This window comes from Carcharhinus amblyrhynchos, chromosome 1, assembly GCF_965287045.1.
Source record: "Carcharhinus amblyrhynchos chromosome 1, sCarAmb.v2.hapA, whole genome shotgun sequence".
NCBI classification, from domain to species: Eukaryota; Metazoa; Chordata; class Chondrichthyes; order Carcharhiniformes; family Carcharhinidae; genus Carcharhinus; species Carcharhinus amblyrhynchos.
Window position 1 is genome coordinate 67,111,123 of NC_137324.1, and position 288,358 is coordinate 67,399,480.

The following is a 288,358-nucleotide window of genomic DNA, read 5'->3' on the forward strand; positions in this document are numbered from 1 at the left end:
AGTCTTAGGATAAGCGGTAGCAAATTTAAAACAGAGTTGAGGAGAGCCTACTTCTCCCAAAGGGTTGTGAATCTGTGGAATTTGCTACCCAAAAGCACAGTAGATGCTGGGACAGTGAGAAAATTTGAGTTAGACAGATTTTTAATTGGTAATGGGTTGAAAGGTTATGTGGAGAAGGCAGGAAAATGAGGGTGAGGAGTATATCAGCAATGATTGAATGGTGGAGCAGATTCAATGGGCCGACTGGCCTATTTAATCTCCTATATCTTACGAACTTCTAAATCTTACCTTTTCAACCAGTACCACTCACATTGCTTGGCATCCATTTTCCTACTTCTTGGGGCTTCAAAAACATTACAAACAATAAAAGAATGGAGTTGATGCTACTGGATGACCACCACTTACACAGTACAAAATACATAATCTAGATTTAATGATAAATGTTTATTATGGATGTTTTAAGACATCATTGCAAGTATTACCACTTACAAAAGAAATCAATTTGGAAACACTTGTTAAAATTGAAATACAGCATGCTTCTACTATTACAACTGAGTACAACATTTCAGAAAGATCAAGGTACAATTTTCCTAACCCATCATGTTTTCTTCAATGTCACATGACATACTTCTTGTAAACTGAAACAAGCATCTGTATCAGGAGTTTTCCACCAATGGTTTCATATATAATTAAGAAACTGTATTTTTCATCAAGTTGTAATAACTTAGTACTTAAGCTTAAAAGGTGTAAAACAAAATTCAACCCTCTTTAGAACATTAAGGCTTTCCAATTCACTCAACGTCACATTACTATACTGCAGTGCTTGACTCATTATTTTCTGACTTGTGATACAACGCCCACTCTTAAAACATGTGGCCTCCAGTTTCTTGTTTGCAATGCCAGAGTTGAATAACGTGTTTATCTCCTTTAAAAGCTCTATCATAGCATGCCACGTAACAGACTCAGAAAAGTTCAGTAAAAACAAAGGTAGTTTAGAAATACTGTAGTCAGTTGGGAATGCAACTTTTTGGGAAATTTCTTCCCTTTTGGCACTTTCTTTTAAAGAAAGGGGGGAAGTCGATACTGGATTTGTATGCTTCCACGGCATCTCTAAAATATTTTACTCAATTCAAAATAAAACAGCTCATTGATAGAACTGCAACATCTCAATTTCCTGTTGTAACCACACTAAGATGGACTAGTACTTGAAACTGTCAGTTTATAGCTCTAGATAGCCGAAGACTGCTGAAATATATTTTGGTTATGACCATTGCATACAGGAAAGGTGCTTTTAATTCTTCAGAGATTCAAAACGGCTCCAAAGCCAAAATAAATTTATGCATTTCAAAAATCAGCGTTAAAAACTTTTCACTGTAGTAAAGAATTTAACGCTTGTTGGTGAGAAATCTGTCCAATATTTTTGTCTGTGAAGTGTGCCCATGATTCTGTTATCTGGAATTCAAAAAGAATTGGTCCAATGATCAAACGTTTATCTGTATAACCATTCATTTGAAGGAGGAAGTGAAGCAAAAAGAAAAAAATACATTGAGTTAATGGGAACTGACCTTGTATAGAAAGCCAATCGGTGAAAAAAAGTTAACCATGGAATTATGCATTTGGAATGAACTACAGTATCTAACAATGAAAGTGCTGAAATATCTAAGCAATCTCTTAACTATTTTCCTTGAAATTTAAGCAAATATTTGTGATTAACATATCTAAAACTTACAGAACCTCAAAAATGAAAATACACATTTTAAAACTGCTGTTGGCATTAAATTTCAATAATGGAAAAGCTTAAAGCTAAACTTCTGCAACTTCCTAATATTCCCAAACACCTTTTACAAAAGAACATTTACAGACATCACCAACAAGTTGGAGGGATTTTGAGTAAAAAGAGAAAGGGGAAAATTTTACAAAAAATAAAGTGTTGCCACTACTTTGAAAACACATCCATATACACAGTTAAAGGAAGAATTACTTTCAATAATGGGGACAGCTGCATAAGGGTAGGCACAATAGAGCTCTGTATTCCAGCAATGAATTAACAGTGCACAAGGCTCATTTGTATCACTTCATACACTAAATTAAGAAAAACTGGAGGAGGCAAGGATGGAAGCATGTGTGTTACAAGCTGGATCAATCACATTACAGCAGGTGAATGTTAACACTGGGCAAAGAATTGAGTTTGAGATGCTAGCAAAAAATTCTGAAGAAGTTTGAATTATTTCACACATTTAGCAGCTACACGGCAGCATGCCTTAATAAATCAACTTGAGAATCACAGAAACAGTTCCATATTATCCAATTTTTAAAAAAATGTACACTATGTACAACATTGTGTAATACATGTTCATTACTGCCCAAGGTACAAATACAAATCAAACGTATTCCAGTTAGCTTTACTTTTACTGCTCCTTCTTCAATTTGTTCACTCCATTCTTTGGCAATCTTTGCCCCTTTGTGTACGCATAGTACCAGAAGTTGAGAAATAAAATCATAAAGCTAACACCATAAAGCCATATTATGTAGAGGAAAACTGGATACTGGTATTGGCAATTTTTCATGAAGAAGAACTGCCCTATATGGACAGTAATCACCACAAACTGGATCTGAAAGTTGAGGAAAAAAGAAGCGTGTTAATTGATTAGTAACCAGATCTCTCTAGCATATTTTTCGTCAAATATTGTGGCTGCTGGAATTACTCAGGTCAAGTAGCATCTGTGGAGGTAGAAGCTGAACTAATACTTAGGTTGATGACCTTTTGTCAGACCAGGTTTTAGTCAACTTGCCTTAACAGTAGATCCTCCTCAGTAAATAAAGCAATATCATTTCATTGGTGTAATGCCATGGTAACACTGAAGTGGTACACAGGTTTGTAGATGAACCATCTTAAACAGAATTAAAGTATAGCTGAAATAATTTCCATTGAGAAAATTGAGATATGGTTTGGAGAAGGGATCGAAACTTGCACTCAATGTATTTTAGTGCATGTTAAGGCGGTCCATCACAAACAGGCAAGAGAGTCATTCACTTCTATATCTTCAGTGAAAATCTTCAACCTGCAACAGATCAATTTTGGAGGGATTCTCCTTAAATGTCTGACATCTGGGAAAAGGAGATAGATAGAGTTCATATTGCTGAAAGTGTATAGGTATGGTATAGTAGGATCCTACAAAGTGATTCTCTCCCAAATGCCAACATTGTCAGGCCTAATACCAGAGTGGCCTACTGAAAAATTGGGGTGCAGGGTGGCAAGTCATGGAGGAAGAAATTCACATCTTGTAATCACTGCTGAGGCACAATTGTCCTTCGCAACTGAAAATTAGATTGCTTTAGGAGATCAGAGTGACACTGCTGCAACATCAGTTAACACAATTGTTTGTGCGTAGTATTTGAAAGAGAGTAAAAAGAATTTAATTAATTAATTCCTTGTTTGTAATATGCTCCAACCTGTTGGTGCATTAGCACAAGCTAACCAAATGATACAAGTGGAGGATGGAGTTTTTTTTTTAAAAGCCAGTGCAAGCATATCAATACTATCTCTTGTTAATTCTTTTTGTTACAAACATTGAATTTTACTGAATGAATTAAGTTTTCTCTGCACATCAATTCACAGAATTCAAATAAAACTTCAATTAGCAGCAGACTCTATTCAAGTCCCAAGAAAAGCACTGGAGTGATTTTGTTCTCTCCAGGACAACATTTCCACAAATCCTCTCAGTATGAACATTGAAATAAAAAGCACTAGCTTTGCGTAATAAACTCAAGTATAATAAAGATCGCAAAAAGGGAAACCTGCCCAACCACTTGGCTACCACAGACCAATTGTACTGAGTACAGGAGAGTTCAAATCCCACCACAGCGGGCTACCAAACTGCACTTTTAAATACCTGATAGTTCGCGGGCTAACACCAGGCACTCACTGGAGTGATGTAAAGACCCAGCTGGATTACTAATGCCCTGGGATGGAACCTGCCACTCCTTCTGGGACTTGGCTAATTTACAAGTTATCGGAAATGTCCCTGGGCCAATTAATCAGCTGCATGTCATCCACAACCCAAGAACAAAGAGAAAACTTACCAATTGAATAGTGGTCAAGTATTTTTTCCACCATAAATACTTCTGGTAAGTTTGTCCCAGTGCAGATAAACCATAGTACGAATACATGATTATATGGACAATACAGTTTACAAGAGCATGAAATGTTCCCAGACCGCCTATGTGGAGAGAAATTAAAAAACTGTTAAATCAAAGAAGCTGGATCAGCTCTCCAAAGATTCTGCTGGTGGATTTTTCAATTGCTACTCTGGAAGTACACAACAAAAAGAATGATTATATTAAATAGAGCAGTGAAATAGTGAAAAATTCTTTGAAAAATAATTTTTAAAAAATCACAGAACAATCTGTTAACGCCCAACCTTCAATTAAATAAAGTTTATCAAGTGATTTAATGCACTAATGCCCAAGTTACTCATTAAAACAAAATCAATGTTGAACATACTTATCCCTAGTTCTCAGGGCAAAAACTGACATGTATAATTTGGTTCGCTTCACTCCCCCAAGCCATATATCCAACCTACATTAACATTACTGAATAATCACAGGACTGTACTTGCTCAGTTAAATTAATTATTCTGTAAATTGAGTGTGTGTCTTTATATGCCCTGTTTGTGAACAGAACTTACCTGATGGAGCAGCGCTGCGAAAGCTATTGGCTTTTGCCGCCAAATAAACCTGTTGGACTTTAACCTGGAGTTGTGAGGCTTCTCACTGTGCTCAGTTAACTAACACACAAAGCATGATTGCACCACCTAATGGTCGTAAGTAATTACTGCAGATCAACTGACATTTTCTTCACTGCATTTTCACTTTGCCATTAATGATGGCAAATCTTTCAATTGGCTACAATTGTTCAACTGTTTCCAGTTTGAACCAAAGTAAAATATCTAACAATTAGAATTTGAAGGAACGAAACTTTACATTTGCACAAGTTAATTTTCAATGCCACGGAGGCTGTTTATCAGGAGTTTCACAGTCATCTCCATAGAATCCCTACAGTGCAGAAGGAGGCCATTCAGCCCATTGAGTCTGCACCAATCACAATCCCACCCAACCTGTTGCCCTATATAGTTACCCTGCGAATTCCTCTGACACTAAGAGGCAATTTAGCACGGCCAGTCAACCCAATCTGCTCATCTTTGGATGTGGGAGGAAATTAGAGTATCCCCTCACAGACACGAGGAGAATGTGCAAACTCCACACAGACAGTGACCCAAGCTGGGAATTGAACCCAGGTCTCTGGCACTGTGAGACAGCAGTGCTAACCACTGTGCCACTCTCAAAATGAAAAATAGACTTGTATTGGAATGGATAAGTTTTAATTTTTCTGGCACATCTGGTGACCATCACCCAAGTAAAGCAACTTCTCAGGGCCCGTGTATTTCAATTAGCTTTTCAGGTTTTCTAGAAAGATATTAGTTAAGCAAATGTTTTGGAGGAGCAGAACATCTCTGGCTGCGCTTGCTGATCTCAGTGTTTAGCTGCACGTTGCTGGAAGTTGCTATCTGATTTATGCAACAGGGAGCACCTTTTTCTTATTTCTTCCCCACAGGATGTGAGTATTATTGACTAGCATCGATTTTGTGAACCGCTGCAGTCATTTTAGTGCATCTACAGCCACAGTGCTATTGGGCAGGGAATTCCAGGATCCTGAACCGGTGACAGTGAAGGAACAGTGATACAGTTCAGCAAGATGCTACATGTTCATACTACAGTTGCAATGGAGAATTTGGTTTACAGCAGTGGGTGGGGCAGAGTGGTCTTAGGATATCACCATGGGAGAACGGGGAAATTATTAGAATGGACTACAGCACTTGGTGGGGGACATAGTAGGACATTACAGCATTGCAGAGGGTGCAGCCGTTCTGAAGAGGGGCACTGTACTGTTGTTAGGATTGGAATGGACTAAATATGATTGCCTAGTTTGCAAGTGTTGGCAGGATTGAAATACTGGGGCAGGGCGACTGAAGGTAAAAACAAAAAATGCTGGAAATATTCAGGAGGTCAGGCAGCACCTGTGAAACAGAATTAATGTTGCAGGTGGTGAAACTCCTACCAGAGCTAGGAAATGTTAGAAGTGTGATAGGTTTTAAGCAAGTGAAAGGATGAAGAGACAGGGTGAAGACAGGAGACAGTAACTGACAAGATTAAAAGGCCAAAGGGGTCAGTAAGTGAAAAGTTAAACAAAGGAGTTGTCAAGGAGTATAAATGAAAGAATGATCAGTGGCCAAGTCAAAACGAGAGAAAAAAACTCAAAACGAGGAGAAAAAAGAAACAATGGGTACAAAAGTTACAACCTGAAATTGTTAAACTCAATATTGTGTCCAAAGTGCCTAACCAAACGTGAGGTTCTGTTCTTCATGCTGGCAGTGAATGTCACTGGAACAGGGGACAGGAAGATCAGCAGAAGAAAATTACAATAAAAGTGACTGGAAGCTTGGGGTTACGCTTGTGAAAGGAATGGAGGTGCACTGCAATGCGATCAGCCAACCTGCCTTTGGTGTCCCCAAAGTGAGATCGGAGTGTCGATTGGTGGTGGTGAGGGACTGACTCCCTGAAGGTATCACAGAATTGTTATGGTACAGGAGGCAGCCATTTGGCCCATTGCATCTATACCAGCTCTCCAAATGAGCATTGTGACTGTGTGTCATTCTCCTGCCTTTTCCCAGTACCCTGCATATTGTTTCCAATCAAGTAATCCTCTTAATGTCCTCTTGAATACCTTTATTGAAGCTGCCTCCATCACACTTCCAGGGACTGCATTCCTGACCTCAAACACTCACTGTGTGAAGTAATTTTGTTCCATATTACATTTGCTAATTTTGCAAATCACTTTAAATCTGTGCCCTCTCATTTTTTGATCCTTTTACGAGCACAAACAGTTTCGCCCCATCTACTCTGGCCAGCCCCTCATGATTTTTAGCATCTCCATCAAATCTCTTCTTCTCTTCTCTGAGAACAGTCACAATCTATCTTCATAACTGAAGTTTTTCATCCCTGGAATCATCTTGTGACCCTCTTCTGCACAGTCTCCAAAGCATTCACCTCCTTCCTATAGTGTGACACCCAGAACAGTACACAATACTGGAGCTGAGGTCTAACTAGTGTCTAGTATAAGTTCAGCATAACCTCCTTGCTCTTGTATTCTATGCCCCTATCAATAAAGCCCAAAATACTATATGTTCTATTAACCACACTCTCCATCTGTGCCACCTTCAATGAACTATGCACATATATCCCCAGGTCCTTCTGCTACTACACACCTTTGAAGAATTTTACCTCTTATTTTATATTATCTCTGTGTTCTTTCTACAAAATTGCATCACCTCACATTGATCTTCATTAGCCACCTATCTGCCCACTCCACCAGCTTGCCCATTTCCTTTTGAAGTTCTACACTGTTCATTTCAGTTTATAATATTTCAAAGTTTTATGTCAATCTACCACCTTTGGAATTGCCCCCTGCACACCTAGATCTAGATGATTAACATACATCAGGAAAAACAAGGGTCCCAATACTGACCCCGGGGAACAGTTAGGGATCTCAAACAATGACAAGACACAGTACAGGAAAGAGATAGAAAATCTGGTGAATTGCTGCGATGACAATAATACTTCCATGTCAAAAAAATGAAGGAGATAGTCATCGATTTCAGAAAACGTAGGGCATGCTCTTTTTATTCCATGTGAGTATTGGGGTGGAGATGCTAGGATTTGGCAACATATAGAATCAGGTCATTTATTTGCCGGGTGTTAGCGATGGAAAGGTGGTAGGAATGGAGGGTCTTAATGACATTACTGTTACTAGAGAGGTGGTGCTCGACAGACTGGAGGGGCTGATTGTGGACAAGTCCCCAGGACCGGATGGAATGCATCCGAGGGTTCTGAAAGAAATGGCGGAGGTGATAGTGGATGCCTTGGTGGTTATTTTCCAGACGTCGCTGGATTCCGGGGAAGTGCCGGAAGATTGGAAAACGGCTAATGTTACGCCGTTGTTTAAGAAGGGTGCCAGGCAAAAGGCGGGGAATTATAGGCCGGTTAGTTTAACGTCTGTGGTAGGTAAAATGTTAGAATCCGTCATTAAGCAGGAAATTGCGAGGCATCTTGAAGGGAATTGCTTGATAGGGCGGACGCAACACGGTTTCATTAAAGGGAAGTCGTGTCTGACAAATTTACTGGAGTTCTATGAGGATGTGTCTAGGGCAGTGGATAGAGGAGAGCCGGTGGATGTGGTCTTTCTGGATTTTCAGAAGGCGTTTGACAAGGTACCTCACAAGAGGTTATTGCAGAAGGTCAGGGGACATGGAGTTGGGGGTAGGGTGTTAGCGTGGATAGAGGATTGGTTGTCAAATAGGAGGCAGAGAGTGGGGGTCAATGGGTGCTATTCGGATTGGCGGATGGTGACTAGTGGAGTGCCCCAGGGGTCGGTGCTGGGGCCTCAGCTATTTACCATTTATATAGATGATCTGGAGGAGGGAACCGAGTGCAGGGTGTCGAAATTTGCTGATGACACCAAGATTGGGGGAACGGCAAATTGTGCGGAGGGTGTGGAGAGTCTGCAGAAGGATCTAGATAGGCTGGGCGAATGGGCCAGGAAATGGCAAATGGAATTTAATGTTGGCAAGTGTGAGGTGGTCCACTTTGGTAGGAAGAATGGTAGGAAGGACTATTACTTACGTGGCGAAAAACTGCAGCAGGCGACGGTGCAGAGGGACCTCGGGGTCCTTGTGCATGAGTCGCAAAAACCCAGCTTGCAGGTGCAGCAGGTGGTCAGGAAGGCGAATGGGATGCTGGCCTTCATAGCGAGGGGGATTGAATATAAAAGTAGGGAGGTCTTGCTGCAGCTGTATAGGGCATTGGTGAGGCCGCAGCTGGAGTACTGTGTGCAGTTTTGGGCGCCGCACCTGCGCAAGGATATTTTGGCCCTGGAGGGAGTGCAGAGGAGGTTTACTAGGCTGATGCCGGAGTTGAGGGGATTGAGCTATGAGGAGAGGCTGAATAAACTAGGCTTGTACTCGTTAGAGTTTAGAAGAATGAGGGGAGATCTCATTGAGACGTATAAGATGATGAATGGGATGGATAGGATAGAGGTGGAGAGACTCTTCCCGCTCAAAAAAGACAGTAGGACTAGGGGGCACAGCCTCAAGATAAAGGGGAGGCGGTTTAGAACGGAGTTGAGGAGGAACTTCTTCACTCAAAGGGTGGTGAATCTCTGGAATTCTCTGCCCGTTGAAGTGGTGGAGGCTGCCTCGCTAAATATTTTTAAGAAGCGGGTTGATGGGTTTTTGATAAGAGAGGGGATTAAGGGTTATGGGGAGAGAGCGGGAAAGTGGAACTGAGCCACAACAGATCAGCCATGATCTTATTGAATGGCGGGGCAGGCTCGAAGGGCTAGATGGCCTACTCCTGCTCCTATTTCTTATGTTCTTATGTTCTTATATGTAAATAATTAAGATAATTTTATTCAACAGACTTAAGTGTCATTTCATAAAAGCGTGTTGTAAACAAGGCTGAGATCATGCTTCACAGAATCCCTACAGTGCAGGAGGCGGCCTTTGGGCCCATTGAGCCTGCACCAACAACAATCCCACCCAGGCCCTACCCCTATAAACCCTCTGATACTAAGGGGCAATTTAGCACGGCCAATCAACCTAACATGCACATCTTTGGATTGAGGGAGGAAACTGGAGCACCAGAGGAAACCCAAGCAGTCACAGGGAGAACATGCAAATTCCACATAGATGGACAATCACCTAAGGCTGGATTTGAACCCGGGTCTCTGGCGCTGTGAGGTAGCAGTGCTAACCACTGTGCCATTGTGCTGCATTTGTGCAATAATTTATTGTACTTTTTGTTGTTACCCTATTTTATCAGTTGTTTAAATTTCAATGATTAGTTCAGCCTGTACAATGTGGGCCAATGAAGTATTTTTCATGTTCTGGAGCAACAGCAGATGCAGTGAGACTACAAGTTAAATTCGTGCATGCAGTGTTTCTGTTGAGCAAGGTAACTGTTTATGAACAAGGTGTAGAGATGTCAGTGTTGGATTGGGGGGGACATAGTAACAAGCCTCTCAACATCAGGTTAAAGTTCAGTAGGTTTATTTGGAATCACAAGCTTTCAGAGCACTGCTCCTTCCTCAGGTCAGTCACCTGAGGGAGCAGCGCTCCAAAAGCTTGTGATTCCAAATAAACCCGTTGCACTTTAATCTGGTTTATGAACAAAGACAGATCAAGAAAGGTAGAGTGAGCCAACTGTTGAAAGTCTAACAGTAGGAAGCACAAACCTTCATAGTTTATTTGTGGGTTCAGTAAAATGCAATAAAAGCAAATTAGCAGGTCAACAAGTTTACCTGGAGCAAATTTGACTCCAAACCACCATGTGAAAGGCATGATGGTGTGATGATAAACATGAAGGAATGTTACTTGACTGTTCTTCTTTCGAAGCACAAAGAAGATCTGTGTGGAAAAACGAGAAATGCCATAACAATTTTGTGTTCAGTCATCTGAAAATAATTTTACCAGCGTACAAATAATTGTATTTCTAAAACCAAATGTTTTGATGTTGACCTTCGATTCACGAGCAAAATAATAACAAACTCAAACTAAGTAATCCCTTCACAATTAGAGGCTGGGATCACAAGGAAAAACTTCCAATATAGGAATTTTTGCTGAATAAATTAATATAACAACGTGGTGCGTTTTCAGAAATCACCAGTTATAGCAAATTGCTTTTGCAAACTTGGCATTTCTTTGTATTTTATTCAGTCTTAGCATACGTTGCTTGCAAGGCCAGCACTTATACTCGCTTCCACCTTCTTCCATTGGGAAAAAGATACAGAAGTCTGAGATCATGTGCTAACCAACTTAAAAACAGCTTCTTCCCTGCTGCCAGACTTTTGAGTGGGTCTCCCATATATTATGATCTTTCTCCACACCTTGCGACTGTAATACTATATTTCTCCACCCTCTCCTTTCCTTCTCCCCTATGTATTTTATGAACAGTATGTCTTGACTGTATAGCACACAAGAAACAATACTTTTCACTGAATCTCAATACATGTGACAATAATAAATCAAATCAAATTTATTTTCCACTCCTGGTTGTCTTGAGAAGATAATTGTAAGCCATTCTGGAGTGATTTTGGGCTGACATCCTCAAAAGGGATAAAAAATTCATTCCTGTTTTGAAAGTAGGTTTCATTGATGCATTGTGCAGCAACAATTGGATTACAGGTTCTGCTATTGGCTTCATGTTTTTGGAAGAAGCCCAAATTTCCTGAAAACAATACTTCCATTATTGAGAGAAACTAATGCTATAAATCCCACACAAAAAAAAAACTGGAACAGCCAATTACGTGGAATAAATTTAGCAGAACATCTTGCTCTCAAAGCAAGTTAAACTTTATGCTAGGGCACACCATTTTGATCAATAAATTCAAATTTTTAATTTTGATTATTAGGCAAATAATAGGTCAATAATATCCTGCAGTCAGGATCCAAGATACAGCTTTAGACAACAGCATACAATTTTTGATACACCGTCTACTGAAAACTTTTGAAAACACTTCTTTTAAAGCACATCATGCTACAACAAATAGCTACCGATTTGTATAAAATCTGATGTATATTTCTATAAAATTTATAAAAAATCTAAAGTGCCAATGATGAGGTACATTCTGTGCCCATGATACTTACAGTGTCCGATAACTCAATATACTTTGATATGTAAAAAAGCCAACACGTCCAAGCCATCTAGAAGAAAGATAATGAAACATGATAGTGATTTATACAGCATCTTTCACATGGTTGTGGCGACTTCAACGTATCTTTTTTGTCACAAAAAGACTTGAGACAAATAGACATGTTAAAGTCGCCATAATCTCAGATGACTATAGGCTGATTAGTGATTTTAACCCGAGGATCACTACCTCTAAGTCAAGGGCAAACTTGAGAAGATGGGCTTTCATGAATACCCTCAGCAGGTACAGTTGAACTCATGCTGTTGGCATCACTCTACATCACTAACCTACTGTTCAGCCAACCGAGAGGTGGTCTGACTTAAAGGCTAACTTGGGTGATAGTTTTCCCATGCACCTGCTGCCCTTGTCCGTCTACACTTTCTACAGCCAAAACAATTTGTTGTTGTTGCTATAGCGAGTTATTTTACTGGCAGAGCCAATTGCAAATCCATGTGCCTCTGTTCTCTCCCCATAACTTTCAGAACTGAACCAAGAGGAATTAAATCAGAAACCCAGATACGCTCAAAGCAGGAGGTGAAAAAGAGTAGCTGAATATTTACTTACCCTGAGGGCTTGTGGTGACCTGGAGTAATCCACAAGGTCACAACGGAATGAGTATCCAGTGGCCCAGCCTGACATAAGAAACTGTTAATTGGTAAAGAAACCAAAAAAGTTAATTACTGCAAGATGCAAAGAAAAACCAGAGGTGTGTTAATACTTGCTTTCATACCAAAAAATCCTACTGACAATTTGGTTACAAGAATTCTTTTCAACTTCTGCATAGCCTTGTCACACAAAACAAATGCTAGTTTTGTAGAAGAGCCTAGTCTAGGTTTGAGTCCAGGATCTGAGTTACTTACACTCCCAATTTCAGCTGTGGAGTCAAAATTCTTCACCCTCAAGAATGATTTTAAACAAAATGCAAACACAAAATGGTAGTCAAGAAATCAAAAGTAAACAAGCACCAGTGTAAAGGCACTAAACATTCAGCAAGTAAATGTGAAATGAGATAGCATGAAGAAACAATGTACTCAAGGGGAATGGCAGATAATGGGGCCCAATGCCAGTACGTGGAAGAGACTGTAAAATGGCCCACCTCAAGGGTCAGTACTGGCCCCATCACCTTGTTCAACCTGCTAGCCATTTGCTGCCACAGGTTCATCTATGCAGATGAAATCTGCTATTTTTACCAAGTGAGAAATTTCAAGAACATCAATAGTGCTCTTACTTTTAACCTTAGTAAACGCTCTGACTATTGAAAAAAACTGGTGCCTCAAACCAAGTGCTGCCAAAACATGTATCTACCATCTTGACAATGCAGGAAGTCACCAAGAATTTAGCCTCCACCTAATGCCATCCTACACCCACCTATCATGGCGTTGTTTTGGAAAGCGCACTGACTTTTAAGCCACACCTCCAGAAAGTCTCCACTACACTGAGGACTTGGAACAATCAACAAACTAGTAGAAACCTCTTGAGGAGCCAACACTAGAACTCTAAGAATCTCTTTTTTGGCTCTCTCCTACTCAGTGGCTGAGTGCTGCACTTCTATCTGGAAGAACTGTCTATGCACTGCAAATTGGGAGATGTTCAACTGAATGAGACTGTGAGGAATATCTCAGGAGCAACCCAGTCAACAAACACAAACTGGCTACCTGTGCTCTGCAGCATTATGCCACCACAAGCCATCGTGAACCTAGCACAGCACAGCTGCTAGAAAGCACACACAAAAATCCAGACCTGCCACTGGTAGAAAACATCATCCATCCACCCACCCACCCAGCAAACACCTCATCTCAAGGCAGCAAATCTGGAATAATGCCAACAACACAGCCCAGAATCAACACCTGGTTGATGATCCTATGTTAGAAATCCCAGTCAGGCTGATGGAAAAGAGTTTGCTTGACTTGTTGAGTGCTTTAAGGGAGCAAGCAGTAGGTGTTTCATTATTTGTGTTCTGTTCTGGGACTGTCCCAGACTTATTAGGTTTTCTCTGCAACCTGTGCAACCTGAATGTTCCCACACAGGCTCTATATAATGCGATCCTTTACGATACATTGCATGCATGGCTGTGCCAAGAACAAAGGGCTCACGCACCTAAATGAATTAGCTATGCACGACAAATAAACATTAGAGGGGATATTGCTCTAAGGAGAAGCTGAAAAGGAACCCAAACTTCTGACCGGTGTTTTAGAAGGCAGCTGCTCAGAAGGTCTTCAGTCCAAGGAAGAAATCCATGAGCTTCCTGCAGTATCTTTAAGGGGGTGAGGGAGGAACTACAAAGGACAGCCCAAAGCAGGTGGGGAAGGAGTCGATGAAGGCAATTACTTTTTGCAGCTGAGAGCCAGAAGACAGCAGTACTCAATTTAGTTAAACAAGATAAACATGACTAAAAATACTGCACACCAGTGAGGCTCAAACTTGCATCTTTCAAAGTTGAAGTAAATGCAAGTACGTTGTACCATGGAGAAAAGGAACAATGAGAGATAGCTTGCTGTGAACAAGGGCAAAACTCTCAAGGAAATATTTACTTGCAGTGTAATCCTTTCAAATGGGCTGCTAATAGCTGTAACTGCAAATTCAACAAAATGAATTTCATCCACAGTCATCCAAAGGGTGCATGTTTTACAATAGTAGTCAAACTACAGACAGAACGTACTTACTTCATAACACATATATATGGAATAGATCACCATGGACAAATTGTACACGATCATTATTTGCTTCAACTTCAGCGGTTTCCGGTTCTCCATTAGCTTTGGTCCAAAAAACGTCACAAAGTAGATGTAGGCTCCAAGGATAATGGTTTGTGGGAGAGGAGAAGACATTAATGGCCAGTCTTCAACTCTGGGATCTACAAAAGGAAAAATATATGTAGTTGCACTCATTTTAACTTCACTTCAATTTCTTAACTTACCTTGTTTCTAAAAATGAATGACGGAAACATGGATTTTCATATTTTGCTTTAAAAAGTTCAAAGTTCAATATTAGTTATTTGATCAATAGTGAGCAAATTACTACTAGGGATTATCAAAAATTCTTATCCTGGAAGATTGCTTTGTTTATGAACAATCAGCAGGCATAAGCCACTCAGTCCCTCAAATCTGCTCCGCTATCTGATGGTAACCTAAAATCTGCATTCCATCTACTCCAATAACGATAATTCCATAAGCTGGATGGGCTCAGTAGAAATAAGGCACCACAACCTTTTCTTTGAGGGTGGTGACTTCATGCCAACATATTATTCAGGTGGTTACCAACAGCCCCTTGTCACCGCAGCAATTCGCAAAGCTTATGAATCAGGTTAGGCAGCAGACTTGTATTATATGGATTGTTACATTATTTGTGTTCTATTCTAGATGATGATGATCCTGGAACTGTCCTAGCCTTGATAAGGTTTTCCCATCCTCTTCAAACCTCCTCTCTGCTCCTAGATGATTTAACAACTGTGGGTCGAGTATACACTAACTTCCACATTCATTTCTCCAACCACCATGTGACTCCAACAACTTACAAGTAATTAAAGGACTTTCAGAAGCAGATACACGAGAAATTAGGGGCACTTGGCATATGCACACTATGGGTGTGAGAGAAAAGGAAGTGGAACATAGAGCAAGTGTGCCACAACACGCCCCCCAACCCCCACAGAACCTCACCCTTCCCCTGCCGAGTCCATACATAGCCCAATATCTACAATAACATTAGATTCTTCCCTGATCTCATCTGCACTCAAAGGCACTTACCAGCATCTTTAAGCCATTCATCGTACAGGAGTATGGCTCTCGCTGTCAGTTCTTTGAAGGACATTTCCAGCAATATACAAGGTCCTCCTCAGGAGTACTTCAGTCCTGCAAACAAAATGTACTTCCTATAAATCCATTTCATTGAGGAAGGTAACATGACACCAATTTCATTTCGAAAGCACCACAAAGTATTTAGGATACTTAACTAGGTACAGGCTGGCTTTATACAGTACAAGAATTAGAACCCACTGGATCTGCACTTTAAGAATAAACTGAATTCAGTAACAATTGTAGAGAGCAGGAACACGCAGAATGGAAGGGGGGCAAAATGAATCAATGTGAAGAGCACACTGCAGCATTTTCCAGAAAACCGGTTTGGGTAAAATTTAGACAAGTCACGTGCAATCCCTTTAAAAGCAGTTCAAGTCTAAGCAAACAAACTTTTTCAACAGAATTTTTGAATATACTAAGCCATTTTGATAGAGGGATATAAAAGGGAGGGTTTCAATAATTGCTTGACCACCATAGAGCGCTGTGTGAAGCTCTGCATTTCCCACCGTACAAAGAGAATCACATAAAAAGAAAAAAGAGATTTATCAGAATGAGCCCAGGAGTGAGATAAAGTCTTGAGACTAATGAATTACTGATAGTAGAGAAGTCTAACTCAATATTTACCTAATGTTTAAAATTATGAAGGGGAGAGAATACTGGAAAAATATTTAATCTCATTGTGAATTCAGATGAAGAGATCTTGAAAGTTTTAGTATCACAAATAGGCTTACACTAACACTGCAATGAACTTACTGTGAAAACCCCCTTAACTAAGATAGGAAAAGATGGTAAATATTTAACACGTAAAGTACAGGACAGTGGAAAGAGATAGCAGAGCAGTGAGAATCATTTTGAACTGTTAGATAAAGAGAGACAAATCAAATACATCTAATGGTCCCCGCTTCTATGGCTAAATAGTTCCAACCAAAAAAGAGACACTCCGATTAGGTGTAGAAGTGGACACAACAGACTGAAATAAAAACAAAAAATGCTGGAAAATCTCCGCAGATCTGATAGCATCTTTGGAGAGAGAATCGAGTTAACATTTCAGGTCTGAATGACCCTTCAAAGCTGGCAGAGGTGAAGCAAGTGAGAAAATGGGATGAACTCCTTACAGGACATGGGGTGTGAAGAGCTGTAGTAAGGTTGCTGAGAGAGCCAGTGGGCTTGCAATGGATAATGGTGGACAGTCTATCACCAGAAATGAAAACGGAGAGGTCAAGGTAGGGAAAAGCAGCGTCAGAGATGGATCCATGTGAAGGTGATAGAGGGGTGGAAATTAGAAGCGAAAATGATCAATTTCCCAAGTCCAAACGAGAGCATCAAGAGGCACGAAATAGTCATTGATGCACCAATGAAAGAGTTGTGGGAGGGGGCCAGAGTAGGATTGGAACAAGGGATGTTCCACATACTCCATAAAGAGACAGGCATATCTAAGATCCATACGAATATCCATCGCCACACCTTTTATTTAACTGAGACCAGTTAAAGGAGAAATCGTTGAATGAAAGAACAAGATCAGCCAGGTGGAGGAGAATAGGATTGTTTATGCCTCTGTTCAAAGAAGCAAAGAACTCTCAGGTCATCCTGATGGGGAAAGGAATTGTAGAGGGATTGGACAGCCATGATAAGGAGGCAGTGGTTTGGGCCAGGGAACAGGGAGTTGTAGGTGCAGGTGGGAAGGAACTAGACAAGAGGAGAGAGGATGGAATCAAAATAGGAAGAAATTAGTTCAGTGAGGCAGGAACAGATTGACACAATGGGCCTACCTGGACTGCCCTGTTGTGGATTTTGGGAAGGAGGTAGAAGTGGACTGTCCAGGGTTGGGAGACCATGAGATTGGAAGTTTTGGAGGGAAGCTATCCAGAGGAGAGGAGGTCAGTAACAGTCCTGGAAACAGTGGCTTGATGTTCGGTGTGGGGTCGTGGTGCAGCGGGGAGGTAGGAGGAAGCATCTGAAAGTTGGTGCTCCGCTTCTGCGAAATAGAGATCAGTACGCCAGACAACAATAGCACTGCCCTTGTCGGCACATTTGATGACAAAATCAGAGTTGGACCTGAGAGCGAAGTGCAACAAATTCAGGAGAAGATAGGTTAGAATGGGTGAGAGAAGCAGGGAAATTGAGATGGCTGCAAGTTCTCAGTGAAAAGATCAAGGGCAGGGAAGAAGATAGAGAAAGGAATTCAGGTGGAGGGAGAGGGGGTAGGACTCCTGCCCAAAGCAGTGAGCACGAAGACAAAATTAACAGCAAAATAGAGTCTGTCATCATATCAAGCTTGAAATTCATTGAGGTGAGGGCATAGGGGTATGAAGCCAAATCCTTTGAGAGTACAGAATGTTTGGCTTCAAAGAGGAAGAGGTCAGAGGGTATGGTGAATACACAGCAAGGGCTGGGGGAGATGGCATCCTGGATTGGTGTTGGTATTGATGAGTTGTTGGAGCTTGCATTCCTTATCACCCAAAAGGAAGAGAAGTTTCTTGTTAAGTTGTTGGATGAGACGATGGAATGAAATGAAACTGGGGATAAGGACAACTTCGAGATAGGGCGAGTCAGTGCTGCTGGAGAGATATCAAGCATGTACATATGGCGGCACATGGCACTGGATGCAGCAAGAACAGCAGTCCAAGGAATGTTGTATGTTCCGAAGATGCCTGTAATCCTGAAAAGATTTGAAACATGAGGGGTGGAACTTCAGTTGGGATCCATGTGGGGTGAGTCAGAGATGGAGACAGTCATTGAGGAAGGAAATATGGCTATAAAAGTGAACTTGGTAAACACCTTGTCGAACACCATGAGAGAAATGGAAAGAAATTGAGGTGAACAGAGAGAGAGAAAGAGAGAGACAGACAGACAGACAAACGGAAATTCTGACAGAGAGAAGACCAGTACTACTTCAGGATACGCATTCCTGGAAGAGAAGTAGTAAGAAGTAGCAACAAGTCTCTCAACACCAGGTTAAAGTCTAACATGTTCATCTGGAATCACAAGCTCAGGTGAAGAAGGACCAGGACTCCGAAAGTTTATGATCTCAAATAAATCCGTTGGACTTTAACCTGGTATTGAGACTTCTTACTGTACCCACCACAGTCCAAGTCCAACGCTGGTATCATCACGTCATGAAAGAGAAGTGGCAGTGAGATGTGCTGAATCAGTTGACCAAAGTATGTTGAAAAACCTGTTTTAAGTCTTGAGGCAGCCTACGTTAAAGTAGTTCACATTCCACCTACCTACCTTTCCCCCTATAACTTGACTGTTATGCAAGAAGCATTTACACTGAAGCAACCAGGAATCTGTAGTATAAATCTGAACCCTACAATTCACTCCACAATCAGTCAAGGTAGAGTATAGGTTTAGTTGCTAATGGAAACTACTCAGCGTACTTTAAGAAAGGATAATGGTCAGACAACCTGAAACCAGAGCAGAATTTTTTTTGTTGTGGCTGACTTTGCTTCTCCTGTCAGCCATCCATGCCAGACTACAACTGAGGCCATCATGCAAGAAACATCAACAGTAAATGAATAGTATATTATGTACAAAAATTTAAGGACATGTATCAATCAACTCAAGAACAGTTTCTTCCCTGCTGCCAACAGAATTTGAATGGTCCTACCATACATTATAAAAAGTCTGACAACACCAGGTTTAAGTCCAACCGATTTATTTGATAGTAAACTCACAAGCTTTCGAGGGGACTCCCTCTTCGTCGGGTGAATGGAGAGTACTGGCCAGTTTAAAAAAAACATTTGAAGTGAAAGCCATTTTTTTGTTTTATTGCATCCAACAATAACTATGCAGTGATTAGATGTTTAAATTATGAATAAATGAGGCCTGGCATTAGTATGATTGTTAACAGGTTATTTCTGTAGTAAATGGGCTATGCCCATTAATGGATCAGGTTTAATTAAATGTGTGTCAGCACAGGTGTTACTTTATTCCCTTTGGTCGAGGTCTATTCCTTTTAGTGGGCTTGTTCTAAAGTGCTTCCCCTATTTTTGTGGCACAAATAAATATGGCCTTTAAGTGAGATACCCGTATTTAATTCTGCAACTACGCATAGATTCACTCCTCATCCTGAAACGAGGAAAGATTTTGTGCACAGTATGTGGGTTGGCTACATGTGGGCGTGATGGTGTTGTGCACAAACTGCAAACCTGTATTTTTCTCATTAGCTGAGATTGTCTTGCCCAAGTTTCTGATTCCACAGCTGCCACAGAGATTTGTTTTTCAGATGTTGAATGCTGACAGAGAGAGGCCTATCACAAATGAATCCAGTCCCATTCCTGCGCAGTGTTAAAACTGTGAATCATTGCTTGGATAACCAGGCAAGTGTGGAAGGTCACTCTTGAGCTGGTATAGTACAGCTTCAGCCGGCATTTCCCAGGAACTTGCACGTTTCACCAGTGATTAGTATTCTCATGCTTGAGGCTTGAATTCATGTTTTTTAAGCTATTCATTATGGCTGTTGCCAAAATATTTACATCTGCTTAACGTGTTAACCTTCTTTTTGTCTTCCTCCCCTCATTTATTCCTTGTTGTTTATCCAAATTGACCCGTGGTAATTCAGATTGCCTTTATCTGGGTACCTTTAAGCATCCCACAGTTTTGTCTCCCAGAAGTTTGTAATATCCATGGTTTAATGTTGAACAAAAAGTAAACCCCTAAACAATAGCTGGAGTTGCATAGCAATGATTGGCAACCACAACGATGGTGTGGATTTTCTGAAATGAGAACCATATATGGTAATATAGGAAATGACTGGAGTCCAAAAGGTATGATGTAAGTAAAAATGCTCCAGAGTCTATAGTGTTCAAAACATTCTCCCGTAAATTTAGAGATTTGGAATAAGGAACATTTTTACTCTGGCAATATTGCAGCTCCCTCACTTAGTGGTCCGCTCTGACAAAAAAAATCAAGCCCTATTCTTTGTGTGGAGTCAAAAAACTTAACTAGACAATTCATTGAGATTGGTGTTTCATCTTTATTTTCTGATGGTGTTAGTTTTCTACATGAGTAATTTTGTGCACAGGTTTGAAAAATTGCTAATGTCGCTTGATTATACACGAGTGTTAGTGACAAACCAAGTTACTATAGACTTGTCCATCTAATGTCAGTGCTGAAAAAATAGTAAATCTCACATTTGGGACAGAATGACTTTGCACAACGGTGAAAACGATTTGGAGTTTGAATGCGATATTAAAGGTCACACAGCTGATGAATATGGATGTTCCTGTATGGAATTCCATATGTGTTACTGTAAAGTTCTGATTGAGAAAAGAGTAAGGATAGAGTTCGTCTTGATTGACGGGACATGACCAGTGGTGTTCCCTCAGCTGAGGCCTTGGCTTTTTGCCACTCTTGTCAATGAGTTGGATGACAGAATAGGGTTGCATAATCCAAGTTTTCAGATGACACCACATTAAGAACATAAGAACATAAGAAATAGGAGCAGGAGTAGGCCATCTAGCCTTTCGAGCCTGCCCCGCCATTCAATAAGATCATGGCTGATCTGTCGTGGCTCAGTTCCACTTTCCCGCCCTCTCCCCATTAGGCAAAGTAAATTGTGTGAAAGGGCGCAGGAAGTGGCAAACATTCTGAGATTAGGTAAGAGAGCATTGTTGTGATGAGAAAAGCTCAATTTTGTCAAGTGTGGAATCCTCCGTTCCGGAGCCAAGAAAGATGCGCAGAATCCTTTTTTTAAGGGCGAGATTAGGGACTGTTGGAGGAGCAAAGGATGTGGGTGTCCAGATATACCCACAATGTGATGCTTGGGCAAAGGTGCTAAGGGGGTCCTGGAATGTTGGCTTATATCTAAAGTGTGCTGGGAGTAGATTTGAAGACAAAGTAGAGGTAATGATGCTTCACTCATATAGAGCCTTGGTCTGGTGCACTGTGTTTAGTGGTAGGTGCCAGACTGCAGGAAGAGTATATTTGTCTTGGAGGGGGTACAGTGCAGATTCCTCAAAATGATATTTTGGTGATTACAGCATACCAATAGAGGGATGAATAGAATCAGAGGGAGTTGGAATCCTGTAGAAAGGTCATCAGGAGCAGAATAGTAATCACCAGAAAGGGATCAGAGCTAGTGAGATAGTGAAATGTGGGGATGCTGGCTGGTGGTAAGAAGTCTCTCAACACCAGGTTAAAAGTCCAACGGGCTCATATGGAGTCATGAGCTTTCGGAGCACACTCCTTCATCAGGTGAGTGGCAGAGGGACAGAAATTGATGTGCCTGTTAGATTTGATTTCTTATTGTCATATGTATTGGGATACAGTGAATGTTTCTTGCACGCTATATAGACAAAACATATTGTTCACAGAGTACATGGGGGGACGGAAAGAGTAGGGTGCAGAACTGTATGTTGCGGTTACTGTTAGGTGTGGAAAAAGGTCTGCTTAATGTATGGTAGGCATGATGTGGATGTGCCGGTGTTGGACCGGGGTAAACACAGTAAAAAGTCTGACAACACCAGGTTTTAGTCCAACCGATTTATTTGATAGTAAACTCACAAGCTTTCGAGGGGACTCCCTCTTCGTCGGGTGAATGGAGAGTTCTGGCCTCAGACAGAGCATATAAAGCGCAGACAGTTTAGAGATTACTGATTAGAATGCGAATCTTTACACCTAACCTGCTGTTCAAGTCCTAAAGTGGCTGACAATGTGTGTGGAAGGAGCACTGATCACAGGTTAAAGAGATGTGTATTGTCTTCAGACAGCACAGTGAGTGAGGTTTTGCAAACCCAGGCAAGCCATGGGGGTTACAGATAGTGTGACATGAACCCAAGATCCCTGTTGAGACCGTCCTCATGTGTGTGGAACTTGGCTATCAGTCTCTGCTCAGCGACTCTGTGCTGTCGTGTGTCGTGAAGGCCACCTTGGAGAACGCTTACCCGAAGGTCAAAGGCTGAATGCCCGTGACCACTGAAGTGTTCGCCAACAGGAAGGGAACAGTCTTGCCTGGTGATGGTTGAGTGATGTTCATTCATCTGTTGTCGTAGCATCTGCATGGTCTCCCCAATGTACCATGCTTCAGGACATCCTTGCTTGCAACATATCAGGTAGACAATGTTGGCCAAGTTGCAAGAGTATTTACTGTGTACCTGGTGGATGGTATTCTCACGTGTGATGATGGTATCTGTGTCGATGATCCGGCATGTCTTGCAGAGGTTGCTGTGGCAAGGTTGTGTGGTGTTGCGGTCACTGTTCTCCTGAAGACTGGGTAGTTTGCTGCGAACAATGGTCTGTTTGAGGTTGTGTGGTTGTCTGAAGGCAAGAAGTGGGGGTGTGGGGATGGCCCTGGCGAGATGTTCGTCTTCATCAATGATATGTTGAAGACTCCGGAGAAGATGTCATAGCTTTTCTGCTCCGGGGAAGTACTGGACGACGAAGGGTACTCTGTCCACTGTGTCCCGTGTTTGTCTTCAGAGGAGATCGGTGCGGTTTTTCGCTGTGGCACATCGGAACTGTCGATCTATGAGTCGAGCGCCATATCCTGTTCTTATGAGGGCATCTTTCAGCATCTGGAGGTGTCTGTCACAATCCTCCTCACCTGAGCAAATCCTGTGTGTACGGAGGGCTTGTCCATAGGGAATGGCTTCTTTAACATGTTTAGGGTGGAAGCTGGAGAAGTGGAGCATTGTGAGATTGTCTGTGGGCTTGCGGTACAGTGAGGTGCTGAGGTGACCGTCCTTAATGGAGATGCGTGTGTCCAAGAATGCAACTGATTCTGGGGAATAGTCCATGGTGCGTCTGATGGTGGGGTGGAATTTGTTGATATCATCATATAGTTGTTTCAGTGATTGTTCACCACGAGGCCAAAGGAAGAAAATGTCATTGATGTATCTAGTGTATAGCATCGGTTGAAGATTCTGTGCAGTGAAGAAGTCTTGTTCGAACCTGTGCATGAAGATGTTGGCATATTGAGGTGCAAATTTGGTCCCCATGGCTGTTCCGTGTGTCTGGATGAAAAACTGGTTGTTGAAGGTGAAGACATTGTGGTCCAGGATAAAGCGGATGAGTTGTAAAATTGCATCTGGAGAGGATCTCCAAGAAGATTGCGCATATCGACACAGACATCAAGTTTTTACAGAGATGCAAGAAAGCAGACAAGATACCAAAAGGACTACAGATCACGAACCCACTCAGGTCAACCTATAACACAGACTACGCTGAGAGACTTTGCCGTCGCACCTCTCTCACACTCCTCAACCACCTCATACACCAGCTTTACAGCAAACGCCACACCCTGGAAACTAAAATGGAATACATATTCTCATCCTGTGCTCAGGATGCAGACCAACTGCGAAACTCTGCCAAGCAGATGAGACAAAGAAACTGCACCACCTACATGCACACCAAGAACAGGAAACTTGAGAAACTCGGCATCACAGCCAACAACAACCAAGCCTCCCCCGGCACCACAGTAGAAAACAGCACTACCGCAGGGAGGTCTATTGTCTATTGTCAACTTGTCGGACTACACACTTCAACCAGATGAAATTGAAGTTCTCAGCCGAGGGCTCAATTTCTGCCCCACCACCAAAATGGACCCCATCAGTCTCGCAGCAGACACAGAGGAATTCATCAGGCGAATGAGGCTGCGGGAGTTTTTCCACAAACCCCAAGAGGCCAGCAGCGAACACAATGAGACAGTCGATGAACCAGAACAGCCGACAGAGAGATCCGCAGTGCAACAATCTAAGAGGAAGGAATCCAATTGGACTCCTCCGGAAGGCCGCTGCCCTCGACTGGACTTGTATGCCCAAACCATCAGGAGGTGCGTTAACACCAGATTCATCAGCCGCACTCACAAGACAGCCCCGAACATCACCCAAGCACAACGCAACGCCATCCACGCTCTCAAGACCAACTGTAACATTGTCACCAAACCAGCAGACAAAGGAGGGGCCATTGTCATACTGAACAGAACGGATTACTGTAAAGAAGTGTACCGACAACTAAACAATGAGGAACACTACAGACAGTTACCCACAGATCCGACCAAAGAACACACTCGTCAACTCAACAATCTGATCAAGACCTTTGATCCGGACCTTCAGAGCACCCTCCGTGCTCTCATTCCACGTACTCCCCCCAGGTTACTGTGAGAGGCAAGGGAAGAGATTGCAGAGCCTCTGACGATGATCTGTGCATCGTCAATGGAGATGGGAGAGGTTCTGGAGGATTGAAGGATTGCGGATGTGGTTCCTATTTTCAAGAAAGGGAACAGGGATAGCCCAGGACATTACCGACTGGTGAGTCTGACCTCAGTGGTTGGTAAGTTAATGGAGAGGATGCTGAGGGACAGGATTTATGAACATTTAGAGAAGTTTAGTATGATCAAAAGTAGTCAGCATGGCTTCGTCAAGGGCAGGTCGTGCCTTACGAGCCTGGTTGAGTTCTTTGAAAATGTGACTAAACATATTGACGAAGAAACAGCAGTAGATGTGGTTTATATGGACTTCAGCATGGTGTTCGATAATGTCCCCCATGCAAGACTTCTTGAGAAAGTGAGAGGGCATGGGATCCAAGGCCTTGTGGATCCAGAACTGGCTTGCCTGCAGAAGGCAGAGTGTGGTTGCGGATGGGTCTTTTTCTGCATGGAGGTCAGTCACCAGTGGAGTGCCCCAGGGATCTGTTCTAGGACCCTTGCTGTTTGTAATTTTCATAAATGACCTGGATGAGGAAGTGGAGGGATGGGTTGGTAAGTTTGCCGACGACACGAAAGCTGGTGGTGTTGTGGATAGTCTGGAGGGATGTCAGAAGTTGCAGTGAGACATAGATAGGATGCAAGACTGGGCGGAGAAGTGGCAGATGGACTTCAACACGGATAAATGTGTAGTGGTCCATTGGGATGAAGGAGTATAACTTCAAGGGTAGGACTCTTAGCAGCATAGAGGATCAGAAGGACCTTGGGGTCCAGGTCCATAGGACTCTTAAATCGGCCTCGCAGGTGGAGGATGTGGTCAAGAAGGCATACAGTGTACTAGCCTTCATTAATTGAGGAACTGAGTTTAGGAATCAGGAGATAATGCTGCAACTTTATAAGACCCTTGTCAGATCCCACTTGGAGTACTGTGCGCAGTTCTGGTCACCTCATTACAAGAAGGATGTGGAAGCTATTGAAAGGGTGCAGAGGAGATTTACAAGGATGTTGCCTGGATTGGGTGGCATGCCTTATGAGGATGGGTTGAGGGACCTCAGTCTTTTCTCCCTGGAAAGACGAAGGATGAGAGGTGACCTGATAGAGGTTTATAAGATGTTGAGAGGTATAGCTCAGAGGCTATTTCCCAGGGCTGAAAATGGTTGCTATGCGGGGACATAGGTTTAAGGTGCTGGGGAGTAGGTACAGAGGAGATGTCAGGGATAAGTTTTTCACTCAGAGGGTGGCGGGTGAGTGGAGTCGGCTGCCGTCGGTGGTGGTGGAGGCGAACTCGTTGGGGTTTTTTAAGAGACTTCTGGATGAGTACATGGATTTTAATGGAATTGAGGGTTATAGATAGGCCTGGTAGGTAGGGATATGATCAGCGCAACTTGTGGGCTGAAGGGCCTGTTTGTGCTGTAGTGTTCTATGTTCTATGTAAAATTATGAGTGGAGATGTTGGGGGAGGGAAGCAGTTTTTTGTGTGCTTTACACAGAGTGATGGGGGCCTGGAATGCACTACCAAGAGAAGTGGTTGAGGCAGGCACAATAAGGGCATTTAAGACTTATCTGGATACACATGAACAGCAGAGAATAGAGGGAAACAGGTGGTTGGTCCAGGTAGGACAATGTGATTGGGCCAAAGAACCTGTTCCTCTGCTGTTCAATTTTTTGTTCTTTGTATTTCCAGTGTTTTGCTTTTTGCATTAAAATTTTACTGACATGCAAGAATAGTACAGATTCTCAAAGCTGATAGACAATATTTAGACCAACCCAAATAACAAGATAGTCACAGCTACAATTCATACTAACACTACACTTAGTAACTCATGAAATGATCACACCCCTCAACAAACACAGAGTGAGCGGATAAAGCCTGCCCATCCTTCCGTCTCATTACACCCTGCTGAACTCCTACTGTTGAGATTGCAATAAAAATTTCAGCATGTACATATTAACCTCTCCTTCTTTTTCAGTAAGTTCAAATATAAATATATACATATAAAATCAGCAGCACATTTGATAATGTCAGAACAGTACAAAGTCATTTTTAGAATGGATGTCAAATTGCATTCTACTTCAGAATAGAAGTGCCTGTTTGCTAAAGTATAAATCAAAAGGCACGTATACAAGATTTGATAAATTACCCAAATAAAACATGAAATAATGGTCTAATATTAGTTTACCCCTGGTTTTGATCAAAAGACGGCCAGGCTTTACAGCACTTCTCTCAGTATAGCGAAGTCCATTGGTCAAATTGGCAACTGTAAAATGTTGTGTATTAATGTTGCCAGGAAACAAAATCATTTGTGTGTATACCTGCCAAATTCACATACTTGTAAACAGTTCATTAGCCTCTTCTTGGAGTAGTAGGGGTCCTACAACTGAACTCAGCTGGAAAGCTTGTGGGGGGTGGGGAAGGATTCAGGTTCAGTCTATTTGCACCAAAAGTTAGTCTGACAAGAAACAAAATAGCTTGAGAGTGGCACTTATGAAACTCCAGTATAACGTAATCATCTTCCAAGCAGAGGAACACAAGTTTGAAAAAATCAAGTGCCCATTGAAGCCAGACTCTACCTGATGATCTAGTATTTAAAACATAATTGTCCAAATAATTCAATAGCACTGCAAATCTAAAAATCTACACAGCCTATTGTCACCACGGTAACCAGCTAATAAACAAATACCAAAAAGGAACAATTGTTCGGATAACAGTTTAATCTTGTTTGCTAACTCTTAATTACACAATTAGGATAAAATATTTCTTTCTAGAGAAATGTTCTCATGGTTTCACCACTATCATTCCATCACATCATCAGGCAATCCTTTAATATGAGCAATTTCTCAGTAATGATACAATTAAAGTTGTATTATTCAATTACTAACAGTAACAGCTGCCATTACGAAAACAATTCACTGTTCAAATATATAACTAAAGGGGAAAATGCATTTGTGGACACAGATATGAGACTGACTGACAGTCATTTTCTTCTGTTGGATGTGGGTAGGGCCAGCATTTATTGCCCATCCCGAATTGCCCACAAAAGGTGGTGGTGAACAGTTTTCACAGGTGGTGGTGGTGGAACAATGTATTACAGAAGGATAATGGGTCATTTAGATAGTTGAAGAACAGTTTGAGGGGAGATGGTGATGCAACTGTCAGTTGTCCAGTAATCCAGATGCCCAAACTAATGCTCTGGGTGATATACGTTCAAATCCCACCACAACTGGCAAAATGTGAATCCAATTAATAAAACCTGGAATATAAAGCTAGACTTAGTGATGGTGATCGTGACAAAAATCATCAATTATTGTAAAAACTCATCTTATTCACTAATCCAGGAACAAAATTGGCACTGGAGGGGGTGCAGAGTTTAGGAGGTTGGCTATGAGGGCAGACTGAATAGTCGGAGACTATACTCATTGGAATTTAGAAGAATGAGGAGGGGGGGGTGGAATCTATTCCTTTATTCTCTTCGTAATTTTATAAGATAAAAGCAGGGCAGTTGTTTCTACTGGCAGGTGAAAACAGAACTACAAACAAAGCACAAAGAACAATACAGCACAGGAACAGGCCCTTCGGCCCTCCAAGTCTGCACCAATCACGTGTTCCTAACAGGACCATCTGTTTGTATCCCTCAATTCCCAGTCTGTTCATGAGGCTAAGTTTTAAATGATCCTAGCGTGTCTGCCTCAGCCACACTGCATTCCAGGCCCCCATCACCTTGTGTGTAAAAAATGTCCCCCGCGTATCTGTATTGAATCTTGCCCCCCTCTTACCTTGAACTTGTGATCCCTTGTGTTTGTCATTTCCAACCTGGGAAAAAGCTTCCAACTGTTCACCCGATCTATGCCCTTCATAATTTTATAAACTTCTGTTAGGTCGCCTCTCAACCTCCATCTTTCCAGGGAGAACGACCCTAGTTTGCTCAATCTCACCTCATGTTGCCTTCCATACCAGGCAACATCCTGACATCCTGGTCAACAGTTTTTGCACTCTCTCCAAAGCCTCCACATCCTTCTGGTAGTGTGGTGACCAGAACTGGACACAGTATTCCAAACGTGGCCTAACCAATGTTCCATATAACTGCAACATCATATGCCAACTTTTATACTCTATGCCCCATCCAATAAAGGCAAGCATGCCATATGCCTTCTTCACCACCTTTTCCACCTGTGTTACCACCTTTAAGGATCCATGGACTTGCACACACAGATCCTTCTGTGTGTCTATACTCCTGATGGTTCTGCCATTTATTAAGAAACAGGAGCTGGAGTAGGCCATCTAGCCCTTCGAGCCTGCCCCGCCATTCAATAAGATCATGGCTGATCTGATTTATTGTATAGTTCCCCCGTGCATTCGATCTACAATCGAACTACAAAGGGTCGTGAATATAGCCCAATTCATCACATAAACAAGACTCTCATCCATTGACTCTGTCTACACTACTCGCTGCCTCCGAAAAGCAGCCACATAATTTAGGATCCCATGCACCTCGGACATAAACTCTTCCATCTTCTTCCGTCGGGAAAAGGATACAAGAGTCTGAGATTATTTATCAGCCAACTCAAACTTTTGAATCTTTGCCATCAGACTTTTGAATGGATCTATCTCACATCAAGTTGTTTTTTCACATCCTAGTTACGACTAACACTACATTCTACCCTCTCTCCTTTCCTTCCCTGTATACTGTATGTTTTACAAGAAACAAGAAATGTTTTACTTTTCACTGTATACTAATACATATGACAATAATAAATCAAATCAAAAATGGCATTGCCGTGGTGGCACAGTTGTCAAAGCCAAGCTCATTTAATAATGCTTAGTATTTCTTAAGTCTGCAGCAGAAGGCCTTTCTATCTGCCATGCTTAAGGTCTTGGGTGACCAAATCTTTGAGACTTTCTCTTTGTCACATAGCACCAAGTACAATGAATACTCTCAAATTATATTTCCACCTCGCTTTCATGTAACTTCGTGTCTTCAAAAAAAAGTGTTTTTTTTAAAAACTTTATTCCAATCCAATCATGTCAAATTAAACCCAATTCAGAGTCCCAACAAGTTGGGACATTCCCGATCCAAGCTGACAAGACAGGGCTCTCACCTCCTGTCTTGGGCTTGACCTACATGATCCAAGCTGATCGGAGTAGGTGTAGCTCCTCCTCCAGGGCTTGATCTTATTTGCATCTTAGCCAAAAGGCCGAGATACCGCTTTAAAAAATTGCTTCAAATGAAGCTGAAATGTAACCTAATGACTTCAACCAAGTGCAGCATATCGATACTACACTTGATCTTAGCCAAAAGGTCTTCAAAAAAGTGTTCATTATTCGAGGTACATATAATTGCAATTTTTCCCCCATGAACTAACTGCAGTATTGGTCCACGGACCACAGGTTGGACACCACCATTATAGTCAATGTTGTAATATAGAAAACGCAGCAGGCAATTTGTTCACAGCAAGCTCCCACAAAATAACAATGTGATCATGATCAGCAATGATCACAGCATGACGTCCCTGCTCTCTTTCAAAATATTGCTGAAGAATTTTTTACAACCACCCAAGCAGACAGATGGAAGCTTGGTTTAACGTTTATTCTAAAAGTCAGCGCCACTGACAGTGCAGCATCCCCTCAGTATGGCTCTGGTGCCTCAACCTTTGAGTTCAAACCAAGGGAGTGGGATTTCAGCCCAAAAATTGAAACAATACTGAACTCTGCTGGCAAAGATTTGGCGAAGTGGACTCTGAAAGACTTTCAGGAGGCATGTAGAATGGGCTAATATTTGATAGATACAAGTCAAATATGCAGAAGTGCGTAGCAAAATATTGTGAGAAAACCAAAAGGAATGAGAGCTTGTGCTCAATGCAAAGATCACAAAGGATGTAAACGAACAGACATCGAAGCTCAAATGTGTAAAAATAAATGGTGCCCCAGTGAGGCGACTTCTTGTGAGCTATCCCCAGTATACCCTCTAATTCCACATCATGGTGGCAGTGGTCAGCTCTGCTGCCTCGCAGCTTCAGGGACCTGGGCTCGATTCCCAGCTATGACCATTTCAATGACCATTCAAATCAACCATTTCAATTCCCAACTGTGCGGAGTTTACAGGTTCCCCCATGTCTGCATGGTTTCCTCCAGGCGCTCGGGTTTCCTCCCACAATCCGAAAAACGTGCTGATTAGGTGCATGGCCATGCTGAATTCTCCCTCAGTGTACCCAAACAGCTGCCAGAGTGTGGCGACTAGGGGATTTTCACAGCAAAACTACAGTGTTAATGTTTCACTACATTTCACTAGTGTTAATGTAAGCCTACTTGTGATACTAATAAACTTTACTCTCATTCTCACTATATTCTGCACTCTCGAGGAGGACGTGAATAATTTGCCGGGTGTTAGCGATGGAAAGGTGGTAGGAATGGAGGGTCTTAATGACATTACTGTTACTAGAGAGGTGGTGCTCAACAGACTGGAGGGGCTGATTGTGGACAAGTCCCCAGGACCGGATGGAATGCATCCGAGGGTTCTGAAAGAAATGGCGGAGGTGATAGTGGATGCCTTGGTGGTTATTTTCCAGACGTCGCTGGATTCCGGGGAAGTGCCGGATGATTGGAAAACGGCTAATGTTACACCGTTGTTTAAGAAGGGTGCCAGGCAAAAGGCAGGGAATTATAGGCCGGTTAGTTTAACGTCTGTGGTAGGTAAAATGTTAGAATCCGTCATTAAGGAGGAAATTGTGAGGCATCTTGAAGGGAATTGCTTGATAGGGCGGACGCAACACGGTTTCATTAAAGGGAAGTCGTGTCTGACAAATTTACTGGAGTTCTATGAGGATGTGTCTAGGGCAGTGGATAGAGGAGAGCCGGTGGATGTGGTCTTTCTGGATTTTCAGAAGGCGTTTGACAAGGTACCTCACAAGAGGTTATTGCAGAAGGTCAGGGGACATGGAGTTGGGGGTAGGGTGTTAGCGTGGATAGAGGATTGGTTGTCAAATAGGAGGCAGAGAGTGGGGGTCAATGGGTGCTATTCGGATTGGCGGTTGGTGACTAGTGGGGTGCCCCAGGGGTCGGTGCTGGGGCCTCAGCTATTTACCATTTATATAGATGATCTGGAGGAGGGAACCGAGTGCAGGGTGTCGAAATTTGCTGATGACACCAAGATTGGGGGAACGGCAAATTGTGCGGAGGGTGTGGAGAGTCTGCAGAAGGATCTAGATAGGCTGGGCGAATGGGCCAGGAAATGGCAAATGGAATTTAATGTTGGCAAGTGTGAGGTGGTCCACTTTGGTAGGAAGAATGGTAGGAAGGACTATTACTTACGTGGCGAAAAACTGCAGCAGGCGACGGTGCAGAGGGACCTCGGGGTCCTTGTGCATGAGTCGCAAAAACCCAGCTTGCAGGTGCAGCAGGTGGTCAGGAAGGCGAATGGGATGCTGGCCTTCATCGCGAGGGGGATTGAATATAAAAGTAGGGAGGTCTTGCTGCAGCTGTATAGGGCATTGGTGAGGCCGCAGCTGGAGTACTGTGTGCAGTTTTGGGCGCCGCACCTGCGCAAGGATATTTTGGCCCTGGAGGGAGTGCAGAGGAGGTTTACTAGGCTGATACCGGAGTTGAGGGGATTGAGCTATGAGGAGAGGCTGAATAAACTAGGCTTGTACTCGTTAGAGTTTAGAAGAATGAGGGGAGATCTCATTGAGACGTATAAGATGATGAATGGGATGGATAGGATAGAGGTGGAGAGACTCTTCCCGCTCAAAAAAGACAGTAGGACTAGGGGGCACAGCCTCAAGATAAAGGGGAGGCGGTTTAGAACGGAGTTGAGGAGGAACTTCTTCACTCAAAGGGTGGTGAATCTCTGGAATTCTCTGCCCGTTGAAGTGGTGGAGGCTGCCTCGCTAAATATTTTTAAGAAGCGGGTTGATGGGTTCTTGATAAGAGAGGGGATTAAGGGTTATGGGGAGAGGGCGGGAAAGTGGAACTGAGCCACAACAGATCAGCCATGATCTTATTGAATGGCGGGGCAGGCTCGAAGGGCTAGATGGCCTACTCCTGCTCCTATTTCTTATGTTCTTATGTTCTCCCCTATGTACTCCATGAAAATGTATGTTTTTGTCTGTATAGCACATAAGAAGCAATACTTTTCACTTTATCCCAATACATGTAACAAAAATAGCTTTCTACCCAATTGCAAAAATAAAGCCACAAGAATCTCAAATACTGGTAAATTTGTATAATTAAGGTACATTGAATGTGCAACTTGGGTATCTCATTATGGAAAGGACAAAGCCGCAAACAGTGATAAACATTGTTTCCTTCCATTATTTGAATCTATAATAGTGAGGGATTGGTAGGATCAGCAATTCAGAAAAAAACTAACAGGAAAACAGCATGTTGACAGGTCTTTCAGATTGTGAAAGTTCTTGGGTAAGTGAGGAAGGGGGAGGGGTGGAGGAGAAAAGAACAAAAGAGCAGGGTCGAAGGCAGGAGATTAGATGACAAGCAATTTCATGATGCAAGGCCAAAGGGAGTGGTAATAAGATCAATCACAAAATAAAAGCTGTGCCTAGATGTGTGAATTGATGTGGAGATGCTGGCGTTGGACTGGGGTAAACACAGTAAAAGTCGACAACACCAGGTTTTAGTCCAACCGATTTATTTGATAGTAAACTCTCCATTCATCTGACGAAGAGGGAAACCTCGAAAGCTTGTGCGTTTGCTATCAAATAAATCGGTTGGACTAAAACCTGGTGTTGTTAGATGTGTGAAACACAGGATCCTTACAGCAAGGAGGAAATGAGAGAAACAAGCAACAAATAAAAAGTAAAACAAAATAGAAACAGGTTGCAATCTAAGACGGTTGAATTCAATGTTGAGTCTAGAAGGCTGCAAATTGAAAGAGTTGTTTTTCTTTGATGGTTACCCTCCTCTGTAATGTGGCTAGGGTGAGCTCTCATCTACATAGAGCACTACAGCACAAACAGGCCCTTCGGCCCACAAGTTGCGCCGATCATATCCATACCTACCAGGCCATAGAACTATCTATAACTCCCAATCCTATTAAATCCCACATACTCATCCAGAAGTCTTTTAAAAGACCCCAGCGAGTTTGCCTCAACCACCACCGATGGCAGCCGATTCCACTCACTCACCACCCTCTCAGTGAAAAACTTACCCCTGACACTTACCCCTTTCTTGGTGCTCAGCAGAAATTTATTCCGATGGTCAAAAAGGATAGTAGGAGGAGAGGTAATAAGCCGTGGATAACGAAGGAGGTGAAGGAAAGTGTTAAATTAAAAGCGGAGGAATTTAGAGTAGCTAAGAGTTGTGGGCGAGAAGAGGATTGGGAGAGGTTTAAATGTCAACAAAGATTGACAAAGAAGTTGATAAAGAAGGGTAGGAGAAACTATGAAGCTGGGCTAGCACTTAATATAAAAAAGGATAGCAAGAGTTTTTATAAATATATAAAAAGGAAGAGGCTGGCTAGGGTGAACGTTGGTCCTTTAGAGGATGAGAAAGGGGACCTAGTGGTAGGGGATGGGGATATGGCTAAGGTATTGAATAACTTTTTTGTTTCTGTCTTCACGGAGGAGGACGTGAATAATTTGCCGGGTGTTAGCGATGGAAAGGTGGTAGGAATGGAGGGTCTTAATGACATTACTGTTACTAGAGAGGTGGTGCTCGACAGACTGGAGGGACTGATTGTGGACAAGTCCCCAGGACCGGATGGAATGCATCCGAGGGTTCTGAAAGAAATGGCGGAGGTGACAGTGGATGCCTTGGTGGTTATTTTCCCGACGTCGCTGGATTCCGGGGAAGTGCCGGAAGATTGGAAAACGGCTAATGTTACGCCGTTGTTTAAGAAGGGTGCCAGGCAAAAGGCGGGGAATTATAGGCCGGTTAGTTTAACGTCTGTGGTAGGTAAAATGTTAGAATCTGTCATTAAGGAGGAAATTGCGAGGCATCTTGAAGGGAATTGCTTGATAGAGCAGACGCAGCACAGTTTCATTAAAGGGAAGTCGTGTCTGACAAATTTACTGGAGTTCTATGAGGATGTGTCTAGGGCGGTGGATAGAGGAGAGCCGGTGGATGTGGTCTTTCTAGATTTTCAGAAGGCGTTTGACAAGGTACCTCACAAGAGGTTACTGCAGAAGGTCGAGGGACATGGAGTTGGGGGTAGGGTGTTAGCGTGGATAGAGGATTGGTTGTCAAATAGGAGGCAGAGAGTGGGGGTCAATGGGTGCTATTCGGATTGGTGGATGGTGACTAGTGGAGTGCCCCAGGGGTTGGTGCTGGGGCCTCAGCTTTTTACCATTTATATAGATGATCTGGAGGAGGGAACCGAGTGTAGGGTGTCGAAATTTGCTGATGACACCAAGATTGGGGGAAAGGCAAATTGTGCGGAGGGTGTGGAGAGTCTGCAGAAGGATCTAGATAGGCTGGGCGAATGGGCCAGGAAATGGCAAATGGAATTTAATGTTGGCAAGTGTGAGGTGGTCCACTTTGGTAGGAAGAACTATTACTTACGGGGCGAAAAAATGCAGCAGGCGACAGTGCAGAGGGACCTCGGGGTCCTTGTGCATGAGTCGCAAAAACCCAGCTTGCAGGTGCAGCAGGTGGTCAGGAAGACGAATGGGATGCTGGCCTTCATAGCGAGGGGGATTGAATATAAAAGTAGGGAGGTCTTGCTGCAGCTGTATAGGGCATTGGTGAGGCCGCAGCTGGAGTACTGTGTGCAGTTTTGGGCGCCGCACCTGCGCAAAGATATTTTGGCCCTGGAGGGAGTGCAGAGGAGGTTTACTAGGCTGATACCGGAGTTGAGGGGGTTGAGCTATGAGGAGAGGCTGAATAAACTGGGCTTGTACTCGTTAGAGTTTAGAAGAATGAGGGGAGATCTCATTGAGACGTATAAGATGATGAATGGGATGGATAGGATAGAGGTGGAGAGACTCTTCCCGCTCAAAAAAGACAGTAGGACTAGGGGGCACAGCCTCAAGATAAAAGGGGGGCGGTTTAGAACAGAGTTGAGGAGGAACTTCTTCACTCAAAGGGTGGTGAATCTCTGGAATTCTCTGCCCGTTGAAGTGGTGGAGGCTACCTCGCTAAATATTTTTAAGACACGGGTTGATGGGTTTTTGATAAGAGAGGGGATTAAGGGTTATGGGGAGAGGGCGGGAAAGTGGAACTGAGCAGCGACAGATCAGCCATGATCTTATTGAATGGCGGGGCAGGCTCGAAGGGCTAGATGGCCTACTCCTGCTCCTATTTCTTATGTTCTTATGTTCTTATGACATCTCCTCTGTACTTGCTCCCCAGCACCTTAAACCTGTGTCCTCTCACAGCAACCATTTCAGCCCTAGGAAATAGCCTCCGAGAATCCACCCTATCTATACCTCTCAACATTTTATAAACCTCCATCAGGTCGCCTCTCAACTTTCATCTCTCCAGGGAGAACAGACCTAGCTCCCTCAACCTACCTTCATAAGGCATGCCTCCCAATCCAGGCAACATCCTTGTAAATCTCCTCTGCACCCTCTCCAGTGTTATTATTTTGGTGTCATTGAACAGTGTGTGTTCAAATGGTGCAAAATTGATATAAATTTAGGTTACAAAAGAAACAAGTAACAATTGACTGCAGCAGAATGATCAGAAAATCATACCTATCTTCGTAGCAGGAGTTGATCATTTGGCCCATCGAGCTTGCTCCAGCAGTTATTTTGATCATGATCAAGTTGTAGGATAGTTTCAGCTTTCAAAATTTCTGACTTCCCTTTTTGTCCAATGAAAGCTTCCAACTCAAGCAACAACCCTACAACATTAGCTTTTAAACAATACCAGTTTACTGTTAGTACTACATTAATAATGTTGATGCATTTCCTGCTAGACTTTATGAATTTCTTGTTATTAACAGGATATTCAGGCAAACTACACTTTTTCCTTTCACCAGCAAAATGTGTTTTGAATTTTAAAATACTTTGTGGCATGCCTATCCAAACTCTTGGTATAAAATCCAATTTAGCAACATGCAACAAACACATGTTATGCTTAACTCAGGTGGTTAGTTTATTTTGTATTCAAAAGGTGAGGGGCCGGGGGGGACATGCATACACACAGGATAGTAACAGTACAAGTACAGCAGAAACACTGTTCATGTAATTTAGTCAGGAATCCAATGAAGAATTCTTTCATGTAGAAGCTTGATTTCAGCTGGAGACTGGAGTGTAGAGCTCACTGTACAATTGGTGCTGATACAAGAGATAATTAGATACACATCTTTCGTTGATTCTCAGGAAATCTTCCAGCAAAGACAGACTTGAGGAGCAGCTGCTATTCTACCTAAAGATCCCTATGCCTATATTCAAATCCTCTCGCTATGAAGGCCAACACACCATTTGCTTTCTTACTGCCTGCTGTACCTGTGCACTTACTTTCAGCAATGAGAACACCAAAGGTCACGCTAAGTATCCACCTTTCAATTTACACCCAAATAATCTGTCTTCCTATTTTTGCTATTGAAATGGATAGCCTCATTTATCCACATTATACCACATCTGCCATGCATGTTCCCACTCACTCAGCCTGTCTAAAAAAAATCTCTATCCTTTTCACAGCTCACCCTTTCACCCAACTTTGCATCATCTGCAAATTTGGAGATAATACATTTAGTTCTCTCGGCCAAATCATTAATGTATAATGTGAACAGTTGGAGTCCTAGCACAGATCCCTGCGAAACCTCGCTAGTCACTGACTGCCAATCAGAAGACCCACTTATTGCAAGTCTCTGCTTTCTGTCTGCTAGCCTGCTTTCTATCCATCTCATATCCTATGCACTTTAACTTTACATAGTAATCTGCCATCTGAGAAATTATCAAAAACTTTCTCAAAGTCTAAATAAACCACATCCACCAGTTCTCCCTGGTCAACTCTTCTAGTTACATAAGAACGTAAGAAATAGGAGCAGGAGTAGGCCATCTAGCCCTTCGAGCCTGCCCCGCCATTCAATAAGATCATGGCTGATCTGTCATGGCTCAGTTCCACATTCCCGCCCTCTCCCCATAACACTTAATCCCCTCACTTATCAAAAACCCATCAACCCGCGTCTTAAAAATATTGAGCGAGGCAACCTCCACCACTTCAACGGGCAGAGAATTCCAGAGATTCACCACCCTTTGAGTGAAGAAGTTCCTCCTCAACTCCATTCTAAACCGCCCCCCCTTTATCTTGAGGCTGTGCCCTCTAGTCCTACTGTCCTTTCTGAGCGGGAAGAGTCTCTCCACCTCTATCCTATCCATCCCATTCATCATCTTATACGTCTCAATGAGATCTCCCCTCATTCTTCTAAACTCTAACGAGTACAAGTCTAGTTTATTCAGCCTCTCCTCATAGCTCAATCCCCTCGAGGTTCTTTACCCAGAGGGTGGTGAGGGATTGGAATGCCCTGCCTGCTGCAGTTGTAAGTGCGCCTAGTTTGGGGGCGTTTAAGAGATCCGTGGATAGGTTTATGGACGAAAAGGGATTGGTTTAGGTTAGTGGGTCATTGTTTTTTTTAACTGGTCGGCGCAACATCGTGGGCCGAAGGGCCTGTTCTGCGCTGTAGTGTTCTATGTTCTATGTTCAACTCCGGTATCAGCCTAGTAAACCTCCTCTGCACTCCCTCCAAGGCCAAAATATCCTTGTGTAAGTGCGGCAACCAAAACTGCACACAGTACTCCAGCTGCGGCCTCACCAGTGCCCTATACAGCTGCAGCAAGACCTCCCTACTTTTATATTCAATCCCCCTCGCTATGAAGGCCAGCATCCCATTAGCGTTCCTGACCACCTGCTGCACCTGCAGGCTGGGTTTTTGCACCTCATGCGCAAGGACCCCGAGGTCCCTCTGCACCGTCGCCTGCTGCAGTTTTTCGCCCCGTAAGTAACAGTCCTTCCTACCATTATTCCTACCAAAGTGGACCACCTCACACTTGCCAACATTAAATTCCATTTGCCAGTTCCTGGCCCATTCGCCCAGCCTATCTAGATCCTTCTGCAGACTCTCCACACCCTCCGCACAATTTGCCGTTCCACCACTCTTGGTGTCATCAGCAAATTTCGACACCATACACTCGGTTCCCTCTTCCAGATCATCTATATAAATGGTGAATAGCTGAGGCCCCAGCACCGACCCCTGGGGCACTCCACTAGTCACCAACCGCCAATCCGAATAGCACCCATTAACCCCCACTCTCTGCCTCCTATTTGACAGCCAATCCTCTATCCACGCTAACACCCTACCCCCAACTCCATGCCCCCTTACCTTCTGCAATAACCTCTTGTGAGGTACCTTGTCAAACGCCTCCTGAAAATCAAGAAAGACCACATCCACCGGCTCGCCTCTATCCACCGCCCTAGACACATCCTCATAGAACTCCAATAAATTTGTCAGACACGACTTCCCCTTAACGAAACCGTGCTGCGTCTGCTCTATCAAGCAATTCCCCTCAAGGTGCCTTGCTATTGCCTCCTTGATGACGGATTCTAACATTTTACCTACAACAGACGTTAAACTAACCGGCCTATAATTCCCCGCCTTTTGCCTGCCACCCTTCTTAAACAACGGTGTAACATTAGCCGTTTTCCAATCTTCCGGCACTTCCCCGGAATCCAGCGACGTCTGGAAAATAACCACCAAGGCATCCACTATCACCTCCGCCATTTCTTTCAGAACCCTTGGATGCATTCCATCTGGTCCTGGGGACTTGTCCACAATCAGTCCCTCCAGTCTGTCGAGCACCGCCTCTCTAGTAACAATAATGTCATTCAAGGCCTCCAGTCCTACCACCTTTCCATCGCTAACACCCAGCAAATTATTCACGTCCTCCTCCGTGAAGACCGTCAAAGAATTCCAGTAGATTTGTCAAGCATGATTTCCCTTTTGTAAATCCATGCTGACTTTGTTTGGTTAAACTCCTGCTTTCCAAATGCAGTGTTATGAAATCCTTGATAATGGACTCTAGAAATGTCCTTCCTACCAATGTTAGGCTCACTGGTCTACAGTTCCCTGTTTTTGCTCTACTCTGGTGATTTATCCACCTTCAATCCCATTAATTTCCCCATTTCTCTACTAATAATGATTTCCTTCAGCTCCTCACAAAAACTTGTTTCTCTTCGCAGTAACTGCATTGCAGTGTTAATGTAAGCCTACTTATGACACTAATAAACTTTAAAAATTGGGTTTGAATCCTACCATGGCAGATGGGAAAATCTGAATCCAACAAAAAAAAAATGTAATCCGGAATTAAAAAGTAGAATGATGCCCGTAAAAGTATTGTCGAAAAAATCTTCCATTCTTGCCTGTCTGGTCTACACATGCCTCCAGACCCACAGCAATGTGGTTGACTCTTAAAATTCCTCTGAAATTGCTTAGCAAATCACTCAGGTTAAGGGTAAATAGGGATGGGCAATAAGTTCTGGCCCAATCAGCGATGACCACATCCCATAAATGAATAAAAAATGTATACACATTATTGATGTTTTCCTTTGAGAAGGCAGAGCAAAGTATAAATTTAGTTCCTCAACCATTTCCTTTGTTCCCAGTTTTGAATTTCCCCATTTCTGACTGCAAAGGGCCTACATTTGTTTTTGTTAATCTTTTTCTCTTTACAAACCTACAGAAGCTTTTAGTGAGTTTTTATGTTCCCCACTGGCTTAATTTCATACTCTATTTCTCCATTCTTAATCAATCCCTTGATCCACCTTTGCTGAATTTTAAATTGCTCCCAATCCTTAGATCTATTCTTTTCCTTGCCAACTTATATGCTTGTTCTTTGAATCCAATACTATTTCAAATTTCCCTTGTAAACTATGGTATGGCCAAAGTTCCCTTCCCATTGTTGTGCCAAGTAGGAATAAGCAACGTTTGGGTTCACCTATTCATTCCTTGAATGCCTGTCTCATTGCCTATCCATTATCCTTCCTTTCCCTAACATTTCCATCATATCCAACTCATGTCTCATGCCATTGTATTTGCCTTAATTGAGACTCAGGACTCTCAGAATCAACAACTATTCTAGGATCGTCTGGACTACAAAGATAAGCCAGCTTCACTCCTCTACTGAAAACCATCATCTGAAAGGTATTGAATTCAAATTTCACCATCTACCACGGCAGGATTTAAAGCTTGGACCCCAGAGCATTATCCTCAGTTTACGGATTACTAGTCCAGTTATACCATTGCATCCCCTGGTGTCCTGACTAATAGTTATTCCTTTTACCTTACTGCATCCGGTGACACGGCAAGCATGGGTGCAATTCAATATACCCTATTGCAACAAAATCTTTTAACGGTAGCTGATGGCTGTGAAGGTGGGTGAAAGGAGTCCACGATGCACAGACCCTTCTACAAGGGAAATGAAATGAAATGAGAGGTAGGAGAACTTGAGGCTACAGAATGCATTACCCAGTGTCACTAGTTGAAAAAGTGCCTGTCAGCATTTAAAAATAGGTCATATGAGATAAGGAATAAAAATAGAAAATGCTGGAAACACTCATAACAGGCAGCAATCATAGTGAGAATAAGAGTTAACATTTCAAGTTGATGCCCTTTCCTCACAACAGGACAGTCAGGTGATTTAACAGCTTATTTACTTATATGAAGCCAGGAACAGTATGGCAGCAGAGGCTGGAGGGAAAAGAAAAAAAAAGGATGATCTATGCTTAAGCAGAGAACAAGAGGGATAATGAGACAAGTTTTAAAAAAGGACAGATTAGCAAGAGTTATAAAATGATTAGAGAACCATTACCAGCACCTGGTGTTTGAGGAAATGGGAGCAGGGGTCAGGACCCAGTGTTTGGGACCAGATCAGAAACGCCAAGGTATATTGTGAAGTTAGCCTAGACCCCAACTTTTTTTTTGATTTTGATATTAGGGAGAGCATAAGGTGTTTCGCTCCAAATTTGATTCAGTTGTCCCACTGGGAAACTTCTTTTAAAAAAAAAGAAATTTTTAAAAAAACATTTAAAAATATAATAAAAAGATTTGAAAATACATAATGATAAAGTATGTTTTTCAACCATAGACCATAACACCGTAAGACATAGGAGCAGAATCAGGCCACTTGGCCCATCAAATCTGCCCTGCCATTCAATCATGGTTGATATTTTTCTCATCCCCATTCTCCTGCCTTTTCCCTATAAATCCCCTAATTAATTAATAATCTATCTCTGTCTTAAAGACACTCAGTGACCTGACCTCCACAACCTTCTGCAGCAAAGAGTTCCACAGATTCACCACTTTCTGAATGAAGAAATTCCTCCTCACCTCTGTTTTAAAGGATCTTCTCTTTCGCCTGAGGTTGTGCCATCTGGTTCTAGTTTTTCCTACTAGTGGAAACATCCCCTCCATGTTCACTCTATCCAGGCCTCACGATATCCTATAAGTTTCAATAAGATCCCTCCTCGTCCTTCTAAATTCCAAAGAGTATAGAACCAGAGTCCTTAACTGTTCCTCATATGACAAGCTCTTCATTCCAGGGATCATTCACGTGAACCTTCACTGGGCCCTTTCCAAGGCCAGCACATACTTCCTTCCTTAGATATGGGGCCCAAAACTGCTCACAGTACTTCAAATGGGGTCTGACCAGAGTCATAAGAACATAAGAACATAAGAAATAGGAGCAGGAGTAGGCCATCTAGCCCTTCGAGCCTGCCCCGCCATTCAATAAGATCATGGCTGATCTGTCGTGGCTCAGTTCCACTTTCCCGCCCTCTCCCCATAACCCTTAATCCCCTCTCTTATCAAGAACCCATCAACCCGCTTCTTAAAAATATTTAGCGAGGCAGCCTCCACCACTTCAACGGGCAGAGAATTCCAGAGATTCACCACCCTTTGAGTGAAGAAGTTCCTCCTCAACTCCGTTCTAAACCACCTCCCCTTTATCTTGAGGCTGTGCCCCCTAGTCCTACTGTCTTTTTTGAGCGGGAAGAGTCTCTCCACCTCTATCCTATCCATCCCATTCATCATCTTATACGTCTCAATGAGATCTCCCCTCATTCTTCTAAACTCTAACGAGTACAAGCCTAGTTTATTCAGCCTCTCCTCATAGCTCAATCCCCTCAACTCCGGTATCAGCCTAGTAAACCTCCTCTGCACTCCCTCCAGGGCCAAAATATCCTTGCGCAGGTGCGGCGCCCAAAACTGCACACAGTACTCCAGCTGCGGCCTCACCAATGCCCTATACAGCTGCAGCAAGACCTCCCTACTTTTATATTCAATCCCCCTCGCTATGAAGGCCAGCATCCCATTCGCCTTCCTGACCACCTGCTGCACCTGCAAGCTGGGTTTTTGCGACTCATGCACAAGGACCCCGAGGTCCCTCTGCACCGTCGCCTGCTGCAGTTTTTCGCCACGTAAGTAATAGTCCTTCCTATACAGCCTCAGGGGTACATCCCTGCTCTTGTATTTCAGCCGTCTCGACGTGAATACTAACATTCCATTTGCCTTCCTGACTGCCACCCAAACCTGCATGTTAACCTTAAGAGAATCTTGAACAAGGACTCCCAAGTCCCTTTGTATTTCTGATTTCCAAAGGATTCCCCCATTTAGAAAATGGTCTATGCCTCCATTCCTCCTTCCAAAGTGCATAACCTAGCATTTTTCCACATTGTATTCCATCTGCCACTTCTTTGCCCACTCTCCTAACCTGTCCAAGTCCTTCTGCAGCACCCCCCCAACTTCCTCAATACTACCTGTCCCTCTACATATCATAGTATCATCTGCAAACTGAGCAACAGTGCCTTCAGTTCCTTCTTCCAAGTCATTAATGCATATTGTGAAAAGTTGTAGTACCAGCACTGACCCAAAGCACAGCACTAATCACCAGCTGCTATCCTGAACAACTAGTTATCTCTATAGTTCCAATGTATTTTGATTTGATTTATTGTCACCTGTATTGGTATACAGTGAAAATTATTGTTTTTTTTTTACATGCTTTACGGACAGTTCCTAGAGTACATAGGGGAAAAGGACAGGGTGCAGAATATAATGCTCAGTCATAGTGAGGGTGTAAAGAAAGATCAAACTTAATATAAACAGTTTCCTTAGACATAAGTCACCAAAAATGCACATGGGTGCTATCTTTCCAGCCTTTTAACCCGTCTGGACAGAAACAGAAAGACACCTGCCTTCTGACTCGCATACAGCAGTTTTCAGAGACAGATCTACCTTCAAAACAGCAGAATCTCCGAGAAAGATGTATTATATGGCAGATTCAAGTCTCCAAATCCAAAGACAGAAAGAGAAGCACTACTCTCTCTCAATTCCAAGCTTAATTTCTGTGCAAGCCTAGGTCAACCCAGTCACATGATTTTTCTACCAACTTAATCAAGCCCTACTCTGCAAAACTCTAAAACAACAGTACAACATTAGCCCAGGTTAAAACAAACAATTAGGAGCAATTATGCTTATGCAGAACAACACGGCTGCTGGACACACACAAAACTGTACTGTTAATAAAACAGATCCTGCAAAAGAAACACAAGCCAAATACATTTCTTAAAGGCATGGTATCAACACACCTAGGAGATGGAGAATTAAACTAAGTGACTGGAAACTCAGGGTCATGCCTGGCAGTGAGCAGAGGTGGTCAGATAAGCAATCGCCCAATCTGTGTTTATTCTCTTCAGTGTAGAGGAGACTGCATACTGAATAGGAGTATTGATCTGGAAATGCTGATGCCCCTCTGATTCATCTGGAAAGTGCATTTGAGGGCCAGCATGCGAGGGAAGTGAAAGGGCAGGTGCTTTATCTCCTGCACTGCGATGGTAAGGTGTTGGACACAACGTAGTGCAGTCCAGATTAGTATGGAAAGGACAGCCCTCTCAGAATGCTGAAAGAAAGGGGAAAGAGGTTTGGTGATGGTAAAATGCTGGAGGTGTTGGAAAACGATTTGTCAAAAAGTAGATGCTGGTGGAGTGGAAGGAGAGGATGAGCAGGACCTGATTGTAGGGAGGAGGAAAACAGCAGAAATACAGGAAATTAGATAAACACAGTTGAGATCTGTGAACCATAGAGGAAGGGATTCCTACATTAAGGAAAAACAGATAGCAGAAATATTGATGCGGAAAGTGACAGTGTCAAAATAAACAAAGCTGAAATGAGGATCCTGGGAGAATGGAAATGAGTGCTTACGGGAAGGTGGGTGAAATTGCAACCAGGTTGCCATAATAATACAGGCTTTTTTTATTCATTCATGAGACATGGGCATCACTACTGGTCAGCATTTATTGCCCATCCCTTGTTGCCCTAGTTGAGAAGGCAATTGAGAGTCAACCACATTGCTGTGGCTCTGGAGTTAGGCCAGACCAGGTAAGGATGCCAGATTTCCTTCCCTAAAGAATGATAGTGAACTAGATGGGTTTTTCCAACAATTGGCAATGGTTTCGTGAACATTAGTAGATTCTTAATTCAATAAAAAAATCTGGAATTCTAACTCCATCATCTGCCAAGGCAGGATTTGAAACCTGGTGCTCAGAACCTGAGCTGAATTTCTGGATTAATAGTCTAGCTATAATACCACTAGGCCATTGCTTCCCCATTAGGACACATGTTGGTTCACAATTATGTATTTTGTTTGGAAGAAGTGAGTGGAATTGAATGAGACCAAGACCCTGCTTATGTGGGTGATAAAAACCAATTGGTTTTGCCAAATGACTTGTTTCTGTGCAACTTCAAGCTCTAATTCACCCATTCTCTATGAACAGATACTTACTTCTAACATGAGTAATAAACAGGAAATGAATGTTGCTGAGAATATCAAATTATTAGCAAGGGGGCAAAATATATCTGCCTGTACTTTCATTATTGTAATGCAATGAAGTAGAAAAATTATAATAGTTTGATTTACTGTAAAGCAAGTGAATGGGAGTGCTCAAGGTAGAGATCATCATGCCATTATTTACACACAAAAACAGACAAACATAGCATATTTGTCTTGGAGACAACTTAATTTTAAACAGACGTAAACATAAATAAAAAGGAAAAATGTAGGGTGGCATACCCATCAATTACTCCATTTGAAAAACTTCTCTGTCTAAATAATACAATTAACAACAGGAGTGAATCAGCAGTGCTGCATAAATAGTACAGGAGCCAAATGCTCAGCAGGTATAGTAATCTAACAGAAGATACACCAGTTCAAGGACGCTGCATTAGCCAATGTTAAACTTCAGTAAACACAAAACTCCAAGAACAAAAAAAACTCTCTTAATCTGAAGCAAAGTACCAGAAACAATTCAGATTAATATCAAGTAGAACTTCCATTAGGACTTAAGCTAGTCCATTAGGACTGAGCTCCCCAAAATAAAGGGAAGCTTACACGTGACCAACCTTATTGAATTACTTGAAGAATTAACAGAACGAGATCAGGGTAACACACATACGTTATATATTTGGATTTCTAAAAGTCATTGTTAAGGTCCCATAGTAAAGTCATCATACTCCCAGATGACCATAGGTTGCTCTCCCCTTTGAGGGAGGAGAGCTGACTGGCAGTGGTTTAACCTGAGGGGCAAGGCTGTGAAGGTGGGTCTTCAAGAATAACCTCATGGTATGGGAATTGAACCCATGCTGTTGGTGTCAGTCTGCATTACGAACCACCTGGCCAGCCAACTGGGCTGACACCTACTTTTAAATCAGAGAAAGCTGGAAACTGGGAAGGTGAGAGAGAGGACAGGCCAGCAAGAGAGGAAGTGACAGGAAACTCCAACAAGGTTTTTCAACAAAAGAAACGTATGTATGCTGGAGGGGTGAAAGATATAAAAAAAGAGCCAGGTGTTGGCACTGCAATAAACTGGGTCAAACCAGACAGTATGCTGGAGGTTAAATGGTCATCCCATTGGGGTTGTCAATTATATACAGGATCAAGAGACTTAAAAACTGGAGAAGCAGCATTGATACACCAAGCGCAAGGACAGACAAAAGGGATGACTAGGTGTGCACCATCTGTACAGGGGAAGAATAACCAGGTGGTGGATGTATTCAAAGATTGTGTGTGTAATGACAAAATATTTCCATGTGGGCAGGATGGAACAGGAAAAGATACTAAAATATGAGATACCACTGCCAGTCAATCCCTAACGGTATGGGAGAGAGATATTTATTGACCAGATGAATGGTGCACAATTCACATCACAGAGAAACAAAAGAAATACCTTTATTAAAAGCAAGCTTAGAGAGCAGCTTGAAGACGAGAGAATTAGTGACAGGTGTGACCAAAATCCCACCCATTGTAGACATTCAATTCATTCCAGGGAGCGATATAGCAGGATCGCAGATGCCGTAATGTCTACCATAGTTGAGAAACTGGTCGAGAATCCAACCACAGAGAAATTACAAATAGACTACCCTGAGTTTTTCTGGATTGTGTAGTTCACAGGCTTAGCAGCTAAGGCAAAAAGAAAGGGGAGTTGAGAGTCTGCTGAAGCAAATGAGATCAGATTATCTGATCCTATCTTAAGCAGGTTAACCGAGGATGATGCAGAGAGTGAGACTGATGGGCTCAATTCAAAGAGGTAAAACGATGAGGGGCACAGATCAGCTAGATAGTCAACATCTTTTTCCAAAAGATTGAGGAGTCTAAGATGAGAAGGAAGAGATACAAAAGGATCTGGGGGACAGTTTTTCAGAGGATGGTGAATGGCTGGAACAAGCTCCAAGAGGTAGTAGTAGAGACAGGTACAATTTTGTCTTTTAAAAAGCAGTTAGACAGTTACATGGGAAGATGGGTATAGAGGGATATGAGCCAAACGCAGGCAATTAGGAATAGCTTAGTGGTTAAAAAAGGGTGGCATGGACAAGTTGGGCCAATGGGCCTGTTTCAATGCTGTAAACTTCTATGACTCTTGAGGTTAACTGAATTACAGCAGTGACTCAAAATTAAAACTTTATCAGACTGCAGATCCAGCACAAGAAGCTCAATACATTGTGAAATGTGACTGTGTTCAGGCGAACACACGTGGCATTGTTAGTCATGAAGCAGGGCGACAACAAGGGACAAAATTGCAACAGTGACTTCCCTGAAATTCATTTGGGCGTGAGGAAGTACTGAAAAATTTAAATCAGCGACTGAGTCATCACCCAGATAAGAGCTGGAGTGAACTGAGAATTACTGCAGGCCCATAAATGTATTTGCGGAGATAAATTAGGAAAATTGGGGTTAGCAACACATGATGCAGCTGTGGGGGATACCGTTCCAATCCAACAACATGCCTATAGGCTAAGTCCAGCTAAGGTATTGCAGACACAAAAGAAATTTGAGTAACAATACTTTTCATTGTATACCAATACATGTGACAATAATAAATCAAATCAAAAAATGATCTTATTGAATTAAGTTCTAGTGATTGGAGCTCCCCTATCGTCCTGATGCCCAAGTCAGATGGGACACAGAGTCTGCAAGTGGGTGAATGTCACAACCAAGAGGGATTCATTCCCTATTCCACGTTTGGAAGATTGCATCAGAAGTGAACGATAGAAATTCATCACTAGACTTGCTAAAGGACTATTGACAAGTACCTTTGACTGAGAGGACAATGGAGATCTCTGCATTTGTGTCACTACAGGGACTTTATCAATTCATAATAAAGCCATTCAGGATGAAGAATACTGCCGTGACTTTTCAACAACTTATGAAACAGGATTGAGTCACTATGCTGTTGATTTGAGGATTGAGTCATTGATGATTTGGTGGTATTTAGCCAGAGTTGGGAAGAGTATTTTTGTCATCTAAATAAATTATTTGGCTGCTTACAAGAAACAAATTTCATAATGGATCTAACAAAAAGCGAATTTGCCAAGGCCCACATTTCATCTCTTGGACACATTATGGGATCCCACGAGATGCAAAAGCACAAGCCATTTGGAGTTTTTCAGAACCTATCAAAAAGAAATTCTAAGATTTCTGGGAATGAATGGATTTTATTACAAGTTTGTTCCCAATTTGGGCAGTGGTACCACCATTCACAGAGCTTTTAAACAAGAACAAGCGACATTTAACCATTTAAAAACCGTGCTGACAATAAATCCAGTATTAGTAGCACCCAACTATGATAAAGAGTTCAAACTAGAGGTAGATGCCAGTGGCATTGGTGTAAGCACTGTGTTATTGCAGAAAGATGAAGTTAGCCTTGAGAAAGTAATGGGGTATTTCTCAAGAAATCTAAATAAAGTTAAAAGTTTATTAGTCACAGGTAGGCTTACGTTAACACTGCAATGAAGTTACGATGGAAATCTCCTAAGTGCCACACTCTAGCACCTGTCCGGGTACACTGAGGAAGAATTTAGTATGGCCAATATACCTAACCAGCACATCTTTGGGCTGTGGGAGGAAACCAGAGCACCCAGAGGTCTCTACATGTCTTCTTGCAGACATGTAGAGACATGCAGACTCCATACAGACAGTGACCCAAGCTGGGAATCAAACCCAGGTCCTTGGCACTGTGAGGCAACAGTGCAAACCACTGTGCCATCATACTGTATTCAGTTATTGAGAAAGAGACTTTAAGCCTGGTACTGGCACAACATTGAGATTAATGATGCTAGCAATCTAGCAGAAACAATTGTAGATACAGGCCACACCCCTTTAAATTTTCTGAAAAAAACCTCAGATCAGAACACTAGATTGCAACTATTCAACTTTAAAATCTTTCACGTTACCAGGAGAGAAAAAGTCATTGCGGACACTTTACCCTGAGTATAAAAATGAGAATTCTGTGAACAGTGGGTGTAAATTGATGGGATATCCTCAATGTTAATGCATGCTTTTGAATGTTGCAACGTTTAATAAGAAAGTACAGAGAGTCAGTTCAGATTTGATGGGCCAAAGGTTTTCTCCAGCACTGTAGGGGCTCTGATTCAGAAGCATAGAATGCTCATATTTAAGGTCAGAACACTGGGAGTCGGGGACAAGTAGCAGAATTAGTAGCAAGCTAGCTCCAAAATTAAGAATGACGGTTAAAGGTCATCTTCAGATTGGCAAACAATTCTAAGTGGTGTTTCACAAGCATCATTGTTGAGCCCACTGCTGTTCAGTTTACATTTGGACTCAAGAGAAACAGGATGTGAAAATTTGCATGTCCACACCAAATTGAGGCAAGCAGTTAATACACAAGAGCACAGAGAGAAAATACAGGAAGAAAATCAATACATTTGCAGAACTACGGTTGGTAAAATGAATTTCCATATCGCTGAATGGCCTGCTTTCTTTAGGGGCTCCATGACAATTGTGGGGAAGGACATTGTTATGATGAGCGCACTTACTTCTGGCAAAACTAGTGTCTGAATGGTTCAGAGCAGGGATGTCCAACGTACAGTTTCCAGACCAGAATTTGGCTTGTCAAATATTTCTATCCAATGCTGCAACCAACGTTCAAAGTACATGCAAGTGTAAGGGATAGATTCTGTAGGGAGATCAAAGGCTGCTTCTCTCCTACGTGCTTGTTTTTGAGGCTCAAACAGCAGCAAAGCCAAAAGAGAAACTGAGTGGAGCAGTGGGAAGGTGAGTAGTGGCACTCAAATACCCTACAGTGCAGAAAGAGGCCATTTAGCCCATCAAGTCTGCACCAACCATTAACCCACCCAGGCCCTACCCCATATTCCTACGTATTTACCCACTAATCCCTCTAACCTATGCATCTCAGGACAGCAAGGGGAACTTTTAGCATGGCCAATCAACCTAACCTACACATCTTTGGCCTGTGGGAGGAAACCAGAGCACCCAGAGGAAACCCACACAGACGCGGGGAGAATGTGCAAACTCCACACAGTGACCCAAGCCAGGAATCCAACCCAGGTCCCTGAAGCTGTGAAGCAGCAGTGCTAACCACCATGCTACCCAGGCACTAGAGTGGTGCTGGTGAGAGGAGTTGTGGGTAGGGAGAGGATGCAAGCAAGCAACTGTTCACCCCAGGCTGGGGACAGGGAATTACAGTATAAAAACTTTACCATGTTATTTTTGTTAACCGAACTTGCTTGCAGAGGGAGCTGTTGACTGGGCCTTCATTTGAAGCTTGTTCATGAAAATGCTATTAATCAAGACAAAAGACGTGCAATTCTATCATCTTTGAAAAATTTGCTCACCAACCTCATGAAGGAAGAATTGAATTATATCCCCTCACCAACAGCCCAGTGATTGAGAATATTGAAATGTGGCCCCTCAAATTAAAAAAAAGACTGAACACCCTGGGATAGGAACAGTGAAATACAGGAGCACAAAAACACATCAGAAAAATAAACACAGTATAACAAGGCTACAAAAGAAATAAACCACTGAAGTTCTTCCTAGAGATAGAATTGAAAAAAATCAATGTAGTTGAACTCACACATAATTCTGGTTCAACCACTCGAGTTCTATGAACAGTTTTAATCTTCATGTTATACAAAAATATAAAAGGCATGGCGAAAGTGCAGTAGATTTATTGGAACAGACGTTATATCTACCAGGAAAGATTGAGCAAAGTGGGGTTCTAAGACCCTGGAGTGATACAGGTCAAGATTATGAAAGTGTTTGGTTGGATAGACAGAGGTGATTTTCCATTTGTGGAGTCGTCCAGAATATGGGACCAGAAGGTGAAACTTGTTTACTTGAAAGTGGTTATCATGGGGAATTCATTGCCCCAAAGAGCAGCAAAGTGAATAACACAGCTGCATTCAGGTTAAACAGTGAGGGACAAAGTTGGGTGGGAGGATGAGCAGTGAGGAGAATGCAGAGAGTCAGTGGATTTTGGACAGATGCAGTATAATGTGGATAAATGTGAGGTTATTCACTTCAGTAGCAATAATAGGAAGGGATTATTACTTGAATGGGTGTAACTTGAGAGCTGGATACTCAATGAGACCTTGGTATCCTCATGCAGTCACAAAGTAAGCACGCAGCAGGTATAGCAGGCAGTAAAAAAGGCAAATGGTTTGTTGGCCTTTATAGTGAGAGAATTTGAGTATAGGGATAGGGATGTTTTCCTGCAATCTTATCAGGCATTGGTGAGGCCACATCTGGAATAGTGTGCACAGTTTTGGTGTCCTTATCTGAGGAAGGATGTCCTTTCTGTAGAGGAAGCAAACATTTACCAGGCTGATTCCTGGGATGGCAGATCTGTCACGAGGAGAGACCAAGTCAGTTGAGATTATATTCATTGGACTTGAGAGAGAGGGGATCTCATGGAAACTTATAAAATTCAAACAGGGTTAGACGGATAGATTCAGAAAAAGTGTTCCCAATTGTGGGATAGTACAGACTAGGGATCATAGTTTGAGGACCAACGTGAAGAGAAATTTCTTCACCCAGAGGGTGGTGAATGTGTGGCATTCACTACCACAGAATGTAGTTGAGGCCAAAACGGTGTCTGATTTCAAAAAGAAATTAGAGACAGCTCTTGGGGCTAAAGGGATCAGAGAGATGGGGCAGGGAAATCAAGATATTGAATTCGATCAGCCATGGCAAAGCAGGCTCGAGGGATCGAATGGAACCTTCAGTCAATCCATAAAGGAATGCAGGTTATCACAATGTTGACTATTAAAAGAAGTCACTTCATATCGACAAAGTAGGGGAGTGGGTTACGTAGATAAAATACAGAGATTAACCCAATCAAACATCGCCTTATTAATTCGACGACCCTGGAAATAGCTACACGCCCTTCTCCAAACAATAAGAAATTTTATGCCCCGTTTACTCAAACCCGCCCTCCGTGGAGCCTTGCGACATTCAGAATCCACCTGTACTTATATCATTAACCGGAGTAACTTTCAGATGCAGCGAACTTCACGAGTGTTGAGTACACCTGTCGAGTGAAGTTCCGTATCTGGTGTTATTCACCAGTTCTGAAAAATGGAATGAAATCCCGCCAGCGGTCAAGGTTAAATAAAGTTCAAATTCAACCTGTTTATTAAAAACACAAGCACTCGCGTTTCTATGTAACATTATTTCCATTTTTACTACTTTATAAATATTGAAATGGCACAAATATATTGCTCCTTTTAACCAGGAAAATAAAATGAAACATATTTTAAAGTCTAGGAAATGAAGGAAAATAAACTAAAGTCGATTTTTCTCTACCTGTAAGGTGAAGCAGCCACAAGCACACAGCGCTAAGTAACAATTCCAACTATCATCCTTCAGCCTCCCTCAACACGTGATAGGGTGGGGGAATCACCTTCTCTCACAACGACTTTGTTGGGTTTTCTCTATTGGCTCAGTGCTCAGGTAGAGGGTGGCTGAGGGATACTCACCCCACTCAGTATCGATACATTCTTCCAAACAGCAAACTACACTTTATCATTGGGCACACCTGTGTGGGTTGGCTGTTTCAGTCTGAAACCAGTTTTTCCAGAAGTCATTCGGGTGCGGCATTTGATCGCCTTTGCTCTGAATAGTAATTCACTGAGTCAAGTGGCAGCTTCTACAAATTGCGAAACTTATCACAAGCTCTCAAAAGACTCGAGACCAAAACTTTTTTTTTAAAAGGCAAAAATCGGATGTAGGAGAATATAATCGGTCATATTGATCTGTTGACTGAATCCTAGACCTTAACTAGGATTAGTCGTTGGTTACGAAGTTCCCAGGGCGCAGCAGAATTGATCAAGGGGAACGCAGAGAGAACCATTTCAATACTTCACCGGCTTATGAAAGTTTGGTAAGTCTCGCGACACCAGGTTAAAGTCCAACAGGTTTATTTGTTAGCAAAAGCCGCAAGCTTTCAGAGCGCTGCTCCATCGGGTGAATGGATTTCAGTTCACAAATTGAATTTATAAAATAATAATTGGAATGCGATCTTTACAGGTAATCAAGTCTTAAAGGTGCATACAATGTGAGTGGAGAGAGGGTTAAGCATAGGTTAAAGAGATGTGTATTGTCTCCAGTCAGGACAGTTAGTGAGATTTTTCAAGCCCAGCCAAGTCTTAGGGGTTACAGATAACGTGACATGAACCCAAGATCCCAGTTGAGGACGTCCTCGTGTGCAGAGGTTGCCGTGGCGGGGTTGTGTGGTGTCGTGGTCACTGTTCTCCTGAAGGCTGGGTAGTTTGCTGTGGACGATCGTCTGTTTGAGGTTGTGCGGTTTGAGGCAAGAAGTGGGGGTGTGGGGATGGCCTTGGCAGGATGTTGAAGACTCCAGAGAAGATGTCGTAGCTTCTCCGCTCCGGGGAAGTACTGGACGATGAAGGATACTCTGTCCGCCGTGTTCTATGTTTGTCTTCTGAGGAGGTCGGTGCGGTTTTTGGCTGTGGCACATCGGAACTGTCGATCCTGTTCTTGACGGCGATCCTCCTCATTTGGGCAGATCCTGTGTATATGGAAGGCTTGTTTGTGTTTAGGTGGAAGCTGAAGAAATGGAGAATCATGAGGTTATCCGTGGACTTGCAGTACACTGAGGTGACCATCCTTGATGGAGATGCACGTCCAAGCATGCAACTGGTTACGGAGAGTAGTCCATGCTGAGTCTGATGATGGGATAGAACTTGTTGATGTCATCATATGGTTATTTCAGTGATTGTTCACCATGAATCCAAAAGGAAGAAAATGCCATCGATGTGTCTAGGGTATAACATCAGTTGAAGCGGTGAAGAAATCTTGCTCGAATCTGTGCATGAAGATGTTGAGGTATGAATTTGGTCCCCATAGCTGCTCTGCGTGTCTGGATGAAGAACTGGTTGTTGAAGGTGAAGGCATCGTGGTCCAGGATGAAGCAGATGAATTGTAAAATTGCGTCTGGGGATTGACAGTTGCAGCAATGCCATCGTCGTGGACTGGAACCCTGTGCGAGAACCTCTCAGGCTACATCGAGGGCATCCTGAAACCCGTTGTACAAAGAACCCCCAGATTTTGTCGCAACACTATGGACTTCCTACAGAAACTCAGCACATATGGAGCAGTTGAACCAGGAGCACTCCTCGTCACAATGGATGCCTTGGCACTCTACACCAGCATCCCCCACAACAATGGCATTGCTGCAACTGCCTCAGTCCTCAACGCTGACAACTGCTAATCTCCAGATGCAATTTTACAACTCATCTGTTTCATCCTGGAGCACAATGTCTTCACCTTCAACAATCAGTTCTTCATCCAGACACACAGAACAGCCATGGGGACCAAATTCACACCTCAATATGCCAACAGCTTCATGCACAGGTTCGAACAAGACCTCTTCACCACACAGGACCTTCAACTGATGCTATAGACTAGATGTATTGATGACATTTTCTTCCTTTGGACTCAGTGAACAATTGTTGAAACAATTATATGATGACATCAAGTTCCATCCCACCATCAGATTCACCATGAACTATTCTCTGGAATTGGTTGCATTCTTGGACACACGCATCTCTATCAAGGACGGTCACCACAGCACTTCACAATACCGCAAGCCCACAGATAAACTCCCAATGCTCCACTTCTCCAGCTTCCACCCTAAACATGTTAAAGAAGCCATCCCCTACGGACAAGCCCTCCATATCCACAAGATCTGCTCAGATGAGGAGGATCACAACAGACATTTCCAGGTGAAAGATGCCCTCATAAGAACAGGATATGGCACTCGACTCATTGATCGACAGTTCTGACACACCACTGCAAAAAACCGCTCCGACCTCCTCAGAAGACAAACACGGGATATGGCAGAGTATCCTTTGTCATCCAGTACTTCTCTGGAGCCTTCAACATGTTATTGATGAAGACGAACATCTCGCTAAGGCCATCCCCGCACCTCCACTTCTTGCCTTCAAACAATCACACAACCTTAAACAGACCATTGTCCGCAGTGAATTACCCAGCCTTCAGGAGAACAATGACCATGATACCACACAACCCTGCCACAGCAACTTCTGCAAGACATGCCGGATCATCAACATGGATGCCATTATCTCATGCGAGAACACCATCCACTAGGTACACGGTACGTAACTTGCAACTTGGCCAACATTTTGTACCTGATACGCTGCAGGAAAGGATGTCCTGAGGCATGATACATAGGGGAGACCATGCAGACACTATGACAACGGATGAATGAACAACACTCAACCATCACCAGGCAAGAGTGTTCGCTACCTGTTGGGGAACACTTCAGCAGTCATGGCATTCAGCCTCCGATCTTCAGGTAAGCGTTCTCCAAGGCAGCCTTCACAACACAGTGTAGAATCACTGAGCAGAGCCTGATAGCCAAGTTTCTCACACATGAGAACGGCCTCAACTGGGATCTTGGGTTCATGTCACACTATGTGTAGCCCCCACAACTTGACTGGGCGTGCAAAATCTCACTAATTGTCCTGGCTGGAGATAATACACATCTCTTTAACTTGTGTAACTTGTGCTTAACCCTCTCTCCACTCACATTGTCTGTACCTTTAAGACTCGATTACCTGTAAAGACTTGCCTTCCAGCCATTATTTTGTAAGTTGTGTTTGTGTCTTTATATGCCCTGTTTGTGAACACTCACTTGAAGAAGCAGTGCTTTGAAAGCTAGTGACTTTTGCTACCAACTAAACCTGTTGGACTCTAACCTGGTGTTATGAGACTTCTTACTGTGTTTACCCCAGTCCAACACTGGCATCTCCACATTATGAAAGCTTGCCACTGTTTCTCACTGTGGGACAGATACTACCACTGGTCTTGGTTACTCAAACATACTAAATTCTGCTCTCTGATCTGTGCAAAATGCTTGCTTTAATGTAATAACACCAACAATTCATATATTATTATTTCAGAAAGGAATCCAGGTTTGCTCAGTCGAGTTCTAACTCAAAGCCAGAATGAAATTCCTCAGGAATTTCAATCTATAATTAATTTCGAAATGATTGTGAAATAGAGCGCTTGTCTGCAATTTATATTGCAAGAGATCACATTCTAATTGAAAATTAGTAACCACTTACTCTGGACTGCTACAACTGAGTTTGTGAACAGAATTCCCACTCACCTGATGACGGGGCATCACTCCGAAAGCTTGTGGCTTGTGCTACCAAATAAACCTGTTGGACTTTAACATGGCGTTGTGAGACTTCTTACTATGCTTAATCCAGTCCAACACCGGCATCTCCACATCACAACGAAGTTGGTCAGAAGTTATTATATCATTTCAATAGCAGCAAAGCATTCTTCATCAGCTCCCAGGAAATCTCAACGCAAGTCACTATTTCTGGTTGTATTTAGAAAGCAAGTTATCATACAAAATGCTTCATGAGCGAGTAATTTTTTGGAGTACAATGACTGTTGTTACATAGGCACTAAGAAGTTTCATAACACCAGGTTAGAGTTTATTTGATAGTAATCCCACAAGCTTTCAGAAACGGTGTTCCTTTGTCAGGTGTATAGAAGGTTCCACATACCTGACGAAGGAACACAGTTTACGAAAGCTTGTGGGATTACTATCAAATAAACTGGTTGGACTCTAACCTGGTGTTGTGAGATTTCTTACTGTGTTTACCCCAGTCCAACGCCAGCATCTCTACATCATTACATAGGCAAACAGGATATCCATTCTCTCAATGGTGCACAGCAAATTTCAAGCGCCAAGGGCTCAAACCCACAGGTAAAGTCACCATTGTCCCAGAAGACCACAGGCTGGTGGTGATTTTACCTAATAAATCACCACACCTCAGGTGAGAAAGGGTGAAAATGAGGGGCCTTCATGAGTAACCTCAGCCGGTATGGGAATTGAACCCACTTGGTTGGTGTCACTCTGCATCATGAACCAGACATCCAGCTAACTGAGCTAAACCAAAATATCATCCAAAATAAGTGGAACAGGTGGGAATGCCAGATTTCTCTCCATATTTGAATTTTTTAGAAAGTTTATTTATTAGTGTCACAAGTAGGCTAACATTAACATTACAATGAAGTAACATAGAAACTAGAAGCAGGTATAGTCCATTTAGCCCTTCGATCCTGCTCCACCATTCATTTTGATCATGGCTGATTATCAAATTCAAAATCCTCATCCCCCTTTATCCCCAAGAGCTTTATCTAATTTCTTCTTGAAATCAAAGTTTTGGTCTCAATTACATTCTGTGGTAGTGAATTCCACACGTTAACCACCCTCTGGGTGAAGAAATTTCTCCTCATCTCAGTTCTAAAAGGTTTACCCTTACCCTCAAACGATGACCCCTAGTTCTGGACTCCCCCACCATTGGGAACATTCTGAATCTGAACAATCTGAAACATTCTGAACACTGTTAGAATTTTATAAGTTTCAATGCTGTTGATGTGAGGCACACACATCTCCAAAAAGCATTTGATAGAATGTCACACAAGAGACTTGTGATCAAAGTTATAGTTCAAAAAAAGCAAAGGGAATGTAGCAAGATGGATATGAATTTGGCTAACACAGAAGAGAGTGTGGTTAATGGATTTTTTTTGGCTGGAGGAAGGTTTGTCATGGAGTTTCCCAGGGGTCAGTGTGGGACACTTGCTCTTACTGATCTAGTTTAATTATCTTGACCTTGGTGTACAGGGCACAATTACAAAATTTGAGAATGATGCAAAACTTGGAAACATTATGAACTTTGATGAGAATGGCATCAAACTTCAAAACGACATTGACAAGTTGGTGGAATGGGTGACAAGTAGCAGAAAAAGTTGTATGCAAGAAATGTAAAATGATTCGTTTTGGTAGGAAGATTATGGTGACACAATACAAAACAAATGATACAACTCTGAAGGGGCTGCAGGAGCAGAGGGATCAGGGTGTATACGCGCATGAAAGTCATTGAAGGTGGTTTGAATGTATGGTTGAAACATACAGTATCCCAGACTTTATAAATAGGCATACAGTACAAGACGAAGACTTTATGTTGAACTCAAAAACAATAATTTGGCCTCAGCTGGAATGTTACATCTAATTGTGGGTTTTGCAGTGTAGGAAGGATGTGAAGGCATTGGAGATAGACTCAGGAGAAAAGATTTAGGTGAATAGTTCCAGCGATGAGGAACTTCAGTTATGAGTATAGATTGGAGAACTTAGGATTTTTTTTGGAGGAGAGAAGGCTGAGAAGAGATCTGATAGAGGTATTCAAAATCATGAAGAGTCTGGACACAGTAGGTAAGGAAAAACTGTTCCCATTAGTAAAAGAATCAAGAACAAGGGGGTACAGGTCAAAATGATTGACAAAAGCAAAAACAAAAGGAAAGATGTTCTCACGCAGCAACTGGTTGGGGTCTGGAATGCACTGCTCAAGGGTTTAGTGGAGGCAGATTTAATCGAGGCTCTCAAAATGCAATTCGACTGTTATCTGATAATGTATAATGTGGAGGGTTATGGGGAAAAGGTGGGAAAGGGCACCAAGTGAATTGTGCATTCGGGGAGTTGGTGCAAATATGATGGGCTGATAGACCTCTTTCTGTGCTGTAACAAATTTCTTTAAGTCGCCAAAATAGAAAATTGAAGAGACAGAGTTTCCTCCCACCAGGAAATTCGGGTATTAATCAATATTACTACACATGTTGAAGAGTATGAACCTTGTCTGATGGGGTGTATGATGTAGCTTGCATGAAGAATAACTCTGTGGTGTCACTGACAGTCATCTGCATATTTCAAATATTTCTAACTTTTACTGCAAATCAATTAACAATTGGCAATCAACAGGGCTGTGAGAAACTAGTTGGCTACTTCACAAAATGAATAGCTAACGATGGACAAATTTGAGCATTATTTTACATCCTAACGAATGCTAAAAGAGCTCTTTTTTAAAAATGCAATCTGGATTGTGCTGGAGCTCTGTTTCTGCCACTTTGTATCAACCACCTGAAAAGGACAATTTCACCTGCTTGTATAAATTCCATTTGCCTCTGATCAATTTGTTCACTACATGCATTTTAAACCAACAAACCGCTGTGCTTGACTTCCTAATGCGCTCACAAATCTGCTATCTTCAACAGATGTGAAGCAATTGATTAGGGATTATTTGCTCACAAGAACTTCACATATGATTCACAAGTAGGCCCAACAAACTAATTTTAAAATCAAGTACATGGCTAAAGGTTAAATGGTCCTTGAAATATACAGCAATTTATTTTAGCTGAAATATTATCGGTTCATTTCTCATGTCCTACTGGAATGAAACATTTCTATTATTCTTCATTCCTACATATTCACGAGCCATAAATGACTACCTTACACTGCAATCTAGAAGCTATTTAAGTTGCATTCCTAAATAATGATTCATTTGACTTTGGTTAATACAAACCATGGAAGCACAAATGAAAGGTAGCAAACATTTAACCTTCTCAGATGGAGAATAAACTGACATTTGTGGCGTACAACAGTCAAAACCAGGGACCTTTTAGTAGGTTCACTGAAAAACGATCGGAGTAGAAATCTAGATTCTAATCCATCTTTCCCAAGGGAGATTTGAAGAAAATTGTAATTGCCATCTTGCTAAATCAGCTCAGACTTGGATTAAGCCTAACATTCTTCCTCACATCAGCATATAGTGCTATAGTTACTCAAACTTGTTTCAGAAATTGCTAAAACTTAGACATTGAATTCACTTTTAAAATACAAGTGGCACAGAGGTTAACATTGCTGCCTCACAGTATCAAGGACCCAGGTTCAATTCCAATCTTGGATGACTGTCTGTATGGAATTCTCCTGTGCCTGCGCAGGCTTTCACAGTCCAAAGGTGTGAAGGTTATGTTGACTGGCCATGGTAAATTGCCCTTTAGTGTCCCAAGATGTGTAGGTTAGATGGATTAGTGTATAAACGTGTTGAGTAAAGGGGATAGAGGTCTGGGTAGGATACTCCGACAGTGTTGGTGGAGACTCGATGGGCCCAATGGCCTTCTTCTACACTGCAGAGATTCTAGGACAATACAATTTCACTATTATACAAGTAAAATCTGCAGATCTTGTAAAATACAGATCTGCTTCAGCATTGTAAACTGTTACATTCTCATGTTGTATTACATTACTTGATATAAATCAAAAGGAACTCAAGTAAAATCAGCTCATTAATTTGATTTTATTAATGGAAGCATTGTTTTCTAAAAGGTTTGTCCCATTTTTGTTTTAAAAAGATTGCAGATACTTAAAATTCACAAATCCAATATTTGAATTCAACCCCCAACAATCAATTTTTCAAATCAGAAAAGTCTTCCATTCAAAGCAGATGCTTCACTTTGTCTTTTTATAAAAACTTAAACCCTATGCTTTATATTGTATTGGTCAACTCATTTACAAATACTTTAATTTTTTCAGTCCTTACATATTAAACTTAACAAAAATACAAGCCTTTATTACAAACACTTAGAAAAATCTTGAGACAGCTGCAGTGGACTGTAATCTTAAAAAATGGAAGGAACCAAGCTAACTAGCAATCAGGTGTACAATACTGTACAATTGCAAAATACAGTAGCCTGCAATTTGATACTCAGGTTTATCCATCAATGCCATGTGACTCTAAACATCACCTGGATGCAAATTGAGTGCAAAGTAAAATAAATTTCAGTATTTAAATTGCAGGTCAGATACATGAAAGTGTGCACATGAATGGGTCAGGAAAAAATAATTATTAATTCATATTGAGAATTGTTCAACCTGGAAATAACCAGTTTTATTTTGGACAAAGTCATCTGTTCAATTACAAAAGATTAACTGTTCTCAAAAGGGTAAACATTGGAAATAAATCGATGCAACATGCCAAATATTCTACAGTTTTTCATGTTTAAATTTTCAGAGCTGCTTAAGGACAATTTTAACCCTCTGCTTTGCGATGAAGGCTGGCACTTTTTCAGTAATTCTTTCAAGTGATCAGTCTTTGGTTATGAACCTTGGCAGTATCTTTCAGCAAAATATCCAACTTTGATCCAAACAAAAGCACTTTTTGTAGGGGTAACTGGATAACAGTTAATAGTTGAAGCCAGGACTGATTTTTGTCCCTTTTCCCCAGGTCAGAGACAAGGATGTACTGTAGCACTGTACTAGTTACCCTGGTTGAGGTCAGTTATTTCAGATCAGTCATTTGATTTGTCTGGGTCTGGATGATGTTGTAATATAAAAGATGGTGCATCTACTCACTAAGCCATTGGAAATCGAGCTGTAAATTCTAGCTGAATAGTTGAGGGAGAGTAACATTGGATATTTGAACAATTTTGAACTATTCTGCAGACGTGTACACATATTCAGAGCAGTTTGCTCCAAAAGAGGAAACTGAACTTCATGTTTCATCATCACTGCTGCTCCATTCATCCTGGAAGATGAGATTCTGAGTAGTTCCAGATTCAGACTGCAAAACAAAAAGAGAGAGAAAAAAAAAATCAATCGTATAAATTCATGTTTTATTAATTCAAATTCACTATTTACCCAGTAAAAAATGATTTAATTAACATTTTTAAATGTTAATTCACATTCACTATTACTGAAGTTTTAACTTGTTTCTTGCTGATTGCGATTTCCTCAGATGATGGTAAGCTGTAATAGTTTTAGTTTTAATGGGTTGGAGATATTCTACAAAATCATTTCTCCCTTTCTTCTTCTTCACAGAAGTGTAATATCTTTCTCAGATAATGCAGCTAAACTCAAAAGATATTTGTACTGATACCATCAATTTTACCTCTTTGTGTAATTACCAGAAGGGCATAAGGAGAGAGTGGGAAAGTAATTCCTTCTTACCTAGGTAGTCAGTCAAAAATCTGAAATTACTTGATTTTAGAGAAACTCCATAAATACACGTAGAAACTGCATACCTCAAAACCAACAACCTTCCAAGGCATGCAATACAACGCATTTTTAAGGAACTAGGTTGGTAATTTTCAACAAATAGCTAGTAGCTCTATCTGACACCATTTTTTAAATATATGTTTGAGCAGTACACTGGGAAGAATTCATCTGTTTTTCTTCAAAGATATGCTAAGGGGTATTTTACTTCCACTCAAAGGGGAAAGACAGATCCTCAACTTAACATATTGTTGGAAAATGGCACCTCCATCATGGCAGCACACCTTTAGTACTACACATGCACATCATGCAGAAGCCATGTTGAGGGATGAGTCTGACAACTAGTTCAAAGAGAAACAATAGCAGAAGTTTTACTCAACTGCAGGTGAAGGAACACAGGGCCTTGATAAAACATAAAACATATAAATGTATTTTTACCTGTGTAAACAGCATAAACCTGTGGCATACCAGATAGCTTCTTGCAGGGTCTGCTACTGACAATTAGCATTAGCAGTTAAGAACATCATCATACATCAAGATGACAAAAACAATTATCTAACTGGCTTTTAAAACATAAACACTGGACATGAATCCTGCAACTTTAGACAGAAGAAACATTTTAAAAATATTTGCAGATTTGTTCGAAATTGATAGAGAAAATATGTACATTTGCAAATTAGCCTAAAATAAATTAAACTTTGTTTTATAGTGTGTGCCTTACTTGAACTGCAAACACATATGCTGTGAAGTCACAATGCAAGTACAAACACCATGTTTGACAAAGAATTGTCATGGTTCAGGGGAGAATATTCTTCATGGGAATTCTATCCCAGAAGCAAAACATTTGTTCAGGTTACACTGGTGTAGTGACTGCCTCAACTTAGAAAGCATGAAAGGCAACATGAAAATCTTGCCAAAACTGACCTCAAAGTCTCTTAATAAAAATGATATTTTACACTGACCTTTTGGCTATTTCCTTCCTTATTTAATAAGCACAACACTATAGTAATCTCAGGACAACTAGAAACAAGCATTAAGTGCTGACATTGATATTCCAACCACAGTCTGTAATCTCATGGGCCTGGCATATCCCCCACTCTACCTTTAACACCAAGCCACGGGATCAAATCTGGTTCAAAGATGTGACAATACTGTGCTATTAATATATTTTATGTTTAGGGGACTGCTTTAAGATCAAGTGTTTTTCTGCAGGGGAGTTGGTTTGTTTGGCAGAAATGCAGCAAATGCTGAGAGAGCAGGATAATGACTCATTTTTGCGAGGAATATGTTACTTTATAGTTAATGCATCTCTGTTTATTTAAGATAATTCCAAATATTAAGATAATTTTCTTAATTCCAAACTAAGTTGACCGAGTCATGTGATATTACATTACTGGGAGAAGCTAGGCTTATAGCAGAAACGGTTACATTTTCATTTTAAAAAAGTAGTTATTGGAGAGGGCTGGTTAAAGTCAACAATCTAAAATCAGCTCTCTCTCGCTACAAAATCCCTCTGGAAGCTCCAAGGCTGTTAACCTAAGTCACAGCAAGAATGTTTGGATTAAGTCTATTAGAGAAATATTGCTTCATTGGAACTGACTAATGATAAGTTAGCAGTTAAGAACTGTTTCTTTTCACGTTCAAAGAAAATCCATTGGTTGAGTTGAATGATTTCATTTTCGAATTACACTTAAACTGTTATAAATAAAGCTTGTTTTGCTGGATCCCTAATTTGTCAATGGACTCACTCCTGGGATAAAGCACCCTTTCCTCACATTCATGCTAAAATAGAAAAGTCTTTGGGGTATAATCTGGCTTCAAATATACCTTGGAGCTTCTGATCCAGCACCTGAATAGAGTGCAGTGGGGGAATGCCAGGAGCAACACCAAGCGTACCAAAAAATGAGGGGTGAAATAGGTGAAGCTACAGCACAGGACGATTTGCTTACCAAAGAGCCTAAACAGCAAATAATAGAATTGAACGATTCCAATGGATAATATTTAAGCTCTGCAGTCCTGCTACATCCAGCTATGAATGGTGGCGGACAATTAAACAAGTCACTGGAGGTGGCGGCTCCACAAATGTTCGATGATGGAGAAGACGAGCACATTTGTGCAAGAGATAAAGCCGAAGCTGCTAACTGCTAACTTATCATTAGTCAGTTCCAATGAAGCAATATTTCTCTAATAGACTTAATCCAAACATTCTTGCTGTGACTTAGGTTAACAGCCTTGGAGCTTCCAGAGGGATTTTGTAGCGAGAGAGAGCTGATTTTAGATTGTTGACTTTAACCAGCCCTCTCCAATAACTACTTTTTTAAAATGAAAATGTAACCGTTTCTGCTATAAGCCTAGCTTCTCCCAGTAATGTAATATCACATGACTCGGTCAACTTAGTTTGGAATTAAGAAAATTATCTTAATATTTGGAATATGAATGGTGGCGGACAATTAAACAAGTCACTGGAGGTGGCGGCTCCACAAATGTTCGATGATGGAGAAGACGAGCACATTTGTGCAAGAGATAAAGCCGAAGCATCTGCAACAATCTTAAGCCAGAAGTGTCAAGTGGATGACCTATCTCAGCCCCCTCCGCATCATTCACCATCCTGACTTGGAAATTTTTTGCTGTCTCTTTACTGTCAAAGAACAAAGAACAACACAGCACGGGAAACAGGCCCTTCAGTCCAACGAGCCCGCGCCGCCATTTCAAGATTGTGAGTCCCCTCTCCACCCATGACCCTTGTCTATGCTTATGGCATTCCACAATGGAAACCAGATTGAGGGGAGACTAACTTAGGGACAATTTGTTACACCAATCAGCCCAAGAGCACATCTTTGGGGTGTGGGAGGAAACCAGAGCACCTGGAGAAAACCCACGCAAGCACGGGGAGAATGCGCAAACTCCCACAGACACTGGCCCAAATCCACGTATCTGCACAGCAAACAGTGATAGTCACCGAGCTGTCGTGTTGCACAGCATCTGGTCCAGTTTAAGCATACACTAACGACGTGAAGCACTAGGCTACTCTCGAAACATCCAACAGCAGCCCTAATACGACCCATCGCGTGTACGCCCCTTGTTGGACAACAAGGCGGACCGAAGCACCTGTGGATTAAAAGAGAAAAACATCAATACCATGCACATCCTTATGCAAACATTCAAGGGAATCCCCAGAAGCTCAAAAGTAAAACAAGTGAGCCAGAAAATATGTTGGTAGGTCCATAGGAATCAAGTGATTCCCAGGGATGTCCCAAGGCTCCTGAACCTTATTTAAAACAGTGTCCTATATCCCTCCATCTCCATCCCGCTCATGTGCCTAAGTATCTCTTAAACAACTCCAGCGTGCCTGCCTTCACCACCTTGTTTGGCAGAGCATTCCATACCCCCACAACCCTCTGTGTGAAAAACCTCCCTCTATCATCCGAATTATACCTTGCCCCCCCCCACCCTAAGCCCATGGCCCCTTGTAATTATTGTATCCAATCTAGGAAAAAGCTTACCACTGTTTATTCTATCTATACCCTTCATAATCTTATATACCTCGATTAGATCTCCCCTCAGTCTCTGTCTTTCTAGGGAAAACAGCCCCAATTTGCCCAATCTTTCCTCATAACCCAATCCTTCCATACCAGGCAACATCCTGGTAAACCTCCTCTGCACTCTCTCCAGGGTCTCCACGTCCTTCCGGTAGTAAGGTGACCAGAACTGGACGCAGTACTCTAAATGCAGCCTAACCAACTTTCTGTACAGCTGCAACATTAGGCTCCAGCTCTTATACTCTATACCCATCCCTATAAAGGCTAACAGCTTTCTTCACAACCTTCTCCACCTGAAATGCCACCTTCAAAGACTTGTGCACTCCCTCTGCATTTCTATACTCTTAATAGGTCTACCCTTTATCATAAAACTGCCCCCCTACATTATTTCTCCCAAAATGCATCACCTCACATTTATCAGGATTAAATTCCATCTGCCATTTATCTGCCCAATATACCAGCCTATCTATATCCTGCTGTATTGCCTGACACTGCTCCTCAGTGACTGCCAGTCCAACCATCTTCGTGTCATCTGCAAACTTGCTGATCACACCACGTACTCCCTCTTCCAAGTCATTTATGTATATTACAAATAGAAGAGGTCCCAGTACTGAGCCCTGAGGCACAGCACTAGTGACAGACTTCCAGCTAGAAAAAGACCCTTGCATTACTACTCTCTGTCTCCTATTACCAAGCCAGTTATCAATCCATCTAGATACCTGTCCTTGTATTCCATGAGCCTTAACCTTTTGAACCAACCTATCACGAGGGACTTTGTCAAACGCCTTAAGGAGAGGACCGATTTTTCCTCTAACCACCCTTTTGTTCCTGACGTAGGCGTAAAATGCCTTTGGATTTACCTTAATCCTGTCTGCCAAAGCCATTTCATGCCCCCTTTTTGCCCTTCTAACTCCCCGTTTGAGCTCCCTCCTACTCTCTGTATTCCTCCAACACTCTGTCGTTGGGTCATATTCCCAGACCCTTCCTAACAGCACTGTGTGTTTGTAGCTACACCTCAGGGATACAGCTGTTCAACAAGGCAGCTCACCACGATCCTCTCAAGGGTAACTAGGGAAACTGATTGGTGTTATTGCTAGAATATTAATCCAGAAAGTCACCTCAGGTTCTGGGTTCAAATCTCACCACGGCACTTTGTGGAATTTAAATTCAATAAACTAAAGCGTGGAATTAAGAATCTACTGATGATTGTGAAACCATTGCTGGAAAAACCCATCTAATTCACTATTGTCTTTTCAGAAAGGAAATCTGCCATCTTTACTGGTCTGGCCTGCATGTGACTTCAGAGCTACAGTAATGTGGTTGACTTTCAACCGCCCTCACACAATTAGAGATAGGCAATAAATGCTCGTCAGCCAGCGACGCCCACATCCCACGAATGAATTAAAAACTAGGGATGGGCAATAAATGCTGGCCTAGTCAGCAACACCCATTTCCCGTCGTAAATGAATAAAAAATAAATTGGCTACAAAAATGGAAATATATTTATATGAACTACTTATAGTTTCGTTCTTAATGTGAATTAACCATTAATTTGTTCCAACTTAAAATAAAAGAACAAGCATGCAATTGTATATTACCTTTCATATCCTCAGGGCTTCTCAATGCATTTCAAAGCCAACAAATTATGTTGAAGTGTAGTGAGATTTTAAACTATTTAAGCAGCTAGGTATGATAATATCCCAAATGTAGCAGTGTTTTGGTTGCAGAATGAATGAAAGATTTGTTCCAATACACCTCGGTAGCTTTAATGATACATGATGGGACATGAAGGGACTGAAAGGCTCTTGATTTAATATCTCATCTGAAAGTTAAACATCTCCATAATGCATTAAATTATTACTATTACATTTCAGCCTTGTCCAAAGTACAACCTGTGGACCAGATGTGGCTTGCAAAGCCCCTTTAGGCACCAGTTTTCAAAACACCGTTCAGTTAAGTGAGCTTTAACAGATTATTCTTGGAGTTGCTCCACCAATCATGGACCAGTTCTTTTCGGCTTTTGCTTCTCATAGGTGGACTAGTAAGCATATCAGCAGGAAATGAGGGAGGTGAAACAGTATTTGATTGAAGGAGCAGCATTGATTATTGTGCTGAAAGTTGTCAGCTAAGGGAAGGGAATCAATGGTGTGGATGGAGTCCAAGCAGCCATGTATATCTAGTCCAGAAGCCATAGAGAGTGGGTTGGAGTTTGGGCCCCATGGAAGGTGTCTTGGAGTCCGGGATCCATGGAAAGCAGGTTGGAATCAGCGCCCGCAAGGGAGAGGCTTTGGCGGGCCCTGGGAAAGTGAATTTTGGTGAGCCTGGAAAAAGAAATTGCTATAGGTGGATGGCTAGGAAAGAGTAAGTGAGGGAGGTTGGGAAGAGTGAATGAGTGTATGAGGGGGAGATAGGAGAATGTGTATGTATGTATGTATGTGTGTGTGTGTGTGTGTGTGTGTGTGTGTGTGTGTGAGTGAGAGAGAGAGGGGGTGAGTGTGTGTGTGAGGGGGGTGGGGAGAGTGAGTTAGTGTTGTGTGAAGGGATGGGAGAGAATGAGAGAGAGAGAGAGAGTGCTTGTGAGGGAGGGTGGGGAAGAGTGAGTATAAGAGGGGGTGAGCGAGTGTGTGAGGGTGAGAGTGAGCAAGTGTGCGTGTGAAGGTGGGGGAAAGAGAGTGGGTATCTCTGAGGGGATGGGAAAGAATAAGACTATAGGGGATCAGTGCTGGACCCACTATTATTTGTCATTTATATTAATGAATTGGACAAGAATATAGTGGGCATGGTTAGTAAGTTTGCAGATGACACCAAGGTTGGTGGCATCGTGGACAGTGAAGAAAGTTATCTCCAATTACAACAGGCAAATAGAGTTTAATTTAGACAAATGCGAGATAATGCATTTTGGTAGATTGAACCAGGGCAGGACTTAATCAGTTAATGGTAGGGCGTTGGGGAAAATTACAGAATAAAGAGATCTAGGGGTACATGTTCATAGCTCCTTGAAAGTGGAGTCACAGGTGGATAGAGGGTGAAGGCAGCATTCGGTATGCTTGGTTTCATCGATCAGAACAGGACATGGGACATCTTATTGAAGTTGTACAAGACACTGGTAAAGCCACACTTGGAATTACTGTGCAATTCTGATCACCCTATTATAGAAAGGATATTATTAAACTAGAAAGAGTGCAGAAAAGATTTATTAGGATGCTACCAGGACTTGATGGATTGAGTTATAAGGAGGCTGAATAGACTGGGGCTTTTTTTTCTGGAGTGTAGGAATCTGAGGAGTGACCTTACAGCGATCTATAAAATAATGAGGGGCACAGAAAAGGTAGATAGTCAATATCTTTTCTCAAAGGTAGGGGAGTCTAAAAGAGTGCATACGTTTAAGGTGAGAGGGGAAAGATACAAAAGTGTCTAGGGGGCAGTTTTTTCACACAGACGGTGGTGAGTGTCTGGAACAAGCTGCCAGGTGTAGTAAAAGAGGTGGGTACAATCTTATCTTTTAAAAAGCCTTGAGATAGTTACATGGGTACGATGGGTATAGAGGGATATGGGCCAAATGTGGGCAATTGGGACTAGCTTAGGGGTTTTAAAATAAAAGGGCAGCATGGACAAGTTGGGCTAAAGGGCCTGTTTCCATGCTGTAAACCTCTATGATTATGTGCTTAAGAACATAAGAACATAAGAACATAAGAAATAGGAGCAGGAGTAGGCCATCTAGCCCTTCGAGCCTGCCCCGCCATTCAATAAGATCATGGCTGATCTGTTGTGGCTCAGTTCCACTTTCCCGCCCTCTCCCCATAACCCTTAATCCCCTCTCTTATCAAGAACCCATCAACCCGCTTCTTAAAAATATTTAGCGAGGCAGCCTCCACCACTTCAACGGGCAGAGAATTCCAGAGATTCACCACCCTTTGAGTGAAGAAGTTCCTCCTCAACTCCGTTCTAAACCGCCTCCCCTTTATCTTGAGGCTGTGCCCCCTAGTCCTACTGTCTTTTTTGAGCGGGAAGAGTCTCTCCACCTCTATCCTATCCATCCCATTCATCATCTTATACGTCTCAATGAGATCTCCCCTCATTCTTCTAAACTCTAACGAGTACAAGCCTAGTTTATTCAGCCTCTCCTCATAGCTCAATCCCCTCAACTCCGGTATCAGCCTAGTAAACCTCCTCTGCACTCCCTCCAGGGCCAAAATATCCTTGCGCAGGTGCGGCGCCCAAAACTGCACACAGTACTCCAGCTGCGGCCTCACCAATGCCCTATACAGCTGCAGCAAGACCTCCCTACTTTTATATTCAATCCTCCTCGCTATGAAGGCCAGCATCCCATTTGCCTTCCTGACCACCTGCTGCACCTGCAAGCTGGGTTTTTGCGACTCATGCACAAGGACCCCGAGGTCCCTCTCCACCATTTAATCATGCCTGATACATTTCTCAACCCCATTCTCCCACCTTTTTCCCTATAACCTTTGAACCAATCAAGAACTTATCTATCTCGGTCTTAAATACACTCAATGACAGTCAGCCTTCTGTGCCAATGAATTCCATAGATTCACCACCCTCTGGTTGAAGAAATCCCTCCGCATTTCAGTTCTAAATGTTTGTCTTTTATTCAAGGCTGTGCTCTTGTTTCCGAGTCTCTCCTACTAATGGGAGTGTGTGTCTACGTCCTCCACCCTCTCACACACACTGTTCCAAAATTAGGGCAGCAATGAGGAGATTTTTTTTTCTCTAAGAGGCTGCATGATTTTGGAACCCTGCCTCAGATGGTGGCGGAGGCAGAGTCACTGAATATTTTTAAGATGAAGGTAGATTGATTTCCTTGCCTACCAAGAAGCTCAGGTTAACCAGGATAGACGGGAATGCAGAATCAGCCATATTATTGAATGGTGGAGCAGGCTGGAGGGACTGGTTAACATACTTTTATTTATATTTTGTATATTCGTATAGAAAGGACATTAAAACCAAAGAGAACGTATACAAAGAACAAAGAATAGAGAACAGTACAGCACAGGAAACAGGCCCTTCAGCCCTCCAAGCCTGTGCCGCTCATTGGTCAACTAGACCATTCATTTGTATCCCTCCATCCCCAGGCTGCTCATGTGACTATCCAGGTAATTCTTAAACGATGCCAGCGTATCTGCCTCCACCACCCTACTTGGCGGTGTATTCCAGGCCCCCACCACCCTCTGCGTAAAAAAATGTCCCTCTGATATCGGAGTTATACCTCGCCCCTCTCACTTTGAGCCTGTGACCCCTTGTGATCGTCACCTCCGACCTGGGAAAAAGCTTCCCACTATTCATCCTATCTATACCCTTCATAATTTAGTACACCGCTATTAGGTCTCCCCCCATTCTCCGCCTTTCCAGGGAGAACAACTCCAGTCTACCCAATCTCTCCTCACAACTAACACCCTCCATACCAGGCAACATCCTGGTAAACCTTCTCTGCACTCTCTCGAAAGCCTCCACGTCCTTCTGGTAGTGTGGTGACCAGAATTGGACGCAGTACTCCAAATGTGACCTAACCAGCGTTCTATACAGCTGCAACATCAGACTCCAGCTTTTATACTCTATACCCCGTCCTATAAAGGCAAGCATACCATATGCCTTCTTCACCACCTTCTCCACCTGTGCTGCCACCTTCAGGAATTTGTGGACTTGCACACCTAGGTCCCTCTGTGTTTCTATACTCTTGATTGCCCTACCATTTATCGTATAGCTCCCCCCTAAATTAGTTCTTCCAAAATGCATCACCTCGCATTATCTGGATTAAATTCCATCTGCCATTTCTCCGCCCAATTTTCAAGCCTATCTACATCCTGCTGTATTGTTCGACAATGTTCACAGCTGTCCGTAAGTCCAGCCATCTTTGTGTCAACCGCAAACTTGCTGATAACAACAGTTACATCTTCTTCCAGATCATTTATATATATCACAAATAATAGCGGTCCCAGTACAGACCCTGCAGAACACCACTGGTCACAGATCTCCAGCCGGAAAAAGACCCTTCCACCGGTACCCTCTGTCTCCTGTGGCCAAGCCAATTCTCTACCCATCTAACCACCTCTCCTTATATCCCCACGAGCCTTAACCTTCTTAACCAATCTACCATGAGGGACTTTGTCAAACGCCTTACTGAAATCCATATAGGCAACATCCACGGCCCTTCCTTTGTCGACTGTTTTTGTCACCTCCTCAAAAAACTCCAAATTTGTAAGGCACGACCTCCCTCTTACAAAGCCATGCCGTCTATCACTAATAAGATTGTTCCGTTCTAAGCGCACACATCCTATCTCTAAGAATCCTCTCCAACAACTTCCCTACCACAGACGTCAAGCTCACCACCTATAATTACCCGGGTTATCCCTGCTACCCTTCTTAAATAACGGTACCACATTCGCTCTCCTCCAATCCTCAGGGACCTCTGTCAGACGATTTCTGTCAGAGACCCAGCAATTTCATCTCTTGTCTCCCTGAGAGTCGAGGATAAATGCCATCACGCCCTGGGGATTTGTCAGTTTTAAATGTTCCCTAAAAAACCTAACACTTCCTCACTTGTAATGGAGATTCTCTCTAATGGGTTAACACCTCCCTCTGAGACACTCCCAATCAATACGTCCCTCTCCTTTGTGAATACTGATGCAAAGTATTCATTTAGGATCTCCCCTATTCCCTTGGGTTCCAAGCATAATTCCCCTCCTTTGTCCCTGAGAGGTCCAATTTTTTTTCCTCTGACAACTCTTTTGCTCCTAACATGAATAAAATGTCTTAGAATTCTCCAATCCTGTCTGCCAACGCCACTGCGTGACCTCCCTTTGCCCTGCCAACGCCATTGCGTGACCTCCCTTTGCCCTGCCAACGTCACTGCGTGACCTCTTTTAGAACAAAGAACGGCCTAATGAGCCCACGCCGCCATTTCAACATTGTGAGTCCCCTCTTCCACACATGACCCTTGTCCACGCTTATGGCACTCCACATTGGAAACCAGATTGAGGGGAGACTAACTTAGGGACAATTTGTTACACCAATCAGCCCAAGAGCACATCTTTGGGGTGTGGGAGGAAACCAGAGCACCTGGAGAAAACCCACGCAAGCACGGGGAGAATGCGCAAACTCCCACAGACACTGGCCCAAATCCACGTATCTGCACAGCAAACAGTGATAGTCACCGAGCTGTCGTGTTGCCCATCAGCTGGTCCAGTTTAAGCGTACACTAACGACGTGAAGCACTAGGCTACTCTCGAAACATTCAAGAGCAGCCCTTGCACAACCCATCGCGTGTATGCCCTTTGTTGGACAACAAGGCGGACCGAAGCACCTGTGGATTAAAAGAGAAAAACATCAATAACATGCACATCTTATGCAAACACACAAGGGAATCCCCAGAAGCTCAAAAGTAAAACAAGTGAGCCAGAAAAATTCCTATGGAAGGTCCATGGGAATCAATTGATTCCCAGGGACATCCCAAGGCTCTTGATCCTTATTTAAAACAGTCTCCTATATCCCTCCATATCTATTCGCTCATGTGCCTTAAACAACTCCAGCGTGCCTGTCTCCACCACCTTACTTGGCAGTGCATTCCATATCCCCACAACCCTCTGTGAAAAACCTCCCTCTATCATCCAAATTATACCTTGCTCCCCTCACCCTAAGCCCGTGGCCCCTTGTAATATCTGTTTCCAATCTAGGAAAAAGCTTACCATTGTTTATTCTATCTATACCCTTCATAATTTTATACACCTCTATTAGACCTCCCCTCATTCTCAGTCTTTCTAAGGAAAACAACCCCAATTTGCCCAATCTTTCCTCATAATCCAGTCCTTCCATACCAGGCAACATCCTGGTAAACCTCCTCTGCACTCTCTCCAGGGTCTCCACGTCCTTCCGGTAGTAAGGCAACCAGAACAGGACGCAGTACTAGTGCGGTCTAACCAATGTTCTATACAACTGCAACATTAGACGCCAGCTCTTGTACTCTATACCCCTTCCTATAAAGGCTAGCATACCATAAGCTTTCTTCGCAACATTCTCCACCTGTAATGTCACCTTCAAAGACTTGTGCACTTGCACCCCCAGGTCCCTCTGCATTTCTATACTCTTAATAGGTCTACCTTTTATCATAAAACTGCCCCCCTACATTATTTCTCCCAAAATGCATCACCTCACATTTATCAGGATTAAATTCCATCTGCCATTTATCTGCCCAATATACCAGCCTATCTATATCCTGCTTAATTGCCTGACACTGCTCCTCACTGTCTGCCAGTCCAGCCACCTTCGTGTCATCTGCAAACTTGCTGATCACACCACGTACTCCCTCTTCCAAGTCATTTATGTGTATTACAAATAGAAGATCTTATTGGGACGTATAAGATGATGAAAGGGATGGATAGGGTAGAGGTGGAGAGGTTCTTCCCACTCAGAAAGGACAGCAGGACTAGAGGGCACAGCCTCAAGATTGGGGGGGGGGGGGGGGGGGGCTGCAGTTTAGAACAGAGTTGAGGAGGAACTTCTTCACTCAAAGGGTGGTGAATTTCTGCCCGTTGAAGTGGTGGAGGCTACCTCGCTAAATATACTTAAGGCGTGGGTAGATAGGTTTTTGGTAGGCAAGGGGATTAAGGGTTATGGGGAGAAAGCGGGAAAGTGGAACTGAGCCACTTCAGATCAGCCATGATCTTATTGAATGGCGGGGCAGGCTCGAAGGACTATACGACCGACTCCTGCTCCTATTTCTTATGTTCTTATTAAGAGGTCCCAGTACTGAGCCCTGACGCACACCACTAGTGACAGACCTCCAGCTAGAAAAAGACCCTTCCACTACTACTGTCTCCTATTACCAAGCCAGTTATCAATCCATCTAGATACCTGTCCTTGTATTCCATGAGCCTTAACCTTTTGAACCAACCTACCACGAGGGACTTTGTCAAACGCCTTAAATGAAATTCATATAGATAACATCAACGGCTCGTCCTTTGTCGACTGTTTTTGTCACCTCCTCAAAAAATTCTGCCAGATTTGTAAGGCACGATCTCCCCTTAACAAAGCCATGCTGAATATCCCTAATCAGATTGCAACGCTCTAAATGCGTATACATCCTATCCCTCAGAATCCTCTCCAACAAATTCCCTACCACTGACATCAAACTCACCAGCCTATAATTACCAGGGTTATCTCTACTACCTTTTTTAAACAACGGTACCACGTTCGCTATCCTCCAGTCCTCTGGGACCTCACCTGTGTCCAAAGAAGAGACAAAGATTTGCGTCAGAGGCCCAGCAATTTCATCTCTTGCCTCCCTAAGCAGCCTAGGATAAATGCCATCAGGTCCCGGAGATTTATCAGTTTTAATGCTACCTAAAAGCCCTAACACTTCCTCCCTCGTAATGGATTGTTCCTTCAACTGGTCTACAGCTCCCTCCAAGACAGTACCGGACATCAAGCCCCTCTCCTTCGTGAATACTGACGCAAAGTATTCATTCAGGATCTCCCCCATTCCCTCGGACTCTAAGCACAGTTCCCCTCGTCTGTCCCCGAGAGGACCGATTTTTCCTCTAACCACCCTTTTGTTCTTGACGTAGGCTTAAAATACCTTTGGATTTACCTTAATCCTGTCTGCCAAAGCCATTTCATGCCCCCTTTTTGCCCTTCTAACTCCCTGTTTGTGCTCCCTCCTACTCTCTGTATTCCTCCAATGCTCTCTGCGTTCCCAGTTGCTTAGACCTAACATACGCCTCTCGTTTCTTCCTGACCAAGTCCTCAACATCCTTAGTAATCCACGGCTCTCTAATCCTACCCTTCCCGTCCTTCCTCTTAACAGGTACATGTCTTTCCTGCAAGCTTTTCAGTTTTACCTTGAAAGACTCTCACATGCCGAATGTGGACTTACCCTCAAACAACCTCTCCCAATCAGCATCCATAAGTTCCTGCCTAATCCAGCTGTAGCTAGCCTTCCCCCAATTTAGCATCCTCCCCTTAGGGCAGCACTCATTTTTTTCCATTAATATCCTTTTTGCCCTTCTAACTCCACTGCATGATGTCTTTTTGCCCTTCTAAAAGTAATGTTACCAGTGACAGAAAGAAATAAAACTATAGTCCTGAGGAAATTTGAGGTAGTGGGACTATTTCCATTGGGAACCTGGAATAGATTTTCCAGATATTTTTTAATCTTATGATGTTGATTTTATTCAGTTGAGGAGTCAGTGATGACTCTCCAATTCAGAATTGTCACATAGAGGCTTAAGAGAGAAATTTCTTTATTTAAAGCATGGAATAGCTGACAGAGAGAATTGCATATTTTGAGAAAATTGAGTAAATATTTGAAGCAGAACATACTTTGGGAAAGACTACCATAATGGAATTTATTTTGATTCTAAAAGAGGGAGACCGCTGATGTGATTACTGAAAGCTTGTTCTTGTGGGACCATGGTAGAGATATTACAATGCTATATAAAGAGAGCAACAGTTACATTTTATAGAAGTATAATACACCAAATAATTTTCTCTTACCCCCTTAGGTTCATTTTCCACACCTGTTCGACCGAGATCTGGAATCCACGCTAAAATGTTAACATCACTGCCACCACTATAAAGCTCCTGCAAAGACAAAATTATATTTAAAACACATTTCTGTATATGTTGGCAGACCAGTGCTTAATACAGCATGCTTTCAATAAGTGATAAAGTTCCCAATTTCTCTTTAACAGAAGGCATTTTTATAGGAATAAAAACAAACTGAGGAGCAACTTTAATTCAAAGTTCTTATTTCATCATCTTTGCTCCATGCACAAAATAACTGGAATTTTCACAACTTCTATTGATACAGCGCCATTAACATGCTGAAAGGAAGCTTACAGGGGCATCATTAAACAGAACGACACTGAGCCATATCAGGAAATATTTGGTCAAAGGGGTGTGTTTTAAGCAGTGTCATTAAAAAAGAAATCAAGGTAGAAAGCTGAAGAGCAGGCATTAGCTTGGGGTCTTGGCAGCTGAAAGCATGGCTACCAATGGCGGATGCTCAACAGTCCAGGATTATATGAGCATAGATATCCATGAGGGTTATGGGGTTGGAGGAGATTGGAGAAAGGAAGGGGCAAGGTCATGAATGGATAAGAATGTTAAAATCAAGACACTGCCTGAATGGGGAGGCAGTGGCATAAGGGTATTGACAAGTAATCCAAAGACCTAGGGCAAGATCTGGGGACCTGGGTTCAAATCCTACTACAGCAGATGATGAAATTTGAATTCAATCAAAAAAAATCTGTAATTAAAAGTCTAATAATGACCATAAAACTATTGCCAACTGCTGTAAAAACCCATCTGGTTGATTAATGTCCTTTAGTGGAGGAAATCTGTGCTCCTTACCTGGTCTGGCCCACATGTGACTCCAGACCCACAGCAATGTCGTAAGTGTCCTATGAAATGGAGGCAGTTAAGGAATAAATGCTGGCTTAGCTAGCAATGCTCACATCCCTTAAATAAGTTTTTAAAAAATGGCTGCCAGTTTAAGTCAGCAAGCACAAGAATGGTGGAGAGCAGAACTTGGTCCAAGACATGCACAGTGGACTTTTGGATGACCTCAAGTTGATGGTAGAATTTGGGAGACCAGCCAGGAGCATGATGGGATAGTCAAGTTCTATGGTATGAATGATGATTTCAGTTGAGACTATGAGAGCCTTTTTCCTCGGATGAAGATGGCTAGCATGAGGCAACATAGCTTTAAATTGAGGGGTGATAGATATAGGACAGATGTCAGAGATAGGTTCTTTACTCAGGGTAGTAAGGGCATGGAATGCCCTGCCTGCAACAGTAGTGGACTCGCCAACATTAAGGGCATTTAAATGGTCATTGGGTAAACATACGGATAATATTGGAATAGTGTAGGTTAAATGGACTTCAGTTTGGTTTCACATGTAAGCGCAACATCAAGGGCCGAAGGGCCTGTACTGTGCTGTAATGTTCTATGTCCTAGTACATGGAGCTGAAACAGGGGTGAAGTTGGGCTATATTACAGAACTGGAAATAGGTGGTTGAAACCTAATTTAGGGGTAGTACAAAGATTGCAAATGGACTGGGTTAGCTTACTCTTGCAGTGGGAGGAATGGAGTTGCAACTGGGGAATGGAGTTGATACCAAAAATAATGGCGTCAGTTTTCCAATACTTATTTGGCGGAAATCTCTGTTCATCCACAATTGGATGGTCAGATAAGTAGTCCGATAATTTAGCAACAGTTGAGCGACATAATGGAGAGATAGAGCCAGCATACATAAAAACAACGTGCTTTTGGATGACGTCGTCAAGAGGCACCAAGTGGAAACGAGGTGGTCACCAGAGCTAAAGGTGCAAGGAGGGAAGCTTTTCTAGTGAAGCTTTAACTATGATTAGATAAGATGAAAGCAGCACCAGCCAGCTAGATAATGGTGCAGAAGTGTTGAAGGAGGATGATGTGGGTCAACTGTGTCAAAGACTGTAGACAGATTGCGAAGGATGAGGAGAGATAGTTTTAACTTTGTTACAGTCGGGTAGGATATTACCTGTGACTTTTTAAAGGGCCGATTCGGTGTTGTGGCAGGGGTGGAATCCTGACTGGAAGGATTCAAATGTGGAATTCCACAAAAAGGACAGAAGTGGATTTGGGAAACAACAATGCATTCAACAAATTTGGCGAGAAAAGGGAGGTCAGAGATTGGATGGCAGCTTGTAAGGACGATGGGGGTCAAGGATTGGTTTGTTGGGGGTGGGGGGGGCAGAACAACAGCAGATTTAGGGGAAGGAGATACAACACCTTCAGAGAGAGAAAACCATTCACACTTTTGGCAATCATTGAAGTCAGGAGGGGAAGTTGGGTGATCAACAGTTAAGTGGAAATAGGGATGAAGGAACAGGAAGAGAGTCTCAATAATCTCTAATGGATTGGAAACAAAATCTTCATATTATGGAAAAAATGTGAAGACTTAAGTTAAAGATTTCTAGAATTATGTTAAATATCTCTGCTACTGTCTAACTGGCAGTTTAATTTCAGCAATTAGCTGGAGATCTTTAATCTGTTGCAAACAAAGTACAGACTAAGTAGTTTACTTACTTGGAAGTCAGGCTGGAATGTGCAGCAATTTACATAAGTGTAATGTCCCCTGAGCTCAGTTAGCAGTTGTCCGGAGTGGATGTCGTACATGGCAATACAACTATTAACAGGAACAAAGGCAAAATCTGGGCTGCAGCCACTGGACACTGTAAACTTGAGACCTTTTCGACTTTCATTGCACACTCTTCCGTAATTTACCTGTAAGCGTCAAACTATTGTAATTACTTCTTAGTTTTTGACCCTTTCAGTTTTTTTTTGAAAAGAGTTTGTCTACTTTCATTGTTCTGAATTAGACTAAGCCACAGAGTTTACTGGTGAATACCAGTGAATTTACGGGTGAACAGACAAATAAAAAAAAATCAATGTAGATGTTGGAAAAATGAAATGAAAACAGAATATGCAGGACACACAAACTTGGCCAAGACTTGTCAGTCGAGGAGAAACAGAAGATTAACATTTCAGGTCCATGAACTTTAAGTCAGAATCGCATTAAGAGAATGTTGGTAAATTAACATAACATGACAGAGGAAGTTCCCTTCCAAACCACACACCATCATGATTTGGAAATATATCACTGTTCCTTAACTGTCGATGGGTCAAAATCCTGGCACTCCCTCCCGAACATCACTGAGAGTTCCTACACCACATGGACTACAAAGAGTACAGAGAGACAGGCTAGGCCTCACGGTCACAAGGAAAGGGTGGGGACCAGGCCTCCACTGAGGAGCTGTGTTTAACTATCACTTTGCATTTACCTCTGTTGGTGAACACTGCATGCTAGCCTTGGCAGAATTCATACAGCAGTATGGATCATAGAATCCGTACAGAGCAGAAGGAGGCCATTCAGCCCATCGAGTCTGCATCGACTCTGTCAGAGTATCTTCTTCAGGCCGCCTTCCCTCCACCCTATCCCTGCAATCCCACACTCAACATGGCTAATCCATCTAGCAATTTTACTATGACCAATCCACCGAAAGGTCAGAAATGGGTTGCCTTTCAGCCTGGGATTTCCTCCTTTCCCAATCTGCATTGAGGATAGCAGGAGAAAGGTATGTGCCGGAATTCTACCACCCCGTCCACCATGGAATTGGAGCACTTGAGGGGCAGACAACAAATTTGCCTCAGGTGGGAATTTCCAGCCTCACTGGAGTGAGGCCGTAAAATTCTGCCCATGGTGTGTTTTTCTGGCTCGCTGCAAGTCCCAGGGGTCCTGCTCTCTCACACACAGCACTCAGAGACAGACAACCTGACAGACAAAGACAGCTGCACAGAGACACACACACAGGCATATGGGCCAGATAGAGGCTTTGGGGGTCACAGGTTGGACAAGACTGCTCTACATTCTGTGATTTCCTGATCATTTTTCACTTCATATTTTCCAGTCTTATTTAAATGCCTCTTCATCCATCAGTTTTGATGAACAGTACACATCAAAACATCACAACTGTCTTTTTTTCTTTCAGATACTGACTGATTTGCTGAGCATTTCCAGCATTTTCTGTAACCAATAAATTGTGGTTTACTTGTCACTTTATTGATAATTTGTAAACAATTATTCTTAAATATATAAGACAGCAGTTAATTGTGTTCTTTACTAAACAACCAACAGCATTTCCCTAGAACACAAGTAAATTTCAATTAATGTATTATGCTTATTATTATAATTATTAGAATTATTATATGTGTGGAAAGCAGATAAGTACCAGCGTATTGTGTCCTGTGGAACTGTTCCAGAGTCTCATGCGATCATCTGTGCCAATAGTTAAAAGGTGGAGTCCATCACTTGTAAAGCATAGACCATTGACATGTCCATTATGAGCAGTATTTGCTGTCAAAGAAGAAACAAACAGGATCCAGTTCATGTTTATTGATATTTCACAAATGTCTGATAATAGAAATTATGGTATTCCTTAACCTCAGTGTTACTTCTTGAAGAGTAAGCTTTGCTGAGTGTCAGCACCTGAATCATTAACCACATTTTAGATTCTGATGGGTTTACAGTATATTTCCAGAATTGACCATCTTTACTTTGGATTTCTAGCATTTACAGTCACTTTTTCTTGTTTGACTAAGGAAGTCACATATTTGATCCTTAACTAATTAGCTGATCCCAACTGGAGGAGCAGCGAGATTGCTGCAACCGGGTTCAACCTACTAGGAGGTTAAAAAAAATAGGAATAGTCATATCACAAAAAATATCCAGAGCCGACACGGTCAGAGACAGTGTGCGTGTGTGCGGACATGTGACAGGATATGACTGGACTCTGCTTTGATACCTCATGTGATTGAATTGATAAATAAGACTAAGTTCAAATACGGAATAAAGCAACTTGAAAAATAAATAGGGTTTACTATGGAATTCTTCCCAGTAAACTAATTATATTTGAACTACTTCAAAATATACGAACAGGAGTGGGCCATTCAGTCCCTTAAGATGTAATTATGTTTGCTCTCCAGGTCAGACCCGTGATTGGAGGCAGGGAAATGGTCATCGAGAAAGGGCTTGCAGGAAAATGAACAATGTCTCACAAGCAAAATTTTTTTTTAACAAGTTTATTACCTGCCTCTGAAGATGATTTAGCATTTTCACCATTGTGCTGATCAAGCAAAATTAAACTCCCAGAAGCTTTTCGTACATCCCAGATCCTAACTTTGCTATCGGCACTAAGAAGAAAAGTGAACAAAAAAATATTTTAGAAGCAGAGTAGGTACCTACTGTTCTTGGGGTGGTTGAGTATGGTTATGAAAAGCTGAGAGAATATGCTGTTTGATTCGATCAGCCAATTATTGGGACGTATAGGTGCATATCGGCATCACGATGTAGAGATGCCGGCATTGGACTGGGGTAACACAATAAGAAGTCTCACAACACCAGGTTAAAGTCCAACAGGTTTATTTGGTAGCAAACACCACAAGCTTTTGGAGCACTGCTCCTTTGTCCGGTGAGTGGGGAGTTCTGATCACAGACAGGGCATATAAAGACACACAGTTTACAGAATACTGATTAGAGTGCAAGTCTTTACAGCTAATCAAGTCTTAAAGGTGCAGACAATGTGAGTAGAGATAGCATAAAGCATAGGTTAGAGATGTGTATTGTCTCCAAACAACCTCACGATGCTCCACTTCTCCAGCTTCCACCCTAAACACGTTAAAGAAGCTATCCCCTATGGACAAGCCCTCCGTATACACAGCATCTGCTCGGATGAGGAGGATCGCAACAGACACCTTCAGACGCTGAAAGATGCCCTCATAAGAACACGATATGGCGCTCGACTCATCGATCGACAGTTCCGACGCGCCACAGCGAAAAACCGGACCGACCTCCTCAGGAGCCAAACACAGGACATGGGGGACAGAATACCCTTTGTCGTCCAGTACTTCCCCGGAGAGGAGAAGCTACGACATCTTCTCTGGAGTATTCAACATGTCATTGATGAAGAGGAGCATCTTGCCAAGGCCATCCCCACACCCCCACTTCTTGCCTTCAAACAACCGCACAACCTCAAACAGACCATTGTCTGCAACAAACTACCCAGCCTTCAGGAGAACAGCGATCACGACACCACACAACCCTGCCACATCAACCTCTGCAAAAAAATGCCGGATCATCGACACAGATGCTATCATCTCACGTGAGAACACCATCCACCAGGTACATGGTACATACTCTTGCAACTCACCCAACCTCATCTACCTGATACGCTGCAAGAAAGGATGTCCTGAGACAAGGTACGTTGGGGAGACCAAGCAGATGCTATGACAACGGATGAATGACCACCGCTCGACAATCACCAGGCAGGACTGTTCTCTTCCCATTGGCGAACACTTCAGCAATCACAGGCATTTGGCCTCTGATCTTTGAGTAAGCATTTTCCAAGACGGCCTTCACAACACACGACAGCACAGAGTCGCTGAGCAGAGACTGATAGCCAAGTTCCACACATGAGGACAGCCTCAACCGGGATCTTGGGTTCATGTCACACTATCTGTGACCCCCATGACTTGGCAGGGCTTGCAAAATCTCACTTACTGCACATCCCTTTAACCTATGCTTAATGCTAGCTCCATTCACATTATCTGCACCTTTAAGACTTGATTAGCTGTAAAGACTCACATTCTAATCAGTATTTTATGAACTGAGTGTGTGCCTTTATAATGCCCCGTCTGTGATCAGAACTTCCCACTCACCTGACAAAGAAGCAGAGCTCTGAAAGCTAGTGGCGTTTGCTACCAAATAAACCTGCTGGACTTTAACCTGGTGTTGTGAGACTTCTTACTGTGTTTACCTGGCATCACACCAGCAGTAAAGTTCTCACACAACGTTGCTCATTTGCGTGGGGAGAGTACCTTTTAGACTGACATAGCATGCTGTTAGTGAAAAATGCCATGTGTTGTCAGTGAATCGTAGCAGCATGAAATGTTTGCTTAACCTGTTGTTCATATTTTGCTGTACCCGTATACTTGTCTTTTGTGACTCATGCACTAATATAGCCTGATCCCCCTACTTTCAATATCAGCGAGCGCCATGAGATGGATGAGTGGAACTTGATGGAAGTAAGTTTACGAGCAGCAGAACTTTGAATGATTGCAGAAAATAGAACACGGCAACCAGGACAGGAATACTCAAGTTGAAATGTAACAAAGGCAAGGATGAGGGTTTCAGCAACACGTAGGCTGAGGCAAGGATGAGGTTGGGTGATGCTCCAGTGAGGTTGAAAGAAGTGACCTTGGTGATGGTGTGCAGGTGCGCTAGGAAGCTTGGGGTCAGATATAACACCAAGATTATGAACAGTAAACCAAAAGATGAGGATAAATCAGTACATGCAGTTGGATTTGAAATGGAATTTGACAAAGTCATTAATGATTATTAGAAAAGGTTAAAGTTCATGAATGGATAGTGAATTGAAGTGATGAATGAGAATTACCTCAACAATAGAAGGGAGATGAAAGTGCTGAGAACTGGCAATGCTCTATTTGGGAAAAAAATGAATCTGTTCTAGGATCCCTCATACTCAGAATATTTAGGAATGATATTGAACAGATATTTGCTAACAACACACAGCTATATGAGAAAGTAATGATTAAAAAGATGATTGAGAAATTTTCATCTTCACCGCCTAGACAGTAAACTGGCATAGTAGGGTCACAATTGCAGATCTATAATGGACAGGTGATAGACACCACCATGTAATATCCACGATGAAGATGAGAATTACCCTCATGCAGGTGTAGCAGGCAGTAAAGAAGGCAAGTGGTACGTTGGCCTTCATCGTGAGAAGATTCAGGAACAGGAGCAAGGATGTTTTGTTCCATTTGTACAGGGCCTTGGTGAAGCCATGGGTGTGCAGTTTTGGTCTCCTTATCCAAGGAAGGATATTCTTGCTCTGGAGGGAGTACAGTGAAGATTTACCAGGCTGATTCCTGGGATGGCAGTACTGATGTATGAGGAAAGATTGGGTCAGTTAGGATATTCGCTGGAGTTCAGAAGAATGAGGGAGGGTCTTATAGATCCCTATAAAATTCTAACAGGAGTGAAAAGGATAATGGGGAACTCCAGAATTAGGAGTCACAGTCTAAGGATAAAGGAAAAACCATATAGGACTGAGGAGAAATTTCTTCACCCAGAGTGGTAAGCCTGTGGAATTAGTTACCACAGGAAACAGCTGAGCCCAAACATTATATGTTCCAAGGAAAAGTTAGAAATAGCTCTTGGGGCAAAGGGGATCAGAAGATATGGAGGGGAGGTGGGATCAGGCTATTGCATTGATGATGAGACATGATCATAATGAATGGCAAAGCAGGTGCGGATGGCCAAATGGTCTTCTATTTTCTATGTTTCTATCTGTTATCTTCAGAGAGACTTGCAACACTTATGGAGGATCTAAGTACAGAAAATTGTTCTTATGCAGATAAATGTAATGTTTCAGGGATCAAAGTCACAATACATGGTGCATTTAGCTACTGAACAATTATGCCAATCTAAATGCTGTAGGCTTAATAATCTAATTGTGCATCAATTTTATAATGCTGCTATTAGTACCAGAGATGACTGTAGAGGCAGTACTATAAGGTAACTGAGACAATATTGTTGTTTCGGCAGATACCTCAAGTAATGTTTTTTACAAGCATCTCAAGGGCTTGTGTTTATCCCCACATTGGCACAGTTTAATAATAGTCACAAGTCAAGTAGCAGGAGGCTGAATCTTTTTAACAGGAACACTGTCACATCCCGAAGCTCAGAGATTTGCAATGAACAGCCAACAGCACAAACTAGCATAGGTTAAAGGACATAACAAAACAGGAACAGTAGTGGCCCATAAAGTCCCTTGAATTTGCTCTGCCATTCAATAAGATCATGGCTGTGCTTTTAGTTCAACTCTACTTTTCCAGCCTACTTTCACATATTTGATTGCTTTGTGACTAAAAATCTTTCAAACTCAGTTTTCAACATATCCAATGACTATTATATAGTCTCCCAGTAAAGATTCTTTGGTCAACATTTGACAATCCACCATTCACTTCAAAAGTGCTTTATTGGCTGTGAAATGCTTCAGGACAGCCAAAAGTCAGGTAAGATACAAAATAAATGCTAATCTTTTCTTTCTAGGAATGTCCCAGTACAATTCTTGGTTTGTGGTGAGTTAACCAAATTAGCCAGGATGGTAGGCAGATGATTATTGTTGACCTCAGTTTCCTTGCTTAAGGGAATGTTGCAAATGTTCAGATTCTTCCTCCTAAAGTTCAACTAGTAAACAGTACATTGCTGTGAAGGTCAGATAGGGACAGGATGGTGTTTGGCTTAGACGTCTTCACAATCAAAACATTGACTTACATTCATCATCAGGAAGCACGTAAGAATAATGGCTAAGTGGACAAGATATTAGAAGACACTTGACATGAAACATTAGGGCTAATTTTGACTTTATGCAGCAGTGTAAAACAAGTGATAGCGAGTGGAATCTCTCCCAATTTTTATTTTCTATGACTTTGATGCAGCTATAAATCGGAAGAGATGTAAAATAGGTTGCTGATTCCTTAACACCCATTTTACATTATTCCACACAAAAATGCACTTAATGGGCAGGATTTTCCAGCTGTTTCCACTGGCAGCATCTTCTGCTAATGATCACCCTCTGCCAATCCCACAGCAGAGGATGCAAATAAAGGGAAATCCACTTGACTACATTGGAACCAGAAGATCCCACCGCCGACCAACGATGGGCCGCACCCACAAATATGCCGTGGGGGGAATTCTGCCCAATATCCTCAGGACAGAAGACAATGAAAAAACGTGTTGGATGAAGTGGTAAGAGATTCATGGCATTTGAGAATTTATTTGTGATAACGTTAAGGATTCTACCACAAAATGCCAGAAATGCACTTGTATGTCAGATCAAAAAATACTATTTGATTTGATTTATTATTGTCACACATATTAACATAGTGAAAAGTATTGTTTCTTGCACGCTATACAGTAAAAATGTACCGTTCATTGAGAAGGAAATGAAAGAGTACAGAATGTAGCGTTAGTCACAGCTAGGGTGTAGAGAAAGATCAATTTAATGCAAAGTAAATCCATTCAAAAGTCTGACAGTAGCAGGTAAGGAGTTGTTCTCAAGTCGGTTGGTACATGACCTCCACTTCTGTATCTTTTTCCCGAAGGAAGAAGGTGGAAGATAGAATGTCATGTTTACATGTTTAATACATGTGAAATAAAAAAAAACTACCTTGCTGTTACCAGGATGTGTTCATGGCGTGGTGACCATTTCACTGATAATACTTCTCCTCTGTGGCCTGGAGGAGGATGAAGTAAAAATAAAAAAAACTACTATATCTTTGACCAATTTTACCATCAGCCACTTCTACAATTCCAGCATATAGCAGAAAGTCACTAGAGTATCTACTTAAACTTCACATTTTTTAAAAAAGTTTCTAATAGCTTAAATAGACTTGATATAAATGGAAACATGACCTTCAACTGTTGGAATCATTTTATGCTACTTCCCTTGTTGCATTGAAAGCTTGTAATATGTTTACTTTTCAGGTTGTGACATTGAGCATCTGCTCTCTTACAGAAACCAAATATTATAAAGGGTAGTGTTTCAATTTTCAATGCAACTGTTTCAGCAGCAGATTCATACAGTTAAATGGTCCTGCCCTGAAGTCAATAGTACATAATTGCAAGCATTTAACATAATGTTTAATCTTATACGATTTTATTGTTCTTGGTGTGTACTGCAGATAATCTGGATTGAAACCACACACACTATTTAGGGGGTTTGAGTTTAAGAGCCATGGGGTAATGCTGCAACTGTACAGGACCTTTGAGACCACATTTGGAATATTGTGTTCCGTTCTGGTCACCTCACTACAAGAAGGATGTGGAAGCATTGGACAGAGTGCAATGACAGACAGATGCTGCCTGGTTTGGAGGGCAAGTCTTATGAGGAAAGGTTGAGGGAGCTAGGGCTTTTCTCTTTAGAGCGAAGGAGAATGACAGGCGACTTAATTAAGGTTTATAAGATGATAAGGGGATAGAGTGGACATTCAGAGGCTATTTCCTCGGGTGGATGTAGCTGTTACTAGGGGGCATAACTATAAAGGTTCATGGTGGGAGATATAGGAGGGATGTCCGAGATAGGTTCTTTACTCAGAGTGGTTGGGGTGTGGAATGGACTGCCTGCTGTGACAGTGGAGTCAGACACTTTAGGAACTTTCAAGTGGTTATTGCATAGGGACATGGAGCACACCAGGATAGGGAGTGGGATAGCTTGATCTTGGTTTCAGACAAAGCTCGGCACAATATCGAGGGTCGAAGGGTCTGTACTGTGCTGTACTGTACTGTTCTGTTCTACGTTCACTATTCTATTGCCAATAGTTCTACTTTTCATTCACTCCAATTCAAATATTTGCAAACTAGCTTTGTCTTTTTATAAGGTTTATGTTTCCGTTTATTACCTTGCAGAATGTGGGTGCAGGATCCAGATTTAAGATCACAAAGTTGTACTTTAGGATTCTTGGTACCAACTGAAACAAAGGAAACATTGTACGCTTTCTTTAATAAAATCATAACATTAGTATTGTTAAATATTATAACTGTTTTAGAACAGTTACATGTTTTGAATTTCTTCCTCAACATAAAAGCAACATTTTCTTTTCTGTTATACATCTTCAAATGGATATGGTTTTCAATTATTACATTGACCTAGTAGTAGAATCTATAAAAGCACCTCAGGGGCGATTGCCCCCCAGAATTCTAAGTGTCGAATTTGTGTAAAAACTGGAGTAAATCCTGCTTGTTTTTTTTCAGCGGGAGTTTCAAAATGAATTTCCCACACTCTGCTGCGCACAGCAGAGTTCATTCGTGTGAATCACATGAAAATTCAGTGGGCGGGGCCTATTCCTGCTGGCAAAGCTGGCAGCATAGCACTGAGCAGGGCCATTGCACATGTGCTGATCTGTCAGCTTCGAGATTGGCGCATGCGCAGTAGCCCTGCAATGCCGGCCTCACAAATTGCTGGCTAGCTCAATTCGCTGGCTAGCTCAAATCGCTGGTCACCACTGGTGACCCTACATCACTGCCCCTTCCAAGCCCCACCCCCCATCCCCACCAGCTGATTGCTGACCCCGCAAACACGTCCGGGCCAACTGTGACCCCTGCCATCCCTGGACCAATGCTCCTCAGCAGCCCCAATCTCCTAATGCAAAGTTCTGATTGCTGGCCTCCCTCCCTCTGCTCATGATCCCTATGCAGAGTGACAGCAGGTCCCCCTACCCACCCATCTCGCCCCAGAGGCCCCACTGCCTTTATGCCTCACCCAGTTGGTACTGCCCGATGCCTGTTGGGCTGTAACAATGTGCTCCCAGATATTGCAACTTTGCCCTTTGAGCAGTGCAGGGGACCAGGCTGGCAGCCCCCTTCAATCCGGCAGGGTTAGGCCACTAGCTCCCTGCAAGTGGGGAGCTATTGTAAACCCCACTGGCGCTGGAGTGAAACACAGATACTTCATCCCAAGCCCGTTAATGAGATTTAAAGATACAGTCAAATTATCATTGTGCTTTTTGAAGCGGAGCTGTCGGCGCTGGAAAATCAGTTGCCGGAGACTCTCAGAATGGTGCCCAGGAGGAAGCCTGAAAAACCACCTCTGCTCGAGTCTCCTGGCCCAAAAGCAGTGAAGCGGACTGAGAAATAGCACACCCCTCCCCCCGCCCCCTCCACCTCTCCCCCTGGGGGTAAGTCATTACTGGAACATTTTTAGACAAAGGTTTGACTTTGCACACAGAGTACCTGCAGCACCCAACATTTTATTATACTCACCAGCTATCAGGCAGTGCTTGGTTGCAACTGGTGACATATGATGACAATAGACTATTTCTTCGAAGCTAAACACTTCAGCAGGCTGCAAAGTAAATTAAAGTTAACTTATTAGTCACAAGTTAGCTTACATTAACACTGCAATGATGTTTTTGTGAAAAGCCCCTAGTTGCCACACTCCAACCCTGTTCAGGTACACTGTGGGAGAATTTAGTATGGCCAATGCACCTAACCAGCACAGCTGTTGGAATGTGGGAGGAAACTGGAGCACCTGGAGGAAACCCATGCAAACACGGGGATAACACACAGACTCTGCACAGACAGAGACCAAGCTGGGAATTGAACCTGAGTCCCTGGCGCTGTGAGGCAGCAGTGCTAACCACTGTGCCACCCCCAAATTAATTGTTTGTTAAATTATTTGTGTAAGTTCTTAACCCAACCAGTAAAAATATTGCTCAAGTCTATGCACAAATTGAGCAAATTTGCATTATATAGAATGCAAGATTGTGGTCAGTGTTAATGAAAACTTAAAAGAATGTTACAATTTAACTTCATGATCTTAAATATCATTACCAAGCACCATTTGTACAGAAATATCATTTATACTGCTGTCAACAATAACGTCTCAGTAAAAATTTAAATTTTCATGTTTTTTTGTAACATAGCTTATGTGTTCAGCTTCCAAAACTGTTGAATGGACAGAAAAAGAAAGCCAGAATAATGTTCTATAAAAGAGATCTTTACAGTACTCAATTCACCATTAGATTTGAGGTTTAGTTTATTGTTTGTCCAATCGTAATTCAGTGCAAAAACTTGAGGTAAGACAGTGAAACAACCAATTGGAATCATTACCACAATATGTTCCCCATCATAGTTTGTCCTTATGAAAAGATACACGAGGTATCTTAGTTGCAGAAAGGAAGATTGAGGGGAACAAAGGGAGAGTTGAGAACAATCTTTGGCTGTTCTTGCATTGTTCATGCAGCTGGCTTATCAGGCATCAAGACAAGAGGCCTGGAATGACACATGTTATCTATGCGATTTGTCAATGAATGGTGTGAACTGAAAAAACAAAGTTGCTTTTTTGTTTTGAACTGGGTATATTTCTGCCATTTTCCCCCATTCCACTTTTTCACACAGTATGCAGAAACTTTCAGCAGGAATCACATGGTAATAGTGTAAAATGAGAATTGTGCTCATTCTTCTCCCAAGATCAATTATTGCACCACACTGAACCACCACCCAGCGACAAACTAGTACAGAAAATAAGTCAGCTTTGAGTTCTTAGTGAGCTTTATAGTTCAGTACCATGTCAGGCAGGATACGTACTCACATCAGGCAGGATATTTGCTCACTAACCTGTTGGAGAAGTTTTGCCTGTAAACCTCTGTGTATAAAATACACAAAATGATAAAAATTCCATTCCTTTCATATCTTGAAGATCACCCTTCTGTTATTGCTTTTCCAAGAATCATCCTGCCTCACTGACTCTCTGATGCGTAAGCTCTAGATTTACAATTAAATAAAAATTGTACAAAACTCCCATTCCTGATCACGTTCCAGTGACCCTGCTAGCTGCATGTGTGTGTTGACATTGGAAACAGACAAGATCAGCACCAGCAGTGATACCTTTCAAAGTCTCCCTGATTATTCTTGCATCAGCCTAAAAAGTGTGATAGAGGTACCAAAGACCTGTTGGCAAACATGGGACCTTACCATAGTGTGGGTTAGTGGTTTTAGGATCAAAGAATGAAAAATAAAAATATGTTCAGTGTCTTTTATATTATTTACAAACAAACAAAAGGTAGCTTTTTGAAAACAATTCCATTACAGGTAAGAGTCATATACCTCCATTATGAAAATTATCTGTACTTACCAGCAGCCTGTTTGTGTCCCATATTTTTAAAGTTTTATCAAATGAGCTTGATGTAAACATACCAGTGTCATAAGGGTACCACTGAACCGTCTCCACGCTATATTTGTGAACGTGGCCATGGGACCTTAAAAAATATATGTATATATTGTTTTTAAAGTCAGCAGTTATGGTTTGAAAGGATAAACACAGTAATACAATATTATTAAAATAATGAATTAGATTGTTCTTACTTGCCCACTGTACTGATTGCCTTGCAGGTATACTGCTGTCTTTTAGTGGCATTCTCCAAATCATATATTGCAATGACTCTATCTGCTCCACCGGACAGCATGCTAATTGAAGCATAAATAAGACTCAATGAGGACAATCAATTGCAATGTACATGGTCTTACATTTGGACAAAAGTTAATGCAAAGATTCAATAACACTTTAGTATAATTATCATACAATGGTTATAGCACAGAATGTGGCTTTTCAGCCCCTCATGTGTATGCCTGGTATTTGCAAGAGCAACTCCGCTAGTGCTACATTCCTGATGTTTCCCCCTAGCTTAAGGTCACGGCAGCATACTTCATGCCAAATAATGATTTTGAATCCACAAGCTGGAAAATCAAACTGAACTTTTAAAATAGAAGCTTTTTTAAAAACACAATCTAAAAGTGTGAATTCAGCTCACAGCAAAGATGGTTATCCAATTTGCATCACTGTACTCGCCACATTGCAACCCACAGAGATGAAGACACTGCTTTGCACAAACCCCAGTGGCCTCAGGAAAACAGGATTGAGCCGCAAATCCTGTTTCCAATAGCAAGGCAGTGAGACTCTGGGGTAAACAATAGGTGGTTAGCAAACATTAACTCATCATACTGCAATGGGAATATACTAAAACCAATCATTTAAAACAATGGGACACAGAGGCAGGATTCCCAGACATGAACTGATTAAGTTACAAGTGGAAATACACTTGTCACAAGCAGTTTGAATCACTGGGTGACAGTCGTGTGACAGGCCCACACTGTGTGTGCCTAAGCCTCTGCTTTCTCTGCAGCAAGACGATAAGCAGCTGAGATACTGATCAGAAAATACCCGTGTGGGGTCTCTTCTTCCTGTCTCTAGTCCAGCTTGTAAGTTTGAAACCATTTGCTGAACGTGGCCATTCAGGGGTGTCCCCGCTGCAGACAGAAACTTCTTCAATTCACTCTCTCCAGGAGAACAGCTTTTAAATCTTTCACTTAGAAGGAAAGTCGCAAAGCCACTGAATTCAGCCTGTAACCAGTAAAGTCACCCAACTACAGACTGTATCTAGATTCTAAGATGACAAATGCATCCTTTGCCTTGATTTGTTTTTAATTTATTATTGTCACATGTACTAGTAGACAGTGAAAATTGTTTGTGTGCTACACAGACAAAGCATATCGTACACAGGGAAGGAAAGGAGACGTGCAGAACGTAGTGTTACAGTCACAGCTAGGGTGTAGAGAAAGATCAACTTAATATAAGATAGGTCCATTCAGAGATCTGATGGAAGCAGGGAAGAAGCAGTTTGAGTCGGTTGGTACGTGACCTCACACTTTTGTGTGAACTTTAGCGTGTGTATGTGTGAAAGTTAGTACATATTGTATTTTTTTTACTCAAATTTGATTAATTTAAAGTTTTATAAAGCCAACTGCTTTCTTTGTTAAATTCAAGAAAATCTGTCTGATTGGTTAATTTATGATCACAGTGCATAAACAGTTAAATACTCATCGACTTGCCAAGTATATCCTAAAAGAAAACATGTTGTGATCAAAGGAGGAGAAAGAGAAGAGGGAAGCCATTCTCCCCCCCTTGGCCTGATTATAAAACCAGCAATTTCTTTCTCTTTAGATAATTATCCAATTCCCTTTTGTAACCACAATTCAATCTTCCTCCTCCACATTGCACTCCAGATCCAAACCACATGCTTTCTAAAAATATTTCTCTTCATGTCACCTCTGATTCTTCAGCCAATCATCTCTAATGAGGTCCAGCTTAACTTCTTGTGGAGCAGAGGTGGAAGGCCTGACAAGTTGAGAGTTTTGCACGTGCATGGAGCAAGTACAGCATTTGAAATCCTTTAAGCTGGGGACATGGGTCTGGTAAACCGTGCAAAATGAAATCAACTGAAAAGTCTGATGTGATCAGAAGCGGAGCATCATAATCAGAGTGAGAAATGGGTTGCAGGCAGGGGATAAGGAGAGGTCCCAGTTCAGAAGAGAGAGCAGCAGAAAAGGGCTTAAGAGCAAAGAATTCAGGAAAACCCAGGCAATTGAAGGATTGGTTCAGGAGAAGACTGGCAAATCAAAGGAAGCAGCAGAAAGTTAGCGCTGCTGGCACTGGGGGCAAGGTACCCCTTTGGAGCAGGAGTGTTCTCAATGGAGCCACTGTTGTGTTTGTGAGTTGGTACTTATGTATTAATATTGATTCTTGGTAGCTGCACTAAGGACTGTGTCTTAACATATTCATGTATTCACCAGAAGTGACATCATAAGTGTGTGAAACTGCCAGAGTGAAGGAGCAGTCATGTAATAAACACCACCCTGTAAACAAAGCTCCATCATTTTTAACCCTGCATGCATTTGGCTCACTGTCTCTGCAGCGTCTTCACATTCTCCCCATGTCTGTGTGGGTTTCCTCCGGTTTCCTCCCAGTCTGAAAGATGTGCTGGTTAGGTGCATTGGCTGTGCTAAATTCTCTCTCATTGGCACTTGCTCAGGCACAGAGTGTGGTGACTCGGGGATTTTCACAGCAACTTCAATGCAGCATTGTGCTGACTTGTGATGCTAATAAATAAACTTTACCAGGCTTATTCCTGGGATGGTAGGTCTGTCATATGTTAAGTCAGTTAAGATTATATTCACTGGAGTTTATAAGTGCAACAGGAGATCTCGTGGAAACTTATAAAATTCTAACAGGCTTCGACAGGACAGACTCAGAAAGAATGTTCCCTATACTGAGGGAGTCCAGAACTAGGGGTCATAGTTTGAAGATAAGGGATAAACATTTTAGAACTGAGGTGGGAAAGAATTCCATCACCCAGAGGCTGGTGAATGTGTTGAATTCACTATCACAGAATGTAGTTGAGACCAAAACTTTGTCTGATTTCAAGAAGAAATTAGATATAGCTCTTGGGGCTAATGGGATCAAGGGATGGATATATGGAGGGGGGAGGGAGGGGGGGGGATCAAGGGATGGATGTATGGGGGGGGAAAAAAAAAATCAAGGGATGGACATATGGAGGGGGGGAAAAAAAAATCAAGGGATGGATATATGGGGGGGAAATCAAGGGATGGATATATGGGGGGGTGAAAAATCAAGGGATGGATATATGGGGGGGTGAAAAATCAAGGGATGGATATATGGGGGGGGTGAAAAATCAAGGGATGGATACATTGCGGGGGGGGGGGAAAATCAAGGGATGGATTTATGGGGGGGGGGGGGGGGGGGGAAATCTAGGGATATGAGGGGGACCAAGGGGGGAGGGGGGGAAATCAGGACATTAAAATTTGATGATCAGCCACGATCAAAATGAATGCTGGAGTAGGCTCAAAAGGGCTAAATGGCCTACCCCTGCTTCTAGTTCCTATATTTCTACACAGAGTGCCTGCCCTGCGCGCCCCCCCCCCCCCACACACACACACACACACACACACACACACACACACACACACACGTGCATAGATAAGTATACTTACTACTTTCCCTCAACAGGATCAATGTCAAGAGTATTGACTCCACTTCCATGGATTCTCTGTATATTACGGTCTTTGTTTAACTCTAGATTTAACACCCTGAACATGAAAATAAAAGAAATATATATTAGAAGTTATTTTCACAAAACTCAAGAGTTTTTCAAAAAAAGTTTGAAAGAAAGACCTTTGGGTCTCAGGAAACTGTTCTTGAGCAGCCAGCAATCTCCCAGGCTAGCAGCCAGTAGCAGATCTACAGCTGCACTTTTTCCACACTCATCCCAATCCCTGCACAACGTCCTTCCAGGAAATGGGCCACGCATAGTTGAACTCAGGAAAACGAAGATGACCTCTCTCCTTCCAAATGCAGCAAACCTCAAGCACTTAACTCCTGCTCACACCACCAATGCTCCACACTTCTCCCCCCCCCCCGCAATAAAACTGATAAGAATCAACAGTCAGAATCCTTTTAAATGCCAACAATGTTCATCATTTTCCTAATGACTCCTTACGTGGTTTGTTGTCAAACGTTTGTTTGATTATGTTTCTGTTAAACACTTGGGATGTTGTAATGTGTTAAGTTCCGGTTTCAGACATTGACAGGGAAAAAAATGAAATGGTTCAGGCATAGTTGAAGTTAGACAGAAAAGAGCTTTTGGAATATAGTTCCAAAGAGAAATAGGCTTAGAGATGGAAAGATTGGGCACCAACATGAGAAGCAGGGACTCTCAGTATTCCACAGCACGGCCAACTGGAATAGATCACTCCCCTGGGATATTAACAATGAGATTGATACTTTGTAAGACAAGGAATCACTGGCACTTGGCAAAAACATAGATGAAATGCATGTGAGGTTTTGAGCAACTGAAGACGCTTGCATATAAATCTACATTAATAGGCAGGAGATCATGCCTACCATGAACCTGCCTGGTCTGAAATCATGCTGTGCCTCGGGGTATGTTATGTTAGCTAGCAGATACAGCCTCTGGCAAAAGGCTTCCCAGTGATGCTGAGGAGTGAGATGCCTCACTAGTTGTTGCTATCCCCTCAATTGCCTTCGTTCTTGTATAACTTGAATAAGTTCACATCATACATATCCTGTGGGACAGAGCCTGCTCTTCAGCAGAGGTGATGGTGGTTGTGACAGCAGGTGGGGCTTTCTATGAGTAGCTCAGCTTGGCATTCAATCCTTTCCAGAAGCTTTCCTTGCTGCAAGGGAGGTAAGGGCCTTTCCAAGCTCAAGTAATGAGGGTTCTGCATCAAGCTCATTCACATAGCTGCAGAAAATTATAAAGCGCTGGCAGAGGCATGTGCATTTGGCTTGGAGCAGTGCTCCAAACAGTGGGCCATTTGTTTGTAAACACATATCCATCACATTTCACAACGGCAAGTTTAGTGATGGTGGGGTCAACTGCTTTCTTGATAACATCATACATAATGCAAAGGTTAGCACTGTCACTAGCAGCTTGTATCTCCACAAATAAATTGATCCAATATTTACTGGCACAGTATCTTGCTGTCTTCTACACATCTGCCTTGGTCTGTATGAGATTATCATGTCCTTTAGGGTTAGGAGACAATTTGTAAACCAGGTGAGCTGTGTTCTTCGCTTTGATAATGAATCAATTCTGCAAGGTGTGTCTCAAACCAACCAATGTTCCAGTTTCACCCGTTGACAAGTGTGGATACTGAAATTTCGTAGATGATTGACCAGAAAGTTACACGCATCATCAGCAATGCCTGGTGAGCCATTAGGTGGAAGGAATTGCCTAAGAGCTTATGACATTTGTCATCACCCCTTATACATGAAAGATTGAAACATGCAATGCTCTTGTACTTGGACATGATTATTTTTCGTGATTGCACTTTCAGCCTGCTACTGACAAGCAAGTGATCAGTATCGCAATCTGAAGTGTTAGGTCAAGGCGTGTTAAAATGTTGGACAGATCACATCTTTGACGAGTATCAAGTTGAGTGGTGTCAATGGCCTGATCTTGGGATGGCGCCATAATACCTTGTACCAATATCTTCCCTGGAAGGTGGTGTTGGTAACACAAAATCCATAGAACATAGAACATAGAACACTACAGCACAAACAGGCCCTTCGGCCCACAAGTTGCGCCGATCACATCACCTACCAACCTACAGACCTATCTATAACCCTCAATCTCATTAAACCCCATATACTCATCCAGAAGTCTTTTAAAAGACCCCAGCGAGTTCGCCTCCACCACCACTGACGGCAGCCGATTCCATTCACTCACCACCCTCTGAGTGAAAAACTTACCCCTAACATCACTTCTGAACCTCCCTCCCCGCACCTTAAATCTGTGTCCTCTCGTAGCGACCATTTCAACCCGGGGAAATAGCCTCTGAGAGTCCACCCTATCTATTCCTCTCAACATTTTGTAAACTTCTATCAGGTCGCCTCTCAACCTTCGTCTCTCCAGGGAAAAGAGTCCCAGCTCCCTCAACCTAACTTCATAAGGCATGCCTCCCAGTCCAGGCAACATCCTTGTAAATCTCCTCTGCACCCTTTCAATAGCTTCTACATCTTTCCTATAGTGAGGCGACCAGAACTGCGCACAATACTCCAAATGAGGCCTGACAAGGGTCTTATAAAGTTCCAGCATTACCTCCCGACTCCTAAACTCAATCCCTCGATTAATGAAGGCCAGTACACCATACGCCTTCTTGACCACCTCCTCCACCTGCGAGGCCGATTTAAGAGTCCTGTGGACCCGGACCCCAAGATCCTTCTGCTCCTCAACACTACTCAGACTTCTGCCCTTGATAGTGTACTCGTTCATCCCGTTGGTTCTGCCAAAATGGACGACTACACATTTATCCGCGTTGAAGTCCATCTGCCACTTCTCCGCCCAGTCCTGCATCCTATCTATGTCCTGCTGCAACTTTTGCCATCCTTCCAGATCATCCACAACACCACCGACCTTCGTGTCATCAGCGAACTTACTTACCCATCCCTCCACTTCCTCATCCAGGTCATTTATGAAAATGACAAACAACAAGGGTCCCAGAACAGATCCTTGAGGCACTCCGCTGGTGACTGACCTCCATTCAGAAAAAGCCCCATCCACAACCACTCTCTGCCTTCTGCAGGCAAGCCAGTTCTGGATCCACAAGGCCAAAGGCCCTTGGATCCCATGCCCTCTCACCTTCTCAAGAAGTCTTGCATGGGGGACCTTATCAAACGCCTTGCTGAAGTCCATGTACACTACGTCCACGGCACTTCCTTCGTCAATGTGTTCAGTCACATTATCGAAGAACTCAACTAGGCTTGTAAGGCACGACCTACCCTTGACAAATCCATGCTGACTATTCCTGATCATGTCAAACCTCTCCAAATGTTCGTAAATCTTGTCCCTCAGAAGCCTCTCCATCAGCTTACCAACCACTGAGGTCAGACTCACCGGTCGGTAATTTCCCGGGCTATCTCTGTTCCCTTTCTTGAAAATAGGAACTACATCCGCAATCCTCCAATCCTCTGGAACCTCTCCCGTCTCCATTGACGACGCAAAGATCATCGCCAGGGGCTCTGCAATCTCTTCCCTCGCCTCCCACAGTATCCTGGGGTACATCCCATCTGGTCCCGGCGACTTATCTACCTTGATAGAATTCAAAAGTTCCAACACATCCTCCTCCTTAATATTCACGTACTCAATCCTTTCCATCTGCTGCAAATCCATAACAAAATCTCCCAGATCGGCTTCCACCGTGAATACTGAGGCGAAGTACTCGTTAAGCACCTCTGCCATTTCTTCTGGTTCCACACAAACCTTTCCCCCCTCACCTTTTATAGGTCCTATCCCTTCTCTTCTTATCCTTTTACCTTTCACATATTTATAGAAGGCCTTGGGATTCTCCTTAATCTTACCCGCCAAGGTCTTCTCATGACCCCTTCTGGCTCTCCTAATTTCCCTTTTAAGTTCCCTCCTACAGTCCTTATACTCCTCAAGATCTTTAACATCTCCTAATTCCCTGAACCTCTTGTACACCTTCCTTTTCTTCCTGACTAGGTTCAACACATCCTTTGTGCACCACGGTTCCCTCGACCCACCAAAACCCCCTCGTCTCATCGGAACGTTGTCATTCAGAGCTCCAGACACACATTCCTTGAATATCTGCCACCTTCCTTCGGTACTTTTCCCTAAGAACGCCTCCTTCCAGTTTATTTGTCCAAGTAACTTCCTGACTTCTTCGTACCTCCCCTTACCCCAGACAAACACCTTCCTAGCCTGCCTGATCCTATCTCGTTCCAACGCAATTGTGAAGGAGATAGAATTATGGTCACCATATCCAAGATGCTCTCCTACCGAAAGATCCATCACCTGCCCTGGTTCATTCGTCAGTACCAGGTCAAGTACAGCCTCTCCCCTCGTAGGCTTGTCCACATACTGTGTCAGGAAACCTTCCTGAACACACCTAACAAACTCCTCCCCATCTATACCCCTTACCCTAGGGATATTCCAGTCGATGTTTGGGAAATTGAAGTCTCCCATCACGACAACTCTGTTATTAAAACATCTCTCCAGAATCTGTTTCCCTATTTGCACTTCAACTTCCCTGTCACTATTGGGCGGCCTATAGATTACACCCAGCAAAGTTTTTGACCCTTTGCTGTTCCTAACTTCCACCCACAGAGATTCTGTAGACAATCCCTCCACGACATCCTCTTTCTCTGTAGCCATGACACTATCCCTGATCAACAGTGCCACGCCACCACCCCTTCTGCCACCCTCCCTGTCCTTCCTGAAGCACCTGAAGCCTGGCACCTGAAGTACCCAGTCCTGTCCCTGAGACATCCAAGTCTCCGTAATGGCCACCACATCACAATCCCAAACAGCTATCCACGCCCTAAGCTCATCTACCTTATTCACTATACTCCTTGCATTAAAATATATACACTTCAGCCCCTCAGTCTGGGCATTTCCCATCTCCACCACCTGTCTAACCTCCCTCCCATACTGCCTGCGGTCCTCCCCTACCTGGGAGCGAACCTCCTCCGTCCCAGTTTCCCCAACACAGTTCCCTCCCCCCATCCTTTCTAGTTTAAAGTCCCCCCGGTAGCCTTAGCCAGTCTTCCCGCCAAGATACTAGTCCCCCTGGTATTTAAGTGCCACCCGTCCCTACTATAGAGGTCCCACCTACCCCTAAAGAGGTCCCAGTGATCTAGGAACCGAAATCCCTGCCCTCTACACCAGTCCCTCAGCCACGCATTCACCCTCCACCTCATTTCATTTCTTCCCTCATTCTCCCTTGGCACAGGCAGCAATCCTGAGATTACTACCTTTGCTTTTCTCTTCCTCAGCTGCCTACCCAGTTCCCTATAGTCCTTTTTCACGAGTGCCTCCCTCTTCTTACCTACATCAGTAGTACCTATATGTACTACTACCTCCGGTTCCTCACCCTCCCCTTTCAGGATGTCTGGGACCCGCCCAGAGACATCCCGGATCCCAGCCCCAGGGAGACAAACCACCATCCGCGACTCCCTTCTACGTCCACAAAAACGCCTGTCCGCGCCCCTCACTGTGGAGTCCCCTATTAATACTACCTTTCTGCTTCCCTTTTTGATTTTTTGGCTCACTGGCTCAGCTCCGGAGAGCTGGCCATCGCTTCCTCCCTCAGATGAGCTGTCCCCCCCAGTAGTACTCAGGCCGGAGTACTTATTTTGAAGGGGGACATCCACTGGAGTGCTCCCCATCACCCGTGTTTTCCCCTTCCTAATGGTAACCCAAGTGCCCTCATCCCGTTGCCCTGGTGTGACTACCTGCTGGTAGCTCCTTTCTATAACCTCCTCACTCTCCCTAACTAGCCGAAGGTCCTCGAGCTGCATTTGCAGCTCCTTAACCTGGTTTCGTAGGGCCTGCAACTCCACACACCGAGCACAGGTTTGGATGTCTGGCAGGCCAGGAGCCTCCAAGACCTCCCACATGTTGCATTGGCAACAATATACAGGTCTCACACTCATATTTACCCCTTATAGCAACCCAAAGGAAAAAGGGAAAAAAAAACTTACAACTTACCTTATCTCTTTGGCCCTGTGAGCCAAAGCACTTACAGCACACACAAATACAAAAGCAGTCTTACCAGCTCTCAGACAGAGCCCCTCTCTCTCTCTCTTTTTTTTAGGTTAGGGGAGTTGTGCACAAAGTTTTTGTAGTCACTGTTTTAGTTGGTTCATCTTGCCAACACCATGAAACCGTCAGCTCTAACTCCTGCATTACAATCCCCCAAAGAGAAATAACTTTTCTCCAGAATGTCAACTGAAGTATCATAGAAGTGATCATCATTCTCAACAGTGGCATACTGTATTGGTGTATAGTGGAATTTGATTTGATTTGTCAAATGTATTAACGTAATGAAAAATATTGTTTCTTGCGTGCTATCCAGATAAAACATACCATAGAGAAGGAAACAAGACTGTGCAGAATGTAGTGTTACAGTCATAGCTAGAGTGTAAAGAAAAATCAACTTAATGCAAGATAGGTCCACTCAAAAGTCTGACAGCAGCAGGGAAGAAGTTGTTCTTGAATCAGTTGGTACGTGACCTCAAATTTTTGCATCTTTTTCCCAACAAAAGGTCGAAGAGAGAATGCCCAGGTGCTTTGCCAAGGCAGCGGGAAGTGTAGACAGAGATGGGAGATAGGTTTGCATGATGGATTGGGCTACATTCACAACCTTTTGTAGTTCCTTGCAATCTTGGGTAGAGCAGGAGCCATACCAAGCTGTGATACAACCAGAAAGAATGCTTTCTATAGTGCATCTGTAAAAGCTGGAGAGTCATAGCTGACATGCCAAATTTTCTAAGTCTTCTGAGAAAGTAGAGACATTGGTGGGCGTTAATGGACCTTAACTATAGTGTTGGCATTGGGGGGGGGGGGGGGGGCAGGGGCGCAGGACAGGTTGTTGGTGATCTGGACACCTAAAAACTTGAAGCTCTCGACCCTTTCTACTTCGTCCCATTGATGTAGACAGGGGCATGTTCTCCTTCATGCTTCCTGAAGGAGGCATTCAGAGGTTGCAGCAGGCATCTCTGCGGCGATTTGTTGTTAACAGCAAAGATCACCCCATGTTCATGGTGGTCAAATACACTTTTGCTATGCCTGTAGAAAGCATAATTGACCTCATACATTGACCGACACTGGATCAATCTAGTCTTTTGGAGAGTAGCAACGTTGATATTGAGCTTGTTTAGCCCATGGCCAATGTCATCTTACTTGCGCGGTCTGTTGACTGTAATTTCCCAGGCATGCCAAGAGGTTCCAGCTTTCAAGCTGGAGAATCTTCACCTTTTGTTTCTTGAGTATCCACTGGCTGCTTGTCAGGAAAGAATCCCTTATGCACCCATGGAGGAAGGCAAATATTTATGGTTTAGCACCATATTGGCAGGAGGCTGACAAGTTTGGGCAGGCAGTGACCGACCACTAGAATGTGATGATTCTTCCTTCTGTCAGAGGCAACTTACCAGTTGAACAGGCCTTATAACCAGCAAACCTCTAATTAATAAAAGTATGAAGTGTCCTCTCCAATTTTTTTTGGAATAATAATAATAAATTAAGCTTTCAAAAATGGGAAACAATCATGAAAATAAGAAGCTCATTCACTTGCGAAAAATTTATAAACAACATGCCTGTGCAACTTGTAATGAGTCAGTTTCTCCACCAAAAGTGTGCTCACAACAAAAATCCATCTTGGAACTAGAAGTGGTGTCGCTTGAAATGGATCTGTTAAAAGTGGAACAGCCACATAACTTCTCTCACTAAAAATAATTTATTTTCTTTGTCATGTCTCTGAATTTCAAGCAGGTGGTCTTCAAACTCTTAGAAAATAATCTCATGTTCCTAAACTATTGACTCGGACCCTTTCAACAATTAAACACAGAATATAGAACATTACAGCTCAGTACAGGCCCTTCGGCCCTCGATGTTGCGCCGACCTGTGAAGCCAATCTAAAGCCCATCTAGCCTACACTATTCCAGTATCATCCATAAGTACAGAGATTTTGGCAGTGACAGTTGATCAATACAGTAAAGGTATTGCAGTCCACTAATTTTCACAATGTCATTTCAGTGCTACAGTAGAAACCAGAGACTTCTAGCAACTAGGCATAAAATTAATCAATTGACCGTTTCTATTCTTGAACTCTGCAAAGAATGAAGTATTATAATTCGAGCCACACCTCTCTGCCTTTATATATGTGTCATTTGTCCTAAAATAATTGTGATGACCAGAAAGTTACAATTTCAGCTGGTTTTCAACCCATTGCTTCCAGCTCTGGTAATTTGCACCATGATAGTTCCCAGCAACATGCTAGCCCTTTGTCATATTATTCTTGTTTCTTTTCTGCAAGTGTAAGTGACGGTTGCAGACAGAATTTAGAGGAAATGTCTTAATTTGGATAGATTTTTGATTTTAGAAACACAAAATATAAACAGAACTGTTATATTTTTACAGGTTAAAAAATAATTTGCCATTGTTGGAAGGCAGTTCAATGTTCACCAGTACCAGCAACTCAAACTATTCAAGGTTTTTGATATTGATCTTGTTTGAACTGAAGTGTTTTATCATCGCAATTATTGGAGATCTAGAGGATATGTATCAATTACTGGAACAATGTTGGATATTAAAACAGGAATCAGTGTTATCCTAGGTGTGTTGAAAGAAAACAATTAACAATACATTGACAATACTCTTTGGTGGCTGAGCAGTTAACTTACCCATAGATTGGGAAGGTGTTAGGTATGAACCCAAATCCGTGATGAGCAAGCTGGTTTCAGCCAGGGGATAAGTAGGTGGCCCAAAATGAATGCCAGCAAGCTTGAACTGAAGAAAACCTAATCGCTATCCATCAATCTCTGGTGGAGGTTTGTCTGTGCCTAGAGTCTGATGAGGACCCAATTAGGTTTAATTAAATGTCCTTAACAATTCAGACTGCCTATTAACTGAATTTGATGATCAGCCATGATCATAATGAATGACGGTAGAGCAGGCGCAAAGAGCCAAATGTCCTACTCCTGCTTCCAGTTTCTATGTATGCTTCTATATTATTACAAGAGACATGCCCTCTCTATAACCTATGTTTAAGTGTTGATAAGACAGTTTGAAGTAACTACCTGGATCAGACTGTAGACTCCTGATAAGACAGACCACATAACCAATATACGAAACATGGTAGCAGTGGTTCATGCCATCAATTGAACATGGCAAGAAAATGTAAGAAAAACTTTGATCTTTGTCCCACCGAATCTGCCAATGCAATGCCTTGTATATCATTAATTGACCATGAAGAGTTGTCCAGCATGTATGAAATACTTCGATAGAGGGTCACATCGTCAGAGTTTTGTAGAACCTGTTAGACTGGGTGAAAGTAAGTTGACCCCTTCCTTACAATACAGCCTATGCTGAAAATCTTCTTCTCATTAAAGTTGTCCATCAGCTGATGAGCTGAAGCCAAATCTTCATAACTTCTACAACTGAGCAGTCCTGCACAGGAATTTCATCTTCATGTAGTTTTAGAAATTCATTATATTGTTGGAAATGGTGTTGTCTAGCTTCACAAGGTCTTCTTTATTACCCACAGTGGAGCAGTCTTCCACTAAGGAACTGAGGCAAAGTTACTACTGACTACAGAAAATGAACAGCACTTCCAAAATATCATCGGGAAACCATCTCTTCTTTGTTACTTGCAAATTTTGTTTCTCTTGTTCAAATCTCAGAGCTCTAATCTATTTTTCATCCTCAATGCAATGAAGAATACGGCCGTGAAAACCTTCACCGGAACTGAAGATCCTTCGTTTTTTCAGGTCTTTTCCAAGTGTGTTACGAGGGATCAGAAGTTTCTTGAACGAGTCCCAGTTTCTTTTCTTTGAATTTTGACAAGTTCAGGTGTGGGTGTCCTTCAGTCTTCTTCCTTGGATTAGTCTTTTTTTTAAAAAAAGTTCAACGGTCCTGATTGTTCAGTGGTCCTGAGCACAGAACCACAGAAATGTTACAATACAGAAGAAGTCATTCAATCCATTGTGTCTGCATTGGCCAAAAGAGAAGAAAAAATATAAACCAGTTGCTTTTCATCCCACTTTGCAGCACCTGGTCTTTAGCCTTGCAGGTTACAGCATTTCAGCTACAGATCCAGGTACATTTTAAATGTGATCAGCATCTCACTCTCAACCACCAATTTGGGCAGTAAATTTCTGATGCCCATTATCCTCTTGGTGAAAAAGCTTTTCCTCATGCCCCCTCAAATCCTTACATTAATCATGTTCAATCTATGCCCCCCAATAATAGACCCATCAGTGCAGGGAAACAGACCTATTCTGTCGACACTATTTAGGCCCCTCAATTTTGTACACTTCAATCAGATCACTGCTCAGCTCCTTTGTTCTGAGGAGATCAACCCTAGCCCATCAATTTTTCATCATAGTTGCTCTTTTCAAGCCGTGGTAAATTTCTTGTAAATCTCCTCTGCAGTCTCTCAAGAGCAATTAGATCCTTCCTGTACTGTGGCAACCAGAACTTTGCACAAATTTCCAGGTTTGGCCTAACCAGCATTTTATACAGTTCCATCATTGCATCTCTGCTTTTGCATTCAATAAAAGGAAGTGAATGGAATGCTTTCTCACCTTATCTATCTTTCCTGGGTTTCCTCTGGGTGCTCTCCACACAGTCCAAAAGACATGCAGGTTAGGTGCATTGGCCATACTAAATTCTCCCTTAGTGAACTGGACCAGGTGCCAGAGTGTGGCGACTAGGGGATTTTCACAGTAACTTCATTTAACTGTTAATGTAAGCCTACTTGTGACACTAATAAATAAACTTTAAAAAGCCTTTAACCTTCAGGGGCCTGTGGACATACACTCCAAAGGTTCTCACTTCCACGGACATTTACACTCTAATTACCAGCAGTCCTAAAAAGCTGCTGTCCCATTTTGCTGATCATCACGCCCTCTGTGGGCCAGAGGAATGACTGCATGTTTCCAAGACATCTTCCCAGAGCGCCAGGAACACAGAGAACATAAGAACATAAGAAATAGGAGCAGGAATAGGCCATCTAGCCCTTCGAGCCTGCCCCGCCATTCAATAAGATCATGGCTGATCTGTCGTGGCTCAGTTCCACATTCCCGCCCTCTCCCCATAACCCTTAATCCCCTCTCTTATCAAAAACCCATCAACCCACGTCTTAAAAATATTTAGCGAGGCAGCCTCCACCACCTCAACGGACAGAGAATTCCAGAGATTCACCACCCTTTGAGTGAAGAAGTTCCTCCTCAACTCCATTCTAAACCTCCCCCCCTTTATCTTGAGGCTGTGCCCCCTAGTCCTACTGTCCTTTGAGTGGGAAGAGTCTCTCCACCTCTATCCTATCCATCCCATTCATCATCTTATACGTCTCAATGAGATCTCCCCTCATTCTTCCAAACTCTAACGAGTACAAGCCTAGTTTATCCAGCCTCTCCTCATAGCTCAACCCCCTCAACTCTGGTATCAGCCTAGTAAACCTCCTCTGCACTCCCTCCAAAGCTAAAATATCCTTGCGTAAGTATGGTGACCAAAACTGCACACAGTACTCCAGCTGCGGCCTCACCAATGCCCTACACAGCCACAGCAAGACCTCCCTACTTTTATATTCAATCCCCCTTGCTATGAAGGCCAGCATCCCATTAGCCTTCCTGACCACCTGCTGCACCTGCAGGCTGGGTTTTTGCAACTCATGCACAAGGACCCCGAGGTCCCTCTGCACCGTCACCTGCTGCAGTTTTTCGCCACGTAAGTAATAGTCCTCCCTACCATTATTCCTACCAAAGTGGACCACCTCGCACTTGCCAACATTAAATTCCATTTGCCAGTTCCTGGCCCATTCGCCCAGCCTATCTAGATCCTTCTGCAGACTCTCCACACCCTCCGTGCAATTTGCCGTTCCACCAATCTTGGTGTCATCAGCAAATTTCGACACCATACACTCGGTTCTCTCCTCCAGATCATCTACATAAATGGTAAATAGCTGAGGCCCCTGGCGCACTCCACTGGTCACCAACTGCCAATCCGAATAGCACCCATTAACCCCCACTCTCTGCCTCCTATTTGACAACCAATCCTCTATCCATGCTAACACCCTACCCCCAACTCCATGCCCCCTTACCTTCTGCAATAACCTCTTGTGAGGTACCTTGTCAAACGCCTTCTGAAAATCAAGAAAGACCACATCCACCGGCTCTCCTCTATCCACCACCCTAGACACATCCTCATAGAACTCCAACAAATTTGTCAAGACACGACTTCCCCTTAACGAAACCGTGCTGCGTCTGCTCTATCAAGCAATTCCCCTCAAGATGCCTCGCTATTTCCTCCTTGATCATGGATTCTAACATTTTACCTACAACAGACGTTAAACTAACAGGCCTATAATTCCCTGCCTTTTGCCTGGCACCCTTCTTAAACAACGGCGTAACATTAGCCATTTTCCAATCTTCCGGCACTTCCCTGGAATCCAGCGACATTTGGAAAATAACCACCAAGGCATCCACTATCACCTCCGCCATTTCTTTCAGAACCCTCGGATGCATTCCATCCGGTCCTGGGGACTTGTCCACAATCAGTCCCTCCAGTCTGTCGAGCACTGCCTCTCTAGTAACAACAATGTCATTGAGACCCTCCAGTCCTACCACCTTTCCATCGCTAACACCCGGCAAATTATTCACGTCTTCCTCCGTGAAGACCGAAACAAAAAAGTTATTCAAGACCTCAGCCATTTCCCCATCCCCTACCACTAAGTCCCCCCTCTCATCCTCTAAGGGTCCAACGTTCACCCAAGCCAGCCTCTTCTTTTTTATATATATTTATAAAAAACTCTTGCTATCCCTTTTTATATTAAGCGCTAGCCCAGCTTCATAGTTGCTGTCATAACAGTGAATTTTGCATGCAGGGTTTGCAGTGGAAGAGTAGGAGTTGGATGGAATCTGTAGCAATACAAAGGAGTTACAAAAATACTGTGTAAATAGTTTTATATAGTTATTAAGGGGGGGGGTTGCAATATAATGTGTTAATAGAATAGTTATAGTAATAGGTAATATAGATCATGATGCAACTGTGATATCAACAGGCATGTGCTTGACACTCAGGACACAGGATGGAACAGTCTGTACTGATGAGAGACATACCTACTCCGTAACCGATCATTTTGAGTTAATAAACCAGTTTGAAGTAATGATCTAAGTCAGACTACTGATAAGGTAGGCCGCACGACCTGTACATTTGGCACCCAATTCACCACATTAAGCAGTCACAGTCTCCACAATGATATACTGTATCCACAGTAACTCATCAACATTTCTACGTCAGTACTTTCCAAACCCACAACTTCAAGCACCTAGATGGGCAAGTGCAGTGGGTGTAGAGAAAAATCACCGCCTTCAAGTTTCCTCCTACTCACCATTCTGACATGTATTCATCATTGTTGGGCTGAAGTCCTGGAATTCCATACTGGAATCTTTGGAACTCCTTTCCTGACAAGGCAGTGGAAGCAGAGTCTTTGAATATTTTTTAAGGTAAAGCTAGACGGATTCTTGATAAACAAGGAGTTGAAAGGCTACTGGGGATATGCAAAAATGTGGATTGGAAGTCACATAAGATCATGGCTGATCAGATTGAACAGGACAGCAGGATCCAGGGGCCCAGTGACCTACTCGGAAGTCACAAGTCCATATGTGGGAGGCCCATCATAAAGAAGAACAAAGAACAACACAGCATGGGAAACAGGCCCTTCGGCTCAATGAGCCCGCGCCGCCATTTTAACATTATGAGTCCCCTCTCCACCCATGACCCTTGTCTATGCTTATGGCATTCCACATTGAGGGAAGACTAATTTAGGGACAATTTGTTACACCAATCAGCCCAAGAGCACATCTTTGGGGTGTGGGAGGGAACCGGAGCACCCAGAGAAAACCCACGCAAGCACGGGGAGAATGCGCAAACTCCCGCAGACACTGGCCAAATCCATGTATCTGCACAGCAAACAGTGATAGTCACTGAGCTGTCATGTTGCCCAGCATCTGGTCCAGTTTAAGCGTACAATAACAACGTGAAGTACTAGGCTACTCTTGGAACATCCAAGAGCAGCCCTCGTACGATCCATCACGTGTATGCCCCTTGTTGGACAACAAGGCAGACCGAAGCACCTGTGGATTAAAAGAGAAAAACATCAATACCATGCACATCCTTATACAAATATTCAAGGGAATCCCCAGAAGCTCAAAAGTAAAACAAGTGAGCCAGAAAAATTCCTATGGAAGGTCCATAGGAATCAATTGATTCCCAGGGATGTCCCAAGGCTCCTGAACCTTATTTAGAACAGTCTCCATCCTGCTCATGTGCCTAAGTATCTCTTAAACAACTCCAGCATGCCTGCCTCCACCACCTTGCTTAGGCATGAGCATTCCATATCCCCACTACCCTGCGTGTGAAAAACCTCCCTCTAACATCCGAATTATACCTCACCCCCCTCACCCTAAGCCTGTGGCCCCTTGTAATGTGCGTTTTCAATCTAGGAAAAAGCTTACTACTGTTTACTCTATCTATACCCTTCATAATCTTATATACCTCTATTAGATCTCCCCTCAGTCTCTGTCTTTCTAGGGAAAACAACCCCAATTTGCCCAATCTTTCCTCATAACCCAATCCTTCCATACCAGGCAGCATCCTGGTAAACCTCCTCTGCACTCTCTCCAGGGTAGTAGTCACCTTACTACTTTTCAGTAGTAAGGTGACCAGAACTGGACACAGTACTCCAAATGTGGCCTAACCAATGTTCTATACAACTGCAACATTAGACTCCAGCTCTTGTACTCTATACCCCTTCCTATAAAGACTAACATACCATAAGCTTTCTTCACAACCTTCTCCACTTGTACTGCCACCTTCAAAGACTTGTGCACTTGCACCCCCAGGTCCCTCTGCATTTCTATACTCTTTATAGGTCTACCCTTTATCATAAAACCCCTACATTATTTCTCCCAAAATGCATCACCTCACATTTATCAGGATTAAATTCCATCTGCCATTTATCTGCCCAAAGCCAGGTGAAATACTGGCCCTTAGTTTGAGATTCTCCTCTAATCAAACATTTTTTCTATCTTATCAAGACCCGTCAGGTTCAATAGATTCAATAAGAATAAGATCTCATTCTTCAAAATTTCGATATATATGCAGCCAACCTGCTCAACCTTTCCTCATAAGACAAGCCCTTAATTCCAGGAATCAACATAGTGAACCTTTCCTGAGTATCTTCCAATGCATGTTTATCCCTTTTTAAGGAAGGAAGCCAAATTGTTCACAGTTCTTTAAACGTATCTACAGGATCTACAAGCATTTAGAGGCGCAAGGACTGATTAGGGACAGTCAGCATGGCTTTGTGAGTGAAAAATCATATCTCACAAATTTAATTGAGTTTTTTGAAGGGAAAACCAAGAAGGTAGATGAGGGCAGTGCAGTTGATGTTGTATACATGGACTTTAGCAAGGCCTTTGACAAGGTACCGTATGGTAGATTGTTGCATAAGGTTAAATCTCACAGGATCCAGGGTGAGGTATCTAAATGGATATAAAATTGGCTTTGTGATTGTGGAGGGTTGTTTTTCAAACTGGAGGCCTGTGACCAGCAGTGTGCCTCAGGGGTCAGGGCTGAGTCCACTGTTATTTGTCATTTATATTAATGATTTGGATAAGAATATAGGAGGCATGATTAGTAAGTTTGCAGATGACACCAAAATTGGTGGCATAGTGGAGAGTGAAGAAAGTTATCCCCAATTGCAACGGGATCTTGATCAATTGGGCCAGTGGGCTGACAAATGGCAGATGGAGTTTAATTTAGACAAACCCGAGATGATGCACTTTGGTAGATTGAACTAGGGCAGGACTTAGTTAATGGTAGGGCGTAGGGAAGAGTGACAGAACAAAGAGATCTCAGGGTTCAGGTTCATAGCTCTTTGAAAGCAGAGTCACAAATGGACAGAGTGGTGAAGAAGGCATTCAGCATGCTTGGTTTGATTGGTCAGAACATTGAATACAGGAGTTGGGATGTCTTGTTGAAGTCGTACAAGACATTGTTAAGGCTGCACTTAGAATACTGAGCGCAATTACTATTGAAAGGATATTATTAAACCAGAAAGAGTACAGAAAAGATTCTGGTATGGAATTCCAGGACTTCAGCCCAACAATGATGAATATATGTCAGAATGGTGAGTAGGAGGGAAACTTGAAGGCGGTGATTTTCCTACGTACTCACTGTACTTGCCCATCTAAGCGCTTGAAGTTGTGGGTTTGGAAAGTACTGATGTAGAAATCTTGATGAGTTACTGCGAACACAGTATGTCATCGTGGAGACCGTGACTGTTTAACATGGTGAATTGGATGCAAAATGTTTCATGTACGGGTCACACAGCCTATCTTACTGGGACATGATGGTTTGGGTTACAAGGAGAGGCTGGATAGACTGGGACTTTTTCCTCTGGAGCATAGGAGGCTGAGGGGTCATCTTATCGAGGTCTATAAAATAATGAGGGGCACAGATCAGCTAGATGGTCAATATCTTTTCCCAAAGAGTCTAAAACCAGAGGGCATAGGCTTAAGGTGAGAGGGGAGAGATACAAAAGTGTCCAGAGGGGCAATTTTTTTCACAGAGAGGGTGGTGAGTGTTTGGAACAAGCTGCCAGGGGTAGTAGTAGAGGCAGGTACAATGTTGTTTTTTAAAAAGCATTTAGATAATTACATGGATAAGATAGGTATAGAGGGATATGGGCCAAATGCGGGCAATTAGGATTAGCTTAGGGGTTTTAAAAAAAGGGTGGCATGGACAAGTTGGGTCAAAGGGCCTGTTTCCATGCTGTAAACCTCTATGACTCTATGTAGTATCAACATCACCCTGCAAAGTTGTAACAAGACTTCCCTGCTCTTATACTCCATCCCCCTTACAATAAAGGTAAACTTTCTGTTTGCTTTCCAAACCACTTGATGTACTTATGTGCTAACTTTGAGAGATTCATGTACAAGGACACTCAGATCCCTCTGTACTTCAACATTCTGCAGTCTCTCTCTCTTTCCATTCAAATAATATTCTCCCAAAGTGCGCGCAAATAAATGCGGTGTGCAGGATTGGAACGGCGATAATTATGGGGGATTTCAATCTACATATTGATTGGTCGACCCATGTTGGACGCGGTGGGCTTGAGGAAGAGTTCTTGGAATGCTGCCGGGATAGTTTCCTTGAACGGTGTGTGTTGGAGCCGACGAGGGAGCGAGCTATCTTGGATCTGGTGTTATGTAATGAGGCGGGTAGAATTAGGGACCTTGTGGTGAAGGATCCTCTTGGGAAGAGTGATCATTGTATGGTGGAATTTCTGATGCAGATGGAGGAGGAGAAAGTGGGTTCCCGGACATGTGTCCTTTGAACAGAGGGGAGTACGGTAGGATGAGAGAGGAATTGGCAAATATTGATTGGGGGAGCGCGTTGGAAGGTAGGTCTGCTGAGGAACAGTGGAGGATCTTTAAGGAGATCTTTCTTGGTGCTCAGCTGAAATTTATTCCGATGGTTAAAAAGGATCGTAAGAGGAGAGATAATCAGCCGTGGATAACGAAGGAGGTAAAGGAAAGCGTTAAATTAAAAGCGGATCCGTTTTGAGTAGCTAAGAGTAGTGGGCGAGAACAGGATTGGGAGAGGTTTAAATGTCAACAAAGAATGACGAAGAAGTTGATAAAGAAGGGTAGGATAAACTATGAAGCTGGGCTAGCGCTTAATATAAAAAAGGATAGCAAGAGTTTTTATAAATACATAAAAAGGAAGAGGCTGGCTAGGGTGAACGTTGGACCCTTAGAGGATGAGAGGGGGTACTTAGTGGTAGGGGATGGGGAAATGGCTGAGGCCTTGAATAACTTTTTTGTTTTGGTCTTCACGGAGGAGGACGTGAATAATTTGCCGGGTGTTAGCGATGGAAAGATGGTAGGAGTGGAGGGCCTGAATGACATTATTGTTACTAGAGAGGCAGTGCTCGACAGACTGGAGGGACTGATTGTGGACAAGTCCCCAGGACCGGATGGAATGCATCCAAGGGTTCTGAAAGAAATAGCAGAAGTGATAGTGGATGCCTTGGTGGTTATTTTCCAAACGTCGCTGGATTCCGGGGAAGTGCTGTAAGATTGGAAAACGGCTAATGTTACACCATTGTTTAAGAAGGGTGGCAGGCAAAAGGCAGGGAATTATAGGCCAGTTAGTTTAATGTCTGTTGTAGGTAAAACGTTAGAATCTGTGATCAAGGAGAAAATAGCGAGGTATCTTGAGGAGAATTGTTTGATAGAGCAGACGCAGCACGGTTTCGTTAAGGGGAAGTCGTGTCTGACAAATTTATTGGAGTTCTATGAGGATGTGTCTAGGGCAGTGGATAGAGGAGAGCCGGTGGATGTGGTGTTTCCTGATTTTCAGAAGGCATTTGACAAGGTGCCTCACAAGAGGTTATTACAGAAGGTCAGGGGGCATGGAGTTGGGGGTAGGGTGTTAGCGTGGATCGAGGATTGGCTGTCAAATAGGAGGCAGAGAGTGGGGGTCAATGGGTGCTATTCGGATTGGCGGTTGGTGACTAGTGGAGTGCCCCAGGGGTCGGTGCTGGGGCCTCAGCTATTTACCATTTATACAGACGATTTGGAGGAGGGAACCGAGTGTATGGTGTCAAAATTTGCTGATGACACCAAGATTGGTGGAACGGCAAATTGTGCAGAGGGTGTGGAGAGTCTGCAGAAGGATCTAGATAGGCTGGGCGAATGGGCCAGGAACTGGCAAATGGAATTTAATGTTGGCAAGTGCGAGGTGGTCCACTTTGGTAGGAATAATGGTAGGAAGGACTATTACTTACGAGGCAAAAAACTGCAGCAGGCGACGGTGCAGAGGGACCTCGGGGTCCTTGTGCATGAGTCGCAAAAACCCAGCCTGCAGGTGCAGCAGGTGGTCAGGAAGGCGAATGGGATGCTGGCCTTCATAGCGAGGGGGATTGAATATAAAAGTAGGGAGGTCTTGCTGCAGCTGTATAGGGCACTGGTGAGGCTACAGCTGGAGTACTGTGTGCCGTTTTGGTCGCCGCACTTACGCAAGGATATTTTGGCCTTGGAGGGAGTGCAGAGGAGGTTTACTAGGCTGATACCGGAGTTGAGGGGGTTGAGCTATGAGGAGAGGCTGAATAAACTAGGCTTGTACTCGTTAGAGTTTAGAAGAATGAGGAGAGATCTCATTGAGACATATAAGATGGATAGGATAGAGGTGGAGAGGCTCTTCCCGCTCAGAAAGGACAGTAGGACTAGAGGGCACAGCCTCAAGACAAAGGGGGGGCGGTTTAGAACAGAGTTGAGGAGGAACTTCTTCACTCAAAGGGTGGTGAATCTCTGGAATTCTCTGCCCACTGAAGTGGTGGAGGCTGCCTCGCTAAATATATTTAAGACGCGGGTTGGAAGTTTTTTGATAGGCAAGGGGATTAAGGGTTATGGGGAGAGGGCAGGAATGTGGAACTGAGACATGACAGATCAGCCATGATCTTATTGAATGGCGGGGCAGGCTCGAGGGGCTAGATGGCCTACTCCTGCTCCTATTTCTTATGTTCTTATGTATAACCAAACATTTTCCCCCTTTTTTTAGGTTGATGACATATCATCATAACTGGAAAAAGTTATAGATGTGAGATTTTTAAGCAAGTGCAAAGGCAAAAAAGGGCAGTGTGGCCAAGGGGAGGAAAGAACAGTGATCCGTCACAGGGTGGAAGGCCAGTCAGATTTAATCACAAAAGCACAATGATGCAAGACAAAAAGGGATTTTCATGGTTAAAGTAAGAAAATAACATTTTACAGAAGAAACTTTATGACCTCGAGACTCAATACTGAATTCAACAATTTCAGATCATAACCTCAGTTCCCTCCTTTTGTTTTGAGCAACCGGTGATGATTAATTTACACTTCCTTGAAGCCCATCCGATTTCCTGTCTTCCATCCTATCATAGATCATCCTTTGTTCTTTCCCTCCCACCCTTTGCACAGCTCCCTAACTATTACCAGTTCCAACGGAAGGCAGGCAATTCTGGTCGAGAGCTTCCAGTTTCAAGGTATCCAGATCACCAACAACCTGTCCTGGTTTTCACAGAGTGGTGAATGTCTGGAACACGCCGCCGGAGAATGTGGTGAGAGCAGATTCTAATAACAACCTTCAAGAGGCATCTGGATAGATACGTGGATATGATGTGGCAATGCCGGTGTTGGACTAGGGTAAACACAGTAACAAATCTCACAACTCCAGGTTAAGGACCAACCAGTTTATTTGATAGTAAACCCACAAGTTTTCAGGGTTTGTCAGGTGAGTGGAGTGTTCTGGTCTCAAACAGAGCATATAAAAGGCACATACATTCTCATCAGTATTCTGTAAACTTTTATATGCTCTGTTTGAGACCAGAACTCTCCACTCACCTGATGAAGGGGCAAACCCCAAAAGCTTGTGGGTTTACTATCAAATGAACTGGTTGGTCTTTAACCTGGTGTTGCAAAACTTCATACTGTAGATACATGGATAGGCAGGGAAGAGAGAAAAATGGACCACGTAGAGACAAGAAAATATTAGATTTGAGAGGCATGTGTCAGCACAGACTTGGTGGACTGAAGGGCCTAATCCTGTGGTGTTCTTTGTCTCTCATCAACTTTAACAGATACACCAGACAAAGCATCCTTTCTGGTTGTATCACAGCTTGGTACGGCTGCTGCTCTGTTCTGGATCACAAGAAATTACGAAGTATCATGAACAGAGCCCAATCCATCATGTAAACCAACCTTCCATCCATCAACTCCGACTACACTGGCTGCTGCCGCCTCGGAACGAAGGGACTAAACCAAAAGCTTGTGAGTTTACTATCAAATAAATCGGTTGGACTAAAACCTGGTGTTGTCAGACTTTTTACTGTGTTTACCCCAGTCCAACGCCGGCATATCCACATCATGACTCGGAAAAGTAGCCAGCATAATGGAGGACTCCATGCACCCGGACATCCTATTTTGTAGAAAAAACATTCTGAGGTTACGTACCAACCGACTCAAGAACAGCTTCTTCCCTGATACCAACAGACTTTTGAATGGATGTACACTGATATTTCTCTACATTCTAGCCATGTGTGTAACACTACATTCTGCACCCTCATCTTTCCTTTTCCATGTACAGTATGCTTTGTCTGTATAGCACAAGAAACATTTCAGTGTATACTAATACATGTGACAACGATAAATCAAAAGTTCAAACCATTTACTTCACATTTCAGAAGTAATTGAGTGTAACATCTATCTTGCTTTGTTTCTAAATGAGCTCAACTAATGCAACAGAAAACAGAAAATATTGCAAAATCTCAGCAGGTCTGAGCGTCTGTGGAGAGAGAACAAGAGCCAACTTTTCGAGGCAAGGTACAACCAGTACAAGTTGCTAGGTGGTAGCAATAAGATCTTGGCTCGCAGACTTGTTGGTCTCTGTGTTTTTTGGCAGGTGGGATTTGATGACTGGAAGCAGCCGCACTCACCTCCTGGTGGACTCAGCTCTCCTCACCCGCTGAGGCTCATCGCAGCCGCACTGTCGAGCTGCCAAAAGAGTCAGCATCGCCCCGTAAAACCCCAACCCTCAACATCAAACCGGCAGGCGGCTCCTTATCTAGGTCATCCGCGGGCACAACAGCCGAGGCAGACAGAAAAGCCCACGGTCCACGACCGAGCCCAGCAGCGGCGGCCACCGCCGCCGTCGTTTACATGACAACAATCACCACCGCACTGGGCGCCGCCATGTTGGGAAGATCAGGGACATCGCAAAGAGGCAGCTTCTGATTGGCTGCTATAATCCGCCGCACCAATAGGGTTCTGTCATACTGGGGGCGGGGACTGGGTGAGTTTTGTTGGGATCTCACCTGAGGAGAGGCGGCGATGAATCAAATCCGGGCAGTGCTGCAGAGGGTGTTTGGGCTGGTTAAACATCACGTGGGGACTGACCAGTTTGGGAACAAGTATTATTATATTCCTCAACAGAGAAGCTGGACTGGTGAGTACTTGTTACTGTCACTGGGAGTGCGGATTTTCAGCTGCAGACTCTTCAGTGACCGAATCGGCGCTAAATGTGAACTTTATTGTAATAATCCATGTTTGATCCTCAGTTTGGGATATTTGATGCCTCCCAGCAGGATCTTATTGTAAGGAGGGAGTTGAACTTCAAGAGGGGTTGAGGTCTTTGAAATGTTACTCACACCTTATTGATCTTTGAGTGACCTTGGGTTGTACTTAAGAAATGCTGTGTGTTGATTGTCTTGTTGTAATGTCACCAGCTGTTGTAAAAGTCTGAATCTCCACCATCCAATTCACATTTTAATCCATACTGTTTCTCAGTTTAGAGAAAAGCTGCAGAAGATGGTGTGCTAAGCCACTTATTCATTCCACTTTTCAGGAGATCACTAGCTCGATGAGTGCCTTTGGACATAATTTCATGATAGCATTTGATCAGGTTCTGCGGAAGAGATTCAATTATGTGGACTGAGAAGTATGACCATACTTTGGTGATTGTTGAGTGGTGAGAAACATAGCAGCAACGATTTTTAAAAAAAAAATTTCATGGAACTTCAGTGGCTGGCTAGGCCAGCTTTTGTTGTCCATACCTAACTACCCATGAGTGGTGGTGAGCCACCTTCTTGAACTGCTGAAGTCCAACGTAGAGCATAGAACATTACAGCGTAGTACAGACCCTTCGGCCCTCGATGTTGCACCGACCAGTGGACCAATCTAATGACCCTCTAACCTAAACTATTCCAATGTTATCCATATGCCTATCCACTGACCATTTGAATGCCCTTAAAGTTGGCAAGTCCACAACTGCTGCAGGCAGGGCATTCCATGACCTTACTACCCTCTGAGTAAAGAACCTACCTCTGACATCCGTCCTATAATAACCACTCCTTAATTTAAAGCTATGTCCCTTGTGTTAGCCATCACCATCCAAGGTAAAAGGCTCTCACTGTCCACCCTATCCAATCCTTTGATCATCTTGTATGCCTCAATTAGGTCACCTCATAACCTTCTCTCTAAGGAAAATAACCTCAAGTCCCTCAGCCTTTCCTCATAAGACCTTCCCATCAATCCAGGCAACATCCTGGTAAACCTCCTCTGCATCCTTTCCAATGCCTCCACATCTTCCTTGTAATGCGGCGACCAGAACTGTACACAATACTCCAAGTGCGGCCGCACCAGAGTTTTGTACAGTTGTAACATGACCTTACAGCTCTGAAATTCAATCCCTCTACCAATAAAAGCTAACACACCGTACGCCTTCTTAACAACCTTATCAACCTGGGTGCCAACTTTTCAGGGAGCTATGCACATGTACCCTGAGATCTCTCTGCTCGTCAACACTATTAGCCCTATATTCCTTCCTATAGTCCTTCCATTAGCCCTATATTCTGTACTCCTGTTACTCTTACCAAAGTGAATCACCTCACACTTTTCCGTATTAAACTCCATCTGCCGCCTCTTGGCCCAGCTCTGCAGCTTGTCTGTGTCCCTCTGCAAACTGTAACATCCATCCTCACGGTCTACAACTCTTCCGACTTTGGTGTCGTCAGCAAATTTACTAATCCATCCTTCTACACCCTCATCTAGGTCATTTATAAAAATGACAAACAGCAGTGGCCCCAAAACAGATCCTTGAGGTACACCACTTGTAACTGAACTCCAGGTTGAATATTTCCCATCAACCACCACCCTCTGTCTTCTAGCAGCTAGCCAATTCCTGGTCCAAACTGCTAAATCACCCTCAATCCCATGCATCTGCATTTTCTGCAATAGCTTACCATGGGGAACCTTATCAACAGCGTTGCTAAAATCCATATACGCCACGTCAACTGCCTTACCCTTATCCAACTCTTTGGTCGCCTTTTCAAAAAACTCGATAAGGTTTGTGAGGCACGACCTACCCTTCACAAAACCATGTTGACTGTCCCTAATCAATTTATTTCCCTCTAGATGATTATAAATCCTATCCCTTATAATTCTTTCCAAAACTTTGCCCACAACAGAAGTAAGGCTCACTGGTCTATAATTCCCAGGGTGGTGTCTACTCCCCTTCTTGAACAAGGGGACAACATTTGCTATCCTCCAGTCTTCCGGCACTATACCTGAAGCCAATGACGACATGAAGATCAAAGCCAAAGGCTCTGCAATCTCCTCCCTAGCCTCCCAGAGAATCCTAGGGTAAATCCCATCTGGCCCAGTGGACTTATCTATTTTCACACTCAAGAATTGCCAACACCTCCTCCTTATGTACCTCAATCCCGTCTAGTCTACTACCTGGTATTGCAGTATTCTCCTCGACTACACTGACTTTTTCCTGCGTGAATACTGATGAAAAATACTCATTCAGTGCCTCTCCCATCTCTTCAGGCTCCACGCACAACTTCCCACTGCTGTCTCTGACTGGCCCTAACCAATCTTTTATTCTTGACATACCTGTAGAAAGCTTTAGGATTTTCCTTGATCCTATCCGCCAAAGTCTTCTCATGTCCTCTTCTAGCTCTTCTTAACTCTCTCTTTAGCTGCTTCCTGGCTAATTTATAACTCTCCAGTGCCCTAACTGAGCCTTCACGTCTCATCTTTACGTAAGCCTCCTTCTTCCTCTTCACCAGAGATTCAACTTCCTTAGTACACCACGGTTCCCTCGCTTGACCACTTCCTCCCTGCCTGACAGGTACATATTTATCAAGGACATGCAGTAGCTGCTCCTTGAATAAGCTCCATATTTCAGATGTTCCCAGCCCCTGCAATTTCCTACTCCACCCTATGTATCCTTAATCTCACCTAATAGCCTCATAATTACCTTTCCCCCAGCTATAACTTCTGCCCTTCGTGCAGATACTTTGCTATTAGGAAGTTCCAGGATATTGACCCAGTGAAGAAATGGTGATTTAGTTCTCATTCAGGATGGTGTGTGGTTTGGAGGGCAACTTACACGTGGTGGTGGTGATCTCAGTTCTTTGAAGCGGTATAGGTTGTGGGTACGTAAGGGGCTTAGGTGAATTGTTGCAATGCATCTTGCAGATACGCACTGCTACTACTGTGTGTAGATGATGGAGGGAGTGAATGATTAAGGTGGTGGATGGATTGCTGATCAAACTTTGTCCTGGATAGTGTCAAGCATCTTGGGTGTTGTTGAGTTACATTCATCCAAGAAAGCATTCCATCACACACATGCCTTATGCTTTGTAGCTGATGAACAAGCTTTGGGAAGTTGGGAGGTGAGTTATCCATCACAGAATTCCCAGTCTGTGACCAGCTCTTATAGCCACAGTGTATATATGGTTGATCCAGTTCAGTTTCTGGTCAAAGGTAACTAACAGGATGTTGTTGATGGTTGGGGATTTGTGATGGTAATGTCATTGATTGTGAATGGATATTCAAAAGTGATATTGTCCAGGATTTTGCATCAAGGCTTTGAATTTTAACTAAATATGCTTTTTGACATGCATGATCTTTTTCTTAGGCAGTCCCTGAGAATTGAGGATGAATTGCTTTGGAGATCAACCTTGATCTGGATGTCAGTTTCTGAGTGAATGTACAGAAAGTCAGCCGCACATTGAAACTCTGACTGAAGTTGAAGTGATTTTAGTTTTGGATAAAAAGTGGAGTAGGTTGAACAGTTTGTCTGCTGTCTTGTAGTTTATCTTTGTGCCTGTGGGTAATTTACTGGAGGTGACATGCAGGATCACAGTGAGAAATTAGACGAGGGCTTGGGCAGTATTGTTTGCCCAGTTTGTTGGCTTGCATTTCATCATGGAGTAGGTGGAACCTGCTGACAAATATTCGAGGGGGATACTCCATAAGTCTTTGAGGTTGAGAGAATCAAAGGCTTTTGTGAGGCTGAAAAAGGCCACGTACAGTGGTTGGTGCTGTTCTTTGCATTTGTCATGCAGTGAAGATCATATCTGTGATGTCTCTTTGGATAAAAACTGCATTGCAACTCTGGAAGGGGTTCATCACAAATGGAAGGAGGTGATTGAGGAAGATCCTTGCAATGATCTTCCCTGTGGCAGGCAGCAGGGAGACTGCTGTGTAGCTACCACAATTGGACTTGTCTCCCTACTTGTATATTATCATGCCTCCCTTACTTGAATATAATCATGCCTTAGGCATCCCCAAGATCCTCTGGCAGGCACTCTTTTTCCCAGATGAGGGATATGTGACTCTGCCAGGAACGTAATGTAATGTGTTTCAGAATTTCAGCAAGGGATCCATCTACTCCAGAGGCCTTGTTGTTCTTTAGCTATCAAATTATGTTTTCAACTTTGCTCCTGGCTGGGGATACCTTGGATATTAGATGTCCATTAGACAGTTCCTATCGCAGTTGCACTCCAGTGCTTTCTTATGTATTACTTTGTCACCAGCAGAGGTCCACAAAACATTTGTGGTCAAATTAGATCTGAGAAAAATAAATGGAAATACAAAAATGAGGAATTGATAATTGAATCGTAGACTCCCTCCAGTGCTGAAGGAGGCCATTCAGCTTATCAAGTCTGCATGTACTCTGTCTGATAGAGTACCTTACCCAGGCCCTCTCCCCCATACAGTCCCTGTAATCCCACACATTTACTATGCCTAACCTCTCTAAACTACACATCTTTGGATACTAAAGGGCAATTTAGCATGGCCAGTCCATTTAATCTGCCTATCTTTGGACTGTGGGGGGAAATGGGAACACCATAGGAAACCTACACAGATATGGGGAGAATGTGCAAACTCTACACAGTCACCAAAGGCTGTAATTGAATCCAGGCCACTGTGCCACCCAGTTGTACACACCTTTGGCCAGACCTCATCTGGAACACTTTGTCCAGTTTTGACATAAAGCCTCAGGAAAGTTTATGTTGGCCTGAATGGGGGTATAATGCAGCTCCACCAGAATGACACCCAGGCTTAGAGGTATGAGAACTGATCACATAAACTTGAGATTAGAAAATTGAGGGGCAAGTTAATCAAGGTATTTAGAATGACAAAAGAATTCAATAAGGTAGATAAACTATTTCCTTTGCTGAGGACCTAAGGCAAAATTGTATAATTTAAAAAAAGCTAGACAGTTGGGAGTGAAATTGGGAGGTTTTTTCACACACGTTCGTGGAAATTTCGAATTCGCTCTGCCAAAGGGCTTGGATATGGGATCAATTCATGTTTCCAAGACTCAGATTAAAGGCTTTTGTTCAGCAAAGTTATCCAGAAATGTGGATAAATGGAGCTAAAATGCATAGATTAAGAGGCAGAATGGGCTTAAAGGCTTGCAGACCTTCAGGTTGGATAATGACCCTTCCCAACTGTTTTTAAAAATAAAAGCATCTGTGCTTTTATAACATTGCTCCTATAGCGCTATTATAATAGATAAAAGAGTAACTCGTTGTCAGGGGAGGTAGTAGAAGTGGATACGGTAGTGACTTTTGAAGAGCACCTTGACAAGTACATGAATAGGATGGGAGTGGAGGGATAAGTTCCACGGAGGGGTGGGGGGTTTTGGTTAACTCGAGCAGCATGGTCAGTGCAGGCTTGGAGGACCAAAGGGCCTGTTCCTGTGCTGTAATTTTCTTTGTTCTTTGTTCTTATTATTTTCCATCTGCCACCCACAGAAAAATAATGTATGTATTTCCTTTACAGCTCATGATAATTATGTTTTGTATAAAAAAAAGCTTTTTTTTATCCCTTTGACTGCACATTCCAATTAAATAATTTGAGCAGCGAATGTTTTTGAGTTATAAAGGGCGGGAAAGTGGAACTGAGCCACGACAGATCAGCCATGATCTTATTGAATGGCGGGGCAGGCTCGAAGGGCTGGATGGCCTACTCCTGCTCCTATTTCTTATGTTCTTAAAACAAATACAGGCTCAAATTGTTATCAGCCATTATTGGACAGGGACCTTTAACATGATTAGGCACAAGGCACTGATCAGAAGCAAATGGGAGGGCTCGATCAGCTGTCTGCAGTCAAATATCTTCAGCAGCAGCAAACTGAAGAATACCTCAGTTGCTGTCCTGCATTAACAGTCCGTACACATTCAAAGACTAACATTGTTATTCTTGGTCGAATAAAATTACAGGATTGCCAGCCATTACAATACTGTCCTCTACATTTCATTATTTCAAAAAAAAATATGATTTTACTTAAGTTTCTTGTGCCAGTTTTCAGTAGTCAATTGCATCCTATGGTAGTCCTAAGAGATGCTTCACCAATGGCTTTGAGTGAACAGTAGATGGCTGGAGAAATATGGGTCAAACACAGGCAAATTGGACTAGTTCAATTTAGGAAACCTGGTCGGCATGGGCGAGTTGGGCCGAAGGATCTGTTTCTGTACTGCATACCTCGGACTCTATGGCTGCTGTGCCTCGGTCGAGGGCTCAGATGTTTGTGGTTGGTGACTTCACTGAACTTGGACTGAGAGGTCTCAGTTGCAGCAACTTGATGCCTGCTGAGATTGGTATTAAGGTTATGAGGTGAAAAGAATGTAGAAATACTGCCATCCTAAGAAAGGTCACCTTGGAAGAAATGCTACCCAAAAATTCTGCTGCAGGTGCCTTTCTCCATTTGCTATTCTGCTTGATCCCTCTATACCAGTATGATTATTTCTCCACTATCTCCTTAATCTCTGCAGAATTATTTGTGATGTGGGACATCTTATTGTTCTCATACTTTGCATTTTGCTTTGTTTCACTATTAAAAAAAGTGGCAGTGGGTTAGAGTGGTCATATTGAAAGGTATTGATCTTAGCATAATGACCTCACAGAGAAAAGGAATCAGCAAATGTAAAGGAGAGAGAAATCACGTTGAATGCATCAGTTTTTGGTGATTGGAGGAGAGGAATGGGACAGGGATGAAGTAATTTTAGAACTCAGACAGAATGGTGCAATGCTGTACAGAGAAAATGATTGATGCAAAGCCTGTCCTGGTTGCATATTTAATATTTCTCCCTCCAGTATAGCCAGTGGAACCACGCGGTGGCATAGATTTACTCAATATTGCTGCTGGCTAACTTGATGGAGCTCCTGACATCCATGAAAGTGGAAGAGGACCTGCATCCTTTTCATTTTGTTTTTAGCACCTCCGTGGTTGCACCTGAGAAATTGGATAACACTGGATGTCATGCTAGTTGCTGCTTCAATAATTTGCTTTCCCATGACATTGTAAATTAACGGATGATTCATGGCTTTATGAACTATAAACTTAAATAGGAAGCAGATACACCAGAGACTATGTCACTGAGTTGGTAGGCAGTTCACTCTACCTGTAGTCCCTATTTTAGCTACACAAGTCTCCCAAGCTAGAATTCCAGTCCCTTTCCTTCCAGGGCATACCTCTGATTCTCCACAAACTGCAACGTCTATAGACAGGGTTCCATCTGTGAAGTGTTCCTTGTATTGTGTACTTCCTTCTGGAACCTTCCTCAACTTCATTCAATTGACTCTACTGCTTTTCTTTCCAACTGCATCTGTGGTCACCTTCCATCTCCAGCTTTGCTGTCCTGTAGGTCTCCTTTGCATTTGGCCACATACCTTCTTTCTTTATTTTAACTTCCTCCCTGTTGTTACTTTTTTTAGTGAAGTGTTGCCGTATCAGAGGACCAGTATTCCTTCTTATCCCAGAAAATTACAATTGATCCCCATGTTTTAAAAAAATTTACTGGATTCATGCATTGCTGGCTAGGCCAGCATTTATTTATTGCCAATTTGCTAATTGTCCTGAAAGATGTCGGTGAGCTGCATTCTTGAACTACTGTAGTCATCTGGTGTAGGCATCTTGCTAGCAATCAACATAATTGATGAACTAATAGATTAAATAAAATTGAGGAAAACTGGGTGGTTTTTTTTCTGCCCTCTAACCTAGGAACCAAGTGGTCAATTGTAATGCTCCTAATGTTGCTTGAGGTGAGGGATCCAAATTTTATCTGCATAGGCAGTGGCACAGTGGTATTGTCACTGGACTAGTAATCTGGAGACCCAGAGCATGATCTGGGGAGCTGGATTCAAATCCCACCACAACAGATGGTGAAACTTGAAATCACAGAAAATCTGAAACTACAAGTCTAATGGTGACCATGAAACCATTGCTGATTGATTGCAAAGAAACAATCTGGTTCATTAATTAATGTCCTTCAAGGAAGGAAATCTGCTGTCTTTACCTGATCTGGTCTACATGTGACTCCTCATCCACAGCAATGTGGTTGACTCTCAAATGCCATCTGAAATGGAAGGCAGTTAGGGATGGTAATAAATGCTGGTGCAGCTAGCGATGCTCTTGTTCCACAAAAACTGAATGTTATTTTAAAAAGCTCATCATCATGTCTGCGGTCTTTCCCACTGCATATTTTATCAATTTTCTTATTCTTAAAATGTATAATAAAAATGCTATAGTGACATTATTTACATTTCCGGTAACACAACAGGTACAGTATCATGTGTTCCTCTTCGTTGCTTTTTTGTTGATGAGAATGACGGATGATGAATTAATTTATGAATTCTGTTCCAGTGTAAGAAACATGGCATTTCTGTCCAGAAGATGGCAGCATTTTCAAACGAAAAACACTGATGCAAAGGCAGATAGAAAATGTTAGTATGGTACATGTTTGGTCTTGTCTTATACTTGTCTTTATGTCAATTTTCTTGTTGTACAAAGTTATTTGCAATTGCACATTTAAAAAAAATTCATTGATGCGGAGATTGGAGCGTTCAGACCATCAGTTTAAGAGGAAAAAACATAACAAAGACAGAACATGAGAACATAAGAACATAAGAAATAGGAGCAGGAGTAGGCCAACTAGCCCTTCGAGCCTGCCCCGCCATTCAGTAAGATCATGGCTGATCTGTCGTGGCTCAGTTCCACATTCCCGCCCTCTCCCCATAACCCTTAATCCCCTCTCTTATCAAAAACCCATCAACCCGCATCTTAAAAATATTTAGCGAGGTAGCCTCTACCACTTCAACAGGCAGAGAATTCCAGAGATTCACCACCCTTTGAGTGAAGAAATTCCTCCTCAACTCTGTTCTAAACCGCCCCCCCCTTTATCTTGAGGCTATGCCCCCTAGTCCTACTATCCTTTCTGAGCAGGAAGAGTCTCTCCACCTCTATCCTATCCATCCCATTCATCATCTTATACGTCTCAATGAGATCTCCCCTCATTCTTCTAAACTCTAACGAGTACAAGCCTAATCTATTCAGCCTCTCCTCATAGCTCAACCCCCTCAACTCCGGCATCAGCCTAGTAAACCTCCTCTGCACTCCCTCCAAGGCCAAAATATCCTTGCGTAAGTACGGCGCCCAAAACTGCACACAGTACTCCAGCTGCGGCCTCACTAATGCCCTATACAGCCGCAGCAAGACCTCCCTACTTTTATATTCAATCCCCCTCGCGATGAAAGCCAGCATCCCATTCGCCTTCCTGACCACCTGCTGCACCTGCAAGCTGGGTTTTTGCGACTCATGCACAAGGACCCCGAGGTCCCTCTGCACCGTCGCCTGCTGCAGTTTTTCTCCACGTAAGTAATAATCCTTCCTACCATTATTCCTACCAAAGTGGACCACCTCGCACTTACCAACATTAAAATGCTGGAAAATCGCAGCAGGTCTGACAGTGCCTGTGGGGAGAGAATAGAGCCAACGTTTTGAGTCAGGATGACCCTTTATCAGAGTTAAGAGCAAAGAAAATCAAGACTGTAATTGGGTAAAAGGAATGTAAGTGAGGATGAAGAATGCTGAGAAAGGTGCCAAAAGTGTCCATTAAGTGATCAGAGTGTGAAAATGGCAAAACTGAGGGACACATGGCTAAGGCAGTTGCCCTGAAATGAGCGGGGAGTGGGGAAGAAGAGAGAACAGGGAGCAGGAATAGAGAAGAAGGAAAAATGGAAGTGAGAAAGAAGGATGATAATAGATGAATGAGATGAAACAAAATAAATAAAGTGGAAATGGGATGAAGGTGGAGGAGAGAGTTCATGCTCTGAAGTTGCTGAACTCAGTGTTCAGTCCAAACTGGGATATGCTATTGGGTTCATTGAGTCTGTATCAACAACAATCCTACCCAGGCCCCATCACTGTAACCCCACGTATTTACCCTGACATTAAGGGGCAATTTAACATGGCCAGTCAACCTAACCCACACATCTTTTGATGTGGGAGGAAACCAAAGGGAGCCCCTACAGACACTGGAAGAATGTGCAAACTCCACACAGTCACCGAAGTCCCTGGCACTATGAGGCAACAGTGCTAACTGCTGTGCCAATCTAGGAGCAGAAGCAAGCAATTCTGCAATTCAATAGGATCATGGCCGATCAGATATAATCTTCAATTTCATTTTCTGGCCATATTCCCGTAACCCTCAATTCCCTTATTGATTAAAAATCTGACTATCTCAGCCTTGAACGTTCCTAGTAAACCAGCTTCCACAGCTCTCTGTGGTAAATAATTCCACAGATTCACTACCCTCCAAGAGAACAAATTCCTCCATCTCTGCTTTGAAAGGGTGACCCCTCCCTCCTCCCGCCCGCCTTATTCTGAGACTATGTCCTCTGGTCTTAGACTGTTCCACATTCTGTTAGCGTCTACCTTGTCAAGCCCCCTGAGAATCCTACATGTTTCAAGAAGGTCGCCTCTCATTCTTCTAAACTCCAATGAATAGAGGCCCAACCTCTCCTCTTCAGAAAATCCCTCCATTCCCAGGATCAGCCGAGTGAATCTTTTCTGGACTGCTACTCATTTGTCCAAAGAGTTTGACTTAATTTATAAAATTTCCTGACTCAACTGGCTATGTCTCTCAGATATTTCCTTTTGTTTCACAATGTTCCACTGCAATATTCGCTCCTTTTGCTATTTACAGTATAGTTTATTTTAGTGCATGCAGTTACAACAGGAAAACAAGCTATTCAGCCTGGATGCACTCTGCCAGCATTTACCTTGCACCAGATCAGTGAGAAATCACAATCCTATAAGAAGACTTTTGAATATTCCACTGGTTTGTACATAGAAGCGTGTGGCCAAATGGCCATCTAAGATGGTGATTTGCAAAGCATGCTGGGATAATTGGCCAAGTACAGAAACAGACAGGCTGCAGCTTAAAGGACAGAGATTAAATAGATTGCAGCTCAGACAACTGAATTCACAGGACGTAGGCCAAGTCAAAGACAATGGACACTTTCTGATCAAACAGAGTTGTTTACCAGACACAGGGGCACCTTATCTCCCTTCCAAATAAGGGGCTATGTGACCTATGTGCCTCTAGCACCTTCAGGTATGGCCATTGGGTACACATCCAGAGATTGGTGTGGCAGCATCTGATTGGACTCTATCAATCACAGTGATCAAGCCCTAATTGATTGATTGGTGATAATCAAGAGACTGTCCAAAAGGGCATGATACTAATGTGGGATAAAAGGTGCTGCAAAAAAGGAGAATCTCTCTCTCTCTCCCCCTCTCTCTCCCTTCCATAAATAACAACGATGGTGACTACCACACCAATGATGGAAGGAAGCCCAGAGCCAGAGTGTCAGACCAGACTGAAGGACCGGAGTACATCGAGGATTACGGAGACTAACACGCAGATAAGGGCCAATATCTGCCTGGGTATTTGTCAGTCATGCAAATGTTAAATCAAAGTTTAGTATTGAACTTGAACTTTATTCTGTGAATAACTTAGTATTGATTGTGTGGGTGATTAATGTCAATTGTGTGTGTGAATAAATATTACTGTACTAACAAGAAGTTGACTTGCAATCCTTTATCCGCCATATAAAGGTTAAAAACAGACTATGTGGCTGGCACAACAGGTGAGAACAGGTAATCAGATGCTTCAGCAGTGCCATGATAATCTGAGTGAAGGAAGCATTAGTTTGTAATCAAGTTTATTTCAACCTCCTGTCATATATTGTAGTCAAATTGATAGATAACTCAATTTCAACGGAGATGGCTTAAGAACACTTTATTACTAGGTGCTAAGGTGGATCCATGGAAAGGACACATTTCTTCTGTAAGCAGTTTCATAGTAATATTTAAAAATTGGTGTCAGAGTTCAGAGATGTAGATGGTAAAGTTACAAAATTGTCTGTTTGTTGCTTCCTGCATTTGTTTGGAATGTAAAAAAACACTTGACATGAATAATTGACTTGCTGTAGAGTTGGCACGTGAGTCGACCTTTGAAGCCTCAAAAATCCTTCCAGAAAGAGGGATTATGCCAAGTATAAAAGTGAACTGCCAGTAGGGATGTGGATGGTTGTAATGTCATCAGCATCCAACGCAAAGTATAGGTATGTCTTAAATGCTAATACACCCCACAAAGTCTATTTGATTCCTTGCTTTCAGTTACATAGAAACTAGAAGCAGGAGTAGGCCACTCAAGCCTGCTCTGCCATTCATTTTTATTATGGTTGATCATGGAATTCAATATCCTATTAATAAGGCACTAGCAAGTAAAACATGCATTATTTGATAGGGGTTGGCAAAGTAGATGCTGAAAGTATGTTTCCTCTCTTGGGGAAATATAGAACTGGAGACATGGAACTGGATTTTAATGGTCACCATCTTCCCTATTCCCTTACTGAAAATTCAGCACTTGCCCCTTTCCACATGCACACAATCTGGGAGGAAGTCCCACCTTAAGAGAGCTGGCAACTCTGTAGTCCCAGCAGCACCAGGATTGAGTGGTGGCCACTGATGGGGCTACAGGCAGTCCCTGAGGAAGAAGACTGAAGGAATCTGGCCTGGGATTTTGGACAGACTCAGATGGCAAACCCCAGCTAAGAGCTAGTGAGGGGCAGGATGTATGATAGGGGGTTTGGGGGAGGACTTCAGCGTTGGGCAATCCCCAAAAAGGGAACCCTCCCCCACTTACTGCCCAACAGCGACCTGCCCAATTAAAGCTGATGCCTTGCCTCCACTGTCTCTTGTACATAAATTAGTGGCAGAGGCAGAAGGAGGCCAATGATGCTGATTGAGCCCTTAAATGTGGGCAGACTGCCTGATGCGATTCCTGGCTGCCTTAATTTGGGAAATGGCTCGGGACTGAGCAGGAAGGTCACCCACTTTATTTTACCAGCCACCACCACCACTGAGGAGGGGTTTCTTCTCAGGGTTGTGAATCTTGGCAATTCTGTACTCCAGAGAGCTGTGGAAACTGAGTCATTGAATATTAAAGTGTGAAATGGATACATTTTTGAATTAGAGAGGGGTCAAGGGTTATGGGAACAGGCAGGAAGGTGGAGTTGAGGCCATGATCAGACCTGCTCTGATCTTATTGAATGGTGGAACAGGCTTGAGGGACCAGATGACCTAATCCTGCACCTATTTCTTATGTTCTTATTGTCAACTTCTAACATTCTTAGAAGTCTCATACACTATGAAACATCGTGTACAAGCTTCCTGTGCTTACCGTAATGTGTCCAACCTCAAGAGCAACCTCTGCTGCACTAGTGAGATTTCTTTTTTGCAACACCAGATGTCCCAGTGGCCTGTCTGAGATTATTATGTATATGCAGTTGCTTGCTGTTAATCTACATCAGTTTGGATCTGTGTCAAGACTGTTGATAACAAATAGGAAAATTATGGATAGCAGATGGAACAGACACTTTAATCCTATTACTTTGGCTGCATTTAACGCCAAATGCCAAGGAAGAAATAACCCAGTTTTCTCCTATACCTTTCACCTATTTTTAAATATTGCTTTCCTAAGCATTTTTTAATGTCTTGCCTTGACACAATGAGAAAACAATCTATTACTTAACCTTCTTCAGCCAGCTGGTAGGAGCTGAATAACGTTGTTATATTATTTCCACCTTTCTTTTTAAGATAAAATGGTGGAAATACAAATTCTCCATTTAGACTCTTTTTGTATGGTGCAGTCAATAGAAAATGCAGTACACCAATGTATTAGCTTTTTTTTAAAAAACATCCTCCATGGTGACAACTTAAATTGGGAATTCAATGAAGTACTTTTGAAGTGACTATTGTAATGCTAGAAATGCAAGCTTTGTGGCTCAACCATCAAAGACTTGATTTTGTACCAATATATGGGTAAATTGAGAGATGTCTGACTGCATTATGCAAGAGCACCAAATATCCAGCTGAGCCTTGACCAGCTATCTATAGCTTCCTCACTGAAGTGTTTTCCCTTGACTAACTCAAGGTAATGTTCCAGACAAATGTGTAAGACTCCATCAATAAATTTTGCAGAGGATGCTGCAAAACTATAACTCATCTCCAGAAGCAATGTTAACACAACATGAGGATGGCAGTTTGAGCGATTAGCCTAACTTGATTGGCATAGAGAATGGTTGCTGCAGACTATCTCTGACGCAGGAGGGACCATCTTGTTTCACTGGTCAGCCACCGCCATAAGTAGACAGTCCCTAACTAGTAAGGTGCTGATCCACTACGATGCATCAGCTTAAATCATTGCTTGGATCTTAGTGTCTCTATCAAACAAGTGGACTGAATCCATTGCACCAGACAAACAACAAGAAGAAAGAAAATGTCAACTTTGGCAAGCTGGAACATCAAGATCATGTGTATGGGGTTGATAGATGACTTGCAGCTGATCAATACCATTCATAAGATAGCTGTGGTCAACATGGAACCTACTGGGGCTGAACATTGGCATAGCAACATTGCAAGAAAGCAAGCTTGCCAAGAACAGATCACTGAAAGAAAAACCTTCATTTGACAATTCAGAGGAAGAATGTGAGCAAGGTGTAGGCTTTGCTAAAAAAGAACTTGCTATCCTCCCCCAAGTCCCCACAAATTTTCTGAATATGTTCTCTCCATCCGCCTCTCAACTCAACTGGGGCTGCTTAACTTCTTAAGTATCTATGCCACCTAATATACATCTCAATTCTGAAACATCAATGAATTCAAGTAAAAATGAGACTATCCTGTGCAGATACAAATAATTATTTGAGAAAGTACTTCAGTAGCCCAAAGGAGTCTTGTAAAAGAGGTGACACCTTTTTTTCACTTCACTCAGCTACTGATGCTGTAAGGAACTTTGAAGACAGAGGAGGGAAAAAACAACTAACATAGTTGATGCTTCAGTGCAGTGTCTCAAAACGACATTTGCAGGAGCATTTGTACTTGACTTCATGGCCATGTTAGCAGGGGAATTCGTATTTGAATAGAAACACAGAAGATAAGAGCAGGAGGAAGCTATTTGGCCTTTCGATCCTGCTCCACCATTCATTACGATCATGGTTGATCATCCAACTCAGTAGCCTAATCCTGCTTTCTCCCCATAACCATTGATCCCATTCGCCCCAAGTGCTAAATCTACTTGCCTCTTGAATACATTCAATAATTTGGCGTCATCTACTTACTGTGGTAATCAATTCCACAGGCTCGCCACTCTTTGAGTGAAGAAATGTCTCCTCACCTCCGTCCTAAATGGTCTACCCCAAATCTTCAGACTGTGGCCCCTGGTTCTGGACTCCTCCTCCCCCACCATTGGGAACATCCTCCCTACATTTACCCTGTCCAGTCCTGTTAGAATTTTATAAGTCTCTGTGAGATTCCCCCCCTCATTTGTCTGAACTCGAGCAAAAATAAGCCTAACCTAGTCGATCTCTCCTCATACATCAGTCCCACCGTCCCCAGAATCAGCCTGGTGAACCTGTTATACTTCAGTGGAAAAGGGTTTCTGCTGGGAAGGGAGTCTAAAACTCAAGGCACAGTCTCATGATAAAGGGACAATCATTTAGGACTGAAATAAGGCAAAATTACTTCACTCAATGGGTGAGGAATCTTTGAAATTCTCTGTCCAGATGCTGCATTGCTGAATGCATTGAATGCTGAGATTGCTCCTGGCAAGGACACCTCACTTTTGCTGCAACAGGGCGGGGCCAACAATTGCAAGTGGTCTCTCAGGGAATTAATGACCAGGGAGAGCGTGTGGGAAAATGGAGCTGAAGCCCAGGATCAGCCATGATCACGTTGAATTGGCCATGTATCTATGTAGATAGTTACATGGATATAGAGGGATATGAGCCAAATGCAGGTATTTGGGCCTAGCTTGGTGTAAAAATTGGGCAGCATGGACAAGTTGGACCAAAGGGCCTGTTTCCATGCTGTAAACCTCTACGACTCTATATAGTCTATGCCAGCTCTCTATTTCTTGTGTACTTGGAGGATGGAAGAGACAGCCTTTTGAGCACAATGTAGGCAGAGCATTGGGAGCAGATTGTTAAATGATCTGCTTGATGGGACGGATCCTATTTACTTGATTTGTTGGAATGACTTAGAAAATAAGACAAGTAGGTAAAATAAATGCAATGCAGCATTCTATGACTTTAGTATGCTGCATATTCTTCTTGCAACTTCAGTCATAAGTCAAAAGTTATCATATAGATTGTAGTACACTTTGTCTCAAACTATTGAAAATGTGGATTGCAACTAAATGATAAAAGCATTTGAATATGGTGTACAAAAGCAGCACTGTGATAGTGCAACAAAACAACATTCTGCTAGAATTGTTCAATACCTTAACAGTTTGGAAAAAAATGTGTTATTTGCAAATAGTCTCAGTCAGTATGTTTATTAATTTTAGTCATGATTGCATATCGGCTCTTGAATATTTTGTTTTAGTTAAATACCAAAAGGTAGGGATATGATCATTGAACAATGATATGAACATTGAATAGCTGTATGAGAGTGTGTGGACTGGTGAGCTTTATAACAGCATTTTCTATGTATGAATTTCTTGTTGCACCATTGGATGCCAATGAGCAGAAACAGGGTGGGAACAAAGGGGCAGGGGTCACTCTTGAGTGCACTCACTATTCTGAGTTTTGAGTGCAGAGACTTGAATGTGTTCCATAATTTTAATCTTGCATTTAATGTTAACAAATGGTAAGCTAAAGCAATTGTCCAAAGCTGAGGTTTTTATTTATGCATGTGGCATACTTTGTAGCTCTGCAACAAAGTGAAAATGTTGGCTGTGCAGAATACTAAATGCCCCAGAATGAATAATGAAAATGCACATTAATGCTGGGGCTGTCTGATTGAGCTTTGTGCATATTATTTTACAGGGTCTTTACCATCATTTATAATGTAATAGAAGTGGCTTTGCACTGGTAGGTCAATGTTAGTCATTTCTAGACAATCAAAAAGATCTCCTGACATCATTAGTGGGAATAAAATGCATTGTTTATTTCCTGATGAAGGTTCTTAACACTGCAGTGTAATTACCCTTTGTGCCCCATCTGTAAGTTGCAAATGATTGGAAAGCTTTGTCAGTATCTTGTAATATTTAACAGTATAATGAAGTCTTTATGAATCGTTCTGATGAAATCATTAAACAGAACACTACCTATGATCTATTTAATTTAACTCAGCAATTTTGAAAATTTACAAAAATGTTGTCCCAATGTTTTTGTCTCATTACTGCCTTAAAATTTCAAAACACAGTGTAATTGTGTTATTAAACATATTCTTCTTTTTCACCGTACAAGGTAAGGATGACCATGTTTGTTGCCTGGGGTAATTTTGAGGGCTCTGGTGGGCTTGTAGGTGATGGCTATAGCTGATCTACTCCCAAAAGTTCCACTGCCAATAGGACAGGACACCAAAGATGCTTAAGTTACTGGCTTGGAAATGCCTCTCCATTTGCATTTACTCTCCGCCTTTAGCATTCAAAAAAAGCTGCAGTGTTTTTTATTTCATTGCGCCAGGTGCAGTGATTGTGGATGAGCCTCTCCCGGACTTGAAGTTGACATCAAAACTCTTAAGTGAAGCCTTCAGAATGGCCTTATAGCATTTCCTTTGACTGGTGTGACAGTGTACCCTAAACCTGAGCTTTCCATAGAATATTTGCTTTAGGCTTATGTTAGGCCTTCTGGCAAAATGACCAGCCTAACTCAGCTGTGACTGAGTTATATTATGTGGATGCTTGACATGCCAGCTGGGAGAGCACTTCATTGTCTGGTATTTTGTTCTGCCATCTGATTTTCAGAAGCTTCCAAAGACAGCTCATGTGAAAGTAGCATGGTGCTCATATACTGTCCAAGTATCAGATATATAGAGCAGAGTGGGCAGGGACTATTGCCCAATACTTTCAGTTCAGATAGGCAGATTTGCTTCTCTTTGTTCCCAGACTGATGATTGAAACTTACTGAAAGATATACTTCCTTTGGCAATTCTTACTCATATCCCATAGACAGTTTAAGCATGTGCTGCCAGGATAAGTGGACGTATTCACTGCTGACAGATTCTGGTCTTGAACTGAATTTCTGAGCTCAATTTAAGGTTTTCCTGAAACCTGCTGATACACGACTTCAGTTTTCTTTATCTGATTGTAAGACCAAAATTGTTGTGTGCATTGGTGAACAAGTCCCTGCTATATCACATGCCCAGCTCTGAACCAGCAGCGAATGCACATTTCAGCAGGAAATCACAAAATGTACCTGTGACTTCCTGTAATCATTACTGAAGGAGGGGTTAATAATCTTCCCATTCAATGGCAATATCATTCTTGAATCCAACCATCAACATCCTGCAGATTACCATCAACCAGAAGCCAAAATGGACTAGCATATAAATACTGTGGCTGCAAGAGTAGGCCTCAGGCTAAGTATTCAGATGAGAATCACCCACTTCTGACTCTCCAAAGCCTGTCCAGATATAAAAGACACATGTCAGGACTGTGATGGAATATTCTCCACTTGCTTCAATGGGTACATCTCCACCAACATTAAGAAAGCTTCATGTTGTCTGGAACAAAGTATCCTGGTCAATTGGCCTCCTATCCGCCATCTTGAATTTTCACTTTTTTGAACATAATTGAGTTGACAAGTAGCTATGTTGTGCACCATTTGCAAGATGCATCGGCGCAACACACCAAGACTTCTTCGACAGTACTTTGCAAATCCGAAAGCTCTGTCACCTAGAAGGACAAGGACTACAAGCACTTGGGAACATTGCCACTCTTCCAAGTTTTTTTTCTGAATCGCACATCAGTTAGATTCTGAAATGTAGCCATTCTTTCATTGCCATCACATCAAAGCCCTGGAATTTCTTAGCTAACCATGCTGGTAGGCATATCTACACATGGGCAGCAACATCATGATGTATTGTGAGGTGAGAGTGACTATCCTTGATATCAAGGCAGCATCTTACCAAGTGCGACATTAAGAAGCTTGAGCAAAATTGATGGGAATTAAGAGGAAAACTCTTCTCTGGTTGGAGTCTTACCTAGCATAAAAAGATGATTGTAGTTGTTGGAGGTCATAAGAACATAAGAAATAGGAGGAGGAGTAGACCATCCAGCCCTTCGAGCTTGTCCCGCCATTCAATAAGATTGTGGCTGATCTGTCGTGGCTCAGTTCCACCTTCCCGCCCTCTCCCCATAACCCTTAATCCCCTTGCCTATCAAAAATCTATCTACCCGCGTCTTAAATATATTTAGCGAGGCAGCCTCCACCACTTCAACGGGCAGAGAATTCCAGAGATTCACCACCCTTTGAGTGAAGAAGTTCCTCCTCAACTCCGTTCTAAACCACGTCCCCCCCCCTTTATCTTGAGGCTGTGCCCTCTAGTCCTACCGTCCTTTCTGAGTGGGAAGAGCCTCTCCACCTCTATCCTATCCATCCCATTCATCATCTTATATGTCTCAATGAGATCTCCCCTCATTCTTCTAAACTCTAACGAGTACAAGCCTAGTTTATTCAGCCTCTCCTCATAGCTCAACCCCCTCAACTCCGGTATCAGCCTAGTAAACCTCCTCTGCACTCCCTCCAAAGCCAAAACATCCTTGCGCAAGTGCGGCGACCAAAACTGCACACAGTACTCCAGCTGCGGCCTCACCAGTGCCCTGTACAATTGCAGCAAGACCTCCCTACTTTTATATTCAATCCCCCTCGCTATGAAGGCCAGCATCCCATTTGGCTTCCTGACCACCTGCTGCACCTGCAGGCTGGGTTTTTGCGCCTCATGCACAAGGACCCCGTCATCTTGGTCTAGGTCAGTCATCTTAGTCTAGGACATTTACGGCAGGAATTCCGCAGGGTCCTAAGCTCATCAGCTCCAGCCACCTCATTAATGACATCCACTTCTGACCTTTTGATGGAGTGAGAGGTTTGTTGATTGCACAATATTTGCTACCATTCAAAACTCATTGGATACTGCGGCAGTATGTGAGTATGCGTCCATATGCAACAAGACCTAGACAACATTCTAGCTTGAGTTGACAAGTGGTAAGTAACATTCACACCACAGAAGTGCCAACAATGACCACCTCCAAGAGAATGCAACCATCTCTCTTAGACATACACTGGCACCATTGCTAAATCCCCCACAATCAACATTCTAGAGATACCATTGACCAGAAACTGAATTGGACCAACTATATAAATACTGTGGCTACAAGAGCAGTTCAGAGCTTCAGAATTCTTTCAGGTATTCACCTCTTCACTCCCAAAGGCTGTCCACTATCTAGAGGCAACAAGTCAGGAATGTGATGAAGTTTAACGTTTATTTATTAGTGTCACAAGTAGGTTTGTAATAACACTGCAATGAAGTTGGTGTGAAAATCCCCTAATCGCCACACTTCAGCATCTATTCAGGTACTGAGGAAGAATTTAGCATGGCAATTCACCTAACCAGCACAACTTTCAGACTGGAGGAAACCCACAGAGACATGGGGCAAATGTGCAGACTCCACACAGACTGTAACCCAAACCGGGAATCGAACGCACGTTCCTGACACAGAGGCAGCAGTGCTAACCGCTATCATTGTGCAGCTCCATTAACATCGTAGGAGCCTGACAGCATCCAGGACAAAGTAGCCCATTTGATTGGCATTCATTTACTCCTTGCAACTGCCACCCCCTCGACCACCAAAGCACAGTGTCAGCGATGTGTACCATCAACAAGATGCTCTGCAGCAATATCACCAAGACTGCCTCTACAGAACCTTCCAAATCCACTACTTCTACCATCTCAAAGGACAAGGGCGTGCCAGAAACTATCTAAGTCCCCCTTCAAGTTACCCACCATCCTAATTTCAAATTATATCACTGTTCTTTGCTGTCACTGGGTCACAAATCCTGGAACTACCTCCATAACAGTACTGTGGGTGTACCTACACCACATGGACCGCCATTATTCAAGAAGAGGGTGGTTCACCATCACTTTGAGGGCAGTTAGGGATGGCTATAAATGCTGACTTCGGCACTGATGCCCGTATCCTGTGAACAAATACATTTCTAAAAATGACCCAGAACTTCTGTTCCCTGGGACACTTTATTGCAGAAGATGTGCTGGGGAATCCATGCAAAGACTGCATGGGAATTGCCCATCAGAATTCCAGATTTCCTTCTGAGGGGCAATTACCTTGCATTGGGATCAATCTGGAACTCTAGTTTTAAGCTGAAACTGCAGAATGGCCACCCGTTGAAAGTTGGAAGAATTAAAACCACTTCTAACTAATTCAGATCATCTCTCTTTTCCCCCATCCTAATTCCTTGCACACTTGCCGTCTCCCTGGCTTTTCAAAATGGCTGGGACCTTTAAACCTACCTGGTTTGTGGCAGTTAGTGCTGTAAAAAGGGGACATAGCTTCACTTCCCACAATGCTGCTACCCTGCCCTGAAAGAACTGCTGGGGCTTGAGCACTGCACATTTCTCACCAGGCCTGGGAAAGAGGTCTAAGTGAGATGTGCAGCCCTTGATCTGAATAATTAAAAAGGATGAGTGGCAATCCAATTGTGCTTGCAACTCCATGAAATTTCTGGCCCATGTCCATGATCCTCATTTTGGATTTGGACATAACTTCATCATCATGCCTTGAGCTTTTGTACAATGTTCCACCTATGATGTAGCCAGTGTTTTTATTTTTATATTCATTTGTCATTTGTGGAACTGAAAAAAGGTCATTCAGTCCATTGAGTTTATACCTCTTACTTTCAAAATCCCAAATTGTATTTTACTTTTTACAAGTTTGTTTGTCACCTTCGACAGTTTTTTTATTCATTCAAGGAATGTGGACTTGGCAAGTTAGCCAAATGGCCTACTCTTGCTCTTATTTTCTATGTTTCTAATGCCATTGAATGTCAAGGGGCAATAATTAGATTCTGTCATGTGGGAGATGGTCATTGTCTAGCATGAATGTTATTTGCCGCATGTCAACTCAAGCTTGGATATTGTCTTTGGACATGGACTACAGTATTTGAGGAGTCATGGATAGCGCTAATTTTTTTTTATTCATTCATGGCGTCGCTGGCTGGCCAGCATTTATTGCCTCTCCTCAGTTGCCCTAGGGCAGCTGAGAGTCAACCACATTGCTATGGCTCTGAAGTCACATGTGGTACAAACCAGGTAAGGACAGCAGATTTCTTTCCCTAAAGGACATCAGTGAACCAGATGGGCTTTTCTGACAGTCGACAATGATTTCATCATCATCTTAATTCCAGATTTTTAAAAAAATTGTATTTAAATTCCACTGACTGCCGTGACAGGATTTGAACCTAGGTCCCCAGAACATTAGCTCAGTTTCTGGATTGATAGTCTAGTGATAACACGACTGGGCCATCGCCTCCCCCTAAATATGTGCAGTCATCAGCAAGATCCCACTTCTGACCTGATGTAAGGAAGGTCATTAATGAAACTGCTGAAGATGGTTGGGCCTAAGACACTACCCTGAGGAACTCCTGTAGTAATGTACTGGAGCTGAGATGACTGATTTCCAATAACCATTGTCTATTGTGCTAAGTATGACTCCAACCATTGGAGTGTTTTCCCCCTGAATCTCATTGACTCCAGTTTTTGCTAGGGATCCTTGATGCCACACAGTCAAATACTGCCTTGATGTCAAGTGCAGTCACTCTTATCTGGTATACAATTCGGCTGCTGCTGACTGCTTCTTTAATGCCCAGTTTTGGACTTCTAGATCTATTTTTAATCTGTTTCACTTATCACAGTTGCAGAGATGAGAATTTGTCTTCATGAGAACTCTGTGGTGGTCGCACCTACCAATGCTTGGCTGACAGGTCTGATGGATAGATTTGTTTGTATAAATTCCAGCTTCAGACAGGCATCAAAGTAAGTAAGTATTTTCAGGACAGACTGTCAAAAGTTAATAGCTTTACAAATTTCTTCATATCATCATGTCAATGCCAATGATGGAAGATTTAGTCAATAATTCTGGAAGAACCTGTGTTCATAGAGATAATTGGAAATGACATTCACTTAAGGTCTCTTGAAACTGACAAAATGTAGATATGCTAATTTTAAGTTTTAGGTTTATTAAGTCTTGCATGATTTCATTTATGTATTTATAACAAACTTATTTTTCCCTATTATTGTTTTTGTTCTTAAGGTGAGTTTTTTTTTGTGATGGGAAATGGCACATATATTTCTAACTTGTGTGGTGAATTAGAGATAGTTCTTAGTGGTGTGCTTTTCATTTAATGCTAATAGGAACATAGAAACATGAGTAAGTCAGTCAGCTGACTTGAGTCAATCCTTCTATCATGTTCCGCCGTTTAGTTAGACGTGAGGGCAATAGAAGCTGGAAGCAGGAGTAGACTATTTGGCCCTTCGAGCCTGTCCTACCATTCATTTTGATCATGACTGATCATTAAATTCAATACCCTGATCTCCCATCCCTCCCCCATATCCCCCAAAGCCCCTGGAACTATACCTGATTTCTTCTTAATCAGACAACGTTTTGGCTCAATTACATTCTGCGGTAGTGAATTCCATAGATTCACCACCCTCTGTGTGAAGAAGTTTCTCCTCATCTCAGTTCTAAAAGATTTCTAAGTTTCAATGCGATCCTTTCTCACTCTTCTAAACACCAGTGAATATAATCCTAACTTACTTAGTCTCTCCTCATCTGACAGACCCGCCAGCCCAGGAATCAGCCTGGTAAACCTTTGCTGTATTCCCTCTGCAGCAAGGACATCCTTTCTCAGATAATCAAAACTGCATGCAATATTCCAGGTATTGCCTCACCAATGTCCAACATAATTGCAGCGAAACAACATCCCTATACTCAAATTGTCTCACTAGAAGGCCAACATGCTTCTTCAGAAGGAACTGTTCAAAATGCAGCTAATGAAAATACAACAAAACTTACTCCAACTTACAAATCAAAGAAAGGGTTTAATGAAGAAACATCATTACTCCAAACTTAGAGCCTTGCCCTGGGCCACTCCAAGTTTCCTACAATTCTACATAATTCTTTATTTATAGTGAATTAGCTGGTCAGCTGACTATTACATCACTCTGTAATTGGTTTCCTGTTTTACTGGGTCAGCTGACCCTTACATCTTATTCCCATTGGTAACATTACATCCAATACCAGTTACATTCTAACACAACATATCATTTGCCTTCTTTACTGCCTGCTGAAATGATGGTGAAGTGCCATTGTCACTGGACTAGTAATCAAGAGGCCCATGCTAAAGTCCTACGCACAAAGGTTCCAACCCCACCATGGCAACTGGTGGAATTTAAATTAATAATCTGGAATTTAAAAGCCAGTGTCAGTAAGGACGACCATGAAATTTATTATCAATTGTCGTAAAAAGCCATTTCATTCACTAATGTTCTTTTGGGAAGAAAATCTGTTATCCTTACCTGGTCTGGCTTATATGTGTCCCCAAACTCTCAGAAATGTGGATGACTCTTAATTAACCTCTGAAATGCTGTGGAAAGTTAAAGTTTATTTATTAGTCGCAAGTAAGGCTTACATCAACACGGCAATGAAGTTACTGTGAAATTCCCCTAGTTGCCACACTCCAGCATCTGTTTGGTTCAATCCACTTAACCAGCATGACTTTCAGATTGTCTATAGGCTAGACCAGGTAAGGATGCAGATTTCCTTCCCAAGAGTACAATTGGGGATGGGCAACAAAAGTTGCCTTCGATGCCCACATCCCGTTGAAAAAAATAAATAAAAACTATGACTGATCATTATTTCTATCTAATTATCTGTCTTTAATCTGTGTATTATGAAATCCTTGCTGAACATAAGTTTATCCATCTCTGCATTCTTAATCGATCCAGCATCCAATACCTTTTGAGCAGAATTTCAAATTTATATTGCCCTATGTGTGAAGAGATTTCATTCCTGGTATGTAGATGTTGTTGACCAGGCTGGCATTAATTGCCCTTTCCTCGTGTCCCGAGTAGGTGGCGAGCCATCTTCTTGAAGCATTTCAGATCGCTGTTTGACACAGCTAAATGGCTTGCTGAGCAACCACAGAGACTGTTTATGAGTCAGGCCATGTTGGTGTGGGGCAGGAGTTACATATAGGATTGATGTCTTTCTCCCAACATAGTTAGGTTTGTATGACCATTAATTTATTGATTTTTGTCAACTTTTAGAATGTAAAACATATTCTTGAAACCATGATGGAATTTGAATTTGCTTATTCTGGATTACTACGCCTTTGGCATAATCACGACACCGCCATATCCTTTGAAGTAACATTTGAATGGAAATTCACATTTAACTCTTTTTCTTAATAGACAAAGCAGAAATCAGGGGTTTTATGTTATCAACATTTTTGGCATTTAAATTATTTTTCTTGACCATTTAGGTCAATCTATCAAATTCAAAGATATATCTCCCATTTTTCTTCTTGATAGATCATGCTGAATAATCTTCCGTAAACTGACCATGGACACATCTTTCAATCCTCTAATCTTCTTCACTGTTCTCTGTATCTGTGATCTGACCTCAATAAATAAATATTTGGTGAAGATTCTTAGGGACAGAGTATACTTATGTCTGGAAGAGAATAGGCTTATTAGCGATAGACAACATGGTTTTGTGGAGGGGAAGTTGTGTCTCTCAAACTTGATTTGAGTTCTTTGAGGAAGTGATTTTAAAAAATAGCCAGGGAAAGACAGTGAATGTTGCATACATGAACTTTAGTAAAGCCTTTGATAACATAAGAACATAAGAAATAGGAGCAGGAGTAGGCCATCTAGCCCTTCGAGCCTGCCCCGCCATTCAATAAGATCATGGCTGATCTGTCGCTGCTCAGTTCCACTTTCCCGCTTTCTCCCCATAACCCTTAATCCCCTCTCTTATCAAAAACCCATCAACCCGCGTCTTAAAAATATTTAGCGAGGCAGCCTCCACCACTTCAACAGGCAGAGAATTCCAGAGATTCACCACCCTTTGAGTGAAGAAGTTCCTCCTCAACTCCGTTCTAAACCGCCCCCCTTTTATCTTGAGGCTGTGCCCCCTAGTCCTACTGTCTTTTTTGAGCGGGAAGAGTCTCTCCACCTCTATCCTATCCATCCCATTCATCATCTTATACGTCTCAATGAGATCTCCCCTCATTCTTCTAAACTCTAACGAGTACAAGCCCAGTTTATTCAGCCTCTCCTCATAGCTCAACCCCCTCAACTCCGGTATCAGCCTAGTAAACCTCCTCTGCACTCCCTCCAAGGCCAAAATATCTTTGCGCAGGTGCGGCGCCCAAAACTGCACACAGTACTCCTGCTGCGGCCTCACCAATGCCCTATACAGCCGCAGCAAGACCTCCCTACTTTTATATTCAATCCCCCTCGCTATGAAGGCCAGCATCCCATTCGCCTTCCTGACCACCTGCTGCACCTGCAAGCTGGGTTTTTGCGACTCATGCACAAGGACCCCGAGGTCCCTCTGCACCGTCGCCTGCTGCAGTTTTTCGCCCCATAAGTAATAGTCCTTCCTACCATTCTCCCTACCAAAGTGGACCACCTCACACTTGCCAACATTAAATTCCATTTGCCATTTCCTGGCCCATTCGCCCAGCCTATCTAGATCCTTCTGCAGACTCTCCACACCCTCTGCACAATTTGCCGTTCCACCAATCTTGGTGTCATCAGCAAATTTTGACACCCTACACTCGGTTCCCTCCTCCAGATCATCTATATAAATGGTAAAAAGCTGAGGCCCCAGCACCGACCCCTGGGGCACTCCACTAGTCACCATCCGCCAATCCGAATAGCACCCGTTGACCCCACTCTAAGGTTCCTCATGACAGGCTGATACAGAAATTGAAGTCATATGGCATCATATGTGAGCTGGTCAGATAGGTACAAAACTGGCTTGGACATAGAAAGCAGAGAGTAGCAGTGAAAGGGTACTTTTCTAACTGGAGGTCTTTGGCAAGCAGCGTTCCACCAGATCTGTGCTGGGGCCTCTGTTTGTAATATATGTAAATGATTTGAAGGAAAATGTAGATGATCTGATTAGTAAATTTGCAGATGATACAAAAATTGGGGGAGTAGCAGATAGTGAGGAAGATTGTCAGAGGATACAGCAGGATATAAATTGGCTGAAGACCTGGGCTGAAAGATGGCAGATGGACAAATGTGAGATGTTGCGATTTGGAAGGTCTACTGGAGAAGGAAAGTACACAGTAAATGGTAGAGCCCTTAGAAATATTAGCATACAGAGGGATTTAGGCGTGCAGATCAACAATTCCCTGAAGGTGGCAACTCAGGTTGTCAAGAAGGCGTATGGCATGCTGGCCTTCATCGGTTGAGACATTGAGTATAGGAATTGGAAAATCATGATGCAGCTGTATAAGACTTTGGTTAGGCCGCATTTGGAATATGGTGTACATTTCTAGTCATCACACTACCGGAAGGATATTGATGCTTTGGAAAGGGTGCATAAGAGATTTACCAGGATATTGCCTGGTTTGGAGGATATGGACTATGAAATAAGTTTGAACAAACTTAGTTTGTTTTCATTAGAGCTCAGGAGGATGAGGGAGGACTTGGAGAGAGTGGATGGTTAGTCTTTTTCCCAGCATCAAAGGGTCAATTATTCAGGGGCATAAGTCGAAAGTGAGAGGGGGAAAGTTTAAAAGCGATGGAAGGGGCAAGTTTTTCACGCACAAGATGGTGAATGCCTGGAATGTGCTGCCGGAGGAGGTGGTAGAAGCAGATTCTAGAACAATTTTCAAAAGTCATGATGTGGAGATGCTGGCATTGGACTTGGATGGATACCGTAAGAAGTCAACACATGACAACGCAAAATCACCAAGCAGAAACTGATAGCCAAGTTTTGCACGCATGAGGATGGCCTCAACCGGGATCTTTGGTTCATGTCACACTACATGTAACCCTCACCATTTGCCCTGGGCTTCAGAATCCTACTAATTGTCCTAGCTTGCGACAATTTATTTTGTTAACCTGTGGTTATCCCTCTCTCCACTCACGCTGTATGTACCTCTAGAGACTTGAATACTTGTTAAAACTTGCATTCCAACCGTTACCTTGCAATTGTGCCTCCGTCTAGAAATGCCATGTTTGTGAACCCAACTTTCTGTTCACCTGATGAAGGAGCAGTGCTCTGAAAGCTTGTGATACCAAATAAACCTGTTGGACTTTAGCCTAGTGTTGTGAGACTTTTTACAGTGTTCAAGAGGCATCTGGATAGATACATGAATAGACGGAATAGAGGGATATGGACCACATAGAGGCAAGAAGATATTAGGGAGGCATCTATGTCAGCACAGACTTGGTGGGCCAAAGGACCTGTTCCTGCACTGTAGTGTTCTTTGTTCAATTTGCATTAGTTATTTTCCCATTTGAAATACACACACTTTATTTTCATAATGTCAGATATTTTGGTTGTGCCCTACTTTAATATATGGGCATTCTTATCATTTCAGAAATTTCCAAGCCAGTATGTTCCTAATTCTCTTTCAGGATGGAATCTTGAGACAATTCCATTTTGCAACAAGTGTTAAATGTTTCTTTTAAAAAAACTGTAATTTTTCAATAGTGTATCTACCCATTATCAAAATTACTTGTTTTCGAGGAATGCCTCAGGAAGAACCTTTTCTATTGCTTCTGCATGTTTATATTCAAATTAAATGTGAGCTTTGTGGTAAAATGACTGATCAAACCAACGCTGTTTTTAAAATTTGCAAGCAGGATCACACATTCATAAAAAAAGATGTATGTAACACTGTAAAAGAAAGCACTTAATTTTTTCCCCTTTTTATTGAATTCAAGTACGAATTGACTCATACTTGAGGTATAACTCCATGGATACAGAAGCCCCCAGTACCTCCCCATTGTGGTATTCCTCATGTTTGACCCTGGAGAGTGATTGATTGTCATCAGAATCTTTGATCGTGGAGACCATCGTAGCTAAGGCAAATTATGTACCCAGTCATTTTGCACATAGACACACATTTGCCAGCAACAGACAGTCAGCACTGACTGCTGGTTCTTCCTCTGCTGTAGCCTAGGCAGATGAACTACAGCATCCAAAATGTTATCCTTGCTGAGATCGACTAAATTAATGCAGACCAGGAGTCAAACCTGCTGCCTTACACTTAATGGTGCCTTTACTCTATTTCTTTTTAATTGTATTAACTATAGCTGAAGACTATTTTAATTAAAGATATATGCTTTTTTTCTTCAAGCTGTCTTTTGAAGTGAAAGATGTGTGCTTTGACTTCAAATCATCTTGAAAATCCAGAACAGCAAATTGTGCATAGTCTTGTACAACAAAGGCTAACTATGAATTTTATTATTATTAATTATTTAAGTATGATGAAGACTACTCTACACCTTCCAATTTCATGTTTGGGGCAATCAATAAAAATGAGACTTACGTAAAATCTTTCCCTCTTCTCTCTCCATCTCTATTCACTTTGTGTTTTTTTGATATTTTATAGATATGTAATTTTCTTCATGGAATAGCAATCATTAGAAAGGATTGAGGATAGTAGACATGGTGATGATTTTCCCCTTGTTCTCTTTCAGTATCCCTTTCCGCATTATGGCAATTTATTTCTATTATAACTTCACCTTTGCCCTCCTTCAGTCAAGTGTCATCCTCAATTATGCCACTTTTCTTGTAATAATGTGTTTTATCAGATTTTACATTCAAACCAGCTATCTTCAGCAATCACCTTGCAAGTTCCATGACACAGCACAATGTGGTCTTCAGATTTTTCTTTGTGTAGGTCAAACAAATTTCATTTTGGATAATGTGTACTACTCACTGATGATATGAAAGTACATTCAAAGGATTAACCTTACACTTGCAAACATTAAAGTCATTTGCTTGGACTCTACTTTGTGAATTTTCATGCAAATTGTATAATCTTTTGTGCACTCAACTGAAATTCTACAGAGGTTTTTCTGATTTGAGGCATAATTTTCATGAATTGTTTGTAATATAGCTACGCCCATTTTACTACTTACCTGCATAAATGATGCTATCTTAAAATTTGTTTAGCTTTTTTTTGTAACTATATCATTCAGTGGTTGATAAAGGATTAGGTCCTAAAGTCAGCAACAAATAGGCTTCTTTATACAACCATGAAACAACATAGTTATTTACAATTTAAACAACCTACTCAAGGAGGAAACACATTTTTATTTTGGAGTTTCTTTGTGAAAGTCAATGATTTAAACAAATACACCATCATATATTTTTACTTGAGTGGGTTGTGTGTGGCTGGCTGTATGCTACAAAATTGTTAATGGGCACATTCTGCTTGATCAACTTCAGTCTTGAAACGTTAATGTGTTAAAGGATTATGCCTCAGGAATATTTCCCCTCTTAAGTTTCTTGTGTACAGTTCAGGTAGGACATACATGATAAATCAATTATAAATAGAGCTCTTTAGTTTTTAAGATTTTTATAAAATGTTATACAGTTTTAGAATCACTGTTTTTCAGTAGTTTATTATTTTACTGAGTATATCTAAAATGAAAAATAGTGAGGTTATGCAGCTTCAGCAGATATAGCAGTTTAGGTAGCTGAAGAAGGTCAGCATATTGATTACAAAATTCTGCTGATAGTTGTCTTCTCTGAATAAGCGTGGACTAGCATCTCACATTCCCTTGCTTAATATAAGCATCTTAATTTTTAAGATTTGGCTTGTGCTCATTTTACTTCCTGTAAAGTAGTTACAGCTGTACGTGATGATCAGTATTGTCTGATGCTATTTTTCATTAAATCTCAGATAATTGAAAGTATTTTTAATTTACTCAGTGTTGATGCAAGATCAGTGAGTAAATTGCATCTTAAGAATCCCAGATTAAAATGAGGTTAGGGAATGCATCTCTCTACACCTTCAAGCTTCTGAATACAATTTTTTTTCCACCTTTTTACGTAAATCATAAATCATAGTTGACCCAGCCCCATTCTTCCATCCTAAAATTCAGGATTTTACATATTGGTGTGTGAATCAGCTTTTTCAGCCACAACATGCTACACTCCTGTCATTAGTCAGCTTCCATTCTTCGCCCACAAATACATACATTACTTTAACTAGGTGTAAGAGCTCAAGCAAGTGATACAGACTGAGCTGCAAAGCTGTGCAGGAGTTTAAAACATACTCACTTTGTGTCAGAAGCAGATGACGTTTTGAAATGGTGATGACCCATACCCATGCCGGCATTTCACTTTAATACTAGGCATCATCATTTTTGGAGGGATTTTTTTTTTTTGAGACTTCAAAGGTCAATTTATCTTCTGATATCTATGGTAGTAGGATGTTTAAGGCATCTGGCAGTTTATTTTGAATAAACTGAACATTTTCAGTCACACTCACAACTATTTCACCTTCCTTTGTTAACCTGGTTTAAGCAACAGCAGTGATCCTTAACAGTCACTGTGTGACACATCTTCCTTCAAGCAGAGGCTGAGCAGCAATGTCTCTGTTTATTTCCTTCATTCCATTTCCCAGTGGTTGAAATTAAATGTTGGAAAAATTGTGGAAATTTATAATTCGGTATGTGTTTTGTCAGGGAAAATTTCATGGCTTGCTTTGACATAGTGATGGAAATGCAGCGTGAAGATAGATGTCTCATGAAATTTGCAGATGCTGATTGAATTTATATGTTCATCAAGACCAAGTGGTGTTGCCTGCAGGGGCAGTGAAATGATAAAAATTGTGAACTTAGCTTCTTTTGAGGCACTGTACTTACAGGTTTTTAAAAAATGCCTGGCAACAAAAATAGATATATTAGCATTTTCCCAGAGGAAGGACTGCTTATCAGCTGAATTTAGCACAAGGAATTTGATTTAAGCTCATTGCGTAAGTTTTTATATTAAAACATATGTTTTAGTAAATTATTTCTATTGAATCTGTAACTGGACTTAATTACAGTGAATAAACTAAACTGAAAGCAGATCAAGCTATCAAGTGACAGGTTGAAAGTAAAGATGAATAATTTGTTTCTTGTAACAGGATTATTTATTTGCTTCACCACCAGTCTGGCCTTTTGTTGACTGTGCAACTTATGAAACAGAATAAAGCTGTTCTTATCAGGAGTATTTTTTTTAATCTAATGGTTATACATTTGGTTTTTTTCTCAAGAATGGAATTTTTTACAACGTCACTTCAGATCGCATGAAATGTTGTGCATGTTATATTCTTCTGTGATACTGAAGTAAGGCTTGTCTGATGTACTGCAGCAAGCAACAATTTTTATTCCAACTAAACTTAATATTGTGGAAACTGAGAGCAAGAACAAAGGTTCAATACTGAGCACCATGTAATGAAGATGGTAATACAGACCTGATATTGAATGGCATGATTAGAGAGAAGCAGACAGTAATATGAATATTATAACCAAGTGACATAATCACAGGGAGAGATACAAAATAAGACTTGATGACATCATTTGAAACATTTTAAGACCATAGTTTAACATATCATCATTTGCAGTAAGCTATATGATGAGCTACACATTATACTTCTATTTATTTTCAACATGTTGTTCCAAATTGACTCATTCCTGTGCAAGAGAAATGCCATTAGATGTAAAAAGAAATTTTCAACTGTATAAACTGAATAACGTACCTTTAAGAAGGGCATGTTTTGTTATATTTTAATCTATTTCCTACAACTCTTCCCTTCTGAGTTCCACATGAGTTGAATTAACTTAATCAGTACAAGGTGGAATTTTCCCATCCCGCCCACCAAGGGAACCATAGTGGGTGGGACATGGAGCAGGCAAAGATTTGTTGACCTCGAGCGGGATTTTCCGGCTTTGGAACAGGCACGGCTGGCGAATAAATGACATGTTTGAGCAGGATTAAGTTCTTGAGTTTATAGATCTAAGTCAGGGCAGGCCTTTTTTTCCCCTGTTTTCTCCTAACCCTTGCTGAAAATATACAAACATTAACCAAATACTTTTCATCTATTTTGCCACCTAGTGGTTGACCAGCTTGCCAAAACATTTTAACAAGGTATCAGCAGGTCACAAACTCCTGGGAGAACATATCCTGGCAAGGAGCCAGCATCCTCAGGGCATGAGACAAGGAAAGAAAACAAATCATTCCTTTCTTAATTTGTTTATGCAACAGAGATTAAAGAGGTGTGCAGCCCGACTCTGTGGTCAACTCCTAAGGTGCACCTGGGGTAGCTTCAGTTGACTTTCCTCAAAAGCAAACCACTACCACCAATAAGCTTAAGATGTAAATTATTTTACAATAATGTTTTTTCTCCGCTCAAAAATATGTACTGGGAAATTTGCAGGGTATGGTTTGGAAAAGGGACAAAAGGAAATAGATTTAAGCTCAAATTATATAATGAAAACTGGGGCTCTCAACCAACACTAGTTCTCTTTTTTATGTTCAAATAATTAAAGCAGAATGACCTGTGGAGAATATTGAATAGCAGAAGCAACATTTATACCCTGAAAAATCAACAATGCCACTTGCAGTTCCATAAAATAACCTAAGTAACACTTGCCACATTATCAAGTCAGTTGCGTTAATCTGCCTGCACAATCCGTTATGGAAAACCCAGTTCAATAACATTTGTGAAAATTAATGCAGATCTTATTTGAGAAATTTATGAAATTTTTTTTTAATTTCACTTGCGGGATCTGGGTATTGCTGTTTAAGCCACCATTTATTCCCAATCCTTATTTGCCCTTGAAGGTTGCAGTGAGCCATGGTACACCCACAGTGCTATTGGAGAGTGAATTCCAGGATTTTGATCCAGTAGCATTGAAGGAACGGTGATATATTCCCAAGTCAAGATGATGAGTGACATGGAAGGAAATTTACATATGATGGTGTTCCCATGTGTCTGCTGTCCTTGCCCATGTAGATGGTAGTGGTTGTGGGCTTGGAAGGAGCTGCCGAAGAAGCGTTGGTGAGTTCCTGCACTGCTCATCAGGTAGTACCCATGGCTGCCATGGTATTGCCCACTGCAGCTTTTTTTCTACAAATGTCTTTGCCTTTAAGCTAGCACAGTAATAAGCTTACAATTACTCTGGACTTAATGATATAAAGTAGTTTGAATTTTGTCAGGGGAGAGACCGGTTGGGAAATCCTGCCAGTTTCATGGGAGAGGCCTGATTCACTACTATAACAAAAGGTTCAGATTCAAACAGAATAAATAATGACACTGGCAACAGTAAAGGATCTCTTGCTACTTGCATGCCAATTCTTGAATGTTCTCCTTCATTAGCATGGTGCTGCCAGATTTGGAACTCAAGTGCCTTCACAATTGTGTTCTTGCACATTGTGCTTCCTCTTTTAATTTGAAGATGGGTACACTATTGATTCTGCATGGCTGCCCCTCCATCCATGCGCTCAAAACGTTGCAAGACTTTTCCCTTCTAGTTTCTAGTGCCTGCCATTAGCCCCAACGAATGCATGCCCAGCCATATACTTCATTCAGAATTAAAGTCACTGAGAGGATCCTACAACTGCACTCACAATCAACAATTGTTGCTTCAGTCTTCCCATCACTGCACCCTACTGGTGGCCCTTCTAAACACCTTGCATGCAGTAACCACAATGGAAGAGACGGCCCTGCTCCCATGCCTCTGACAGCTCTAGCTCTTTCAGCAAACACCTTTCCTGCTGACCAGCTGTTAATTGACTAGCAAGGACATAACTGCTGTCAGCAGTAGTGCTAGGCAGGAGCAGACATCCTTAATTTTCTGATCCAGTCAATCCAAAAGCCTAGGTAATACAGGTTCGATACAAGTTTAGCATAACTTGCCTACTTTTCAATTTATCTCTTTAGAAATAAACCCCAGTGCTTGGAGTTTGTTTGCTAAGCTTGCCTTATTAACCATGGCCCCGCTTTTAGTGACTAATGTATTTCTACTCCAAGGTCCCTATTTTCTCACACCCTGCTTAGACTTTCATTCTCTAAGTAATAAGTGACCTCTTTCTACCTCATTTATCCGTTAAATTTCATTTTCCCATTCTGCAAGTTTATTCATGTACTCCTGTAATTTGTATAGCCTTCCTCAGTATTGAAGTTGTGTTTTGTAACCAGCGCCCTTTACTCCCACACTCTGCTTTCTGTCTTGAAGCCAGGTAGTAACCTATTCTGCCACTTTCTGCTTGACTCTGCGTTCTCGTCCTTATTCATGGGCTTATTATGGGGCAACCTATCACAGGCTGTTTGAAAATCCAGATAAATTACAGCTACTGCATTACTAATATCTACTCTTCCTGTTAACACCTCGAAGTTTTATGAGGTTGGTCAAGTAAGATTTTCTCTTTTAAATTGACGTTGACTTTTTGTTTTTACTTGTTCTTTTATTCTGAGTGCATTAGTAAAAGATAAATATTCTGGTTTTATATACAATATGTAAATACAGATATAAAATTGGTTTTTGCCAATAATGCAGAAAATTGTATTTGAATTCTTGTCATGGTTGGTTACTTTATTCTTATAACGGGGAACTAATTTGTTGGCTCCGATTTATCCTGTTTGCCAGTTATCCCTTCACTTCTCATTATCTTTTCCACTTCATTTCTCACCTCCTCAATATCCCTACACCTTCAGTTTTAAACTTCACTGAAATTTCTACCCCTCCTCTTTTCTCCATAGTCATTCTTTCCTTTACCCTCAATTATGTCTGACTTGTTCCCTATCAAGCAGTTGGTAAGAAATCGGGGAATTCCTTCCTCTTGACGGATATGTCCCCTCTATTCTTCCTTCTTACCCATTTACCATAGGGACTTGGCTTTCAAAATTGTAGTCACTTTAAAAAAAAAGTTCTCCATCTGACACTTGTAAATAATAATTAGCCCTTTCTTACTGTCAGAAATCCAGATAAGATAATTTGTTTCTTCAAAATGTTTTACTTGAAGCAGTTAGTTCCAAGTAAGTCTTTTTCTCTCCTCTGTCACAACTTACTGTGCTTTCTGAAGTGTATAAAATGAAAAACAAAAGCCATAACAGAATTAGTACAGTATTTTTGCCTTCCACTTTTCTATTTCATTTGACTTGTGCTTTTTTTTAAGAAACGCATACTTTATCCCAATTTTGAGATTTGTTCTTGTGTATGTTTTCAAAATTATTTGAAGGAAAATTCCAGAGAAACAATTGCCTGGAATGAATCAGTGTTTCCAAAGGGTGAAGCAAGAAGAGTGGACAAAATATTGTCCAAAAAGAAGAGTGAAAATTGAATTTAAAGAGTTAATGAGTATTAAACTTCCCTGTTTATTGACTATAAAATAGATTTATTATTGTTGTACATAGAACTTTGTGTATTTGGAAATGTGGGAATGAACCATCACCTTGTTTTAAGGACAAAATTATTGATTTCTCTCAATTCAACAAATCATCACCCCATAACCTTAGTTTTTATAATTATTTAAAATTGACTTTAAAATAAACCACAAATTAATTTCTGATTTCTGGCTTCAGATGTCTCCATGGAATAGCCTACATTAATGTCTCAGCATCTGTAACTTCTCGACATTAAATCTGCAATTCATGCCCTTGATGTCTTTTTCATCTCATTGCCCCTCATGGAGCACCTCATTTTGTTTTCCTTTATAGGTTATTCTTCATTATTTATAAAAATCGGATGAGCAACCAATTCCTTATTGTGAAGTGAATTCCTATGTGTTTCACAAATGACGTGTTCCAACATTGCATACTTTAGCATTCTTCCAGGAAAAAAATAAGCTTTTGAATATATGTACCATAAAGAAATGCACAATATTCCATGGAATATTGTGGAAACTTTCTTGAGACCATCATCTCCAGCATACCACATCTCACTATTGGCTAAAGTTAAAATTGAATCATGTTTAAAAATATTTTTTGTGAAGGATTGAGTGCCAAATTTCCCCTTATGCATGTAAACTGCATAATCTTTATAAAATCTCAAGTTCAAAGGCAAGGACAATTTTAAATAAATAATGGCTTGAATTTTATATTATCTGACCAATATAATGTGATTTTTTTTTCAACACTTCTTAATGGCTTAACCTTGAAACGATTTAGATTCAAATATCTGTTCAACCTATTTGGACATGCAAATCCAAACTGTTGAAATCCAATCACTGCATATTCACAGACTCTCCCTTTTCAGAATGAAGTGATGAATATCTAAATATTTATAATTCAGGGTCACTCCCAGTTTTAATATTTGCTGTTTCTGCATGCCACCAAGCATTCCAATCAATATGGAGTGAATGTTTATTAATGGTAGTTAGGCATGAGCTAGACAAGCATTTTTTTTAGGAGAAATGTAAATTCAAAGCTTGCATTATCACAAGTTTCATGAAGCCACAGAAATTGCATACATAGTGCACTGCAGAAAAGATAATTGGGCTGCATTGTAACATGTTAACAAGTTACCTTCTCCTTACAAGATTGGCAGACTTGCATACTTTTTCAAACCAATGTTTGTGGTCCAACACACTTGTAGGAAGTTGCAACTGTACTTGCTAGTTTTTTTTTGACATGTTCCAATTAGTTTTTTACTTCCGTGTTGATACAAAATTATTAGCTTGGGCCTTCAGCACCTTGACCACTATCTTCTGCTTCTCAATAAGGAGCGCACGCTTAATTTTGTCATGCACACACTTGGCACACATGAATCCACCATAAGCTCAACTGACATGCTGCTTCGTCTTTGACAAACTCATTAGAACCTTACATCTAACAGCCTGAATACCACGGAGTCAAGCAGGACAGATGCCACATGCAGACTTTGGTGCTTTGCCGACCTATCAGCCTAGTAAACCTCCTCTGCACTCCCTCCAAGGCTAAAATATCTTTGCGCAGGTGCGGCGCCCAAAACTGCACACAGTACTCCAGCTGTGGCCTCACCAATGCCCTATACAGCTGCAGCAAGACCTCCCTACTTTTATATTCAATCCCCCTCGCTATGAAGGCCAGCATCCCATTCGCCTTCCTGACCACCTGCTGCACCTGCAAGCTGGGTTTTTGCGACTCATGCACAAGGACCCCGAGGTCCCTCTGCACCGTCGCCTGCTGCAGTTTTTCGCCACGTAAGTAATAATCCTTCCTACCATTATTCCTACCAAAGTTTTGGACAGTTTTTTTTTCCCCAATGAATTCAAGGTTTCGTTTTCAGTTTGGCTGCTGCCTGCAGTTTTTAGTTGGGGTGGACATCAGACTGAAAGGTAGTGTTACTCTCTCTCTCCCTGGTATTCAAAATACTGCTGGTTTGCGTGAGAATCTGTATTTTCTGTGCTAAACCTTGGCAAGGGTTTTGTGTAGGCAAGCTTATTTGATTTGGAGCATTTCATGTACTTGTTAAGGGGTTATACAGTATCATGGTTGTTTTTATTTCTTGTTTGCAATTGGTGGAAGTGATAGCCAGTTTTCTTTCTATACGTGTTAACTGTACTCTTTACTAAACTTTGTTTGATAAAAGCTCCTCAGTGGGTCAGGTGAAGCATGTCATCATCCTTGGTAAATTCAAATAGCAAAACTTCTGATCCAGGCAGACTTCATAAAACATATTGCATTAAACGCTCTCCATCTCCTCCCATCTGTATCACCTAAGATTACTAGTCCTCCCTCTCCTGGCTATATTATGCACTTTCCATTTCCAATGCAGTCTCTATAGCAACCTCAAAGGAATGCCTCAAACCCATTGCCACCCACACTGCCTCATTGCCTTGCCAAATTGTTCCTGTCTGAACCCCACTCTGAATTTCCTGTGCCACCTTTTACTCTTGTTATCTGTTTCCTTGTTCTGCAATGTGTTGTCTTCTGTTCACCGTCTTTACCAGACCAAAAAAAAAGGGATTTGCAAGAAAATTCCAAAGATGCTTTTTGTCTAGTCATTTCTGAAATAGTTTCCTAAAGTGCATTCAATGTGGTAAGATGATTTTCTTGATAATCCTGAACTTGCATTATACTGACATGAACGTTTGTATTCTTCTCCTCCTCTTAAATAGCTTTAATGTGATTTTCTAGATATACTTTTTCCATCCTGTCGATAATCTAAGATCAATTCTCCAATGAATTCTTTCAAAGTTGCACAGCCAAAACCATGATTTTTCTCTATAACTCAAACTTAAGATGTAGCACCAGTCTCAAGACTCTGTTACATTACTCCGAGCATTTGGATGTCTTGTTTGTGATCTGAACTGGGTAGAATACTCAAGATATGTTTGTCAGATTTCTGTAGAGGTTTACCTGACCTCCCAGCATAATTTGGACATAAATCTTGAATTGATCATTTATAATATTTTAGCCTTGGTCTTTGCTAATCTTCTGCCAGTTATGGAAGAACTGTGGATTGTGTGAATTCAAATTTCTCCTCGGCCTTGCCCCTATCTACCTCTGCACTCTCCTCCAGCCCACAACCCTTCAGGATATCTGCAGTCTTCTAATTCTGGCCTATTGACCATTCTCAATTTTAATTCCTTCACTATTGGCGGTCATGCTCTTGAACTCTTTTAAGATGTACCTTAAAACCTGCTTCTTTAAGCAAATATTTGGTCATCTTATCCAATATCTATGTTGGCTTGCTGTCATACTTTGTTTATAATACTGCTATGACAAACCTGGGATCTTTTATTACATTACAGATGCTATATTATAAAATTGTTCTGGGTAAGATACAAGTTGAACAAGCTGTCTTATATTTGACTGTTTCGATTATGCATTTCACTAAATTTATTGGTAGCTGTTTTACATTTGTTGAATAGCATTCACTAAGATTCCTTTGCTATTTCAATGACAATGTTTCCTCTTTACATGCAGTATTTTACACTTATCTGCACTGAATTTTATCTGCTGTTGTGCAGCCTACTTGCATGTTTTTTGTCCAACTCATTCTGTTACAGTGTGCAATTGCTCCTAATTTGGTATAATTTTAGAATATGACTGACCTGCTTTGAGTTTCTGACTTGGGGCCCCTGATGTAATATAGAAGCAATAACAGCAATTCTTTCGGTATTTCATTCAGTACTTCTCCTTCACCCTAACGTCACTCCTTGAAGAGCTACTCATGTTTACCTATCCTTTAGCCAATTTTCTGTACATTCCCAAAATTAACACACAATCCTGCCCCATAGGCTCTTCATTCCGTGCAAGCTTTTATTCAAAGCTCTCATCTTGGTCCATAAATCCTTCCATGGCCTTTCCCACTATATCTATGCAATATCTTTCAGTCTAGTATTCCCTCCATACTCCACGCCCTGTCAAATTCTTCCCTGCATTGTGCTGATCATTGGAACTTTCTCCCTATATCTTCACATTATAAAATGATGTATTAAAAATTTTTTCAAACTGTCTTTTGATCATCCTTCTAATATTTCCATTCCTTAATCAGTGTCCAATTTTCTTTTGTCTGTTTGAGAATTTCCTAAATATTAAAAAGTGCTATATAAATGCAAATTGTTTAATTTAGTGCCTGCTTTTGCTTCCCTTCTGAGTCATAAGTCTATGGATATTGGAGATGAATGAAAAATTCCACTTTCTTTTAAGAAGCTTCAAATCCAACTTTTCTAATGTATAGTTAAAGGACAAAATTTCAAGGGAAATTGTGGGTCAACTCTGAAAACATTCACACAAGACTGTAACACAGCGTTCCCATTGCATGATAGTTCTGCTGTTAGCGGCAAGATTTTCTAAACAGTATTTGTATTGACAGGGTTGACAGGCCAGTTAAATATTTTCTGCCCAGTTGTCTTTAAGAGTACCATATGTACCTTCTTTTTGGAACAAGGAGGTAGACTATTTAAAGACTCTGCACATTTATTTAGAGGCACCGGAATAAAAAATGATTTGTAATTTCAAACACAGAAATGTTCTGCCTGAAGTCTTTAGTTTTTGAATTAACTATTTACCTAGCTCTTGCTGCAACATAATTAAATTTTGTCCATCTTTTCTTTGCAATTAGCATTCCTGTAGCAGTTTGAGGATTGAGTGAAAGTGTGGGTTTAGACCTGGTGACAAACATAGAGATCCAATGCAAGTTTAAAGTTGTAAATGGTCCTTTTCTGTGTTGGACAATCCTGTAACTGTTGGGATATGATCCTACTGCTTCCCCGTGTCTGTCAGTCAGTGTGGCGAGTCAGAAAAATAGCGTGAGAGACTGTTTACCTGGCTCTTTTTCATTGGCGAGAACAGCTTCACACCCAGAAAAGGCGTGAAGCTTACTGGCATCAGATTACCTGGATTTCCATCTATTCATGACTGCTTCCCCCTCCTGGATGCTTCCCGTCTCTCTGGTGAGGCATCATGTCGACATGAATCACTATTGGTCTCCACCAGTGGAGACCAGGCAGCATGGCCTCACCACTGGGATCGGAGACCTTTGAAGCCCTCAGGTGGTCGGGGACATGGTCAAGCAGTGCCCACCTGGGCTTTTGCATGGCTCATCTGTCCCATGACTGGGGAACCTGCCACAGGCAGTCAACTTTGCCACAACTGTAAGATTTTGTCAGTGAGAGGGGTCAGAAACCATTCCGACGCTCCCTTTGAAGCATGGCATATTGACATTAATGACAGGGAGGTTTTCTATTAATCATTCAAAATGACAACTTGTCCATCCAGCTGCATCATGCTTTGAGTTAAAGTGCCTTATGATGAGGCAAAGCAGTGGCAAAGAAAGAAAGAAAAAAGGAAGCAAATCCAGCACTCAGGATACCAATACTGAATCATCTCCATGATTTGGAAGTATGTAAGGCTTTATGCCCCTCTTTCTGTTCTTGTTGTGGCCATATCAATAAGGGGAACTATTGGCACCAAGAGCAGAGCAGTCTGATGAGGAATGATCTTCAAATAATTGTAAGGCATAATTCACAAGAGTTCTTCCAGTGGAATACAGCATGCTCCAATTGACGTCTGCAAAGTGTTGCCCTTAAATGTGCTGTAAGTCCCTTGTTCCAGGTCGTAGAACAATACAGTCACCACTTTTCCCAGCTATCATTGCAAAAGAAGTGGAGGTTTGAATGGGAGGGCCTTTACCTTCCTTTCACATCTATACAACCCTGCCAAGTAGTGTTAAATTCCTGCCTTCCTCTTGTTATCTCACCAAAACTCCTTTTTCCCTTCCCTTCCAACCTAGTCTTTTAGTCCAAGTAATATGAAAATAGATTGAGTAAAGTATATGTTTATTTCATATAAATATTTGCATTGAATAAGCTCAAGTAGTTTGCAGTCAAAAAACTTTCTGCTGTAAGTTTATGATGTTGAATTTGTTGTTATATAATTAATTCACTCCAAAAACAGCATTATCTGTGAAATAGGGTGCAATTTATAATACAACACTTTCTAAAACAAACAAGTGGCGCCAGACTAACCTGCAATATCAGTTGCCCCTGTGGAAACTTTTAGAATTAGCATTGATTGAAAATCCAAGAGAGTGATTAGTTTTTCACAGTTGTGGAATATTGTGCACAAATTGGTGAAGACCACTGGGCAAGCTGAGAAAGCAATTAAAAATGCATACCGGGTCTTGAATATTATAACTGGAAGCACAAAGTACAAAAGCAGGGGAAAATAAACCTTAAAACATCTCACCTGCGTAATGGGGGAGGCGATGGCCCAGTGGTATTATCACTAGACTATTGATTTAGAAACTCAGCTAATATTCTGGGGACTTGGGTTTAAATCCCGCCATGGCAGATAGTGAAATTCAAATTCAATAAAAATATCTGGAAATAAGAGTCTACTGATGGTTATGAAATCATTGTTGATTGTCGGAAAAACCCATCTGGTTCACTAATGTCCTTTAGGGAAGGAAATCTGCCATCCTTACCTAGCCTGGCCTACATGCGACTCCAGAGCCACAGCAATGTGGTTGACTCTTAACTGCCCTGCAAGAGCAATTAGGGATGGGCAATAAATGCTGGCCAGCCAGCAATACCCATGTCCCATGGATGAATAAAAAAAATTGTGACCAATTCTGATCACTGCACTTGAGGAACGATGTGGAAGCTTTAAAGGGGGTAGAGAGAAGATTTACAAGAATAGTTCCAGCCGCAAAGTACTTCAGTTATGTGGATAAATTAGGGAATGTTCTTTTTAGAGAAAATAAGATTGAAAAAAGATTTGATAGAGGTGTTCAAGATCATGAAGGGCCCAAACACATTAGATGGTGGCCTGTAAGACATAAGAACATAAGAACATAAGAAATAGGAGCAGGAGTAGGCCATCTGGCCCTTCGAGCCTGCCCCGCCATTCAATAAGATCATGGCTGATCTGTCGTGGCTCAGTTCCACTTTCCCGCCCTCTCCCCATAACCCTTAATCCCCTCTCTTATCAAAAACCCATCAACCCGCTTCTTAAAAATATTTAGCGAGGCAGCCTCCACCACTTCAACAGGCAGAGAATTCCAGAGATTCACCACCCTTTGAGTGAAGAAGTTCCTCCTCAACTCCGTTCTAAACCGCCCCCCCTTTATCTTGAGGCTGTGCCCCCTAGTCCTACTGTCTTTTTTGAGCGGGAAGAGTCTCTCCACCTCTATCCTATCCATCCCATTCATCATCTTATACGTCTCAATGAGATCTCCCCTCATTCTTCTAAACTCTAACGAGTACAAGCCTAGTTTATTCAGCCTCTCCTCATAGCTCAACCCCCTCAACTCCGGTATCAGCCTAGTAAACCTCCTCTGCACTCCCTCTAAGGCCAAAATATCCTTGCGCAGGTGCGGCGCCCAAAAACCATGAGAAGACCTGAGTTGACCATGGATGCAGAACCTACAATGGCCACCAAATCTTGCAAGAAACCAAAAATGGGATTTGCGTCAGCGGGATCTCAGAATGAGAGCTTGATAATGCTGCTTCTACCCTCATCCTAACTAACCACCCAGCCATCGTGATGTCCCGCCGGCGCAGATCACTACTGGTTTTCAAAAACAAAAACCAGTCAAGCTGAATGTGTTGGTGGTGCACAAGTAAATATCACCCTGGGTGGTCAGGGATATGCTGGTCATTGCCCTCTGGCATTCTAGCAGGAGGCTTAAGTCCAACCAGTTTATTTGATAGTAAACCCGCAAGCTTTTGGAAACGATGTTCCTTCACACACCTGATGAAGGAACACCATTTTCGAAAGCTTGTGGGATTACTATCAAATAAACTGATTGGACTTAAACCTGGTGTTATGAGACTTCTAACTGTGTTTACCCCAATCCAATGCCGGCATCTCCACATCATTCAAGGAGCTCTGCAGGGTATGGGGATATTGCCCATCTGAGTGTGGCGTTTTGGTGTCTATGGACAGGGGAGAATGCCTTTTGGTTATCAGAGATCAGAGAGCTTTTAAAAATGATGCCCTATTCTGGCTTTACTAGGCTATGCCTCTCCACAGGGAGACAGTGGTGCAGTGGTATTATCACTTGGCTAGAAATCCAGAGCAAGATCTGGGAACCTGGGCTCGAATCATGCCAAATGGTGAAATTTGAATTCCATACAAATCTGAATTAAAAGTCTAATGATGACCATGAAACCAGTGTTGCTCACAAATATCCTTACCTGATCTGGCCTATATGTAACTCTAGATCCACAGAAAACTGGGACGCCATCATCTAATCTGTCTGGACCCTTCATGATCTTGACTCTCAAATACCCTCTGAAATGGAGAGTAGTTTGGGATGGGCAATAAATGTCAACCCAATGCCAATGACACTGTCATCCTGTAAAATGAATTTTTTTTTTAAAAAGCTGTGTGTAAATTACAGTGTGCTATTCCAGCTTTAAGATGTAGGAGCATTTGGCCCATTGAGTTTGCTACAGCGAGAGAAGTCAGCTGTGCATCCTGCGAGCTTCACACTGATTTTCTCACCTGAACCAACAATGTGTATATTTGGGAAGATTCTGCCCAGAAGGCCCATTGTGAGGAAGGATGTGCTGGCCCTGGAGGGGGTCTAGAGGAGGTTCATAAGGATGATCCTAGGAATGAAGGGTTTGTCGTATGAAGAGTGGTTGAGTGATGGAGTTTAAAAGGATCAGAAGGGATCTGATTGAAACTTAGAATATCGAGAGACTAGATAGAGTGGACGTGGAGAGGATGTTTCCACTAGTGGGAGAGATTAGAACTCGAGGGCACAACCTCACTGGAGGGATGCTTCTTTTAAAATTAGATGAGAAGGTATTTCTTCAGCTAGAGAATGGTGAATCTGTGGAACTCATTGGCACAGACGGCTGTGGAGGCCAAATCATTGAGAGTCTTTAAGATAAAGATCGATAAGTTCTTGATCAATAAGGGGATCAAGGGTTACGGGGAGAAGATAGGAGAATGGGGATAAGAATCGTATCAACCATTATTGAATGGCGAAGCAGACTCGATGAGCCGAATGGCCTCCTTCTGCTCCTATGTCTTATGGTCTAAGAGAAATTGTTCTCATTGGGAGAAGAGTTAAGAACCAGAGGAGTGAGCTGGCAAAAGACCAATGACGATGCAAGAAAAAAGCATTTTTATGCAATGAGTGATTAGGATTTAGAATTCACTGCCTGTGACTATGGTGGAGACAAATTCAGTCTTGACTTTTGAAAGGGAATTGGATAAGCATCTGAAGTTAAAACATTTACAGGGATATGGGAAAAGTGCAAGGGTGTGAGATTAGCTAGGCTGTCCTTGCAGAGAACCAGCAGAGACAAGATTAAACAAATGGCCCCCTTCTGTGCTACAAGTGTTCTCTCATTCTATGATTGTCAACAACGGGATTCAACAACATAAATTTGAGAAAGGGTCATATTCAAACTGCCATTTCTATTCACTCCACAGACACTGCCTGTCATGTTAAGTGCTTGCAATGTTTTCTATCTTGTTCAGAAATGCATAGAAATTGAACATGGTTAAAAGTAATCAAAATTTGTCTTTAAATTCCTTTGTTTGGATTTTATTTGGGGGCAGTAGTCCCACCCCTGCATTGAAGTCAGGGCTGAGCCCACCTGCATTTGGCCAGCTTGCCCCACAGTCATTTAATGGCTTTCAGGGAGCAATGCCAGTCAAAATGCTGATGGCTTTCTGGTTTCTGTTTTTGGACAGGTATTATGGCATCTGCAGATCTTTCAGGCCATGGAAATATTTGGCATGCAACTGAAAATATACTTTCAGGAAAAGTGGACTTTAGTTGCACCCACCTGACCAACACCCAGAAATTGGGGGTGAAACGAGGAAGATTAATCCCATTCAGTATAGAATGTGACTATGTCTTGTTTATTATGTAGGACCTGGCTCAGGAGGGGAAGCTACTATTGAGTTGGACTTTAATGATGATGTCTGGAGTGACACCTGACCCACAGCATGCTAACTCTAAAATTTGAGTGATACCAATGAAGCAAAACTGAACATTGTATTGTGTACATTTTCATAATTGGAGTTGTTAAACCAGATGGTAAGTGCACTGTAACACTGAGCATTATGGATATGAATCTCCTGTGTCTTTTTTTGCATTGCTCTAAACATCAGTCCTGGTGGAGTGCTACAAATGATCTTAGTATCTCTAGATTAAGTAGGGAAAATAGCAAAATTTCCTAACCCTAATTGCTATCTGATAACTTTAGATGGAAATGTGCAAGTATTGACAGGGTGCAATCTTGATCTTTCTCTCCCTCGTCAATATTTGCTGTGTAGACATACAAACAAAGAATGGTCACTTTTGGGAAGCTACCAGCCTCTATGAAAATGTTGCCTTTGAGAGAGGAAGGAGAAATTTGGAAAAGATCTAGGAATTATTAAAATGTGTTTAGTGAACCTTGACCTTTTCAAATGACTTGTGTTTTTACATTTCCATTTTCTGTGTTGGAAATCTAGGTCTGCAATTCAGCAAACTTTCTCTCTTGGGTGTATTTTATGATTACTGCTGCACTGTGGAAAGACAATGGTTAATATGATTATTGTGTGTTGAATATTCATTCTATAGTGTCTCATCATTTATCATGTTAGACAAAAGTAGGAAAATGGGGGAATATTACTGTATTGAATATTACACAATACATCATTGTTTCATTACATTGTGACACCACTACATTACATACAGAAACAACTGGAGCAAAAAGTATTGTTTAATTAATTTAGCCACACCAAATGCTGATGTGTGCCCACGGCATCTTTATCAATCTTTCAGCTAGTCTGTAATGAAATTTCACGTAATCTATTCTGGAGCAGATTGGCTAACTTGCAAGTATGACTGCGATTCTGGATGTATTTAACCATATGGCACCGAGTTAGGATGTGCAGCATTCCCCAAGCTGAATATACCATTGTACGCTTTAGATTCTTTTTCTGATGTGAGCGCATTTCTATTAGACCGTCGGAACAACTTTTGTATTTCTGCCTTGTTAATTGAGGAAGAGAAATATAAGCAGCAAAGTGTCTATTCATCAGATTGAATTATGGTAATTTAAAAAACTTCAGCTCTGCTTATGATATTCACTCTCTCTTTAAATAAAACCGCTATTTAAATCACCACAGATAGTATGACCTATAAATTGAATCCTGAATTTAAAAAAAAAATTACAACAGATACAACCCATTTTCAAAATTTTGTTTTTATCAGGAGAATTTTCTGTTATTGTGAAATCATTTCATCGCCTGCAATTGTTTCTTGTCCTGTGCTCAAATGATCACCTGCAGCATTCCCATGAGATTCTATTCCTATGCCCCTGCTATTCTCTGTATAAATGCTTCCCCTTAGAAATATCATCGGCAAACATGGAACTGGCTTCCAAACATTTTTATAGTAGCATCTATTGTTGATTCTACAAAATGAACCAGGGATAAGAGAGAATATTCTTCTACTGGAAAAATTAAACTCAACCTGCTATGCTGACACCACAGATTTCATATCCTAACCTCTAATTTCCCTTCCTCTTTCTATCTATCTGTTCAGTTAGAGGGCTTCAGGTTCAGTCTTATTGTTCCACATCACAGTGAGCTGAGCTTCAGAATCATGCATCCAGTTCATTACCAAGACTACATATGTACACCTTGATAATGTGGTCTTTCATCTGTACTTCAGTCTCATCATAGATGTCATTTCTGCAGTGCTCTCTTTGCCAGCCACCTTTGAGTCATCATACACATACTCCAACTCAGCCAAACTCTGCTCATATCCAAACCATCAAAAAATCCCAAATCACCAGTGATCTAAACCTACTGCAATACTACTTCCAAATCTGCAGTCCCTGTCCCAGTCCACAGATAATTATATCAGTTTTATGATATGGTGAGTGATAATTGCCAGACAACTAAATCCCAAAGAGAAACGTGGGCAAGCTGTCATAACAATTTGCAATTTATATTTCATTACAAGGAGGTATCTGTCTTGAAGTCAGAAGTAAAGATTGCAGGACTATTTTAGAGATTGTGAGTATTAAATTAAAACATTTGTTAATGTAAAGAAAACTTAAAGAAACAAGATTACATTTACATAATTAAAAATAGCTTTATTAACATTTCCCAAAATATTTCTGCTTAGTTCAACTGCGAGCTAAACACCCCTTTTCAGGCAACAGTTCCTGTAAATTTTTAATTTATAAAAAACCCAATAAGATTACTACAGTGCTGGACAGGAATTGTTTCACAGGACTTCTCTCGCACTCAAATATTGGAAATTCAAAACTTGTACCCAAACCATGCAGTTAAAACCCTCTTTTTCCTCTCTGTGGTGCTTCTTTCACACCCTTCTCTAAGGATAATATATTCTTCAGGATATCTTGGCCACTCCTACTCATACAGCTTCCAATCTCTCTTCGGATATGTTTTTTTTTCTCCCTTTCATGTTTAACTCTATTGCTAAATTTCTCTGGAAGTCCCCTTCCTAGAATATACAAATCTTCCATGTTGTTCTTATGGCTACTACTTTTGGATAAGAAATGAACAAAATACTTTGCTTTACTCATTTATAATCATTCCCAGTCTGCAGAGGGATCTAGATAGGCTGAGTGAGTGGGCAAGGACCTGGCAGATGGAATACAATGTTGGCAAGTGTGAGGTTATCCACTTTGGTAGGAATAATAGTAGGAAGGACTACTACTTACAGGGCGAAAAGCTGCAGCATGCTATGGTGCAGAGGGACCTGGGGGTCCTTGTGCATGAGTCGCAAAAACCCAGCCAATAGGTGCAGCAGGTGGTCAGGAAGGCAAATGGGATGCTGGCCTTCATAGCGAGGGGGATTGAATATAAAAGTAGGGAGGTCTTGCTGCAACTGTACAAGGCACTGGTGAGGCCGCAGCTGGAGTACTGTGTGCAGTTTTGGTCGCCGCACTTGTGCAAGGATATTTTGGCCTTGGAGGGAGCGCAGAGGAGGTTCACTAGGCTGATACCGGAGTTGAGGGGGTTGAGCTATGAGGAGAGGCTGAATAGACTGGGCTTGTACTCGTTAGAGTTTAGAAGGATGAGGGGGGATCTCATTGAGACGTATAAGATGATGAAAGGGATGGATAGGGTAGAGGTGGAGAGGTTCTTCCTGCTCAGAAAGGACAGCAGGACTAGAGGGCACAGCCTCAAGATAAGGGGGGGTGCAGTTTAGAACAGAGTTGAGGAGGAACTTCTTCACTCAAAGGGTGGTGAATCTCTGGAATTCTCTGCCCGTTGAAGTGGTGGAGGCTACCTCACTAAATATATTTAAGATGCGGGTAGATAGGTTTTTGGTAGGCAAGGGGATTAAGGGTTATGGGGAGAAAGCAAGAAAGTGGAACTGAGCCACTTCAGATCAGCCATGATCTTATTGAGTGGTGGGGCAGGCTCGAAGGGCTAGATGGCCTACTCCTGCTCCTACTTCTTATGTTCTTATGTAAATTTTTGTTTTGAAAACAGTAGCTAAACTTCAGTTCATTCCTTTTATCTTCTAATGCAAATTTCTATTCATCTCTATCATCCCCCAGTCCTGATGCTCTGCTCATCAGACTACTTGCACGTTCCTTCTCCCTTCACTGGAACTTTGGTGATGATTCCTTCATACTTGAGCAGTAGAATTATTTCTCTAAACTCTAAGCCTTGTCACTCCCTGACTTTCTTCAAAATCCAGCTCTCGGAAGATTTACAGGGCTGGTTTGAATATCCTCTCCCTTTGGCTCAGCATCCAGGTTTTCTTCCTATCTCTGAAGGAATGTGGGAGGTTTTCTATATTTAAGAAAAACTGATATAATTGCAAGTTGTTGTGGGATTAACTTCAACATTCTCTAGAAACCCTCCACCTTTATTGCTTAATATCAATCAACTGTAGCTTTGTCATCTTGAGGTCATGTGCTAAAATATTAAGCCTCTGAGAACAATAGCAGCATTTCTAATTCAAAAGAGCAACAGAAGTAACAAGACGTGGAGTAATGACTCTGTTTGAGAGTGAACATAAAGTGGTAATATAGTTGAGTGGTTCAGCTGACATCCCAAACTGAAGAGCTAAGTTTCAGTAATTTATAATTCCCTAATTTGTCTTCGTTTCAGTTTTATACTCCTCTCGTTTTATGTGAATTTATTCTATTGCAATCATTTCTTGTGAATAAGGTGGCATATGTCAATTTTCTGTATACCTCACGTTTTTAATCCATTCTTAAGTTCACAAGAATCATTTTGATGCAATTAGTGTAGAATTCTTGTCAATTCACATTGCAAACCAAAAAACTATGTCCACATAATGGAGGGAATTTTACACACCTTCCGGTGGCATGTTTGAAGATGGTGGTGGGGGGAGGTGGAGTGTTGTGTAAAATAAAAATGATGACCAATCCACTGCCTTCCTGCTTACTCTGTATATTTTCAGTGGACAGGTCAGCCATCAGCCAGCCCGCTGCCAGTTAAAGACCATGTAAGGGGGGGCAGTTCAGAACGGAGTTGAGGAGGAACTTCTTCACTCAAAGGGTGGTGAATCTCTGGAATTCTCTGCCCGTTGAAGTGGTGGAGGCTGCCTCGCTAAATATTTTTAAGAAGCGGGTTGATGGGTTTTTGATAAGAGAGGGGATTAAGGGTTATGGGGAGAGGGCGGGAAAGTGGAACTGAGCCACGACAGATCAGCCATGATCTTATTGAATGGCGGGGCAGGCTCGAAGGGCCAGATGGCCTACTCCTGCTCCTATTTCTTATGTTCTTATGTTCTTATGTTCTTTCCTCTCCCACCATAATATGGTGGGCAAGAAAAGAGAAAAGGAAAGTGGCCAGCCCACTACTATCCCAACTCGGGGTAAAAAGTGGGAAGGAAGGTAGGGGTTTCTTCGGGGAAAAGATCCCCCATTTCTATCTTGGACGACACACCCCCTTCCCCCTCCCTTGTGCCTCCTTCCTAACCACTCAATGTTCCCTATGGACTTGCCACGGTCCCTGATCCCTCCATAACCAAAATACCCTGGATTCTCCTTAAAGCCTAGGCCCATGAACATTATCTCAGGACTCCCTTATTTTCCCAGCAGTGGCCACTGATGCACTCTGGCCCACTGAAACCATTGACCTGCCAGTCAATCTGATTCGCTGGCAGATCGCGAGGACAGTGCTTCTTATCCCTAAGAGTCTCACTCTTGCCTTGTTAAGGTTGCCCTCAGTATATTATCGCAACAGGGGAGCCTAACGTTGGCAAGCTACTGACCGACTTGGGGAAACTAGCAATACATACTCCTGTCCCCCGGTAAAATTCATCCCAATTTTTTTTTAATTCAATCATTAGAAATGGACATTGCTGACAAGGCCAGTTTTTATTGCCTATCCTTAATTGCCTTTGAAAAGCAGGTGGTGAGCCACTTTCATGAATTGCTGCAGTCAAGAGTCATACTGAGCTCTAAACATTCACTATTTCTCTCACCACAAATGCTGCCAAACCTGCTGAGTGTTTTCCAGCACTTCTGATTTTTATTTCAGATTGCCAGCATCCGCAGTATTTTCACAGAATTGTTGCGGTGCAGAAGAAGACCATATAGCCCTTAGTGTCTGCACTAGATGATGGTTGTCATGGTCACCGTTACTGAGGCTAACCTTTATATCCCAGATTTATTAATTGAATTCCTTTCAGCTAGCATGGTGAGATTTGAACCTGTGCCTTTAGAGCATTAGCATGGGCCTCTGGATTGCTAGTCTTTTGCTTTGATATTATTGTCCAGGATAATGTTGAGCTGCACTCATACAGACACACTCCTGCTTTGTGGATGGTGGAAAGTCTTTCAGGAGCTGAGTGATTAATCACACAACTCTCAGTCTCTGACTTTTGTAGTCGCAATTTTCATGTAGCTGGTCTAGGTTAGGTTTCTGGTCAGTATTGATTCTCAGATGGTGATGAAAGATGATGTGACAATGATAATGCCACTGAATGCTGAAGTTAAGTTGGATAGACTCTTGTTGAAGAGAATCATGACCTGTCACTTTATGTTATGCAAATGTTACTTGTCCACAAAACATCCCAATCCTGAATGTTGTTTGGACTTTGCTGTGTGCAGTCACATTCTGTTCAGTATTTGCAGAATTGTGAATGGAACTGAACACTGTATGCAATCATCAGTGAACATCCCCGGTTCTGACCTCCTTTATGGAGGGTGAGTCAAGTAGATATTACAGTAGAATCTTAAGGATGGTGAGCAGTTGGTGCTCACCATCATGAGAGTTGGCGTGTAACATGCCACTGCCAGCCCTTGGAAGCCCTTTCCCGTTTTAATGCTCACTTGAATGTTGATTGGCAGTGGGTGAAATTTCCATCCACCTTTGGAAAGAAGTCCTGCCTACCCAGGCATAGCACAGTGACCAGAAGATGTACTGCAGTGTTCTGCCTGGAACTAAGTCCCAGGACCATTCTTAAGGTAAGTTTCAGGGATCTAGGAACAAGAGGATAAGGATGACCAGCAGGATGGCTGGCCTGTTTCATAGCGAGGGGGATTGAATATAAAAGTAGGGAGGTCTTGCTGCGGCTGTATAGGGCATTGGTGAGGCCGCAGCTGGAGTACTGTGTGCAGTTTTAGGCGCCGTACTTACGCAAGGATATTTTAGCCTTGGAGGGAGTGCAGAGGAGGTTTACTAGGCTGATGCCGGAGTTGAGGGGGTTGAGCTATGAGGAGAGGCTGAATAAATTAGGCTTGTACTCATTAGAGTTCAGAAGAATGAGGGGAGATCTCATTGAGATGTATAAGATGATGAATGGGATGGATAGGATAGAGATGGAGAGACTCTTCCTGCTCAGAAAGGATAGTAGGACTAGGGGGCACAGCCTCAAGATAAAGGGGGGGGGCGGTTTAGAACAGAGTTGAGGAAGAACTTCTTCACTCAAAGGGTGGTGAATCTCTGGAATTCTCTGCCCGTTGAAGTGGTGGAGGCTACCTCGCTAAATATTTTTAAGATGCGGGTTGATGGGTTTTTGATAAGGGATTAAGGGTTATGGGGAGAGGGCGGGAATGTGGAACTGAGCCACGACAGATCAGCCATGATCTTATTGAATGGCGGGGCAGGCTCGAAGGGCTAGATGGCCTACTCCTGCTCCTTTTTCTTATGTTCTGTGCAAACAGATCATTCTTTCTTCTTCTCAATGCCTCACATTTTGACGGCATCTCAAATTAAAGAATGTTTGCAGGAATCTATGCTTCAGAATATCTCCACACTACCTACTGCACTGAACCCTTCCAATGTCTCTTTCTTTATTGGGGTAGACCCACATGGATTATTGATAGCCTTTATTGCCCTATTTATTATGAAATAGCCTATTAAGGATTGAGTTCTTTAAGTCATTTAGTGAAACTGTACCCTTTAATGTCATCTACCTTCTTTAGGTTTTATATTGTCTTTTCCTTCCCTCCATCCCTGGATGTTCTCCCTGATCAGTTGCATCCTTCCCAGGAACATTCCATCTTTGGCTGTTAAACTAATTCCCAGAGTTTCTTTATTTGTGTCTGTTTCAGTACAATTGTTTATATTCAAAGCTGTTCAGAAAGGCCTGTTAATGAGCTCTTCTTATTTGGGACTAGATTATTGAACCATGTTGTTCACTAACTCGTATTTTACTTTCACACACTCATGTACTTTTGCACTTCAGCAAACATCTTAATTAAACCAGATTAAATAAAAAGCCCAACACAATTTTCTATTACATTTATTTGTTTTAAATATCTAGCAATTGCTCTCTTTCACTGTTGCAGAGGTCTTATTTGACCGTCGCTCCTTTCCAGGTGAGCAACAGCTGTCAACACTGAAGAATAAACATTTCACGAGTTTGTTTCTAGAGAAATGAATCCTTTAGCAGTTTCCAGTAAAACAAAACTTGCAACAGTAACCTATTCCTTTACCAATTTCAAGCTGAATCATCCATATGTATTTGTGTGTAGATACATGTATATAGTATTTTTGTGTCTGACTGCATTGTAAGTATATTGCTCATTTTTAACAGTGGAGGAAGTGAAATGGATCATCCACTCTAGTTGAAGGTTGTCATGCTGCACCATCATTAAGGATGGGGATGCTCATGAACCCTTCTCACCCCTTTAATTCTAGAATCATCCACCTCTATTTATGATAGGATGTGGCAGAACTTCAGAGCTTTAATCTGATCAGTTGATTATGGGATCGCTTAGCTCTGTCTATTGTACGCTGCTTTTGCTGTTCAGCATGCATACAGTGCTGTGTTGTAGCTTCACCAATTTGGTACTTTATTTTTAGGTGCTGCATATCTGGTGGTAAAACTGGCAAGCTCTTCTACATTCCTCGGTGAACCCTGTCTGGTCTCCTGGTGTGATGGTAATGATGAATATACTGGGTAATGAGGTTACATTTTGTGGTGGGATAGAATTCTGCTGCTGATGATGATGATCTAGGGCATCTATTGGGTGTCCTGTTTTGAGCTGCTGCATTTGTTCTGAATCTATACCATTTAGACTGGTGTAGTGCCACACAGCACAATGGAGAGTGTCATCATTGTGCTGACAGGACTGTGTGGCAGTTACTCCTATCAATTTTATCATAGACTAATGCACCTCCAATGGATATATTGGTGAGGATGAGAGTAATAAGTTTTTCTCTCATGTTGGTTAGCTGCAAGCTATGTTCTTCATAACTCAGCCAGTGGCGGTGGTGCTACCAAGCAACACCTCGTATAGACATTTGACTTGGAACTACATTGCCATTTCTTCACTGCTGCTGGGTCAAAATCCTGGAACTCCATCCTAACAGCACTGTGTAAATCTGCAGTACAAGGAGTGCTGCTGAACTGAAAGTGCTTCTCAAAGATAAATAGGGATGGGCAATAAATGCTGACCTAGCCCAGTGACATCCACATCCCATGAGTGAATTACAAAAAAATTGAAATCTCCACTGAGCACATTCTTTGCTCTTGCTATCCTTAGTGCTTCTTCCTGTGGTTTTCAAATTAAAAGGTGTACTGATTAATAGCTAAGAAAGGGTAGTATGTGGTATGACTCTGAGAGTATGATTATGTCAGACTGTTGCTGATTAGTCTATGGGACAGCTCTCCCACTTTAGGCACAGGTCTCCAGATATTAATGGGGAGGACTTTGCAGTGTTTACTGGGTTGGTTTTACCTTAAGTTGATCTTCAACTACACCCTAGCTATGACTGTTACACTACATTCTGCACTTTCTTGTTTCCTTCTCTATGAATGGTTCTGGCTGTGTAGCATGCAAGAAATAATATTTTTCACTGTAAATGCATGTGACGATAATAAATCAAATCAAACCTTTGTCGTGCACAAGTCCAGTGCCTACGTGGTTGCTGACAACTCATCTGGTTTTATTCTTGCAGTTCTTTGTAGCAATTTGTTCAAACTGAGTGGCTCTCTAGGTCATTTTAGGGGACAATTAAGAGTCAACTACTTAGTTCTAGGTCTGTAGTCATATACAGGACAGACAGGACGGCAGATTTCTTTCCGGAAAAAAGCATTAGTAAATCACATGAGATTTTAAGACAATCTAGTTTCTTTCATAATCACCATTTTTGATCCTAGGTTTTTATTGCAGATTTCTTTGATTAACCAAATTCAAATTCTCCAGTTGCCCCCTTGCAATTTGAACTGTTGTCTCCACGTAATTGAAGCAGATTTCTGAATTACTGGTTCATTAACATGCCACTATTCCCAATGTGTAGACCAAGATTACGTTCTGAGACCTACTGTTAAGAGGCTTTTGTTCATTTGACTGTTTATCAAAACTGAATAAATTAAACTTGAATCTGAAATAATTTAGGTATTTAAATTAATTTGTTCCGTAGCCAGTTTTCTGTGAAGTCTAGTTTGTCCCATTGAAACAGATGAAGGTGGAAACAAAAGTGAAAATTGTTGCACTTCCTTTGTACACCACACCCATGCATCCTCAGAACTATAGCTTCTGAATGAATTTATCGGTGGTGCACATTACTGCCACTTAAAAAGGTTTCAGTAAATGTCATGTGCATGCTCTGTTCTAGGAGGTGAGTCCCTAAATCATTGATAAATACATCCAATAATTTTTTTTACTTTGGAAATTGCTGACAGTGGAAGCTCTCAAACTATGGGAAAGCAGTCAAAAAAATCAGTGCATGTGAGTGAAACAGGCAATCATAGCATTTAAATGTTCATTCAGATAAACTAGTTCCCTAGACAATCCATAAGCTTGCGTGCAAGACATTCTCTCCTCTGCTCTCCAGTGCATGACAGTGCAAGAACAATTGCATTACCAGTTCATATCTGGCAAAAGGTCTGAAATTTGTGGCAAGTTTGAGACGTTCTCTGGTTTTGTTTGGTCTCCTTTGCAAAATGTTTGTTTTCTCTAAATTTGTTCCACTATTTTTCCTGTGCATCCACTCATGCAGAGGCACACAAAGGAAATAGCACAGAAGCTATTAAGACAAGCTTTAAGCCAAATTTATAATGCAACATTCTGAGGTTGTAGTTATCCCCTCCTTCTTTAGCTTTCACTATCTGGCCTTTAGTTTTACGATGTGGAGATGCCAGCGTTGGACTGGGGTAAACACAGTAAGAAGTCTCACAACACCAGTTCCACACTCCACTCACCTGACGAACGGGCAAACCCCAAAAGCTTGTGAGTTTACTATCAAATAAACTTGTTGGGCTTTAACCTGGTATTGTGAGACTGCTTACTGTCTTTAGTTTTACACCAGTTGTCGGTACTGCTCATTAGTTATCTAATCAAATTGCCATGTCTTAAAGTGGAATCACAGAATTATTTTCAGATGTAACGTTTTGACACACGGCAATGTGAACAACAAGGTTCACCGAATAATGAACTTCTGGGCACTGTTCAAACTGAAGTAAATTGTGAGATTTTGTAAAAATAGGAATTACTAAATGAGGTAAGATCAAGATTGATCTGTTTACTTTCTAAGATCTTGATAATTTCTGGGTAAAAATGATAATGGAGCTGTTGGCTAATTGGAATGATCAATCTCCATTATTCCCAAGAAAATCTTAGTGAGGAGCACTTGGTGCAAAGTCACCTTGTTCCTCCCAGGAAAAACACTGTATCTACCATGTATCCTGGCTCAAATTATTCCTATTCTGTGTCCCAAAATGTTATTTTCTGACAATCAAATTTCAATGAATTAATATCAACTGCTTCTGTTGTCTCCAAAAGGCCACACTGGATCATCCGGACACATCGTGCAATTAGAATGACATTTTCACAACCATATATAAGGAACATGCAACTGGCAACCTGCACTTCACTCATGACTTCAAGGTTCTTTCACCTACCTTGCATCGTGCAGCGCTCACATGAATCAGTGCCAGAGTTTGCAGGCAGCACCACATCACTTTCAGGGGTTGTCATAGGCAGTCTGTACTTACCAGATCTCGATAAGGCAGAGGTCACTTTTAATGGGATGCAAGGCTAAAGTTGTATTGGGGAAGGGGGAACCTGGCTGGAGGGCAAGGGCTCCACTGGGGAGGAGTGGGGAAGGTTGCACTTAAATACATTGTACTGGGCCACAGCGCACTCAGTCAGGAGAAGGGAGGATCCAAGCTGGTCTGGCAGTGAGATTCAGAACCACCAGCTTCCAAGCTGGTTGGAAAATTAAAATAAAAAGCTCTGCTGGTGAGGGTTCTGACGGTGGATTGGAGTCAGAAGCATGATTCTGGGGACCAATTAACAGAGTTCTGAACTAAAGTGCATTTCCAACTGAGGAGAGCAGAACAGGTAAGATATGTTAGAAGCCTTTCAACAATGCAGTCAATGCAGAGAAGTGAAACAATTTTGCACATGAATAAAAGAGTAATCCCATATACTGCCACTCCTTGTATAATTAACCCCTTGTTTACAGCATCAAAATATTCTGGAGTAATAACAAACCCCAGAGTAATTGGCAACTGGACAAGCTCCTGATGCATGCTAGAATCCTGGTGCTGGCAGGTTCACAGAAAAAAAGTCTCAGCCTCAAACATTTTCCCTCACGCTTATTCCAGAGTGCAGTGAAGTAGTATCATAGTACCTAGGCTAAAAGCAGCATACCCAAGCCCCTGGTCAAAGCATAGTAGCAATCAGAGGTATGTAAAGGAGCACCTTGACATTCACCCCACCTTGGCCAGAATTTGAGGGGTGAATAATTGGAACAAACTCCTAGGTGCATATTCACTGACGAGACATTGATGGACAGTAGGCCTTTGGCGGTCAGTGCTGACTCTTATCTATTTCTCATTGTTAGCCTTTGTAATTGTCCATCAGCTTTGAGATTCTCTCAGCTAGTTTGGATGAGAGTGGGGGCTGCAAGATGGATGAGCCAACTGACCATGCCACTGTGATACAGGAAGCCATTCAAGTTGTGGGGGAGCACAAAATAATGCAATGATAGTAGGGGACAAGAAAGTGAGAGAAAGTGACATTATAAGAACATAAGAAATAGGAGCAGGAGTAGGCCATCTAGCCCTTCGAGCCTGCCCCGCCATTCAATAAGATCACGGCTGATCTGAAGTGGCTCAGTTCCACTTTCCTGCTTTCTCCCCATAACCCTTAATCCCCTTGCCTACCAAAAACCTATCTACCCGCGTCTTAAATATATTTAGCGAGGTAGCCTCCTACCTTATTCTCTGCAACAAAGAGCCAGAGTTCAGATAGCTGTGTTGCCTGTCCAATGCCAGGTTCGGGACACCTGCTTTGGGCCAGAGAGGAACTTGCAGTGGGAGCCATAGAGATTTATGGCATGGAAACAGGCCCTTCAGCCCAACTTGTCCATGCTTTGCAGTTTTTACCATTAAGCTAATCCCAATTGCCTGCGTTTAGCCCATATCCGTCTACACCATAAGAACATAAGAAATAGGAGCAGGAGTAGGCCATCTAGCCCTTCGAGCCTGCCCCGCCATTCAATAAGATCATGGCTGATCTGTTGTGGCTCAGTTCCACTTTCCCGCCCTCTCCCCATAACCCTTAATCCCCTCTCTTATCAAGAACCCATCAACCCGCTTCTTAAAAATATTTAGCGAGGCAGCCTCCACCACTTCAACGGGCAGAGAATTCCAGAGATTCACCACCCTTTGAGTGAAGAAGTTCCTCCTCAACTCCGTTCTAAACCGCCTCCCCTTTATCTTGAGGCTGTGCCCCCTAGTCCTACTGTCTTTTTTGAGCGGGAAGAGTCTCTCCACCTCTATCCTATCCATCCCATTCATCATCTTATACGTCTCAATGAGATCTCCCCTCATTCTTCTCAACTCTAACGAGTACAAGCCTAGTTTATTCAGCCTCTCCTCGTAGCTCAATCCCCTCAACTCCGGTATCAGCCTAGTAAACCTCCTCTGCACTCCCTCCAGGGCCAAAATATCCTTGCGCAGGTGCGGCGCCCAAAACTGCACACAGTACTCCAGCTGCGGCCTCACCAATGCCCTATACAGCTGCAGCAAGACCTCCCTACTTTTATATTCAATCCCCCTCGCTATGAAGGCCAGCATCCCATTTGCCTTCCTGACCACCTGCTGCACCTGCAAGCTGGGTTTTTGCGACTCATGCACAAGGACCCCGAGGTCCCTCTGCACCGTCGCCTGCTGCAGTTTTTTGCCACGTAAGTAATAGTCCTTCCTACCATTCTTCCTACCAAAGTGGACCACCTCACACTTGCCAACATTAAATTCCATTTGCCATTTCCTGGCCCATTCGCCCAGCCTATCTAGATCCTTCTGCAGACTCTCCACACCCTCCGCACAATTTGCCTTTCCCCCAATCTTGGTGTCATCAGCAAATTTCGACACCCTGCACTCGGTTCCCTCCTCCAGATCATCTATATAAATGGTAAATAGCTGAGGCCCCAGCACCGACCCCTGGGGCACCCCACTAGTCACCAACCGCCAATCCGAATAGCACCCATTGACCCCCACTCTCTGCCTCCTATTTGACAACCAATCCTCTATCCACGCTAACACCCTACCCCCAACTCCATGTCCCCTGACCTTCTGCAGTAACCTCTTGTGAGGTACCTTGTCAAACGCCTTCTGAAAATCCAGAAAGACCACATCCACCGGCTCTCCTCTATCCACTGCCCTAGACACATCCTCATAGAACTCCAGTAAATTTGTCAGACACGACTTCCCTTTAATGAAACCGTGTTGCGTCTGCCCTATCAAGCAATTCCCTTCAAGATGCCTCGCAATTTCCTCCTTAATGACGGATTCTAACATTTTACCTACCACAGACGTTAAACTAACCGGCCTATAATTCCCCGCCTTTTGCCTGGCACCCTTCTTAAACAACGGCGTAACATTAGCCGTTTTCCAATCTTCCGGCACTTCCCCGGAATCCAGCGACGTCTGGAAAATAACCACCAAGGCATCCACTATAACCTCCGCCATTTCTTTCAGAACCCTCGGATGCATTCCATCCGGTCCTGGGGACTTGTCCACAATCAGCCCCTCCAGTCTGTCGAGCACCACCTCTCTAGTAACAGTAATGTCATTAAGACCCTCCAGTCCTACCACCTTTCCATCGCTAACACCCGGCAAATTATTCACGTCCTCCTCCGTGAAGACAGAAACAAAAAAGTTATTCAAGACCTTAGCCATATCCCCATCCCCTACCACTAGCTCCCCTTTCTCATCCTCTAAATGACCAACGTTCACCCTAGCCAGCCTCTTCCTTTTTATATATTTATAAAAACTCTTGCTATCCTTTTTTATATTAAGTGCTAGCCCAGCTTCATAGCTTCTCCTACCCTCCTTTATCAATTTCTTTGTCAATCTTTGTTGACATTTAAACCTTTCCCAATCCTCTTCTCGCCCACTGCTCTTAGCTACTCTAAATTCCTCCGCTTTTAATTTAACACTTTCCTTCACCTCCTTCGTTATCCACGGCTTATTACCTCTCCTCCTACTGTCCTTTTTGACCATCGGAATAAATTTCTGCTGAGCACCAAGAAAGATCTCCTTAAAGATCCTCCACTGCTCCTCAGCAGACCTACCTTCCAACGCCAATCTTACCCGTGTAACTGTCTAAATGCTTTTTAAAAGACAAAATCGTACCCACCTCAACTACTACCTCTGGCAGCACGTTGCAGACATTCACCACCCTCTATGTGAAAAAATTGCCCCTTTGGACCCTTTTGTATAACCTCTCACCTTAAACCTATTCCCTCTTGTTTTAGGCTCCCCTCCCTTTGGGAAAAGCTGTTGACTCTTTACCTTGTCTTTGCCCCTCATTATCTTATAGACCTCTATAAGATCACCTCTCAGCTTTCTACGCTCCAAAGAAAAATGTTCCAGTCTATCCAGCCTCACCTTATAACTCAAACCATCAAGTCACGGTAACATCCTGGTAAAATCTTTTCTGCACTCTTTCTAGTTTAATAATATCCTTTCTATGATGGGGTGACCAGAAATGTACACAGTATTCCAAGTGTGGACTTACCAATGTCTTGTACAATTTCAACAAGATGTCCCAACTCCTGTATTCAGTGTTCTGACCAATGAAACCAAGCATGCCGAATGCCTTCTTCACCACCCTGCCCACTTGTGACTCCACTTTCAAGGAGCTATGAAGCTATTTTCCTCAATCTTTGTTCTGTAACTCTCCCCCAATGCCCTACCATCAACTATGTAGGAACTTAACCAAATTATTCCAATCATGTCTTAAATCAGTTACATCTAAGCAACTGCAGTCATTTAAAACTTGAGATGAAAATGGAATTTTGGTTCTTTCCTGGTGTCCATTACTGTTTAGTTTGCCTGAAAACTGTTTAATTTTGGATTTTTTTGAACGTTTTTGGTAAATTTGTACTAGGTCCAACTGTCAATGCAGTCTTAAATTCCATATCAATGTCAGTACAAGTCTGTGTTTACAAAAGAACATTAATTGTTTGTAATATTATTGTTGAGACTTAAACTGTGTTTCAATATTGAGTAATCCTACAAATAGAATAATTGTTTTAATATATTCAAGGCTGAGTTAGACAGATTTTGCTTACAGTTTATATGGGGGGACAGAGGGTTGCAGGAAAAAAAGTGGAGTTAAGACCACAAATCAGCCAGGATCTTATCAAATGACAGAGCGGGGACAAGGGGCCAAATTATCTACTCCTGCTTCTATTTCTTCCTATTCTTATAAATGATATCAATTGGAGCTGGCTTTAATAGGAACTTCCCACAAAATTATGCATTTGGCCCATCATGCCTATACTAGATATGGGAACAGGGCAGGTAAATGTGATTAAGGCTATTTGCTCATGTTGATGCAAATATTGCTATATACTAGTTGGACTAGATTGCCAATTTAAGTGTTATAACTTCTATGCATAGATTTGCTGGAAAACTTTGACATAGCAAGTGGTTAGGATCTGGAATGCACTGCCTGGAAGTGTGGTGAAGGCTTCGGAGGTGGGGGTGTGTTGGGGGGGTGTGGGTGGGTCTTCCGGGTAATGAAGGCATCCAGGAGAGAATTGGATTAAGAAGACTATGTAAGGCCACAAGAAGAAGGCTGGGGAATGGCACCTTCAAAGAACCAGTCGACACAACAGGCCAAATGGCCTCCTGTGGTGTTACTATTCTATGATTCCACTCTATGTAGTTAAAAATCATCTAATACATTTCACCTTTTCAAACAAATCATACTTTATAGCATCAGACCTGTAAAATGTCACTACTACAGGGTAAAATAATTGTGTTGTGCTGAAATAACCATTTATCCACTACTACTGTTCAGCAGCCAGTTGCCTAGATGAGAAAAAATAACCAAAGAGAAACTGGTCAATAAAACCAACAAATCAAATCTGTTGATTTCCCCCCCCCCCCCCCCTCCATAAATATACCATCCACCAAGCTAAATATGTACCAAAAAAAATCCATCAATTTACTCAGCAAGTTCCTTACACAAAATTTCTTCCACAGATTTATCAATATAATTCATTATGCTAATATCTGCAATAATTTTTTCACTGATGTGCCTGCCCTTTTGTTTGTAGCCTGACAGTTGAATTAGAAATTTCACCTGGACCTGGGTACTGAGAACTTCTAGCTGTTTTTGACAGTGGTGTTTGCCTGTGGGTTGCTTGTGTAGGGAGCAGTTTTCACTTGCTTATGTGAAACTGCAACACCCAGAGGGAACTGCAGTGTGATCAGACAAAAAACATTTTAAAAACAAAAGCTGTGGGTCTTGACCAGCAGGCAGAAGAGCTTTTATTTCTTTCAGCTTTTTATAGTGTCAGGAATTACATATAATTTCTGAGCCAACACCATTGTTTGGGTTGTGTTTAGGTGAGGAGCTGGGGCGAACTAATATTACAGTGGAATTAGAGGCGGGATGGTTATGAGCTGCTTCAGTTTAATCCAGAATGTCAGTCAGTCTAGTTCAAGCTATGAAGAATTACCTAAAAGCAGGAAATACTGAAGTCAAGCAGCATCTGGGCAGAGTGAAAGAGAATTAATGTTTCTGGTTGATGCACTGTACTACCCCAATAAGACCATGAGCACCTAAAAAGACACTTGTATGCCAAAGCAGAAAGAAATAACTTCAAACTCAAAAGTAAGGAAAATAAATACCTTCTGTAATTATCTGAATAGCTGAGGAAAGCTTGTGAAAGTGGAGCAAGATCGTAAGGTATTTATAATGAAGAGGCACTACAATCAATTTTAATTAATCCAACCAAAGAAAAGATAAACAAATAAACATTTTAAGCAAACATTTCCAATTCCTAATGGAACATGGAGCAAAAGAAAACAAATCTTATATCTGGGAATAGGAGATTTGAGGGAGGAAATAACAGGAAGTTACTTGTATCTTATGCAACTGTAATCAGCAGACTATATTACAAATGTATTTATGAGATCTGTATCTTTTAGTTTCAGTACAATATATAATATTTTTTATTTCATGTTAGCCATGTGATATATTTCAATAGATTTCCGTGCTGGGCTACTTGCTTTTGCACTAAAACTGCAATAGAACAACTGAGAGACTCTTCCTGCTCAGAAAGGACAGTAGGACTAGGAGGCACAGCCTCAAGATAAAGGGGGGGTGGTTTAGAACAGAGTTGAGGAGGAACTTCTTCACTCAAAGGGTGGTGAATCTCTGGAATTCTCTGCCCGTTGAAGTGGTGGAGGCTACCTCGCTAGATATTTTTAAGACGCGGGTTGATGGGTTTTTGATAAGAGAGGGGATTAAGGGTTATGGGGAGAGGGCGGGAATGTGGAACTGAGCCACGACAGATCAGCCATGATCTTATTGAATGGCGGGGCAGGCTCGAAGGGCTAGATGGCCTACTCCTGCTCCTATTTCTTATGTTCTTATGTAAAACATCAAAGGTACCCTAGGTCCCAACATGTCACAATTTCACAGTAACTTCATTGCAATGTAACGTAAGTCTACTTGTGACAATAAATATTAAACAAATGTCAGTGATAAACGCTGGGTATTATACTGTTGTACTAATGTGTTAGCATTGTGTTCTAAAATGGCTTGCTTTTGGATTTGTACCATGCAGTTCAGTGTGGGAGGGAGGGGTGGGAGAGGCATGAAATAATAGCTTTATTTTGCTCTTTGAGGTGTTAGCACTTACAACAGCAATTTAGATTTATGTAGCGGCTTTAACATAATAAAATATGATGAGGTTTTTTGCGAGACTATTATAAAGCAAAATATGATGCCAAGCCACACACAATGTTAAGTGAGCTGACCAAAAGTTTAATCAAAAGAGTAGGTTTTAAGAAATTTATTAAAGGAGGAAAGCAAAGTAGAGGGATGAAGTATTGTTCCGAAATTAGGGTCTAGGCAACTGAAGGCACCAACAGTGGAGCATGTAAAATATGGGTGCTCAAGAGACTGGAATTGGATGACTGCAGATACCTCAAAAGGTTGAGGAGCTGCAGTTGATTGCATGGATAGGGAGAGGCAAGATCATGGAGACTTTTAAAAACAAAGATAGGAATTTTAAAATTGTTTTTAAAGATAGTGCTTAATGGGACCCAGTATAGGTCAGCAAGCATAGGGGTAATAGGTGAATAAGTTAAGACATCAGCGCTAAAGTTTTGGATACCCTCAAGTTTATGGAAGATAGAATGTAAGAAACCAGCCAGAAGTGTTCTGGAATAATCAAGTCAAGAAGTAAGCAAGGCTTGAATGTGGGTTTCAGCTGTGGATAAGCTGAGAAGGAACAAAGTTGGAAGATGTTACAGAGGTGGAAATTGGCAATCTTACTGGTGGTGTGAATGTGAGGTCAGAAGGTCACCTCAAGGACACTGAGGCTGCGAGTAGACTGGTTTCATATCAGACTTCGGGAGAGGGTTGGAATCAGTAACTAGGAAACAGAGTTTGGAGCGGGCAATGAAAACCATGGCTTCAGTCTTTCAATATTTAAATTCAAGGAAATTAATCAGTATGGTCGTTAATCTTTTGTCCTTGGTTCTAGGACAGACTATTCGTTCAAGAAGAATGATTGAAGCAGTCAATCCAAATGAATGGGAATATGAAGCTGGAAGTATCCCTTCTGAATGGGAAGGTAAGAGTATGCCTTTTTAACATGTAAGTTTAGAATGCTTCATAGTCAGCAGTTAATTGTGGAATTTGTTTAAACATTATTTTCCGATTCTTAACAATGAACAAGATATGAGCTCAGTTTCTATTCCACATTATTGTATGAAATGGAAGAGCCTTGGAGCTGGAAATAGTTAAATTAAAAGTAGAAAGATAGTCTATTAATACTTACCCATTGTTGTTCTTTCTTTAAACATATATTCATCAGTCAACAGAGTCCCTCCAACCGAAACAAGCGAGAAAGTCCGAATCAGCAAAAACTATAATGAAATAGACATATAAAGATTAACACCTGCAAAATGAACAGAGACTTGTTTAAAGAACAAATATGTTACTCATGCATTTATCTAATTACTCATATCTGTGACTTTCAATTCCTAGGACTGTGTTGTATGATAATTTCCTCCATGCATATATTATATGTTCCCCATATAATGTTGTGCTTTCCTAAAGGAATACTGCAGAATTCAGAAGTTGCCTTTTATTTGATTTCCTAAAGGAGCAACACATTTATGAAAATCTTTGTCAAATATTTGTTGCTTGTTCGTTGGTATGAGTATGATTTTTGCTTGGGGATTTTCATTGAGTGAGCATATGCGAGGGCCCAAGTTCAAATTCCACACAACCCTTTCTGTTTTCTTTGGAGTAATGATGTGTGGTAACATCATTAAATTAGTAATCCAGAGGCCTAAGAATGCACTGGGACATGAATTCAAATCCCACCATGGCAGCTACTGGAATTTAATTTCAGTTAATAAATCTTGAATTGAAAACTAGATTCAATAATGGTGCAATGAAACTATCATTGGATGTTGTAAATCCACTTGGTTCCCTAGTGCCCTTTTGGGAAGGAAATCTGCCATCCTTACCTGGTCTGGCCTACGCATGGCTTCAGACCCACAGCAATGTGGTTGACTTTTAACTGCCCTCTGAAGTGGCTTAATAAGCCACTCAGTTCAAAGGCAATTACAGATGTACAATAAATGCTAGTGTTGCCAGTGACACCCACATAGCCTGAAAAAATAAAGAAAAGCAAACAATGTTTTGAGCAATTATTGTAGTAATGCTGCATACAAAGAGATCCTGATATATATTTTTATTTAACATCATTGCTTCATAACTCTGTGGCTGCAGCCTCTCATCCAAAGAAATCATTTTTAAAACTAAAGCTGAAAAATGTGTTCGCTTGAAAGCTTATATATTAGCAATACCCATGCATGCTTCAGAATTGACTGGGTTCTGGAGCTGCAAACAGAATGGCATGCTGTATGACAGGCTACTCCTCGAACTTACCATTGTAAAAAATACCAGCAGGTTTATGAGGAATTTGCGAGGGGGAAACTTCGAGTAGTTAAGAACAGTGGTCAGGTTGACTCATGGGCATCACTGTTTGCAGCATGACAGCCAAGATAATTCATTTTCAGCAGCAAGTCTCCTGGAAAATAACATTAACAATTGATTTGTCACATTGTTATTAGACCAAATCAATCTTTAGAATTCTTCGCATCTATCATAAGTTTTGCAAGTTAGTTTTTTTAAGATATTCTCAAATTTGATGGTGTCCAGAATGTCATCGGAGTGTTTATATTTCTGTAAAATAGTAAAGACTGAATAGGTTAGATTATGTTGAGTAGAAATTGAGACTTTTCGAGTTTGAAGGAAAAATATTTTTGTGCTTAGTTTTTACTTGAGAGATGGAGACAGAATCTGCCTTTTTCTTCTATATACTGAGAGTTTTTCCATTTTTTCACAGATTTTTATTTGTCTATTTTCTTGCAATTGATAAGACACTTGTTTATTTTTAGTTTGCTGCCCTTGACCGTAAGTGGTAGAGGTTGTGGATTCAGAAGGTGCTGACAGTGGGATTCAGCAATGCTGATACCATTCAGTGTCATTAATGGCCCTGATCTTATGATGGTTCAGGAAAATATTGGTGACATGCAAATGTCACGTAAATCCCAAAAGTTGGAATATTTCCTGCTGGTTATATATTTTAAAAAGTGTGGAAAAATGTAAATTAATTCACGCAGGGGCGACATGGCTGTGTTAATGGAACTCGTGCCTTTGATATGTCGATGAACTTAGTAACACTGCAAACAGATGTTTACCAATGGCAAATTAGTAACAATGATGGACAGAATGTGAATGGATTTGGAATAAGATAAGGGTTCAAATGAAGAGATACAAGGCATGAAGGAATAATCATTAAGTGAGTGTACTTTGCATTACACTGTAAAAGCTGAAATTAAGCTAACAAAGTCTGGGTTCCAAAAAAGCTAAGTCAGAAAATGGAAGATCAAAGGGAAAAGCTGTATTTAAGGAGATAATCAAACTTATGCATGGAGCTGTTTTTAGACCTCTATATGCAGCAGGAATAGCTGCTTACTCTCAGCAACAGTATCTGTGAAGAAAGTCTGCCTTGTTTTATCTTAGAAGCAACTCCAAAGAATTGTAACTGCCTGATGCGGTAACTGTAACTGGATTTAAAAACTAAAGTTTTGTGGAACCATTTGGGAAGAGGTAGCACTGAAGATTGTTTGGAATTCTGAGTTGCTGGCTCGAGGGGCTAGATGGCCTACTCCTGCTCCTATTTCTTATGTTCTTATTCTTTAAAATTAATAATACTGCATATTGTCATTGTCTTAAGTATGCTTTTAGTTTACTTTTGTTGTTTGTTTAATTTCCCAATCATTTTTTTTAAATCACCAGTCTGGGACATCATTTTCCAGAATTCAAACCTTTGCTCGTATAATTATAAAATCCCCACAGTACAGAAGAAGGCTGTTCATCCCATCAAGTTTGCACCAACCACAATCCCACCCAGGCCCTATCCCCATAACCCCACATATTTACCCAGCTAATTCCCTGACATTAGGGTCGATTTAGTATGGCTAATCAACCTAATGTATCTTTGAACTGTGGGAGGAAATCGGAACACCTGGAAGAAACCCATGCAGACACAGGGAGAATGTGCAAACTCCACACAGACAGCGACACAAGCCAGGAATTGAACCCAGGGCCCTGGAGCTGTGAAGCAGCAGTGCTAACCACTGTGCTACCGTGCCGCCCCATGAGTCATGAGTCTACTGCATCACATCCTGTTTGTGTAGTGAGCAGTAGTTTAAGATATGTAGCCACCTCGAATTGTTGCTGCAATTGACGTAGCATAAAGAAACAATTCTGAATAATGCATTTGTATTTACTGAGTTGCTGGTGCTATGTTGCAAATTGCTGGAAAATATTGTTTGAAAAGCAGTCTGCTATAAACCTGGGGAAAATGTTATTTGGCTGTAGTTTTAATTATTGGATGGTGTTTTTGCTGATTTGTTTCTGTCTTAAATTCCCCTCATTTGGCTGGATTTCAAGTCAGTTATGGCAAGTAAATCAAATCGTAATTTTTGGCCCTCGAATACAAGTTTTTTTTTATTAACCTAAAGTACACTCAGGGACCATGACTGGACAAATTCTGTAAAAGCCACTGTCTTGCAGTTCAGTGATGGAAAAGTCTTGAAATCTATGTATGTTAAAAGTCTTGGATGTAAGTCACAACCTTGAGAACTAGAGTGTGAACACTTTTTTTTCCTTTTACTATATATACATCTGTGGCATTTGCAGATTTGGTATTAGTATATTATTTTATATAAATAATAGATGAACAAATCGAATTGGTGAGTTAGCCACAATAGATATGGTATTCCTCAATCTTTATGTGATTTATATAACCTTGCTGCTGCTTTCTGTTTTTGATTGGAAATTGCTTGGAGCTGCTTTAATTACCTCTTGTAGTTTCAGCAAAATGCTATTAATCTAAAGGGCATGAAACACTCGAAAGATTTGGGGTACTTATGGATAACTTGCTCTACAAGTATGAAGCTCTACAAAGCACTGATCCTACCCTGCCTGAAACACTTGTGTAATTTTGGTCACTGTATTTGCATGAGGCCATCATGGTGGAAATACATTGAGCAGCAATTAACAGCAGGAATTAGTTACAGGAAAAAGAAATAGAAACTGAAGCAAAGAAAGCTTAGACAATATTTTATTGAGATATTCAGGACTCTACAGGGCATAATTAAATTAAACTAAAATAATCACACATTTGACAATGAGGGGAGATGGACTCATACTCAGAAGACAGGGAATGATGTGTTTGGACTCAACTATTTTACAAACTATGCATCAGATTGTCCTGGAAGGCAGTGAAAGTGGACAAATTTAGCAACTTTAAGAGAAAATTGATAACTGAATAATTGAAGGATATGAGAGAAAGTGTAATGATGTTTTTCAAACTTTTAGATTGTCAAATAAACAAGATTCTCTCTCTACGTTTATTTGAACTAATAACGTGGTCCGGAAAAGGGCTGTATATGTTGTCCATATAAGTTGTTAACTTTCCAGATGACCATATGTTATGTGTGTATCTTTTTTTGTTGACTCCATTCCTATGCTTGGCCCTAAATATTTTTCAGACAACAGTTATAGTTATTTCATATTTTCAAACCTCAGTCCTGCATACAACAATCCTCTTTGTTCTTGCTTTGCAAACATCATTTGTAGGTATCTGTAAATCTGAGAATAGGGTTTTCAACTGCCCAGTGAAGATCAAAGCCTCATTGGTTTATTTTTCAACTCACACTTGGCATTGTTTAAAACCACACATTGGGAGCAATTCTCCCACCCCGCTGGGCTAATTTTTGGGATGTGTACTTGGCATGTCATAACATTCAAGGCTTTGGGCCAAGTGCTGGCAAGTGGGATTAGGTAGGCAGCTCAGGGCATTTCATGCGTTGGTGCAGACTCGATGGACCGAAGAGCTGCTTCTACACCGTAGTATTCTGTGATTTGCGGGATTCGCACATACGTTGCTGCTGCCCGCACATCTCCCAGTGCTGGATATCCGATGCCGTTGGAACCACGCTAGAAACCGTGGGAACAGCAGGTGAGTTATTTTATTTTAATTTACATATCTTTTTAATGTGATTAGCGGGCCTGGGACTGAATTCTCTGGGCCGATAGCATCTTCCACCCTGCCAGGAGTATTTCACTCCAGCTGGATTCAGACTAGCTTCCCACTTTCAGGGAACTAGCAGGATGACCCTGCTGGAGTGAGGAGGGAGGCAATCGAGGCCTCCCCAGGGGGACACATGGCACGGGAGTGGTGCCCCCTGGGCATGGGCACCCTGGCAGTGCCAGCCAGTACGCCTGGCACTGCTGAAAGGGCAAAGTACCCATGCCCAGGGGGCACGGTGTTGCCCACTGGGCATGGAGCAGTGCCAAGAGAGCAGGGCCTAGGGGCAATTGATGGGAGTGGGGGTCCTGCTGCCACACTGCATAGGAATTAGTCAGGGTTGGAGGAGTCCAGTGATTGGAGGAGTTGAGAGGGGCGTGGAGTCAGGAGGGAGTGGGGGTCATCATTGGTGAGGGGGGGCTGGAGATTGGGGTGCTCTGGGAAGAGGGAGAGGTCGGGGCTGGCCTGCAAATGAAAGGCTGACAGTTCAGCTGGTTTCAGCCTCCCTGGTGGGAATAGCATGGCCACTGAAATTTAATGAGATTCACAATTGTGGCCTCTGCATTGCACAGAGTGTGGGAGATTCTAGTGTAAACTCCCACTGAAAAAATAATTGTGATTTATGCCAGTTTTCCCATGAATTCAGCACTTAGAACTTTTTTGGGAGAATTGTGGCCATAATGTCTAAATAGTTCTGTGAGTGTATTTTAACATTTTTTTTTACTTACTCTAGGTATCTTTGTTTTTAAGATTGTTTTGCTTTATCCTCCTGGTGTGGTAAGTAGTAGAAGCTCAAAAGCACAGTTTGTTGAGGAAATTCCCCGTTTTCTTAGGTTAATCAAGCCAGACTCTCAACTGACAATCAGACATACAGCAAAATATACGGGAATGCCAGATCACGATGTCACACGTTCACTATCCTCTCTTCCCTTACAGTCTCTGTAACTCAGCCAGACATGCATGTGAGCATTTACAGTCCCTCTAGGGGTCTAATAAATTTGCTTGATTTTCTTGGACCAATGGAGCAGAATCTCAAACTGAAGCCATCATAGAAGCATAATTAAGTTAAGGTAACAAATTTGCCCTCAAGGCTTATGATGCCTAGAATGACAATGGGCAACCAGCATCTATCTTACTTAGTTTCATTAATAATTTTAATTATCATCAAAGACTTCTTCTAAGAATCAGCACCCTTAACTGGTATCAAGAATTTTGGAATCTGTAAAGATTTAGATGAAGGTTGAAGTGAAACGCGAATGTCCAGTAAAACCCTGCAATAGTAATTGTCTGTTTTAGTAATCTCTTTTGTGTGGGTAGCACGGTGGCACAGTGGTTAGCACTGCTGCCTCACAGTACCAGGGACCCGGGTTCAATTCCAGCCTTAGGTAACTGTCTGCTTGGAGTCTGCACGTTCTACTCATCTCTGTATGGGTTTCCTCTAGGTGCTGCAGTTTCCTGCCACACTCCAGAGATGTGCAGGTTAGGTGGATGGCCATGCCAATTGCCCTTTAGTGTCAGGGAGACCAGCAGGGTAAATATGTGGGGTTACCAGGATAGGGCCTGGATGGGATTATTATAGATGCAGGCACAATGGGCTGACTGGCCTCCTTCTGCATTGTAGGTTCTATGATTCTATGTAACTTGCCTGAGCCATCAGCTTTATTAATTATCAGTTTTTGTGACACTTTTGCATAACTAAGGAAAGCATAGACCCTGTACATATGAGTCCTATATATTTGAAAAACTGCAAAGTCAAACTATATCAATAATCTTCTCCTAGATTTCCATTTAGACTTGCTTTGTTATCTGTGGTACAGTGGTTCATATCACTGCCTCACAGCACCAGAGACCTGGGTTCAATTCTGGCCTTGAGTAACTGTGGAGTTTGCACATTCTCCCCTTGTCTGCATGGGTTTCCTATGAGTGCTCTAGTTCCTCCCATGGTCCAAGGATGTGCAAGTTAGGTGGCTTGGCCATGCTGAATTGCCCCTTAGTGTCCCAAGAATCATAGGTTAGGGACATTCGCCATAGTAAATGCATTGGGTTGTGGGGAGGGGTGAAGGTGTGTCTGGGTGGGCTGCAGTAAGATGCTTTATCAGAGTCAATGAAGAGTCAATGGGCCGAATGGCTGTCTTCTATACTGTAATGATTGCAAGTGCCATGTTTCTCATTTCTGTTTGTAAAAAGCTTATATTTTCATACTTTCTTCAATAACCGTATAGTTTGTTCAGCATAGTTAAGTCCAAACTGCAATGATATAACAGCCCACATTTTAAACTGAGTTCTGACGCAAGGTCTGCTTTATAGGACACTCTCTTCTGAGAAAAGTAGCTTCTGCCTTTTTCTTTCCCTCGTGAATGAGTATCCAGTCATGGCCTCATGGCGTTTTTTTTTTAAGTCTCCCAGTTTTGCTGCCAGTATTATAATTCTGTATCCTCTTGAAGGAGGATCATGCGTTCTATTTCTACAGCTGTTTGAACAAGTAAGCAACTATTTTTCAGGGATCTAGTGATAATGAATAGTAATCTGGGAAAGTTTTTTTTTTGTTAGTGATATGTCCATTTTGAGTGTAAATCTTATGCATATAAAGGCATGCTCTAAATCATGGAAAATACAAGGATCGCATGTGGGAGTTGTTGATGTTGAATCCAAGCAATTTAAAACCCAAAACATAATAGTAGTCTTCCAGGCCCAGAATTTTTAAAGAGCAGCAGATTCCAAATTTCCAAGTATCAGAGGTGGACAGGAAAGAGGAAAATAGGGAGAGGATGACACTAAGATTGGTGGCATAGTGGACAGTGAAGAAAGTTATCTTCAGTTGCAGTGGGATCTTGATCAATTGGGCCAGAGGGCTGACAAATGGCAGATGGAGTTTAATTTAGACAAATGCAAGGTGATGCATTTTGGTAGATTGAACCAGGGCAGGGCTTACTCAGTTAATGGTAGGGCGTCAGGGAGAATTACAAAACGAAGAGTTCAAGGAGTACATATTCATAGCTCCTTGAAAGTGAGTCACAGGTGGACAGAGTAGTGAAGAAGGCATTCAGCATGTTTGGTTTCATTGATCAGAGCATTGAATACAGAAGTTGGAATGTCTTGTTGAAGTTGTACAAGACATTGGTAAAGCCACACTTGGAATACTGTGTGCAATTCTGGTCACCCTATTATAGAAAGGTTATTATTAAACTAGAAAGAGTGCAGAAAAGATTTACTAGGATGCTACCAGGACTTGGATTGAATTATAAGGAGAGGCTGGATAGACCGGGACTTTTTTCTCTGGAGCATAGGAGGCTGAGAGGTGACCTTATAGAGGTCTATAAAATAATGAGGGGCACAGATCAGCTAGAAGGTCAATATCTTTTCCCAAAGGTAGGGGAGTCTAAAACCAGAGGGTATAGGTTTAAGCTGAGACGGGAGAGATATAAAAGTGTTCAGAGGGGCAATTTTTTCACACGGGGGTAGTGATGTCTGGAACAAGCTGCCAAAGGTAATATTAGAGGTGGGTACAAATTTGTCCTTTTAAAAAGCATTTAGATAGTTACATGGGTACGATGGGTATAGAGGGATATGGGCCAAATGCGGGCAATTGGGATTAGCTTAGGGGTTTAAAAAAGGGCAGCATGGACAAGTTGGGCCGAAGGGCCTGTTTTCATGCTGTAAATCCCTATGACTGTAGGAGAAAGAAAAAGGGAAAATTTGGTTATTCACACCACCTTATTCATGGATGTCTTTTTGTTTGCAAGAATTCCACTTTGTGAATGTTGGGATTCTTACTTTTTTTGTCTTGCTTATGTGTATAGAACATAGAACATTACAGCGCAGAACAGGCCCTTCGGCCCACGATGTTGCGCCGACCAGCTTTATAAAAAAAAACAACACTAACCCACTAATCTAAACCAATCCCATTTCGTCCATAAACCTATCCACAGATCTCTTAAACGCCCCCAAACTAGGCGCATTTACAGCTGCAGCTGGCAGGGCATTCCATATAGGATATGGGTTCTTGTTTTTGTTGAAAACGGAGGACTCACTTTATATGTGGGAATTCTTACATTTTTGTGCAGGGGTACTAGCAATTTGTATATGATTAGATGGAGCTCACTTAACCTTTTGGCATGTGTCTATAGCCCTCCGCTTCAAAAGGTTGGACTTTCCTGCCCTGTGGCACTACGCATTTCCCATGAATCATCTGCTTTCAATATGTTGCACTGGAAGCAGAGGATGACAAGGTAAGGCCAGATTTTCACTGAGCCTTCCTGGCTCCATGGACTATTAAAAATCATGGACGGGACCCGAATGCAGGAGGCACTTGATCCATTTCCAGCACGTGCAATTTTTGTTGGTAGGGCAAGGTGTAATTCGCACAGCAAGGAAACCTAATTTTAGAAGGCCGTTGAACTCAGTGCTGAGCACAAACAAACTCCATTTTGACTGTTGCAAGAACCTTAATCCACAGTGTGGGAGTCATGGTTTGGTGGAGTAGATGCAAGTGTTTCCAAAGGGCAGATTAGATCTGTAAAATTGTCTTGACCTGAGGTTTTATACATACAATTATACACTTTATACAGGGTGGCACAGTGATGAGCACTGCTGCCTCACACTGCCAGGGACGCAGGTTCAATTCCACCTGGGGTCACTGTTTATGCAGAGTTTGCACTCTCTCTCCATATCTGCATGAGTTTCTTCCGGGTGCTCCGGTTTCCTCCCACAGTCCAAAGATATGCAAGTTGGGTTGATTGACCATGATAAATTGACCCTAGTGTCAGGGGGATTAGCAGGGTAAATGTTTGGAGTTGGGGAATAGGGTCTGGGTGTGATTGTGGTCAGTACAGACTTGATGGACCAAATGGCCTACTTCTGATCTCTAGGGATTCTATGATTCCCTTGCCCTTCTAAAAAAAAGGGCAGAAGCTGCTAGTGAGTATTTAAGAGCATGCTGCTGGACTATGTTGATTGAGAGGATAGGTTAGAAGAAAGAAGTGGCATCTATTTGTGCAGTTTCAATTGAAATCTTTGACATTTCTCGAAGGGCCATCATGAAGTCATTTATGATGCTTGGCTGAGTTTCAAGAGCTACAGTTCATATAAAGTACATCAACAGCACTACCCTCATCTACAGACCTGGTCACCTTCTCAAGAATAAAGAACAGTACAGCACAGGAATAGGCCTTTCAGTCCACCAAGTCTGTGCCACAGTTACCTCTCTAATCAAATACTTTCTTGCCCCTATATTGTCCATATCCCTCTATTCCCTGTCTATTATTGTATCTATCAGGATGCCTCTTGAACATTGTTATAGAATCTACGACCACCACCACCTCTGGCAGTGCATTCCAGGCATTCACCACCCTCTGATCTCTTTTGCATCTCTTTTAAACTCCCCCCCCACTCCCCATCTCACTTTCATCCTATGCTCCCCAGTAATTGACCCTTTGACCCTGGGAAAAAGATTCTGACTATCTGCTCTATTCAAGTCTGTCATAATCTTGTAAATCTCTATCAGGAACCCCCTTCATATCCTTTGATGCTCCAATGAAAACAAGCCAAGTTTGTTCAATCTTTCTTCATAGCCCATATCTTCCAAACCAGTCAACATTCTGATAAATCTCTTCTGCACCCTTTCCAACATATTAACATCATTCTGATAGTGTGGCAACCAGAATAGTACACAATACTCCAAATGTGGCCTAAACAAAGTCTTTTGCAGCTGCAAAATGATTTTCCAATTCCTATACCCAATGTCCCAACTGATGAAGGCCAGCATGCCTAATGCCTTCTTGACACCTTGTCTACCTGAGTTGCCACTCTCAGGGGTCTGAATGCTGACATCCCTCCGTATCCTAATATTTCTAAGGGCTTTTACATTTATTGTATACTTTGCTTCTGCAGTAGACCTTCCAAGTCATGTCACCTCACATTTGTCTGGGTTAAATTCCATCTGCCCCATTCATACACTACTTTGATATAAACAAACTTCTGTTTGGGCCTCACTGCTAAGCAAAGCCTTTGACAAGGTCCCACTTGAAGACTTGTAAAGAAGGTAAATGCACATGGGATACAGAGTAATTTAATAAAGTGGATTCAAAATTGGCTCAGTTGTAGGAGACAGAGGGTGATGACGGAAGGCTGCTTTAGTAACTGGAAACCAGTTCCAAGGGATCTATGCTGGGTCCCCTATTGGCCTTTTATATAAATGGCATAGATGACTATGTGGGGGTAGGATTAGTAAATTTGCTGATAGCATAAAGATTGGCTGAGTGGTGTACAGTGACATTTGAGTGTCTTGGGCCATAGGAAGATATAAATGGAATGGGTCAAATGAGTAGATAAGTGGAAAATGGAATTTAATTCTTTGGAAGGAGTAATTTGACAAGGAAGTATTTAATTAATGACATGAAGTTCTGAGGACTTGGGGTGTTTGTCAATTGATCTCCAAAGGCTGAAGGGCACCTTAGTGTGGTGATGAAAAAAGGCATATAGGACACTTGCTTTTATTAATTGAGGCACAGATTACAAAAGCAGGGGAGTCATATTGGAGTTGTGTAGAACTTTACTGAGGCCACAGCTGGAGTACTGTGTACAGTTCTGATTGTCACATTATCGGAAGAATATGATTGCACTGGAGAGGGTGCAGAGGAGATTCACCAGGATGTTGCCTGGGATGGAACATTTAAGTTATGAAAAGAGGTTTCAATAAGCTTGGTTTGTTTTCATTGAAGCAGAGAAGATTTAGCAGAATTGTACAAGATTGAGAGGCATGGACAGGAAGCAGCTGTTCCCCTTAGTTGAAGGATCAGTCACAAAGGGACAGAAGTTCAAGGTGAGGGGCAGGAGGTTTAGGGCGGAAGAGAGGAAAATCTTTTTTTTACCCGAAAGGTGGTGATCTGGAATATACTGCCTGGGAAGGCGGTGGAGGCTGGTTGCCTCACACCCTTTAAAAAGTACCTGGATGAGCACTTGGCACGTCATGACTTTCAAGGCTGTGGACCAAGTGCTAGTAAATAGGGTTAGGCCTTTCTCATGTTTCATGCAGACTCAATGGGCCAAAGGGCCTCTTCTGCCAGTCTGTAAATTTGGGAAGAGTTGGCTCTGAAGTTAATTAAGTTAAATTTGTTTGGAACTGTTTAAAATTAGTCATGCTGTGTATAGCCATTATCTGAGTTAAGTGTACTTTCCAATTTACTTTGTTGTTGTTTTATTTATTTCTAATAATCATTTATAATGTATAAAATATCCTGGGTATCATTCTCTGGTTTTCAAATCTTTTCTCACATCCTACCAAACTGCAAAACTACAGTTGAGTACAATAGTTTCAAGTTTCCCTTCTGGGACTTGTTGCAATTCTTCATTCACTATCTTCCTTAACAGGGGTAAGCCACTTTCTTGAACCAATTCATTCCTTGTCATGCACATACTCCTGTAAAGTTTATAGGTAAGAAGTTCCAGCGTTATTAGCCTAGCAACAATGAAGGAATGGGAATATATTTCTAAGTCAGAATGGTTTTTAAAGTAAAGTTCATTTATTTGACACAAGTACATTTACATTAACAATGCAATGAAATTGCTGATGGTGTATGAAACTTGCAGGCATTCCCATGTGCTTGCTGCCCTTGTATCTGAGTGGGTAAATGGGTCCTCTGTTTAATTTACATGGTCTTACTGAAATGTCAGCCTCAGTTATTAGCTCAAAAGCCCACATCGCTCTGACTCAAAGGTATGACTGCCACCACTGAGCCATAGCTGATATCATTTAGTGCTACAAATTATGTCAAATCAGCTTTGAAAAGCAAATTCTCCATGCTCCCTGTGCAAATTCTCTAATTGCAAGATGCACCTAGAATGCTGATGTCACCTTGCCTCTTCAGAGTAACAATTTGATTACAATGCGGTTTAATTTGAGTGCTCAATTTTATGATCATTATAGTGTATTCTGCACCAGTCCTCCCATTAAAGCTTGATGCAAAGCTCATACATACTAATAAGCATGCACATTAAAAAGTGAACAAAGAGTATTGAAGTCGAGAGGTATGCTGATGGGATGACCTACAGCAGCTTTTCATGTGAAGAATTTTAAAAATAATTTCAAAAGGACTCAATTTGACTCTTTCACCCATAAAAACACTTTTGCATTGAACTGCTTGTAGAAACAATGGTTATTCTTTCCACAAAGAAATATTTGAGTGTCCTGCTAATTTTTGTGACTAAAGCAGTTCAGACGGCACTGTTTTGCCAAAATGTGTGGCTTGGGTCACTCAGAATAAAGCATGCAGCAGATGTTCATAATAAATGTATTTTTTCAGTGCTTGAGATTCCATTGGAAGTATGAAATTTTGTTTTTTATGTGTGTGGCAGTTAATTCTATTTTCTTTTGACTAATACCAAATTATGTTAATTTTTTCTTTATCTTTTACTTTCTGTTTTTTTAATCCTCTTTCCTTTGCAATTTTTCTACAGTCTTATCATGGCCTTAATATAGAAAACTCCTGACTTTATTTTTTGTGCTTTCTTCCCGCATCCCTTCCCTAGAATTAGTCTAAAGCACATTCCCTAAATAGCATGAAAATGAAGAAAAACATATAAAGTATTTTATGAGGAAGCAAAATGAATCTGAACCACACACTTATATTTTCCATTTCTAAGTGTGAACATTTTAATAGCAAGTACTGATGTGGTAGATTTTGTATTCCTGCCGGTGTCCCCCTAATCAATTCTTGATCTTTGTCCTGGGAGATGTAGAGCTGAGATTAAGCATTTTTTAATTAGATTAAAAGACTTGTACTCACAGTATCTTTCCCAGAAAACAGCATGAAAGCTAAGAAAATATGGAAAACATTAAAACTGTTCATTCAATCAGATCTGTTCATTTTTAAGACCTTCAGCAATTATTTCTATTGTGAACTCTCTTCAATTCATTCAAGTCCCTGCAATAAGATTCTGCAAAATTTCTCTTTTCTTCCTGAGAATAGATGAAGCAAACTCCTTAGCAAAAACTCTTGGTGGGATTTTCCAGCCCCCTGCAGGAATCCTAATGCCCCCGCTGAATGAGACACTAGCCAAACATAAGAAAAGGCGACAGGCATCAAGGTAACGAGGATTCACTGACCACCCTGCCAGCCCCAATTGGGTTCCCACCCATAGTGGACAGCAGCCCAATTAATATGCAAACCCATCAATTGTAATACAATTAGCAGGTTTGCATATTAACCCATGAACCCAGGCACCCCTCCAGCAAGAATTGTGCTGTGTGGGCTTTGGTGCTGGTAATCAGCATGTACCTGGTTTGCTAGACCCCGATAGTCTAGTGGAGCACCATTAACCTCTCAGCTAAGAGGGACTGTCCTCGCTCCCACCACGCAAATGATGGGTCACCCCACCTCTCCCACACCACACACACATGAGGGTGGCTCAGCCACCTCCCCCCTCAAACCAGCTCAGTCAGTCCAACGTAAGCTCATTGCCAAACCACTCATTCCAATCTAGTAAACCTTCCCTGAACCGCTTTCAACAAATTTACTTCCACCCTTAAATAAGGTGACCAAAATTGCACACACTATTTGAGATGCCCTTAAGACTGAAGCATAACATTTTTTTCTTTTATATTCAATTTCCCTCATAGTAAAGGATAGTATTTCATTAGCCGCCTTGCTTACATGATGTATGTGCATTCTAACTTTCTGTGACTCGTACTAGAACATCTAAATCCCTCTGCACTTTGGAATTCTGCAGTTATTCTCCATTTAATTAATATTATGTTTTTCTTTTAATTCTTCCTGACAAAGTGAGCCACTTCAAATTTTTCCACTTTATACTCCATCTATCAGATTTCTGCCCGCTTAACCAATCTATGTCCATCTGCAAACTCCTTGTATCTTCTTCACAACATACTTTCCTACCTATCTTTGTATCATCTGCAAATTTAGCAACCACACCTTTGCTCCTCTCATCTAAGTCATTGATGTAAGTTGTAAGAAGTTCAGCCTCAGCATAGACCCCTTCAGGACTCCACTCATGACATACTTGTCAACCAGAAGAAAGACCCATTTATGCATACCCTCTGTTTTCTGCCAGCCAACCAAATCTTCTATCTGGGATAATATGTTACCCTACAACATGAGCTTTTGTTTTCTTCAATAGCTTCTGGTGTGGCACTTTAACAAATGTCTTTTGGAAATCCAAATAGAGTATGTCTACAGGCCCCCTTTATCCATAGCACGTTACTCCTTCAAAGAACACTATCAACTTAGTTAAACATAATTTCTTTCACACAATCATGCTGACCCCTCCTGATTACCTTGAGTTTTTTTAAAATGCCCAGCTATAACCTCCTTAATGATTGATTCTAACAATTTCCCCATGACAGACATCAGGCTACCTGGCCTACTGTTTCCTGTTTTCTACTTCCCTCCCTTGAATGAATATATTTGCTACTTTCCAGCCAGATGGAATCTTTTTAGAATCTAACAAATTTTGGAAAATTAACACCAACGCAACTGCTACCTCGTTAGCCACCTCTTTTAAGAACCTAGAATGAAGTCCTTCAGGATCCAGAGACTTGTCAGCCTACAGCTCTATCATTTTATTTAGTACCAGTTCATTAGCGATTGTAATTTCATCAAGTTTCTGCCTCCCTTCCAGTTCCTGATTTACAGCTACTATGGGAATTTTTTTTGCATCCTTGATAGTGAACACAGATTTGGTCATTTTATTCGTCATTATCTTATTACCAACTATTAACTCCCCATTGTCACATTCACTTTGTTTTTCCTTTTTAAATACTTGTAGGAACTCTTGTTATGCGCTTCTACATTTCTAGCTAGCTTCCTCTCAATACTGTTACTTTTTCCTGATTAACCTTGTAGTCTGTAAAAACCTCTGCTGTTCTTTATGCTCTGACTAATCATCTGTCCTGCCACTCAACTTCACTCAGTTATATCTTCTGTCATTGCATTTGATGCTTTACATCTGCCTTAGTTTTTAAAATTTGGTTCATTAATAGATTCAGTATCTAAATAACTAACTTCAGTTTGGTCAATTGCTCTTTCGATGTATCGCAGTCCATGATTAATTGATAATTGCCTCACACTAAATAGATAGTTTCCGTGAATGACCAATTGTCTACGAATTCTTGTCCCTTTACACTCACTAATTAGCATCCCTAAATCATGTACATTTTATGTTTATCTTGCTTTAAAAATAACACCTGCTAAATCCCATTGAATTCTATAAATTTCCTCTTGTAATCATTACTTGTACTTGTGGCTTAATACATTTTTTTCTCTTGCATGCCATGTGAACCTTGATGGCAAGGCCCAGCATTTGTTGTCATTCTAATGGCTCTTAAGAGGTTGATGGTGATCGACCTTCATAATCCACTAGCCAGAAAATTCCAGCCATTCGTGCCAGCGGGACATAAGAACATAAGAACATAAGAAATAGGAGCAGGAGTAAGCCATCTGGCCCTTCGAGCCTGCCCCGCCATTCAATAAGATCATGGCTGATCTGTCGTGGCTCAGTTCCACATTCCTGCCCTCTCCCCATAACCCTTAATCCCCTCTCTTATCAAAAACCCATCAACCCGCGTCTTAAAAATATTTAGCGAGGTAGCCTCCACCACTTCAACGGGCAGAGAATTCCAGAGATTCACCACCCTTTGAGTGAAGAAGTTCTTCCTCAACTCCGTTCTAAACCGCCCCCCCCTTTATCTTGAGGCTGTGCCCCCTAGTCCTACTGTCCTTTCTGAGCGGGAAGAGTCTCTCCACCTCTATCCTATCCATCCCATTCATCATCTTATATGTCTCAATGAGATCTCCCCTCATTCTTCTAAACTCTAACGAGTACAAGCCTAGTTTATTCAGCCTCTCCTCATAGCTCAACCCCCTCAACTCCGGCATCAGCCTAGTAAACCTCCTCTGCACTCCCTCCAAGGCCAAAATATCCTTGCGTAAGTACGGCGCCCAAAACTGCACACAGTACTCCAGCTGCGGCCTCACCAATGCCCTATATAGCCGCAGCAAGACCTCCCTACTTTTATATTCAATCCCCCTCGCTATGAAGGCCAGCATCCCATTAGCCTTCCTGACCACCTGCTGCACCTGCAAGCTGGGTTTTTGCGACTCATGCACAAGGACCCCGAGGTCCCTCTGCACCGTCACCTGCTGCAGTTTTTCTCCACGTAAGTAATAATCCTTCCTACCATTATTCCTACCAAAGTGGACCACCTTGCACTTGCCAACATTAAATTCCATTTGCCAGTTCCTGGCCCATTCGCCCAGCCTATCTAGATCCTTCTGCAGACTCTCCACACCCTCCGCACAATTTGCCTTTCCACCAATCTTGGTGTCATCAGCAAATTTCGACACCATACACTCGGTTCCCTCCTCCAGATCATCTATATAAATGGTAAATAGCTGAGGCCCCAGCACCGACCCCTGAGGCACTCAACTAGTCACCAACCGCCAATCCGAATAGCACCCATTGACCCCCACTCTCTGCCTCCTATTTGACAACCAGTCCTCTATCCACGCTAACACCCTACCCCCAACTCCAAGTCCCCTGACCTTCTGCAATAACCTCTTGTGAGGTACCTTGTCAAACGCCTTCTGAAAATCAAGACCACATCCACCGGCTCTCCTCTATCCACCGCCCTAGACACATCCTCATAGAACTCCAGTAAATTTGTCAGACACGACTTCCCCTTAATGAAACCGTGCTGCGTCTGCTCTATCAAGCAATTCCCCTCAAGATGCCTCGCTATTTCCTCCTTGATGACGGATTCTAACATTTTACCTACAACAGACGTTAAACTAACCGGCCTATAATTCCCCGCCTTTTGCCTGGCACCCTTCTTAAACAACGGCGTAACATTAGCCACTTTCCAATCTTCCGGCACTTCCCCGGAATCCAGCGACGTCTGGAAAATAACCACCAAGGCATCCACTATCACCTCCGCCATTTCTTTCAGAACCCTCGGATGCATTCCATCCGGTCCTAGGGACTTGTCCACAATCAGCCCCTCCAGTCTGTTGAGCACCACCTCTCTAGTAACAGTAATGTCATTGAGACCCTCCAGTCCTACCACCTTTCCATCTCTAACACCCGGCAAATTATTCACGTCGTCCTCCGTGAATACCAAAACAAAAAAGTTATTCAAGACCTTAGCCATATCCCCATCCCCTACCACTAAGTCCCCCTTCTCATCCTCTAAGGGTCCAACATTCACCCTAGCCAGCCTCTTCTTTTTATATACTTATAAAAACTCTTGCTATCCTTTTTTATATTAAGCGCTAGCCCAGCTTCATAGTTTATCCTACCCTTCTTTATCAATTTCTTTGTCAATCTTTGTTGACATTTAAACCTCTCCCAATCCTCTTCTCGCCCACTACTCTTAGCTACTCTAAACGCCTCCGCTTTTAATTTAACACTTTCCTTCACCTCCTTCGTTATCCACGGCTGATTACCTCTCCTCCTACGGTCCTTTTTGACCATCGGAATAAATTTCTGCTGAGCACCAAGAAAGATCTCCTTAAAGATCCTCCACTGCTCCTCAGCAGACCTACCTTCCAACGTGCTCCCCCAGTCCACATTCGCCAATTCCTCTCTCATCCTACCGTACTCCCCTCTGTTCAAACAAAGGACGCGTGTCCGGGAACCCACTTTGTCGTCCTCCATCTGCACCAGAAACTCCACCATACAATGATCACTCTCCCCAAGAGGATCCTTCACCGCAACGTCCCTGATTCTACCCGCCTCATTACATAACACCAGATCCAAGACAGCTCGCTCCCTTGTCGGCTCCAACAAACACTGTTCAAGGAAACTATCCCAGCAGCATTCCAAGAACTCCTCCTCGAGCCCACCGCGTCCAACATGGGCCGACCAATCAATATGCAGATTGAAATCCCCCATAATTACGGCCTTTTGGTCCCACCAACAGCACACGCCCTGCTGTAGATTTCACAACAGTGAGAGGTGCATTCAACAGAATAACTTTGACAAAGCTGAGACCAGAAGGTTCCACCACTGTCCAATAGCAAACTGCCTCACACCACCATGAAACATGCAGTGGATTGGGTGGAAAATGCGTCCCAGAAACAGCTTTCTAACAAAGACTGTCACTTTCCCAAAATGACCATGACAGTATTACTTATTCTCCCAAACTATACTTTAATTGATGGAACCACTGATCTCTAGCAGTGGAATCTAATGGCAACCCTCATTGAACTTAAAACGGGGTTCTTGCAGCAACCCCTCAATCTGTGACAAATACCTCTGGACTGGTAATGTCCTACAAAAATAACTATCTCCCACTGCTGCACTCCTGCCAGCATTTACTATTCATCCCTAATTGCCCTTGAAAACGTGGCAGAGAGCTGCCTTCTTGAACCACTGTAGCCCCTGTGCTGTAGATGCATGCACAATGGAAGGAATTCAGGATTTTGATAGTGAAGGAACAAGTGATACATTTCCAAGTCGAATGGTGAGTGACACAGAAGAAGTTTCCAGGTGTTGGTGTTCCATATGTCTGCAGTCCCTGTCCTTCTAGATGTTAGCAGTCAACGGTTTGAAGGTGCTGCCTGAGGAGCCTTGGTCAGTTCCTGCAGTGGCTAGTCCAGTTCAGTTTCTGACTAATAGCTGTTGAGGTGAGGAAATGTTTAGATTCTCTCTTGTTGTAGATGATCATTGTTTGGAACTTGTGTGGCTTGAATGTAATTTGCCACTTATCAGCCCGAATCTGGCTATTGTCACATCAGTGTCTGAGGAGTGATGATTTGGAGTTGGGGACCAAGTGTAGTGTGTCAAAATTCGCAGATGACACTAAGATGGGTGGCAGAGCAAAGTGTGCAGAAGATGCTGAAAGTCTGCAAAGGGATATAGATAGTCCAAGTGAGTGGGCAAGGGTCTGACAGATGTTGGTAAATGTGAGGTCATCCATTTTTGTAGGAATAACAGCAAAATGACCTATTACTTAAATGGTAAAAAGTTGCAGCATGCTGCTGTGCAGAGGGACCTGGGTGTCCTTGTGCAGGAATCTCAAGGAGTTGGTTTGCAGGTGCAGCAGGTAATTAAGAAGGAAAATGGATTTTTTGTCCTTCATTGCTAGAGGGATGGAGTTTAAAAGCAGCAAGATTATGTTGCAGCTGTATAAGGTGCTGGTGAGGCCACACCTGGAGTACTGTATACAGCTTTAGTCTCCTTACTTGAGAAAGGATATACTGGCACTGGAGGGGATGCAGAGGAGATCCATTAGGTTGATTTCAGAGTTGAGATGGTTGGCTTATGAGGAGAGACTGAGTAGACTGGGGCTATACTCATTGCAATTCAGAAGAATGAGGGGAGATCTTGTAGAAACATATAAGATTATGAAGGGAATAGATAAGATAGAAGCAGGGAAGTTGTTTCCACTGGCAGGTGAAATTAAAACTAGGGGGCATAGCCTCAAAATAAGGGGAAGCAGATTTAGGACTGAGTTGAGGAGGAATTTCTTCACACAGAGTTGTGAATCTGTGGAATTCCCTGCCCAGTGAAGCAGTTGAGGCTACCTCATTGAATATTTTTAAGGCAAGGATAGATACATTTTTGAACAGTAAAGGAATTAAGGGTTAAGACCATTTGGAAAGACTCAGTTTAATCCGGGATAGTCAGCATGGTTTCGTGAGGGGTAAGTCCTACCTCACAAATTTGATTGAATTCTTTGAGGAGGTAACTAAGTGTGTGGACGAAGGTAGAGCAGTTGATGTCATATACATGGATTTTAGTAAGGCGTTTGATAAGGTTCCCCATGGTAGGGTCATGAAGAACATAAGGAGGTGTGGGATAGAAGGAAATTTGGCCAATTGGATGATACAGTAACTGGCTGTATCATAGAAGACAGAGGGTGGAGGGAAAATTTTCAGACTGGAGGGCAGTTACCAGCAGTGTACCACAGGGGTCAGTGCTGGGTCCTCTGCTTTTTGTGATTTTTATCTATGACTTGGAAGAAGGGGCTGAAGGGTGGGTTAGTAAATTTGCTGACGACACCAAGATTGGTGGAGTAGTGGATGAGGTGGAGGGCTGTTGCAGGCTGCAAAGAGACATTGATAGGATGCAGAGCTGGGCTGAAAAGTGGCAGATGGAGTTTAACCCTGATAAGTGTGAGATGATTCATTTCGGTAGGACCAACTTGAATGTAGATTACAGGGTCAACAGCAAGGTTTGAAGGAATGTGGAGGAACAGTGAGATCTTGGGGTTCATATTCACAGATCTCTGAAAGGCAGCACGGTAGCACAGTGGTTAGCACTGCTGCTTCACAGCTCCAGGGTCCTGGGTTTGATTCCCGGCTCGGGTCGCTGTCCGTGTGGAGTTTGCACATTCTCCTCGTGTCTGCGTGGGTTTCCTCCAGGTGCTCTGGTTTCCTCGCACAGTCCAAAGATGTGCGGGTTAGGTTGATTGGCCATGCTAAGAAATTGCCCCTTAGTATCTAGGGATGCGTAGGTTAGAGGGATTAATTGGGATAAAATGTAGGGATATGGGGGTGGGGCCTGGGTGGGATTGTGTTCGGTGCAGACTTGATGGGCCGAAGGGCCTCTTTCTGCACTGTAGGGTTCTATGATTCTATAAAAAAAAAAGTTGCCACTCAAGTGGATAGAGCTGTGAAGAAGCCTTATAGTGCGTTAGCGTTTATTACCAGGGGATTTGAGTTTAAGAGCCGTGGGGTTATGCTGCAACTATACTGGACATTGTTGAGACCACATTTGGAATATTGTGTTCAGTTCTGGTCACCTCATTACAAGAAGGATGTGGAAGCATTGGAGAGAGTGCGGAGGAGATTTACCAGGATGCTGCCTGGTTTGGAGGGCAGGAAAGGTTGAGGGAGGTAGGGCTTTTCTCTTTGGAGCAGAGGAGGATGAGAGACGACGTAATAGAGGTTTATAAGATGATGAGAAAGATTGATAGTCTCTGCATGCCCACTCTATTTCCTCGGGTGGATGTAGCTGTTACTAGGGGGCATAACTAAGATTCATGGTGGGAGATATAGGACGGGTGTCCGAGGTAGATTCTTTACTCAGAGTGGTTGGGTGCGGAATAAACTGCCTTCTGTGATAATGGAGTCGGACACTTTAGGAACTTTCATTGGAGCACTCCAGAATTATAGGGAGGGGATAGCTTGATCTTGGGATTGGACATAGCTCGGCACAACATTGAGGGCTGAAGGGCCTGTACTGTACTGTAATGTTCCATGTTTCTATATGTTAATGATGAGCAGGCAGGTAAGTGGAACTGAGTCCACAAAAAGATCAGCCATGATCTTATTGAATGGCGGAGCAGGCTGAAGGGGCCAAATAGCCGACTCCTGCTCCTAGTTCTTATGAGTCACAAATGGTGCTGAATGCTGTGCAATCATTAATGAATATCCCTACTTCTGACATTATGGTAGAGGGAAGGTCATTGAGTAAGTAGCTGAAGATGGTTGAGCCGAGGACACTATCCTGAGGATATCTGCAGTGACGTTCTGGGGCTGAGATGATTGCCTTCCACCAAACACAACCATCTTCCTTTGTGCGAGCTCTGACTCCAACCAGCGTGGAGATTTTCCCCAGATTCCCATTGACTTCAATTTTCCTCAGGTTCCTTAATGTCATACTCTAAAAAATGCTGTCTTTTTGTCAAGGGCTGTTGCTATAACCTCACCTTGATGCAGCTCTGTTGTGCATCTTTGGCCCAAGACTGTAATAAGGTCAGGAGCTGAGTGAACCTGGTTTAACCAAACTGAGTATTACTGAACTGAAGATTTTTTTTTAAGTGTTGCTTTATTGCGCAGTCGATGATACTTTTCGTCACTTGCTGATAATTGCGAGTAGAAAGAAAGATGTAATTGGCCAGATTGGATTTTTGTGGACAGGATGGCCGAAATTCTCCTGTCCCACCCCCCCATGGGAATTGTAGTGTGTGGAATGGCATACCTTGCAAAGGTGCATTGAACATAAGAACATAAGAACATAAGAAATAGGAGCAGGAGTAGGCCATCCAGCCCTTCGAGCCTGCCCCGCCATTCAATAAGATCATGGCTGATCTGTCGCTGCTCAGTTCCACTTTCCCGCCCTCTCCCCATAACCCTTAATCCCCTCTCCTACCAAAAACCCATCAACCCGCGTCTTAAAAATATTTAGCGAGGCAGCCTCCACCACTTCAACGGGCAGAGAATTCCAGAGATTCACCACCCTTTGAGTGAAAAAGTTCCTCCTCAACTCCGTTCTAAACCGCCCCCCTTTTATCTTGAGGCTGTGCCCCCTAGTCCTATTGTCTTTTTTTGAGCGGGAAGAGTCTTTCCACCTCTATCCTATCCATCCCATTCATCATCTTATACGTCTCAATGAGATCTCCTCTCATTCTTCTAAACTCTAACGAGTACAAGCCCAGTTTATTCAGCCTCTCCTCATAGCTCAACCCCCTCAACTCCGGTATCAGCCTAGTAAACCTCCTCTGCACTCCCTCCAAGGCCAAAATATCTTTGCGCAGGTGCAGCGCCCAAAAATGCACACAGTACTCCAGTTGCGGCCTCACCAATGCCCTATACAGCTGCAGCAAGACCTCCCTACTTTTATATTCAATCCCCTTCGCTATGAAGGCCAGCATCCCATTCGCCTTCCTGACCACCTGCTGCACCTGCAAGCTGGGTTTTTGCGACTCATGCACAAGGACCCCGAGGTCCCTCTGCACCGTTGCCTGCTGCAGTTTTTCGCCTCGTAAGTAATAGTCCTTCCTACCATTTTTCCTACCAAAGTGGACCACCTCACACTTGCCAACATTAAATTCCATTTGCCATTTCCTGGCCCATTCGCCCAGCCTATCTAGATCCTTCTGCAGACTCTCCACACCCTCCGCACAATTTGCCGTTCCCCCAATCTTGGTGTCATCAGCAAATTTCGACACTCTACACTCGGTTCCCTCCTCCAGATCATCTATATAAATGGTAAAAAGCTGAGGCCCCAGCACCGACCCCTGGGGCACCCCACTAGTCACCATCCGCCAATCCGAATAGCACCCCCCACTCTCTGCCTCCTATTTGACAACCAATCTTCTATCCACGCTAACACCTTACCCTCAACTCCATGTCCCTCGACCTTCTGCAATAACCTCTTGTGAGGCACTTTGTCAAACGCTTTCTGAAAATCTAGAAAGACCACATCCACCGGCTCTCCTCTATCCACCGCCCTAGACACATCCTCATAGAACTCCAGTAAATTTGTCAGACACGACTTCCCTTTAATGAAACCGTGCTGCGTCTGCTCTATCGAGCAATTCCCTTCAAGATGCCTCGCAATTTCCTCCTTGATGACAGATTCTAACATTTTACCTACCACAGATGTTAAACTAACCGGCCTATAATTCCCCGCCTTTTGCCTGGCACCCTTCTTAAACAACGGCGTAACATTAGCCGTTTTCCAATCATCCGGCACTTCCCCGGAATCCAGCGACGTTTGGAAAATAACCACCAAGGCATCCACTATAACCTCTGCCATTTCTTTCAGAACCCTCGGATGCATTCCATCCGGTCCTGGGGACTTGTCCACAATCAGCCCCTCCAGTCTGTCGAGCACCGTCTTTCTAGTAACAGTAATGTCATTAAGACCCTCCAGTCCTACCACCTTTCTATCGCTAACACCCGGCAAATTATTCACGTCCTCCTTGGGCGCAATTTTCCGGTTTTGAGGCGAGCTAGGCTGATGAATCCTGCCCGAATAGTCCTGGGCAATTTTTCAGTGTTAGGTAGATGTCAGTGTTGTACTTGAATTGGAACAGCTTGGCTAGGAGTGGGGCTGCTTCTGGAGCGCAAGCCTTTAGTACTACTGCCAGGATATTGTCAAGGCCCGTGGCCTTTGCTGTATCCAGTGCCTTCAACCATTTGATTATATCACTTGAACTGAATCAAATTGGGTCAGGACCAGTATCTGTGATTCTGGGACCTTGGAAAGAAGCTGACATGGATTTGGCAGTAGTGTCTGAATATGTTTGCAGATGCTTCAGCCATTTCTTTGGCACGAAGTGGTGGGCTCCCTCATCGTAGTGGATGGGGATGTTTGTGGAGCTTCCTTCACCAATTGTTTGGTAAATTGTCTGCTATCATTTACAGCTGGATGTGGCTGGAAAGCAAAAATTTGATTTGATCTGTTGGTTATGTGATTGTTTAGCTGTATGGCAAACTACTTTTCCTGGAGCAGGAAATATAAGTGAGAGGCAAAATATTGGACTTGCACCTGTCTCGATATTGCCGGCCCCATTCTGCCAACAAAATCCTTAATTTCATAACTGTTAATCTTTATAAGCCTCAAATTTGGAACTTCTCAAATGCCTTTTAAAAATCCAAAAAGATTATTACATTCTCTGTGCTGTGCTTGGCAAACAATTTAGTTTCATTCTAAAGAATTCCGATATAATTAAATATAAGGCTCATGATGCTGGCTATAATTTATGTCTATACTGTCTTTGATGGCATCTTAAAAAATACACTGGAATTTTCTCAAACACTGATGTCACACTCATTGACATTGTAAATTAAAATCATGGAATGATTGCAGTACCCAAAACCTGTTCAGCATCAACAAAGCATAAGTTGGGAGTGTAATGGCATACTCTCCATTTGCCTGGATGAGTGCAGCTCCAACAACACGCAAGAAGCTTTACACATCCAGGACAAAGCAGCCCACTTGACAGTGCCTTCCAAACAAAGAAGGGCAAGGGTAGCAGATGCATAGGAACACTACCACTAAGTAGATCAGATAATTCTGAACTACTTTAAGGTTACATTCTCTATCAGCAGTCTTTAGTGTTGTAAGCCTGTTTGACTGAGGTGGCTTTGCTTCTGAGCTTCACCTCCCTTCACATAATGTCCACAAATAAGTACTTCCTGTAAGGAGTTACTAAATCATGGTTAATAATGGGAATTCAGGCTGCTTTTTGGTTTTGTCTCATCGCTGAAAGTTACTATGCATGGAGATGTGAGAATGAGGTTACATACACAAATACATGCATTTATACAGCACCTTCCATGACTTCAAGATACCTCAGAATTTTACAGCCAATTAAGAACTTTTTTTGAAGTGCAGTTGGTGCGAGAAGTTAGCAAAGCAAGAATGTCTATTATTTTCAACTTCGTATTCATCTGCATAGAACATATTATTTGCCTGTTCCGCTGGATATTAATGATACTATGGCATAGTTTGAAGAAAAACAGCACATTCTCCTAGTGTGCTGTGTACTAGTCCCCCTTCAACTGATAATACCAAATAAAACAAGTTAACTTGTAATTCACCTTGCTATTGTATACAGGACAATGCTGGTGCAGAATGGCCAACACTCCTGCATCCAAAACAGTCATTGTGTTAATAAAGGGGATTTCGCTGTGTGAAGCACTTTGACAATGTTAGAAAGTGCTATCTAAATCCATATAGTGTAACACTATTGCATCTTTAAGAAATGTATTTTTTTTTAATCGCGTTCTCTGCAGTTTGTAAGCAGTTCTTTTTATTGTGGCACCGCCTGACTCCTTAGATGCCTTTTATTGCTGCTTAAATTGTTTAAGAGGAGTTTTGTTTATTTTTACACTAGGTCTAATGCACTTTCTGGGAGTTTATGACCTTTTGAATTGTTAGGGGAAGAATGATTGACAGGTCAGGTGACAGGAGTTCTTTTCCTTTCAGTTTGATTCCGAGTCAGAGGCTGTCCTGGTTTTTAAGCTGCAGGCAGGTTTTGTCTCTCTCTCCCTTATTATAAATTCTGCTGGCTAGCTGGAAGCCTTCTTGCCTTCCTGGAGTGCAAATTCTGTTGTTGATAGTTTGCTAGCTAGTAACTGGAGGCAAGTATTGCCTCTGTTTCTTGCAGTGGTTTGCTGTCTAAAAGCTAGAGGCCACTCATGGCCTTATCTCTACCCCGAGGTCTGCTGGATGTTATAAAGCTGGGAAATTAGAATTTCAATTCTCCAACAAAAGAACAAAGAACAACCCAGCACGGGAAACAGGCCCTTCGGCCCAACGAGCCCGCGCCGCCGCATCACCCTACACCTATTCTACCCTGCATGTCTACGAATGGGACCCTACTCAGTCAGATTCAGGGAAGAAATAGTGTCAATTTGGTAAAAACCGATTAGCCTAAGAGCACATCTTTGGGGTGTGGGAGGAAACCGGAGCGCCCGGAGGAAACCCACGCAACCACAGGGAGAATGCGCAAACTCCCACAGACACAGGCCCAAATCCATGTATCTGCACAGCTAGCAGTGCTAGTCACTGAGCTGTTGTGGAGCCCGTCTATCGGTCCAGGATCAAGCACACACACCGACATGAAGTACTAGGCCACTCCTGGACTTCCAAGAGCAGCCCACGCACGACCCGCCGTGTGCATGCCCCGCGCTTGACACGAGGTGGACCTCCACCTGTGGAATAAAGACAAAACATATTAATCATACAGCCTGCCCTTCCGGTGTCTCCCGAGGTTTAACCTTATTTAATAGCCCCTACCATATCCCTCCATTCTCGTTTCACTCATGTGCCTATCTAACTGCATCTTAAACGAGTCCAACGTGCCTGCCTCCACCACCCTACTCGGTAGCGCATTCCAGACCCCCACAACTCTCTGTGTAAAGAACCTTCCTCTTACCTCCAAATTATACCTCCCCCCCCCTCACCCTTAAGTGATGACCTCTTGTGTTCGTACCCAGTCTAGGGAGCAGTCTCTCACTATTAACTCTATCTATTCCCTTCAGTATCTTATATACCTCTATCATGTCCCCTCTCAATCTCCTTCTTTCCAAGGAGAATAGCCCCAGTCTCTTCAGTCTCTCCTCGTAACCCAGTCCCCCCATGCCAGGCAACATCCTGGTAAACCTCCTCTGCACCCTTTCCAGAGACTCCACGTCCTTCCGGTAATAAGGTGACCAGAACTGGACGCAGTACTCCAAATGCGGTCTAACCAACGTTCTGTATAACTGAAGCATTAGACGGCAGCTTTTATACTCTAAGCCCCTTCCTATAAAGGCTAACATCCCATAAGCCTTCCTAACAACGTTCTCCACTTGTGACGCAACCTTCATGGATTTGTGGACCTGCACTCCCAGGTCTCTCTGTACGTCTATACTCCTAATCGGCCTACCTTTTATCACATAGCTCCTCTCTGCATTATTCCTTCCAAAATGCATCACCTCACATTTGTCAGGATTAAATGCCATCTGCCACCTATCTGCCCACTGCACCAACCTATCTATATCCTGTTGTATCACCTGACAATCCAGTTCTGTACCCGCCAACCCTGCCATCTTGGTGTCATCAGCAAACTTGCTGATCACACCACCTACTCCCTCTTCTAAGTCATTTATGTAGACTACAAAGAGGAGAGGTCCCAGTACCGAGCCCTGCGGCACACCACTGGTCACTGGCCTCCAGCCCGACAGGGTACCCTCCACAACTACCCTCTGTATCCTATTTCCCAACCAGTTCTCAATCCACCTAGCTACCTGGCCTCGTATCCCATGCGCCTTAACCTTTTCTACCAGCCTACCGTGAGGGACTTTGTCAAACGCCTTACTGAAATCCATATAGATGACATCAACGGCTCTCCCATCGTCAACCGTTTTTGTCACCTCCTCAAAGAATTCCACCAGATTCGTAAGGCAAGACCTCCCTCTAACAAAGCCATGTTGCGTATCCCTAATCAGATCGCAACGCTCCAAATGCTCATACATCCTACCCCTAAGTATTTTTTCCATTAACTTCCCTACCACCGACGTCAAACTCACCGGCCTGTAATTCCCAGGGTTATCCCTACTACCTTTTTTGAACAACGGGACCACATTTGCTACCCTCCAGTCTTCTGGGACCTCACCTGTGTCCAAAGAAGAGACAAAGATGTGCGCCAGAGGCCCAGCAATTTCATCTTTCGCCTCCCTAAGCAGCCTGGGATAAATACCATCAGGCCCCGGAGCTTTATCCGTCCTTACGCTACCTAAAAGCCCTAGCACTTCCTCTCTCGTAATAACTATATCCTGCAACTGCACCTCCGCTCCCTCCAAGAGACCGCACGATTCCGAACCCCTCTCCTTCGTGAATACCGACGCAAAGTATTCATTCAGGAGCTCCCCCATTCCCTCCGACTCAATACACAACTCTCCACTCTTGTCCCTAAGAGGACCAGTTTTCCCTCTAACTACTCTCTTGCCTCTAATATAGGAATAAAATGCCTTAGGATTATCCTTAATCCTACCGGCCAAAGCCATCTCATGCCCTCTCTTCACCCTTCTAATTCCCCTTTTTAGCTCCCTCCTACTCTCTCTATATTCCTCCAGCGCACACTCCGTACCCATTTGTTTTGACCTAACATACGCCTCCCTCTTCTTCCTAACCAAGTCTTCAATATCCCCCGTAATCCACGGCTCTCTAATCCTACCTTTCCCATCCTTTCGCTTAACCGGAACAAACCTCCCCTGCAACCATTTCATTTTGTCCCTAAAAGCCTCCCACTTGCCAACCGTGGACTTGCCAGCTAACAGTCCCTCCCAGTCAGTTTGCTGCAGCTCCCTCCTAATCCTGCCATAGCTCGCCTTTCCCCAGTTCAGTACACTCCCGCTTGGACGGCACTCGTCCCTTTCCATTTTTATCCTAAAGTAGACGGACTTGTGGTCACTGTTTGCCACATGTTCGCCTACCTCTACCTCACCCACCTGCCCTGGCTCGTTTCCCAACACTAAATCCAGTATAGCCCCTCCCCTAGTCGGGCAAGTTACATACTGTTCTAGCGACCCTTCCATAACACATTTCACAAACTCCTCTCCCTCCATACCCCCAGCTCTAGGCCCCCTCCAATTCACTCCGGGAAAATTAAAATCACCCACTACAACCACTCTATTCCTTCTGCACCTGTCCAAAATGCCCCTGCAAATTCCCTCCTCCACTGACTTTGGGCTGTTGGGTGGCCTATAGTACACCCCTAGCAGTGTGATCTCTCCCTTTTTATTCCTCAACTCCACCCACAGCGACTCAATCCCTATCTCTTCCATATCGCCCTCCCTCTGCACTACTGTGATGTTTTCCTTGACTAACAGTGCCACCCCTCCACCTCTCTTCAACCCTCCTCTGTCACACCTAAAACACCTGTACCCAGGAACATTCAGCTGCCAGTCCTGCCCTTCCCGTAACCACGTCTCCGTTACAGCCACCACATCCAACTGCCTCACAAACATCAAGGCCCTAAGCTCATCCGTTTTCCCTGCCACACTCCTAGCATTGAAACAGACACAGTTCAACCCACAAATGTCCCTCGGAACCACCTTCTCCCTTATAATTTTCCTTTCACCCGTCTCTCTCCCAGCCACCTCCCCACCCCCCCTCCCTATTAGTTTAAATCATTCCTGAACACCCCAGCTAACCTCCCTGCTAAGACACTAGTCCCCCTCCCGTTCAAATCCTCCCCACCCCTCCTGTACAGTTGCCCTTCTCTCCTAAACACCTCCCAGTGATCTACATAAGTAAACCCCTCTACCCTACACCAGTCCCTCAACCATGCATTCAACTGCATGATCTCGTCATTCTTAGCCCTGCTCGTACTGGGCAGCAACCCAGACAGTGCCACCCTAGAGGTCCTGCTCTTTAGTTTGGCCCCCAACTCCCTAAATTGCCTACGGACCTCTCCCCTACTCCTCCTTCCTATATCCCCCTCCCTTACATGTACTATGACCTCTGCCTGGGTCCCCTCCCCTTTCAAAATTCCCTCTACCCTTTCCATTATATCCTTTACCCCTGCTCCAGGGAGGCAGACCACCATCCTGGAGTCACGCCCTTGCCCACAGAACCTCCTATCAATCCCTCGGACCCTCCCATCCCCTACCACTATCACCTTACCAGCTCCCTTCCGTCCCTCTAAATCAGTCTCCCCTTCCTTCCTATTTTTCTGTGCCCCTGCCCAAGGATTGAGTTTCAGCATTCTTCTTATTTTCTGTGCTAAACCTGTGGCAGGTGTATGTTTATAAGGAGGTTTGTTGTATTGGAACAGTATTGAGCTGTTAAGGTTTATGCAGTATTATGGGGGTTTTGTTTGTAATTTGTAAAAGTTGTTGCGAATTTTCTTTCTATACGATAACTGTATTCTTAAATAAACTTGTTTGAAAAGAGCTTCCTAGTAGGTCATTTGAATCTAATCTGAAATTAAATCTGGCTACAGTAAGCATTCTTACTCTAGCCAGATTCAATTTGCAAAACTTATGGTCCAGACTGACTTCATAAAGGTCCAGCACCAAGTTCTCAGGGTAATTAGGGATAGGCAATAAAAAGAATGAATAATCTGTTTAAAAAATAGTTAACCATTAATTTTATAAGCCAAGCAGTATAAAGCTGGTATTAAAATGCATAGTGGCTACTGTACAGACTACTGTGTAGCTTTTTGAAGTAAAGATTCAATCCCAGCAAAAGGTAAAATTATTATAAATTGCTATTAGGCTGCAAGCATATTATATGACCTGGATATTAACAGTACTATTATAGTTACTCCTGATAATTAATTGCTTCAATTTTTAACTAGTCTTGTGTTGAAGTACAATTTAATATTTTATAACAAGCTTTTCAATACAGATAGGAATTAACTAAGTATTTTGTGAAACCTTTGATCTGTGCCCCCTCACCATTGACAAAAACTTAAATGGTCTGTTATGGTATGCACTTTAGGCTTGTACTTTGTTATGTTAGAGTAATAGATCTACTACAACACAAAATTGTTGTAAAAGAACATTAGACAAGACTTTTTTGAATTCAGAATACCAGGAATCTGAAAAAAGAATCAGTGGCAGAAATGTGCAACATTTCAATTAGCACTTGAAAGAGAAAAGTTAATGTTTTGAATGGACGTGGGCATCAGAATTTTGACGTTATCGTTTATTTATTTTCTAAATATATTGGGGAAATTTTGCAAGACACTTTATTTTTAGTAAATTTTGATTTTCTTGTGTTCTTAACAGCTTGGATACGAGGGCGCAGAAAGGACCCACCCACCATGGAAGTAAGTTTCAAGGACTTTTTTACTTTTTCCTTTAAAATGGTTACCAAACTATATGTTAAATGCCTTGCAAAAAAAAGTTACAATAAATTAACTTCAAATTAATAACATGATTATTACTCCTTGTCTAATAAAAGGGAGTTTGCTGCATATGGAGCACTACCTCTGTTGCTCAGAACTTATGACACATATTTTCATCAAACAAAAATGCAGCCTTCACTGTAAAAACTATAATCATGGCTCCAAAAGCACTGCTGGATTATATGTTAGTGTTTAATAAGGACTTTATTGCAAATAAACTGCTAGTAGCGTAATTCCTGGTGTAGTTTGATTTAAGTACCTTATTTGTACTTTGGAAAAAGTGCATGGATTGCTCTAACACGGGAAATAAGGCAATCACTCCCTCATGCATACGTTTTCCAGTGGGAAGAGTAGAGAATTATATCATTATTATTCTGCAGCAGTTGGCAGTCAGCAGTTAGCCAAGATGTAACAGATCAGCACAGGCTCAAAAGGTTGGCGGAATTTAAACTGCGCCCAGGCAGCTGGGTCAGAATTAAAATTTGAAAGGTGGTGAATTGAACAAAGCCTCAAAGACCTGGACACACATCTGAAAGTGATGGGTCACTGAAATTGTGACTGAAGCCATAAAATTAATATAGTTCAAAATACGTTTACTAATGTGAAGCTTTTACATGTTGTGCTTGAGGTCATATAATATGCTTGCAGCCTAATAGCAATTTATAATAATTTTACCTTTTGCTGGGATTGAATCTTTACTTCAAAAAGCTACACAGTAGTCTGTACAGTAGCCACTATGCATTTTAATGCCAGCTTTATACTGCTTGGCTTATAAAATTAATGGTTAACTATTTTTTAAACAGATTACTCATTCTTTTTATTGCCTATCCCTAATTACTCTGAGAACTTGGTGCTGGACCTTCATGAGCTACTGCAATCCATGTGGTTAAGGCTCTCCCACAATTTAGTGAGCTGGGATTTCCAACATTTAGACTGAGCTATGAAGGAAAAGCAATAGGTGTCCATGCCAGAATCGTGTAAGACTTGGAGGGAAGGTTGAAAGTAACAGTTGTTCCCATGCACCTGCTGTTTTTGCCCTTCTGAGTGGTGAAGGTGAGGGTTTGAGAGATTTTGTTAAACAAGGCTTGAAAAGATGTTGCAGTAAAGCCAGTCGACACTATTCCATCTTTGTAGTATAAACCTCTGGAATGAGCGCAGTGGATCTTCAAATTTCTAAAGGTTTATTTGGTAGCACGAGTTTTCGGAACGCCACTCTTTCGTCAGATGAGTGAAGAGGCAGCGTTCCGAAAGCTCGTGCTACCAAATAAAGCTGTTGGACTTTAACCTAGTGTTGTGAGACTACTACCTCAGTCCAACACTGGCAACTCCACATCTTGAAAATATGTGTTTCAGGATGCCATTTGGAGTGTTTTTCTTCTCTACTTTCTCAATATATTTACTCTTTGCAGATTGCTAAATTACAAAGCATTTTCCTATGAAGTACTGGAAAATCAGCAATGCTGGTAAAAATAACTTCAATCTGTGAAAAATTACTGTAGCTACCATCTGCACAAAAGTTTTTTCTTGTTTCTTTTACATTTATTTAAAGTCTAGCTTTGTTTTATTTGGGATAAATAGACACAACATTTGTATTGTATTGTGCAAAGTCAACTTATTCTCAGATCTAATCCTTACTTGGTGTGAAAACACATGAAGCATCAAATGCAAATTATAAATAAAAACAAAAAATGCTGGAAAATCTCAGCAGTTTGGCACATCAGTGGCGAGGGAAACTGAGTTAATATTTCGAGTCTGCATAACTCTTCAAAGAAAATTATATTCTAGTACTAAGTAAAATAAGGATGGCACACCACTTTGACATAAAGACCAACCCGTGGATTAAATACACAAATCAGTCCAAAGATTTACTCCAGAATCTTGCTCTGTAAAGTAAACATGGAGTCAAAGGTCTGAATTTTACGCTTCCCCATCAGCAAGGGAATTTTAAGGTGGAGTGGTGGGGGAGGGGGAGCAGTGAGTGAGGTCATTAAATCCAGTGGGTGGTCTACTTGTTTCCAACACAGTTATACCAGTGGTGGTGTCAGGAAGTCCAAAAACCAGTGAGCCAATTGAGGCCCTTGAATGGAGAATTAATTTTCACTTGAGGGCCTCATCCCTCTGCTGGGATTTAACCAGTGACTCAAAAGGCTCTTGCCAAACTGCCAACCTGGCAGGTTTCCATGTGCCATCCCCCCATAACTGACCACCCCGCCCCCGCCAATCCAGAGATCTTTATAGTGTGGATTTCCTCTCTAGCAGTATTGAGTTGAATCTGGTGTGAAGTCAAAGAGATGTTCAAGCTCTCAGCAATGCAGATAGAGGAGAAACAGCAGATCATAATAAAGAATCCCCACAGACAGCAAACTCCAAAAGAGAGATTATCCTTCATTCTAATCAAATTCCACCAAGAACCAAATAAATGATTGGGACGTAGTTCCACATAGAAGCCAAAATATCAACAACTTGATGGTTTGAGTTATAAGGAGAGGCTGGAAAGACTGGGACTTTATTCTCTGGAGCATAGAAGGCTGATGGTTGATTTTATAGAGGTTTATAAAATAATGAAAGGCATAGATCAGCGAAACAGTCAATGTATTTTCCCAAAGGTAGGGGAGTCTAAAGCTAAAAGGCATAGTTTTAAGTTGAGGGGGAGAGATACAGAAGTGTTCACAGGGGCAATTTTTTCACATAGAGGGTGCTGAGTGTCTGGAACAAGCTGCCTGAGGTAGTACTAGAGGCGGGTACAATCTTGTCTTTTAAGAAGCATTTAGACAGTTACATGGGTAAGATGGGTATAAAGGGATATGGCCCAAATGCAGGCAATTGGGACTAGGTTCAGTGTTTTAAAACAAAAGGGTGACATGGACAAGTTGGGCCGAAGGACCTGTTTCCATCCTTCAAACCTCTATGACTCTATAACTTATATTTATGTTACACTTCTAATGTAATTAAATGTTCCAAAGTGCTTCACAGGCATATGATAAAATAAACCATGACATTCAGTTACATAAGGAAATAGGTCAAATGACCAAAAGCTGGTCAAAGAGGGAGGCTTTGGGGAATATCTTAAGGGATGAATATAAGGTATTGAGATGAAGAGTTGGAGGGAGGGAGCTTGATGCCTCAAAAATAAATTATTTACCATACTGCAAAAATTGACATTCTGCAAATAGGAAATTAGCTCTTTTAGGTCAGAGTGCTTTTTCAGCATTAAAATATGAACATTCTACACTGTTATAAGATACAATTTATTTAAAAAGGTTTTTCAAAGATTTTGTAGCAAGGCTAATAGTATGAAAATGTAAGTTTTCATCAATTGTCTGCTTTCAGTCTGTGGGGACTTCAACTACATGACCTGTGGGAAGGGAAGCATGGAATCACTATAACCTCTGGATTTTCATGTTTTATCGTGCATGTGCAGAATCAGATTTTGCCATAGTTATTAATCTAGAATTCAGACCATTCATTCTTTTGATCACCTTAGACTTAAAACATCTTTGCCAGTTTGCACATTTTTGTTTAAAAAAATTGATGGGTTGAAAACTAGGGGTAAAATTCCATGATTACAGTTTCAAAGTAGTCATTAAGAAAACAAAACTGCCATTTGCCAATAGAGGGAGCTAATTGGTTATTTTGTAATGATAATCATTACAGCGGCAGAATGTGAAATTAGCCTTTGACAAGAGCGGAAAGACGTGATAGTGAATCAATGCCTGTTTTAAGTCCAACCAAATTTTTTCCCATTGCAATAATGGCTGAACATAGGGCAGCACAATGGTTAGCACTGCTGCCTCACAGCGCCAGGGAACTGGGCTTGATTCTGACCCTTTTACATGTTCTCCCCATGTCTGTGTGCATATTAGGTGGATTAGCCATGGTAAGTTGTCCCTTAGTATCCCAAGATGAGTGGGTTGGGGGATGAGTGGGTTGGGGGATTAGTGAGTTCAATACATGGATTTACGGGGTTAGGGCCTGGGTAAGATACCCTGTCAGACAGTCAGTGCAGACCCGATGGGCCAAATGGCCTCCTTCTGCATTTCGGGGATGCAATGATTCCATGATCAATTGTACCTCTCCAGTTCCTCATTCATTGCTATTGTTATTAAATAACATTTACATTATTAAACTTATTACTGAGATCTTGAATGGTATATCCAAACAGTCTTAAAAAACATAGTTTAAAATGTTTTCCCTTTTTTTACAGTGTAATAGAACACCAATTTCATTCAGTATAGTGCTGTAATTCCAAGAGTTTAAATGCTGCTATTTATTTTTGGACTGCATACGTTTCAGAAAATGCTGAAGACTTTTAAACAGACATTTTAAACAATTAACAATTCTTTCCGAAGTGTTAAAATATTTTTAGAAATATTTGGATGAAATGAAAGCTGCTTTTAGTCGCCTAATCCAGATACAATTATTTATTATTTCATTATTTATGTTGTGTAATATTCCTTCCCTTGCTCAAGTTCATAAGAGTGCATGAGATTAGAGCAGGAGTAGCCAGTATTGCTGTTTGAGCCTGCTCTGCCATTCATTATGATCGTGGTTGACCTTCTCGTCAACTCAGCTTTCCTGCCCACCCTTGATTTCCTGAGACCATAAATCTGTCTATCTCCACCTTAAATATATTAAACAATGGAGCATCCACAGCCCTCTGGGTTACACAATTCCAGAGATTCACAACCCCTTGAGTGAAAAAAAATTCATCTGAGTTCCAATTGATCAACCCATTCTATAAAGGCTGTGCTCCTATGTTCTCTGTTCTCCAGCCAGGGGGCAGCCTCTCAGGCCCAAACTTTCACAAAGTCAGGCTGACATGTGAAAATGGAAGCAGGATCCAATTCTGGGATTCCCAACCCTATTCCTGTTTCCAGCATTTTGGCTTGGGCAGGATAAGGGTACATGAAGCCACCTTGCATGCAGCACCCCCGCCCATGCAGGCTCCACTGTATGGGAAGTTCAAATCCTCCCTTGTAATTTTTTGTGGAGCCTGGGCCCAAGCATTCCATTGGGAATACTAGAGGGAACACTGAACACAAACAATAGGAGTAGGAGTGGACCGTACAACCTGTTGAGCTTTCTCTGCCACAGTATGATTATGGCTGATCTTGAACTTCAACACACTTTCCTGATCACTCCCCATATCTCTTGATTCCTTGAGAGATCAGAAATCAGTCTATCAAAATATATTCAATGATGGAGCATTCACAGCCCCCCCCCCCAGATAGAGAATTCCAAATACTCACACCCCTTTGAATGAAATAATTTCTCTTGATCTCAGTTTTTTTTTAATTCATTCATGGGATATAAGTATCACTGACTGGCCCAGCATTTATTGCCCTTGAACTGTTAAACCATTTGAGAGAGCGGTTAAGAGTCAACCACAATACTGTGAGCCTGGAGTCACACGTAGGCCAGGTAGGGTTAGCAGATTTCTTTCCCTAAAGGGCACTAGTGAAACAGATGTGTTTTTACAACATTCAGCAATGGTTTCATGGTCATCATCTGACTTTTAATTCCAGATTTTTATTAAATTCAGATTTCACCATCTACCATGGTGGGAATCAAATCCAGATCCCCAGCGCATTACCCTGGGTCTCTGAATTACTGTTCCAGTTATAGTACACTACACCACTGCCTCCAGTCCTAAATGATCATCCCTTATCCTGAGACCGTGCGCCTATGTTTTAGATTCTCCAACAACAGAAATACTCTCTCAGCGTCTACCCTAAAAGGCAATTTCAGAATTTTGTACTTTTCAATGAGATCACCTGTCATTCTTCTAAACTCTAGTTAAAGTAAGCCCAATTTACTCAGCCTGTTATCCTAGGACAATTCTCTCATCCTAGGGATCAATTTAGTTAAACCTCACTGTGTTGCCTTCAATACAAATATATCCTTCCTTAAATATGGAGACCAAAACTGCACACAGTATTCCAGATGTGATCTAACCAAAGCCCTTTACAGTTGTAGTCAGACCCATTCCCGCACTCTAATTATCTTGCGATAAAGACCACCGTACCATTTGCCTTCTTTATTGGGAACCCTTGGCCTGAATGGGAAATCAAAAAAGACCACCTGCTCCTGTAATTCTTTGTATTTCAAAGCAAGTGGCCTGTTAATCAAAATAATATTTCTTCTTTCCATTGTAATCCACTCTGTTGGAGGTGTGATAGTTTGTTTAAACAGCTGAACACTTTGTCAATGCTTGGCTGAATTTCAAAAGCTAAAGAACCACATATCAGCAGGTGGTTGTGAATACAGTTATTAAATAATTATCTTTATTTGACGTAATTACTGATTACATGTTTGTTTTTACAATTGAGTGATCACTCAAGGGGATTAATGTTTTATCATTGGGCCTAGAGATTTTTGAGTATGAATTAAACTATATCATAATTTAGTGATAGCTATATTAGATTGTTAGAGTTCCATTTCAAACTCTTTGCAGTACTATTATATAGCCTCTGAGCTTTCTCCATAGTGGACACTGGGTGAGTAGTGATTTTTGGGACATTTGGGGGGTATAGATGTGAGGTGGTAGGGTGATGATGGCGAAGAAGAGGAATTGACTGCCTAGTACTAATCATTACAACTAGGATGGCGTCCCAGTAAACAGAAGCAGGCATTCCAGCCTGCTGACCCCAATGTCAGCCCCCTCCATTGCTGCCTCAGACCTGCCTTCAGCAGCGATGAGCCTGACTCCATTCTGCCCCTGCCTCCCCTGACTGAAAAGATGGCATTTCAGGGCCCTTTAAAAGGTGAAAGGTCAGCCAAGTTGGGAATTTCCACGTACATCACAGAAATTTGGCCCTCAGTGTCTACCCTGTCAAGTGCTTGCACATTTAAATCTTGCAGGTTTCAATGAGATCACATCTCATGCTTCTAAACGTCAGAGAGTATCGACTCAATTTATTCAGTCTTTCCTTATAGGAGAACCTTATGAACTTCACTAGCTATATCCAAGGGAAATACATCCTTCACTAACATTGTAGATATGAAATGTCCTGCTTGTAGACCTGTATGAAATGGGCAACTGTTAAGTGAGTATGCAAAATCAATTGGGTTACACCAGAGGTACAGAATGGGATGCCACTGATCCTCTGCCAGGCAGTCGCTCATCTGGCCAAGTAATGAGGAATGGAGTTTTTACAAAGTCACAGCATTCTGCTCACCATAATGAGGCAGCGTCTACCTTGGAAACATTGATAACATTGGATGGATTGTTCATTCGCTGATGAGTGAAGGTGAGGTATTTCCCATTAAAAAGTAGCCTTTCCTGGACTTTATCAACTGGGCTTTTGTTGCACTATGACAATTTATGTTAAGAAGTTGTACACTTTGAGGATTGATAATCAATCTGTGTTTGTTAGTCACACAATTCCTTCTATTACTCTCATTTATATACTTGTACAGGTACTAGTTTTGTGTGGGAAGAAGTTAATCTCACATTGGCACTATGTTCTGTAACTCAGCAGAGAGCCAGTGCCAATTGGTGCAATATTTGAGCATTTCCACCCTAAGTTGAGCCTGCAGGTTTATTTAGAGTTGGTTTAAAATATGCTAGATGTGGGTCACAAGCCATCCAAGAAAATATTGTGTTGTCTTGAAGCATTGGTATGATGAAGGTGGAAGCATAACAACACTACTTTACCACACTGAACTTAATTTTGCAAAAGTCACTAATGGCTGCCAAATCCAGTTCAAGTTGCATTTTGAAGTCAGACAAATGTCATCTGCAAGCTGGAGACTATCAGAGATACAACTACTTTAAAACGGCTGAATTAGGATCTCTAAAGGATTATGTGCTTATCGATCCTCTGTGTTCAGCTTATTGCCTAGAATCACCTGGAATTACCTGTCTCAACATAATTTCATGCTTCATGCATTCTGAGTAGGTGCTCATTTACCCATTATGCACCACATAAACAATAAGCCATGTAATATCAATAGCAAGTGTGGAATTGATGAAAAAAACACCCATTCACAAATCTTTTATTTAAAACTGTTGTTCCGACAATCCATAAAAGTGACATTCAGATCATTAAAGTATCAATTACAGAAACTTCAAGCACTTAGCACTGCTAGTCCAAATAAGCATTGAAAGATTAACAGAGATCACAGAGCAGTTTCTTATGGCTGCTTGAATATGTCAATCAAGCAAAGTCTACAGGTTACTTCACTTGTTAGAACAGAACCTCCGGCTGAGCCAATGCTTTTATTGGTCTGGGCTCACAGCCAAGCTACATGCCACCTGCCTCAGATGCCAAAATCCATCCTATAGCCTCTGTTTTCTCCCTACTGTTGAAAGCGATTTTATAAATGGGTATTAAGAACAGAACTTGGTCACAAGTTCTATTTGGCCTGAAGCCTACCAGATCATTCTTTAGAGCTTGCTTTACAATGAGCACAACACCCTGCAGAATTGTTTGCTCCGTAGATTTGTGTGTCCAGTTCAGATGTGGTAAAGGATGGTAGCTGGAAGAAAGTAGTTCTTCTCTGGTTTTTGGTTTGGCTATCACCCTAGCTTTTTGGCATATTTTGTACATATTGTTCTCCCAAGATATTATAACACAAAGTTTGACAGTCATTTCATGCTCCTCTTTCCAAATTGTAGAAAAATTTCCATGAAAATCAGTGTTCTCTCTATGACCTCAGTAAAGTATGACTCAGAGCTGTCTTCCTCACACCAAGGTTGAACTAGTGTCACTTCCACCTTACTGATTTTTCAAAGAGATCTTGCCTGTTGACTTTTGCCAAGTTATTCAAGTGCACTATTGTTCAGGGACATATATAGCCTTTACAGCGAGGGGCATAGAATATAAAAGCAGGGAGGTCTTGCTGCAACTGTACAGGGTACTGGTGAGGCCGCAGCTGGAGTACTGTGTGCAGTTTTGGTTGCCGCACTTGCAGAAGGATATATTGGCCTTGGAGGGAGTGCAGAGAAGGTTCACTAGGCTGATACCGGAGATGAGGGGGTTGGACTATGAAGAGAGACTAAATAGACTGGGTCTGTACTCGTTGGAGTTTAGAAGGATGAGGGGGTATCTTATAGAGACGTATAAGATAATGAAGGGGATGGATAGGGTAGAGGTAGAGAGATTCTTCCTGCTTAGAAAGGAAAGCAGGACTAGAGGGCACAGCCTCAAGATAAGTGGGGGGGGCAGTTTAGAACAGAGTTGTGGAGGAACTTCTTCACTCAAAGGGTGGTGAATCTCTGGAATTCTCTGCCCGTTGAAGTGGTGGAGGCTTCCTCGCTAAATATATTTAAGTCATGGGTAGATAGGTTTTTGACAGACAGGGGAATTAAGGGTTATGGGGAGAAAGCGGGAAAGTGGAACTGATCCACTTCAGATCAGCCATGATCTTATTGAATGGCGGGGCAGGCTCGAAGGGTTAGATGGCCTACTCTTGCTCCTATTTCTTGTGTTCTCATATCACACTGACATATAGTTTGCTTCTCTGCTGTTCCAATTTCTTTATGAATAACTATTTTCTGCTGGCTCTTGTTATGCTTATATCCAATGCAGCTTTGCCATTTTTACTTAAGTAGAAAAAGTTGTTCTGCTGATGGTTAAGATAGGTACAAGAAGTTCCAAATCAGCTCATTTGTATAAACAAACATACAAATCAAGCTTAAAGCAAAATACTGCAGATGCTGGAATCTGAAACAAAAGCAGAAAATGTTGGAAAATTTCAATAGGTCTGACAGCATCTGTGGGGAGAGAATAGAGCCAACATTTTGAGTCTGGATGACCCTTCATAGCCATTTGGCTCCTTGAGCTGAACAAGACCACGGCACATCTGATTGTGATCACAACTCCACATCACTGCCTACCCTTGATGTCCTAAGACTCCCTTGTTGGTCAAGAATCTATCCACCTCTGCCTTAAAATATTTAATGACCCTTCCTCCACTTCCCTCTGGGGAAGACCGTTCCGAAAACAAATGACCCTCTGAGAGAAAAAAAAATTCTTCATCTTAATCTGGAATGGGAGACTCTTTTTAAATTGATTCTTAGTTTATCCCACCAGTAATAGTGTAAAACTTGTGTAAAGTGAGAATACAGTTTTGCAGTGGATGGAAATAATAGTTAAATAATTTTTAAAAAAAAGAATTCTGGCTGAAAGTTGCAGAACAGGTTGGAGAAGCAGCAGCTAAAGTCAAGAAAAAACAGGATCTACTTTAGGATAAAAGCTAATGTCTGCCTTCTATTTGGAGCGATAGGATTTGGATGCATGCATTAATCACCAAAAGATGGTATCCCCCTCACCCTTCCAGCTTTAGCTAGGTAATTACAAAGGAGAAGAAATCATAAAAGGTATCACCCTGGACTGTCATGTGCACCTTTACCTGTCTGATTACAGGATTTCAGTAGCAAAGTCTGACTGAGAACAGATCATAGATGCATTTAATGGGAAGCTAGACATGGAGGCATAGACATAGATGCTAAATAACTATACGAGGGAGAAAGAAACTGAAGGATATGATAAGAGGATTGGATCAAGAGGAATGGGAACAAGCTCATGTGGAGCATAAACACCAGCACAGACTAGATGGGCCGAATGACCTGTTCAGTGCTGTAAATTCTATGTAATTGAGAAGCAAGTCCAGCTGTTTGTTGGCAGAGCACAAAAAGTCATTGCACAAATCGTTAATGAAATCCTCTGTACTTTTCAAGCTTACAAGCTCCTCCCTTATTGAGGAACAGTTATGCCTTAAGAATTTCAGTCTACCGCACCAAGGGAGATCCATTAGTTGTCCATAAAAATGTTAAATATGCACAATATGTTCTGTGATTTTGATTAAAATTCTTGACTGTCCACTCAAGTTTTCCCAATGTGCACTTTAGAAACTTGCATTTTAATGCAAGCTGTCGGATCCAGAAAGTCTCCCCAATTTGATGAGTACGGTTGCTTAAGCTTGCAGATATGGCAACTTCAATGTGCACAACCAGGCCATGCTTTTCTGGCTATATCATCTGGATCCTGACAGAAAACAAGCAACAGAGTTAATTTGAAAGATTGTGATTTATGTATTTGCAAATAGACTACATTATTAATTTGGCAGATATTCAAATAAGAGAAAGGCTTTTAAAATAAATCTGGATTTGCAAACAGAACAAAACAGGGAAAGACATTGTCCCTCAATTACAGCAGCTATTCTGATTAATTTGTTGATCACTGTGATGTCTTTACAAAGGAAGACTAAACTGTTACGATTTACACATGCACGGCAAAATAACAAGCCCATTATAAATTTTAATTAGTGTCTTGTTAATCAGAAGATCTGTACAGTGACGCTTATTATTCAATGAATAAGTTAAACAATAGAATGTTTGTCAGATGCTTACTACTGGCAATAAAAAGCACGCCAAGGAGCTCTGCCTACAGACTGAAGACCCTTATGATTATTTGTTTATTACGTTCCAACTTAAACAATTAAATATTGAAGATACTTTGTACTTCTTACAGCACAAGTATGCTTCATGTCCCTTTATATGAATGTGAAAGGTAATAATAACAATAATTACAATATACTTAGTTGCACAGATGGTGGGATAAGAATAACTCTAGATTTGTATCCAAAATCTGCATCTTCCATTTCACTCCAAAGATTGTACAACTCACGAGTAACATAGGACTAAATAATATGAGGTGTGTGTTGAATGCACACCACCCCAGAAACATGTCAGCATGGAGCCAACATGCTCATGCCAACTGCCCCACAGCCATAAAATGCTACAGGGTGGGCTGCTGAGGGCCAAATGGGGCTTGTGCCAACTAGAGCTGTCAGCCAGTTGGATTGGCCAGCAGCTTCATGGGTCCCAGCAGCACCAGGAAGGTGGCAGCTGCTGGGATTACAGGAAAAGAGGAAGACCAAAGTTCATGGATCCCTGAAGCAGGTAAGACTGCGGTCTTGGGCTAGGTAGGTTAGGAAGAGTGGCAAAGGTGGGAGGAGGGTGATTTTAAGGGAACGGGCAGGTAGAAAAAAAAAGGGGTAGAATTGACCCAGGGGCCAATGATCAGCAAAGGGCAGTCCCAAAGTTTGACCACCCCTCCCTCCCTCCCTGCCCTCTAATTGATTTTTTTTAATCGGGCATCTCGTATGGCTGCCCATGCCAAATGTTTTGTGACATAGGCAGCATGTTATCAGAGTCAGTTGGTTTCATGATGAGCCTAATTGACCTTTGTTCATTTAAATATGGCACCCGGCCTGCCAATTTCAGTGTCTGCTCATCCCTCCTCCCACTGACTGGAGAAGGGCTCAGGGATGAGCTGCTGGGGGCATATAAAATTCAGCCTATAATTTGTACATGTGCCATTTTATGATTGCAGTGTTTAACCCTCTGAATGGTATTCTATGACACACCATAGAGAAGGCAAGTAGATTCATTTCATTGGGTAAAATGTGGAAAAGACACATTAAGGTTCAGCAGTGAATCTTGACAGAAGATGTACATTCTCTACCAGCACCTCAGATGCATGTACGTAAATAATTATTATCAGGGGCCATCTGCTGATTAGACGCAGCTCTCCCTGTGGGAGACATTGCACATCAACATTTTGAATCTTTTCAGGCTCCTATCCAAGCACACAAGTGCACAAAAGTACAAGCATGTTGATATTTCAAATTGGAGACTGCTACCTTTTGAAGAGAAAAGCTGTGTCATTAATGCAACCTTCCTCAAAAACCATGATTGAAATTTCATTTACATCAATACTTGTTTGTTTAAAATAAATATTCCCTGCATCAAATTGTAAGAATAGCTTGTTGAGGTCTAATGGTCAGACTGTATCATAGTTAGAATTGTAAGTTCAGTTGAAATTAGTGAGCATTAACATTTTCTCCCTTAGAACTGAAATTTAGCAGTGTTCAACTGTAACAAAATCTAAGTCGGTATTAAATTCAAGATTTCTTCAACGTTGGAAACTTGCAATTAACTTAATTAGTGGCTGTAGAAAGCAAAACTTATTTGCTATGCAGAAACACCCATGCTGTGTTTACAGATCTTGCATAGCTCATACGTTTTAAACTCCACGTATAGCATGCTGAGTTATGGCACCTATGTATGGGTGACATTCTGGCTCAATGCCGATCGGTTTGCTCTTAACAATTTACCAGAGGTACAGTCCCAACTGTAAATGGTCAGGGTAGTGACAGAGCATCATGTGTGGTTTTCACTCAGATGCTCAGACAGTTGTACTAATTACCTTGGGCTTTTTTTGGTTTCACTTCAGTGATTACAGATGTCTCTGATCCAGATGTGGCTCAGTAAGTCTCAGATATATAACTCTCATTCCTTACCAACCATAAGGATAAGATTATACCTTGTAAATATAAAAATAATATATTTCTGCTGCTAAGTTGCTTATTTTGGTTTTGTGAAACTGAAATCTAATTCCATTTAAACACCTAAAAGTTACACGCTGTTTGATGCTGAAGCATTGTAATTATTTCATAACTACCAAAGCCCTCATTCCAATAAGCAGCTTTATAAGGGTTTTCCTCGCAAGCAGAGTTATCATTGTAGTTCATTGTTATCATAACAAATTCGTCATTAAAACTAGATTGGAGGCCCATTGCAAGTACAAATTCATATTAGTAACGTTTGAAGCTGAGATAACATGAAAAACATTATACATTCTCACACAAGGTTTTCTATTATTGATAACAAAGCTGGTATAACATTTAATTGTCCAGTACGCTTTGCAGTTCATTAACATAAGTGCCAGTATTAAGAATTTTGTGGCAAGATCAAATTTTTATATAGCACCTTCTGCAGGAAGTGCACCCAATTGCAGCTCCTTACAGACTGCATGGATAGTTTGGAGCAGCAGTTAAATGCACTTAGGAGCATGAAGGTGGTGGAAAACATCATAGAAAGGAGTTTTGAGACGTGGTCACACCCAACGTGCGGCTATATAGATGGTGACCGCTGGAAGGGGCAGGCAGTCAGTGCAGGAATCTCCTGTGGTCATCCCCCTCTCTAACAAGTATACCGTTTTGGATACTGTTGGGGGAGATGGCTTATCAGAGGATAACAGCAGCAGCAGCCAGAGCAGTAGCACTACAGCTGACTGTTGTTAAGCAGGGAGGGAGAAAAAGCAATAGTCACAGGGGACTGTATAGTAAGGATGCAAATAGGTGTTTCTGTGGGCATGAAAGAGACTCTAGGATGGTACGTTGCCTCCCTGGTGCCAGGGTCCAGGATGTCTCTGAACGGACACAAAGCATTCTGAAAAGAGATGAACAGCCAGAGGTTGTGGTACATATTGTTACAAATGACATGGGCAGGATGAGTGATGAGGTCCTGCAGCAGCAGTTTAGGGAGTTAAGTAGAAAGATAAAAAGCAGGACCTTTAGGGTTGTAATCACATCCCTGTGCCATGTGCTCGTGAGGCTAGGAATAGGAAGACAGTGCAGTTCAACACATGACTAAAAACTGGTATAGGAGGGAGGGTTTCAGATATCTGGACCATTGGGGTCTCTTCAGGGGAAGGTGGGATCTGTACAAGAAGGACGGGTTGCATCTAAACTGGAAAGGCATAAATATTCTAGCTGGGAGGTTTGCTAGTGTCACACAGGAGAATTTAAATTAGTTTGGTAGGGGGGTGTGAACCAAAGCAAAGCTGAATTAACTGAAAGGGAACCAGAGAGTCGGGCCAGCAAGATCAGGCTGAGAAAGATCAGGCAGGATGCAGTTGCTAATCAAAGAGAGTCTGGTGGACTGAAGTGCATTTGTTTCATTGCAAGAAATGTAACAGATTTAGAGCTTAAATTAGTACTTGGAACTGTGATATTGTCGCTGTTACAGAGACTTGGTTAAGGGAAAGGCAGGAATGGCAGCTTAACATTCCAGGATACAGATGATTCAGGCAGGATAGAGGAGGATGTAAAAGGGGTGGGGGAGTTGCACTACTGGCTAAGGAGAATATCACAGCTGTACTGCGGGAGGATACCTCAGAGGGCTCATATAGTGAGGCAATATGGGTAGAGGTCAGGAACAGGAAAGGTGTAGTCACAATTTTGGGGGTTTACTGTAGGCCACCCAACAGCCAGCAAGGGATAGAGGAACACAATTCAGTAAGCTTTAAGGTACTGATGGCAAACATAACTGGTTTAATTAGTAAGGCTGGTGGATTTGCGGATAGCGATGAGGACCATTGAGAATACAGCTGGATATAGATAGGTTGGAGGCTTGGGTGGAGAGAAGGCAGATGGAGTTTAATCTGGACAAGTGTAGTCCTCAAGTTAAGGTGCTAAACTGGGGGAAGCCTATTTACAACAATATTAGGCAGGAACTGAAGAATGTCGATTGGGGGCAGATGTTCGAAGGCAAATCAACACCTGGCATGTGGAAGGCTTTCAAGAGTAAGTTGATAGGAATTCAGGACTGGCACGTTCCTGTAAGGATGAAGGATAAGTATGGCAAATTTTGGGAATCTTGGATAATAAGAGATATTGTGAGCCTAGTCAAAGAGAAAAAAGAAGCATTTGTCAAGGTTAGGAGACTGGGAACACACAAAGCAAGTGTGTAATACAAGGAAAATAGAAAGAAACTTAAGCAAGGAGTAAGGAAGGCTAAAAGGGGTCAGGAAAAAGCATTGGCCAGCAGGATTAAGGAAAATCCCATGGCTTTTTATACATGTATAAGGACTTTGTGGATGATGAATCTGGGAAAGGGTATGTATATATTTTGAGTCATGTTGAGATCAAAAAGGAGGAGGTATTGGGGTTCTTGAGAAACATCAAGGTAGACAAGTCCCAGGGCCTGATGGGATATACCCCAAGAGAGGCAAGGGAGGAAATTGCTGGGGCCTTGAGAGAAATCTTTGTATCCTACTGGCTGCAGGGGAGGTCTCAGAGGATTGGAGAATAGCCAGTGTTATTTCTTTGTTGAAGAAGAGTAGCAAGAACAATCCAGATAATTACAAGCTGGTGAGCCTTACGTCAGTGGCAGGGAAATTATTGGAGAGGATTCTTTGAGAAAGGATTTACTCCCACTTGGAAATAAGTGGACATATTGGTGAGAGGCAACATGGTTTTGTGAAGGGGAGGTCATGTCTCACTAACTTGGTCATGTTTTTTGAGGAAGTGACAAAGATGGTTGATGAGGCTAGAGCAGTGGATGGTGTCTACATGGACTTCAGTAAGGTCTTTGACAAGTTCCTTCACGGCAGACTGGTGCAGACAATGAAGTCGCATGGAATCAAAGGTGAGCTGGCAAGGTGGATACAGAATGGCTCAGTCATAGAAGACACAGAGTAGTAGCGGAAGGATGTGTTTCTGAATGGCGGGCTGTGACAAGTGGTGTTTCTCAGGGATCAATGCTGTTTGTAGTATATATAAATGATTGGGAGGAAAATGTAACTGGTTTGATGAGTAAGTATGCAGACAACATGAAGATTGGTGGATTTGCAGATAGCGATGAGGACCATCAGAGAATACAGCAAGATATAGATAGGTTGGAGGCTTGGGCAGAGAGAAGGCAGATGGAGTTTAATCTGAACAATTGTAAGGTAATGCGTTTTGGAAGGCCTAACAAAGGTAGGAAATATACAGTAAATGGCAGAACCTTTCAGGGTATTGATAGACAGAGGGATCTGAGTGTACAGGTACACAGGTCATTGAAAGTGGCAACGCAGGTGGAGAAGGTAGTCAAGAAGGCATATGACATGCTTTCCTTCATCAGCCGGGGCATTGAGTTTAAAAATTGGCAAGTCACGTTGCAGTTTTATAGAACTTTAATTAGGCCGCATTTGGAATTTAGTGTTCAATTCTGGTCGCCACACTACCTGAAGGATATGGAGATTTTGGAGAGGGTACAGAAAAGATATACCAAGATGTTGCCAGGAGAGATCCTGATTTAGTGCCAACCTTCCATCTTGTCTGTCTTTGTGAGCGCAGTTACACTAAGACCAAGACAGGTGGAGGTACCATTCATGTAGCTGCGAGCACTCACTCCAAGAAAGACTCCTGAAGCACAACCTCCAATGAAATAATTCAGTGGATCATCTTCTGTTCCTTAGATTCATGCAGTTGGGCACATTTTGAGTCCATTGATTCATTGGAGTCATTATTTGACTCTATTGAGGTCACAAGTGGCCATAATTGAGGAATGTCACTGTACCCTTCAACTTATCACCATGCTTCTTGATCGCATCCTCATAGACAGTAGGGTAATGTTTGAACTGGTAGTGACTGGTTTTGAAGATTTGAGTGATTTCCTCCGCTTCATCGTACTTATTTCCGCATACAGTATTGGTCTCAAGATAACTGCAAACAGCCTCTGTGATGCAGACACCTTTGCATAAATCAGTTTGTTTGCTGCTAAAGTTGCCCACTGGATGTTTGTGCTTTCCTGAAGGTGAAGATAGCTAAATGGAGTCCACCATAGTCGATGCATTTAACACCATGCTTTAACCAAGAGCACCGGACTGGGGTTGTGGTCCCTGGCATACCATATACATTTGGTGCTATTTTTGAACTCAGCTGCACTGTAACTAAGTTGCTGAGACTTGAAACACTGGCAGAGGCTTATACCTCCACCATTATTTTGTGGAAGAAATGAAAATTTAAGTTGCTTCCACTCAATCTCTGGACCTGTTCTGGTCGGTCAAGGATCACAATGAGTCTCATGGTAGACTTATTTTGAGACTTGCTACTTTATTGGGCAGTTTTGAGCTTTTCCTACATGCACTTCAATACCGATGCTCATCATGACCACTTGTTGCATGGCCCTTTGTTGCTAATCCTATCTCATCTTTTGTTTTACTATAGTAGGTTCCTTTATGTTTTATATATTATATACCGGGTTCCATGTTCATAATTTATGTTGGCGGCCTTGATTTCTATGTATGGAACTCAAATTACCGTGCAGCACTTGCTGTTTTTGAATCTAGCAGCTAGACAACCTTGATCTGATTGGCACTTTTAATATTGCAGGAATTGATCAAAGCAAATTGCTGACCCTGGTTTAAATATTAGGTACTCAAGTGAAAAATCAGGAAGCTTCACACAAGGAAGTCGAGCAGAAATTTTCACTTTGAAAGGTAATGTTCCTAAAACCAGTGGCCCAGATTTTGAGGTAAAAATAACAGTGTGAGTTCACACATTCACTGTTAACAATATGTAAGTCAGTGTGGCTTTTGCCATCAGTATATGCACAGTTAAACATGAAAATTAAACAGTAGCAGTTCCAAAAGCTGTTTTCTTCCAGTAGCTTGGCTATATCTGTATTATATAGAGAGACTGGGCATTGATATGCGTACAACCATGTGAAATTGCGATATTTGTGTGATAGGTACTCCTAAAGATGACATTTATATATATTAACTAATTATTTATATAAAGGGTTGACTTTCAGTTGTTCCCATCTGTTTAAATTTATGTCAATGTTTTGTCCCCTGATTTAACAGTGATCAAAATTCCTACCAAAATGACTAATGAGACCAAAGAAAGGACTGTTTTGTGAACTAGAACCACAATACTGAACTAAATTGACAACAAAAGTGCTTCATTATTTTAACCCTTTATACTGCTTTTCTTCTTTTTGTTCAGAAGCAGTAGCACAAATACAGAAATTGAACAATTTGTACTAAACAGAGATTGAATTTGAATTTCAATACAGAATTTAGATCCCATTGTCATAGAGATTATTTGTTATAGTATTGTATTTAATTGTACTAAGATGTAGTTTAATATTTGTTTGAAATTTTCTGCATAAACATAGCAAATGAAAATATCAGCCTTGACGTAGTATATTTTTTGGGCTATTTGCATTTGCAGATGCCACTTAAAATATAATATTCTCTTGTTCCGCCTGTGTACAATTAGCATTCCCCTAATTAGAGTAGATGGTCTAGGACTGTTACTGCAACACACTTAATAAACAGAAAGTAAGCAGTAGCAGAGATACTCTATGTACTCTGAGTATGGCAAAGGTTTTCAAATATTGGCCTCAAAGGAATACTCTGAGATATAATAGGCTTGTCTGACAATTACCAATGCTGATATTTTGTTTACAATTTATTTTACTACTTTACTATTGAGAAATTTATTTTCTTTTTCAATGATGTTTCTGCAAGACCATAAATGGGTTCATATCTAGGCCCATTTGATTGTGTCCTTCCTGCCTATCAACTCTGATCTCATCTTACAACATTCAGGTTTTAACCAGCTTTATGTTGAAGATTTATGCTGTTCATCACCCTTTGATGGGAAAATATTTAGTTTGTAGTCTTAAACCACTCCTTTTTGATTAGAGTCCCTGGCACCATTTCTGGTTTGGTCCTGGTTTGTATTGAAGCATGATATTTTTGTGCCAGGTTTCCTGAGATAGTGTCTTTGTCAGTTATCTCTAGATACATTTGCCAGAAACTCCGTATCATGACTCAAGTTTCCAACCCCATATTTTCTCCATTTACAAAGGCCACCTACACCTCCCCAGCGTTTCCTGCCTCTAATCCACCTCAGCCCATTAGCTGCTGTAATCTTCATACTTGACTTTGTTACCTCCAGATTTGAATAGCCTGATACGCTCCTACCATTCTCTATTCACTGTCAACTTTAGCCTATCCAGCACTTTTCCAACCAAATCCCACCCTGCAGCACGTTATGTTGCGCATCGCACCTGTTCTTATCAATGTATGTTGATTTCCAGTCTCTCAGTGCCTCAAATTAATCCTTCAATGACTTTGCCCCCCTGTATCTCCAACCTGGCTTTTAAATGAACATGCCTCCTACCCTATCTATCCTTGACTTGACATATATTTTTTTCTTTCATATTTGCATATTTTTCAGTGTTAACTGCCACCTAATGGACTCTCAAATCGATGTTTTATTAAAAATCTCAGTCAGCATTTATTTTTATTTAAGTTTTTTCCATTTTCTGCCAACACTCCCCCCACCTGCCCCACCACAGATGCAGAATCCCCTCTCGACCTCGCTGTGGCCATGCTCTTTGGTACTGCCCAATGCCAGGCTGGCAGTAACAGGGGACCAGACTGGCATGGCCAGGGTCCCAGGCTAGCACCAAGAGGCACAGCCTCCCCAGCCTAAGACCCATCCGGGAGGGGGACAGTGGAGGGAGGAGGGTTGGGGGGGAAGAGGGGACCTCAATCATCTCTAGCCCCACTGGAGAGGCCGTCATGTCTGATCCCTATTGATGGGAACCAGCTATGACCCTCGCCAGTAAGAAACTCCATCAGTGAGGTTAGAAAGGCAAATGAGCCCAGACAATAGCATCCTGGGCTCACTAAACAGATGAAAATATTACAAAAATTTAAATCAGCCTGTGATGATGTCAGAAAGCACGGCCTGGAAAGATCGCGACTAGCCAGACACTGGACATGATTCTGATTTTTTCATTTTTGCCTCCTGCTGAAGTTTTCCACGTGCCAAGCTACTCAATCAGCACAGCAGGGTGGGAAAATCACACCCAACATTCCTGAGAGTGAGAATTCTGAAGGGAGCAGAGAGCCTCAAATAGAAGAAAAATTGTGCAAAAAAAAATTCTTCAGTGATGAATTAACCAATTGTGTCTTCAATTGTATTTGCATTAACCAAATACTAGGATTTTTTTAGGAAAACTTAATTCAGTGTAAAAATAAATTGTTCATTAGAATATATTAACCAAAGCATTGTTGAAATTTGTAGCTAAAAATATACTCATCTTCCTTTTATGTTTGCAAAGGAAATTCTGCGCAATGAAGAATATAGAAAAACAATAAAGATACAAGCCCACGAAGTACAACAGAAGGAGGAGATTAGAAAAGAGAAAGAATATGAGGAAGGACTTGTTGCACGACCAGTTCAAACTCAAGTCAAGGGACATGCTTCTGCAACTTACTTTGAAAAGAATAAGCTTTCTCCCGATCCATCAAGTACAGCAAATACTTTCCAGCCTGGAGGCTGGTTTCCACCAGAAAACTCCAGCAAGAAAAAATAACACACATATATCTGATGGTTTAAATACTATTTATCTGTAGTGCAGCAATTATTTCACATCACTAATACGGCAATCAGTGCATTTTATTTCTTCAGTTTATATCCTTTCAAATTCAAATCCCTGACTCGTGAGCATTCTTCTATCTAAGGATGTCAGTTTAAAGTATTTCTTAAGTTAGCTGCTTCTGTTACTGTGTGCTGATCTTTCTTCATTTTTTTTTAGGTACCTTATGCCACCTCCCAGGAGTTAGGACAGGTTTGAAAATCTGCTGTAATCTAATTTGCAGTAAAATTATTGCGACAGTCTCAAAAATGGAAAACTCAAATGTTTCACAACAATGGCCTAATGAAAAGGAACTATGCCTCAGCAAAAATGTAAACATATGCAAACATATTACAGACTTGTGTTTTATCTAAAACTGATTGCTAAGTTTCACTAAGTGCCCAACTCTCAAACTTGAGCTAATTAGCCTGATGAAACTGCAAGGAATTTCTCTTCAACTCACAACTCTGAGTTGCATAATCCAGTGTATTAATATTGAATTGATTTAATAGACAGGTTGTAATGCAATACTGCAGGATGAAGCTTTTTGTAACAATCTGAAAGCCATGCATTTTCATTTAATTAAACTCTATTTTTGTTAAAGTAACTAAAATTATTGGATCCCAATACATGTTTGAAGTAACCCGCTTTCCAAAAAAAACTAAACCAGCCTGTGCTAATTGTAGAGATTGTGCTTTACCAATGCCTTGTCAGAAACAAACTCCCATTAAATACAAATGCAGGTATGAATTATGTAGCTTATTTTTCTCTGTTAAATTATTTTGATTCTCAGCTGATGATTAATTTGCTGGTCTAAGTATTTAGCTTCCATTCTGCTGGTGAGAATCATAAGTAACATAACTTTAATAAAAACATGCAATGTACCAAAAATAATTTTGTTAATTTGTAAATAATATACTGTTGTATACAATACTTGGTAATGAAACACCACCTTTATTGTACAAATGAAGACAGACCACTTGATCTAACGCATTAGGCTACGAGCTGAATCCTTCATTTGGTCTGTTAATCTCAGTCCCTAAGTATTTAGCTGTGTTCAGTCATCATTTTAAGTTGCCATCTGATTTTTTTTTTTCTTGTCCCCTGTAGGTTTCAAAAATCATTGCCCCATCTCAAGATAATTATTCAAAACTCTACACTGACTGACCCACTTATGGGGTAATTGACTCTCTCTGTATGTGTCACCAAGCGTGTACTGGACCACGGCTGATTCTCCTCCATTGCACCTGATGTGCATTCAGCAATTCAACCAATTAAAGTGAAATAAATTAAAAACTCTTAATCCCAACATCAGTATCTGTCTTCCCACAGGGATACTCATGGTTCGTAGCTTTTGGTCCATAAAATGATGTAGGTTAGGAATCTCCAAGTAGCACTAATCTACAACGTACCAGTGCCCATGGGAACTGTGAAAGCAGCCTACAGATAACATTGAAGAGATTGAATATGTTTTCTCAAAGAATTGTAATGGCCACTTTGTTGCAGTGAATGTGTTTCTATTGTGAGGTCTGAGTGATAGAGTGGGCAGTATGGGGAATAGAAAAGGAATGGTGGAAATGTAGCATCAGCTGTGGCTAAATGGCCGCTCCCTTGCCATGGAGTCAGCAGTCAACTCCAGGAATTTGAGCACATAATTCAGACTGACACCTCAGTACGGTACTGAGGGAAAACTATTCTATGTGAGATGCTGTCTTTTGGTTGAGACATTTAAACTGAGACCCTGTTTGCTTCTTGCATGGAAGTTAAAGCTCCCATGGCGCTATTTTGAAGATGAATAGGGAGTTCTTTCCTGGTAACTATTTATCCATGAATATCAAACGCATATGAGTGTTATCATACTGCTACTTCCAAATTGGCTGCCGCTGCCCTGTTTTCTTAAAGACCATGGCCTGGTGAATCATGAGGCTTGAACACACTCCAGTGTCAGTCTGAATTATGTGTTAAAATCCCTGGAGAACTAGAACAGGGATTTTATATTATAATTATATAATGTTATAATCCCAGGTGATATACTGGGCAAGTCAGATCCTAGAGTAAAATTTACCTTGATAGATCTTAACTCTGAACAAATTTACGGAAGTCTTTTCAATACAAAGATTAAAATATTTATTCAGAAAAATTAACCACATTTTACTAGACAGAGTTTGGAAAGATCTCAATACAACTACACTTCAAATTGACACTATTCCTTTACCCCAGTAATATCTTTACCAACACATAAACTAGTGAAGAGTTATTGCTAGCTTAACACACAAAGACTTCTTGCTTGAAATTGGCACAATTTCAAATCAACATAAGAAGGTAAATGGTTTTCTTCCAGTGAATTTGTGACAATTTACTCAATGCCTTTCAACCAACTCCTCTCTCTCTCTCTCTCTCTGTCTCTCTCACTCAGACACCCAAATCCTCACTCTAAACTCAATCTTCAAGGAACACCTTTGTTAAACAGACCACTTTACTGAGTTCTATAGCTGACTATTGAATCAATAGCCTGGTAAAGTTTTCTTTTCAGACAGCTGAAAATTCCTGCCTTCACTGTAACACACACTGAACTCTTTGTCTTTTCTCATGTCCCAGGACCACTTTCATGAGGCAATGGTTAAGCTTTTTTTAATTTTGTATTTTCTTCTCCACATCTTTTAACCCATCTCTTTATCTTCAGGGATTATAAAACCTCACATATTACACACACCCAAACGAACACAAAAGAACTGACCTTACTCGGGTCTAGCCAGACTCCCAGGCACCCAGACTTACAATCAACCTAAATGAAACTGAATCCATTGTACCTTTCTTAACACACAAATATATATTCAACTTAAAAATTATACAAGAAGCAGGATTTTCCAAGCAATCCATCCCTTGTTTTATGGACGTGGCCCTCCACTGATTGGCAGCGGGATCCTCTGATCCTGCCATTATCAATGGGATGTCCTGTTGAATGCACCCTTGCCACTAGGTAACCCATGATGGAGGTATGCCATCGGCAGGACAGGAAGATCCTGCCAACTTGAATGGCCAGAATATTCCAGCCATTGTTCACAGTAGTAAGAAGGTTGCTAACATTAAAGTGAATAACCAACTCAAGAAACAACTTGTAAATTGTTTGATTTGGAGTATTCACTGAATCACAGAATTGTTGCAGTTTGGAAGGGGCCATTCAGCCCATCCCATGCTAGTAGAATGGGCTTGCGGACATTACCTGATGTACAATATGAAATAGCAAAACTGACTTTCCTTATGTGCATGAAAACATGTTGCGAAACTTATCAAATGCCAAAAAATTAACAACTGTTTAAATTTGAGGCGTCCTTTCAGCTCAAGGCCCAGTTCAACTGCATCCCCAGTTGGCTCTGGTCACAAGCTCTTCACACAAAACTGAAGGATTGTAGTGAAGGCACATTACGAAGATAATGCAAAGAGTTGCACTCTTTTTTTCCATGAGTTCTATATTTAAGATGGGAATTATTTATCTTAACACTGTGAAAGTTGTAGAGTATTCCCTCTTCTCACTACTGACTTTCCTCATTTTCAGCAATTAACCATGAGAAAAAAACCCAGAATCCAAAGAAATCCAGAGCTAACTACATAAACTGCTTTAATTTTATTTTTAAACCCAATTTTATTTGTTCCTCCAACTTTAAACCATGTGGAAATGCTATCAGATCACTGCAGTTCAGACTACACACGTGGCTATGCATCTGAAGAACTTGCAGACTAACAGGTTTTGAGCTGTCGCAGCTAACTGGGTTAATGGAACCTGGCAATATCTGTGACAATATTTGTAATATTGCAAAGTAAACTCAGCAAACACTTGTACTGTGACTGTTTAATATGTTAGACAATACCCAACACAGACTCTTGGTTGGATGTTGGAAGCAGCAAATGTCACATCAAATTGATTTTAAATTTTTAATTAGACCATATTAAATAATTGTTGCTGAAATTGTGAATTTATTTCAAAATTACTTTACACATATTTAATGAAGTACAAACCTCATATGTTAGGACTTGCATGGACCTAACATTTTGAAAATGTCATCAAACTCTTACCTCTGCAATCTTTCACAAGATGCCATTGATTTTCACCTAGTATCCTGACATATTCGGTGCATCTTTCTCAGACTGTGACGCAAGGCTTTTGTAAACGTTACTCTTGAGCTCATGAATTTGGGAAAAAGGCAACCTACTGCTTTCTGGGGAAACTTTGACCAGCTGCTGAGCTTGGTTGCAAGCATGATTGAAAGAGCTGAATGGAAGAGAGAAGCTGAGTCACTTGACATCAAGGCAACCTTTGAATGCAGCATTAAGGAGCCAGGGATCAGAGGGAAAGTTTTCTACTGGTTGGAGTCATAACTGTCACAAAGGAGGATGACTATTGGAGGCCAATCTTCTCATTCCCAGGTTGTCACTGCAGATGTTCCTCAGGGTAGTGTCTGAGGCTCAACCATCTTCATCAATGACTTTCCTTCCATCATAAAGTCAGAAGTGGGGATGTTAGCTAATAATTGCATAATGTTCAACATCATTTGCAATTCCTCAGATACTGAAGCAGTCTGTGTCCAAATGCAACTAGACCAGGACTTCATTAAGGCTGGGCTTATCAGTGGCAAGTAACATTTGCCAGATTTTAACTATCTCCCCTTGATATTCAATGGCATTACCATTGCTAAATTCCCCCACTAACAATATCCTGGCATGCGGGGTTACCATCAACCAGAAACTGAACTTCACCAGCACAATAAATACTAGGATTATAAGTGCAGGTCAGAGGCTAGGTGTTCTGTGAAAAGTAACTCATCTCATGTCTTCCTGTGGCTATCCATCTTTAATAAGGCTTAGGTCAAGAGTATGATGGATAAGTGGAGTTCCAACGATACTCAATAAGCTCAACACCATCCAGGACCAAACAGTTTGCTTGATCAGCACTCTACTTTCACCATTCACTCCTTCCACCACCAATGCACAGTGACCTAGTATGTACCACAGATATACCATATCAGCTTATCAAAGTTCCTTCGACAGCACCTTTCAAATCCATGATGCCTCCCACCTTGAAGGCTGGAAATGCATGTGAATAAATCATCTGTCCATGCCACATGTCACACTGACTTAAAACCGTATTGCTATTCTTCCACTGCTCCTGGATCAAAATCCTGGAACTCCCTATCAAAATCACATATACTGTAGTGGTTCAAGAAGGCAGTTCAACACATTCTTAAGGGAAATTGGAGATGGGCAACAAATGTTGATCTAGCCAGTAACACCCACACATTATGGCTTGACAGTAATTAGTATCTTGCGTATTGGAAATGATTGTGACGGAGTCAAAAGACTCCTCAAATAGTGATTTCCACTCTGGCTTGCCTGACTCTGTTCCATATCTCTAACATACCCAAGGTGGCCTTGGACATGGAGCACAGTGTGTCCGCTGCTGCTGCTGGTGAGGCCTTTCACAATCAGTGAGTACTGCATGGATTGTATATTCTGAATAGATAGAATAATTGTTTATGCTTCCATTGTTTTGATGATTTAGTTTTCTCTATTAGTGCCCCTTTTAATAACCATGGACATTCATAGCAGCCCATGTTGAACATCAGATGGAGAGAGCATTAAGAGTAAAAGGAACAATGATTGTATTCTGGAAGCGGGAACTTCAATATTCATCACTGAGAATACCTTACTAGTCATGGCAATGACCAAACTGACAGAGTCCTGAAGGATATTGCTGCTAAACTTCCAATGGCGTGAGAAGCAATGAGGAGGAAAAACCTAATTGACCAGCAATCTACATGTTGCAGACCACTTGTCAGGATACTAATGACAGGACTGACCACCACACAGTTCCTATCAAAATGGAGTCTCATCTTCAACTGAGGATACTCTCCATTGCACTACCACCGTGCTAGACTTAGAACAACAGCATGAATCTAGGCATCCAAGAGGTGCTTGTGGGCCCATAGCAGAAATTACCACTATAACATTTAACTTTGTGACCTGGCACAGTTCTCACTCCACCACCCCTCCCCCCACCTCCCATGCGAAATCCACACTGACTCTCTTCAACTTGGAGAGGTCAAAAGTAATGTCACACTCAGGATTTTTAAAATTCCCTCATTGGATGAGTAAATGAAGGAGTACAACTTTATTCAGTGAGTGTACGGAAATATGCTAGAAAAACCAAGCATATCTTCAAACTTGCACTTGCCCTTCTTGCAATTAGTTCAGCCGAAGCTGATATAACTTTTTTTCCTTAGTATAACTGGCATATAAAACCTTTGTTAGGCCACATTTGGAGCATTGCATGCAATCCTGGTCGCCGCATTACCGGAAGCTATGGAAAGAGGGCAAAGAAGGTTCGCCAGGGTGTTGCCTGGTCTCGAGGGTGTTGCCTATGAGAAGAGGTTGAATACGCTAGGATTGTTTTCATTGGAAAGATGGAAAGATGGGAGACCTAAAAGAGGTCTACAACATTAAAAAAGCATAGACAAGTTGGATAGTCAGAAGCCTTTTCCCAGGATGGAAGTGTCAATTACAAAAGGGCACAGGATCAAGGTGAAAGGGAGAATGTTTAAGGGAGATGAGTGGGGCAAGTTTTTCTTGCAGAGTGGTGGGTGCCTGGAACACGCTGCCAGAGGAAGTGGTGGAAGCAGGCATATTAGCAACATTTAAGAGGTTTGTGTTGGGGACATGAATAGGAAGGGAATAGAGATACGCAGACCGAGTAAGGGCAGAAGTTTTTTTAGATCAGATAGGGCATCATGATTGGCACGGGCTTGGATGGCTGAAGGGCCTGTTCCTGTGCTGTACTTTTCTTCGCTCTTTGTTCTTTGAATAAATCTGCACATGAAGGATAAGGGTAGGCAGAAAGGGAAAAAAAAGGTGGGGAAGCACTGTTAATAAAGGTGACTCCAGTACATCCATTAGAGAAGATCTTAGATCAGAAGATCAGTTTGGGTGGAGCTACGAAACAGTATGGGACATAAAATATTGCTAGGAGTTGTTTATAGGTACATTATGAATCAGGAAGTTAGAAGTGCATGTAACAAGTGTAATATAACAATCATGGGGAGTTAAATCTCTATACACTCAGTAGACCTAAAACTGCGGAGGATGAATTCCTGGAATGTGTACAATTTTCTATATCAGTATTTGAGGAACCAACTAGAGAACAAATTATTTTAGATCTATTATTGTGCAACGAAAAAACAATCTCATTGTCAAGGATCCTTTAGGGAAGAGTGGCAATAATGTTAGAATTTCACATTAAGTTTGCAGGTGATGTACTTCAGTCTGGAACTAGGGTGTTACCATCTAAACAAAGGAAACGACAAAGGTTTGAGGGGCAATTTCGCTGTGGTAAATTGGGAAGTCGGCAGGCAATGGCTAGCATTTAAACAATTAATACATGGTTTACAACAAATACACATTCCTTTTGACACAAAAGAGAAGTGATTCAATTGTGGCTAACAAGAGAATCATAATCATAGAATCCCTGCAGTCCAGAAGGAGATCATTCAGCCCATCAAGCCTGCACCAACAACAATCCCACTCAGGCCCTATCTCCATCACCCACATATTTACCCTGCTAACCATTAGCTACTGCATCCCAGCAACTAAGGGGAAATTCAGCATGCCTTTAAGGTGTGGGAGAGAACCGTAGCACCCAGAGGAAACCCATGCAGACATGGGGAGCATGTGCAAACTCCACATGAACTGTGTCCCACACCAGGATTCAAACCCAGGACCCTGGAGCTGTGAGGCAGAAGTGCTAACCACTGTGCTGCCCCATCACTGTGCCACCATGCTGCAGATCAAAGGAAGAAGCTTTTAAAGATGCCAAAAAGTAGTAAGCCTGGGATCTGGGAGCATTTTAGAATTCAGCAAAGGAGGAGTAGGAAAATGCCAAAGAAAGAGAAAATAGAATATGAGAGTAAACGTGTAAAAAGTGACTGCGAAAGATTATGTAAGTATATATTAAAAGGAAAAGATTAGCAAAGACAAGTGTGGGTCCATTACAAACAAAGACTGGAGAATTTATAATGAGGAATGAGGAGGCAGCAGAGAAACTAAACAAATGTTTTGTGTCTGACTTCACAAAGGAGGATATAAGAACATAAGAAATAGGAGCAGGAGTAGGCCATCTAGCCCTTCGAGCCTGTCCCACCATTCAATAAGATCATGGCTGATCTGAAGTGGCTCAGTTCCACTTTCCCGCTTTCTCCCCAAAACCCTTAATCCCCTTGCCTACCAAAAACCTATCTACCCGCGTCTTAAATATATTTAGCGAGGTAGCCTCCACCACTTCAACGGGCAGAGAATTCCAGAGATTCACCACCCTTTGAGTGAAGAAGTTCCTCCTCAACTCTGTTCTAAACTGCACCCCCCCTTATCTTGAGGCTGTGCCCTCTAGTCCTGCTGTCCTTACTGAGCGGGAAGAACCTCTCCACCTCTACCCTATCCATCCCTTTCATCATTTTATACGTCTCAATGAGATCCCCCCTCATCCTTCTAAACTCTAACGAGTACAAGCCCAGTCTATTCAGCCTCTCCTCATAGCTCAACCCCCTCAACTCCGGTACCAGCCTAGTGAACCTCCTCTGCACTCCCTCCAAGGCCAAAATATCCTTGCGTAAGTGCAGCGACCAAAACTGCACACAGTACTCCAGCTGCGGCCTCACCAGTGCCCTGTACAGTTGCAGCAAGACCTCCCTACTTTTATATTCAATCTCCCTCGCTATGAAGGCCAGCATCCCATTTGCCTTCCTGACCACCTGCTGCACCTGTCGGCTGGGTTTTTGCGACTCATGCACAAGGACCCCCAGGTCCCTCTGCACCGTAGCATGCTGCAGCTTTTCGCCCTGTAAGTAGTAGTCCTTCCTACTATTATTCCTACCAAAGTGGATAACCTCATACTTGCCAACATTGTATTCCATCTGCCAGGTCCTCACCCACTCACTCAGCCTATCTAGATCCCTCTGCAGACTTTCCACACCCTCCGCTCAATTTGCTGTACCACTTATCTTTGTGTCATCGGCAAATTTCGACACCTTACTCTCGGCTCCCTCCTCCAGATCATCTATATAAATGGTAAATAGCTGAGGCCCCAGCACCAATCCCTGGGGCACTCCACTAGTCACCAACCGCCAATCCGAATAGCACCCATTGACACCCACTCTCTACCTGCTATTTGACAGCCAATCCCCTATCCACGCTAACACCTTACCCCCAACTCCATGCCCCCTAACCTTCTGTAACAACCTTTTGTGTGGCACCTTATCAAACGCCTTCTGAAAATCGAGAAACACCACATCCACCGGTTCCCCTCCGTCCACCGCACTAGACACATCCTCATAGAATTCCAATAAATTCGTCAGACACGACTTACCGTTAACGAATCCATGCTGCGTCTGCTCTATTAAACAATTCTTCTCAAGATGCCTCGCTATTTTCTCTTTGATTACGGATTCAAGCATTTTTCCTACAACAGACGTTAAACTAACCGGCGTATAATTCCCTGCCTTTTGCCTGCTACCCTTTTTAAACAGCGGCGTAACATTAGCCATTTTCCAATCTTCCGGCACTTCCCCGGAATCCAGCGAGGTTTGGAAAATAATCACTAAGGCATCCACTATCACCTTCGCTATTTCCTTTAGAACCCTTGGATGCATTCCATCCGGTCCTGGGGACTTGTCCACCATCAGTCCCTCTAGTCTGTCGAGCACTGCCTCTCTAGCAACAATGATCTCATTCAGGCCCTCCACTCCTACCATCTTTCCATCGTTAACACCCGGCAAACTATTCGCGTCCTCCTCCGTGAAGACCGAAGCAAAAAAGTTATTCAAGGCCTCTGCCATTTCCTCATCCCCCACCACTAAGTCCCCCTTCTCACCCTCTAAGGGTCCAATATTCACCCTAGCCAGCCTCCTCCTTTTTATATATTTATAAAAACTCTTACTATCCTTTTTTATATTTAGCACTAGCCTAGACTCAGTGTATCCCTCCTTTCTTTATCAACTTCTTCGTCATTCTTTGTTGATATTTAAACGTCTCCCAATCCTCTTCTCGCCTACTACTTTTAGCTACTCTAAACGCATCAGCTTTTAATTTAATACCCTCCTTTATCTCCTTCGTTATCCATGGCTAATTATCTCTTCTCCTACGATCCTTCTTTACCATCGGAATAAATTTCTGCTGAGCACCAAGAAAGATCTCCTTAAAGATCCTCCACTGTTCATCAGCAGACCTACCGACCAATCTGCACCCCCAATCTACATTCGCCAATTCCTCTCTCATCCTATCGTACTCCCCTCTGTTCAAACAAAGGACACAGGTCCGGGATCCTACTTTCTCCTCTTCCATCTGCATCAGAAACTCCACCATACGATGATCACTCTTCCCAAGAGGATCCTTCACAACAAGGTCCCTAATTCTACCTTCCTCATCACATAACACCAGATCTAAGATAGCTCGCTCCCTTATCGGCTCCAACACACACTGTTCAAGGAAACTATCCCGGCAGCATTCCAAGAACTCTTCCTCAAGCCCACCGCGTCCAACATGAGTTGACCAATCAATATGTAGATTGAAATCCCCCATAATTATCGCCATAAATATCAGAGAACTGAGTGGGAATAAGGAACTGAAAGAAATTAGTCTTTGTATAGAAGTAGTACTGGACAGCTGGTAAATCCCCTGGAGCTAATAATCCACAATCCAGAGTGCTAAAGGAGGTCTTTATAAAGATAATGGATATATTGGTGGTCATCTTTCAAAATTGTAGAATTTCTGCAATGAAACCTGCAGATTGAAGATAGCAAACAGGATGAGATTGGGCAGAGTCAACATGAATTTCTGAAAGAGAAATTATGTTTCCAAAACCTTTTGTTTTGATTTGATTTATTACTGTCATGTTATTTTTGTCACGTATTAAAATATAGTGAAAAGTATTATTTCTTATGCACTATACAAAGCATACCATTCACAGAGAAGGAAACGAGAGAGTGCAGAATGTAGCATTACTGTCATAGCTAGAGTGTAGAGAAAGATCAACTTAATGTGAGGGAAGAAGCTGTTCTTGAGTCAGTTGGTACGTGCCCTCAGATTTTTGTATCTTTTTCCCGACGGAAGAAGGTGGAAGAGCGAATGTCTAGAGTGCGATGGGTCCTTATTTATGCTGGCTGCTTTGCCAAGGCAGCGGGAAGTGTAGACAGAGTCAATGGATGGGAGGCTGGTTTGCATGATGGATTGGGCTACGTTCATGACCTTTTGTAGTTTCTTGCGGTCTTGGGCAGAGCGGGAGCCATACCAAGTTGTGATACAACCAGAAAGAATGCTTTTTATGGTGCATCTGTAAAAGTTGAGTGACTCACTTGAGGAAGGAGCAGCGCTCCAAAAGCTCATGATTCCAAATAAAACTATTGGACTTTAATCTGGTATTGTGAGACTTCTCACTGTTCAAATATTTTAGGGAAACTTCTATAGAACTATTGCCCATTGAATGTTACATAAATAATCATCATTTATTGGTATGTACCCTCCAAGAAGTGTAAGTGAATAAAGATCAAGATAAAGACCTTGCTAGTGTGAAACAAATAGTAGAAGAAAGAAAATCTCCAACATCAACTGGATAGATGCAAGTTATCAATTATCTGACTCTTTCAAGAAAAGGTGTGCTTGTACCAATGCTTGAAAGAGAATACAGAAAATATTTTGTTCTTTTTAGATTTGTTTCAAAAAATTGTGAATATTATTTGTTAAGTTTTATTTTAAAACAAAAGTAAAATGATGAATCTGGAGAAAAATTATTGTCAGCCAATCTTCAATTTCTTAAAACTAATGAAGCACGATTGAGAATGTTTCAAAACTGTATTAATTTCACACACTGGTCATGTCCCCTGACTATACATTGGAGTAGTTTGTTGCTGACAGTACAGCTGTACCTCAGTGATCACTGTGATTCCATATTTAGAAGGGTTTAGATCTTTTTAAAATTACCCAAGTGATATATTCAGTGAGATCTTTCATAGATGCTAAGATGTCAGTTACATTATGTATCTCAGGGCTTTCATTAAATGTAGTCTCATTCAGCTGTGGCATAGAGGAAAGCACATCATAAAGCCAACCATGTCTGCAGTAATAAAACCGTACAAGTGGTATATTAGAATTTTATATCTAAATAATGGAGATGAGAACAAAGTGTTTGACCAATGTTACATTTAGATCAATACTCCAAAGATTAAGTATTTATGTGTTTCCTCTTTTACATTTTTGCATTTCACTTATCAGTAGGCTTCATCATTTGTCACCCTTGAATTATCTAGAATTGCTGCTTCACGTTGCTGTAAAATTAATAGGCCTGCAAATGCAACGTTGGCAGTTTTCACTCTGGGCATACTGGTGAAGGAGGCCTAACTATATTACTAGCCTTCCCTGTAATTGCGATAAACCCCCAGTGCCTAGAAAATAGATGCTGGGAGTGAGACTGGGATGTTGGGGGTGCAATTTCAATGAGGCAATGCTCTTAAGCAGCTGCTGCTTTCCCTTTAAAGTGGTTTTGTGAAGTTCGGGAACACATAATGGTGAAATCTAGGATATAGACAAGGGATAACATAGGGCAAAGTAAAAACTAAATAACTTATATATTTTATTAATATTTTGTGCATACTTTATTAGTATTGCTACCTAAATATACATATTGCAGGAATAATAATTGAATTGCAGAAACTTCAGGAAGCGTCTAAACAAATTGTTTTCTTTACCTTACAATTGCAGAAAATGTTTCCACTGCACACAATGTTTTCATACTATAATAGCTGAATGTTGAGAGGTTTTCCCCAAATTCTTACCTTTCTATATTGGGGAACACTCACACAGGCACTCATTATTACTGTTGCTCACTCTCCTACTGAATAATATGGAACCACACAATACACAAACAAAATGTACACATCGGCTGTGTATTTCTGTTATAAAACATTCCACACTGACACCCTGATAACGTTTCTGTATTTTCTTCTTTTGGCTTTTCCCATGGAGGATCGAGGTATAACCAGTTGGTAGCAGCCAAAAACATGGCACATCACAGTGGGTTGCCGAGACACTTTGTCTGCTGCCTATGCTATCACCAAACCAACACCACAGGGTATTTCAATAGTTTAAAGGAGGAGAGTTAGATGAAGGATTGATCAGAAGAGGAACAATTGGACGGAGCAGCTGGAAACAGATAGCAATCACCCATGTTTTAAACCCTTTAGCTGTTCTTCAGCTGTATTGGCTACATTTTAAAGAGGACAAAAGCTTCCTAACAACCTTTGAATACCCTGCAAATGCTTTTGGTGTATGTGAAAGAGCACAGCTCCAACTTCCCTGCAATAACATATGAAGGATTTTCATACCTGCAGTGGAGGAGGCTGGCTAGGGTGAATGTTGGTCCCTTAGAGGATGAGAAGGGGGACTTAGTGGGAGGGGATGGAGATATGGCTGAGGTCCTGAATAACTTTTTTGTTTCTGTCTTCACGGAGGAGGACGTGAATAATTTGCCGGGTGTTAGAGATGGAAAGGTGGTAGGACTGGAGGGTCTTAATGACATTACTGTTACTAGAGAGGAGGGGCTCAACAGACTGGAGGGGCTGATTGTGGACAAGTCCCCAGGACCGGATGGAATGCATCCGAGAGTTCTGAAAGAAATGGCGGAGGTGATAGTGGATGCCTTGGTGGTTATTTTCCAGACGTCGCTGGATTCCGGGGAAGTGCCGGAAGATTGGAAAACGGCTAATGTTACGCCGTTGTTTAAGAAGGGTGCCAGGCAAAAGGCAGGGAATTATAGGCCGGTTAGTTTAACGTCTGTTGTAGGTAAAATGTTAGAATCCGTCATCAAGGAGGAAATAGCGAGGCACCTTGAGGGGAATTGCTTGATAGAGCAGATGCAGCACGGTTTCGTTAAAGGGAAGTTGTGTCTGACAAATTTACTGGAGTTCTATGAGGATGTGTCTAGGGCGGTGGATAGAGGAGAGCTGGTGGATGTGGTCTTTCTGGATTTTCAGAAGGCGTTTGACAAGGTACCTCACAGGAGGTTATTGCAGAAGGTCAGGGGACAGGGAGTTGGGGGTAGGGTGTTAGTGTGGATAGAGGACTGGTTGTCAAATAGGAGGCAGAGAGTGGGGGTCAACGGGTGCTATTCGGATTGGCGGATGGTGACTAGTGGAGTGCCTCAGGGGTCGGTGCTGGGGCCTCAGCTATTTACCATTTATATAGATGATCTGGAGGAGGGAACCGAGTGTATGGTGTCGAAATTTGCTGATGACACCAAGATTGGAGGAAAGGCAAATTGTGCGGAGGGTGTGGAGAGTCTACAGAAGGATTTAGATAGGCTGGGCGAATGGGCCAGGAAATGGCAAATGGAATTTAATGTTGGCAAGTGCGAGGTGGTCCACTTTGATAGGAATAATGGTAGGAAGGATTATCACTTACGTGGCGAAAAACTGCAGCAGGCGGCGGTGCAGAGGGACCTCGGGGTCCTTGTGCATAAGTCGCAAAAACCCAGCTTGCAGGTGCAGCAGGTGGTCAGGAAGGCAAATGGGATGCTGGCCTTCATAACGAGGGGGATTGAGTATAAAAGTAGGGAGGTCTTGCTGCGGCTGTATAGGGCATTGCTGAGGCTGCAGCTGGAGTACTGTGTGCAGTTTTGGGCACCGTACTTACGCAAGGATATTTTGGCCTTGGAGGGAGTGCAGAGGAGGTTTACTAGGCTGATGCCGGAGTTGAGGGGGTTGAGCTATGAGGAGAGGCTGAATAAACTAGGCTTGTACTCGTTAGAGTTTAGAAGAATGAGGGGAGATCTCATTGAGACGTATAAGATGATGAATGGGATGGATAGGATAGAGGTGGAGAGACTCTTCCCGCTCAGAAAGGACAATAGGACTAGGGGGCACAGCCTCAAGATAAAGGGGGGGTGGTTTAGAATGGAGTTGAGGAACTTCTTCACTCAAAGGGTGGTGAATCTCTGGAATTCTCTGCCTGTTGAAGTGGTGGAGGCTATCTCGCTAAATATTTTTAAGACGCGGGTTGATGGGTTCTTGATAAGAGAGGGGATTAAGGGTTATGGGGAGAGGGCGGGAAAGTGGAACTGAGCCACAACAGATCAGCCATGATCTTATTGAATGGCGGGGCAGGCTCGAAGGGCTAGATGGCCTACTCCTGCTCCTATTTCTTATGTTCTTATGTTCTTATGACCATGGAGAAAGTGACCATTTTACTAGGCAACTATAATGGAATCACAGAAGACTGAGGGATTGCAGTTGAACACGGTTTCTCTTGTGAGACGTCAGAAACCATTGGCTCCATACTTTCAAATTGCTGCTTCCAGTCAACCTTTGCCAAGTCACATCTCAGCTTTCTAAATTTGACTTTTCCCAATCTAAAAATGTCACTTCTTTTTCTATAACTACATTAAATCTAATTGAATTATGATCACTACCAACAGAATGTGCTCCAACTAATATCCCCTCCACCACCCCACCTTCATTCCTTCATGCTCAGTTTAGAAATATCCCTTGTTTGGTTGGGCTTGCTGCCTTGATTCCAAAGGTTTAATTAAGAGATTAGGATTGTATCCCATGGAGTTTGCTCAGCAAAACTAGCATTTATATAGTTGTTGATCGTCCATCGTCATCGATGAGGACCTCGACACCATTAGTCATTTTGAGGCTGGTTGTGGTGTGTCCGAAGATGATTGATCAGGCCAATTCGGGCACGGAATGTCTTGGCACATATTGGATAGACACTGTAGTTGTTGCACTGGTGGCTCTGGACTTGCGCAGCTTGCGCTTAAGTTGTGCTTCAGCAATACACCTTGCTTCATGAGCTTGGCAGCCTTTGTGGATGAGGCAGCGCCAGGTAGGGCGGTTTTGTGCCAGCGTTTCCCAAGTGGTCGTGTCAATGTCATGCGACTTCAGGGAGGCCTTGAGTGTGTGTTTGAAATGTTTCTTCTGCCCTCCATGCGAACATCTTCCAGCAGAGTTCCCCAAAAAGGAGCTGCTTGGATATGCACACGTCTGACATACGGATGACATGACCTGCCAACCGGGCCTGCACTCTCATCAGCAGTGTGTGGACTGATGGTAGACTTTCTTTAGAAAGAACTTCAGTGTCTGGTACTTTGTCTTGCTATCTGATGCGTAATATTCTGCGAAGACAGTCCTGTGGAAATGATTGAGCTGTCTTGCATGCCTTCGATACACAGCCCACATTTCACAGGCGTACAGGAGGGTAGTGAGTACCACAGCGCTGTAGACCTTCAGTTTTGTTGCTGGGCTGATTCCTCGACATTCCCATACAGTGGAGCGTAGGCTACCAAAAACAGAACCTGCCTTTGTTATTCTGCAGTTAACTTCCGCATCAATACTCACTGTTTGGGAGAGAGTGCTACCAAGATAAGTGAACTGGTCCACTGCCTGTAGTTTCTGCCCTTTGATTGTGATTGTGGGCTCTGTGTACGGGCACAGAAGATGTCCTGCTCATCCACTGCGTCTAGTCCCACCTCCAGCCGTCTTGACTCTTGTCTTGCTACTGGATCTAGATGGGAATTGGGAAGACAGAGTGAGGCTGACACTGTGCAACTCTCCCTCACTTTAATCCAAATCAAGCACTAGTTTCAACACCATCATCATCATCATCATGTGTCCTGTTCAACCCTTGAAGTCCTGTGGCGACGGGCGAGCGGTGAAGCAGCAGGTGTGGATACACTGGCAGCTGTAGTCACAGACCTGCACGCAGGCGGCTCAGGTCTAATGGTCGTTGTCCGCTGACCGAAGCTGCAGTGGAACTCGGCGTCTACCTGGGTGACTGAGCAGTCCTCTTCAGGGACGCACTGCTCACCTCCATAGAATGAGGAAGAGGCTAGAAAAGGTGCCCTAAACATTGCCTGCTTCACTACGCCCTGGCCAATTTACTGTAGCTGGCAGGGATCTCATCTTGCAGATGAATATACAAAATAAAATACAAGGTGACACCACTCACCATTGGCACTTGGAACGTGCACACGCTTTGGGACAACCCTACAGCAGACAGACCAGAGAGAAGAACAGTCTTAGTTGCCAGAGAGCTTGCAAGATACAACATTGACATTGTAGCCCTGAGCGAAACTCGTCTTACCAATGTAAGTCAGTTGACTGAAACTGGAGGCGGATACACTTCTTTCTGGAGCGGTCACAGCAGCGATGAGCATCGTGATGCTGGAGTTGGATTCGCCTTCGGGAGTCACCTTGTTCGGAAACTTGATAGTCTACCCAAGGGTGTGAATGACCGGCTTATGACATTACAGTTTCCACTACAGAACAGAAATCAAGCCACCCTGATCAGCGCCTATGCCCCCACAATGAACAACCCGGACAAGATGAAAGACAAGTTCTATGAAGAACTAGACACCCGACTATCAGCAGTGAGCAGTACCGACAAGCTGACCTTGCTTGGCGATTTCAATGCAAGAGTAGGGTGTGACTCTGCAATCTGGCAGGGAGTTATTGGGAGGCATGGAGTGGGCAAGTGTAACAGTAATGACCTACTCTTACTGAAGACCTGTGCAGCACACAGCCTCCTCATCACCAACACAACCTTCCGTCTGCCTACCTGTAACAAGGCCTCCTGGATGCACCCCCGCTCTAAACATTGGCATCTTATTGATCGTTAGACCACATTTAGAGTACTGCGTCCAGTTCTGGTCGCCGTACTACCAGAAGGACGTGGAGGCCTTAGAGAGAGTGCAGAGGAGGTTTACAGGATGCTGCCTGGTATGGAGGGTCTTAGCTATGAGGTGAGATTGGGCAAGCTGGGGTTGTTCTTCCTGGAAAGACAGAGAATGAGGGGAGACCTAATAGAGGCTCATGGGATACAAGGCCAGGTATCTAAATGGGTTGAGAACTGGCTTGCTAAGAGGAGACAGAGAGTAGTAGTGGAGGGGTCCTTTTCTAGCTGTAGGTCTGTCACTAGTGGTGTGCTGCAGGGCTCAGTACTGGGACCTCTTCTGTTTGTAGTATATATAAATGATTTGGAAGAGGGAGTAAGTGGTGTGATCAGCAAATTTGCAGATGACACTAAGATGGCTGGATTGGCAGGCAGTGAGGAGCAGTGTCTGGCAATACAACGGGATATTGATAGGCTGGTATATTGGGCAGATGTATGGCAAATGGAGTTTAATCCGGATAAATGTGAGGTGGTGCATTTTGGCTGGAATAATGTAGGGGGGGAGTTATATGATAAAGGATAAGCCTATAAAGAGTATAGAAACGCAGCGAGACCTGAGGGTGCAAGTGCACAAGTCTTTGAAGGTGGCAGTACAAGTGGAGAAGATTGTGAAGAAAGCCTATGGTATTTAGCCTTTATAGGAAGGGGTATAGAATATAAGAGCTGGAGTCTAATGTTGCAGTTGTATAGAACGTTGGTTAGGCCGCATTTAGAGTACTGCGTCCAGTTCTGGTCGCCTTACTACCGGAAGGACGTGGAGACTCTGGAGAGAGTGCAGAGGAGGTTTACCAGGATGCTGCCTGGTATGGAAGGACTGAGTTATGAGGAAAGATTGAGCAAATTGGGGCTGTTTTCCCTTGAAAGACGGCGACTGAGGGGGGATCTAATAAAGGTATATAAGATTATGAAGGGTATAGATAGAGTAAACAGAGGTAAGCTATTTCCTATGTTAGAGACACACAGTATGAGGGGCCACGAGCTTAGGGTGAGGGGGGAGTGGTATAACACGGATATTAGAGGGAGGTTTTTCACACAGAGGGTAGTGGGGGTATGGAATGCTCTGCCAAGTAAGGTGGTGGAGGCAGGCACGCTGGAGTTGTTTAAGAGTAACTTAGACAGGCACATGAGTGGGTTGGAGATGGGAGGATATAGGAAATTGTTTTAAATAAGGTTCATTAGCATTGGGATGTCCCTGGTAATGTAAAAGGATATGGTATGATACTAATGTTTTTCTCTTTTAATTCACAAGTTTTAAGTCGGTCCGCCTTGTTGTCCAACAAGAGGCGTACACGAGATGGGTCGTACTGGGGCTGCTCTTGGATGTTCAAGAGTAGCCTAGTGCTTCAAGTCGTTAGTGTGTGCTTAAACTGGACCAGATGCTGGGCAACACGACAGCTCAGTGACTATCACTGTTTGCTGTGCAGACACATGGATTTGGGCCAGTGTCTGTGGGAGTTTGCGCATTCTCCCCGTGTTTGCGTGTGTTTTCTCCAGTTTCCTCCCACACCCCAAAGGTGTGCCATTTAGGCTGATTGGAGGTAATAAATTGTCCATAAATTAGTTTCCCTCAGTGTGGAATTCCATAAACAATAGATAAGGATCACGGGTGGAGGGGGGACCGGTAATGTTAAAATGGCGGCGCGGGCTCGTTGGGCCAAAAGGCCTGTTTCCCGGGCTGTTTTTGTTCTTTGTATAAGATTATGAAGGGTATAGGTAGAGTAAAAAGTATAACTCAGATGTTAGAGGGATGTTTTTTACACAGAGGGTTGTGGGGGCCTGGAATGCACTGCCAAATAGGGTGGTGGAGGCAGACATGCTAGGGCCTGTTTCCTGTGCTGTGCTGTGCTGGTCTTTATCAACTATGTCATTGTCAGGAGAAAAGACAGGCAGGATGTCAGAGTGACCAAGGCTGTGTGTGGTGCTGACTGCTGGACACGTCACAGGCTCATTGTCTCCACAATGAGGTTCCACATCAGACCCAAGAGGCAACCACAAGGAAGCAAGGTTATGAAAAGAATCAATGCGACCAAGCTAAAGAACCACAGCAAAGCTTCAGCACTGGCTGAAGACTTAGAAATCAAGCTTGCTGACCTACACCTCGCAGGCAGTGCTGAGGATGAATGGGAACGCTTCAGGGATGCTATCCATACATCTGCGCTGAAGATGGTCGGGTCCTCCACCCGCAAGCAGCATGACTGGTTTGATGAGAATGATGAGGAGATACAGGCTCTATTTGTTGAAAATCATCGTCTTCATCGGGCCTGTCAGAATGACCCATCTTCAGCTGCCAAGAAAAATGCTTTTACCAGTGCTCACAAGACAGTCCAGAATAAACTCAGCCAGGCATCAAATGCAGGATGCCTGGCTGAGTGCAAAGGCAGATGAAATACAGGGCTAAGCTGACAGAAATGGCTTGAAATGGTTCTATGAAACCCTCAACACTCTCTATGGACCTCAATCTATCAGGCATTTCCCCCTTCCTGAGTACAGATGGTACGACTCTCATTACAGAAAAGGCTCAGATCCTGCAGAGATGGGCCAAACACTTTGAAGCCGTCCTTAACCGACCGTCATCTATTAACGATGAGGCAAAAGACAGGCTTCCCCAAGTTGATATCAACAGTGCTATAGATGACCCACCAGTAGTAGCCAAAGTCACAAAAGCTGTCAGCCAGTTATCCAGTGGCAAAGCCCCAGGGGCAGATGCCATACCTGCAGAGATCTATAAAGCTGCCAGTCCTGCACTTATCAAGAAGCTCACCGAGTTGTTCCAGTCCTTTTGGAAGCAACAATCCATTCCTCAGGAACTTAAACATGCTTTCATTGTACACCTCTACAAGAGGAAGGGCAATCAGCATGTGACAACCACTGAGGAATCTCGCTGCTCTCCATTACAGGAAAAACCCTCACAAGAGTCCTGCTGAATCATCTGGTCACTCATCTGGAGCTGGGCCTGCTTCCAGAGTCACAGAGTGGCTTCTGCAAATGTCATGGGACTACTGACATGATTTTTGCTGTGTGCCAACTTCAGGAGAAGTGTCAGGAGCAGTATCGCGAGTTCTACACAACCTTTGTTGACCTCGTGAAAGCCTTCGACACAGTAAGCTAACAAGGCCTGTGGAGGATCATGTCAAAGTTCTGCTGCGCGTCCCCCCCCTCCTCAAATTCATTCAGATGGTACGCCAGTTCCATAATGGCCAGAGTACTGGATGGCAGAGAATCCTCTGAGGCATTCCCAGTCATTTATATAGTGCCTTTAGTCTAAAAACAATTTCAAGGAACTCCACCGAGGTACTATAAAACAAAATATGGTATCAAGCCACTTAAAGGGCTATTAAGTCTAATGATAAGAGTTTAGTCAAAGAATTAGTTTTAAAGGAGTGTCTTAAAGGATGAAAGTGAGAGGTGGAGAGGTGTAGGGAAGAAATTGCAAAAGCATCTGTTTGGTAATAGGGTTGATTGGAAAACCCTTTTAAATGGGCCTACCTTACATAAAGTTGATCTTTCTCTACACCCTAGCTATGATTGTAACACTACATTCTGCACTCTCTCATTTCCTTCTGTATGTATTGTATGGTATGGTATGCTTTATCTGTATAGCACACATGACACTTCTTGCTGTACGCCAATATGTGACAATAATAAATCAAATCAAAATCTGATGATCAATTATCAAATGTACATTGTCTTCTTGACATTATACTTTCTCCGACTGCCTTGATTGACCCTGAAATTGTTGTATCTCTGGATGCAAAGACAGTTTTTAAACCAGGTGAAGTAGGATTGTTTACAATTTTTGGTTAGTTCAAAATTTATAGATCCACCTTCTCTCTACCTCCCCATACAAGCATGCACAGGTCAGCATTTTCCATTGACCTCGTGCAGGATGTTACAAGCCTCTCACTACTCAAAATGCTTCCTTCTATCCTGAGAGCCAGTAACAGGTGCCCTTTTCCTTCGTGATACAATCTGTGCCCATAGTCGTAAAGTCATCAATAGTGCAAAAGGGTATCCAACATATCCTTAACATGCTGAAGACCTCCTCTAATATACATTACGACTCATATTGCCTGTATTGACGACAATGAATAGTTTCAGCATCTTTGGCCCATTCCCTGGCTGTAAATTTGATATCAACAGAAGTTTTCCAATCAACCCTATAACCAGATTGTCCCAGAAGCTTTCCAGTTTTGTAGATCTATTATTGCTCTTTACTACTTAGGTGTGAACATAACACACTCCCTTGCGCCTGTTCACTAAACAGACTTTACAAACCTGGTCACCAAAATTAAGGTGGATTTACAGCACTGCAATAAGTTGCCTCTTTCCTCAACTGGCAGGATTCAAGCTGTAAAAATGAACATTCTGTCTAGCTTCCTGTTTCTTTTTCAATGTCTATCAATTTTTTTTCACAGAAATAATTTTTATTATAGTAAACAAGCCAATGTCAACATTTGTTTGGGCACATATGACTGCTGGCCTGTAGATCGATGTTTCACGATGTGAAGATGCCAGCGTTGGACTGGGGTAAACACAGTAAGAAGTCTCACAACGCCAGGTTAAAGTCCAACAGGTTTATTTGGTAGCAAAAGCCACTGCTCTTTCACCAGGTAAGTCACTATCAAATAAACCTGTTGGACTTTAACCTGGTGTTGTGAGACTTCTTATGACCAATATTTCAGACAGGGAAGCAGGTGCTTGACTAGCACTAACTGTTCTACTATTGGGCAACAAGTATTCAAAACATTTTAATAGTGTCACAATCCAAGTGTAAACTAGTGTTTTACAGAAGTGCATTCCTGCTACTCATCCTCTTTCCACCGTAATTTATACTCCACTATCTCCTTCTTCTACTACATGCCAAACACCGGTGTGACTTAAAAATTTGGAAGCCATGTGGTCAACATTTTAAACTTACCTCTCCTTTGTTTTTGGGCCCTATTTGTAATAACAATTATTGTTGCCTTCCAAGGTTGACACAGCCTGTCTTGATGGAGAGGGAACTCAAATGGTTTACTAATCTGTTTGCTGATGGGACTTCTAGTAGTTTTGTGAGCTTGCAACCAAATTTGACCTGCCTCAATTTCACCTGTTTACCGAAGGGGAAGGGAGCTATGTCATTTTATTGTACTTTGTCTGCTCCTTCTCTATTTTTGAAAACCAGTAAGATTTTTTTTGAAGTTCACGTTTCAATAACCTTTCCTGAAACATTTCTTTTTCAATAGCCGCTGCCAGACCAGCTTAGTATTTCCTGAATTTTTAAATTCTCAACATTCACAATATTAGTACGTTTTGTACGAAGCAGATTTAGTGCACTGATCAGCAAATAGTTTCTAATCATTTTTAAACTTAAGAAAAATGTACAGAACTACAAATTAGATTAATATGCAACAATGAGCCACTGAAAGATATACATCCAAATGTAACTTAGTCAAACTCATTAGTAACAGCCAGCACAAATATCAATAATTTCATAAAAGATTGAGAATTTTATAAAATCATCCGTGCAGTTGGCTCCTTTTGTAGTGTACAATGCCCAACGACAGAGCAATATGAATAATGCCATTTATAGTCAACACAGCAGCATTTATCTCATACCATTCAATAGATCAAAGGACAATTTTCACAGTACAAAAGGTACCATATAATATAGTTACCATGAGGAGCATGGAGAAACTAAACAGCACCACCTACTATAAAAGTATTTGGCAAAAATGTTGTTCAGAAACAATAAACCATCTTGCACAAACGTTTATAATATTACATACAAGTGGTGTAACGTTACATTGCAACACAATTTAATTCATGTTGGCTATTAACTAAGAGAAGTATCTTGCCAAAGACTTTCACTTCAAAGTGGAGCCTTGTCCTCCAATGGCTTTACAATGCATCACATTACAAAACTGTTTCAGGTTTTTCCCTTCTCTCTTATTATTTTGCAACTGTGAATTAAATTCAGTCAATAATAGTTCAGGCTTTTAAGCAAAGTAGAATTCGATATAAATTAGAGGTTGTTTTTAAAATCAGAAACAGTAACCTTACATTGACTTCCAAACATTATTTTTATGAATGTATCAATATATTGATTTCAGTGCAATGGTTCAGTACACTTTCATAATCACAAGATTACAGATATTATGAAATAGGTACACAAGGAATGAGAATGTACACTTATTTCAAATAGGAAACAGTACAGTAGAAAATTAGCTGTGAAGCATTAGTTGTATTCATCTCAATTATATAAACCCAAAATTTGAAATATTAGAAGACAAAAGCATATCTAAGGAAGCAGTCACTGAATTATGGTGCCATCCACGGAAGTTATTGCCAAATATAACTGCAATTGTTAAATCTGAAAAACAAGCTGCATTTTTGTTCAAGATAGGGAATGTTTCCTGGTTACATGTTCAATCCTTCTTTGGTCTTTTTGCTTTATTAATATTTTCTTGACGCTTTTGTTTTTTCTTCTGCTCTCGATCTCTGGCCTCAATCATTTTTGCCAGTTTCCACGACAACACTGCGCTTGCTAAGAACAGTGGGGTTAGTGCCAAGATAACTGTTGAAAGGAAACCATAGGGGTCTTTTGCAGCCCATTCAACAATGTACTCTGCCCAACCTCTGATGTCCAACATTCTTGCTCACACCAAGACCTGTAAAAGTAAAACAATAGATTAGCATCAATACAATTGCTCACTTTCGGATAGCACCCTATCCATCACCTCTCCAGTTTTCTTTGTGAAATATATTGTTCATTCACACTATCCTCAGGCAAGATGCTGCAAAGATCTACCCCATAGATATTTTTATGAATGCGACTCATGCAAAATTGCATTACAGAGCAGTGTGCTGATCATTATTTGCTGCCTTCACCCACCACCAATGTTGGGCAAAAGTCAAGTGCAAATATCAACCCAAAATAGGGATTATTGAGTCCAACATTACACTTGTTAAATTTTAGCCCACAGGAGCTCCTAAACCATGCAAGCCTACACCAGAAAAAGCATAAGAACATAACATAAGAACATAAGAAACAGGAGGAGTAGGCCATCTGGCCCTTCGAGCCTGCCCCGCCATTCAATAAGATCATGGCTGATCTGTCGTGGCTCAGTTCCACATTCCCGCCCTCTCCCCATAACCCTTAATCCCCTCTCTTATCAAAAACCCATCAACCCGCATCTTAAAAATATTTAGCAAGGCAGCCTCCACCACTTCAACGGGCAGAGAATTCCAGAGATTCACCACCCTTTGAGTGAAGAAGTTCTTCCTCAACTCCGTTCTAAACCGTCCTCCCTTTATCTTGAGGCTGTGCCTAGTCCTACTGTCCTTTCTGAGCGGGAAGAGTCTCTCCACCTTTATCCTATCCATCCCATTCATCATCTTATACGTCTCAATGAGATCTCCCCTCATTCTTCTAAACTCTAACGAGTACAAGCCTAGTTTATTCAGCCTCTCCTCATAGCTCAACCCCCTCAACTCCGGCATCAGCCTAGTAAACCTCCTCTGCACTCCCTCCAAGGCCAAAATATCCTTGCGTAAGTACGGTGCCCAAAACTGCACACACTACTCCAGCTGCGGCCTCACCAATGCCCTATACAGCCGCAGCAAGACCTCCCTACTTTTATATTCAATCCCCCTCACTATGAAGGCCAGCATCCCATTCACCTTCCTGACCACCTGCAAGCTGGGTTTTTGCGACTCATGCACAAGGACCCCGAGGTTCCTCTGCACCGTCGCCTGCTGCAGTTTTTCTCCACGTAAGTAATAATCCTTCCTACCATTATTCCTACCAAAGTGGACCACCTCACACTTGCCAACATTAAATTCCATTTGCCAGTTCCTGGCCCATTCGCCCAGCCTATCTAGATCCTTCTGCAGACTCTCCACACCCTCCGCGCAATTTGCCGTTCCACCAATCTTGGTGTCATCAGCAAATTTCGACACCACACACTTGGTTCCCTCCTCCAGATCATCTATATAAATCATGCAAGGTTCACCACAGTCACACACTTACCAGCTGTGTGAAGGATCACACATGCACTGGCAAATGCAACACAAGTCGAACGTACATGTGCAACTGCTCCAGCTGCCTAGCCGATCAGCATCAAAAGTGGCAAAAACAAAATGCAGATGCTATAGAAAGCTTCAGGAAAACCACTGCAAGGCCAATAGTTTATTGAAGTAAGTTGGAGTTGACCATTGATCAGAGGTCGGCTTTTCTTGGGGAATGTAGACGCCTCGTGAGACGTGCACGTGCAACAGCAGTAAGAGCAGCACTAAATCAAGATTATTGCAGCCGTGATTTGCTTTCTGGTTTTGCAAGTATATTAACATTTCAAAACTTCAATTCATTCCACACACAACTTTTAATATTCTTTAAAAAGACAACTCCTAAATAGCTTGTTTCCCCATTTTTGTCATCCCTCACTGCCTTGGAAAATCAAGGACCCCACGCACCCCAGAGATATTCTCTTACACCTTCTTCCTTTGGGAAAACAATACAAAAGTCTGAGATCAACTGACTCAAGAACAGCTTCTTCCCTTCTGCCATCAGACTTTTGAATAGACCTACCTTGCATTAAGTTGCTCTTTCTCTACACCCTACGACATTCTGCACTCGTTTTCTTCTCTATAAACAGTATGCTTTGTCCGTATAAAACACAAGAAAGAATACTTTTCACACGTATGCTAATACACGTGACATTAATAAATCAAATCAAAGAACATTAGCCGAGTTTCTGGATTAATAATCTAGCAATAATACTACTAGACCATTGCTGCCTCCTTGTGTCATGGCTGCTGGCAGTGCAGGAAGTGAATCTGGGGCTGTCAGGTCTGCACTGGTATAGTAGTACGCTGAAAGATGCTTTCACCCCCTATAATGGTTATATACCTATAATCTATTTTAAAATTTTACATCTGTATGTCCTATCAACTTCTTAGTGACATTTACAATGATACCAGATAGTGGAACACTTAAGTGGGGAAATGAGAAAAGCTGAGGTTGCTCTCCTGATAGCATGAAGGAGAAGGGTAGATTTAATGGAGGTGTTCTTAAAGAGTTTTGATGCAGTAAATAAAGAGAAACCAGTCATTAACCAGAGGACAAAGTTCAGGTAATGGGTAAAAGAATCAGAAGGTAAACAATTTGTAGACCCAGAAAAAAAAATCTGATCTTCAATTCTACTGATAGGCAAGGGTTTGAAATATCGAAACAATTTCTGCAACTGCAGCAAGTCTCAAGATGTCACAGAATCACTGACTTAAGCAGCAGCCATTTGGTTCAGCATGTCTACACTGGCTCTCGAAATGAGCATTATGACTTATTGCCATTCTCCCATTTCTTCGTGGCCAAAAATTGGTTGAAGTTTTTTCTGATATTGTAATAGTGATCACACTACAAAAGTATTTCATTGATGCAAAGCGCTTTAAGATATTCCAAAGTTTTAAAAGGGTCTAGATAAATACAATTCTTCAATGGCAGTCTGAATATGTAGGCCATTCCAAAAAAATGCAAAAAGTAAAATATGATCCTGCAATTAGCAAACAATATGAACTAGGCATCTTCCGACTTATTCTAGTCTGCAGTGGCACAGGTTGAAAATTGATTCAGTTCATTCACCATTCTATTTCATTCTCCACCCCCATCCCAGTTCTTAATAAGGCCTCATATTGACGAATCAAAAGAATAATGTCTTTAGCACTTTAATGATATTATTTGTGGAATATTAGGATAATGACTTTTCTTTATGCTGTGAAGATGATGTTACAGAGGAAACTAAAAATTCATTAATATTTATTGGATTCAAAAGGACTTATTGCCATGGGCTGTAAACTAATCCTTCCAAATACAATTCTATTCCTAGAATTTCACGGAAAGGCTATCGGCTTAGCATTCTGCCGAACAGTTTTTCGGAAGCCTCATCTGTTAAATGTTAATCAAACATATTTAAACATCAGTAAATCCATACCGCAAGTATTTCAATAACCACCAAACCACTAATTTGGTGTCTTTCATTTTGTTGGATTTTATCAGCCAAATCTACAATAATCAGCAACTTCATAATTATTTTTTGTACTTAATCGTAACCTGAAACCTAATTGACAAATTATCTGATAATATCCATTTAACAGACAATATTTTGACTGGGCATCTCTATTAATACTATCCACACTGTTAACAATGTTTGTACTCAGTCAAATGCGACAGAGCAATCCTAATTCAAATGCAGTAATCAGATATTCAAAGTAAATAGAAAAGCTTCACCTTCACTTCAACTGTGAAAATATTTGAAAACCCCTTTCAGACAATCTATTCCAATGCACTCCTGGCTAGTGTCCCATATTTTACCCTTTGTAAACACCAACATTACTATCCATAACTTAACTTGCAGCAAGTCCCATTTCCTTACCCCTTTCCCACCTCTTCGTTTGCTGACCTAGAATGTCTCCTGGTCGAACAACATCTTGGTTTTAAAATACTCATCCTTATTTTTATATCCCTCTATGCTTGCCCCTCCCCATCAATGTAAACACCTCCAGCCCCAGAATCCTCTGTAATTAATGTGTTCCTTGATGTATTCCTTTATTCGTTCTTAGGATGTGGATGCTGCTGGCTCGGCCAGCATTTATTGTCCATCCTGAGGGCATTTAAAAGTCAACCACACTGCTGTGGATCTGGCATCATAAGTAAACCAGACCAGGTAATGACAGCAGACTTCCTTCCCTAAAGGACATTAGTGAACCTGATGAGTTTTTACGACAATCGACAAGAGAGTCATAGAGGTTTAGAGCATGGAAACAGGCCCTTTGGCCCAACTTGTCCATGCTGCCCCCTTTTTTTAAAAAACCCCTAAGCTAATCCCAATTGCCTGCGTTTGGCCCATATCCCTCTATACCCATCGTATCTATGTATCTAAATGCTTTTAGAAAGACAAAATTGTATCCACCTCTATTACTACCTCTGGCATCTTGTTCCAGACACTCACCACCCTGTGTGTGAAAATACTACTCCTCTGGACACTTGTATCTCTCCCCACTCACCTTAAACCTACACCTTCTAGTTTTAGACTTCCCTACCTTTCGGAAAAGATATTGACTATCTAGCAAATATGTGCCTCTCATTATTTTATAGACCTCTATAAAATCACCCCTCAGCCTTCTACGCTCCACAGAAAAAAGTCCCAGTCTATTCAACCTCTCCTTATAACTCAATCCATCAACTCCCGGTAGCATCCGATAGATGACAATGGTCATCAGTAGACTTTTAATGCCAAATTTTAATTGATTTCAAATTTCACCCATCTACCAAAGTATGATTCGAACCCAGGTCCCCAGACCATTACAATGGGCCTCTGGATTACTGGTCCAGCAACAATACCACTACATCACTGCTTCCCCTAACTCATCTGCATCTCCTTGTTTTCCATTATCAATTCTCCAGGCTCACTTTCTATATACATTTCTCATTTTCCTCTTAAAGTATTTATAAAAACACACTTTGTATTTCTGGCTAGTTTTCTCTCTGATTTTTCCTCAACCCTTATTGATCTTTGAATCTTTCTTTGCTGTTCCTTATATTCTGTCCAATCTTCTGATCTGCCACCTGCATTTGCATGATTACATGTTCTTTAATTTTGATACTATCTGCCTTTCTAGTTAATCATGGATAGTGAGTCAGCTCCTTAGACATATTTTACTCATTGGAATGTATCTATCCTGTGCGTCCTGAAATATCCCCTTAACTGTTTGCTATTACATCTTTATTGACCTATCCCTTAACCTAATTGCCAATTCATTTTAGTCAGCTCAACTTTCCTGCCCTTGTAATTAACATAAGAACATAAGAAATAGGAGCAGGAGTAGGCCATCTGGCCCTTCGAGCCTGCCCCGCCATTCAATAAGATCATGGCTGATCTGTCGTGGCTCAGTTCCACTTTCCCGCCCTCTCCCCATAACCCTTAATCCCCTCTCTCATCAAAAACCCACCAACCCGCGTCTTAAAAATATTTAGCGAGGCAGCCTCCACCACTTCAACGGGCAGAGAATTCCAGAGATTCACCACCCTTTGAGTGAAGAAGTTCCTCCTCAACTCTGTTCTAAACCGCCTCCCCTTTATCTTGAGGCTATGCCCCCTAGTCCTACTATCCTTTGAGCGGGAAGAGTCTCTCCACCTCTATCCTATCCATCCCATTCATCATCTTATACGTCTCAATGAGATCTCCCCTCATTCTTCTAAACTCTAACGAGTACAAGCCTAATCTATTCAGCCTCTCCTCATAGCTCAACCCCCTCAACTCCGGCATCAGCCGAGTCAACCTCCTCTGCACTCCCTCCAAGGCTAAAATATCCTTGCGTAAGTACGGCGCCCAAAACTGCACACAGTACTCCAGCTGCGGCCTCACCAACGCCCTATACAGCCGCAGCAAGACCTCCCTACTTTTATATTCAATCCCCCTCGCGATGAAGGCCAGCATCCCATTCGCCTTCCTGACCACCTGCTGCACCTGCAAGCTGGGTTTTTGCGACTCATGCACAAGGACCCCGAGGTCCCTCTGCACCGTCGCCTGCTGCAGTTTTTCTCCACGTAAGTAATAATCCTTCCTACCATTATTCCTACCAAAGTGGACCACCTCGCACTTGCCAACATTAAATTCCATTTGCCATTTCCTGGCCCATTCGCCCAGCCTATCTAGATCCTTCTGTAGACTCTCCACACCCTCCGCACAATTTGCCTTTCCACCAATTTTGACACCCTGCACTCGGTTCCCTCCTCCAGATCATCTATATAAATGGTAAATAGCTGAGGCCCCAGCACCGACCCCTGAGGCACTCCACTAGTCACCATCCGCCAATCCGAATAGCACCCATTGACCCCCACTCTCTGCCTCCTATTTGACAACCAGTCCTCTATCCACGCTAACACCCTACCCCCAACTCCATGCCCCCTGACCTTCTGCAATAACCTCTTGTGAGGTACCTTGTCAAACGCCTTCTGAAATCTGCCCTTATTTAGGTTTAGGAACAGTCTCAGGAGCACTCTTCTTTCCCTCAGAATGTAAAATTCTATCAAATTATGGTCTCTTATCTCAGGGGTGCCTTAACTATGAGATCATTGATTACTCCCATCTCATTACATAATTACCAGGTCTAGTATTGCCTGCTCTCTGGTTGGCTCCAGAACATGCCATTCTAAGAAACTATCCAACAAACTCCACAACAAGGCTATCTTTGCCCATCTGACTTTTCCAGCTTATATGTGAATTAAAATCTCCCATGATTGTCACCATATCTTTCTAACAAGCACCAAACATGGACAAAAGTGCCAAATTCCAGAGGTGAGGTGAGAATGACAACCCTTGAAATCAAGGCAGCATTTGACTAGGTACAGCATCAAAGAGCTCCAGCAAAATCGGAGTCAAAGGGAAAACTCTCCATTGGATGCAATCATTCCTGGCATAAAGGAAGATGGTTGTGTTTTTTGGAGGTAAATCCTCAGTTCCAGGACATCACTGCAGGATAATGTCCTAAGGCCAGCCATCTTCAACTGCTTAACCAATGACCTTCCTTCCTAAGATTAATCTTTGCTAATGATGGTATAACATTCAACACCATTCACAATTAAGAGACTGATGCAGTCTGTGCCCATTTGCAGCGAGACTTGGACAACATTCAGGCTTAGATTGATAAGTGGCAAGTGACATTTACATTACCCAACTGCCAGGCAATGACCATCTCCAACAAGAGAGAATCTAACCATCTCCCCATGACATTCAATGGCATTACAATCACTGAATCCACCACCATCAACATCCTGCAGGTTACCTTTGATCAGAAAATGAACTGTACCAGCCTTATAAGAACTGTGACAAGAACAGATCAAAGGATGCAAATTTTGTGGCAAGTAGCATCTTCTGACTCTCCAAAACGTGTTCACCATCTACAAGGCACAAATCAGGAGTGCAAAAGAATACTCTTCACTTGCCTGGATTTGTGCAGCTCCTACAACCCTCAAGAAACTCAACACCATTCAGGTCAAAGTTGACCGCTTGATTGGCACTCCATGCATTACCTCAAACATTCATTCCCTCCATCACTAATGCACAACAGCAGCAGTGTAACATATCCAAGATACGCTGCAGCAACTCACAGCACCTTCCAAACCCACAAACTCAACTACCAAGAAGGACAAGGCTAGCAGATGCACGTGAACACCATTACCTGTAAGCTGTCCTCCAAGCCACACAACCCGAGTTGGAACTATACCAACCTTTTCTCACTGTTATTGGGTCAACCTGGAACTCCCTTCCTAACAGCACCATGGTGCACATAGACCATATGGACTGCAGCACTTCAAGGCAGCTGCTCACTATTACCTTCCCAAGGGCAATTAGGGATTGGCAATAAATACTGACCAAACCAACGATGGCCATATTCTATGTATGAATATTTTTTAAAAAGGTGTTTTGTTAGATGAAAACTAGAATTGATGTTTCATAGAGGGTGGATTTAGTAGCACAAATAATCCAGACATATTACTAAATAAATAAAATTAACATTGAACAAATGAAAACAGTATTTATTCAATTTTCATTCAATTATGAAGAAAATTATAGAATCATACAGCATTGACGGCAGCCATTTGACTGTGTCTATTGTTTGAAAACGCTATCATCTTAGTCCCACTACCCATAATGTTTCTCCCTACGGTCTTACAAACTTTTTGCTTTTCTTTAAAATGAAGGATATCTACTTCAACTGCCCTTCCTTTTGCTAAAAAACTCTTACATGTTCACATGCCTAAATATAAAGAATAAAGACAGAGAAAATTACAGCACAGGAACAGGCCTTCTGGCCCTCCAAGCCTGCATCGACCATGCTGCCTGACTGAATTAAAACCCCCTACCCTTCTGGGAACCATTTCCCTCTATTCCCATCCTATTCACATAATTTGCCAAGACGCCTCTTAAAAATCACTATCGTATCTGCTTCCCCTATCTCCCCGGCAGCGACTTCCAGGCACCCATCATCCTGTGTAAAAAACCTGCCTTGTACATCTCCTTTAAACACTTCCCCCCATATCTTAAACATATGCCCCCTAGTAATTGACTCTTTCACCCTGAGAAAGCTTCTGACTGTCCACTCTGTCCAAGCCCCTCATCATCTTGTAGACTTCTATCAGGTCACCCCTCAACCTCCGTCATTTCAGTGAGAACAAACCAAGTTTCTCCAACTTCTTCTCATACCTAATGCCCTCCTGGTAAACCTTTTCTGTATCCGAACTGCTCCCCTACTGAAACATTAACAATCTGGCCAGGCTCATTCCCCAATACCAGGTCTAGTCTGGCCCTTCCCTAGTTCGACTATATACATACTGTTTCAAGAAGCCTTCCTGAATGTCCCTTACAAACTCTATCCCACCTATGGCCCTAGCACTGAGTCCCAGTCAATATAGAAGTTAAAATCTCCCACCACAACAACCTTGTTACTTTTACACCTTGCCAAAATCTGTTCTTCGATCTGCTGGCTGTTGGGCGGCCAATAGTAAACCCCCAACACTGTGATGACACACTTCCTATTCGTGAGCTCTACCCGTATTGTCTTGCTATATTGTCCCTGCGAAGTGTCCTCCCACGGTACAGCTGTGATATTCTCCTTAACCAGTCATGCAACTCCTCCACTCCTTTTACATCCCCTCTATCCCACCTGAAACATCTGTATCCTGGAATGTTAAGCTGCCAATCCTGTCCTTCCCTTAACCAAGTCTCTGTAATAGCAACATCATAGTTCTTAGTACTAATCCAAGCTCTAAGGTCATTTGCCTTACCTGTTACACTTCCCACATTGAAACAAATACACTTCAGTCCAATAGACCGTCTTTGATTAGCAACCACACCATGCCTGCTCTTTCCCTGAGTTTTAATGGCCTTACTCTCTGGTTCCCATTGAGTTTGTTCACTTTTGCTTTGGTTCCCACCCCCTTCGCCAAGCTAGTTTATATAAAATAACTAATTTCATTGGACTTCATTAACAAAATAAATGAAATGCAAATTTTAGTTTAAAAGATACACTGCAAGCAAGTTACAAGTGAGGCTGTTTCCTTCCCTAGCCCAATTTTCATTTCAATTTTACTTTGCACTAAGCCAACAAAAACCATTCGCTGCTTAGGTGAAGCAGCCTTTTGACAGTTTCTCCTCCTATCACCCCTAACCTCTCTGGAGATAAGCTGCTTAGTTACTTTGAGGTGTGCTTAGTAGAGGCCAGGTCATGCATCAGTTTCTCTTCCCATGAGGTGAGATGTTTCGCGATCATGAGGCATCCCTGAAGTGTACCTCGAGTGGAGGTCATGACAGCCCATGTCAGTTTTTCCCTCCCTTGAGGCAAAATGTTCAAAAATCAGGAGCTAACCCAGCTGGCATCCATTTGAGAACTGACAAAACATATCACATGTGGTTAGATTCAAATTGCAGGCAGCAGAGGGATTCACCCCCACATGATTTCAAAGGCAACACTGCATCTACTATACAGCTAATTATTCTTTTTCAATTTGAATCTAATGCAGTGTGGTAGCTGGGAAAAGAATTTAGAGCAGAGGCCATACACACTTGAATGTTTGTATTTTCAAAAATTCCAATATTCATCTCATTAAAGATTTTCAGGAGCCTAACCAAGATTTAGTTTGCTGATAAAAGCAATGAATTTTTAAGAAAAATAAAACATTGGAGCAACAGTAAGCCATAGAGACCCCTTGAGCATTTAATAGGATCATAGCTGGTTTTTGACCTCAGCTTCACTTTTTCATCTGGTCCTTATATCCATCAATCTCAGCCTTGAACATGCTAAATTTAAGTTTATTTATTAGTGTCACAAGTAGGCTGACATTAACACTGCAATGAAGTTACTGTGAAAATCCCCTAGTTGCCGCACTCTGGACTTGTTCGGGATACACTAAGGGAGAATTTATCATAGCCCATGCACCTAACTAGCACGTCTTTTGGACTGTGGAAACCAGAGTACCTGGAGGAAATCCATGCAGACATGGGGAAAATGTGCAAACTCCACACTGTGACCCAAGCCAGGAATTGAATCTTGGTCCCTAACACTGTGAGGCAGCAGTGCTAACCACTGTGCCACCCCAAAGATTCAAAACCCTCAAGTGAAAAAATTTCACATCTCAGATCAAAATGACCGACTACTCAAACTGTGACTATCCTCCCCCTCCTCAGTTCTAGATTCTCAACAAAGGTTGCGGGGCGGGGGGGGGGGGGGGGGGGGGGGGGTGGCTCAGCTCCTCAACAGCTACCCTGTCAAGCCCTCAGAATCCTCCAACTTTCAACAATCATTTGTTCTGCTATATGAGAGAGTCAGTGTTCCCCTTTCATAACAAAATGAGGACTCTGCCTTGTCTAATCATATTATTCCATAACATTACTTCAGCGTTTTCCTGACAAATGATATCAGACTAACTTAGCCTTTGGTTCCTCATTTTCTCTTACCCATATTTCTTGATCAATAGTGTTACATTTGCCAATTTCCAATCCAGTGCAATGGTTCCAGAGAAGCGAACTTTGGAAGATCACCACCGGTGTAACCATTACCTCAACAGCCATCTTTTAAAACCTAAGATGGAGTCCATCAGATCCAGGGGATTTGCTGGTTTTATGTCTCATTAATTTCTCCAGTTTTTTTTAATAATAAGAATTACTTTAAGTTCCTTACTCTCATTGGATCCTTGATTTCTCACCATTTCTGGTGTGTTTGCATCTTCTACTGTAAAGGCAGACAACATATTTGTTTAATGTCTGCCATTTTCTTCTTATGCAATATAATTTCTCCTATCTCAGCCTCTAAGATCTTGATCCATTTGTTACCCTTTTGCTTTTTACATGCTTGTAAAAGGTCCTACTATCTGTTTTTGCTTTATGGCTAGTTTATTCTTATTTGATGTTCATCCTGATGAATTTTTGGTCAGTCTTTGCTGGTATGTAAAATTCTCCAGATACTACTACTCTTGGCAATCGTATACAATTTTTACTTTTAATTGAATGCTATTCTTAATGTCTTCAGTTAGTCAGGGATGAATGTTTTTCATGTGGAATTTTTATTTCTCAGTAGAAGTTATGAGAATTATGTAGAGAATTATGTTCACTATTGCTCATTTACCATTATACCTTAAGCTAACTGCATCATCTACATCAGCCAATTCACCCTCATACAGTACCTATGGAATTGGCTTTGAGTTCAACACACTTGTATTTATGCACATCACTCAAACTCACTTTGAATGTCCATTATAACAATTCTTTCCCAGCGGATTGTTTATTGTGAGATTATTAGTTAACCCTATGTCATTATACCAAACAATATCTTACCCTCTTCCTCCTCCCTGGCTGCTTCCACTTAAGTATTTTTCTAGGAGGAAAACTGCCTTGAATGCATTCCATGAACTTGCCCTCCAAATTACTTTTACCAATTTGATTTGTTCAGGCTATTTGTTGATTAAAGCCCCCCAAGATTATTGCATTGCCTTTGTTACAGGCTTCTTTTGCTTAATACTCTGTTCAACAGTACAGCTACTTTTCGGAAGATCTATAAACTACTCACACCACATTTGTTACTACTCTCCACTATAAATTCAACTTCTAGGTCATCCAAGACCACCCTCCACCAGTTTCATTTTGTTTGTCTTTTTAAAATATCAAGCACCCTGGAATATTTAATTCTCAACCATGGTCACATAGAAAATAGAAGCAGGCATAGGCCGTTCGGCCCTTCAAGCCCACTCCGCCATTCATTTTGATCATGGTTGATCACTACTATGCAAAATCTCAGTAACAACAATTAGATCAAATCTATTTATCTGTGCCATTACCTCCGCTATCTTATGAAAGTTTCTAGCAAATAAAACATCTTTAATTTTAATTAATTTCTGTTTTCCTGATGTGTCTTTATTCATTTATGCACTATCCCATTGAATGTTTTGTCCCTTCCTGTCCCACTCTGCTTATCTTTTCCAAAATGCTCCGCTACTATACAACTTTGACTATTCTATTTAGATTTGTAAATTTTCTCTCACTTGCCATCCCTCCCACAATCTTTTTAGTTTAATGCCCTATCTGTAACCCTAATTATATAATCTCACCAGAATACTGATCCCAGCCCAAGTTAAATGAAGTCTGTCCCAATGGAACAGCTTCCCCTTGCCCAGTAACAATCTACAAATCAAAATTAGGCCTCCAAATCATTTCAGCCACCCATTCAAATCCCTGATCTGAGATCCTATGCCAATTTGAACGTTGGTCAGGTAGTAATCCAGAGATTTAACATCTTTGGGATTCTGTTCTTTAATTTGGAGCCTAGCTTCTAAAACTCTTTAAACAGAACCTCCTTCCTTGTTCTACCTAAAATTAGAAGTTTCACAACACCAGGTTAAAGTTCAACAGGTTTTTGTTATATTTATATGTACTTAATCAACTTAGCCTTTTGCTTTTAGGTTTCAAAAACTAAATCAAGTACTTGGTTTAAAGTTATGGGCAGACTGAATTAAATATGAATATGAACATTAAGAACACAAGAAATTGAAACAACAATAGAGCATATAACCCCTTATTCTACAAATATCATTGCTGCCTAATTGAGCATGACAACTGGATCCTCTCCTTCTCACTAAGTTCTTTTCCAACAAAGATGATTTTTAATTCTGGCACTGGGCAGGCACAGCCTTTGAAATTCTTAGTCACCACCGCAGAGAGCAGTGTCTGTTCCCAGGCTATGATGTCCCCGAGCAGTGTCTGTTCCCAGGCTATGATATCCCCGAGCAGTCCTTTTCTCTCTTCTGCATCACCATACACAGATCAGTTTGCTCATCTATGCTACAGAATTATACACGTTGGATATGGGAATAGGCCAAGACACACTGAGCACTACATAATGGCACCGCCTAACTCTCAGTCACACTCTCATCGCTAACTACTAACCAGACCTTACCACTAGCTAATCGAAGGACCATGACTATCTCCTATTTAAAAGTATCTAGGTAACTGTCCCTCTTCTAGATGCAATGTCTATACCCTGAACTCCAGTCAACAATTGAGCTGAAGTTCCGAGAGATAAACATACTTATTGCAGTTACAACATTTATTTATTTAATTATATGAACTTAATCAGCTGAGCCTTTTGCTTTTAGGTTTTAAAAAAATCAAATCAAGTACTTGGTTTAAAGTTATGGACAGACTGAATTAAATATGAACATGAACATTAAGAACACACAAAATTGGAACAAGAGTAGACCATATGACCCCTTCAGCCTGGTCTACCAATCAATACAATCATAGTTGATTTGAATAACTAACTACCCATATGGTGGTTAAAAAGCTTCACCTCCTTCCCCCTTTGCACCAAATTCTCTACTTTTATATTGTTTGCAAAGCACTCTATTCACAATTTAAAATTGTATTGAAGCTAAAAAAATGCAGTCAATTATACTTTTAATACACAGCAAGAAAATTTTACTCTCCTTTTCCACATAATGGGAGTCAATATGAAGTTTACTCTCTCAACCGCATTAAAAGAAATGTTAAGGGTATATTTTTGTTGGAAAGTTCCCTACGCTTTCTTTTTAATGGTTTCTGTGTAATAGACATTTAAGCAAAGTTGCTTACTAGAGAATTGGCAACAGTAACTTCTGGTATAAACCATAAAGTAGGTTTGGTAAAAATAATTTTTATAATTAAATCAAAGTACATACAAATTGCACTTTCAATATCAGGAGCACTAATATACAGATTATCTCAAATACCAATGAGTCACAGAAGTCCCAATTCAAATTATTCAGTTGGATTATATCAGGCAATGTATCCTTTTTAAAACGTAAATGACTTAAAATCTCTACAGTTAAAACAGGACAAAAATTTTCAAATCATACACAGCAAGACAAAAGGAGGAAACTCAGCTCATGATGCCTATAAGCAATGACTGTACCACTACATTCTGCATCCTCTCCTTTCCTTCTCTTTGGATGGTATGCTTTGTCTGTATAGCACATAAAAACAATACTTTTCACTATATACTAAAACATGTGACAATAATAAATCAAATCTATCTCAGTTCTCTATTACCGATTTCATCTCATTCCTCTAGTCTGAAGTTATTTACTTGTTACCTATCATTGTTTCTGCCAAGGAAATTCAAACCTTTAAATTATAATTTATAGAACTGCTCCTTCCATTTTTAGGTGATTTAAATTCATACCCAAAGGTTACCCATTCACCAATTAGTGGAAATAGGTTTCCTCCATTTACCTTCTCAAATCTTCATAATACCTACTATATAGCTTTTTCTAATCTCATCTTAACCCAATGGAGAGATTTTCTTTCCCACTCATAACAAAAGTTAACATCTTAAATCCCATGTACCCTTTCACATCCATTCTAAAGAACAAACACAATACTAGATACTATAGCACAGATTTTGCATTCAGTCTTGAAGAAATTGTCAATTATTCTTACATCTTCCTGCAGATTCTGTGGGTTTTTGAGCAACAACTTACAGTTACTAAACAATCCTTTTCGGTGCAGTGCCCTCCACACCTGGGACATGCCTGAGCGGGAAGAACAACGCCCAATTTCTTTAATGAATTGTTTTGAAGAACATTGCCAACGTACACAATATAAATCAGTATACTTAATTCAATGTAAAATCATGTACAGAAAGCAAATTGAGGGGGAAAGAAAAATGAGATAGTGAAACAGACAAAGAAAAAGTCATATAATTACATCTCCAACAATCATTAAATTCTGAACGAATAAAATCTCTCAAAATTGCACTTTCACAGCCAGGAGTTAATTGGTAGCAATTAAAATTTATCACATTATTAATCCAATTATGATCCCAAATTTGAAGATGAGATAGCAAAGCTTGCAGAAGAAAAGAAACTGGATAGCAACTTTCCGATTTCCACGATTAACCGTGCAAATGTAGACACTGGATGTTGCTATCAATTTGCTCCATAATAATGAGTACTGATGGATTCATAATTACTTCTATTGCAAAATAAATCTTTGAGTGAGAAACTATATATCCTTGAGTATTCAAATCTGAAAGATATGATCTGTTCAGATTTTTGTGCATCTCAGGCCCTCAAATGTTGCCATTTAATGACAGTATAACCCTATAGTGTTCCAGACACTAACTCTTTCGTAACTACAAAGAGCAATTTTCTGTAGAATCTGCATGAAATAGATCACACACAATACCAAATCCAATCCACCAATGAACTCCCCAAACTGATTTCACCACGCAGTTAGCTCACAGCTACTCTACACTTAACTCCATTTATCTGTCTTTGTTCCGCATTCTCAAAGCCCTCATTTGACAAAATCTCCACATATCTCGAAAATTTCAACCCACTCAGCATCCAGCCTCCTCAAGAAGGTTTCTACTACCCTTTCAAAACGTGCTTCTGATTTCACTCCTAAATGGATTTTAAATTACCAGATATTATAATTAAAAATAGCATTTTGGAGGACGGTTGCCCAAACATTAATCTTGTAGGCTTTTTCCACTGTGAGGTTTCAATCCAGTTCGATTCTGTCAATTGGAGTGTGAGGTGCCACTTTCCTCCTATCCTCCCATCCCTATTCCCTCCTCCCCCTTCTCTCTCACTCCTCCTATCCCCTCATCCTCCGTCACCCCCCAACCCCTTCCTCCCCCTCACTCCACATCCCCCATCACTCCTTCCTCCTCTTACCCCTCTCCTCCCCCCAGTCCCTCCCTCACCAGCACCAGCAGGAACAAACGCTTACTCCGCTCTCCACGCATGCGCACATGGCGGTCCGCCCCGGAAGTCAATCTGTACGCGTGACCCGGTCAGAGGTCAGTGGCACAGCTGTGGAGAGGAGAGAGAGTCATTGTGATCAGGGACAGGACGACAATGCGCAGCAATGATAGGGAACAGCCTGTCTTGGTGTACCACAGTAAGTACAAAAAATTATCACAGTAGGAAGATCAGTGCAGTATGCACAATACAATGTTTTTATTTTTTGGTGTCACAAAAAGGCTCACATAAATTCAGTAATGAAGTTACTGTGAAAATCCCCTAGTCGCCACACTTCTGTGCCTATTCGGGTACACTGAGGGAGAATTTACTATGCCAAATGCATCTAAACAGCACGTCTTTCGGACTGTGGGAGGAAACTGGAGCACCTGGAGGAAACCCATGCAGACAGGGGGAGAGCTTGCAGACTCCGCACAGGTAGTGACCCAAACTGGGAATTGAACCCAGATTTCTGGTACTGTGGGGCAATAGTGCTAACCACTGTGCCACCATGTTGCCCTACAGCAGTGCAAAAAATAGTATGTAGAATGATGCAGAAGTTAAGGAAGTTCAGCATTATTCTCGCATAAAACAGCACAAGTGTTATTGTCTAGTTTACAATAATGGGAGTAAAATGCTAAAATGGAAATCAAGATATGGCACAATACAGATTAAATGGCAATAGTTTAGTGTATCACTTTATGCAACTTGTCTTTATTGTGGTTTCAGTAAAGTTCAATACAGGATATGTGGGATTTTTGAACAGCTGACATGCATTTCAATATCTGGCATTTTAATCATAGCCAGTACCCTTCCAAATTACGGTTGTGATGTAGAAAAAGTACGTTGAACTTTACAATATTAAGGTGAAAAAAGTGCGGATTTATTTCTGTATTTTTCAAACTTTTCAATATTGGGTGTTTCTGTAAATATTGTCAGATATACATTGTCCTACATTGGCAAGGACAATGTCACCCACCCAAAATAACACAGTTCTATCACTGCACAAATGTTTTATTAGTAAAAAGAAATATATAGAATGTATTTGTGTAGGAGTCAGTTTCATATAAAACTGATTTTTGTCTGATAAAAATGTAATTTTTCATATGTCTCGTAAAAATCAACCCTAGTTTTTCAGGGATCACACCACATTGTGATAATCAGTTACTGTCAATTAATACGATTCATTAGTGTAAAGGCGCAAGCAGGAACATTTAGATTTTCCCTCTGCCAAATTGTGCAGCAGTCTTCCAGCCAATCAGCATGGCTAATGTATTATGATCTATCATGATGCCTTCAAGAAAGAATAACATGTATGCAGCACAATTTAACCTGGAGAAAAAAGGGACAGAATAGGTTAATAAAAAGAAAAAGAACAGTACAACACAGGAACAGGTCCTTTCGCCAACCAAGCCTGCTCCAATACATGATGCCTTTCTAAACTAAAAACTTTTTGCTTCTACGCAGTCCATATCCCTCTATTCCCTGTCTATTCATGTATCTGTAAAGGTGCCTCTTAAACTTTGCTATTGTATCTGCTTCTACCACGTCCCATGGCAATACATTCCAGGTACTTATCACCCTCTGTGTAAAAAAAAACTTGTCTCTCACCTCATTTAAATTTTTCCCCTTTTACCTTAAACCTATGTCCCCTAGTAATTGACTTTTTTACCCTGGGAAAAAGACTCCATTCTATCCGTGCCCCTCATAATTTCTATCGAGTCACCCCTCGGCTTCCCTCATTCAAGTGAAAACAAACTAAGTTTGTCCAATCTTTCCTCATAGCCAATATCCTCCAAACCAGGCAAGATCCAGGCAAACTTTTTTTTATACCCTCTCCAAAGCCTCCACGTCCTTCTGGTAGTGTAATGACCAGAGCTGTACACAATATTCCAAATATGGCCTAACTAAAGTCCTGTAGATCTGCAACATAACTTGCCAATTTTTATACTCTGTGCCCTGATTGATGAGGGCAATCCTGCTACATGCCTTCTTAACCACCTGACCCACTTGTGTTGTCACTTTCAAGGAACTGGATCTGTATGTCGAGATCCCCCTGTATGTTAATGCTTCTAAGAGTTCTGCCATTTACTGTATACTTCTCTCGTGTATAAGGCCTTTTAAAATGCATCACTTCATATTTATCCAGATTAAATTCTATCTGCCATTTCTCCGCCCAAGTCTCCAGTCTCTCTATATCCTGTTGTATCCTTTGGCAATCCACCTCACTATCCGCAGCTCTCCTAATTTTTGTGTCGTCCACAAACTTATCAATCTGATCACCTATATTCTCCAAATCATTTATATACATTACGAACAACAGGTGTCCCAGCTGGATCCCTGCGGAACACCACTGGTCATAGATCTCTAAATATCCTTCCAGTGCTACTCTGTCTTCTATGACCAATCCAGTTCTGTATCCATCTTACCAGCTCTCATTGTGATCCTATGTAACTGCACCTTCAGTATTAGCTTGCCATGAGGGACCTTGTCAAAGGCCTCGTTAAAGTCCATGTAGATCCTCACCAATCATCTTTGTCGCTTCCTCAAAAATCTCTATCAAGTTTGTGACACATGACCTCCCACCGCACAAAGCCATGCTGCCTCTTGCTAATAAGTCCGTATTTTTCCATATGTGAGTGGATCCTGAGCCTAAGAATCCTCTTCAATAATTCCCGTATCACTGATGTAAGGCTCGTCGGCCTGTAATTTATTGGATTATCCCCATTGCCTTTCTTAAACAAAGGAGCAACATTTGGCTATTCTCTGGTCCTCATTGACGTCTCTCTCACCTCCCTCAGTATTTAGGGATAGATCCATCAGTTCCCAGGGGACTTGCTTATCTTAATGCTTTTTAAAACACTTAGCACATTTTTTATATCCACAAGGTTAATGAGCAGACAAAATGGCCATGTAATCACCCATGGAATCATCCAACTCTGTGCCCTCAGAACTGAAAAAAATGGCATTTCAGAATTTGATGCTCGTGCCAGCTGCTGCACAAGATTCATAAAAAGACATGATTTAGTACACTGTCAGAAAACAAAAATCTCACCGCATTTGCCATCTTTTCCACTTGTATTATTGTATCATTGAATTTCATAGTATTGTCATCATCCGGCATCAAAAGAAGAATGCACATTGATTCACTAGCATTGGAAATATGGATGAAACACCATTGTGATGTCCAAGCACAAAGATAAATTTTTGAAAGGTGTTCTCATCAATGCCCAGAAGAAAGACTGGCTGGATGAAGGCAGATGCAAGAAATGGATCAAACAGGTATGAAATTTGAGAGGAGGAGGACTCCACAAAAGAAAAGGAACATGTTCAAATCCCGCCTTGTTTATGGTGTAGTAAGTGATGTAAGATCAATTCACAGTACACAGTAAATGACAGAACTCTTAACAGTATTGATAGGCAAAGGGATCTGGGTGTACAGGTACACAGGTCACTGAAAGTGGCAATGCAGATGGAGAAGGTAGTCAAGAAGGCATACGGCATGCTTGCCTTTGTCGGCCGGGCATTGAATTTAAAAATTGGCAAGTCGTGTTGCAGCTTTATAGGACCTTGGAATATAGTGTTTAATTCTGGTCGCCACTATTAGAAGGATGTGGAGGCTTTGAGAGGGTACAGAAAAGATTGACCAGGATGTTGCCTGGTATGGAGGGCATTAGCTATGAGGAGAGGTTGGAGAAACTTGGTTTGTTCTCGCTGGAACGACGGAGGTTGAGGGGCAATCTGATAGAAGTGTATAAGATTATGAGAGGCATGGACAGAGTGGCTAGTCAGAAGCTTTTTCCCAGGGTGGAAGAGTCAATTACTAGGGGGCACAGGTTTAAGGTGTGAGGGGCAAGGTTTAAAGGAGATGTATGAGGCAGATTTTTTTACAGTAAAAAGTCTGACATAAGAACATAAGAAATAGGAGCAGGAGTAGGCCATCTGGCCCTTCGAGCCTGCCCCGCCATTCAATAAGATCATGGCTGATCTGTCGTGGCTCAGTTCCACATTCCCACCCTCTCCCCATAACCCTTAATCCCCTCTCTTATCAAAAACCCATTAACCCGCGTCATAAAAATATTTAGCGAGGTAGCCTCCACCACTTCAACGGGCAGAGAATTCCAGGGATTCACCACCCTTTGAGTGAAGAAGTTCTTCCTCAACTCCGTTCTAAACCGCCCCCCCTTTATCTTGAGGCTGTGCCCCCTAGTCCTACTGTCCTTTCTGAGCGGGAAGAGTCTCTCCACCTCTATCCTATCCATCCCATTCATCATCATATACGTCTCAATGAGATCTCCCCTCATTCTTCTAAACTCCAACGAGTACAAGCCTAATCTATTCAGCCTCTCCTCATAGCTCAACCCCCTCAACTCCAGCATCAGCCTAGTAAACCTCCTCTGCACTCCCTCCAAGGCTAAAATATCCTTGCGTAAGTACGGCGCCCAAAACTGCACACAGTACTCCAGCTGCGGCCTCACCAATGCCCTATACAGCCGCAGCAAGACCTCCCTACTTTTATATTCAATCCCCCTCGCTATGAAGACCAGCATCCCATTTGCCTTCCTGACCACCTGCTGCACCTGCAAGCTGGGCTTTTGCGACTCATGCACAAGGACCCCGAGGTCCCTCTGCACCGTCGCCTGCTGCAGTTTTTCGCCACGTAAGTAATAATCCTTCCTACCATTATTCCTACCAAAGTGGACCACCTCGCACTTGCCAACATTAAATTCCATTTGCCAGTTCCTGGCCGATTCGCCCAGCCTATCTAGATCCTTCTGCAGACTCTCCACACCCTCCGCGCAATTTGCCATTCCACCAATCTTGGTGTCATTAGCAAATTTCGACACCATACACTCGGTTCCCTCCTCCAGATCATCTGTATAAATGGTAAATAGCTGAGGCCCCAGCACCGACCCCTGAGGCACTCCACTAGTCACCAACTGCCAATCCGAATAGCACCTGTTGACCCCCACTCTCTGCCTCCTATTTGACAACCAGTCCTCTATCCACGCTAACACCCTACCCCCAACTCCATGTCCCCTGACCTTCTGCAATAACCTCTTGTGAGGTACCTTGTCAAACGCCTTCTGAAAATCAAGACAGACCACATCCACCGGCTCTCCGCTATCCACTGCCCTTGACACATCCTCATAGAACTCCAATAAATTTGTCAGACACGACTTCCCCTTAACGAAACAGTGCTGCGTCTGCTCTATCAAGCAATTCCCCTCAAGATGCCTCGCTATTTCCTCCTTGATGACGGATTCTAACATTTTACCTACAACAGACGTTAAACTAACCGGCCTATAATTCCCCGCATTTTGCCTGGCACCCTTCTTAAACAATGGTGTACCATTAGCCGCTTTCCAATCTTCTGGCACTTCCCCGGAATCCAGCGACGTCTGGAAAATAACCACCAAGGCATCCACTATCACCTCCACCATTTCTTTCAGAACCCTCGAATGCATTCCATCCGGTCCTGGGGACTTGTCCACAATCAGCCCCTCCAGTCTGTCGACAACACCAGGTTTTAGTCCAACTGATTTATTTGATAGCAGATTTTTTACACAGAGTAGTGGGTGCCTGGAGGAGGAGGTAGTGGAAGCGGATGCGGTAATGACTTTTAAGGGGCGTCTTGACAAATACATGAATAGGATGGGAATAGAGGGATATGGTCACCGGAAGAGTAGGGGGTTTTAGTTCAGTCAAGCAGCATGGTGGATGCAGGCTTGGAGGGCCAAAGGGCCTGTTCCTGTGCTGTAATTTTCTTTGTTCTTTCTTTGTTCACACCAATGTGGCAGCTATTTCCAGTGTTCTATGTGTGCTGCTCTGTCCTTGAAAGTGCATATAATTAAACTTTTCAAAGATAATATCTAAAAGATGTGAAACAATTGGACATTGGCAGATGAACAAAAAATCACCAATGGTAGAATTATGCAAGCACCCTCCCTAGCAAATTTGGGCCAATGGGTCATAGATGCATGGAATTAACTTGATCCTAAAATTGTCAAAAAAAATCTTTTTCTGAAGTGTGCAATATCGTTTGGTTCAGAGATTGATTATTTGTGAATAATGATGCCAAATCATTGGTACAACTGATAATAATAAGGAAGATCCATATACTGATGTTATACAACTAGGCTGAGACGAATTGGTTGATTGATTGCTCAGATAGTGATCAGAATGATTTCAAAGGATTTCATTATAATTAATTTATGATACATATTTATGTTGTGTTGATTGAAATGTACGTAGTTTGTAATGTTATAAAATAAATAAATGTTAATGAATTAATGCAATTACTTAATGTTCTTGCTTTTTAATTTATTCTCTTGTGACTGTCTTTTTTGAACCCAAATCAAGCACACGTGACAGTCTCTCAAACACATTACCCCTGTAAAAGTAGACACCCTCCCCTCTCGACTTTTGGCCTAAAATATTTGTCTCAAAAACTCTACTTTTATCTTAATATATTGGGTAATTATCTGCAAGTCAGTTGATTTCCCAACATAAGAAGAAAGTTATAAGTTTTAATTTCCTGTCTCGCCAGAACAAGTTTCGAACTCTATATTCAGTTTACTGTCTTATTTCCAAATTCGAGTGAGTGTTGGAAGGATGGGGATAGGGAGAGTGCATTCTTATAAGGTGGTGGTAGCATAATGCTTATATTACTGATGTATTAACTAGGGCCTGGACTAATGATCTGGAGTCAGATGCTAGATTTTCATACGGCTCAGGGTCTGGCTTGTTGTGAGTTGCTTTTCAAAATCGCAGTCCTGAACATTGTCTTGGGATGCCAAAGTCTCAAGAACAGTTTTGAATTTTTAGGGGGACAGTGGGGAGAGGGAATGGGAAATGTGCTTGCTGCCAGCTAAAGGCACATTAAGCTCTTCATGGAACTTGTTAAAAGTTCTGACTGTTCAGAATTGCAATTTTCTATTTTGTATTTAAATTTAAAAATTGCATTGTGAGGTGCAGGATCAGGACCTGGAATTCATCCATGTGTCGCATTCCTGAACTTGTTTTGAATATCTGATCCATGGGTTCAAAGCAATACAGTAGACAGAGAACTTATATTCAATTAGATGAATCTGGGATAAAAATCTTGTGTCAGTAATGGTGACCCATGAAACTACCACATTATGGCATAACCCATTTGGTTAACTAATATTCTTCAGAGAACGAAATTTGCTTTCCTTTTCTGACCTCCAGGTGACACCAGGCCCACAGCAATATGGCTTACAAAATGACTTTGCCGGCAAACCACTCAATGAAATCAAATCTTTATAAAATTAAAACTAACAAACAACCCAGCATTGTGTAAGTACTGGGGACCTCAGCAGCACACCCAGCCCAATGACCCTGCGAAGTCTACTCACTAACATCTGGGGACTTCTGCCAAAATTAGGGGAGCTGTCCCACAGACTAATCAAGCAACAGCATGATGTAGTCATGTTTGTTGAATCATATCTTGCAACCAAGGTCGCAGACTTTTCACTGCCCTTGGATATGTCCTGTCTTGTTGGCTGAATAAACCCCCAGAGGTGCCATGGTGGCACAGTGTATGTTGTCAGGAGGGAGTGGCCCTAGGAGTCTTCAAGATTGACTCTGGACCCCATGAAGTCTCCTGGGGACGGCCGTAGTTATGGGGGATTTCAATCTGCATTTTGATTTGTCGACCCATGTTGGACGCGGGAGGCTCGAGGAAGAGTTCTTGGAATGCTGCCGGGATAGTTTCCTCGAACAGTGTGTGTTGGAGCTGACGAGGGAGCGAGCTATCTTGGATCTGGTGCTATGTAATGAGGTGGGTAGAATTAGGGACCTTGTGGTGAAGGATCCTCTTGGGGAGAGTGATCATTGTATGGCGGAGTTTCTGGTGCAGATGGAGGAGGAGAAAGTGGGTTCCCGGACACGCGTCCTCAGTTTGAATAGAGGGGAGTACGGTAGGATGAGAGAAGAATTGGCGAATGTGGACTGGGGGAGCGCGTTGGAGGGAGGGTCTGTTGAGGAGCAGTGGAGGATCTTTAAGGAGATCTTTCTTGGTGCTCAGCGGAAATTTATTCCGATGGTCAAAAAGGATAGTAGGAAGAGAGGTAATAAGCCGTGGATAACGAAGGAGGTGAAGGAAAGTGTTAAATTAAAAGCGGAGGAATTTAGAGTAGCTAAGAGTAGTGGGCGAGAAGAGGATTGGGAGAGGTTTAAATGTCAACAAAGATTGACAAAGAAGTTGATAAAGAAGGGTAGGAGAAACTATGAAGCTGGGCTAGCGCTTAATATAAAAAAGGATAGCAAGAGTTTTTATAAATATATAAAAAGGAAGAGGCTGGCTAGGGTGAATGTTGGTCCTTTAGAGGATGAGAAAGGGGACCTAGTGGTAGGGGATGGGGAAATGGCTAAGGTATTGAATAACTTTTTTGTTTCTGTCTTCACGGAGGAGGACGTGAATAATTTGCCGGGTGTTAGTGATGGAAAGGTGGTAGGACTGGAGGGTCTTAATGACATTACTGTTACTAGAGAGGCGGTGCTCGACAGACTGGAGGGGCTGATTGTGGACAAGTCCCCAGGACCGGATGGAATGCATCCGAGGGTTCTGAAAGAAATGGCGGAGGTGATAGTAGATGCCTTGGTGGTTATTTTCCAGACGTCGCTGGATTCCGGGCAAGTGCCGGAAGATTCGAAAACGGCTAATGTTACGCCGTTGTTTAAGAAGGGTGCCAGGCAAAAGGCGGGGAATTATAGGCCGGTTAGTTTAACGTCTGTGGTAGGTAAAATGTTAGAATCTGTCATTAAGGAGGAAATTGCGAGGCATCTTGAAGGGAATTGCTTGATAGAGCAGACGCAGCACGGTTTCATTAAAGGGAAGTCGTGTCTGACAAATTTACTGGAGTTCTATGAGGATGTGTCTAGGGCGGTGGATAGAGGAGAGCCGATGGATGTGGTCTTTCTAGATTTTCAGAAGGCGTTTGACAAAGTACCTCACAAGAGGTTATTGCAGAAGGTCGAGGGACATGGAGTTGGGGGTAGGGTGTTAGCGTGGATAGAGGATTGGTTGTCAAATAGGAGGCAGAGAGTGGGGGTCAATGGGTGCTATTCGGATTGGCGGATGGTGACTAGTGGAGTGCCCCAGGGGTCGGTGCTGGGGCCTCAGCTTTTTACCATTTATATAGATGATCTGGAGGAGGGAACCGAGTGTAGGGTGTCGAAATTTGCTGATGACACCAAGATTGGGGGAACGGCAAATTGTGCGGAGGGTGTGGAGAGTCTGCAGAAGGATCTAGATAGGCTGGGCGAATGGGCCAGGAAATGGCAAATGGAATTTAATGTTGGCAAGTGTGAGGTGGTCCACTTTGGTAGGAAGAATGGTAGGAAGGACTATTACTTACGGGGTGAAAAACTGCAGCAGGCGACGGTGCAGAGGGACCTCGGGGTCCTTGTGCATGAGTCGCAAAAACCCAGCTTGCAGGTGGTCAGGAAGGCAAATGGGATGCTGGCCTTCATAGCGAGGGGGATTGAATATAAAAGTAGGGAGGTCTTGCTGCGGCTGTATAGGGCATTGGTGAGGCCGCAGCTGGAGTACTGTGTGCAGTTTTGGGCGCCACACCTGCGCAAAGATATTTTGGCCTTGGAGGGAGTGCAGAGGAGGTTTACTAGGCTGATACTGGAGTTGAGGGGGTTGAGCTATGAGGAGAGGCTGAATAAACATGGCTTGTACTCGTTGGAGTTTAGAAGAATGAGGGGAGATCTCATTGAGACGTATAAGATGATGAATGGGATGGATAGGATAGAGGTGGAGAGACTCTTCCCGCTCAAAAAAGGCAGTAGGACTAGGGGGCACAGCCTCAAGATAAAGGGGGGGCGGTTTAGAACGGAGTTGAGGAGGAACTTCTTCACTCAAAGGGTGGTGAATCTCTGGAATTCTCTGCCCATTGAAGTGGTGGAGGCTGCCTCGCTAAATATTTTTAAGACGCAGGTTGATGGGTTTTTGATAAGAGAAGGGATTAAGGGTTATGGGGAGAGGGCGGGAATGTGGAACTGAGCCAAGACAGATCAGCCATGATCTTATTGAATGGCGGGGCAGGCTCGAAGGGCTAGATGGCCTACTCCTGCTCCTATTTCTTATGTTCTTATGTTTTTGGTCACACGTGGGCTAGGAAACCTCCTGCTGATTACCACTTACAACCACCACCACCACCACGTTCCCTCTGCTACTGAATCAGTACTCCTGAGGTGGTGATGCTGGCGTTGGACTGGGGTAAACACGGTAAGAAGTCTCACAACACCAGATTCAAGTTGGAACATTGTTCCTTGTCAGGTGACTGGAAAATTCTGATTTTCCCTGATTAGAGGCCTTCTCTGATCAGAACTTTCCACTCACCTGACGAAGTAACAGCATTCCGAAAGCTTGTGGGTTTACTATCAAATAAACTTGTTGGACTTTAACCTGGTGTTGTGAGACTTCTTACTGAATCAGTACTCCCCCATGTTGAACTTGGAAGAAATACCAAAAGTGGCAAAAGCGCAGAATGTACTCTGGCTGGGGGACTAGAACATAGAACATAGAACATTACAGCGCGGAACAGGCCCTTCGGCCCACAATGTTGCGCCGACCAGTCTTATTTTTAAAAAAAAACATTGACCCACTAATCTAAACCAATCCCTTTTCGTCCATAAACCTATCCACCAATCTCTTAAACGCCCCCAAACTAGGCGCATTTACAACTGCAGCAGGCAGGGCATTCCAGTCCCTCACCACCCTCTGGGTAAAGAACCTGCCCCTGACATCCGTCCTATAACTACCCCCCATTAATTTAAAGCCATGCCCCCTCGTGCTAGATTTCTCCATCCGAGGAAACAGGCTATCACCATCAATGACTACAATGTTCGTTACCAAGACTCGGAGCACCACTACTGACAAAGCTGGCCAAGTCCTGAAGTGCACATCTGCCATACCTCTGGCAGCAGGTGAGAATACCAACAACAGGGGAAAACTTATTTGGCCCACCTATTGTAGATGCAACTGTCTATGACAGTATTAGTAGGAATGACTACTGTGCAGCCTCGTCATGAGTGTTATGTTGTTAAATGGCATAGAATCAAAACAAATCTCACATCTTCAAACTGGGGATCCATGAGGCACTGAGAGTCATCAGCAGTAGCAGATTTATATGCCATCACAATCTGTAACCTGGCGTGTCCCCCATTCTATCATTACCATCGAGCCAGGGGATCAACCCTCATTCAATAACGAGTGTAAGTGGGCAGCATTAGGTACACTTAGAAATGAGATGCAAACTGGTAAAGCTGCAACACAGGACTTTGTGCATGCCAAAGAGTGAAAGCAGCACGCTATTGACAATCTGAACTACTCCACAACCGAAAGATTATGTCAAGGCTCTAAAGTCCTGACACATCCAGTTGTAATGATGGTGGGCAATTAACTGTTTGGCGGAGGAGGTGCCACAAACATCTCCATCCTCAGTGATGGGAGAGCCAACGCAAAAGACAAGGCTGAAACATTTGCACTAAAAATAGACAATGCTAAAAATACTCAGAAGGTCTGGCAATATCTATGGTGAGAGAAGCAGAGTTAACGTTTTGAGTCTATAAGACTTTTTCAGAGCAACCATTTTCAGCTGGAAGC

General features: G+C 42.1%; 4 protein-coding genes across 7 annotated transcripts; 1 reads left to right on the forward strand and 3 right to left on the reverse strand.

Annotated features, from left to right (window-relative positions):
- Nucleotides 1–425: 425 nt before the first annotated feature.
- On the reverse strand, nt 426–52,967 carry elovl7a (ELOVL fatty acid elongase 7a). Of its 2 annotated transcripts, XM_080186345.1 has the most exons (9): nt 52,808–52,967; nt 50,701–50,780; nt 15,547–15,651; nt 14,467–14,657; nt 12,368–12,448; nt 11,760–11,816; nt 10,415–10,520; nt 4,084–4,220; nt 426–2,612 (listed from the first exon to the last, which is right to left on the reverse strand). In XM_080186345.1, exons 3-9 carry the CDS (start codon nt 15,608–15,610, stop codon nt 2,409–2,411), a joined length of 840 nt encoding a protein of 279 aa, XP_080042471.1. In that variant the 5' UTR covers nt 15,611–15,651; nt 50,701–50,780; nt 52,808–52,967; the 3' UTR covers nt 426–2,408. The 2 variants fall into 2 exon arrangements, with proteins under 2 accessions (XP_080042471.1, XP_080042463.1); XM_080186337.1 differs by lacking the exon at nt 50,701–50,780.
- An 8,803-nt stretch (nt 52,968–61,770) lies between these two features.
- Nucleotides 61,771–116,774, reverse strand: ercc8 (excision repair cross-complementation group 8). 2 transcript variants are annotated; one of them, XM_080186357.1, is made up of 12 exons: nt 116,508–116,774; nt 94,919–95,014; nt 91,436–91,537; nt 91,206–91,329; nt 89,333–89,414; nt 87,973–88,041; nt 86,742–86,808; nt 81,575–81,678; nt 80,718–80,842; nt 79,015–79,212; nt 76,439–76,525; nt 61,771–61,959 (listed from the first exon to the last, which is right to left on the reverse strand). In XM_080186357.1, exons 1-12 carry the CDS (start codon nt 116,582–116,584, stop codon nt 61,891–61,893), a joined length of 1,200 nt encoding a protein of 399 aa, XP_080042483.1. In that variant the 5' UTR covers nt 116,585–116,774; the 3' UTR covers nt 61,771–61,890. The 2 variants fall into 2 exon arrangements, with proteins under 2 accessions (XP_080042483.1, XP_080042489.1); XM_080186363.1 differs by lacking the exon at nt 94,919–95,014.
- A 95-nt stretch (nt 116,775–116,869) lies between these two features.
- ndufaf2 (NADH:ubiquinone oxidoreductase complex assembly factor 2) lies at nt 116,870–240,090 on the forward strand. The gene is made up of 4 exons (XM_080186374.1): nt 116,870–117,016; nt 182,923–183,012; nt 215,028–215,068; nt 235,848–240,090. The coding sequence occupies exons 1-4, from the start codon at nt 116,902–116,904 to the stop codon at nt 236,100–236,102; spliced, it is 501 nt and encodes a 166-aa protein (XP_080042500.1). The 5' UTR covers nt 116,870–116,901; the 3' UTR covers nt 236,103–240,090.
- A 19,283-nt stretch (nt 240,091–259,373) lies between these two features.
- smim15 (small integral membrane protein 15) lies at nt 259,374–276,748 on the reverse strand. 2 transcript variants are annotated; one of them, XM_080186393.1, is made up of 2 exons: nt 276,707–276,748; nt 259,374–260,557 (listed from the first exon to the last, which is right to left on the reverse strand). In XM_080186393.1, exon 2 carries the CDS (start codon nt 260,537–260,539, stop codon nt 260,315–260,317), a length of 225 nt encoding a protein of 74 aa, XP_080042519.1. In that variant the 5' UTR covers nt 260,540–260,557; nt 276,707–276,748; the 3' UTR covers nt 259,374–260,314. The 2 variants fall into 2 exon arrangements, with proteins under 2 accessions (XP_080042519.1, XP_080042512.1); XM_080186386.1 differs by having other exon boundaries at nt 276,681–276,739.
- Nucleotides 276,749–288,358: the final 11,610 nt, after the last annotated feature.

What these genes read in the sequence shown, in the direction of transcription:
- ercc8 (XM_080186357.1), bottom strand. Translation starts at nt 116,584, where the DNA reads ATGCTGACTCTTTTGGCAGCTCGACAGTGCGGCTGCGATGAGCCTCAG. An exon ending in CAAGCACTGCCTGATAGCTG is followed by an intron (nt 88,042 to 89,332) that starts GTGAGTATAATA and finishes CCTTTGTTTCAG; the next exon opens with TTGGTACCAAGAATCCTAAA. An exon ending in CTGCACCCACATTCTGCAAG is followed by an intron (nt 86,809 to 87,972) that starts GTAATAAACGGA and finishes ATCCTCCTCCAG; the next exon opens with GCCACAGAGGAGAAGTATTA.
- smim15 (XM_080186393.1), bottom strand. Translation starts at nt 260,539, where the DNA reads ATGTTGGACATCAGAGGTTGGGCAGAGTACATTGTTGAATGGGCTGCA.
- ndufaf2 (XM_080186374.1), top strand. Translation starts at nt 116,902, where the DNA reads ATGAATCAAATCCGGGCAGTGCTGCAGAGGGTGTTTGGGCTGGTTAAA. An exon ending in TCAACAGAGAAGCTGGACTG is followed by an intron (nt 117,017 to 182,922) that starts GTGAGTACTTGT and finishes CCTTGGTTCTAG; the next exon opens with GACAGACTATTCGTTCAAGA. An exon ending in TATCCCTTCTGAATGGGAAG is followed by an intron (nt 183,013 to 215,027) that starts GTAAGAGTATGC and finishes TGTTCTTAACAG; the next exon opens with CTTGGATACGAGGGCGCAGA.
- elovl7a (XM_080186337.1), bottom strand. Translation starts at nt 15,610, where the DNA reads ATGTCCTTCAAAGAACTGACAGCGAGAGCCATACTCCTGTACGATGAA. An exon ending in TGAATGGCTTAAAGATGCTG is followed by an intron (nt 14,658 to 15,546) that starts GTAAGTGCCTTT and finishes TTCCTTTTGTAG; the next exon opens with ATCCCAGAGTTGAAGACTGG. An exon ending in CCATATATATGTGTTATGAA is followed by an intron (nt 12,449 to 14,466) that starts GTAAGTACGTTC and finishes ACCAATTAACAG; the next exon opens with TTTCTTATGTCAGGCTGGGC.